At 36.6% G+C, this 288,358-nt stretch overlaps 1 protein-coding gene across 1 annotated transcript; it reads right to left on the bottom strand.

Annotated features, from left to right (window-relative positions):
* Positions 1–63,967: 63,967 nt before the first annotated feature.
* ADGRA3 (adhesion G protein-coupled receptor A3) lies at positions 63,968–207,664 on the bottom strand. The gene is made up of 19 exons (XM_036763375.1): positions 206,989–207,664; positions 173,017–173,088; positions 160,470–160,541; positions 157,470–157,541; positions 154,874–154,945; positions 151,652–151,812; positions 150,722–150,935; positions 139,445–139,609; positions 133,996–134,197; positions 129,536–129,691; positions 106,770–106,931; positions 103,738–103,941; positions 93,562–93,775; positions 93,096–93,304; positions 76,497–76,621; positions 74,936–75,059; positions 69,812–69,957; positions 65,699–65,794; positions 63,968–65,534 (listed from the first exon to the last, which is right to left on the bottom strand). Exons 1-19 carry the CDS (start codon positions 207,270–207,272, stop codon positions 64,292–64,294), a joined length of 3,993 nt encoding a protein of 1,330 aa, XP_036619270.1. The 5' UTR covers positions 207,273–207,664; the 3' UTR covers positions 63,968–64,291.
* Positions 207,665–288,358: the final 80,694 nt, after the last annotated feature.

Below are 288,358 nucleotides of genomic sequence, written 5' to 3'. Positions count from 1 at the left end.
AATGGGGGAAATATTGTTCCAATCAGTAAGAAGAGCATGGGGAAAGTAACAGAAGAGGGAATATACATGGCATTTGCAAAACACAAGTGAGAAAGTGGTTTGTCTGATTTTTATTAGGGAATAGTGATAGTAACATAGGAAGAATTCCACAAATTGCATGTTCAAGGTGGGACTTGAACAAAGGAACACCTTACTCTAGGATCAGCTCTCTGTCTATTATGCCAAGGTTGGCTCACTTCTGAAAATGCTATAAGCAGAAAAAATTTGTCTAACTTGAAAAGAAAATGAAATGCAAAAGAGAAATTTGGCTGCCATGGGATCAAATGAGAATGAAATCACTCGTAACTGGACATAAAACTTTAGGAAAAACTCATGAATGAGGAAGAATTTAGACTTTACTTTCAAAAACAAATAGGATGATATATGGTCTATGTCATGCCTACATGGACAGCATGTTGATATTAGAGTCAGCAGAGTCTTAGCTTTGGATCCTGCCTCCAGTTTTTAACAATATGACTATGAGAAAATCATTGACCCCTCTAAACTTTAGTTGCCTCATCTATAAAATGGTGATAAATAAAAATTAAATTAAATGTAGATAATTATACCTTTAGGGCCTCCCTCTTAGAGATGTTATAAGACTTAAAGGAGATGCAGTATGTAAAAAACTCTGCACATCTTGAATAAATAAATGAAAAAAAATGGGTAAAATTTAAATCATGAAGTTATGCTTGGTTCTGAAGGAGGGAATAATACGCTGAATGTGACATTTTAAAAATTAGTTTGGCAGCATGAGGGACTGGAGAGGAAAAATACTAGAGACAACAATGAGAGATCCCCTGTAGTACCTATTTGGAGAAAGGAGAAGATATTTGCAAATTCACATTTGCACGGATCATGACATTGAAAATGAGAATAGAGAGAGTAAATGCTCATCTCAAATTTTGTAGTTAAAAAAATAGGTTTAATTATATTTTAGCAACTGTATACCTTCTTTCCTTTGGGATCTTCCTAAACAACACTTTAATTTCCCCCAAATCTTCAGCAGGTCACCTTTAAAAACTAATGAATTCAGTTGCTGCAGTGAACTCCACCATGGGAACAAACACTTTACTCAAAGAAAGCAGTTTGTGACTCTCTCTTCTCACATAGCACATACTTTAAGATTTGCCAAATTATAAAACCAATGTCAACTTCAACAACATAATGAGACCAACTTTAAAATGTGTTTCTTTTGTTTTTATATTCAGATTCTAGGCCCCAAGAGCCAAGAATATCGTCTTTGTTTTAGCTTCATTTCGTGTTCTATTTTTTTTAAAGATCTACTTTCTAAGCCAAAAATTTCTCCTTCTTTTTTTTTTTTTTTTTTGCTCCTAACACCCTCAGTCTTATTGCCTTACTTTAAAAGTACTTCCTGCAAAAATGTGTTTTTCTGGCTACAACTTTATTTTTTGGCATAAACACTATTTAGAATCTGTTATCCTGAATGGATTGGCAAAGAAAATATCACTCAACTCAAGTTATGTAACCCTGAATTTATTTTTAATAAACTTGAATACTTTAAATCAAAATATTTTACAAATATGGAAATATCTTTTAAAATGATCATAAGAAAGATAGCTGAGTGAAGAGTCATGTCTGTATTGAACTCCTCATCATCATATCAAAATAGCAAGACGTGGACAAAATAAAGTAAAGTAGCAATCACAACAAACTGAGTGGAAAAGAAAAAAAATCCTCACAAAGGAACTTCCACTGAAAAACCAAAGGTGATACTAAACAAATGAGCAAACAAACAAAAACTTACAATGAAGTAATATAAAGGGGGAAATAAATGCAAGAAAGCAATTTCCAGAAAAAGGCACTAATACTGATAAAACTACAACTGAATCCACAGAAATTAGATTAGAACAAATGCAAGAAGCCCTGAGGTATTTGAGAAGTTAGATTTCTTTTAATTTAAAAGAGAAAGGGCAAAATTAGAGGGGCAATTTTTTTAATGGAATTGATGACTTAGAACAACAGGTACAGAATTTAAATAAAGTGGTAAGATGTGCAGAAAAGAGAATGGTTGAAACAATGCAAAAAAAGCAGTGATATAATAAAAAAGCATCAGAGAAAAGTCAAAATACAGCAATATAAAAAGACAAAGGACATACAGGCAAAACAAATTACTTCAAAGAGAATATGTTAAGGCAACCTGAAAATTTTTCATTTTCTAGGTAATTATAAAAGAAATTATCCAGAAACATACTGAAAATAGAGGGCTCAATATGAATTGATAGGATCCACAGCATTCTGGCTGAAAAGAACACAATGTTAAACTCATAGGGAAATAGAGTAATCAAGTTCAACATCTTCAACATTAAAAAAAATCTTTCAAGTGGTGAGGAAGAGACCCTTTCCATATATTAATGAAAAGGAGTCCTAACTTCACATAAACCTATATTTAGTTCTATTATCAATCACATTACTAAGGGGATAACTTGTAGAATTAGACAAAGCAATAGGAAAATTCACATGAAAGAAGAAAAGGTCAAACATGAAGAAAATTATTGGTTTGGGGTTTTATTTTAACTTGATGTTTTCAATCAACAAGAATTTATTTGCTAGGGAAGAGGGTCTAGCCATACCAGATATTAAACTGTATTATAAAGTAGCAATCATCAAAACTACTTGGTACTGGCTAAGAAATAGAGTGGTAGATCAGTGGAATAGGTTAGGTACACAAGACACAGTATTCAATGAGTATAGTAATCTACTCTTTGATAACTCCAAAGAGTCCAGCTTCTGGGATAAGAACTCACTATTTCACAAAAACTGCTGGGAAAACTGGAAAATAGTATGGCAGAAACTGGGCATAGACCAATATCTTACACCATATACCAAAATGAAGTCAAATGGGTTCATGATTTAGATATAAAAACTGATACTATAAGCAATCTGGGAGAGCAAGGAATAGTTTACCTGTCAGATTTATGGAGAAGGGAAGAATTTATGACCAAACAAGAGATAGAGAGCATTACAAAATGCAAAATGGATAATTTTGATTACATTAAATTGAAAAGGTTTTGTATAAACAAAGCCAATGCAACCAAGTTTAGGAGGGAAGCAGAAAATTGGGAAAGAATCTTTACGACCAGTATCTCTGATAAAGGCCTCATCACTAAAATATACAGGGAACTGTGTTAAATTTATAAGAATACAAGTCATTCCCCAATTGATAAATGGTCAAAGGATATAAACAGGTAGTTTTCGGAGGAAGAAATTAACGATATCTATAGTCAGATGAAAAAATGCTCTTAATCACTATTGATTAGAGAAATGCAAATCTAAGCAACTCTTAGGTACCACATCTCTCCTGTCAGATTGGCTAACATGACAAAAGAGGAAAATTACAAATGCTGGAGAAGATGTGGGAAAATTGGAACATTATTTCATTGTTGGTGGAGTTGTGAACTGATCCAGCCATTCTGGAGAGCAATTTAGAACTATGCCCAAAGGGCTATAAAAATATGCATACCCTTTGACCCAGCAATACCACTTCTAGGGCTGTATCCCAAAGAGATCATACAAATGGGAAAAAGATCTGTGTGTACAAAAATATTCATAGCAGCTCTTTTTGTGGTGGCAAAGAACTGGAAACCAAGGGGATGCCCATCAACTGGGGAATGGCTAAACAAGTTGAGGTATATGAATGTAATGGAATACTATTGTGCTATAAGAACCGAGGAGAAAATGGACTTCATAATAACCGGGAAAGACTTACATAATCTGATGCTGAATGAAAGGAGCAGAATGAGGAGATCATTATACACAATTACAGATACACAGTATCTGTGATGACTAACTTTGATAGACTTGGTTCTTCTTAGTAATGCAAGGTTCTAAGATAGTTGCAATAGACTCATGAGGGAAAAAGTTCTCCACATCCAGAGAAAGAATTATGGAGTCTGAATGCAGATTGAAGCAAACTGTTTGCTCCCTCTTTTTTTTTCTTTTTTGGTTTTGTTTCTTCTTTCTCATGGTTCATTCCATTGGTTATAATTCTTCTTTACAACTTGACTACTGTGAAAATAAGTTTAATGTGAAGGTATATGTAGAACCTATTTTGGATTGCATGCCATCTTGGGTGGGGATGGGGGAGGAGAGGGAGGAGGAGAAAATTTCAAACTCAGAAACTTGTGGAACTGAGTCTTATAAAATAAAAATATTTTTAAAAAAGAATTTATTTCCTTTTCTTCCCATGTCCCCACTGCATCCTATTGAAAATAAAAAGAAATAAAAATAGAACCCTTTTAACAAACATGCATTGCCAAACAAAATAAATTCCTCTATTGTCTAAATCCAAAAATATGTCTCATTCTTCATCTTGAGACCATCACTTCTCTAGCAGGGTGTACATAGCTTCATCATCTATCTTCTGAGAATAGCACTTAGTTATTGTTTTGATCAGGGTTCTTAGGTATTTTAAAGTTGCTTGTCTTTACAATGTTAGCATATGATATTGCATACAATTTATTGTGTAAATTGTTTTGTTAGTTGTGCCCACTTCACTCAGCATCAATTTATACCAGTTTTCCCAGTTTTCTCTGAAACCATCCTTTTTCTCATTTCTTACAGCACAACAGTATTCCATTACATTTTAGAACATAATCTATTCAGCCATTTGCCAAGTGATAAATGCAAGTTAAACTATGAAAAATTAGAATAAATGAAGCCTAAAATTACCAGATCTCAAATTAAATTCTAAAGTAGTAATTATCAACACTACATAGTACTAATAAAAAAAATTCAGCAGAATAGGCTAGCTAGGCAAGACCTAGAAGCAAAGTGTTTGATAAATCTAAGAGCATAAATTGAATTATTGGAGCAATAACTATTTGATAAGAACTGTCTGAAAGTATGAATGCAGTTTAGCAGACAATAACTTTAGATTAGCATCTAATAACATAGTCCACAATAAATTCCAAATGGATAAGCACTTTAAAAATAAAAGCTACATCATTAAAAATTAGAAGTAATAGAAGGTTATTTCTTTCATAGCTATTCATAGGAGGAACGTTTATAACCAGATATTCATAGCCAAAAAATTACAAAAGACAAAATAACATTTCAATTATGTAAAACTGGGAAAAATTTTGTACGAAAAACAAAAAAAAGTGAAACAGGCTGTATGGCAAGATGGATAGAAAGCTGGCTTCAGTTTTAGGAAGACCTTGATTAAAGTCATGCCTTTGACACATACTGGCTATGTGAATCTGGGCAACTATCTAAGGACATAAGTAGCAAACCAGCTACATTTCTATACATGTAGGGATTCTTCCTTAGGAATCCCTATAAGAGCAAAATCATAGGATCAGACTAAAATAGGGCAAAATCAGTGGAGCCAGAATCAGAAGAAAAAAGGAGAGTGAGAAAAAAAATATTTGCATGAAATATTTCTACAAAACACTGAATATTCTAAATCTGTATGGAATTGCTACAAATTTATAAGAATAAGAGTTGTTTCTTAGATGATTTGCTCATATCAAAGGAAGAAATACAAATTATCAAAAATAAAATATATATTAACAGTAGGCACATGAAAAGTATTCAAATCACTAAATAATAAAAGTAGTACAAATTAAAGCGATTCTTGAGTATTATCGATCAACCTGTAATGATGTTTGTTTTTTTAATATAGTCAAAACTGGAGGGTCCAGAGGCACACAAATTTTTTGTTGATGGTGCTGCAAACTGAAGTAACTCTTCTGGAAAACAGTCACTATTCATGCCCATAAATCCAGCAATCTCACTGCTTTGTTTATAATCTAAAGAGGTCAATGACAGAAAAAAGGTCCAATTTGTACCAAAATATTCATAGCAACACTATTAAAACACTTAAAAATTTTGTATCTTTTGTTTTTTACATGACCATCACCTTCCCTGCTCATCTCCCCAGAATGACACTCCTTTGTAACAGAAAATAAAAAATCAAGAAGTACTGTAAAACTAACCAACAGAGCAGCTAAGTCTGACAGGATGCACAATCTTTGACACCTATACTGTCACAGCCCCTTGTAAAGAAGGTAGGAAGATGCATTTCCTTATCTTTTATTCTCAGGTAAACTTGGTTATCATAGAACATTCAGTTTTGTTGTTGTTGTTTCCACTTAAATTGTCTTAGTGATTCTGCTTCTTTTACTCTGCATCAGTTGGTCTAAGTCTTCCCATTCTTCTCTCTGAATTTTTCATATTGTTTCTTACGGTGCTATTGCATTTCATTCCATTCATGTGTTATAATCTTTTAAGCTACCTACTAATCGATAACCACCTACTTTGATTCCAATTCCTTGCTTCTACAAATAGTATTGCTAGGAACATTTTGATGCATCTGGGATCATTCTTTCTATCTTTAACCTTCTTGAGGGTATATGCCTATCAGTGAAATCTTTGGGTCAAAGAGTATGAACATTATCATCACTTTCTAGCCTAATTCCAAATTACTTTCCAGAATGGTTATGCCAATTCATAGTTCACTACTGCAGTATAACAACAAAAACAAACATTTATATAATACTTACTGTGTGCCAAGCACTGTGCACTCTTTACAATTATCTTTCTACCATCACTCCAGCACTATATTCACATGTTCCATTTGGATTTTTTGTTTTTGACAATCAGAAGCACTATTTTTAATCAGAAAAAAAACTGTTAATAAATTATATATGCAACCACTGGAAAAATGGCTGAACAAATTTTAGTGATGTCTTGAGGAGGCAAGGCATAGAGGATAGAGGGTCAGCATAGTTGGAAATGTGGGAAGACATGGGCTCACGACCCCCTCCTCTGATTCATTTTATCTGTGTGACCATGGGCAAATCTCATGATCCCCAGTGCCTCAGGGACTTTCCTCACACAGATGATATCACAGGTCTAACTCTGAGAATAAAGTTAAACAATAACAACTGGCATTTACAATTGCTGTTCCAAAACTCTAAGTACAGTTTAAACCTTAAGAGCATATTAAGGTTTGAAGGAAACTTTAATCCATTAGCTCATTACTTGAAAAATTCTTGTGAAGTTTCTACTACAGGTATTATCTCCCTCATTTTACAGAACTTAGGCTCAGGGAGACTAAGCAATTTGTTTATTTTATTTTGTTTTATTATTGTTTATCATCACATAGCTAATAAGTATTGGATGAGGAATTTGTACCTATCTTCTACACTCCAACTCCAGCTTTTTAAGAATTGTGGAATAAGATGGTGTATTACTTTACCACAAGGAAACGTGAAAATGAAGAATTCAGAGATAAAATGGGGGAAACGATCAACTGAGGCAGAATAAAGAAAGCACAATGGCTCGTTGGTTCCAAACGGTCATGGGTGAAGCGTACACCCTTTCAAACAAACAACAAACTACAAGAAATAGAAAGCTATAGCACTCACTATATTAGGTGACTTTATTCAATGCTTTTCACACCAAATGTACTGAGGGTGGGAGAAGGCATATGTTGAGAGTTAACCCATATGTCACAACAAAATGTATCAGTGAATAAAACAAAAAAAAGCATAATAATCCATAAATTCCTATTCAGTATTACTCTTGTACATACTCATAATACATTCTGTATTATTTTCACATATATAAAAAGCTTTTCCATAAACCTCCCCCATGTAAGGTTACATTTTAAACACTAAATTATTTTCTTGTACCTCAGAGAGTGATGTGGAGTAGTGTTGCTTTCATTCGTTAACTTCTTTCATTAGCTTTTTCATTCATTAACTTTCATTCATTAACTTTCTGGGCCTACCTCTTTAGTTTTCCATAGTCCTTCTTTTCATTTTGGTTTTCTTCTGCACTACTTTTATAAGATCATAGAATTTAGAGAAGGAGGTTAGCCTGACCCCTTTTATACATGAGGAAACTGAGACCTAGAGAACCGAAGAGATTTCCCCAATGTCACATAGGTAATAAGTAGCAGAGTTGAGATTTGAATCCAGGTTCTGTGACTCCAAATCCATTACTCTTTCCTCTGTACCAGGGCTAACAGGCTGCAGCATCTTTTACCCATTCCAGTATTCGAAGCATACATGCAAACTCAAATTAGTTAAGTACTTTAACTTCTTTTACTTAGAGCGCAGAATCAGCCTTAGGCTGACAGGAAGTCTGGATGAGATGTATATTTCCTGACAAGGTCTATCTTATATTACTCACATTTGGGTTTAGATCTATCGACAGGAAGAGGATATTTTGGGGCTAATTGGACTCTTCGAAATTTTCATCTTTCACCTCTACTTGGCCACATGAGTTTTATCTGCCTTCTTTCTTATACTTCAAAGCAGTCTGCAGTAGAAGCAGCTCCTCTGGAAAATCTGGCCTGCTGTTTTATGGCCTAATTTGCCCCATCTTCTGATTTTCTCCTCAACTTTTTGGGCTATTTTTCACACATTCTATTGCTTGACTTACTCTGCAATGACAGCTGCTGTTTTCGTCCCCCTTCTATCCTGTTAAAGTCAATATTCTATAAGACTCTTCTTTAAGAAAACCTTGGGAACATTTTTGGATTCTTAAAAGTAAGCATTCCATTTTGGTAAGAAGAGACAGTCCCCACCTCCAAATAGCAGCCGTACAAATAGCAAGTGATCATTACATACAAATTGTCTGCCCTGGACTACCATTCTTATAAAACGGCATCAAGTGTGTTTGGGACAAATGAGGCAAAACGATCTAGGAAAATATCAGAAGAAATATATCATTTAAGGTTGAGGATAGGGGTAGTGATGGTAGAGGTGGTAGCGGAACCAGAAAAGACTTCATGTAAGGAGGTGGCACCTGAGCTGACTTTTGAAGAAGAAAGAGAAGAATTTCAATAGGTTGACATCAGAGAGGAGTGCTTCCATTGAGTCTGGTCTGTGTAGGACAAGTTCAATGAACAGCTAATCATTTGGTCGGAACACAGAATGTGGAAAGGGAATAATATGAAATAAGCCTTTAAAGGCACGTTGAAGGCTGATAATGTGAAGCTTTAGTCAATCAGTCAATAAGCATGTATTAAGCATGTGCTTTGTGCTAGGCACTGTCAAGTGCTGAAGATGTGGAAGGAAGGAAGGAAGGTAGGAAGGAAGGAAGGAAGGAAGGAAGGAAGGAAGGAAGGAAGGAAGGAAAGAAGGAAGAAAAGAAGGAAGGAAAGAAGGAGGGAGGGAGGGGGAAGGAAGGAAGGAAGGACACACTTGCTAGCTGTGTGACCTTGGGCAAGTCACTTAACCCCAATTGCCCTGCCTTCCCCCCTCCAAAAAACAAACAAACAAACAAACAAACAAAAAGCAAAGGTCTTTAGTTCTGGTAATTAAGAGATCAGTGATGGTTACAAAGATAGAAGTTTCAGTTGGATGATGAGGTTGGAAACCAGAAAGCAGAGGGTTTAGAAATGAGGGAGAGAAGGGAAGAAAATGGTGGCAGCAGTTGTAGATAAATTCCTTTCCTAGGAGTTTAGTCATGAAGGAGTGAAGGGATAGAGAACATTGGCTAGCAGGGATGGGCCAGTCAAGTGAGGGTTTTGTAAGATTACAGGGAATCAGACAATAGATATGGAAACTAAAGCTAGTGACAGAATAGGGGTTACAGAGGGGATAATTAGCTGGGGGAAAACGTGGAAGCATCATGCATGTACAGAGGTTTACTCTTAAGGAAATAGGGAGCTACTGAAAGTTTTTCAACACAAAAGTGATACCGTAAGACTTGTGAACTAGGTTATTATAACAGGCAAGAATAACAGGTAGAAGCTCTATTTTATCCTATCAGCACTGAGAAGTAACTGAAGAATGTTTAATAGAAGAGTGGTGTGAACAGAATAGGGTATAAAGAAAATTATTAAGAGAGTAGTGTGGAGGATGGATTGGAAAAAATATAGACTAGAGGTGAAAAGTTCTATTGGGGGGGTGATTAAATTATCTAGGGCATAAAGGGGGCAGTGCTGAACTGGGGAAGTTAGTAGGAGGGTGAGTATAGAAGGGAACAGACTTTAACAAAACACCTTTCTCCAAGGCCTTTAAAACCTCTTTTGCAAATCTAATGGCTTTTTCCTCCTGTCCTCCTCCCCTGATATTCCAGGAGTTTGAAAACATGGACCACTACACTCTTTCTTGATATCATTGACCATTCTACTCCTTCTTTGCCCTCCCTTTACTTCCCTGACATTGCACTCATTCTCTTTTAGCTTCTCTACATGTCTTTCTCACTGGCTCCTCATTTGTCCTTCTACCTCATTTTGAGGTGCTACATACCTCTTCTATGTCCTCCTCTCTCTTGTGTGGGATCCCCCTGATCCCATGTCAACAATTATCATATTTATGTAGAACATGTCTCCCAAATCTATACCTCTAGTTCCTATCCTCATCCTAGAGCTATAGCCATGTATTTTCAATTGTTTTCTGGATAGCTCCATCTGTATGTCCAACTAGGACCTCAAATTGGGTTAAAACTAAATTTATAATATTCTATCCCAGGGGAAAAAAATCTTTCCTCTCTCTCCTCAAGCTTTTCTATTTCAATTGACATGGTATTTCCAGAGATATACTTATTCCTCTGAGAACCGGGTTTGAAATAATGGAAAACACTCTCCTAGACTTGGTGATAGAGAAGGAGGAGAAATCTAGCATGGTCTGACATGCATCCTATTATTTATTCACTAATAGGGGACTATTCACTTTAGTAAATGAAATATTAATTCTCCCACTTCTCTTCTCATGGTTCGAAGTTTCCCTTAAATATTTAGCCATAGATTCTTTTATTTCTTGGCAAATTTTCTTTGTTCTTTCTCCTAATCCTTAATCAGATTTCTTTTTCTTTAAATTGTTCTATACTAAAGAATTCAATTCATTACTTGTTATCTTGATAACTGTCCTTATTTACCTTTCATGTGTTTCTCTGACTTAGAGTGTTTGCAAGTCAAAACCATTTGTCTTTTTTGCAAGAATTAATCACATGCCTATCATTGGTTAAAGGCAACTATTTTTTCATTGATGATTTGGATCAGCCTTGCAGCTTCCATTTTAAGGTGTGACATGAACAAAAGTTTTGGAATATTATATTCCTATCTTTTCTTTGATGTCCTGTAGAGGTAGAAAAATCCTGTACTATTAAAATGGATTTTCCTTGACACTAGAAGACCTTCCTCTTGAATGTTTAGAGAATGTGTTTTTTAGCATTGTAATTTTGGGATTTCACTACAATAGGCCTTGTAGTTTTTTGTTGTTGTTGTTTCTGTCAAAGAACTATGAATCCTATCACTTTGCTATCTCTTTTTAAAACTTCTGGATAGATTTTCTGTACTACTCTTAACATATGGTACTCAAGATTGAAAATTTATCAAATTTTTTATGTTTTCATCCTTAAATTATCTTGGCATAGTCTATATTAAAAGTCAATTGTTTTGACTTGTTTAAGGATTCATGTCTTCTTTCAAAGTTGTTTTGTTTTGTGCTGCTATTTTTCAGAGCCTCTACTATGCCAGAGAGTCTTTATCTTGAGTTCTAGTTGCCTATTCTATTGTCTTTTTGCTTCTTTACAGCCTAATTTTTGTACCTATATCATCTTTAGAAGTTAAATTTCTCTTTTCAACTTCTCTGGAATTTCATGCTTTTGCTTTCATAAAGCAAATCAACCGCTAGGAACTTTTCAGAATTTTTCGTGCTCTTTTTCTCTGGGGACATTGTTCTCTTTCTTTTAAAGTTCACTACGTATTCATTGGGACAGCTAGATAGGTCAGAGGATAGAGCTCTGAGCCTGGAGTCAGGAAGACATGAATTCTAATTTAACCTCAGACACATAAACCTGGGCAAGTCACTTAACCTCTGCTTGCATTGATCCACTGGAGAAGGAAATGGAAAACCACTCCAATATCTTTGCCAAGAAAATCCCATGGACATATGGTCCACAGAGCTATGAAGAGTCAGACACAACTGAGCAACAACATAATCATTGTCTTGTCCTTTTTAGAAATTTTTGGTCATTCTTTGCTTCTGTTTTTACAAACTTCGTTGTTGGTTTATCTGTTTGGGAGCTAGGATTATATTCTGCCCTTTTCTCTTAGTCTTTTCATTTTTTAGCTTTTTCTTTTATTCCTAGTATTTTTTTCTGGCATTCCTCCTCACTGTCTGGCTTTTTTTCCCCTTCCACGTACATTTTTCCTACATAGACCCTCAAGGGGTGGCCTAAAAATCCTTGAGTTTGTATAAATTCCACTAGGAGTAGAATTACTGAATCTAAATTTCAAAGTTCTTTTCCCTATAACTTTGCATAGGCTTTGCAATGGTACATATATCTCCATCCCATGGTGTGGCTGGGCAAGATCAATGTTTTCTCCTACTTACGTTCCATGGGGTTTTCAGACTGAATCACTGCCAGAAGGGAAGTGGGTATCATTCACCACATCTAGAGCTTGAAACACACACTTTTCAGGCTATTTGCACTGGCTGTGCCAATGTGCACATGAGTTAGATGGTTCAGAGGAGGACTTTTCTTTTTGTTTCAGATTTGATTACTATAGATTTAATTACTTTCTTGTTTATTTCGAGGACATTGGGATAGGGGAGCTATACTGAAAACTCCTACTCTGCCATTTCAGTTACTTGACCCTCTAATCTGTTGATAGCATCACCATCCTTCTAGAACCCAGGCTTTTAATTATTATTACCATTTCTTATCTTTGCAATCTTACTTGTGTCTAGTACCTTGTTTTCAACCTTACTGCAACCACCCTGGTTACTTGTGAGTAATTATGATGCAGTGGAAAGAACAACAGTTGGAGCACCAGAGGGCCTGGGTTCAATTTCCAAATCTGTTGATTACTACCTGTGTGACCTTGAACAAGACACTTCCCATCTCTAGGACTCCATTTCCTTATTAATGAAGGTAGGAAATCAGGGAATTGGAATAGATGGTTTTCAAGTTCCCTGCTAATTCTAATTCTATGATCATATGCTTCAAGACCTATTATAATCCGACTCTCATTTCAGCTTCATTTCATACCACCCCTCTTTTACATAGTGTGCATTCCAGCCCATTTGGAGTATTCTGTGTTTCTCCTATTCTGCCATTTACAATTCCCATGCCATTGCTCCATTAGAATGTAAGATCCTTGAGGACAGAAACTATTATACTTTTATCTTTGTATCCCCAGTGCTTTGTAAAGGGCCTGGTACATATAAAGTGCTTAATAAATCCTTGTTGATTGATTATTCACACTATCTCTCATTCTTGAAATAGGTTTCCCTCACCACCATCTCTACTAACACCTATCTCTTCTTTTAACGCCCAATCCAGAGGATATGTCTTCCATTAAGCCTTCCTTCCCTCTCTCCCTGAGGGAAAAATAAAATAGCGTCTCTCCTCAAATTTCTCATAATGCTTTCCCTGGGACTAGCCCTAGTATTAATCTCACTATTCCATGTATCATAGTGTTCATAAACTTGTTATTCTTGTATATGCCCTTCCCCCCATTAGGTTGAAAATTCCTTGAAAGTAAGGTCTTTGCCTTACTATCTTGTATCACCAGGGCCTTGAACTTAGTATTACTAATAATAGTAAGAATGACAAAGGTTCACATTTATATAGCACCTTAAGATTTACAAAGCATTTTTCTCTCAACAACTCTGTAATATCAGTAACTCAATATTATTACCATCCATTTTATAGACAAGGAATCAAGGACTCAGAGAGTTGTTAAATGTTTCTTGAATTGCTGAACCTTTGAGCTTTTATTTATATCATTCTCCTTACTTGGAAGATACATCTCCCTGTCCTTACTTTAGTCTCACCTCAAATTCTACTTCCTAAACAAAGTCTACATTAATTAACCCAATTACCTATTCCTTCTGAAGTCCTTTGGATTTTTAGCTACTACTTTTAGCTACTGTTTCTGCTGCTCATTTGATATTTATAATATAGTTTCTTGTAGTATTATTTATCTTTCACTTTATGTATAGAAATATATTACATATATGTCTTACCTATCTAAATTAGATCACAATAGTGTCGAGAATGGAGGTGTTTCTTATATCTTTTCATATCTTCAAAGTCTATGGGCAGTGATTGTGATGAGTGACATGGGCAATGATTTGATTGTGATGAGTCATTTTTTTTAAAAAATGAGTATATTTTTCCCTTAAGTTGGCAAGCTTTAGTTTAGCAATCACTAATATTTAATAAATCCTCAACTTGATCAAAATATGAACTATGTAGCCTCCAATTTACTTCTTTTAAACATATGTTTTATTAGGATTAAGAATTGAAAGAAATGAAGAGATTAAAAATGAGAAGAAATCTGCTATTATCCCTAAAATATTTTCTGATTATCTCTATTTTCCTCAGATGTACAAGAATATTGTTTAATTTGTCTGCTACTAGACCCCTTTTTTCTGATCACTCACATAAGTGAATTATTATGCAGTTGTAGGAAATCTCTTCCGCCACCCCAATTTTAATACTTGAAATCTAAGATGTTTACTAGAGGTGAGATCAATCAGATTAACAAATGGTCAAAGTTGCTGATTTTCTCCTAATTTTTGAACCTTGCACAAATAAGAATTCAAGTCATAACTATTTTCAAGAAATATTCTAGTGAAATGAACCATTGGTATCACTTGTCTTGGGAAAGAAATGATCATTAAGGGGACATTGGTTTAAGTCTGAAAGAAATTGGTGCCTCAGACTGCCAGAAGGGCCAGAGCTAATAAAAACATCCATGAATTCAAATAGTGGTAAGCTCCAAATGTGCTACACCTAGAATCTCTCATATAACTATAATCCTTCTGGACACAGAACATACTCAGTTTGGGAAATCAATAAATGGACCATGCTGATATTCCAACAAAATATTTGAAGGCAATTTCATTGTTAAAGTAAATGGAATTAGCTGACCTATATTAACTCAAAAATACCAAAAATGTACATTCACAATATTTGGGATCCAATATAAAAATAAAAATTAAACATCTGAAATTCAATAGTCTTCTCCTAAAAAAAGCAAAACAATATTGATCAAATCATTTGCATAAACACATAGACATCTGTGACCTAAGTTAGAATCATGCTTTAGGAACTAACTAACCTTTGGAAGGCACTACACATCTCTTAGGTTCATTTTTTTCACCTTTAAAATGTTATTAAAAAACCCAAAACAATAGCACCTATCTCTCAGAACTGCTGTGAGGCTCAAATAAGATATGTAAAACATCTTGCAGACCTTAAGGCACTATATAAATACTAACTATTCTTGTTCTTCTTATATATGGCAGATCCAATTATATCATTTAGAAAATGATTATGTACATAAAAATACTTATAAAGATGCTGTGGGCCCTTGAGATGGAAATTACATCCTACTCATCAATCTGAACATGCCTATAGTAAATGGGAAAGAATGATTAGAATACTGCATTAATAATACAACAGAGAAATAATATTTGTTAGCTTAATTTTTTAACTCAAATATTTGCTAACATCCTTCTATGCCTTGATTACTACCTAAGGTGAAAGTAGTGGTTGAGCCAGTAGCCTAAAAGAAACAAAAAAGGTATGATATTCACTAACACTTATGAGTTTCCAGCACTTTCTCTCTGTTTCCTGGTATGGTAGATAATTAACAGAGGAAGCCTCAGCATAAGTCATAGATCATAGAATATGGAACTGGAATCGACTTTACTGATCATCCAGTCCAACTTTCTCATTGTTCCAGTAATAATTTTAATACTAGTGTTCAGAAAAAGGAACTGAAGCTTAGAAAGGATAAGTAACTTAGTAGGGATGATAAAAGTAGTAAGAAGCATTCATTCATTCATTTATTCAGTAAACATTTCTTGAATATCCCCTGTGGGTGAGGTATTATTAGGAATACAAATTCTTAGGGGTTTCTCTTAGCTAAAAAAGCTTACTCTCTAATTCAAGAGACAAGGCATAAGTACATAAAAAGCTAAAATTTAAATCAGAATTAAACAGCAGCACAGTAGTAGGAGAGTTATCAAAAGACAATGCATAGTTAACTGTCAAATGGATAAAAAAAATTAGTGCTATGAGCACAAAAGAGGGAAGGATCAGTATGAGGTTAAGCAGTCTGGGAAGGCTCCACATACATAAATTTTAATTGTGCTCTAAAGATGCAGCGGAGTTTGGACAGATGGAGAAGAGAGGAAGGGGGATATCATTCCAGGAGTTTGGAGGAGGAGTATTCAAGGAGTTTGGAGGAGAAGATAAATGAATTATCTGGAGTGGAGAGTTCACATCAGGAAAGAGATGAGTCTTACTATGGACTATTCTGGGATACAGAAATAATCTTGAACACCAGGCTAAAAAGACAAGAGCTGTTGAAATTGTTTTTTTCAAGTAAAGTAATATGGTTAAATTTTTAGGAATTTTTAGGAAATGAGGTCAGGAAACTTGGATTCTTAAATTGGTCCCTCCATTTGCTTGGCATGTGGCCATGGAGAAATCATTTCACCTCTTTGAGCTGGTTTCCTTATTTATAAAATTGGGGGGAAAACAATACTTGTACTATCTAATAAAGTTATTGTGAATTGTTGTGCATCTGATACCAGGATGCAGGATGGTCTGGAAGGCAGAGATATTGGATGCAGGAAGACTAGGTGAGATACTACATCTAGGTATGAGAGGTTAAGTGCCTGAACTAGGATAATTGGTTAGCGGGGAAAAGGTGAAGATATAGATACATGCATGTATGTGTATATGTACACATATATGTGCATATATACATATGCATATGTGTATACACATATATTTCATATATATGTGTATATATATATATATATATTTATATAGTTTTCCTTTGGAATATATCCACTGATGGATAGATAGATAGATAGATGGATGAATGGATTATTCCAAAGGAAAACAATTGACAGGCCCAACATATGAATGACAAATGAATATAGGTATCAGAGATGCCTGGAGAATCAAAGAGAACTTTGAGGATGAACCGAGGTAATTGGCAAAACTGTGGCACCATTCAAAAGCAGGGAAGTCAGAAGAGTAAACTTTGGGGGAGTTATATTTGAGGTAAGAGCTAAATCACCCACAAAGAGATATCTACCAAAAAGCTGGACTGAAAGTGGAATAAACACTTCCCCTTTCTGGATTGAACTAGATGATATCTAAGGTCCCACACACCTCTAAGTCCTGTGATCCTATTTTTTTTAATTTTATTTTAGACTCAAACACCAGAACACAAATACAGAATAGAGAAAAGAAGCAAAAACAACTAATAAATTTAAATATTGGAACTTAAGTACAAAGTAAGAAAGGGGGAAAAAAGCACATCATGTGCATAACAGAACATAAGAGAAGATTCAAAATATGTAACAATAAATTTTCATTTCAAGAAAGCCTATATGATAAATATTACACATTGTGTTGAGAGCTATCTTTGCTTCCTTATAAGTTTTCTTTTGTTCTCTTCCGTGCACTTTTTACTTTGTTCTTCCCCCTGCGTCCAGAAGGCTACAATTAAGTGCCTCTATAACTATGTGTATATATATATATATATATATATATATATATATATATATATATATACACACACATATACATATATATATACATATATACATATACATATCTACATACATATATAGACATATACTTTCCCAAACAAATTCTATTCTTGATCTTTGTTTTTATGTTTGTGCATATCTCTTTTTTCCTGTCACTTCTGCCTCCTCTACTTTACTTCTAGCCTACCTTGCCCTCCTATTACTTGCCTACTCCCCTCCAAAGATCCCTCCCCTATCCTCCCATTCCCGTAAATTTAAACACCCTTCCATAGCCCCCTATAACCTATTCCCTCACCCTCCCCTCTAGAGATCCTTCCCTTATCCCCCCCCAATAAACACCATTCTATACCCCTCTTTCACCTATTCCCTCACCCTCCCCTCTGAAGATCCTTCCATTGTCCTCTCCCCCATTCCTATGCCCCTACTGTTTTATTTCGTCTGAATTTAGAAGACTTTTATACTCTTCTAAATATATATAGTTTCCTCTTAAATTCATTTCCAATGAAAGTAGGTTACCAGAACTACCAGCCCTCCTCTCCCATCTATTTCTTCTGTATCGACTCTTCCTTTCGCGCTTCAATTGTATAAAACAATTACTCTTTTTAGCTGTTCCTAAATGGTTTTACTTTTTAAATTTATATCATACTCAGGTTTACCCCAATCTTTCTTATGAGCTACCCAATTATTAGTAAGAATCTTAGACATACGTTTTGCATTTTACATGTATAAAAAGTAAACAGTCTAACCTTATTTAATCCCTTGTAATCAGTCTTTAGTATGTATCTTATATTTCTCTTGGTTCTTGTATGTCAAATCTTCTAATAAGTTAGTTTTTTTTTTTTTAACAGAGTTCTGGAAGTCTGACGGTTGATCAAATGTCCATTTTTTTCATTCAGGATTATGCTTAACTTTGCCGGGTATGATATTTTTGGCTAGACCTCCAGTTCTTTTGCTCTTTGACATGTAGTGTTTCAAGACCTGTGGTCCTTTAATATCTCTGCTTCTAGGTCGTGTGCACCACCATATTTAAATTGTTTTCTTCTTGTTGCTTTTAATATTTTATCCTTGAGCCGGGGATTTCAGAATTTGTTTATAATATTCCTATGAGTTTTCCTCATAGAATCTCTTTTCAGTGGTGATGGATAGACTTTTTTTTTCCATTTCTACTCCCCACCCCCCTGTTCTAATGCTTCAGGACAATTTTCTTTAATTATTTCTTGTATTATTGTATCAAGATTCTTTTTTTGATCATAGCTTTCAGTTAGTCCAATTATCTTTATGTTTTCTCTTCTTGATCTGTTCTCCAGATCTGTTGTTTTTCTTATAAGATGTTTCACTTTCTCTTCTATTTTTTTCGTCATTCATGTTTTGTTTAATTATTTCTTGATCACTTAAAATTTTATTGGCTTCACCTTGCCGAATTCTAATTTTCAAGGTGTCATTTTCTTCCTTAAGATTCTGGATCTCCTTTTCTGATTGGTTGACTTTCCTTTCATAATTTTCTTATTTTTCTTGGATTATTCTTATTTTTTTAAAGTTTTTCCTCTATCTCTGTCATTTGATTTTTAAAGTCTTTTTTAAGATCTTCTACGAATTCTTTTTGGGCAAGTGACCATTTGACATTATGCTTTGGGGTAGAAGTGGGTTTCTTACTTCAATATCCTCCTCTGAAGCTATTACCGTAATAGCTTTCTATGGTTGGATTCTTTCTCCTTTGCCTGAGCATTTTTTGTGGTAATAGCTTAATTTTTGTGATCACCTCTAGTCCTGGGGTATGGGGGATGCTGCCTCTTGCCCCAGGTCTCAGTTCTCCCCTCTAATGTGGAACCAAAGCCAAACCTCCAGACTCCTGTAAGTACCCACAGCCAGAGGCTTCCTGCCCTGCTTCTTTTGCACTCACCTGGCCTGTACTGCTTCCTTCTCGCACTGCCACTCCCACAGCTGGGTCTGGCGTTCCTCGTCAGCAGAGGTTCCCTCGATCTTCCGGGCTCAGACATCCCACTCTCCTCACTATCCCAAGCTTAAAAGTTCTTGTGGCTGGGGCCGAGGCAGCCTCTCAAACCAACTAACCCCAGGGCTTAGCGCTTGTTGTTAAAGTGGACCCTAACCTGGAGGCGTTTACTCTTCACTGGGACCAAACCTCATCCTGGGATTTTTCTTCTGATCTTCTCATTGTCCCAGGAAGACCCTCCTTGTGCCCCTATTCGTATTTATTTTTCCCTTCACTTTGTTTGCCCCAAGATGCTATTTTATCTCTTTTGTGGGGGGAAAATCTTAAGAGCTTGGAATTTTCTGACCTACTCCTCCATCTTCCCAGAATCCTCTCTCGCCTAGGCTACTATTAAAGAAACTAGCACTAAAGGTACTCCTTGGGGATAGAGTCTTTTGAATATAGGTGATGATTTTAACTGTCAGAGTGGATTAGATCTTAAAGGGAGTAGGGGGAAAGAGAAAGGAAAAAAGACAAAGATAGAACCCTGTGATCTACTTATGTTTAAGGGTCTAGAGTCATGAAAGAAGACAGCTAAATGATCAGAGATAGGACGATCAGGGTATTATAATGTTCTGGAAATCATTTCAAGGAATGATCTTCAACTGTGTTAAATGCTTAACAGGGCTAGGAAAATGAGGACCAGGACAAGGCAATTTGAGAGTAGAGATTCAAGAGAGAGGGAAGGGTGGAAGTCCATTGCTGTAAGTTAAAATGAAAGTGGGCGGTAGGGAAACGGGGGTACCAGGTACATAACACTTATTTGAGAAGCTTGGAAGCGAAAGAAGCAAAGAAATAAGATGCGGTTTGCAAGAAGGTGGTAAGGTCAAGTGAAAGTTTTTTTTCAAAATAAGGAGAACCTATGAATGTTTGAAGGCAGAGGAAAAGAATGGTTGAAGAGAAATTGAAGATCCTGGAGAGTGAAGATAATTGAAGAAACAAGGTCCCGAGGTGAATTTTTTTCCAGCCATCTTAACAATTGATTTCTCTCCAGTCGATGTTTGTGGCTTAGAGCTGACCTGACAATCATTAACTGAATTGTTACAACAAAAACACTGGACTGGCTTTTTTATATCAACATTGCTCCATCCTATAAATACAGAGTAACCAGATTCATGGATGTTGACTGAAAAAAAATCACATCAAATTTCATTTCTTTTGGTAAATTGAGGTGTTTTGCAATTTTAAAAAGTCATCTTTTGAAACTATTCAAAATATATATATACACACACACACACATATATGTATGTATATGTACATACTGTGAACCTGGATGTTGGTTAAAGGAAACAACAGACTAGATAATCAAAAGATTGTATTATTTATATATATTAATTCCCATAAGCATAGCCAACAGACATACATGTATGAGATTGAGCCAGAGAATGTCTGACTGGCTTGTACAGAAACATGAACAGGTTTTATATTCTTTAGAACAATCACAATTCAGCATGTTACTTAATTTTACGATTCTCAGGTATGTTTGACCATAAAGACAAGGATTTCCCTTATTTGAATAGAGTTGTAAATGATGCTGACAAAAGTTATTTAAAACTACAACCTAGCGTCTCTGTGTCTCATTACATTCCATAACATAGTATATACCTGTAGAATATTAAGCAAGGTGATCTCTCTTGGGATTAGGGTCTCATCCTTAATGACTAACAAGGGTCAGCCTAGTCTGGCTTTGTTGACACAGATAAGGGTATTCCCTGAGCAAACTTTTAGAGAGAACAAAGAAGCCCAGGTCCTGGATCTTCATCCAGTTACTCATTAATTCAGGCTCTGGGTCTACTTGAAATTAAAAATGATATAAAATAGTATAATATTTTCCACAATACATATACACACATATACACATACATACACACGTACACACACACACACGTACACGTACACCCACACCCCACACACACACACACGTACACGTACACACGTAGACACGTACACACACACACACACATACATATACATATACATATATATATATATATGTATGTATATATATAAAATAGCACATAGTGGATTGTGAGCTAGCCTTAGAGTCAGGAAGACCTAGGTTCACGTTGATCTCTGAAACAATCTGGCCATATGACCACGGGCAAGTCATGTAATCTCTCAATGGCTTAGGCACTTTCTAAGATCATATACACTGAAAAACAGTGGCAGATTGGCCCTGGTAGAGTAAGTTCCTTAAATCAGAGATATAGATCTTTGCACACATATTCATATATAGGGTAACCAATTATAGAAGCAAAATCAGGGAAATAGCAATCAATAGTTTTTGGTTCCTAAGTCTACATACCTACACTCTGATGAAGCACCTTAAGCTGACACTATGAAAATGCTCTTCGTACTTATGAATATTTCTTGTTGTGCTCAGCAAACTAGTTATGCTAATCACACTGATCTACATTGATGATTTATGAAACTAGATATAATTTCCTGTGAAAATATGTAGGTGGCTGCTGCCTAGTTGGAGGAGAATAGCCAGAAGAAATATGTGGGATTTACAGAAATAGACTTGTCTCAGGTTTTTTTTTTTCAGCCCATTATGCATTAAAATGGACCTTCTTATGTTATTAAGGCGGTTGGTCTTGATGGAACCAACAAAACAAGCTAAACAACAAGTTCTCTGAAATTAGTTATCTGAATGCCAATGTGTTGGAAACCTCACTGATCTACCGAACTATGGAAAACCATCTGAACCTCTGTGTGAGGTGATATTACCCTCTCAGCTATGCGCGTAGTGGAAAGAATTGTGAATTTGGAGTCAGAAAGACCTTAAGTTCAAATCTTACCTCAGATGCTTGTTAACTGTGTGACAATGGACAAGTCACTACCTCTCTTGGCCTCAATTTACTTATCTGTAAAATGGGGGTGGTAATAGCACATACCTCTCATAGGTGTCATGAAGGTTAAATGAAATACATGTGTAAAGTAACTCGCAAACCTTAAAATTATGTTTAAATGCTAGCAATGCACCAATAAAACATCATACCACTTAACTGTTAAAATTTTCCAGATTATGTGGGATGAAGTGATGGTTAGTTAAATGGATGCAAAATTGAGAATGCATGGAATATTACAGAATTTGTCTTAGGCACATGTCTACAATGCAATGGCAGAGAAATTTACACATTAGGTCATTCTGTCATGTCCCTTCTGCATGGAAAAAATCAAGTTCTTGTAGGATAATCTGAAAAACCGTGGCTGTTACTGCCTTCTCACTGTTCTTTATTAAATATAAACGTGTTTCACAATTAGCATTATATTACAGATTTAAAAAAAAAACTCTACCACCTGGAAGTAAGTGGGTTTTAATAGGTGGCCTTTTAAACTACTGGCCACATACACAAAATATTGTCTCTACTTGCTGTGCATTTCTTAATGATATATACATACGCACTTCAGTCAGTGGAATTGATGGGGATAACTAATAAGTTACATGACAGTGAAGGTAATCCAACATATATAGACATCCTTGAGAGTGATATCAGATGAAGACCTAAAATAAAGCCATTTATAAAACTGTAAGATCAGTATCCACCGAGGCATTTGACAAGGTGACCCAAAGCTAGCTGTGGCTTCTTTAAAGATGTTGTTCTGGTACCTTGATTTAAAAAAAAAAATAGAATCAAGACTCAAATTAAATAAATTTGTTTTTTTCCCTTAGCTTAGACCAGTCCCCTGACAGTTTAGGCTAGACACTGGATCAAAATGAGATACTCATAGGTCATTTGACAGTTAACAAAAAGGAGATTTTACTAAGCTCTAGTAAGAAGTCAACAAGAAAATATACCAGATCAAATTCTGATCAGGAAAGCAAAGAAAGTCAGTCATTCCCTGCCCAGGACAACTCAGGGAAACACAGAGGTCTGTGGACATTGAGACAGGAACTAATCAGAAGCAAGAGCAGCAAAAGCAGCAGTGGCATTAGTAAGAGAACATTACAGTGCCCGGGGACTGAGATAGAGCACCAGGACAGGAGTCATGGGAGAGAAAGAGATCCCAGGTGATCTCTGAACTAGCAAATGGTATAGGAAAAGGGGCTATCTAGCATCTGTCGCCCATTACCCAATTTCAGATCACAGATCTAGGGCACAGCAGAATGATTGTATGTGAGTGGGACACTAGCTGAGTACTGAGTAAGAAACAAATCCCAGAAAGTTAGCCATGTGGCTCTGAGCTCAGGAGCACTGGTGACTCACCAGCCTTTAGTCCAGCCTACAGTGGAATAATCAGGGCAAGAGTCCAAGACCAAAGGGAAGCCAGCATTTGAGTTGCTCTGAACCAGTAGAAACTCCCAACCAGTTAACAGTGACTGAGTCAAACATCCATCTACTGAAATACAACCAATCTGAGTCAGAAACATGGGGAGCTCAGAACAGGACAGCAGTGAATAGACCCCACCCTGGATCACATTATATTGGGAGCACTGAAAAATTTAAGGCCTTCAGCCTAAGCTGTGAAGCGAGCAGAAAGATGTAAAAGGATGGAAGTTCAGGGCAGACAGTCCCCTACTCCCAGAAGCACACAGAGCAAATAAAAAATGAGCTCAATCATAAAGAGCTACTATAGTGATAGGGAAGTTCAAAACAAAACATAGAAACCCTCAAGGGAAAATGTAAATTGGGCATAAGCCCAATGAGAATTTCTAGAAGATTTAAAAAGTTTCAAAAAAAGAGCAAAACATATGATTTTTAAGACCAAAGGGGGTAGAGGGGAAAAAGAGTAAAAAGAAATGAAAGCTATGCAAGAAAGTTACAAAAACTTTATTGGAGAAATTAACTCCTTGAAAATTAGAATTGGCCAAATGAAAGATAAAGACACAATAAGACATAAAAACATAGTAAAACAAAATCAAAAGACTGAAAAAATGATAGAGAATATGAAATATCCCATAGCAAAAATAACTAATCTGAAAAATAGATCAAAGAAAGATATTTAAAAATCACTGGACTACCTCAAAGCCATGAACAGTAACAAAAAAGAGACTAGAGATCATATTTCAGAAAACCAGAAAAAAAATTGTCCAGATATGTTACAATAAGAGAGCAAAGTAGAAATAGAAAGAATTCATCAGTCACCTCTTGAAAGAAACTCCAAAACGAAAGCTCAAAGAAATGTTACAGACAAAATACAGAGCCCTCAGGTTGAGAGAAAAAAATTACTGCAAGTAGCCAGAAAGAAGGAATTCGAGTACTGAGGAGCCACAGTCAGGATCACATAAGATTTAGAAGTCACAATTTTATAAAGGAGTAGAGAGTTTGTAATATGGTATTATAGAAGATGAGAGATCTAGGTTTACAACCAGCAAAATTGAGTATAATACTACAGGGGAAATCTTTAGTGAAAGAGTGGTCTTTCAAGCATTCTTGATGAGAAGGACAGAGCTGGCTAGAAAATTTCACTTTTAAATAGTACTTAAGAAAAACATAAAAAAGTAAACTCACTCATATGAGAAACTACAAGGGATTAGACCGAGTTAAATTGTTTACATTGTTATGTGGAGAGATGATATATGTAACCTCTAAGAACAATATACCATCACCAAAGGAATTAAAGAGAATCTGATTACACAGAGTATGTTAGTATGATTCTAGTATGTTGGATGGTCTCTAAAGAACATTGGAAGGGGTGGGGAGAGAAATATACTGGAAGAGTAGGGAAGGGAGAAATATGGGGGAAATTATCATACATAAATGAGGCACACAAGGAAAGGTTTGGTGCCTATTGAACCCCACTCTCATCTGAACTGGTAAAAGGAAGGAAGATTATACATACACATACAGAAATTCATCTTATACAATGGGAAAATAGGAGGGAAAGGAGTTAAGAAACAGGGAATAAGAGGGAAGGTAAATTAAGGGAGGCAGTGGTCAGAAGCAAAAGAGACTCTCAAAGAGAGGACAAGGGGAAAAAGAGGAGGAAAAACATAAGGGAATGAAATAAAAGGAAATATACAGTTCACAATCACAACTATGAATGTGAAAGGGATGGACTCACCCATAAAATGGAGATTAGCAGACTAGATTAGAAACCAGACTCCAACAATGTGGTCCTTACAAGAAACACACTTGAAACAGAAATATACATAGAGTGAAAATAATGGGCTAGAGAAGAATCTATTATGTTACAATAAAACTGTTAATCCAAATAAAATATACATTGCCTAGATTAACAGAACATAAACTAAAATTTTAAAATAACTATCTTATAAAAATAAATTTAACAAGCCATAAATGAACTCTCAAGGAAAAAAAACACAGGACCAGATGGACTTAAAAGTGAATTCTTGAGGGGGGCAGAGCCAACACTGTGGCTGGAAAACAGGGACTCTCTTAAGCTCTCCCCCAAATCCCTCCAAATACCTGCAAAAATGGCTCTGAACAAACTCTAGAGCTATAGAACCCATGAAATAACAGAGGGAAACAAGTCTCCAGACCAAGACAACCTGGATGGTTGCTGGGAAGGGTCTATATGCTGGGAGCAGAGCGCAGCCAAGCCCAACATGGGGCTGCACCAGGACAGACCAGACCAGGAGTCAGGCAGAGCAGGCCTTAGGGTAGGACACAAATATAACAATATTTGTAATATTTCTATCTAAATTGGGGAGAGTCAAAACAGGAAAGAAAATTATAGACCAATTTCTATAATGAATATTGATGCAAACAGTTTAAATAAAACACTAGAAAGGAAATTACAGCAATATATTGCAAAGACCACATACTAGAACCAGGAAAGCAGGGCTAGTTCAATATCAGGGAAACTATAAGCTTGATGTTGGAAAAGAAGTGGGGAAATTGGAACACTAATGCATTGTTGGTGGAGTTGTGAACTGATCCAATCATTCTGGAGAGCAATTTGGGACTATACCCAACGGGCTATAAAACTGTGCATACCCTTTCATCCAGAATACCACTACTAAGTCTATATCCCAAAGAGATCGTAAAAAACAATAAAAGACCCACATGTACAAAAATATTTATAGCAGCTCTTTTTGTGGTGGCAAAGAATTGGAAATTGAGGGGATGCCCATCAATTGGGGAATGGCTGAACAAGTTGTTGTATATGAATATAATGCTCCATAAGAGCAGGCAGATTTCAAAAAACTGGGAAAGATTTGCATGAACTGATGCTGAGTGAAGTGAACAGAACCAGGAGAACATTGTACATAGTAACAGCAACATTGCGCAATGACCAACTTTGTTAGACTTAGCTTTTCTGAGCAATGCAATGATCTAAGACAATTCCAAAGGATTCATGATGGAAAATTCTGTCCACATTCAGATACAGAACTAGGAGTCTGAATGCAGATCAAAACATGCAATTTTCTCTTTTTTTTCTTTCCTGTGGTTTTTCCCCTTAGCTCTGATTCTTCTTTCACAACATGACTAATGTAGAAATATGTTTAATATGATTTTACATGTACAGTCTATATCAGATTGCATGCCATCTTGGGGAGCAGAAAAATTTAGAACTCAAAATCTTATAAAAATGAATGTTGAAAACTAAATGTAAATAAATAAATAATTTTTAAAGGAATTATAAGCTTGACGGACTAGATTAATAACAAAATCAAACACAATAATATGATTATTTCAACAGATACAGAAAAAGTTTTTGATAAAATACAACATCCATTCCTATTTAAAACACTAAAAATCATAAGGATAAATGGAGTTTTCCTTAAAATGATTAGTATTTACCTAAAACCAAGAGTAGGCATTATCTGTAATGAGGATAAAGTATAATCTTTTCCAGTAAGATCAGGGGGATGAAGTAAGGATGTCCATAATCATCATTACTATTCAATATATGCTAGCTATATCAATTAGAGAAGAAAAGGAAATTGAAGGAGTAAGCAGAGGCAAAGAGAAAACAGAAGATCATTTTTTTCAGATGATGTGATGTTTTACTTTGAGAACCATAGAGAGTCATCTAAAAAACTTATCAAAATAACTTACAACTTCATCAAAATTGCAGGATAGATATAAAATAAGCCTATCTAAATAATCAGTATTCCTGTATATTACCAAAAGAACTCAGGAAGAGATAGAAAAAGAAACTCCAATTAAAATAACAATGAACAGTAAAAACACTTAGGAGTCAATCTGCCAAGACACACAGGAACTATATGAACACAATTACAAAATAATTTTCATACAAATAGATTGATCTAAAAAATTGAAGAAATATTAATTGCTCATGTATAGGCTGAGCCAATACAATAGAAATGATGGCTCTAAATTAATTTATTATGGATCATGACAATCAAACTACCAAAGAATTATTTTATAGAGGCAGAAAAAATAATAAAATTCTTCTGGAGGAAAAAAATCAAATATATGAATGAAATGAAAATTTTTAAAAATGAAAAAAATGGCAAGGAAGTGGCTGTACTATATCTCAAACTACAAAGACTACAAAGCTATAATCATCAAAACAATTTGGTGATGGGAAAGAGAGGTCAATCTGTGGAACAGATTAAGTATACAACATGCAGAAGCAAAAGATCACAGTAACCCAGTGTTTGATAAACTCTAAGATCTTAGTTATTGGGGTAAGAACTTACTATTCAACAAAAACTGTTGGGAAAACTAGAAAATTTTCTGGCAGAAGCTCAGTATAGAACCGCATCTCACATTTCATGCCAAGAAAAGCTCAAAATGGGTACAGAATTTAGGTATAAAGGGTGACATCTTAAGCATCTTAAGCAATCCTAGTGATCACAGAAGACATTACCTGTCAGTTCAATGGATGGGGGAAGAGTTCATGACTAAACAAGAGATAGAGAGGTTCTCAAGAGGCAAAATGTATAATTTTGATTACATAAAATTAGAAAGTTTTTTGAACAAATAAAACCAATGCAGCTAAAATAAAAGTAAGAAACTAGGGGTGGGAGTGGAGGTGGGAAATCCTTTCAGCAAGTTTCTCTGATATTCATTTCAAAGATATATAGGGAACTGAGTCAAATTTACAAGTATAAGAGCTATTCCAAAATTATAAATGGTCAAATGATATGAAAAGAAAAATTTCAGAGGGAGAAATTTAAGTTATTAATAGCCATTTTTAAAATGCTCTAAATCACTAACAATTAGAGAAATGCAAATAAAAACAATTCTAAGCTTCTTTCTTACACCCATCAGATTGGCTAAGCTAACAAAAAAAAAAAGAAAAATGACAAATGCTGGAGATTTAGGATAACAGCGATATTAATGCACTGTCCATGGAGCTGTGAACCAGTCCAAGTCTTCTGGAAAATAATTTGGAACTATGTCCCCAAAGCTATTAAACTGTCTATACCCTTTGACCCAGTGAAACTGCTAGGTGAAAGCTATACCCCTAGAGATCAAAGAAAGAGGGAAAAGACCTACACTACAAAAAATATGTATAGCAGCACTTTTTGAGGTGGTAAAGAATTTGAGATTAAGGGGATGTCCATCAACTGAGGAATGGCTGAACAAGTTATGGTATATGAATGCAATGAAATAATATTGTCTTGTATGAATTGTTGAAGGGGATGGTTTCAGAAATCCTGGGAAGACTTGTATAAAATTATACAAAGCGAAGTAAGCAGAACCAGAAGTACTATTTGTACAGGAAAAGCAATATTGTAAAGATATTATTTTAGAAACAAACTTAGAAATTCTAATCAACATAATAACCAATCACAATTCCAAAGGATCTGTGATGAAATTTGCTATCCGCTTCCAGATAGCAAGATGATAGACTCAGAGTGCAGACTGAAACATATTTCCTCTTCTTTTTTTAATCTTTCTATTTTTGGACAGAGCTAATGAGGTAATGTGTTTTGCATGACTATACATATTTGTAATGGATTGTATTTTTCTTGCCTTCAATAGGTAGGATAGGGGAAGGGGAAGAAAAATAATTTGGAACTAAAATAGAATTGGGTTACTGGAAAAATGCATAAAATAACTTACGTAGTACTAAAAGTAAAAAGAAAAAAAGAAAAAGAAAAGAAGAATTTACTGTGCAAAGACTGAGCTGGGTCCTTGTGGAGATACAAAAGATTAGGTAACATATTGTGCCTACCCTCACAGTCTAGTAGTGGGATATGATAGATACATACATACACCATAAAAACAAAAAAAGGCATAAAGTAATATTTTAATGTATCTGTGATCTTATAAATGTAGTTATTTTCTATAATGGTACAGATAATAATCCACAACTTCCTATCCTGTGACTATCGATCACCAAGATGTCCACAATACGAGCTGATGACCTGCCTCTACATTTCTTAACAATATGTGAGTACTACTGTCAATCTATTATTCTTTACTCTTGCTACATGTTTGACCTACCTTCTTTTCTAGTCATTCATCCCTTTAAAGATATCTTAAAGAGATGTCCTAGATAGATACAAGCCAGATGCTAGAAGAAGCTTAAGGGCATAAAGTTATTATTCTTCTGAAAGAAGGAATTGCAGGTATGGGGAACACCTTGAGCAAAGGCATGGTGACAGTCAAAGTGTTTAACTACACAGTGTTGCTCCCCATAATCTGCATATTGGAATACTGGTCCACAAATTAAAGCAAACAGAGTATATAAAGACAAGAATGATGAATGAAATTTTTAAATGAAATCACATAACAAGTGAGGAACTCTAAGAAAGGTCAAGCATGGTAAGTATACTAGGGGAATTAATTGCATGAGGAGATATTGAATAGATATCCAGCAAGGGTGATGGACAATCCAGAGATCATGCAATTTATAGGAAATAATGTATGGGACAACAATAGGAGGCTAAAAATAGTTTTCCTAGATAGAAATTGCAATTTTGAAAACAGATCATCAATTTTAGTATTTGTAGGAGATGCAATCTGTCATGTCAAAAGTGATGAAATTTTAATGGCAAAGGAATAAGGGAAAAATAAATATAATTATGTTTTTTGCACTAATTATCCCATTTCAATTAAGTTTTTTAAAGAGGGAATAGCTCATTCTTTTGATAGTGCCAGACATGAATCTCAAATATTTCAAGAATACAATATCTTCCATCTTGTGCTCTTCACTTGTCTGATCTTCAGTCTTCTCTGGAAAAAGGACTGGTACCTTCCATTCGGTAATGAACACTCTCATTCTTGATCATATCCCACATATCCCAGTGATTCTGAACCCCTGTATGTCATCACCCAAAAACAGCTTCCCTTTCCCCACTTCCCAATACATTATTCTTATGCCCCTCAGCTTCTTGTCCCAAAGTCCAGCCAAATGCCACCCACTCCTTCCACTATGCCCTGTGTAATGCCTGTTCCATAGGCAACAAACTTTTCTTCATCCTGAATCTTTTCTTCTCCCAATCCTTCCATCTTCTAGTCATCACCAATTCATTTCCCTCTCAGCTCATCCCCAATCTAGAATCACCATCTGCCTTTCAGACTTCTCAAACTTGATGTCTAGTAGACTTCTTAAACTCAACGTGTCCAAAACTGAACTCATCATCTCTTCCTTTATACCCTTCCCTGTTCCAAACTTCCCTATTACTATCAAAACACTACCATCCTCCCAACTCCCCCAGGCTCACAGCCTAGGTGTCATCTTAAACTCCTCCTATCTCTCACTCCCCATATTCAATCTGTTGCCAAGGCCTGCCTATTTCACCCTGGTAAAATCTCTCAAATGTGTTCCTTTCTCTCTTGTGATATTGCCAGTACCCTAGTGTAGGCTTTCATCACCTCAAATCTGAACTATTGCCATAGTCTGTTGATGGGTCTACCTGCCTCAAGTCTTTCCTCACTCCAGTCCGCTCCAGTCACATTCAGCCACCATAGTGAATTTTCTAAAACACATGTACAACCATTTCACTCCTCTATTCAATAAACTCCAGTGGCTCCCTATCACCTATCAGATTAAAGATAAAATCCTCCTTGGTATTTGAAGCTCTTCATAACCAAACCTCCTCAACCTTTCCAATCTTCTTCTACCTTATACCCCACCCCCGTCTCCAACCTCCACAATGTACTCTTTGATCCAGAGCCACTGGCCTCTTTACCACTGAGTGAAAAAGACATTCTTTCTCTCAGCACTAGAAATTTTCTCTGGCTGACCCCCGCCTCCTGCCTGATATGCTCTTCTTCCTCATCTCTGCCTACTGTCTTCCCTGGCTTTCTTCAAAACCCAAATAAAATTCAGTCTTCTAATAGGAAGGATTCCCTAATCCTTCTTAATTCTAGGGCTTTTCCTCTTTTAATTATTTCCTATTTTTACTTTATTTAGTTGGTTATACATATTTATTTGCTTGTTTTATTCCCATTAGATTGTGAGCTCCCTGAAGGCAGGGACTATCTTTTGCTTCTTTTTTGTATTCCCAGTGTATGCTAGGAACATAGGAGGTACTCAATAGTTTATTGACTGACTGCTTAACTGATAGAAACTGCAAGATTGGCAACTGGAGTAAGGGAGAGTGTGGGGTGAAGGATAATTCCAAGGTTATAACCTAGGAGGACTAGAAGGATGGTGATGCCTTTGACAGAAATGGAAAATCTGGGAAAAGAGAAAATGTTGAGGGGAAATGCAGTGAGTTCAGTTCTGAACATGCAGCATTCTAAACCTAATTCTAATATAATTTCTCCATGTCTGTTTTGTTGGCATGTAATTAGGTGAAATAGTTTCTAATCATTTCCTTCATTTTTCCTTTACTTATTGTGAAGTCTTCTTGCAGATAATGGGGAATCATTCTCTTTTTGTAAGACTTTGAATTGAGCATGCTTGGGTACATACTATTTCTTTATCATCAATGTTTTATTGTTTACCTATTTTCTAGCCTTACTTATTGAAGTGGGACTTTGTGTTGGAATAGGCTCTGTGCACTTCTGGAAGGAATGTTAGGGTCTTTTTTTGTATCATCTGGGGTATAGTTAGTGAGCAATGGATTTTTTAAAAAACCTCAAGGTGGTCCCAGTCAGCACTGCATGGAGGGCAGTCTAAAAGGGGTGATCGATGCTGGGGCGGGCTGACCATTGATCTTATGGTTTGAAAGCCTCAGGCTCCCAAGGCCCAATTTGAGGTCAGAGAAACACAGCTTCAATTTCCTGATGTTACAGTTCTCTCCCTATATAGCTTCAGGCAATAGACTTCCTTGGCTTACCCCACGATCCTCCAAGCTGTTAGTCTTCTGTGAGCTGAACTCTTGGGCAAGCCTTTTATATTTAGATCCTTTCCCTAGTGCTAGAAAGCTTCTGTCTATCTCTTTATACAGACATGCATGGGCAAAAAGCACTTCCTGTAGCTTCTTCTGGGATTTCTTAATTGTTTATTTGGTCTGTGGCTCTTCTTTCCATCCTTGAACGAATAGTCATGAGAAATAATAATAGCTAACATCTATATAGTTGTGCCAGGCATTATACTAATTGCCTACATAAATTACTTTTGAGTGAGTGCCTATATAAATTTATCTATTATATCTAAAGCTGTATTTGAACTCAGGTCTTCCCTACTCCAGATCTGTTACTCTATCCACTGTACCACTTAGTTGGCTGTTCTGCTTCTGATTGCACCATTTTAAGCAGTCATATTTTTCCAAGTTTGTTTACCCTTTCTTTTTCAGAAAAATAAGTGGGCTATGCTTGTTTCATGGTAGCAAGCATCCCTTACCCCCAAATATACTAAAACTCTAGGAGAAAAAGGCATTCAGAAAAAAACAGTACTTTATAGCAGGGGTTCTTAACCCAGAGTCTATAAAGTTTTAAAATATTTTGTTACTTATTTCGATAAAACTGGTTTCTTTCTAATCCTATGTATTTTTTTTCACTTAAAAATATCATTTTGAGAAGGGGCCCAAAGGCTTCACCAGACTGCCAAAGGGGTGCAAGATGCACACAAAACAGCCCCTTAGTAAAATATTTTAAATGCCATTTGTGTATTTGTAAGTTTTGGAATCTGAATACATTCATCAATATTCAGAAAGCAAAATGATAATGTCTACGTACCACCAACTCAAAGCTTAATATAGTAAGTACATGTTGGCATGTGCTACTTTTTTTGGCAGTGAAAAATTTCAGGAAAAAGGAGGATTCCACTGAACTAGACCTGATTCTAATAAGCATTGTTTTCTCTCTTTAAAAAAAAAGTTAAGCTAAATTCTTCTCTGTACTGTTCCTCAGTAATTATATAAAAAGATGCTTCATGAATAGTAAACCTTATTTAAGGAAGTTACAACATACATATTTTTCATCCATGACGGCTGACCTCTCTCTGGGTTTATATTTGCACACCACTCACTGCCATCAACATATCTGCAGGGAACTAGACATTTTAATACTAGTTTGAGGAACACATACACACACCAAAGCAAATCACCCCCCCCCAAAAAAAGAACAACTATATATACTCTCAAGATGATCTGGTTTAGTTGGTCATACAGCATATTTTCTAGTCTCATTTCTCCCTTCTAAGAATAATAAAAAAAAGATAGGTAAAAAAACTCTCAGCAAAATGAATCAATATATCCATTAAATCTGAAAGTATATGCAATACTCTATACCCACGTTTCCCAAACCTCTGCAAAGTGAAGATCAATTTCCCACCTTCCCTGCCTCTGTTGTTCTACTCCCCCCACAAACCTGGTCATTATTATTATTCAGAATAAGGGTTGTTTTCTGTGTTTATTTTTGATCCTTTTCATCTACATTTACTACAACAGTCATTGTGTCTATTGTTTCTCTGATCCTATTCACTTTACATTAGTTTTGTAAGTCTGCCCACGCCAAGTCCATCTTTTAAAACTCCATTATTTCTCTGTGAATCTATCTGGCTTCATATCATGGACCAGTACCTTTCAGCAGAAACACAATTTCAGTGGGACTCCTGGGTAATGGAGAGTCACATGGTGGGTATAAACAGGATTACCTTATCTCATGGAGGATTTTCATGTGGAGGTATTAGACTACATATGAGGTGGGCTACAGACAACAGCCTAAGCATCCACTAAAAATGTAAAGAACCAGAGGAAGGACTCTAGCCTTTTGAGAAGATCCTCTATAAAGAACTTACAGAAGCATTTGGAAAAGAATTGCACAGGAAAGGATGTGGAAGGGTTGCAATCTGTACTGTTGCAGGAATAACCTATACTTGTGAGATCAGTGATCCACTGAAATTAGGAATATAATATAATATGTTAGGAAGTTAATTCCTTTGTCTACCTATTACCATTTCCACCTCAACAAACATGATACATTAAAAGGCAAAATCAAAGAGCCTTTGAGTTATCACTTATTAAGGATTCTTACATTGTAAGTCCACTCTGCCAATAGGCATACTTGAAAGTTGTCTACCTGTCAGATGCAGTGATAGGCATTTTTTTCCACTTTTTAGTTTTGAACACAACTATAATTTGCCACTATCTAACAAACATTTCTCCTTAAATTCTCAGGGAACTCTTGTCAGTGTAGTGCTCATGTCCTCACAAAGTACCTCTAACTTGAAACTTTTGCATGGGCTCGACACATAATTCTGCCTTTAATTGCTTTGAAGTCCCTTTCTCTTATTCATTACACATATCTCTAAAGGTAAGTTCTTCTGATTTTGGTTAATTGATCCTTTTTCCAATTAACCTAATGGTTGAGGTTTTTGTTTAGTTACTATATTAGTTTTTTTCTAATGAAATCTTAGTAAGGTAAAATACAAAATGCTCTACCTTCCCCAAGACACTCATGTATATATGCACACGCACCAAAGCACACACAAGCGCGCACACACACACGCAAATTCATAACCCTCCACTAAACACCAAAAACTACTGTGGGTATTTACAAAGAAAACCTACTCCAAGGGTTTGCTAATGTGCACTACTGTAACAACAGCTGAATGATATGAATTGTTGGCTTCATTAATGATTAATACAATCTGATTTTTATAACAAAATTAATATTTTAAAAAGTATATCTTGGAAGAAGAAATGTATTTAGAAATGTTTTATTATTAAATCAGTATTAAGAATACTAGGTATAGGATTAGCCAGTGAATATGCATATAAGTTAGAGCTTGGAAATTAAGCATATGTGGAAACACACACCCTTTTTCACCTAAGTTGGGTCATAATGAGTAACTTTACAACCTGAATGTTCATTACAATTCAACTCATTCCTTAGAGTCAATGTGATAGGTATATAAAAGTAGCATTAATAATAGCACAATTTAATGAGCACTGACTAGGTGCAGAGCTCTTATGTAGGTTCTATGTCAATGGATCCCAATTCAAAACTACATTGTATCCTGGACTTATGGATGTTTGGTGAAGCCTATATACCACTTCTCAAAATAATGCTTATAAAATAAAATACACAGAATTTCAAAGGAAACCAATTATACTGAAATACAGTTACCAAAATAATAGAAAACAAGCTCATGGACACCAGGTTTAGAACCCTTGGTGTATTAGATAGGATGTAGTAATTAGATTTCATGTATCATGACTTTAATCTTCCCTCCAAGGAATGTATAATAGAAATAAAACATACTAAACTTTCCAAATTTAGTATGGAAGTTTCACACCTTTTGTGGTTATCTAGCAAGTTTTATTCCTCATATTTTATTGGAAACATACCTTAAAAACCTCTTAGTTGATATTTAATCCATGTCCTTGAAATTTTATGTCAAGGCATTGATTTGGAAGAAGTAGTAACACAGTTCATAACTTCCTCACTAAAGTGGGAATGTGAAAAATATTGTAAATGGTTTTCATGAATTCCTAAAATGCTAAAGTATGCCTTCAATTTCATGATAGCATAAATGTACTTGATAAAATCAAAAGAAATTCCAAGGCCTACAGATGGCCTTGGATATCAAGTGAATAATACATTCAATGACACAAAAATAATCTTATGATAGGAAAAACTTTGCTATCTGTATTAGCTGTTAAGCTGCAGTTTTGAAATTGCTTCTTGATTCGAGGATAATGCACATAAAATTATATTTCCTAGGAAAGAAAGTATTTAAGCTGTTAACTAATCTTAGCTGGAGAGTGACTTCAGTTGTAACATATTAAGTAAGTACCCTTTTTCCAAACATTGCCAAAATAATGTTTCCTAGTAAACCTCTTGGTAACAGCTTCATAAAAAAGGCTAATGTCAGTTAAACTTATGAAGCAGTCAGTTGCATTTGGCTTAATACTAGATATGTTTAACAACTTTTCCCTCTATTTTAGAAAGATGCATAGTGTTAGAATACTGGAAGTTCTTATATTGCAATGCATCTTTCTAAAACATTCTTTATGTTGTACATATTTCAGATATATTTTAAGAATACATCCTTTGCCAAGTATCCAAGTTACAGAGCATTGAGTTAACAATACTCTAATGGTTCTAAACTTTTCAAAATGACTATTATAACTCAACCATTTAAACAAATAAATTAAAAAAAAAAAGCAGTGCCAAAGAGTCAGGCTGTACTAGCAATTAATCTACTGCCATCTGCAGTAGGGCACATGCAACTACAATTTCTTATTACAGTCTGTTTTCCCCCTAGAATGTAGAAAATGGGAAAATAGTATTACAAATTACATATTAAAGAAAAAAGCACAATGACAATACATATTCAATAGCTGCCTTTTAATTTCAATGATATGAATAAAAGGGGCCTTGTGTGACTCCAAGTCAAAAAATGTAGATTAAGCAGAAAGTTCCAACCATAGAATGCTTTTACAGAATAACTACTAGGAGATGATGTCCTTTTGCTCATTAGATCTATTAAGGAAGAGATTAAAATATTTTTGTCACCTACAATGACTACATTTAAAATTTTTAAATTATTTTAAAAATCAATTTTTAATTTTAAAGTTTTTACTGATACCTTGTTTTTCATCACTTCTATTTCCCAATATGCCTCCTTGCTTTATCCACCCCAAAGAACAATTTCATATATAAGAATAGAAAGGAGAAAGGGGAGAGGGGAGATAGGAACAGTTCAGCAAAAGTGACCAATACATTAAATAAGCCCAATATTATGATTTTAAATATATGCCTGTTCTCTATTAAAAACCTGCTTTGATGCTTCACTGTGGCAAAGAGATGGCTTTAGCTCTCAAAGGAAATGCCAGATGAGCACAAACTCTCTAGCAAGTTCTGCCCAAATGGAAAAGTTCTTAGTATGAGCCTTGGAACAGGCCAAGTATGACCAGCTTTGCTAAATTCAGGCAGGCGCATGACCAGAAGGTAGGCCATTTCAAAGGTGATGAGACTTTTTCGTTTTTTTGTTAGAGTCTCATACAGAGTTGACTGATGATGACTAATTAGTAAAATCCCTTCCTGTTCTAGATCTATAATTTGACCTATTAAGGAATTTCATTGCCTGGGATGCTATCAGGATGAGAATTACTCATGTTTACACAGCCAGTATATTACAGAAGTAGGACCATATCTTCCTCAAGGCCAGCTCTCCATCAGCTGTTCCACGCTCTCTCTATATATTATAAAATATAGATTAAAAAAACTGCTTTTATTAATGGGACAAAAAGGATATTTCATAATTTTATCTCTATTAATGGGAGGTAGAGGCAATGTACCTTCTTGTATTTGTAAAACATACAAATAATTTGAAGAGTCTTATTTGCAAATAAAGCACCTAGTATTCATGACAAACTTTGTAGAATAGGAAATTCAAGAGCACCTTGAAGTGTGGTCTCTTGAAAACTGCTGACACAACAATACCCTAAATTGATTAAATGTTCACAGAGCTCATAAAATCTTTAGTCTCTGGAAAAGAATTTCTGATTTTTAAAGATTTGAGTTAAAATGCTTATGCAGAGCAATATTTATTTTAGGTAATAGAAGAGATAAAGATGATCTGATGGAATAATAATAATTGGGTATAGAAATCTAGTCACTTAGGTAATATGAAAAATAAAATTGCTAATACCTTTAACAACATGAATGAAAACAAAAGATAGTAGTAACATGTAAATAATAAATCACAAATAATAACACTTATACAGCTTCCAAATCTGCAAAGCTAAAAATAAAATCCAAAGTATGCAAAATTCTATATATGTAAGACAATTGACAGTCATAAGCATACTATATAAGTTATTATTCATTACTATTTGTATTATATTACTAGTCATCTAAGCCTAGGTAATTTTGACAGAAAACTCTTTGTAAGAGGGCTAATTTTGTTACTGTCATATCTTTCTGATCATGTACGAGTCTTAAATTTCTTTTATATTACTGACATTTCTGGATATACCCCACTACCTCCTTAACACCCCTCCCCACCTCAGCCAACCACCCACAGAAACTAAGTGAACAATCTTTTGTAACAAGAAAATAAACATAGCCAACTGGCAGTGACTTATATGGCATTTTGTGCCCATAGTCCCTTCCCACTCACTTCTTAAATGAAAGAAAGGAGATGAATTTACAAGAAGAGATTAGCAAATTCAACTCCTTTCTTTCATCTAGAGTCAAGATTACAGAATCAATTCAATAAATATTTATTAAGCACCTACTATGTGCCAGGCAGGCATTGTGCTAAGTGCCAGGGATACAAATCAAAAGAGAAATAGGCCCTGCCCTCGAGGAGCTTACAAACAAAAGAAGCTGGAAAGGGGTGGGGGACACCAGAAGGTACCTGGCTCAGGGAGCAGGATGGGATATGGGCAATCTAGTTGTGTGGAATTTAAATAGAGCAGAGCCTCAGATGGAAAGTAGAGTCAGTTTAAAGTCCAAATCCCGTCCTCTACAATGAAAAGTTTTGACAGCAGGGAAGAAGAGGCTGAGAGATTTGGGAAGGTGGTGAACATTCTAAACTAAGTCAATCAGTCAATTACTGAGCATTAGGCTCTTTTGAACTTTGGTCTTCCTTACCCCAAGCCCAGCATTCTTGGATACAGCACTGGGCTCAGAATCAGGAAGACTCAACTTCTTGAGTTCAAATCTGGCCTCAGACACTTGTTAGTTGTGTGACTCTGGGCAAACTTCTGTTTGCCTCAGTTTCCTCATCTGTAAAAGGAGCTGGAGAAGGAAATGAGAGATCACACCAGTACCTCTGCCAAGAAAATCCCAAATGGAGTCACGAAGAGTCAGTCATGACTGAAATGAAATTCCCTTTCTACATAGCCTAATTTGTGCTCTTTTCACTCTCTCTTCTCGGGTTTGCCTTTTCCATAATCTCCTCCACAACTACTCTGCTTCCAATACCAGATGATGTCCTGAAGAAATTTCCACCCTGGAGCCTCACTTTGCTTCTCCTAGAACACCATTTCAGGAAAGCCCCAAACACGTGTCTTTTCTAGCTACTTCCTTTGCAACTTACTTTACCCCTACTTCTAGAAAAATGAACCACTATTATGTAATCTCTGCCATTATTCCTGGCTATCAGTCTATTTCCTTCTGAACATACTCATCTCTGTAACTTTAAGGACAAAGTGACTCTCCTTAGCCATCACTCCCCTTTGCATAATATTTGGACAATTAGAATGTAATCTCCTTGAGGCCAAGAGACTGTAGCCCTAGAGTTCGGAATTAATAAATACTGCTCACTCATTCTTTTTGTTTACATTTTTTGTAGGCACTGTTTATATTTTTCTCTGTTCTGTGGAATTTTGTATTAGTTTATAAAGTTATCCAATGTTTCTCTGATTTCTTTTATTTCCTAGAGCAAAATAGTATTCCATTATATTCACATACTATAATTTTTTCATTCATCCTCCCAACTGGTGGATACCAGTTTTTTTTTCCAGTTTTTTTTTTTTTTGTTGTTGTTGTTGCCACAAAAAGTGCTGTTAGGAATATTTTGGTGTCTGTGGACCTTTGTTTTCTGCCCCTGATCTCCTTGGAGAACTCTAACAAGCAGTGGGATCTCTGGTTCAATGGTTTTGAACAATTAGATATTCTGCACAAAATCCAAAATTGTTTTCTAGAACAATTGGAACAGCTCATAGCTTAGCCAACAGTATTCAAGTTATTTTCTAGAGCACTGGGCCAACTTGTAGCTTCATAGTGTACAGATTGTTTTCTAAAACAACTGGAATAACTCATCACTTCACCAACCGTGTCACTTGTGTGCCTAAGCAAAGCCACTCAAAAATGACTAATTTCTTCTCCTGTCATTTAATCAATTTGTTGGCTATGAGTCAAAATCTGGGTTGTTTTAATTTTAATTATTTATTAATAGAGTTTTGGATAAATCTTTCATATAATTTTAATACTTCACAATTCTTTTCAAAACTGTTCATATCCTTCGACAACTTTTCTATTGAGAAAAGGGCTCATGGTCTCATATATTTCTGTTTCTTTCCTGTACATCTTAGATTTCAGCAGTTGATCAGAGATATTGACAGATTATTTATTCCCCCAATTATATTCCCTTCATCTTAGCTGAATTAATTTAGCTTTTGAAAAAATGCCTTACTTTTATATAGTAGTAAATTGTCTTATTTAATCTGTTTGATTCTCCTCTAAACTTTGTTTAGTTAAAGATTCTCCTCCTTGCCATAATTATGGATGTTATTTATGATCTGGTGTCTTACAGTTGTTATGTATCTAAGTATCTATGTGGAGCTCATTGTGGTATATGGTACAAGGTATTAGTATGAACTTATTTCTTGCTAAACTGTCTTTCAGTTCTTATTTTTTAAAAAAGTATCCTCTAACAAGGTGTTCACATCATTGGGTTTACTGAACAATGAGAGACTGAGTTTATGCTTATCTAATCTGTTTGCCAAATGGATCTATTTTTCTATTCTTAAATCAGACACAAATAGTTTTAATGATTAATATTTTATAATACAGTTTAAGGTTTAAAAGTGTTATTATCTACCTTTCATTCCTATTCTCCCTCCCCATATTATTCCCCTTTAAATTCTAAATCTTTGCTCTTTTAAATTTCATATTTTTTAATAAGGTAGCTTGAGAATTATAGCACTATGTCTATAACTTACTTTAGGTAGTACCATCACTTGAAATATATTGGTATACCAACCATAAGAAATCAACATGCATTTTATTTCTGTTAAGTGTTTTAAATTTGTATTTGCAAAGGTCTTGGTGTACCTTGTTAGGTTGATTCCCATATAATCTATGCATTTTGCAGTTATTTAAAACATGTTTTCTCTGTCATTTTCCTCTAGACTTTTCTAATTGTCACAAATGAATAAGAACAACTTTGTGCATTTATTTTGTAATGTTACTTTGTTGAATCTATCGACTCAGTTTCTTGCTGCTTCTCTGGGGCTTTCTACGTAAAGCAATAACGTGGAAACAGGGATAATTTTGTGTATCTTTAAAATGTTATATAACAGTACAAAGAGAGGACATCTACAATTTATCCCTTGTATTGGGAAGAAGTCTTGTCTTTCCTCCAGTGCAAGTAATGCCATCCCTTTATTTTTTTCTGAGTTGAAATTGATCGATGTTATCATTTTTTTTTACAGTTTTCTAATGTTTATTTAAACTCCTAAAAAAATGACTTCCAAATTCTTTTCTTCCTTCTTGTCCCTCCCCCACTCACTGGGAAGGCAAGCAATATGATATCAATATATATATATGTGAAATCATGCAAAATATATTACAATATTAGCCATATCACACCAAAAAAGCAAGAAAAAATAAAGTGAGAAAACTGTACCTCAATTTGCACTCAGAGTTCATCAGTTCTTTCTCTGGAGGTAGATAGCATTCATTTTTCATCATGAGTCCTTTGGAATTTCTTGGATTTTTGTATTGATCAAAATAGCTAAGTCTTTCACAATTGATCATTATTACAATATTATTATTATTGTGCACAATGATTGCCTGGTTCTGATCACTTCACTTTGTATCAGTTCATATAGGTCTTTCCATGTTTTTTCTGAAACCACCCCCTCATCACTTCTTACATTACAATAGTACTCCATCACAATCATACGCCACTTGTTTGGCCATTCTGCAATTGATAGGCATGCCTGCAATTTCTAATTCTTTGCCATCGCAAAAAAAAATGGCTAAATTTCTGTACATTCCAATCCTTTTCCTTTTATTTCTTTGGGGTACAGACCTAGTGGTATTTCTGGGTGAAAGGGTATATACAGCTTAATAGCCCTTTAGGTATAATTCTAAATTGTTCTCTAGAATGGTTGGGCCAGTTCACAACTCTACCAACAGTTTATTAGTGTACTTATATTCCTCACCCCTTCCAGCCTTTGTCATTTCTTGATAGATGTGTGAGGTGGTATCTCAGAGTTGTTTTAATGGGCATTTTTCCAATCATTTTTCCAATAGTGATTTAGATCATTTTTATATGCCTACAGATAGTTTTGATGTCTTCTAAAAAAGATGCCTATTTCTATTCCTTGGCAGTTTATCAATTGGGGAATGGCTCTTTTTTTTTGTATAAATTTGACTCAGTTCTTTATTTGAGAAAAGAGGTCTTTATCAGGGAAACTTGCTATAAATTCTTTTGATATTACTTCATTGTCTATAGTACCTTTTAGCGGTATGTAGTTTTCCTGATTACTATTTTAATTAGGATCTATTTTTGCTTTTGCTTTGTCTCAGATCATGATTGCTACCCGTTTTTTTCCTAGCTATGTAAAATAATTTTTGGTAGTTTGATTGGTATTGCGTTAAATAAATAATTTATGTAGAATTGTTATTTTTATTATAATAGCCCAGCTTACCAATGAGTAACTGATATTTTTCCAATTATTTAGATGTGACTTTATTTGTGTGAAAAGTGTTTTCTAATTGTGTTCATATAGTTCCTGGGTTTGTCTTGGCAAGTAGACTCCCAAATATTTTATATTGTCTACAGTTACTTTAAATGGAATTTCTCTTTCTACCTCTTGGTGCTGGGCTTTGTTAGTAACATACAGAAATGCTAATGATTTATGTGGGTTTATTTTATATCCAGCAACTTTGCTAAAGTTGTTAATTATTTCAGGTATTTTTTTAGTTGATTCTCTAGGATTCTGTAGGTATACCGTCATATCATCTGCAAAGAGTGATAGTTCTTTTTCTTCTTTGTCTATTCTAATTCCTTCAATTTTGTTTTCCTCTCTTATTGCAACAGCTAACATTTCTAGTACAATATTGAATAACAGCGGTGATAATGGACATTGATGGCTTGTTCAATTTCTTTTTCTGAAATGAGCTTAAATATTTTATTTCCTCATCTGTGAGAACACTGCCTTTCCAACTGATTTGGAATGTGTGCTTCTTAATCAACATTTTAAAAGGGCTCTAAAAGAAAAGGGGTCCCAAACCAAAGGGAACGGATCAAAAACCTATAATATCTGAATGTAGAAGAATATTATGCAGGGCAATTTATATTTTTTGTAAATATTCATCAATTTCACTTAGATTGTCAGATTTATTTGCATAGAGTTGGGCAAAATAGGTAATTATTGTTTCAATTTCCTTTTTATTGGTGAATTTACCCTTTTCATTTTTGATACTGGTAATTTATTTTTTTTCCAATCAAATTAACCAAAAGTTTAACTATTTTATTGTTTTTTCATAAATCAGCTCTTAGTTAACTATTTATTAGTTCAATTTCTTAATTTCAATTTTATTAATCATTCCTTTGAATTTCAGGAATTCTAATTTGGTATTTAATTGGGGATTTTAAATTTTTTTTAGCTTTTTTAGTTGCATGCCCAATTCATTGATTTCCTCTTTATTTTATTCATATAAGCATTAAGAGATATAAAATTTATGTTTTATATATATGCATATATATATATATACATACACACATGTATATATTTATGTGCATAAGTATATATATATATGTGTGTGTGTGTGTGTGTGTGTGTGTGTATGTATATGTGTTGGACACACATATATGGTCCAACTGCTTTGGCTGCACCCCAAAAGTTTTAGTAAGTTATCTCCTTATTGTCATTCTCTTGGATGAAGTTATTGATCATTTCTGCAATTTGTTGTTTGACCCACTCATTTGTTAGGATTAGATATTTAGTTCCCAATTAATCTTTAGTCTATCTTTCCATGGGTGGGCTACTACCTCTAATCCACCATCTCAGCATCTGAGTTTATATAGAGATTGGACCCATGATTTCACTGGTATAGGGAACTCACAGGTGAAAAAACTTCACCTACCAAGGGAGATCAGCCTCTGTAATATACGGAGCTCCTTACATTCATGTACTATAATTTGTTTAACCATTCCCCAGTTGAAGGGTTTTTACTTTGTTCCCATCTTTTTTGCTACCACAAAAAAGTGCTGCTATAAATATTTTTGTTAATAGAGGGGCTATGTTCTATCTCCTTGGGTCAAATTCCGAGTACTGGAATCTCTAGATCAAAAGGTATAGACATTTTAGTCAATTTTCTTCTACATAATTTCTAATCGTTTTCTAAGGTAGAATCCCTTCCCCCCCCCCGCCCAGTTTTCTGGATATGAAGTGAAACTTTAGAGCTGTTTAGATTTTCATGTCTTTTATTATTAGTGATTTTGAACAATCTTTCCTACAGTTGTTAATAGTTTGCAATCCTTCTGAGAACTGCCTGTTCATATCCTTTGACCACTTATTTATTGAGGATAGACTTTTGCTTTTATGCATGTATACATACACGTAGATATCCATAGAGAGATATCTATATGCACAGCATATATGTACATATGACACTGTTCTGTATCTCTAGCTGTATATATGCTACCATGCGCGCGCGCGCGCGCGCACACACACAGAGTCCAAAAAGTCTTAGTGCAGCATTAATCTTTAATCATTTAAAACTGCACTAATATTTTTGGAAAATAATAGAGCTATAGATAGCATATTATATACATATGTGAATACATTTATATCTATATCCATCCATCTATCTACACATACATATTATAGCCTACAAATTTGCTGAAACTATTGTTTCAATTAGTATCTTGGCTGATTCTCTAGGACTTTCTTAATGAACCATTATGTCTTATGCAAATGGGGAGTTTCATTTTCTTTTTACCTGTCTTTATGCTTATAATTCTCTTCTCTTGTCTTACTGATATTACTAGTATTTCTAGAACTATGCCAAATAATAGCAGGGAGAATGGATATCCTTACTTTAATCCTATATTTAGAAAGCTTCTAGTAAAACCCTACTTCATATGATGCCTATGTTTTATTTTAGACACTTTTTTGTGAAATTAAAAATATCTCCCCAGGGATAAAATTTTTAGGATTTTTTTTAGCATAGTGCTACAGCACTATGTCAAAGCAATCTATAGAGATAATCGTGGTTTTAGATTTTTGTTCTTAACATGTTATGTTGATTGTTTTTCTAATGTTGAACCATCTTCACATCACTGGTATAAATCCAACTTGGTCAACATTAAGGATTTCTGGGACAAACTGCTGCACTCTCATAGTACTTAAATTTTTTCAATCTATATTCTCCTTTGTTTTATTCTTCCCTGGTTTAGATATTAGGCATCTATTTATCTCATTAAATAATTTAAGTGCTTACTTTCTCTGCTTTGGAAATAATTTGTGCAATACTGACATTAATTGTTCTCCAAAATTTTGATAATTTTTGAATTCATCAGAACCATGATTCTTCTTGTAGGAGGCAATTGTGAGGTTCAGTCCATGATGTTTCAGGCCTATTCCTCCACTGTAACTTGTATTCCTTTAATGTACTTCTAGAAAAAATTCACAAGACCTTTTGTTGTTGATGTTTTAGACCATATAAGTGCCTTCCTTTTACTAGTTTTTGCACAGGATGGATCTCAAAGTTGTCTCTGCCTCAGAGATGACTCACCCTTTGGGGAGTTCACTTTTTACCAGCCTCATTCCCTTGGGGCCACAGAACTGGCTAAAGCTAGACATCACTCACAGTCCTGACACAGTCCCCTACACATGCTAATGCCACCTTCCCTATTTCCTCTGTTATTTAGTTATCTGGACGAATGCTACTGCCTCAGAAAGAACTGTATCTTCTTTTCCTCCGTAAGTCTGTTATTTGTTACTACAGACTGGTGGAGTGAGGGCAAAGTATGATTTGAGAGGAAACTGCTAAGTTGACATGTATATACATATATCATATACATATAATATGATATATATAATAGCTAATGTAATTTTTTTAAAAAGTAGTATGGCATGGTAGAGAAAATGTCAGGCTTAGGATGACCTGGGTTTAAATCTTGCATCTATCATTAACTAGATGTAAAACCCTGGATGTATCATTTATTCTCTATGTACCACATGCAACTTATATATAGTCACAAATAGGTTGTTATCTGTATTCTATTTACCCCTATTTACATAACAACCAAACCAGTAGAGAAAACACTGGATTTTTTAGGGTATAACATGCAGGAATACTCCAGTTTGCCTGAACCCTATCAATTATACACCCCAACAAAACTCCAACACAAAGTCACAAAGACCACTGTAAAATCGGGTGGCTGATGACTCATTTATAATATCATTCCCAAGGAACTTTCTGTGATCTGCAACACTTTTGTGAAACATACTGTGATTTTAAATTACAATGAATTAACATTAAAATTGTTGATATATAATAATAAGCTTTACCAAGTGCTTTCCACATATTACCTATTTATAGATGATAGTTATATTAACTTCTTTGTAAGGATGAAGGAAATAGACACTGAAAAAGGTCAAATGACTTGTCTTGCTGTTCAGTCATTTCAGTTGTGTAAAACTTCTGGTTGGCAAAGACACTGGAGAGATTCACAATTTCTTACCCTAGTTCATTTTACAGAGAAGGAAACAGGTAAACAGGGTTAAGTGACTTGGCCAGGGTCACACAGCTAGGAATTGTCCAAGATTTGAACTCAGGAAGAAGTCCTAACTCCAAGCCCAGGACTCATCTACTGCACCACTTAGCTGCCCTTTGTATTTAATTACAAAAATGTGAAGCATATGAGGTAGGATTTGAACCCAAGTATCTACTGACTCCAAGTTTAGTCTTTCTACACCATGATTCTTTATAAAAATTATTGAGTGGTTTAGTATAACTATTATACAATAACAGAGAGATGGAAGATGACTCTGAAGCAAATTACTTCAACCTATACATAATGAAAGAATCACTTCACAACACAACTTGAAAATGCCTACGAAAGGACCATATTATCCCCCAAGATAGCCCTTTCACTGTTTGGATAGCTCTAGTTATTAGGAACTTTATCTTCTTTCTTTCTAACCTAAATTTAATTCTTCCCAGATTCTATAAAGTGTGCAAAGCAGAAGTCTAATGCCTCTTTCACGTGACTTTTTTTTTTTTTCAGTTGAAGACAGTAGTCATGTACCCTACCCTGCCTTCTCTCCTTCAGGTTTAGCATCTTGTTTCTTCAGACAATCCTCATGACATGGTCCTGAGACCATCTAGATAAGCAGACTCTGAAGTGAGAAAGAACCAGAAAATGGGTTACATTTGACCCTCTTTGCAATTGCCAATCAAGGGCTTGTGGGTTGGATATCACCCTGCCTGCAATGGCCAATCAAGGGCTTATTTTTAACACAACCACATCACTCTTTTCATCCTGCATGACTCAACATTTCCTCACTCTCCTTCCCACAGGGGCTCTTGTGGATGTACTTGGTGGAACACAGGCACATGGCGTGCAGACAAAAGTCTCTACATTCTTTCCTTAGCAATTCCATATGCTGCTTCATTAGATTACTTCCAGCCCTACACTTCACAATAGTGGTTAGGAATTAAGATCTCAATCCTCCTGCCCATTTTTCATTTTTAGTGGGAAAGAGTGAATAGGACAATATAGGCAGATATGATGGGGTTACAATAGGCATCACGGAGTTTATCATGTTATCCTAACCCCTGCAAACCAACCCCTCTTTTGACCTTCATATTTCTAGCAAGGGAACCACCAACAATCCAGTCTTTCAGATCTCAACATTATCTTTGACGCCTCACTTAACTGAATCTGCTCTCTTTGAAGTTAGCAATAATTTCTTAATTTTCAAATCTGATTACCTTTCCCCAATTTTCAACCTTCTTGACTTTTGTTTAACATCTGACCACTGCTGATGATTCTCCTACTGGCTTCCTTAAAAAGATATCATTTATAAAGTTCTCATAATTGCACTTAAAAACTTGGAAAAATAAGTTTCTACTAAACACTTCAACAATCTTCCACAGACAGTTTTGGAGGGGTTTTGAACCCATTTATATTAATATAAAAATGTAATACTTTCTAATTTTTTTAAAGGAGGGACTAACATCAAGGAAGACAGAAATATGCTAGTGAAACTACAATAAAACTGTTGTTATAAGTGTTGGATGGTCTGAAAAATGAGTAGCATTACTTAATAAGCACAACCAAAAAGTGAACTCCTTCTATTTGGTTCTATTTTTGTGATGTGTCTTTTTCAACTATTAAAGACATTAAAACTAAGTTTAGACACAGGACACTGAATCATTGTATCACAGTATTAAAACAGTATTTTAATGAGTAATGAAGCAGCCAATAGGACCAAGAAGCATATTAGCCCAGCTCTCCCAAAATTTCTTGCTATTTTTCCAGCCAAGGAATAAAAGTAAAAGAAAAGTAGAAGGCAGAGAAAAAGGAATGTACCAGGAAAAGGGGGAAGGGAGGAAGGGAGTAGAAGAATTGGGAAAAGATTTACTTCATATAAAAGAGGCATGCCATGAAAAGTTTTTCATAAGGGGGGGAAAGGTTGGTCAGTGGGTAAGGCTTGAACTTCACTCTCATCTGAACTGATTCAAATAGAAAAGAATAGATTTTATATGTGTGTGTATATATATATATATATATATGTGTATATGTATATGTATACACACACACACACACATTCAGTAAAGGATAGAAATTCATCTTACCCAACAGGGAAGTGGGAGGGGAATGGATTAAGAGAAAGGGGACAATGATAAAAGGGAGGACAGATTAAGGGAGGCAGTGGCCAGAAGCAAAAAAAAAAAATCTGAGGAGGGGCAGGACAAAAATAAAAGAGAGAAGGCTAAATAGAAGGAAACAGGATGGAGGGAAATACACAGCTAGTAATCATAACTATGAATGTGAATGGGATGAATTCACCCATTAAGTGCAAGAGAATAGTAGAATGGATTAGAAACCAGAATCTAACAATGTTGTTTGCATGAAATACATTTGAAAGAGAAATACACACAAATACTTAAAATAAGGTGCTGGAAAACAATCTACCTGAGTAAAAAAAAAAGGCAGGAGAAGCATTCATGATGTCAGACAAAGCAAAAGTTTTGAGGACCTAATTAAAATATACAATCAGAGAAACTACATTTTGTTAAAGGGTATCATAGACAATGACATAAAAGCAATGCAAACATACATGCACCAAATGGCACAGTATTCAAATTCTTAAAGGAAGAGTTAAATGAACTAAAGGAGGAAAAAGAAATAAAACTCTTCTGGTGGGGAGCCTCAACTTTCCCTTCTCAGAGGTAGATAAATCTCACTATAAAATAAATAAGAAGACGAACAGAATCTTAGAAAATAAAAATGGGAATAGAAAGGAGTATACTTTTCCTCAGATGTACATGGTTGTTGTTCATTCATGTCCAACTCTTTGTGACCTCATTTGGGATTTTTTTTTTTTTTGCAAAGATACTGGAGTAATTTTCTATTTCCTTCTCCAGCTCATTTTAAAGATGAGGAAATGGAAAAAAAAAAAGCAAGGTTAAATGACTTGCTCAGGGTCACATAGCTAGTAAATTCTGAGAGCAGATTTGAACTCAGGAAAATGATTCTTCCTGACTCCATAACTTCACAAAAATTAACCATGTATTAGGGCATAATACCTCACAAATGCAGAAAAGCAAAAATGTTAAATACATCCTTTTCAGACTATAACACAATAAAAATGATATTGAATAAATGTTCTTGGAAGTATAGATTTAAAATTAATTGGAAACTAAATAATCTAATCCTAAAGAATTAGTCAGTGGGTGGAGCAAAGATGGTGGAGTGAAAGCAGCGACTCACTAGAGCCCTCCCATAAATTCCTTCAGGTACCTCTAAGAAATGAGTTTGAATATGGCAGAATCTACTGAGAGACAGAGTGTGGCAGATTTCCATCCCAGGACAGCCTGGAAGGTCAATGTTGACCTTGAAAAACCTAGAGAATATTGCCCCAGGAAAAATCCTGGAACAGTGGAACCTAGGGGTATAGCAGTCTTTTAGTTCAGGAGGCTAGGGAGATCAAAGGGAAGGGTCCCTCCTGTGGTGCTTAAAGGGGTCAAGTGCAAGAACAGAGGCATTCCAGCAAACCCCATCTCAGCAGACCAGCAGGAGATCCTGAGCCCTGAGAGGTGGAGCCAGCAAGCACCAACACCAGGACCCCAGGCATGCTTTTGCATAGCCAGGGGAATCAGCAGATGCCAGTGTGGGCATCCACCAGAGGCTGAGCCTATGCAGCCCTAGGGGAGGAAGTGACCTCCAGCAGCCAGGCAACCCCTTCTCCAGACCTCATGCTGTGAGCTTCAGTGTAATGCCAGGGAAACTCAGAAAGACCTGGCCTTGGCACACACCAGCCAGCTCCAGCTCAGCACCAGGTAAGCTGCAGCATTATATAGCTTCAAGCTGACAGAACCAGAGGCTACAGCACACAAAGCCAGTAACTAGGACCCTAGCTCCCACCACAAGAGGTATGAGACAGAGCTCCCTGTGTCCCAGAAACAGAGATCCATTTTAAAAGCCAGGAAAAAGGCAACAATTATAAATAAGAAGCAAACTAGAAAAGTAAAGACCATAGAATCTTACTGCGGGGACAAGGAAAATCAAAACACAAATTCAGAAGACAGCATTGACACTATACCCATATCTGAAATCTCAAAAGGGAATATGAACTGGTCTCAAGACCAAAAAGAATTTTTGGAAGAGCTCAGGAAGGAATTTGGAATCCAAATTAGAGAGGTAGAACTAAAAATGACCAATGATTTTAAAAATACAATTGAAAAAAATGAAAAAAAATTCACTGAAGAGAACAACTCCTTAAAAAGTAAAATTGGCCAAATAGGTAAGGAGGTACAAAGCCTATCTGGACAAAATAAATTCTTAAAAGGAAAAATTGACTAAATGGAAAAAGAGGTAAAAAAGCTAACTGAAGAAAATAATTTGTTAAAAATTAGAATTGGGCAAGTAGAAACTAATGACTCTACAAGGCATCAAGAATCAGTCAAATAAAATCTAAAGAATTAAAAAATAGAAAAAAAATTTAAAATATCTCATTGGAAAAAACAACTGACTTGGAAAATAGATCCAGGAGAGAAAATTTAAGGATTATTGGTTTACTGGAAAGCCAGGATGAAAAAAAAGGGGGGGGGGGTGGCTGGACAGTATCTTCCAAGAAATCATCAAGGAAAACTTCCCTGAGGTCCTAGAACCACAGAGCAAAATAGTCATCGAAAAAATCCACCAATCACCTCCTGAAAGAGATCCCAAATTAAAGACTCTAAGGAATATTGTAGCCAAATTCCAGAATTATCAGGTCAAGGAGAAAATACTGCAAGCAGCCACCTCCCCCCGCCTCCCAAATTCATATATTGATTAACTACAGTCAGGGTCACACAGTATCTTGCAGCTTCTACATAGGATGAATCAGAATATGATATTCCATAAGGCAAAGGAGCCTGGACTACAACCAAGGATAAACTACCCAGTAAAACTGAGCATAATCTTTCAGGCAAGGAGATGGACATTCAATGAAATGAGGGATTTTCAGACCTTCTGGATGAAAAGACTAGAGATCAATGGAAAATCTGATATTCAAATGCAAGACTCAAGAGAGGCATAAGAAGCTAGACAGGAAAAAAAAATAGAAAAAATAACAAACTTTGTTATTCAATAAGGCCAAACTGTTTACATTCCTATATGGGAGGATGATACTTGTTAATCTTGAGAATTGCATATTTGTTATGACATTTAAAAGGGATATACGTAGATATTAAATGATGTGATGATAAACAAAACCTACCTAAGGGGTACAAAGGAATTGTAACGGGAGAAGAGGAAAGGAGGAGGCAGAAAAGAATAAATTAAATCACAAGAAAAGGCAGAAAAACATATTATAATACAGGGAAAGAAGGGAGGGAGATGAGCATTGTTTCAGCTTTATTCATTGGATTTGATTCAAGGAAGGAAAAAACATACTCTGTTAAGTACAGATATCTAACTTGTCCTACAGGAAGTAGGAGGGGAAAAAAGAAAGAAAAGGGGGTGGGGTTGGAAGGGAGGGAAGAAGTAGTAAGAGAAAAGGGAAAGAAAAGGAAAGGGGGCTCTTAAAAGGGAGGGAAGATTGAGGGAGGTGGTGGTTAAAGCAAAACTCTATTGAGGAGGGGAAGGGAGAAGGGAAAAGTAAGAGCATTAAACAGGTGGGAAATAGGATAGAGAGAAAGACACAGGTAGTAAACATAGCTGTGAATGTGAATGGGAGGAACTCTCCCATAAAACAGAGGTGAATAGTAGAATGGATTGAAAACCATAATCCTACATTATGTTATTTACAAGAAACCCATTTGAAGCAGGGGGATACACAAAGGGTAAAGGTAAAAGGCTGAATAGAATATATTATGCCTCAGCTGAACTAAAAAAGCAGGGGTAGCAATCCTAATCTCAGACAAAGCAAAAGCGAAAATAGATCTAATCAAAAGAGATAAGGAAGGAAACTATACCCTGCTAAAAGGCACCACAGACAATGAAGTAATATCAATACTAAATATCTATGCACCAAGTGGTATAGCATCCAAATTCTTAGACAAGTTAAGTGAGTTATAGGAAGAAATAGACAGCAAAACTATACTAGTGAGGGACCTCAACCTCCCCCTCTTTGAACTTGATAAATCTAACTTCAAAATAAGAAAGAAGTTAAGGAGGTGAATAGAATTTTAGAAAAGATAGATATGATAGACCTCTGGAGAAAACAAAATGGGGATAGAAAAGAATATACCTTTTTCTCAGAGGTCCATGGCACATACACAAAAATTGGCCATGTACTAGGGCATAAAAACCTCACAATCCAGTGCAGAAAGGGAGAAATAGTCAATGCATCCTTTTCAAATCATGATGCAATAAAAATTATTTGTAACAAAGGACCATGGAAAGATAGGCTAAAAATTCATTGGAAACTAAATAATCTAATCCTAAAGAATGAGTAAGGTCAAACAACAAATCATAGAAATGATCAATAACTTCATTCAAGAGAATGACAATAATGAACATACCAAATAACAATAAACAACATACCAAAACTTATGGGATGCAGTGAAAACAGTTCTAAGGGCAAGTTTTATATCTCTGAATGAATAAATAAAATGAATGAATAAATGAATGAATAAAATAGACAAAGAGGAGATCAATGAATTGGGCATGCAATTGAAAAAAGCTAGAAAAAAGAACAAACTGAAAATCCCCAATTAAATACCAAATTAGAAATACTGAAAACCAAAGGAAAGATTAATAAAATTGAAATTAAGAAAATTATTGAACTAATAAATAAACCTAAAAGCTGGTTTTATGAAAAAAAAAACCAATAAAATTGATAAACCTTTGGTCAGTTTGATTTAAAAAAAGAAAGAAAAAAAACCAAATTACCAGCATCAAAACTGAAAATGATGAATTCACCTCTAATGAAGAGGAAATTTAAAAAAAAGTAAGGAATTATTTTGCCCAGTTGTATGCCCATAAATTTGACAATGTTAGGGAAATAGATGAATATTTACAAAAATATATATTGCCCAGGTTAATAGAAGAGGAAGTAAAATGCTTAAATAAGCCCACCTCAGAAAAAGAAATTGAACAAGCCATCAATGAACTCTCTAGGAAGAAAATCTCCAGGGCCAGATTGATTTACAAGCGAATTCTATCAAACATTTAAAGAACAATTAATTCCAATACTTTATAGACTATTTGGGGAAATGGGTGAAAAAGGAGTCCTACCAAATTCTTTTTATGACACAAATATGGTACTGATACCTAAACCAGAAAGAATCAAAACAGAGAAAGAATATTATAGACCAATTTCCCTAAAGAACATAGATGCAAAAATTTTAAATAAAATATAAGCAAAAAGATTACAGCAACTTATGTCAAGAATAATACACTATGACCAAGTAGGATTTATTCCAGGATTGCAAGGCTGGTTCAATATTAGGAAAACTATCGGCACAATTGATTATATCAACAACAAAACTAGTAGAAACCATATGATTATCTCAATAGATGCAGAAAAATCTTTTGACAAAATAGATTACCCATTCCTACTATAAACACTAGAGAGCACAGGAATAAATGGAACTTTCCTTAAAATAAGTAGCATCTACCTAAAACCATCAGCAAGCATTATATGTAATGGGAATAAGAGAGATGCATTTCCAATAAGATGAGGGGTGAAACAACGATGTCCATTATCACCACTGCTATTCAATATGGTACTAAAATGTTAGATTTAGCAGTAAGAGAAGAAAAAGAAATTGAAGGAATTAGAATAGGTAAAGAAGAAACTAAGTTATCACTCTTTGCAGATGATCTGATGGTATACGTAGAGAATCCTAGAGAATCAAATACAAAACTACTTGAAATAATAAATAACTTTAGCAAAGTTGCAGGATATAAAATAAACCCACATAAATCCTCAGCATTCCTAGATATTACTAACGAAGCCCAACAGCAAGAGATAGAAAGAAAAATTCCATTTAAAATTACTGTAGACATTATAAAATATTTTGGAGTCAGGGGGCAGAGCCAAGATGGGGGCTGGAAAGCAGGGACTACCGTGAGCTGCCCGCCAAGTCCCTCCAAAAACCTATAAAAAATGGCTCTGAACCAATTCTAGAACTGCAGAACCCACAACATAGCAGAAGGAAGCAGGGCTCCAGCCCAGGACAGCCTGCATGGTTGCTGGGTGAGGTCTTTCGTGCACGGAGCTGGGAGCGGAGGGGAGTGGAGCAGAGCCCAGCATGGGCCACGCGGACCAACCAGACCAGGAGCCAAACGGAGCGGGCCCTAGTGCCCTGAATCAGTGAGCTGCAGCAGTTACCAGACTTCTCAACCCACAAACACCAAAGACAACAGACAAGGTTAGTGGGAAAAGCTGCTGGGGACAGGTTGATAGAGTTCCTGGTTCAGCCACCACCCTGGGGGCAGCAGAGGTGGGGCAGATAAAGGAACTACAGCTGCAGTTGCTACTGGCCCCAGGCCCACTGGGTGGGAGGAATTAAGTGGCGGATCAGAGCAGGAGTGCACAGCCTGCTGAAGATCTAAGCCCAGGCTGGGTTGGGGATTCTTGGGAAGGAGGAGTGCTGGTGTGGCAGAGCTGCCTGTAATAGCTCTGAAATCAACAGCACATCCCCCCAAGCTTGGAACATAGTACTCTTTACTCTACAAGCAGTCATACCCCACTGAAAAACTCAAGGGTCAAGTAAGTTGGCTAGGAACATGGCCAGGCAGCGAAAACGCACCCAAATTCAGTCTCAGACTTTGGAATCTTTCTTTGGTGACAAAGAAGACCAAAACATACAGCCAGAAGAAGTCAACAAAGTCAAAAAACCTACAACAAAAGCCTCCAAGAAAAACATGAGCTGGTCTCAGGCCATAGAAGAACTCAAAAAGGATTTGGAAAAGCAAGTTAGAGAAGTAGAGGAAAAATTGGGAAGAGAAATGAGAAGGATGCGAGAAAACCATGAAAAACAAGTCAATGACTTGCTAAAGGAGACCCCAAAAAATACTGAAAAATATACTGAAGAAAACAACACCTTAAAAAACAGACTAACTCAAATGGCAAAAGAGCTCCAAAAAGCCAATGAGGAGAAGAATGCCTTGAAAGGCAGAATTAGCCAAATGGAAAAGGAGGTCCGAAAGACCACTGAAGAAAATACTACTTTAAAAATGAGATTGGAGCAAGTGGAAGCTAATGACTTGATGAGAAATCAAGATCTTATAAAACAGAACCAAAGGAATGAAAAAATGGAAGACAATGTGAAATATCTCATTGGAAAAAACACTGACCTGGAAAATAGATCCAGGAGAGAGAATTTAAAAATTATTGGACTACCTGAAAGCCATGATCAAAAAGAGAGCCTACATATCATCTTTCAAGAAATTATCAAGGAGAACTGCCCTGATATTCTAGAGCCACAGGGCAAAATAGAAATTGAAAGAATCCACCGATCACCTCCTCAAAAAGATCCCAAAAAGAAATCTCCTAGGAATATTGTCGCCAAATTCCAGAGCACCCAGATCAAGGAGAAAATACTGCAAGCAGCCAGAAAGAAACAATTTGAGTATTGTGGAAACACAATGAATAATCCAAGATCTAGCAGCTTCTACATTAAGAGATCAAAGGGCTTGGAATACGATATTCTGGAGGTCAATGGAGCTAGGATTAAAACCAAGAATCACCTACCCAGCAAAACTGAATATCATGCTCCAAGGCAAAATATGGACTTTCAATAAAATAGAGGACTTTCAAGCTTTCTCAGTGAAAAGACCAGAGCTGAATAGAAAATTTGACTTTCAAACACAAGAATGAAGAGAAGCATGAAAAGGTAAACAAGAAAGAGAAATCGCAAGGGACTTACTAAAGTTGAACAGTTTTGTTTACATTCCTACATGGAAAGATGATGTGTATAATTCATGAGACCTCAGTATTAGGATAGCTGAAGGGAATATGCATATATACATATATGTGTGTGTATGTATATATATATGTATATGTGTGTGTATGCATGTATATATGTATGTGTGTGTATATGTATATATATGTGTGTATATGTATATATATATGGAGAGAGAGAGAGGGGGGGGGCCACAGGGTGAGTTGAAGATGAAGGGATGATATCTAAAAGAAATAAAATCAAATTAAGGGATGAGAGAGGAATATATTGAGAGAGGGAGAAAGGCAGAGATAAAATGGGGTAAATTATCTCACATAAAAGTAGCAAGAAAAAGCAGTTCTGTAGGAAGAGAAGAGAAGGCAGGTGAGGGGGAATGAGTGAATCTTGCTCTCATCAGATTGGACCTGAGGAGGGAATACCATACACACTCAATTGGGTAACTTACCCCATGGGAAAGAAGGAGGAAGAAGATAAAAAAGGGGTGATGATAGAAGGGAGGGCAGACAAACAAACAGGTTTTAGGAGAGAATTTATAACTCTAAATGCATACATTAATAAAAGAGAAAACAAGTAGATCAATGAATTAGTCATGCAACTATGAATCCTAGAACAAATTAAAAATCCCCAATTAAATGCCACAATAAAAGTTCTGAAAATCAAAGGGGAGTTTAATAAAATTGAAAGTTAAAAAAAAATTGAACTAATATAGAAAACCGAGTTGGTTTTGTGAGGAAAAAAGAATAAAATATATAAACCATTGGTTAATTTACTTTACAAAGAAAGAAAACTAAATTTCCAGTCTGAAAAATGAAAAGGTAAATGCACTACCAATAAAGATTAAATCAAAGCATTAATTAGGAGTCGATTTGCCCAATTATTTGCCAATAAAACTGACAATCTAAATGGAATGGATACATATTTACAAAAATATAAATTTCTAGATTAACCAGAGGAAACAGAATACATGGATAACTATCTTAGAAAAAGAACTGAACAAGCCATAAATGAACTCTGTAAGAAAAAGTTTCCAGGGTCAGGCAGATTTAAGAATAAATTTTACCAAATACTTAAAGATAAATTAATCCTACTACTATCCAAACTATACAAAAAAAGTATAAAGAGTACTATCAAATATGGTTTTGATATCTAAACCAGGGAGAGCAAAACAGAAAGAAAGCTACAGATTAATTTCCATAATGAATATTGATACAAAAACTTTAAATAAAATACTAGCAAGGATATTTCAACAAAAATCACCAAGTTCATACACTATAATCAGACTAGCTTTATACCAGGAATGTGCTGGTTCAATATTATGGTAAGTATAAGCACAACTGCCCATACCATTAACAAAAACAATACAAAACATAGTATATCTATAGATACAAAAAAAGCTTTTTACAAAATACAATATCCTTTCCTATACAAAACACTAGAAAGCACAGGCATGTTACTTTCTTTAAAATCATAAGTAGTACATATCTCAAAATAAGAGCAAGCATTATCTGTAATGGAGGTAAACTAGAAAGCTTTCCTGTAATATCAGGGGCAAAGGAAGAATGTCCATTATTGCAATTATTATACAACACTGTACTAGAAATGCAAACTATACCAATACAAAAAATAAACTGAAGAAATAATAAGCAATGAGGAAACAAAACTATTATATCATTTGTAAATTATATTGTTGTATACTTAAAGAATCCTAAGGAGTCAACTAAAAATCTAGTTAAAACAATTAACTTTAACAATGTTGCAAGATATAAAATAAACCCACACAAATCATCAGCATTTCTGCATATTACCAATATAACCCAGCTGGAAGAAAGAGAAAGAGAAATCCCATTTATAGCAACTTCAGACAATATAAAATATTTGGGAGTCTACCTACCAAGATACACACAGGAACTGCATGAACATAATCACAAAACACTTTTCATACAAATAAAGACAGATCTAAACACTTGGAGAAATACTAATTGCTCATGTGAAGGTGAAGCCCTTCCATTTCTTGAATTTCCTCATTGCTGTTTCTATATATCATGAATGGGCATAAGATATTAAATATTTGGGGGGAATTTTGAGGAAACCACAGATGACACACAAAGGCCAGCAGATGACACAGAGCCTATGATGAAATACTTAACTCAAATTTTACAAGAAAGTAATATAAATACCCCATAAAAGAAAAAGAAAAAAAAATCAGACTTCTCTGGTACAAAAGGTGGGCCAAAAAATTGCAGATCTTCCAGATGGTGGGAGCACTATGCCCCTAACCCCCATGATGTGGAAGGGATAACTGTAATTATAAAAGTGACAATTCTATGTAAATTATTTTACTTATTCGGTGCCATTCCAACCTACCAAATAATTACTTAAGAGAACTGGAAAAAATAATAACAAAATTTATCTGGAAGGACAAAAGGTCAAGAATATCAAATAAATAAATGAAAAAAAAGGTGAGGAAAGGCAGCCTATTAGTACTAAATATCAAACTACAAGACAATATGCCAATCATCAAAACAATCTTGTACTGGATAAGAGAGTGGTGGATCAAAGGAATAGATTAGGTACACAATACACAGCAGTATATGACCATAGTAATCTAGTATTTGAGAAATCCAAAGATCCAAGCTTTGAGGGCAAGAAATTTACTGACAAAAACTGCTGAGAAAACTGGAAAGCAGTCTGGCAGAAATTAGGTATTGACAATACCTCACTATATAGCAAGATAAGGTAAAAATGGGTATGACTTAAACATAAAATGTGATATTATAAGCAAATTAGGGGAGCATGGGCAAAACACTTGTCAGATCTACAGATAAGGGAAGAATTTATTACTAAGCAAGAGATAGAGATCATGGGAGACAAAATGGATAATTCTGATTAAGAAAGTTTTGCATACATGGAACAAATATAGCCAAACCAGACACAATGCAGGAAACCAGGGGAAAAAATTAACATCAATTTTCTTTGATAAAGGTCTCGTTTCTCAAATACGTAGGGAACTGAGCCAAATTTATTAGGGGGAAAAAGAGTCACTTCCTAATTGATAAAGTCAAAAGATACTAAAGGCAGTTTTCAGAAGAAATCAAAGCTATCTACAGTCATATCAAAATGCCCTAAATTGCTAATAATTGGAGAAAAACAAACTAAAACAACAGTTACCATCTTACACCTATCAGATTAGCTAACATGACAGAAAAGGAAAATGACATACTGGAGGGGATATGGAAAAATAAGGTTACTAAGGTGCTTTTGGTCCAACTGGTCCACCCATTCTGAAGAACAATGTTAAACTGTTCCCAAAGCACTATAACAATGTGCATACTCTTTGATCCAGTAATACCACTACTAAGTCTTTATCCCAAAGAGATCAAAGAAAAATGAAATATTTATACCTTCTCTTTTTGTGGTGGCAAAGAATTGAAAATTGAGGGGATACTTATGAACTAGGGAATGGCTGAACAAGTTTTGGTAAACGATTGTGATGAGATACTATTGCTCTATAAGAAATGATGAGTAGGAGGATTTCAGAAAAACTTGGAAAGACCTATACGAACTGATGCAAAGTGAAGTGAGAAGAACCAGAATACTGTACATAGCAAGTTATAGTAACAACAACCAACTGTAAAAGACTTAGCTATTTTGATCAATACAATGATCCATGACAGTTCCAAAGAACTCATGATGAAAAATGCTATCTATGTACAAAGAGAACTGATAAACTCTGAGTGCAGATTGAATCATTTTTTAACTATTTTTTCTTATTTTTCTTGCGACATGGCTAATATCAAAATGTTTTGTTTGAGTTCACATGTATTAATGGCTATAACATTGGTTGCCTTCTCAATGGGTGCTAGGGGGCAAAAGGCAAGGAAAATTCAAAATTCAAAAAAATGAATGTTGAAAAATAAAAAATAAAAGTCAATTCCATTGCTTTTCCTAAAATCATTATTAACAATATTTTAGTGGGAATAATTATATGAAATCATATAATTTATATATAAGTATATATGCTGGGGACATATGCTCAATAAAATTTTTTAAAATTTTTTTATTTTTAGTTTACAGCACTCAGTTCTGCATGTTTTTGAGTTTCAGATTTTCTTCTCCTCCCTCCCTCGCCAAGATGGCACGGAATATGATACATCTGCTACATATATCTTCGCATTAAATTTTTAATGAAAGTGGTAAGCAATTAAAGAAAAATTGGAAAGCACTATTCTAGATGTTCTCTACCTTATCAACATCCATTAAGAAATTTGGCATTTTCATTATTCAAAATACTGAAGAAGTGGTCTAATTGAGAATATAGTGGAACTCCCTCATCTGGAACAATATCTTTTAATGAAGCCTGAGGTCAAGTTAACTTTTTGAGCCAACAGTCGATTTACATGAAGCTTTCAGTACACAGAACCACAGAATCTCTGACAAACTGACATCTAGTTATGTGTCTCTCCATCTTGTATTTTTGGAAGTGAACTTTTGAACTTAAGTGTAAACCTTTACTTTCATCCCTATTAAATTTTGATTTGGATTCAGCCCAACATTTAGCCAGATGAAATAATTTTGGATCCTAATTTACTGTATCATCTTCAAATTTGGTAAGTTTTATCTAAGTCAAAAAATGCAAAGCAGCATATAGTAAACCACCAAGAGCATTCCAGTGGAGATCCAAGTTTGACACTGAAGCAGCATTACATTATAGATTGGAGACTATGTCCAAGCACTCTACTAATTGTGAAACGTACCTCCATTACTGTCTAGTCTACACTTTTTCATCTTATTCACAGGTATATGCAAGAGATTTTTGTCAAATGCTTCATCGAAGCAGACTATCTACAACATTCCCCTGATCTATCAATCAAATAACCTTGGCAATAAAGGAAATGAGGTTAGTTGTAGATGACCTACTCTTAAAGTTAGTTTTAGTGAATCGATTATCAGTGGTTCCTTTTTAAATGTTCATTAGCCATCCCCTAAATATGTTCTTGAAGTTTGTTAAGTAATTATAGACATTGACCTACAACCTTTTTTGGAACTTGGGATATCTACCACTGATTCTTGAGGTACCTCACTTAAATCTCCATGATACTTCCAAGATCACAGATAAGCAATCATAACTTCAAAACTGGGACATAATGGATCTAAGCTTCATAGCTTGAACACATGAATGGCCATTACTATTCTCTTCCTTAACTACCACATCCCTATTAACTACTTTTGTGCTATCCTTTCTAGTCCAAAATTCATTCTCCTTGGCAGAGAAAACAGAAGCAAAGTAAGAGCTCAATAGTTTTCCTTCATCGTACCATCTGTTGTCCCAATTACCCAACTAGTAGTTCCATCCAATCTTTGAACTTCTTCTCTTCTTGAATATAGCTTTTAAAAAATCCTCTTTTTATTGTTCTAGCATTCTTAAACGCCTCAACTTATGCTGAACCTTCCTTGATCTTGACCCTGTTCTTAGCTACACTTTTTATTCATCTTCAATTACCCTCCTGCTTCCGTCTGCTGTACATGTTCTTTAAAACTAAGTTAGTTAATGAGTTCCCTGTGCAGCCACAATAATGTTTAAACAATTCCCCCTTCCTCCCAAGAGCATAAATTTAAAGCTCTAAGGGACTTCTGAAGCAATCTATCTGCTCTCATCCAATTGGTGAAAAATACTGAGGCCCAGAGAGGTTATATGGCTTGTATATAGACAGTAAATAACAAGAGATGGAACCCTGATTCCAAAGACAGTGACCTTTCTATGGCACTGTATTTGGGATGACTGTTTCTTTTTTTAATCTTCAAAATTTAATCCTTGAGATCTTACCTGGGCTGACTTCCCACACTAAAAATTTAGTCTGGGGAGAACTACCTACCTTTTTCTTAACCCTCTGAAAATTGAAAAACTAAGGTATAGTATATCTGGCTTTTCTTTCTCCTCCACCATGAATCTGATTCTGTGTGTATATTTTAATCAATGAGAAGCAATTATAGCAGATAAATTAACTCTTTCATGTTCTAGATGTTGGGTTGCTGGGACACCCTAATCTATGCCCAAAGCCTGTATTTTGGCATGCTTTATGATCATGATGAACTTTGATCTCTGCCAGTCTTTCATGATGCGAGGTTACCCTCTTCAATTTCAAAAGGAACTAAACGACCAAAGGAGCGAGGCAGGTGGAATTGGTTTTGCAAATAAATTCCCATTTATTCTTTGTGCAACCTATCCTCAGGAAGTCCATGAAAACCCTAAGAGAACACTCCAGAATAGATATGTGCCCACTGAACAGTTGTGCCTTTTAGATCCCAGATTCTCTGCTGTATTGAACAGGGAAACAAACAGAACATACTGAGTTATAAGTACCGCCTTATCTATTCAGAATTATTATTGCAGGCCAGTATTAAAGTTACCATAAGTAAGTGTCTCCCCTAAAAGATGACTGCTAATTGATTCTTAGGGAATAATTTATGTGATGGGACCATCAGTTTAACTATATAATAAAATATGAACAGAATATCACCTAAGAACCAGTTAATCACAAAGCATCAGAAGCAATGAATCAACCAAGGTGACACAGCAAAATAAATGAAAAAAATCAAATCAAATCACAGAGTATTACTATACCAGAAAGGAAAATATTTTACTAAGCTTAAATTGCTTTTCCTAAAGTCAACAAATTTTTAAAAGATTCTCAACAAATATATCTGATTCAAATGTGAAAGTCATAGCATAAACCATTTTACAGACCAACTTTTTACTTATGTGCAATTTTTTCTGCTGAAAATCTTCTAAAAATATCAACTGTCTAAATTTTTACAATAAGGATGATAGTATATTCTGAAATATAAAAATATAATAATTGAAACAACAGGAAAAAAAACCAAGCACTATTTATTACTTAAATACAGACTTGAAATAAGATATAGACATTATGTCAAGAAGTTGCGAATCAGATTTACAAAATGTCCTGTTCTGCCTTGCCAAATAAAACAATGCTAAAAAAATAAAATTCACAGAAGAACAACATTTTTAAAGTAAAAACATTTATAAGTATCATCCAAAATTATAAAAGTTTTATTCACAAATTCTCTTCTCCACCCTAAGGTGCCTGTAAACAGTTTTTTTAAAAAAATGTTTATAGATTAAAGGAATGTCTATCACAGTTCTTATAAACTTATATCACCGAAGCAGAGCAATGCTACACAGTAGTTTCATGCTTCCATAATCCAGTCCTAATATTGCCAGTGCTGTCTGTACTCAGCAATGGTCCATCCTGTCCACTGCTTTTAAGTGGTCCATTTTGGATAGCCAAATTTAGGCCATATGACTTTTGTTGGCTCTCAAGTTCAACTACTATAGGCTTTCTTAATACATCCTTTTTGTTACTGGTAGCAACAGGCTTTTCAAAATTTCTGCTGCTTTTGGGAAGTGTGCTACATGCATCACTGCTATCTTGTTGAGGCTGGTTATACTGCCTCTCACGGTAAGCTAAATAAGCTCTTCTACTCCTTGAATGTCCTTCATTATTGCCTGGTCGACTCTTAGGTAAGCCGTTTTGCACACTTCCTTCCACACTGGTAGGGACATCATAGGCATATTCTCTCAGGACTGTAAGTCTGCTCGCACGATGTCCTTTACTCCTGTTTTTATGATGTCGACTTGGGTGTCCATTTGTTCGAAACTGAACTTCTACTGGGGCCACATGCATTTTAATATCATTGTCTACTGAGTGTTCAGTTAGACTGTTATCAAGCTGAGGAACAGTATTCAGTGGGAGAGCATTACTATGGCACTGGGCTGCAGCAGCCTGTAAATTTGTCAGTTTACAGCCTTGTGAAGAATTTTTTAGACTTGATGCACTTTTATTTGTGCAGGAAGATTCTGCACTGCTATTAGTACATTTAGGAGCTTCTCCATTAGTCCCAATAGAACCAGAAGGCTGAATGTTGACTTGCACTGAGTATGCACTCCTTCCAGGACAACATGTGGCAATCCAAGCAAGTCTAACATCTTCTCTATTAACACAATGATGCATCATGACAAAAGCACTAAGACTTAAACATGTGGCTCCAAAAAAACAACTAAAAACCAAGTCCAAAGGGTAATATAAAGAAACAGACAAGGCTCCCAAAATCCACAAAGCAACATATAAAAGCAGAGTAAGACTGGCTCCTAAAAGCTGAGAATGAAAAGTGTGCTCATTTTCCAATGCTGATGTGGAGACCAATGATAATGACATCGAATCCTGATGATTTACTTCTCCATGTTCACTGGTTGCCAATCTTTGCTGTTCCTCAGCTGGCTCTTTAAGTTCAAATTTGCGTTCAGGGTGTCGTTTCAACTGGATAAATATGCTCAGAAAATACATGCAGTTTATGAAAATGATAAAGCTGGCAGGTCCATAAAAGGCACCTATGCTAGGTTCCCAAGCCATCCAGCAACTAAAAAAGAACATAAAACAGATCAAGATGGATATTCTCAGAGAGCACAAATTTTCACAAATTAGTTTTAAAAGGGTTGAAATGTATATTAGTGCTTGTGGAAATCCTTCCCAAAAAATCACTTCAATTTACACGGAACACAAGTATTTTTTACAGGTACTCACTATGGTGCATTCGGCCTGCTGCCATAGTTCTTGATGTTAGCTGCTGCTGTTATTCCACATACAATGATAGGGATACCACCACCAATAAGGTAAAATCTAGAATAAGTATGAAAAAAGGGCATTAGTCATTCTTCTGATGCTCCTAGAGGGATAATTTCCCATGACATTCCACTTTCTCAGTCTCTCACCTCCAGAGTACCCTGGGCATACACTCAATGGCTCTCCAACATACCTTATTCTATTTCAATTGAGAAATGTTATTCTCTCTAGAGCAGTAAAAAGAAATATCACTAAAATGCCATGGGAGCCATATTACCATATATATTTAGAATATTACACTATCTCTTTCTCCAATAACATAATCACATCAGAAAACCAACTTATTTGGGGGCTAGTATAAGCAAATTGAAATAACTGACAAAAGAATAGTCTGCTTGGGTTTTAAGGATGAATAAAACTGATCAGGTTCTGCCACCTTGTGGACAAATAAGGTAGAATTCTTAAATAGTGGATAAACCATCCATTCATCCTATTATTTCATATTACATTTGGAACTTGAATTAATATTATTTTTGAGTCCACAAGATTTTTCCCCACTTCAAATGAAAAGGCATATTGATCAAGATCTCCTACCCATTTTAGTTCCTACATGTGGTAGAAGGTATGTCTCCAAATGAGTAACTTTGTGGTAAAAGTATCCACGGAGGAAAGGAAAGAGAAAGTCCAGGCATAAAACTTAATATCCAAGGGTATTTATTGAAGGAATTTTTAGAACTTATTAGGGCCCCAGCAAGGCCAGAAAGAGAATATGCCACTAATTCCTAAGTCTATGTCACTTCAGGGTCTGAGGAGGGATAAAGGAGCTCTAAAAGCGGCAGCCTCGCTATCTTTACATGCCACCACAGGCCTTCAGCACTTCACGCCAGCCTCAAGTCTCTCCTCATTCGAGGTGATCCTCTACTAAGCTGTCAAAATGATCTTTTGAAAACACAGATCTCACAATGTGGCATCCTCATTCAATAAATTCCAGTGGCTCCCTATTACCTCCAGGATCAAATATAAAAATCTTTTGTAAGGCTTTTAAAGCCCTTCACAACTGGCTCTCCATTTCTGTCTTCCCTTATTCCCCTCCACAAACTCCTAGATCTAGTGATGTTGACCTTCTTGCTGTTCCTCACAAAAGACATTCCATGTCCCCAATGAATTATTCTCTTTTTGTTCCCCATGCCTAGACTTCTATGCTTTCTTATCTTATGGCTTCCTTCAAGTCCCAGCTAAAAATCTCACCTTCAGGATTTAAGTGCTAGTGCCTTCCTTCAAAGATTATCTCCAGTTCATCTTGTATATATTTTGTCTATCCATAAATGTTGCTCTGTTGTCCTCCTTATTAAACTATGAGCTCCTTGAGGGCAGGGACTCTTTTTGGCCCCTTGATTCCTAGCACTCAGTACTGTGTGGTACACAGTAGGTGCTTAATAAATGCTAGTAGACATGATTTGCTATATATAAGATAGATCAACAAAGAATTACCCAGGAATACAGTAGGCTCCAGAGAAGAATTAAATTTACACATTTTAAAAATTTATTTATATTTATATAGGAATGCCATTGGGAAAGATGGTTGAGATTCAATTTTATTGATGAATTATGAAAAAAATTATGAAAAAAACCTAGTGTAACAAAAACTTTAAGGACTTATGGTAGTTCTGGTAGGTAACATATGAAATGATATCGGACATATGTCACCATATTCATTATTATTAAGGAAATCCTAGAGGTTCTTAAAGTCCTTCTGACAAGGACTTAAGCCTATTCCCAAGCACTGGACAGAGAGTAGGGGCTGGGTTGAAAGGCAGAAGTAAAATTCTGCTATCCCACTGACCAGAGAAACTGTACCCCTTCCACTAACACAACTACCTAGCATCTACACACATTTTATTAAGTGCTCAACACAAGAAAGAGGCAGCCAGACTTCAGCAGAGGATTTAAATTAGCCCAGCATGCTAGAGAAAGGAGAGGATGGATATCTCTGCTTCTAGACCAAATGGACCACAGTAGTTACCTGGAGAAATAGAAACCCGGTCACCTGCATCCCTAAATGAATCCCAGTATAAAAAAGAAATGTTAATGCAGATGTCAGAGTAACTTCTATCTCTATACAGTTCTTCCTTGATGCAAGAAAAGATTGGACAAGCTATGTAAAAGCAATACTAATTTCAGTCCATATTAACTAAAAATGTCCATCTAAAGTAATTCTATCAAAGTCTTACTATCTCATCATGGCATGAGGGTGATCTGAGATTCTTAAAGATGATGCCAACATAGGATAAACTCTGGCAAAAGTGGAAATGCTTTTTAAGCACCTGCCACAGTATTGGCTTACATGTCTGTCATCAACCCAATTCAATGAATTATTAAGAGTCTACCACTATATGCAAGGGACACTGATGGGTGCTAGATCAATCTACTTAAATTCAAGCAGTCTCATCATCAGAATGTTGACAACCCCATGAGAAAAGCATTTGGCCACAGGAATTCACAAACACCATTTATTATTAAGGTATAGGCATAGAAGGGTTACAATCTGCACTCAAACCAATGAAATAACTAACATATCTTCAGAGTATGGGATTAAGGACCATCAGCATACAATGACTATACATATAAAATTAATATGTGCCAAATTATAAGCTAGGTCATGCACTGGGCACTAGATAGGGTACTGGGTCTAGATTGAAGAAGAAGACCTGACATACTTTACCATGTGGTCCTGAACAAGTCACTTAATAGCTATCTGCCTGAGATTCCTCATCGGTAAAATGAGGTTAATAATACCTACCTCCCAGGGTGGTTGTGAGACTCAAACGAATTAATCTTTGTAAAGTGCTTTGCAAACCTTGAAGTGCCATATACATGTCAGTTATTAATGCTGTTATTTTACCAACGTCTCCTGGTGACACAGAGGCAGCCCTGGTTCCCAGAAGCAGAACAGCAAGCTCTGGTACATCCTTTCCAGCTGGCAAGGCTTCAAGGACGTCTTTCCTCAGATATGGTGTGTCTAACAACTAAGGAACAGTCTAGATTCTGAGAAGCTCATCAGGCTACGGCACCAGGGCGATGCACTTTTCAGCCAGAGCCACAAACTACCAATGATGATCTACTAAATAACCGATCTGTTCCAGCGATGGAAGTGTTTACAACAACAACATATCAATGAGTGAAACACCATCACCCGCTGCTGGGTCTGTTCCTCTCCACTCCAAGTGTCTTCCACTCAGACATTTCAGTTATTTTCGTAAAGGGAAGGCCTGAACATGTCACCAATTCTTCCCCCCTTTCAAAAAACTCCAGTGGCTTTTTATCATCTCAAGCACCAAATACAAAATGTTCTGTTTGGCATTCAGAGCTCCTCACGACCTACACCCCTCCTACCTTTCTTACGCTCCATCTTTTGGCTCTGGGTAATTTCTTTGGCTGTCCTCCATACCTGGAATGCTCTTCCTCCTCTGCTCCAACACTACTGACCTCTCTGGCTCCCTTTAAGTCCTAACTAAAATCTCACCTTCTATAGGAAGCCTTTGCCAACCCTTCTTAATTCCAGTACTTTTCCCCTGTTAATTATTCCTATTTGTCTCATATATAGCTTGCTTTGTATATAATTATTTGCATGTTGTCTCTTCCATTGGATTGTAAGCTCCTTGACGGCAGGAATCTTTTGTCTCTTTTTGTATCCCCAACACTTAGTATAACAGTGTCTGGCATGTAGTGGGTGCTTAAAACATGTTTATTAATTGAATGATTGAAAAACACCAATAGATTTTCACATACAGTAGGTCTTTACAATTTGCTACTAATATAACATAGCTGAATACTCACAATCTTTAAATGATAGAGGAAATAGACTAAGCATAAGTCAAAACCTATTTTCTTTTAAACAGAGACAAATTCAGGTTGAAATATAACAGGCTGGCTTATAAGTCATAAACAATAGCACAAAAATTTTAAATGCTATTATGATTCATCACTACTGTATTAACAATTTAAATGTTACTTATAGTAAATGAACTTTTGAAAGGATGTTGCCAAAATCTATTAAATTAAGGTATCTTATACCTGAGCATGGGTCTTGGAGGAGGTGGAGGCTCATCAGGATCCTGACATCTCTTAGCCTTTTTAGTGACTTGTTTATAGATATTTCTAGCTGTCACTCCCACCCATAGTACTGTGGCAAGTGTAGAGTAATGGAGAATTATTCCAACCTAGAGGAACAAGGTAAGAATAGCATATTAGCCTTCAAAAATCATTTAAAATTTTTACACTTTCAACAACAGTTTATGTTTATTGACACCCTCATTTAATTCAGACATGCAACTAATTAAACATCAGCAAATGGATCACTCCATTCATATAGTCAAGCTTGTTTCTCTAAGCAATTTCTAAGCTAATCATTTATTTACACTCTCTTTATATATGTGTATACACACACACACACACACGCGCGCGCGCGCACGCACACACACACGGAGTGTTGTTCTCATTATGGGAACTTTAGCAGATCAAAAAAGTTAAACAAATTTCAAGAACTAGCTTCAAGAAGAACAAAAATGATATTAACTTCTAATAATTATCTGTATGTTAATATACTACATAAAAATCAATCCTTTGATGTGCTAACAGTGCCAATTACCCATATGTTTAATAAACTAAGTTGGGAATAGGTCAAAATACCAATCAATGTTGTAATATACAGCATTACTACAGGAGATTAACTGTTGAAATTCAGTAATAACATTCTCTATTAATGATAGTGTGTCCCGTAACTCATACTTATCACTGGTTCCGAGAGGGCTAAAAATTTCTGTGGGCTGAAATAATTTTTTAAAATGTATTCTCAAGTTTAAAAATTCATCTATGATGGGGAAATTAGACAGAAAATAAAATGTTCAAGTTTCCTTGAAGGAGTGCTTGTTGCTTGCTTTTTCTATTTCCTAACTTCAGTTTTATTTTAAAGAAAATTCCTACATGGAAAGAAACTTCCTATTCCCAGGAGATGGCTCATTGATTTAAAAAACATCAATTTTCCTGAGACAGTAAAATTTCAGTACAACAATAAAAAAAAATGAGTAGTCTCTCTATTATTTTGGGATTTTTGCTATCAGTAAGAAATAGAAATTCAAGCACTAAAGTTTATTTTAGGAAAATAAGCATTATTTACTTTTGAACGGTTCCTAGTACCCTTGAACAAAATGAGTGTTTAACAAGCATTGTCGTTTAAAACAGTTAGTCTCTGTCCTAAGCACTAGAATATCACATTGACTCCAGATGATGTGTAGAGTGGAGTAAGTCTCAGTTCACATATACCAATAATAACTACTCCAGTCTAAAGAAACTGAAACAAATCTTGATGTCTAAAATTTGATATTGTTTATATAAGCTTTCTAAGAATAGAGCCAACGTGAAATATACCATATATCCATAATGATGTGATTTGAAAATAATATTCATGTATTCATTTTGAAATACTTGGATAGTTATCTCCTTCCCTATTCCTAAAATGAGGGAAAATACTTCCCTAGTTTTTAAGATTTCAAAGTACTGAATATTTCCTATGGTATTATTAAAGTTTTTTAAAGCAAATCTAAAAAATCAGAATTTTTTAGAAAAGAAAAAATTTTAGAAAAGAAAAAATCTTGTTTAATTTCAATGGATTTCATAATATGGAATTTTTTTAATAGCGGGCAATTTTAAGACATGTCAAAATTTGATAGGGTGGTTCTTTAAAATGGTGGTTAAATGTGTCGCAAAAATTGAGATCCGAAAGATACTCTGAGTGCAGTGGTTATTTCAGAGTTTTGATAACATAGCAACTCGACTACATGTTCAAAGACTTATAGGGATCTCAGAGATCACGTATTTCAATCCCTTCCTGAATTTTAAATCTCCTTTACAACATCCTCAACAAATGGTTATCTAACTAACTACCTCTAAGAGCATTTCATGTCACTTTTGAAAAACCCTAATTTTAATACAGAATTCAAACTGCCTCCCTGTAACGTCTATGCATTAGTCCTGATTCAGCCCTCCATAGCTAAGCAGAACATGCCAATCTCTGAAAACGATCATTCACTTCCTTAAGTCTTTCCTTCTTCATGCTAGATATCCACAGTTCTTTCAATTTTTTTTTTTCTTTTTAATAACATGGCCTCATTTCAACATCCTAACTGCCCTTTCCTGAACACACTCAGGCTTGTCAAAGTATTTCAAGTTAAGACATAGAGAGAAGTAGGCCTACACTTCAGATGTGATCTGATCAACACACAGTACAGCAGAATTATTCTTGATATGATACTTCTATTACTACATACTAAGTTGGCATTAATTCAAACAGAATGAGGGAAGTTGAAAAACTAAGGTAACTCCCATATACTCCTATAAGTCCAAGTATTTCCCTGTTTCCTTTAACTGGGACAGAAGCATGAGAAATGATGTGATATATTGAAGATAAAACTAGACTGGGAGTCAAGATGGCTAATAACCTCTTTGAGTCTGTTTCTTCATCTACAAAGAACAACAAAATTACATGCACAAAAAGGTTGTTGTGAGGAGTGCTCTATAAATTTTAAAGTGCTATGCAAATGAGTTATCATTGCTATTATTATTATCATATTTACTATATTATTTCTAACTCTACCACAAGCTAGTTATAATCTTGAGCAACGCCCTTCAACCACCTGGGCCTCTATTTTTTAACCAACAAAATGAAGGGGTTGGAACAGATGAACAACCAATAACCCAGACAAAGGCATGATCATCAAATATGCAGTTGCCACAAAACTGGGGAATAATAGCTAATACACTGGATGGTAATCAAGACCTAAAAATGTCTTGACAAGGTGGAGCAATGGGTTAAGTCTAGTAAGATGAAATTCAACGGCAATAAATGTAAAGTCTAAATGGGCTCAAGAATTTAATAAAAGTACAACTGTGAAGCTTGGACGGATAGCCTTTATCTGAAAAGAATTCATGGGATTTAGTGGCCCTACAAGCTCAACAGTAATCAAAAGTGTTCTGTGGAAGTCCAAAACATTAATGGGATCTTGGGCTACATTCAGAGAAGCACAGCTTCTAGGAAGAAGAATCCTTCTTTCCTTTGCCCTGGCCAGAACATATCTGGAGGATTGTGTTCAGTTCTGAGGGCCAAAGTCAGTTTAAGGACATTAAGAACCTAAAGAATAACTAAGATGGTAAAGGGCCTTAAGTCTGTGTCAAATGAGAAGAGGATGAAGGAACTGGAGATGTGGAAACTAAGAAAGGTTAAGCAAACATCTGTCTTCAAGTATCCGAAGAACTATCATGTGGAAGGCGGATCAGATTTATTCTGTTTGTCCCCAGAAGCCAGAACTTAGAGAAGGATGTGGAAACTGAACTTAGGCTTGATATAAGGAAAAATTTCCCAATGATCAGAACTACTTAAAAAAGTATAATGGGCTGCTTCTGGAGGCAGTTCATGGCTTCCCTCTCACTGGATTATCTTCCAGCAGAGCCAGATGGCTGCTGGTCAAATATGGTACAATAGGGATTCTTTTCAAGTGTGGACTAGGAGGCTACTGTGGTCCTTTGCAACTCTAAAATTCAATGATTCCATCATATTTTGTACCTAGCAGTTCTGATATACTAGGTACTCACATATGTTCAGGCTAAAAATTTTCTTATTCCAGAATAACAAAATTGGTTAATGAAATAATTTTTATGAAATCAAATGGAATTCTGTTCAACAAAATTAATAAAACCACTATGCATACAGTAGTGCCCTAAGTAATGTCTTATAAATGCATTCAAAATCTCTTCAATCTTGCAAAATTTTATTAAGTCTGCAAATTGTATAATGGTTTTGTAATTACTTATTAATGCTACTCTTTCTAATACCTTTTCATGGGAACAGATTATAAGTATTTGCATTCCTAAAGTGTTATTACATTTTTAGACCTGTTGTAGTCTGATCTGATTTACATACTAAGTTCAAGGTTATTTTCAGACCTGTCTTACCTGAAAATTAAATGTGGCCCATGTCTATAAACTGACAGTTTGGCATAGTATACATTAGGCACTAAATTCAATGAATTTATCAATATATTATTTTATGTATTATAATAAAACTAATTTGGTGTCAGAACATTTTAGACTTAAAATATATTTACTAAATACATAAATACTGATCCAGGACCCTGTGAGTATTGAACACCTTCCAAACAAAGAATGGCCAAAATTTATGTACCACTACAGAGAGAATTAAATCTATTTTCATTCCCCTTCCACCAAAAAAAATTTCTATATAGCATTATATGTGTCTTATATGAGGTGGGGAACCTGTGGCCTCAAGGACACATGTGGCCTTTTAGGTCCTTGAATGCAGCCTTTTGACTGAGTCCAAGTTGTACAGAACAAATCTTTGAATTAAGGGGATTTGTTTTGTGAAGTTTGGATTCAGTCAAACAGTGACACTTGGGCATCCAGAGGGGCCACATGTAGCCTCAGGGTGGCAGGTTCCCCACCCCTGGTCTTATGCATACAAAGTCTAATATGTGGTATTTGGGAAAGGAAAATATTGTTATGGTTCAAATTTTTTTTCATGGAATTCTTTCTTTTCATCTTATTTATTACTACTGTTCTACAGAACACAATTGAGAATGGAGTGAATAGTTTCAAACCTTTCAAATACATTCAAAATTATTTAAAATGGAGAATGTAATTGGCAGAGGTGGCTATATGACGGCTCTATGTAATGAAATATACGTGTAATAAAAAGATAAGTCTTTAAAAAGTACAACTACTAATGGTTTTAAATTTTCCTTACATTTCATACTTCCTGATTTTTGCCCTCTCCAATCTCACAAATTCTTTTCTTTACTGAGGAACACACAACACTATGAAATTCTATGTGGCTCATGTTAGTGAAGTATTTTTATTCTAAGCAAAATCTTTTAATAATCCTTTGAATTAATTATTTGGAATCAAAACAAAACTAGTCCAGCAGGCAACTATGATTCATCAAAATGCATTATACAAGCTGCATAAAAAATGTATTCAGAATAAATGCTTGTTCAGTGGTACTCATTTTTTTAAAATTTGGGCCTAATAAAATGTGGGAAATTAATTTTCTAATATGAGTCCACTGTTTTGTTTCTTTTGTATTATATTTTGTTGCTTCCAGAGTTTCATATTTTTGTATAAACTTACTGCTTGGCAGATGCTGGCATTTCTGGTCTGAGTTATGCCTCCAACAAACACTCCGCATGTCAGGAAAATATGAAAGCACAAGTTCACTAGCATGTGCCAGCTTTTAAGGCTGATCCTAATTAAACTGTTTTAAAAAAAGGCATCATTTTAATACATAATTTAGTAAGGATTAATCATAAACAACATCATTCATTGAAAACATTACAACATTTAAAATATTCATTGAAAACATTCATTTAGTAGACATTAATCATAAACATCCTTTACTATATCAAATTTACCAACATCATTCATTTAAAAGGGAATACTTCCCACTTCATAAAATTAGAAATTATGTTTTATATTTTAAAGTTATAAAAGGTATTTTATAGGAGTCAGAAAGACCTGGGTTCAAGTCCTACCACTGACACATACAGGCTATTTAATAGTGTCTATCACTTAAATCTCAAAGTGCCTCAGGTAATTCTCATTGCACAAAAGTACAAACATGTATTTGTAGGTGGAGTTTCTTCACTTGGGAATATATAAATTAATAAAAATTCTATAATATATATTTCAACAGCATAGTTCTTTTGGATTCAATGTTGCACAAAAATAATCTATTATATATCAGGAAAAAATGATTTTTAAAATTTAGAAGGAAAAATAAATTCTAAAACAAGGATTATGATTATTGTTATAAATAGTTTTTATTATAGTTTATTATAAATTTAGGTGTGTTTGTCCTATAACTCATCTTGACATTTAGCTATATAAGCACAAACCCCTCCATATACCAATGATACAAATCTTTTAAAATGACCTTTAGAAAGGGAAAAAAGATCATAATATCTAGAGTCATACAAAGATAATAATAATACTATTGCTAAATTCAAAGTGAATCAGAAAGTAAAGATACTAAAAACATGATATACTATAGTACCATGAACTTTGGGCTATATTTTGCCTCAAATAGCATTATCTCTGTAGAATTAGTAATTCTAGTGATTTTTTAGCAATTTGGTGAAAGGCTTCTAAAAATCCTTTTTCTCCTTCTCCACTTTTCATATCCCTCAGACATGAAGAGATAGCAGGTAAATAAAAGTAGGAACCAAAAATCCTTTTTCAAACACCACAAGTTTACCTTTAATGTCTTCAGGGACATGAAATTGCCTGGCAATATTCTATCACTTTAACTATCAGTAAGGTTAACGTCTCTTCCCATATTTAATACTCTATTCCCAACCATGTGGTTTATTGAGCTAAATCTGCTGAGCTTTTTAAAATGCTGAGAACCTAAAGGTTAGGTATTTTAGGGTATGCTAGTAAGCTAGTAAGTTGGGGCAGGGCCCCCAACCTGCATCTGGTACTCCCAAATTCAGTGAAGTTTGGAATGTGCCTTTGGAGGTTAACCAACTTTTTTGCTGCACTTGTTTTTCACTTAAGTTTAAAATTCTGCAAAGGAACAATAATTTGCATAATATAATGTATTAGCTGCTAACCAAAAAACTTATATTTGTCAGTTATGCTCTATCTAAACAAATGTGAAATCATAACTCAAGCTGTTAATTTTATTTCTTACCTGTGATGGTACATATAACTGACATTGATTATTAACAGATTTAAGAGAAGAATTATAGAAGTGGCATATACAACAGGATGTAATAGATCAGCTGACTGGGAATATATTTCAGATCCTGTCAAATCCTAATGGAAAAAAAGAAATAACATTATTCTATCTATAGTTTTCTTAAAATTAACTACAAGGACTTTTCCAGAGACCTAAAATACAATGCAAAAGAAATTCCTGGGCTTGTATATTTTAGATTTTTCTATCTATTTAACTTAGCTAGACCATGAAGAACTTCTTGGTTGTCTTAATACCTACTGAATTATTCTGTCACACTTCTTTAATTCAGATATGAAAAGAAATATGTATGAGAAGTACACATCTGATAGTAAGCTCTCATGAGCAATGTAGAAAGATACCGTTAGAGTTTCTACTTCTTTAATTAATACATTAAATTTCTGTCATTTTTACTATTTCCTGAACAACATGGTAATTAAAAGATAGAAAAGTGGTCCAAGATGCCTATCCCTCCATTACAGAGCCACAGATCGCTCTTCACTGTGTTTGTGTTCCTCTCTGATATGACTTCCATATCCTTAGTTCTAAAAAGCCTTTCTGTACCTACCAGAACTCTAGAATTCTTGTTTAGGAAATAAATTCATTCTTATTTAGGAAATAAATTCTTCAAGTATTTCTAGCTAGGAAAACCAAATTGGGGGGGGAAAGGACATAAGGATGGCAATGTACAATTCTTGAAACTAGAATTTCCACTGTAATTTTTAGTCACTGGGATGTAGAAAGCAAAGAAACTATTCAGAAGAAAACAGGGCCACAGTGCTAAGAACCTCCACATTAGCCATATGGTCAAAATCAAGAAGAAAGTGGGAAAAGGAAAAGCCAGCATCAAGGAGTAAACTGGTAGAGAAACATAGTGGTAGTATATACATGGAATCAATCAAGCAATAAATCAATAAACATTTATTAAGTGCCTACTATGTCCCAGGTGCTGTGCTAAGCATAAAACAGAGAACTATCTCAAGACTATGAGAAAATTATGGAAGCATTTCAGAAATTCAGAGCTGTGTTACATAGAATTTTAAAATTTGAAGGGACATTTGAGTTCATCTTATTCAACTCCCTGAATATCTGAATAAAGAAACAGGTGGTCAACACAAAGGAAATCAATAATAGTATTAGTAAACACTACCCACAGTTATACTCAAACACAATATGAAAACAGATCTGTGATCTCATCAGTTTGAAGGTCTTCTCCAAAGAAGCTGACCCTTCTTTGGAGATTCTTGTCCACAAATTCCCAAAAATTTGCCCCTGGGGGTCCACCCAATAATGTGCTGAAAGTGATCAATAAATCACAAAGTCTACCTCTCGCTTTTTGAATCTTCCCATGGGACTAGCCTAATTTCTCTTCCAATCATACAATTTTTGGTGATATCTTTTGCAGTTATAAAATCAGAAATTGGGAGATTAAAAGGAAATAGATGGTTGTATAATCAAATATAAACTGCCCAAACTGATATCAGAAGAAATTAATAACTTACACTAATCTCGAAGGAAGAAAAAAGGTGGTGAAAGAATTACCCCATACTTTGTTTCAAAACTACTATGTCCAGACAGAGTTATAGCATGGTTCCTTCAAACTCTCCAAGAAACTATATCCTATAATGCATAGATTTTTCAGAAAGATAGAGAAAGATAAAATATTCAATAATTTTGGACAAATATGATAACCAGGGAAAGATTACATTAAAAATAAAATTATAGACCAATTTCCCTAATGAAGTTTTTTAAGACATAAAAGATTAGCCAGTGAAATGCAAGAACTACATTGTAAAATTATTCATAATAATCTAGCATCTTTTTACCATAAATGCAATGCTGATTCAACATCAGAAAATGATCAACATAACAAAACATTTAAGCAAAAACAAGTATACCAATATGTGCAGAAAAATCCTTTTGAAATCACCCAAAAATTAAAATCTAAAATGATTTTGACAAATAAAAATATAACATTAATAAACTTAAGGGACAGCTTTTAAAATTTAGTGACAATGGAAATTCTAAGTCCATGGTGGATAGTTACATCACAGGAACAGGCAATTTTCAAAAGAAGAAACTGGAATTGTTACTAACACTTTTAAGAAGTCAGTATCACTAACAAAAAAATGCAAATTCAAACAAATTCAAATTACCACCTTTCACTTATAAAATGTGGAAAACTGAAGAGAACAAATCTCAATGCTGTTGAGGTTATGGGGGAAAAAAGCATATTTATTTATTGTTGGTGTAACTGCAAATTTGTAAACTCTTTTTACAAGAGTAAAATAATTGCCCGCAGTAAGATACAAAAGTAATTGTACCTTTTGAACACAAAATTCCATGTTTAGGAATATAGCCTTGTCAAAATAAAGAAAAAAAGCATTATCGATATAAAGATTTTCATATCAGTATTACATGTGACCACAAACTACAAACTGAAACACTCAACAGAAGAAGAATGGTTTAATAAATTGTGATACTAATGAAATGGCATACAAGCATCCATTTAAAACCAAGAGGCATGAAAACTATGAAGAAACCACTAGAGTTCTATATTAAACAGTTCAAAATTTTAAAAGCAGTTGTGGAAATAATGGAATATATACCAACTATGGCTATATAAGAGGGAAAGTGAATGCAAATGAATGGACAAATAGAAATTCCTAATGAGGGCTTAGGAGTGACTGGAAAATTGTTGTGATACAGCACACATTTAAATTAATTTATATAATAACAAAGTTTGACTGAGAAGAGATGAGAAAACACCTCTTCTCCCTCCTTTACAAAGGTAGGAGATGAAAGGTATTTTACAGCCATTCCCAGTTGACCCGTTAGTTTTGCTGAACTCTGTCCTTCTCTACCCAAAATTCTCCCCTCTATACCACCCTTTCAATCCTACCCCCAGTCTTCTTTTTTATTCTTAATTACAGGGAGAGGTTCTATGGATAGGTATGTATTTGGAAATAAAGATAATTTTTTTTTAATTAAGCTACTTTTTTCCATTAACATGCACTTCTCCCACTTCATTTCCCCCAACTCAGGGAAAAAAAAAAGAGGGCAAAAACCTTGTAACAAATACGCAAAACAAATTCCCACATTGGGAATGTCCAATAATGTAGGGCTCATTCTGTATCTAGACTCTATCTCCTCTCTGTAAGGAAGTAGCTAGTGTTTTTTATCTTCAGTCTTCTGGAATTACAGTTGGTCATTTCATTAATCAGAATTCTTAAATCTTTCAAAGTTGTTCACATTTATAAAGTTGTCATAACATAAACTTCCTCCTGGTTCAGTTCACTTCATTCTGTATCAGTTTATACAAGTCTTTCCAGATTTCCTCTGAAACCATCCCCTTGGTTTTTTGTTGTTGTTAATGTCACAATAGTATTCCATGACATTCATATTGTTCAGCCATTCCCCAGATGATGAGTACTTCCTTAGTTTCTAGTTCATCAACATAAAGAGCTACTATATTGTGTGTATAAATATAAATTTATATCATGTATTTATATATCTCAAAACTATATTATCTATATAATACATATCACAAATATATGTGTCTATCTGTGAGTGTACATATATTCATACACATAAACCATTCTCTTTCTTTGACTCCTTGGGGGTACAGGCCTAGTAGTACATAATGGATATATGCAGTATATTAGGTTCTGAGGCATAGCTCCAATTTGCTTTCCAGAATGGCTAGACCAATTCATAGTTCCACCAACAGTGCACTAGTGTGCTGTGCCACGAGGGCAACAATACTTGTCATTTTCCTTTCTGTTATCTTTTTCAATGCGATGAAGGTGAGGAAGAGCCTCAAAACCGTAATGGAACATTTTACCCATTTTATCTTCTTTGATCTTCTCTAAGTCTTTTTTTGGTCATGAATTCTTCCTCATTTATAAATTTGAAAGGTAATTTCCTTCTTGTTCGACTAATTTGTTTATGATGTGGCTTTTGTATAAAAGTAATATATCATTTGGAGCTTATCTTGGTACATAATGTAATCTAAACCTAATTTCTGCTCCACTGCTTTTCACTTTTCCCAAAAGTTTTTACTGAATATTAAGATTTTTTTTAAATACTCTCAACATTTATTAAATTAAAATTTAAGAACTTCAGGTTTAAATGACCAAAACTATATCCAGGAAATAGCTCATTCAATTTCTTTTTGAAGACATTCTTTACGTATTCAAGGAGTAATTTTTTGGGGGGGGAGGGATTTGGGGTCAAGTGATTTGAAGAGGGTCACACAGCTAGTAAATATCTGAGTCTGGATTTGAACTCATGTCCTCTAGACTTCAGGGTGCTGCTCTATCCACTGCACCACCTAGCTGCCTCTCAAGGAATAATTTCAACTTGAACATTATGATCTGAAAAAAAAATTTATTTCAAAGGATCATAGATTCTTAGCTAGAAGAGATCTTAGAGGTCATCTAGTTCAATTCCTTCCTTTTACAGATGTAGAAACTGTAGCTCAGAAACGAAAGTAGTAGCAGTAAATGGAGAACTGTGATTTGAACCCAGACTCTATCTTTCAAATCTAATGGAGACTAACCCTTCCCCCATGTATCTTTTAAGATTCACATTAATCCAAACAAGTTTACTTCTCCTGTGGTTTAAAAAGGAAATCTTTAAAATGAATACTGACAGTAAACAGCTATCAGAATGGAATTCAGATAGTTAATGTACCGGGCATTTTGAAATAAGAATTATGGATTTTGATTTTGGCAAAGTATTAAAACAGCCTTCTTTCAAGACCTTTGTTTCAATTCACCAGAGTACTCTGGGAAAAAAAAAAAAACCAAAACAATGAAAAACCTAAAAAAGTATCATCGATTTTTATGCAACCTTCTGGAACAACTTAAGTATCTTTCTTTTGGTATTTTATTGGATATTTGATTTTGTCTGTTTGGTCACTCCCTATATTAATGCAGATCACAACCCTTCTATATCCTGTACAATTTCTGCCCTTGTCTTTGTACAAAAAGTTGGAAATCAGCCATCATTAGTGAGTAAGTACACGATAACAAAAGGTAGATTTGTGAGTTTTAGACAGATTAAATAAGAAACAATTCAAAATGACAAAATAAATAACAGGAGGAGAGAATAAAATTTAAGGAAGAAAAACTGTTAAATAAGAATCAAACAATTACATGTATGATCATGAAACGGACAATCAAAAACATTCTTAAGTCTTCACTTAAAAATCAAATAAAACATTGATAAAAGAAACTAAGACCATCTCAAATAAATCAACATAGCTAAAGTAATAATTCCAGACTCATTCAGGTTTCTATAGATTATCTGGCACACAAGAAGCAATGTGAGAGAAAGAATAATGAACTTGGAATCTCTATTCAAGTTCTAGCTCTGCTAGGTAACAGTTATATGAACTTGGGATAAAGTCCCTGGGCCTCAACGTCTTCATCTAAAAACTGAGGACGGGACCTTGGAGGCCAGCTAGATGGCTTTTAAGGTTTTTTCTGGCCTAAAATCTATGACCCTATCACCTATGCTTACCTTTAAGTATGTATTTTTAAAATTCCATGATTTCAATAGTATGGATGCTCCCTCAATCAATGTATATTTTATGTCCTTCATGCCTTCTGGTTCTGTGTAATTCTTGTCCATGGTGTCTCAGAAGTCTTCTATTTAGAATGTAAGCTCCTAAGGACAGGTAATATATAATTTTCATCTTTGTATCCCTAGACCCTAATATAGGAACTTAATTCATGTTTATTATATTTGAAAATGAAAATCAAAAAATCTACCCAATAGGTTAGAAGACTTCTTCCAATTCTTTCCAAATATAAAGACTATCCAACTGCTTTTCACATCATTTTCTTACTGAGCCAGCTGGTGGTACAACAGAAAGAGTGCTGGGCCTGGAGTCTGGAAGACTTGAGTTCAAAGCCAGCCTATGCAGCCTCAGACACTTAGTAGCCATGGGACCCTCGACAAGTCACTTAACCTCTGTCTGATTCGGTTTCCTTAATTATAAAGTGAGAACTGTTGTGAGAATCAAGTGAGGTATTATTTGTAGAAAGTACTTAGCACAGTGCCTGGCACATTATAGGCACTGTAAAAATGCTTACTTCCTTCCCTTTCCCTCCCTCTAAACATATAAATCATAACCAATGTCCTTTATAATACTTCTTAAATAGAAGTTGCTACTAATAACCCATCAATGTCTATTTAAGGTTTTCGTGTTTCTGCTACCTTTTGGGTTCTCTGTAATTTTAATGCCTTTAGGAGTACGGAATTCTAGGATTTATAGCTGTACAGCACTTCCAGTTAAACAACGGTATTAAAGCGAATGGCTCTGAGATTCTACAGAGTCTGAAATTCTTTAAAGTACTATTCAATGTTCCAAATAAATCAGTCTAATGTCCTTTCTCTTATTCAATTTCAGGCCTACTTCATTATTCATCTTCCACATTTGTCCAAGGTTCTTGCATTGATAGCTTAATTTGACACACTGCCCAGCTTCACGTCAGAAGCATTTCTTCTACTTTGTTTTTCCAGTGTGGATGGTTAGACTGACCTCGGTTACCTTCCTGTGGTTTTTATTAAGTGTAATATTCTTGTGTTCAATGTCATTTGTATAGTATCACCTGCAAATGGGCATATTGGGAAACCTCACCATCAGTCTTTTATTTGGATACTAAAGCAACCTTCTTCGAAGATAACGAGTGGTGAAGAGCTCTAGAAAACATTTATCTTCCTGGTTACCATACTAACTGATGTAAATACTGAGGGGCTTGTGTAAAAATTTTCCCTCTATTCCATCTGCTATGGAATCTTACACAATTTTCACATACTCATTCTGACAACAGACTTTGCCTGAAGAGGTACTTTAAGGATGTATTTTGCTCTCAGTCAAATAATCTTTTGTAATAAATAAAGACGAAACAGAGAGGTTAAGATATTCATCAGCTATATGGCCATGAAGATAAGCTATGTTGCAGAAAATGGCCTGCCCATAAAAGCCTTCCTGTTTTCTTTTTCGTTTTACATTAAAAAGAATTTGCTTACTATGCATATATACCGTTCTAATGGAGATTTGATAGTAATGGCCCTATGAATCAGTTGTCAATGTCACCCAACCTCCCCCTTTTTTCAGCAAAACATTGGGATCATTTCCATTATTTTAGAATGTTTTTTTTTTTTTAAACTGTCACCTATGTTAGTCTGTTTTTTTTTTTTTTCATTTCACGTCCTTCCTGATCACATTATCTTTAGTGCACTTCTTCACATGGTATGTTGTTAGGTGTAAAAGTGGTAGGTGGCCAATTGTGTTGGTAAGCAAAATGGGTTCTTAGCACTTAGTTCAACCAAGTGCCCTTGAAAAGTTTGGCTTTTGTTTCCTTTGAGTAATTCAGTGTATTTCATTGAGTCTTACTAGGAGCTAAGCCCCAGGCACAGAACCCTATTAGGTGCTAAGCCGATGTGGGCGTGAAGCTCCCAGGGTCCTAAGGGGAGGGGCTAACTCCAGAGCCAATCATAGGAGCCTAAGTTCTGGTCACACAGATGACGTTTGATGATGTCTGAAATGCTTTAAGAAGACAAGACAGAGCCATGTGCGCAAGGCTCTCACTCGTGGTGGTGCTGATGCGGAGACTCTGGGCAGCTGTAGCTAAGAGCCCTCCAGCCTGTACCCCGGATGCTGAGACTTTGTTAAACTCTGGTAACTATGTATTGGGATTTGAATCAGACAAGGTCTGACTGTCAGTGTTTGTACTTTGTTCGTATTTTGCTCTGAAGTTCAGGGTGCTGGTCTTTTCCCCTGAACTAAGTGAATGATACTTGTATGCTGAATTAAAGTAAGCTTGTCAACCCCTTAACATTGCTTTCCTTACTAAAGCAGATCAAAAGAACCTGTGCTTTTGCAGTGTTGGCAGCTTTCTGGGTGCTGGTTGTTGGCGGATCTTATACCCCCACAGAAGCTGCTAGCCGGATTGTTGAAACACCAATCTACAACTCTTATTAATGAGACTAAATCACTATAAAAATAAGAGCAGATCTGTTCTATTTCAAACCTGTTTGTTGTTCTCCTCTCAGTTTCATAAGCAAACACAAATCCTTAGGATAAAGTGAACTAGCTGGATTTCATGCCAAACTCTCTTAAGGTTTATTTTTCCCTTCGACTGCTTTTTACTGTTTGGTGAGGCAGTGTTGTTTTTTGCCTTCTGGCATTTCCCCCAACAATATTCTATAAATGATCTTGTACTTTAAATGAACACTGCCACTGGCTGCTATGTCTCTTTGCATATTATAACTAGTCAATGTTGGCTAACATGACAAAACAGGAAAATAATAAATGCTGGAGAGGATGTGGGAAAATTGGAACATTGTTACATCGTTGCCATTCTGGAAAGCAATTTGGAACTATGCCCAAAGGGCCATAAAAATGTGCATATCCTTTGACCCAGCACTACCACTTCTAAGGCTACATCCCAAAGAGATCATACAAGTGGGGAATGGACTCGTATGTACAAAAATATTTATAGCAGCTCTTTTTGCGGTGGCAAAGAATTGGGAACCAAAGGGATGCCCATCAATTGGGGAATGGCTGAACAAATTGTGGTATATGAACGTATTGGAATACCATGGTGCAATAAGAAATGAGGAACAGACAGACTTCATTACAACCTGGAAAGACTTATATGAACAGATGCTGAGGGAGGAGAGCAGAACCAGAAGATCATTATACATGATTACAGACACACGGTATCTATGATGACTAACTTTGATAGACTTGACTCCTTTCATCAATACAAAGTTCAAAGACAGCTCCAAAAGACTCATGATGGGAAAAGCTATGCACATCCAGAGAAAGAATTATGGAGTCTGAACAGAGATTGAGGCAAACTATTTGCTCTCTTTTTTTCCCTTCTTTTTTGGTTTCATTTTTCCTTTCTCATGATTCATTCCATTGGTTATAATTCTTCTTTACAACTGGACTATTACGTAAATAAGTTCAATGTGAAGGTAAATGTAGAACCTACATTGGATTACATGCCATCTGGGGGGTAGAAGGGGAGGGAGAGAAAATTTGGAACCCAGAAACTTGTGGAACTGAATGTTGTAAACTAAAAATAAAAAATAAATTTATAAAAAAAAATAGTCAATGTTGTCACTTCTATTTCCTATTTTTTCCAATGGCTGTCACCTACCAGGTTAGCCTAGTTGAAACTGCTTCAATTGTTAGCATTGCCTTTTCTTTCTTTCATTCTTCTAATTTAGAGTGTGCTTTGACCTTTTTCTAAACATTTTATGATATAACTATGCACAGTTTCCACTAAATTCCTAGCTGGTTTTATATTCTCAAGATTAATTGCAGTGGAATACAAGTTCTAGAAAATCCTGCCATGCAAAGCATCTACTGCGCATATCTTATCTGAGGCCCAATCCTGCTAAGTATAGAAGGTTCATCACCAGAAGGTTGGCCAAAGGTTTGTTGTTGTTTTTCAAAGTAACTTCTGAAATGGTTATAAAAATAAAATAAGCCTTATTCCTCTTTGGTCCGCTTCTGTTTCAGAATCACCCAAATACTACTTAATCATTATTCACGTTTGTGATCTCTGATTGTATTAAATAGGACAATAAAACAGCTTCTCCCCAAGGATATGAAATAAAGTGAGACTTGGTTTCCAAGTGTTTGCAAGAGTAAGGAAAAAAAAACATTTCACTATAAACTTGGTCATATTGTGTTGCTTGCCATCAGTAAGGTAAGCTTACTAGGTAGTATCCATTGCACAGAAAAAAGCAAAAGAAGAGTCTGATTAAGAACTTGAAAAGATGCTCCAAATAAAATCAAAATAAACTTGATCTTTGACAACCTGAATGTAAAAGTGGGCACAGGACAGGCTATAGAAAACAAAGGTGGAAATTATGGATAGGGATGAAGGAATAAAAGAGTTCAAAGGCCTACAGACTATGCAGATATTTCAGACCTATGTATTATGAATATTCTCTTCAAGAAGAGCTGCTAAACTTGGCAAGCATGTAATGATATCACTAAAAAATAAAATGGATTATATATTACCAACAGGAAGTAACTGATTATAGCACCATATAAACTTTCAAAAATTGTATAACTATATGTCAAAAATAAACAAAAGTACCATAACATGGGTTATAAATTGACTGATAAACAAAACAGCAGGTAATTAAAAAAGGTTACATTTCAAAATGAAGTACTGTCATCACATGTAACCCTCCTCCTCTCTTCTTGGCCCAAAAAACCCCAGAAACTATAATTCATATTTTCATTCATGTCCTAAAAGGTTAAAACATCAAACGACTAAATCTGATCATTACAACACCATCTAACTGCTGCAGAAATAAAGGAAAGAAAATGCCTTAAATAACCTTGGGTAGCAGACACAAAAACTTACAACACAAAAATGAGATTCACTAAATAAAAAGGTGGAAGCTAGTTATCAAACAAACGTCTTTTCTGAAAACCTAACAAGAACATTGTACCACTGAAATCTTCCTCTTACACCTAACTGTAAGATGCTTTTTCAGACCAAGAATAAAATAGAAGAGTTTATGTTTCTATGGGTCCAACCAAACTAGAAGAGCTGAGTGCAGGCTAGGTTACTCTTGTCTGTTGTTCCAGACCCAGTCCAACTAAGCAAAGAAAAGTTCATTATCAAGCAGCTGGTCAAGAGGCATTTATTTTCTTTCTGGCCAAAGCAGATGGTGAAAATATCCACTTAAGCGTGAAGGAATACAATCTAAAAACGATAAGGAGTAATAACCTCAATAAGGCTACATGTAAATAGCACAGTGGATAGAGTGCTGGACCTAGAGTCTTAGAGTCAGAAAGAATCATTTTCCTGAGTTCAATCTGGCCTCAGATACTTAGTAGTTGTGTGACCCTGGGCAAGTCACTTAATCCTGATTGCTTCAGTATCCTTATCTGTAAAATGAGTGGGAGAAGAAATAGCAAACCACTCCAGTATCTTTGTCAAGAAAACCCCAAAATGGGTCACAAAGTCACACACAAATGAAATAACTGAATAACAATAAACAATATCAATGAAATCATAGCTCTCTCACTTAAACACGTAACTGAATATTCTATCCCCCCAAAACTGTTAAAGGTAATATTTGTAATGCAAAGTAAAACTATATGTGTGTGCATGTATGTATATCTGGTACATTGTTTTTAAAAAAAAACCTGAATCTAAAGGGATTGTATCATCCTAATACTTAATCAAGCAGTGAATTATTCATTCTTTTACACAATAGAATGAATAACTATAGTTAATATGAAAGAAAAAACTTTAACTACCATAGAAATTGGAAAATGGAATCTTCTCTTCGGGGTGACAACTGACATCATTACTAGACAGACTCAGAAAACTTGAAAAGACGTTAATGAGCTCAGTGGAAAGGAAGGAAACAACCATTTATTAAGCACCTAGCATGGGCCAGGCACTGTGCTAAGTGCTTTACAAATATAATCTTTTTTGATCCTCACAACAACCTTGTAAGGTAGAAGCTATTATTATCCACATTTTACAGATGAGGAAACTGAGGCAGATAGAGGAAGTGACTTGCCCAGGGTCCCACGGCTGAACTCAAGTGTTTCTAAGTTCAAGCCCAGCATTCTATCCACTGTGCCACCTAGCTGCCTCAATAAACACTTAATAAATCTTACCAAAGGAGGAACCTAGAGCATCTGTTGCTCTATATGGATTCTATTTTTAAAAAAGAAAACAGACTACAAAATACATAAGATGTGTTTAACTCTAATGATTAATGAATTTATAATCACTCTCTTGTGCCATTTAAATCTCTATCATATTCACAATAAAGTTAATTATTACAATCCATGGATAATGACTGAAAAATCAAAGGTAATAACATCTCATGTAGTATTTTTTGCTCACCAGACTAAGAAATTATAAGTTACAAACAGAAAAAGAAACCTAAAAACACAAACAGTAGAGAAAGTAAATTCTGAATTGCTTTAAGGTTTGTTTTTGTTTTCCCTAAGATTTATTTTCTTACTGCATTAGGGAAATGGGGAAAGGCACCTTTTAACATTCATTTTCCCAACAGAAAGTAAAGTCTGAGATCTACTTTCACAACATGAATTTCAAGGTAGAAAAGATACCAAACACCATTAGACACAGGAAAATGCTCTCTATATTTACAGAGATTTTTAAAAATAGTTATCTATATTCAACAAATTTAATTCAATAAACATGTATAGCAGGGCAATGAGCCATAGCAATGAAGATGCTAGGGATATGAAGATAAGAAAATACCACAGTTCTCTTTCTTAAAGGATACAATTTAAACAAAAACAAGATACAAGGTAAAAATGAAAAGGGCAAAAGAGAGCGGTACAATAAGGGCTATGAGAAAATCTGAGGTGGGAAGATCACACTGGGATGATCAGGGAAGATTTCACGGAGAGCCTTAGCATCCAAAAGGTTTTGAAGAAAAAAAGATTCAACAGTCAGAGATTAGGAAGACTTACATTGCAAGTATCACAGTGCATTATGAATGCATGGCAATAGAAAAGTACCAGAACAACTGGAATGTTGTACACATGAAAAGAAGCTAAAGAAGGCAATTCTAACCACTAGCACTATAATGGGTTCAGTAATTTTAATACTTCAATAATTAAATTGACTTGTGATCTTACCAAGAAGGGCATTTTCATCATAGATAATAGAATGAAAATTATACATGCCTCCTCGTCTTGGGCAATTCCGTTTTTACACACCCATTCCTAAATCCACCATTAAGTCACGAGGAGCTCTTTGCCTTTTCTTTGCATTCTCAGCACTAACCACAGGGTCTGGCCTGGGCAAGTGACCAAAAAATAGACTTGTTATTTTGACTTGATAAGGGATCTGCCCAATACTTTAGACACGTGGTTAAGTATTTAAGGTGTCTCTACATAAAATTCTGCTTTCCTCAATACCTCCAGTAGCCTCTCTGTTAATTAACGATTTTTTTCCACTTTTTTCCTCCATCTCCCAAACCTCAGTCTGTATGACAATTTCTGAACATACCTGTCTAAATTTTCTGCATTCACGATTCCTACCTCTCTCTTACTCTCTAGTTCCCATAGTTAGCTATATAAATACAAAACTAAACCAAAACATTTTTATTAAAAAGGTTGATTCCTTTGTGGATAGGAGTATATGAGTCTATGAACCTATTTTACTGAATGTTCCATTTAACAGAGTTCATCAGAAAGTATTTTCCTATATTTTGTCTGTATGGAAAATAATTTGTTTAATAACACTGCATATTCAAATGATACTTGTGAAAAATAAAGTTTTACTTGTATAAAGATATTTTAAGATAAAAAAAAGAAAAACAAAAATTATGGGATTAAATCTCAAAGTTAAAAAATTCCTTTGTAATATTTCTTCAACATTAGGCAAGACCTTTTATCCATACAGCTGCAAAACCTTGATGTTTTTTTGGGAAAGAGGAACTTATTATTTTGTATAATGATACCCTTACCTAAATTACAAGGGATAGTTTATATTATTTTCAGAATATTCTTGATGTATATCACTTTGTTGCCTCTGGGTGGCACAGTAATATTTAAGAAAAATTAATATAAATCATACTTGCTAGTGTATTTTTGCTTTAAAGAATAGTGCATTACACACTAAACAAAGATTAAATGTAAATACACAGGATCAAAGAATGGCCTAGTCCTTCCAGAAAAGGATTAAACTAATTAAAATGGTTTAAAACAATAGCTCAGAAGTTCAAAAATATAAACATTAAATTGATGATAGATTAAATCAGAAAAACTCAAGCTACAGTGTATCATGCAATGGTATTAAAGTTTGAAAAATCCTTTTTTTCACAATCCATATTTCGTCCTTAATTTTTTTATTAAACTCCTATGCAAATCTGAAATAATTTGCTCTTTTCCCACTAGTATTTCTTTTATTGTTTTAGCTTTATTAAGCTATAGCATGCCATACTTAAATCACATATATCCTGAGAAATTCCAATCCTAAAAGAGGATAGGCTTCTCATAACAATTTATATGTTGAGATTATGAAGTAATACGATTGCATTCTAAATGTGCTTTTCTGAGATATTTTATTACTTTCTGGCCATGTCATGTATAACTTACTAAATACTTCACACTATCACTGACTGGACAAATAAATAATACTTCTGCAGCAGAAACTTGTCAGTTCTGGTCATACTAAAAGTATTGGAAAGATGGCTGAGAAGTCAATGTGAGTCTTTAGTTCCTACCTCTTGTTCCATATATCATTTTTCAGCCTGTACAAGCCTACTTAGACTAAAAAGGGAGGAAAACTGGAAGTAAACAGGGTCAAGAAACCTGAGGTAAAGTTGGTACAATTCTGTAATTTAAGACTACGTCTAGTTGTGTGCATGTGTTTTAAGTGGTAAAGAATAGAAATTAAAGAAAGAGAAAAGAATCTTTCCAGTATTTCCAGTTTCTTTGCTTAACATTCACCATAGGCCAGAAAGAGAATACTGGATTTAGTCACAGAAATCTCCAGTCTGATTCTCCCACTAGCTTGAAAAACCTATTGCCCCTTTCCTGATTACTACCACATTATTTACTTAAGAAATAGGAACTATCGCATCTTATTCTTCAGTGTAAAAATGCATTCACGGAGATCAATAAAAAAAATGGCTTAACCAAAAATAACTAATTAATGAGTTCCAGGGACCCATACATAAACCAACAAAAGGTTTAGATCAATAGGCCATAACCCAAGACCAGCACAACTGTCATCAAAAAATCACTGTGTGTTGCATTGCTGCTACCTGTAGCTCTTGTACAGAAATAACCATTAATCTAAAATTCAAAGGGAAACTTAACAATTATGTGGTAAAATAGACTCTAGCCTTGGTTTGGCCAAGAATTAATTACAAATTTCTGGGAAAGTTTAACCTCTCTGAGTCTCACTTTTCTCATGTTTAAACTGATAGCACAAAAAACATTGCCACGTGGTGGAGAGATAGTTGCACTTGAAGTTAGGAAGCCTTAGACTCAGATCTAAATATTTTATAGTCTAACTTTTTTATTTTCCTCCCCAGCCCACAGAACCATTATCTGGGGAGATGACTCCTGTAGAGAAGATGCCAGCAATCCCTGCCAATTGTGAACCAACTGCCACCCAGTGGACTGACGAGCTGCCCTAGCAGGACACTCTGAGGGAGACACAGGAGGCAGGAAATGCCAAAGACCACAACCAACCTTGACCATCATCTTTACTCAGATCCTGGTGGAGAAGGCCTAGGACCCTCAAACCAAGAACTTTAGGAATAGAAATATCCCCAAAACCAAGATAATCATTTCTGGACCAGCAGCTGCAGCCACCATTGAGAGGAGAAATCCCTGTGGAGAAGGAGCCACCTTATCACCACCAATCACTGCTGACCAACTGCTGCCAAAAGGCAAATAAGTATGGGAGCCTCAGGGGCGGGAGCATCCTCCAGATCACCATTTATGTTCAAGCTTAGTCCTCATAGCCGTCGTCTGGGGAGGGGTTCCTGTAGGGAAGTGGGTATCTGTACCAACAACTGCCAAAAGAAAGCAGCTAAGCTGGAACAGGAAAGCCTCCTGAGGAAGAGACAGGGGGCAGCATGTGCCAGGCAAGCCAAACCTCTACCACCCTGATCACCCACCATCTTCCTTCCCATCCTGATGGATGTAGCCCAGGGCCCTGAACCCAGGAGCCTTGAGAATAACAGTGCTTCCAGCCCAGGATTCATAACTGTCATCCTAGAGAAGCCCCTGGGGAAATTCAGCTTGGCAACTGCTCCTGTAGGTGCTACATAGTTACTGAATGCTCAGAAAAAAAAGCTCGTGCCACCCAATTCTGTAGTACCACCATTAAGTGGTTCAACATCAGCAACTGATATAATTTTATCAGTGGAAATGACATTAAAGAGGCACTGACATTTGTTTTTTTGTTGTATCCTAAGGATCATGGGACTTTTCTCTCTGACTTGCAGCTAAAACCTTCCTTATTTATTGCCTCTGCCATGAGTCTGTGAGTTCCTTGAGAGCAGAAACTATCTTACTTCTCTCTTTGTAACCCCAGTGCTGAGCACAGTGCCTTACGAATAGTAAGCATTTAACAAATGCTTTATTCTTCCATTCACTCTAAAACTATGTTATAAATGGTTATGGTCTGTCTCAATGAAGGAAGTTTATATACTCCACAAAAGAGAGGTACTTGTTGGGGGGATGTGGGGAGACTGGATCTTCCAGATCTATTAAACTGTAATCTTACTTAATATACTGGTTCATTTATTACAGATTAGTAATGTGATTTCCATTTTTAATTTAGTCATATTTCCTATCTTTACATGACTTCCAGTGTACTTTTCAAGCACACTTAGAAATAACTCAATTTCCCTCTCGACTACACTGAACAAGCACTCTTAAATAATCAAATAGGTCATTTTAGAAGTTTTTAAAAGCATCTTATAAAGTCTGAGGAAAATAAAAATCAAGTGTTCAATGTTAGTTTTCACACAGAAAATTTTAAAAGGCCATACCATTAGAACTGCATAACTAGTGAGAGAGTAGCACTGAACTGTTGTAACATTTTCATCTGAGGAGAGGATGTGGCAGCCATCTGACTTCCAGCCCCCTTGTCCATTCAGCAAATCAAAATCCCACTGGGCTGCAACAGCATCTGCTCCATGTGCAATTCGACGTAATGTAACATTAATAGGAATGTGTTGAGTATCTATATTTATTCCATCTGTTGAAAGAAAAATACAATAGTTTAAAAAAACAACTGATGTGCTAAACTGTGTAAAATCTGGAATTTGCTGAGTCATTAAACAGAGGTGAACATAAAACATTATTTTAGAGCCTAAGTTATAAAGTCACATTGTTACCATTGGTGAATTACTTTATTGGGAGGCTCAACTGGGTATCAGATGGGAATTTATATCGTGTAAAAATACCTAAAAATTACAAGTAATAATTATATAGCAATATTTGTCACAAACAAACCCATTTTGGTGAGAATCACAGGAGTGACTACTGTCCGCCGCTTTCCATCATCAGCCAGATTTGTTGAATTTCCTGTTGCTGGAAAAAGCTTTCCATTGCGGAATGCAATAAGTTGAAGCTTGTACATAGATTCATCTGCTAGTCTGGTTTCTCTTTTATGCTTTGGTGAGAAAAGGGAAGGAGGAAGCTGAATAGATGCTTCTACGATAGTATTCTAAAAAAGATAATATTTTAAATGTGATTATCAGTCTCTCAAAAAGAAAATAATCATTAATTCAATGTCACATTTCAAGTTTTCAAATTTCATGTTCAACAAAAACTTTTTTAATGGGCCATTTGTAAAAGATCCATATTGAACTTGATAAACAGTGCATCTGAGCCTTAATATTGTTTTACTTTCTTAAAACTACAGCAGAAACATGGAATGAAAATAGGTCAAATGACTACACTGTGTGCTATTATACCAGAAGGAGAAATGCAAGCCCTCAAAGAGTTAAGATATACTCCAAACGAATTCTCTCTTTCATGCCCTTAGTTTGACTTTTTTCCCATTATAGAATGAATTCCTTCCTGGTGGAGACCACACTAACAACAGCTAGGTAATACCAGCTATCACGACAATAGCAAACTACTCAGGAAATTCAGTGATAATGGCGTATCTGAATTATACAGGGATAGCGGTGGGGAGAGGGTACAGAAATGAAAGTGGCAATAAAAATTAACTCACAAAACCTTTGAATCAAACCAAAACCAAAACAAAACCTACCCTGCTTTACTATATATTATCAGTATGAGGTGAGGCACAAAACAGTCACACATGCTCACCAAAGGTTATAAAGAATGGTGAATGAAAAAATGCAAATGGAAGAGATTCTCTACATAGATGATGGAAACCTCTCATTTGTAGCTAACACTATGCTAATTATATCAAGTACAAGGACGTTAAAGAACCGCTACTATTCAAAAGGGATCCACCTAACAATCCAGACAAGAAAATCAAAACAGATAAAGAATGCCAGACTATCTATGAAAGAACTAAAACTTAGCATAAGGAATACAGATAGATGTACAAATGTAAAACACAACTGGCTAGACTGGCACATAAAACTAGCAATTGCTATGCACTGGCTGAACCCAAATTAGCTTTTGTCATCAGAATTAGAGGCATCAATGGTATTAGCTCAAGATCCATAAAGTATTTCAGCTTTTGTGTCTTTGCCAAATCTTCAACAGCACTTTCATTAAGCTCAACAGGCACTGTGAAACTGGATTTACAGGCAAAATTTGTTAAGAACAAGAAGATTGACTGCATGAAGCCTTCCTCTTGCAATCACTTGGTATGTCCCCATTCCAGTGGGATTCTCCCGGTAGAATGTTTGGTTTAAAAACCAAAGAACTAGGCAAACACCCAGAAATTTGATCTACAAGTCATAGTACAGGGTTACCCAAACCTGAAGTCTGTGAAAGATTTGATTTACAAGTGTTGTTATGGCAAGATCAAGAAACAGAACTGCCCTGACTACAAGTGCCCTTACTGAAAAATCTCTTGGTAAATATGGAATTATCTGCATGGAGGAGTTGATCCGTCAGATCTATACTGTTGGCAAGCACTTCAAAACTGCCACCAACTTCCTTGGAGCCCTTCAAATGATCTTCTCCACAGGGTGGAATGAAGAAAAAGACTACATATTTTGTGGAAGGTGGAGACACTGGTAAGAGGGAAGGCTGAACCAACAGGCTTATTAGATGAATAAACTAAATTTAAAGACTTCTATCATGATCATTTTTCTAATGATCTGTCAATAAAAATGCCTGTGATTCAAAAATAATCAAAAAAATTTGTGGAAAACTTACGGGAAAATATGGGGAAGACACAGACAGAAGGAAGGAATGAAGGAAAGAAGGAAGGAATATGTAATACAGATGAGTATTATCATCGATGAGATCATAGAGCCACTTGTATACTGAAGTAAAAAGCATTATTATAAATTTATACCAATTATTTTATAGATACTAATGAATCTTACAAGCTGTATGTATACACTGTTGGATACATTCAAAGACCAACTCTAGAAAAACAAGAAACCCATTTTCCAGTCACATAATCAATTTAACCAACCTAATACCCTTCGCACTGGATTCAAGCATACATTATATATGACTGACACAATCAGCAAAGCAAACAGATCTGTTCCATGTGCCTATTGTCTATCTTTGTAGTTAGACTCTGGCTGAAGTTCTTATACTGCTTAGTGGAACTGTAGTGTTCTGTGTATTGTTTGAGAAATGCTAATTCAGACTTGGAAAATTCAGACTTTGTCTTTGACAAAGATTTATACCCAAACTGTTTTAAATTTGAAGTTGGCATAGAATTGGGAAGGATTTTTTAAAATCATGGCTAGGGAAAAAAAGGAATTTAAACAGGATAAATGGATACTTCTTTGCTTGGACAAATATTAACAGTAAGTAGTTATGGATCAGTGCTAAGAATAAATAGTAATCATTCTAAACTGATCTAGAAGAAAATACGAAATTGTCACATCTGTAGATCACATCAAGCTCTTAAGGGTAATAAAGTATTAAAAAACATCTTACACTATTAGGTTTGAAAAGTTTATAATAAAGTAATATATAATCATGATTTTTATATGAAGACAAAATGAAAAGATGAAAATAAACTTCAAGCCAATAAAATCATGAAAGGTAAACAAAAGGCAAATAGGGGAGAACCACCATATCCTAGGACACTAAGGCTATGGGACACAACTTGAAGCTTTATAGAAGTAAGCTTATTTTCTTAGGAAAAAAAAAAGTCCACAGCATGCAAAGCATTATAAAAGACCAGGGCAGGGTGGGGAGTGGGGGTTGGGGGATCTAGGGGTGGTGGTGCATAATTAATGACCTCTTGCTGCCACAGTCTTTCAATCTCTGACACAAGCCTGACTGAGAAAGCAAGGACTGACACAGAACATGATGGAGGTTGCCATGCAGTAAAAGGAACACTGACTATGAGTCACAGGAACAAAGTTCATGTCACCCTCCACTACTTTCTGCCTGTAATGGTAATTAAGGTGGGACTTTTTTTATTGTTTTCCCTTTTGGAGCACTGAAGTAATCAAGTACCTTTGATGAGTCTAGCCTTTGTTTCTTTGATTAAATCTGGGAATCTTTGATGACCTGCTTAAGAAACAAGAAAGCCTAGTTCACATAGGTTTGAGTCCCATAGTTGTGACGCACTTTGACCCTGAACAGGGTATATAAATTCAGAGGTTAGTGGTTTGTTTGGGGCTCTCACTCACTGGAAGAGTGTCATGTGATTTGACCAGATGAGACTCTAGGTAGCTGCTGGAGCCCCCTGGCTTTGAAAACCCAGATGTTGGTGCCTCTCTTTCTAGCAACCATGTAATTCTTTGGTCAGACAGCTAGATGCCTGTCTGTTGATCTCTGTGTGTTATTTGCTCTGTTTATATAATTCATGTTTGTAATTTCTGTTTATATTTGCTCTGAAGTTCAGAGTGCTGACTTTTCCCCTGAACTAAGTGAATGGTATATGTATGTTTAATTAAAGTAAGACTATTAACTCCTTAAAGTTGCTTTCTTTAGAAAAGCAGATCAAAGAACCTGTGCTAGCAGCTTTCCTGTGTGCTTTTGTTGTTGGTCTTTCACCCCTACAACAGCTGCTAGCAACATAGTTGTTATACTATCTCTGACATTTTGTCATCAATGAAATTCCGAGGATCTCAGTTTTTCAGTTCTAAATAAGGGGGGCAGGACTTGATGATTTCTAGTACTTTCTGGTACTGCACCTATGACTCTGTGTTCTCAAAGACATGGCTGCCTGAGTCTTGGAAGGCAGAATCACCCTTCAACAGATGTTTCTCTGTGTACTTGCCATACACTGATGCATAGGAGTTCTTTAGGGTCCCACACAAAACAGAGGAACAGGAAAAGCCATGAAGGATCTACAATGATCTGTCATAATGAGAACTTGTTCTCTTAATTCTCTTGTTCTCTCTCTTGCAACATGTATATTGCTTTACAAATGAAGTATAATGAGCTGGTCTAAGCACTGGCCCTGAGGTCTGAGCTTTCCCCACCTTCATATGCTGCCTGTATACAACCTCAGAGTGAGAGAAAAACTGCTGCCCCCACTAAGGATATTGCAAAGAGTTGCTGAGATCCCTGAAAAAAAAGATAAATTACCCTACATCACTATAGTGGTAACACAAAACACATGAAATAATTCCTGTCCTTAAAGAACTTATAATCTACCTAGGAAAGTTAAATATAAAAATGAATAACTTTAATGAAACAAAGTGGTGTCATTATATGACTGGTAGATATATTATGTAGATTGTGTTTTATTGACCATTACTGAATAGAATATACCTAGATATCTTCAAGGAGACAGGATTTGAGCTGGATCATATAAAGGCAAATATAATTTTGCCTACCAGGTAGTAATTTGCAGAGATTTTTACCTTAAAAAGTTACGCCCACTAAAAATCTAAATAAGGGCTCAATAAGGATGCAGATACATTCAAAGATAAGGGCTATATAAAAAATAATTAGCAATGTTTTGTAGAGACATCCTTAACCATTTGAAATTATAGGGGTATATGAAAGTTTAATATCATAGGGAATAAACTACCACAAAATGTACCTTCATAACAATAAAAATTGTAAAATTTTTTATTAAAGATTCGATGGCAGATATTTATCAACTATCATTATAGTAATGTTTGTAGAGTACATATGGAAAACTAAGACAAATTTTAATTTTAAAAAATTTTATCTTTGTAGTGCTAGGACTTTAGGCATGGTTACATACATCTCAAACAATGCACACTGTATAATATAAGTATATTAAAACACAGATTTGAGTAACTGAAAGGGTTCCAAATGAGTGCTTTAGTAACAACCAGTGTAATTAAAACAATTTAAAACCTACATATTGGTATTTATTTGAATAACAAAACCTCCTTTCCAAATATTCTCTATTATTCCAAAAGCACGAGTAATACTGTAGAACTTTAAAACATCATCTTCTGAAATGTCTAATTTACTAGGAGCATTTAGAAAGTGATGTACATTTGTCATCTAAGAATCAGCCAGACTAAGATGAGATGGCCTTATCACCAGAAGGCTGGACAACAGATATGAATTTTAGAAGACCACAGCAATTTATAATAATTGTCTACTGAAATGCTGGATTGATATCTACATGGTAGGAGTATGCATGTCAGTGAAATCACAAGGTATTTCATTCCCAAAATTTAATCCAGTTTACCTTGCATAACTTGTTTTTGACACAGAGTTAAAGGAATACTGTAATGCATGTTACATTATACCTCTTAGCAAAGCATCCTCTATTTTCAACAAATATTAATAAAGATTAATTATTAAGACTTCTGAGTCATGTGAGCAATAAGATGGCAGACTAGACATTTCTTCTGATCCCTATGACCTTTCAAATCTCTCCAAAACAAAAATTGTGCACTAAAAACTTCAGCTGTATGTATAGTCTAGGTCAAATAACCAGAATCCAAAAGAAGGTTAAAAAACAAAACAAAAACCATCAACTGATATTCACTGACCCCAAGCTCATTCAGCATCTTTCATTTCCTATGCTACTGGCAGCAAAGCTGCACTAGCAGATCCAAGGACTCAACAGCTCCATATCCTCGTTCCTTGCCCCCCACTTTTCTAGCACCATGGAGGCTGTGGCTCCAGACAGTGGAAGTTTACTCAGGCCACAGCAGATGAGCTATTTGTTAAAGGGAATAACTGTGGGAGAGGTAGGAGGAGGTATAATTAGGATAACTGTGATGATGTAAGAAAACAGAAGATACAAACAAAAACTTACTTTAAAAAAGCTAACATTAAATAGCTACATTGGACTGCAATTACAAATTTACTATAATTTAACAAACCTTCTTAAGAATATAATACTTAATCAGAGCTTCACAACCCCTATGCAGATGCCTGTCTTTTAAACTAGGAATAACACAGATCTTGTATACCTTTATCAAGGTGGCTTTACAGTACTGGACTGGGAGTCAGGAGACCTAGGTTTTAGTCTTGGCTCTGTGACTGTACCTATGTGATCTAGGGCAAGTCAGAATTTTCCTACACTTGCAGGTCCTCATCTATAAAATCCTCAAGGTCTGGTCCAATTCTGAAATTACTATAAAATTAGAATGATTTTTTTTTTTAGAGAGGAGAAAAATATGCCTACATTATTTGGAATACTAACTTTTATAACACGTTGATTTATCAACATATTTCCTCAACTGTACTTAGTTTAAAGAATTAAGTCACAGCTACTTCATAATTTACAGAGCAGCCAGGTGGCGCAGTGGAACGAGCACTAGGCCTGGAGTCAAGACGACCTAAATACAAATCTGTGCTCAGACACTTGCTAGCTATGTGACAATGGGTAAGTCATTTAACTCTACCACAATGTCCTCATCTATAAAATAAAGTGGAGAAGGAAATGGCGAACCACTCCAGTATCTTTGGCAAGAAAATCCCAAATGAAGTCATGAAGAGTCAGACATGACTAAACAAAAACTTTATAACTGATAAATGAAGTTTTGACTGCAAAGAGAACTCTTATCTTTATTAATATGAGATTTAAATGATGTACATAATCCTCAAACATTTCAATTTATATTTTCAATTATATCCCCCCTCCAAATAGCCTTGATTTTCTAATTATGTTTCCTTAAAGGCCTAATTCAGTGGCTATCTCTCCCATGAAACACTTCCTTAGGACCACAAATGAAAAGTATTTCTTGCTCTTAACATCTCTCACCACGTTTTGCCTGGATGGATTTCTCCTTTCCTCTTAAATAGTCTTTTTTGTATCAGTTATTTGTATACATAACATTTCCTCTCTTACACTGTGAGATAATTATAGTTAGTCTGTAAGGGTAACATAATTATAGTTAAAATGAGAATGTTCTTTGCACATAGCAAAGGAATCCTTGATGAAAATACGAGGAGGCTTCTGTGGATGATTCTTTACTGTAGACCACAATTTTGCAGCCACACAATTGATGACTGAAATGCAGGAAGAAAAATGGCCCTCATGTTTATTAATTACAAAAGAAGAGAAAAAAAAAAAGAAAAAGCATCTGATTTTGTAGAGGAAGACCCACTTATAAAGGCTCTCCTCTAACAAAGTATCTCACACATACCTGTTAATATGCAATATAGAAACACAGAGACAACTTCTTGTTCAGTATTTCTCTGACCACCAACAAGGCATAGAATAGAGAAACAAATATTCAGCAAAAGTATCTTTCAGTGCCATGGAAGATGTCTTACACAGAATCTGAATAAAATGATTCCCCGTGTATGTTGAATTTCTTCAGATATCCCTGTGTTCCAATGATACATACTCATTGTACTAAGTCCCTTAATACTAGATGATATTTTTAATAAGATCCACAATTCTTATAAAGAGGTCAGATCAACAATTCATAGAGAAAAAATATCAAGTTCATGAAGAATATATATTGTCCATTATGATAACCAGCAGAATGGGAAGTCTGCTGATCTTGCATAAATATTACAATATAAACAATGAGCTGGACCCATAGTTAACCAGAAGGAAGAGAGAATTCTGGATTTCCCAGTAGAATCTAAGCTCCTTGAGGAGAGGAACCGTTTGCTTTTGTTTTTATGTGCCCTGGCACATAAAAAGCATTGAATAAGCATCTGCTGAACTGAATTCAAGTCTAAGTTCTTTTGGAACAAGGTCTATATCATCTCTCTCTGTTTTTTAAAGGGACAGCATCTTGTGCTTAGTAAGTAAGCACTTAAGAAGAAAAGTTTGCTTAGATGAAAAAAAAAATTAACTGAAATAAGCAAGGTAATGATTCCAGACCTTCTTTCCAGGACTAAATTCTCTCTAGATCTACATTTTCATATCTCCAACTATGTACTGAGCAACTAGAACTGTCAACATCCTAAACTCAACATGTGCAAAACTGAACTCATTATCCTCCCTGCTGAGTCTTCCCTCATAATTTTGTTATTATATCAAGGGCACCATGATTCTCCCAGCCAACCAGGTTCCCAACCTAGTTGTCATATGTAATTGCTCACTCTCTCTCACCCCCATATCTAATCAGTTGCCAAGTACTGTCAGTTCTACCCTTGCAGCATATCTCACCACAAATCCCATTCTCCCCTCTGACACTAACAATACCCTGGCTTAGACCCTCATCACTTCAGGCCTGGATTATTTTAACAACCAGCTCTTTGGTCTCCTTGAGACAAGTCCCTCTCTACTCCAAACCATCTTCAACTCAGCTGTCAGATCATCTTCCTAAAGTTCTGATCAAACCATGTTCCCCCATCACCATACACATGCAATAAACACTAATGGCTCCCTAATTACCTCCAGTATCAAATTCAATTCTTTTTTGGTTTGATTTTCGATGTTCTTCATAACCAATTCTCCTCCTACCCTTTCAGTCTCCTTATAGTCTATTCATCCCCACCCAGCCAGCCTACTTATTCTACAATCTAGTGACACTGTCCTCCTCACTGCTTCTCAGACAAGATACTCGACTTCCCAATTTCATTCATTTTTACTGGCCGTCCTCCATGCCTGAAATTCTCTCCTTTCTCATCTCCATCTCTGCATTCCCTAGCTTCCTTCAAGTCTTAGGTGAACTTCCACTTTCTTCAGAAAGCCTTTCCTGAGCCAACATAATGTTAGTGCCTCCCCAATTATCCTGTACATGGATTGTTTGTACAGAACGTTGTCCTCCCCGTTAGACTGTGAACTCCTTGAGTGCAGGGATTTTCTTTTTATTTTTGACCTCTCTTTGTATCCCCATTACTTAACACTGGAGCTAGCACATGGTAGACACTTAACAAATCCTTGGTAACTGACAGAAAAGCCAGGCATGAATTTAAAATTTGTTACAAACAAAGGAGAAAGTAGATAATGAAGTTATATATAATCAAGAGTTAACTATCAAAATAAGGAGATAGTCTTCAAAGTATAAAAACACAAGCTATCAAAAGACAGACATGTTAACACTTCTGTCTGTTTTTATTCATGCTCAGAACAATTTCCAAATATATTTGCGTTTTTTGTTTTGAAAGAAAATATTTCTAATTCAATTAACTCACTCTAAACTTAAAAGATTTAAGAATTCGATCACAAGGTTGCTCTAAAAATGTACTAAAAACTTAAGAAAGCTTAGAAATTCTGTACTATCCTGCTACTTTCATAATTTTTTCTAGTCCCATGATATGACAACTTACTGATCATTATAGTTATCATTCAAAAATCATTGAATAAATGGCAACAATCAGTGCCTTGTTAAGAAAGAAAAACTATTCAAATATGCTAACTGACACTAGCAATATTGTAATAATGATAAACTATGAAAGACTTAGCTACTCTGATCGAGTCAATGATCCAAGACAATTCCAAAGGACCCATGATGAACAATGCCACCTGCAGATTGAAGCATTATTTTTTTCATTTACTTTATATTTCTTGCTTTTGAAATTTTTTTTGGCAACATGGCTAATACGGAAATATACTTTGCATGACTTCACATGCATAACTGATATATTGCTTGCCTTTGCAATGAATGAGGGAGGGGTAGGATAGAAGGGAAGAAGAGAATCTGGAACTCTAAATTTTTTTAAATGAACATTAAAGATACATATTTTTTTTAAAAAACAGATGGTCAAAATGTTCATTAGGAAGTTAACCAGACTAAGCTGAAAAACATTTCTGTTTCTATTTTTCCTTGTCACAATAAAACATGCTTTATTTTCTGGAAACATTTGCCCTACTATATAAGTAATAGGGACTGGATCTATGATTTGCAGTGGTATTACTCACTGAGAGGAAACTCCTTCTACTAATGTAGGGCAGTACATTCTCTGCCACATAAAGTCAGAGAGCTGCCTAGAGCATTGTGAAGTGAAGATGCTTGGCCAGGATCACACACTGCCCTTATACATGCTTACATACCTTTCCTAATTCAATGAACTGTATCAATTTTACTTTCACTGCTTTTTAATTTGGCCCTTTATTTTATTCTTGCTTAATCTCTGAAATTATAAAAGCACATTTTAACACTCTTAATCTACCTATAAAGAAAGGTATAAATGTCTATATACTATCAGGCATCATACCTTTAGTGCCAGACTGGAAAATGTATTAGAAACATTGCACTTAAAGCTCAGTTGCTTATCTAGATGTCCATCTGGATCTCTTCTTCCATAGTCAGTTAGTCCTGTCCGATCAGATGTTGCCACTTTCTGGAACACGGTGCATGTCATTCCAGTGAAGCTGGTAGCCTTGATGACATAAGCCTCCAGTGCAATATTTGGTGAATACTTCAAATTCAACAAATGTTAGTTATTAAGGTTAAAGTCACAGAAAAACAAAAATGAGATAATCTGGCATATAAAAACACATTAAATTATACAACATTTTAATAAAATGTACTAGGTGTTTAGATGGAACAAAAAAACTGGTCGGTGAACATTCCAATTCAATACATGTTGGCTGAATAAATAATCATACTGTAAGATATACACTCAGGAAAATTAAGATGAATTCTTCTATGATCCCATCAAAAATTACTTTGCATTTATTTATCAGCATCCATGTTGCCTCCTGATGCAGGGACTTTTTCACATTTTCTTTCTATCCCTGGTATTTCACGTAGTCCCTTGCACCTATTAGGGGCTTAATAGTTACTTGCTAAATCATAGCATTAGATACCTATTGCTGTGTCTCTTAAGTCTCTTCCAGTGATAAGAGATCCAGTGATGGATCTCAAAAGTCATTTAATCTAACATTTCACACCCAATGCAGAATCTCTACCAGAAAGAAAGTAAGTAATTGTTTTGCCTCAGTATTTTACTGAATAAGACATAAGTAATAATCCCACTCCAAAACCATCTGCATGCTACCTGGTAGGGAGATACTGGATCAAGTAGTGGAAGTAAATGAACTAATCAGATACAGATAAATAACCAAGATGGCAGTTGCCCACCCAAGTTTTTGAAGTTGCTCAATGGTGAAATTGTAAGCTTTGGACTATGAAATGTACACCTGTCTATACAATTGCCAACATGACCTCTCTTTATAAGACCTCTCCCCCCAGATGAGGCTATAAAAATGATAGCCTAGTAGATCTTCCACATTTGGAAAAAAGGCATAATCTATATCTGTGATTTTACTGATACAAGGAACTCCTTCTATCAATGCAAATCAGCAACTGTTCTGTATCACAGATTTGCCTAAGACATTGAAAAAGTAAGTAACTCATGCCCAGGACTAAACAGAGAGTATTTGTCAGAGGCCAGAATGCAGTACAGGTCTGACTCTGAAGTCTGCTCTTTAGCCACCACATCATGTGGCCTTTCTTAACAAGAAACATTTATTGGGCACTGACTTTGTATAAAGCACTGTACAAAGTGTTGGAGGTGATACAAATTTATACAAAACAGGATCCCTCTTTTGCGAGAGCTGATATGTTATGAGATTACACATACAAATACGTGTGAAATGAGGCGGTGTAGTGCCCTAAATGATAACAACTAAGGTTAACAGAATTACTGGAGAAGAAAGGATCACTTGTCTCTACAGTGATCAGGGAAGGCATCATGGAAGATATACTTGTGAATTAGTCCTTGAAAAATAAGCAGAATTGTGATGGGTATTCTAACTAGAGGAAGTGACTGAGGAAAAGGCATGAGAGCCTAGAAAGCACAATCCAGGGACAGGGAATAGCAAGTAGTCCAGATTTATCATATCAAAGAAATCATATGAGCCACTAGTGGAGATAAAGATAGAAACTTTTATGTGACAGAAGTCAGACTGTGGAAAGACTTGAAAGCGAAACTAAGAAGTTTGAATTTCATTTGGTATGTGTTCAAGAGAAGGTTATTACAGAAAAGGAAACTGAGGCCCAGAGAGGCTATATGAAATCCCCACACACATATAGCTAGTTAGCAGCAGAGCCAGGATTAGACTTAAGAATTACTCAATTCTTAACCATTGTTTAGTCTCACAAGGCAAAGTGATATAACATAAAAATGGTAAAATATTTCTGATTGTATAGAAAAATATCAAATGAGCTTCAGCATAATCATGCATAAAACATTTAAGAAAAACAATCTAAACAAGGCTTAGGAGATAATATAACAATTTATGTTTCACAAAAGAGAAATCTTTGAACATTGCTTTGTGTTAATATCCCAATGTGTTACAGGGATTTAAAAAAAAAGCTGACCATTATCAGAAATGAGACTGAAAACATTAAAAAAAAAAAACTACTCTTGTGAAGCAAGAAGAAAGTATCCAAACCTATAATAAATATAAGTAATTCTAGTCAGTCAACCTCAAGAAATCTGTAATTTCATTGGAGGTCTATAGGAGGGCAGTTTTAAAATGACAAGATTCCCATAGAGTCTAAGAGTGTTACATGAAGCCCGACTAAAAAGACTTTGGTCAGGAAAAAATATGTGCTCAAGAGATATTAAGTTTAGAGGTAAACATAAATAAAATAAGTATTTATTAACCAAATCCAAGTTTAGGGAATTGAAGGCAAATAAGGAAATTTGAAAAAGGTAAATAAATGACAAAGAAAAAGAAATATTACTTTAGACAACGGCTATCAAAACTATGAATCCCCAAGATAAAATATGTCAAAATTACAGATTGGTTGCAGAAAGGTTTAATAAACATCACATATCATAGATACTAGATCATAATGCCCTCTTGCATATGTGATGAAGGGCTGGTGGAGAGGGATGCACAACAGATCCCAAACCGTTTTAACTTTATGTCTTGGAAGGTTTTCATGCCTTCCCACAAACTAAACCTTTGGTCTAGATACAGAACACTGGAATGGTTAGAACAGCAGTTTGATTTGAAACAGAGATATTAATGTTTTTAATTAAGTTTAAGAAAAACACTTGACACAGATTAAGGTACAGCATCACACTAATCAGAAAATAATAGATGCTTTTGTAGTGCCATTAATCACATTATTCCAATGCAAAACAGCCCTTTAAAAAAAAATCTCTTCTCAAAATTTCAACTCAAAATTAGAAAAATAAAGTTTATTCACACCAGTGACAACTGAAAAACTATCATTTTAGGTTTATAATTTAGTGTTGCTAATAAGTGTTGATATAACATTTACACTTACAGTTGAATATACATGGGCTCCATTTGCCAATCTATATGCAGCAATTCGTTGTAAGCACTGAACAATTCTACTACAAGCTTTTCCTTCTCTCTGTGCAAGCCACAAAACACGCTCATCAGCCAACATGATGTTGCTTGCAATATCTACCATCACATCGCCAAGCTAGAAAGAAAAAAAAAGATCATTAAAACTAATGTAAAATATATATCACTGGATTCATTTAGAAGAAATGGACTTAAAAGATGTTGTAGTTCTAAGGTTGGCTACAAAAATCTAAAGCTTTTTGTTCTAAGCTTGAACAAAATATTTACAAATTACTCACATAATGGAAGAATAGTTGTTTTAAAAATGCAGACTGTTACTGTTAATTTTTATGCCACTTGAAAAAATGATTTTTCCTCCATATATGCTGTCAGCATTACAGAAAGAGATAAATGGGGAGAAGTGTATAATTTTTTTTAGACTGTCTATAAACTTAAGTTGCTAGTTGTTGTTTGTCCTTTGTTTTCAAAGAAGACCAATGACATCACAATGTTGGGGTAAAACAGTGGATGATGGGTGATGTCTTGAATTGTGCATGAATTGGATTTAAATGAGGCATGGTTGTGCAAAATCGTCAGCCTCACTCTCTCTTCCAGAGTCATCAAAGTCCCCTGGTGAGACAAAAGTCAAGATGACTGGCCAGGACACAATGGATGACTTTGGCGTCTTCAATGTCTGACCAAGTTCTAAGCACTCCACACAGCGCCTGATTCAGCCACTTTCATGACCATTGGAACAAACTGTTCTGCCCATTCTGCTGAAAAAAGTCCTTACATGCTGGGGTACAAATCCCCCTAACTCACTGATGAGTTTTGAGGCCTATCAGTTTCCCTCAGCCTGGTTTAGTCCATATGCAAAGATGGTTTTACGGGAATGTGGCCACTGTGCATGCTATACCTTCCTGGAACCCCAGGTGAGAAGTGGCTGATGAGTGGACACCAAAGGTAGATGAGCAGTCCTGAAAAGGGCTCAGCAACCTTTTAATACTAGAGGTGCTAGTCTTCACTGAAAGGCCCATACATTAAATGCAATAGGTACTATAAGTGAAACTGAACTCTCAATCATATAAAAACTGATATTCTCACTAAAAATGAAGTCAGAAGACAAAAGGAAGTTAATTTCATCTTGCAGAAATACAGACAGTTCAAAGGCTCTCATGAGAGAGTAAAGAAGATAGCGGTGTTGTTATTAACATATATGTAAAGGCAACATGGAATGTCATTTTATGAGGCATGTGGCCTCACACTGAAGTGCTCATAAGAATATTTGTTTAAAAAAAAGACCATCATGAAGATGTAGTTTATGTAACAACATCTATCATTGAAGATAAGAAGGAAGATAAATTATATCAAGAACATGATAATACTCTCCAGATAAAAGTAATATACACTTTAATATTCAATGATCTCAATCTTAGAGGAGGCTGGTGAAAAATAATGGGGACAAAAGTGGAAAAGATGACTCAAAAGTAAGAAAAGAGTTTGTAGACTGCAGAGGTCTTATTCAAGGACTGGTTGTTTACATATGAGTCATTTCTGAATCATATGTGATGGTCAATTTTTGACCATCAAATAGTTAAAGCACAACTCAAAATCAATATGAAATGAGAACAATGAAAAAAAAGAAATATAATTTGGTTGACTCCACCCTAACCTATTTAAATAAATTATTCATCATGAAAAAATGGTGAATGGAGATGAAAGCAGACAAAGATAGACTATTACCATTTCCTAATGAATTTGAACAGGTAGATCAGTCACGATAAGGAAGAAACCAAAAGAGCTTAGAAATTGCCTTAGGAAACACTTGTAAAGGATTATTTCTCATGGGGCAATCTCCTAGATTTTCTGATCTTCATAAACTCATCATTCTGCAAGATGAAATTAACTTTGTAATTCACACCTCCTCAGACCATTTCCTATCCCGTCTGGACTTCATCAGGCCAGGTGACTTTCTTTGTATCCTTAGCACTTAACACAGTGCCTGGCACATAGTAGGTGCTTAATAAATGTTAAATGACTCTGACTTTCAAGGAGGCAGATACAGGAGCTAAGGGCAACAGAGGTTTAGAATATAAACTCATTTATAAAACTTATAAAAGGAGTCTACAAACACTATTACCTTAAAAAACATCTAGAAGCACTTCAGGAAAAAACCTTAGTAAGATGAAAGAAGAAATCTTAGTAAGAGATCCAGCTAATCCAGATTATCTAAGGAGCACTGATAGATAAAACTAAGAGAAGGTCAACATAAATAATGGAAAAGGTTTGTCTTTCTATAACAATCTATTTTCTCCATCAATCACAGTGGTGCCACAATTTTGGTGTCTATTATCCTTGACATACTACATAAGAAAAAAGAAATGGCACTGGGGAAAAAAAGGATGGGAATACATAATCTACACTATGTATATAAAAAAAAGCACTGTGCTGAAGACAAAATTTAGAGTTCAGGGAGAAATCAACTATGAAGATATTTAAGAGACAATGAATACTGAGAAGAAAAGAAAAACATGAGTATATCTATCACCAAAAAAAAAGTGATCAAAATACCAGAAAAAATGAATAGCTGCCAACCCTGAGAAATCTCTATAAAAATAGTCTAGATTGAGGACATCATTACTGAAATTCAATGATGAGAAGAGGGAGGTTTTCATAAATGATTTCTGTAATAAACCAGATTTTTACAGTCACACAACTGATCAAAAGGTATAAAGAACACAAGAATCAAATGAGAGTTAATACTTATCTATATAAAATATTATATGTATATATGTTATATATATACATATATATGTATATATGTGTGGATGTATATATAAATACACACACACACACATACACACACGTGTGTGTATGTGTGTGTGTGTATGCTATAGAGCAAAACTGAGCCTTAAAAGATCTCCAAAAAAGACATCTTCTACGCGTATGAACTTTGTTATCAATAGCTTTTGCCACAGTCATAATCCTTTACACATGGTCCACGGAACAGGTATCTAGGGAACAGTAGTGTCACACAGAAGAAAAGACTACTTGATTTGGATTCAGAGAACATATGTTTGAATCCTACCACTGCTACTTATCACCTGTATGACTTTGGCCAAGTCACTTCACCTCCTGGACCTCAGGAAATAACCATTTAGAAAGGGTCTATTATGTGTCAGACACTGTGCTAAGCACTTTTTACAAATATCTCATTTGATTCTCATAACACTGGGAGGTAGGTACTAATATTAACCCCATTTTAGAGTTGAGGAAACTGAGGCAGAAAAAAGTTAAGTGATTTGACCAGAGTTAGATAGCTACTAATTATCTCAGGCAGGATCTGAACTCAGCCCTTCCTGACTCTAAGATCAGCACCATCCATTGAGCCACCTAGCTGCCTTGATAACCTCTAAGGTCTCCCTTTGTCTGTAATCCTTTTATCCTTGAGATACTGAGATTCTCTCCATTTGGGGGGGGGGGAGGTGGTATGTGCCACTGAGGTGATCCCATTAAGTTTTGGAATAATGCAGACCATCAGTAAAATCCTGAATCACAGAAAACACTCCAGCCTAACATGAGAGGGAGAGAAACAAGTGGATGAACAGTGCCCACACAGTTAGATGGACAGGTGGTTTAAATGTTCCTTCAGCACATCTGCAGAGATGGTCAGTGTCCTGGGTCTAGAACTAAATAGGAGAAAGACAGAAGGCTAGAGTGCAAATGAAAAACAACCCAGTGCTTGTAATTACTGCAAGCTTCTGATTGAAACAAGGGTCTGCTTTTAAAATACCAATATAATTCTGACAACACTAAATGGCTGTAAATCATAAAACACCAAAGTCTGAGAAGAACTAAAAGTCACCCCAAAGGGCAATGGAGTTCTAAATGGTGGGCTTGGACAGGCTGCCAAATAACCAATGAAAAAATATGAAGGTGAAGCACCAATAAGGAGATAAGGCCATTGCTGATTTGAAAAAAAAGAAAGAAGTATTTCAAAGATTCTACCCAGTTCTGGTCTTTTTCTTTCTTAAAATCAGTACTGGCTTTATTTCCTTATTAGTGCTTTACCCTCATATTTTTGTTAGTATTTTAAAGATTCTACCTAGTTCTGGTCTAACACAAGATAGAAGAGAAACACAGAAAAGCTAATATAGTTGACCAACTGGAAAGGACAAAAAGATGATGACCTGCTTATATGCTAATAGAGGGAAGGAGATAAATATGCCTTCAGAATCCCACAGTCGTTACAGGTCACAAAGAGAATTAACAAAGACAAACATAAGACCTAGGCAGTGTTTTATTCTGTTGCATTGTTTTCAAGAGATAAAATAAATTGGGGGAAAAGGAATACACTAAGAAAGCAACAGATTATAAATTATCATAACTGGGAGATTGAGAAGAAGAGTAAAGAAAAATGAAGAGATGGTTGGGCACGTAGGCATTAAGTGGACTTTTAAATGAACAAGAAAAAAGAAGGTTAAATACACAAAAATACACACATAGAGTCTGTGTAAATATACACTAAACTCAGCAAGGAAACAGACAGGTACAGGAGAGGGCAGAGGCAGAGTTGATTAAGAAAAAAGGCAGAGAAAGGAATGGTCAAAAGGAAAACAAACTTCAACTTCGGTAGATAGATCATAAACTAGTGATTAAAAGGAAAGAAAATAAATATAAAAACCAGTGAACAGTTCCAGAGCTTACTGGAACGGAAGAGGAGCAAAAGAATGGGAAATGAGCACTTCAATTATTGTTGTTGGTGTTGTGTTTGTCCTTCATTTTTGAAGAGGACCATGACATCAGGGAAATGATGACATGACTTGCAGTTGACTTGGATTTGAGTGAGGGAGAGCTGTGCAAGGTCACCAGCCTCACTTAAGCGTTCCATACTTCAATTATAGTTTGCTAGTGATGATCACATTCCTTATCTTTTACCATATTTTTCTGCTTTGCAAAACCCACAGTGTTCTATTCTTTTCTCCTTCTATACTGATCTCATCAGCTTCCAAGGATTTAACTACCATCTCTATGCTGAAGATACTCAAATCCACTTATCTAACCCTAACCTCTTTGTGGACCTGCAGTCTTCCATCACCAACTACCTTTAAGATACCTTGAACTGGATTCTGGTAGATGTCTTAAACTCAACATGTTCAAAACGGACCTCATTATCCTTCCCTCTATACTCTCCCCCCTTCCAAAATTTCCTATCACTACTAAGAGCATGACCATCCTCCCAGTCCCCCAGGCTCACAAGCCAGGTGTCATGCTCAATTCCTCTCTATCTGTCACTCCCTATATCCAATCTGTTGCCAAGACTTACGGGTTTCACCTTTGCAACATCTCTTGAATACATCCTCTTCATACTCTGATATTTCTACCACTATGGTGTGAGCCTTCATCTCCTCACACGTAGTCTGTTGCAAGAGCCTGCTGAGTAGTCTACCTACCACAAGTCTCTGTCCACTCTAGTCCATTCCACATTCAGTTACCAAAGCGATAATTATAACCAATCAGTGGTTGGGTTCGCCAAAAAGTCTTAACAAGCAAGTGTTGGCAGGCAAGCATGTTGCACACTGTCGGGAAGTCCAGCATGCATCAGCAGGAATATGTGCATGTAATTACTTGTTTACAATATGATACTATATAGTTACATGATGCATATTGTGTCATCAAAATATCAATGCAGAAAAAAACCCCACAAATTTACAATAAACAATTAAATTTAAGATGTCATTTTTTAAAAAATTCATTTTTTAAATTATGAAAAAACATTTTTAAACCACAATATAGGATAAAAAAATAGATTTCCAGGGAGGTCTGAGTAATTTTTTTTTTAAAAGGGCCAAATAAGTTTAGGAACTTAAGATCCTAATACTAATATATAGTGCATGGCCAAGTGACTTCAATGGAAAGGTAACTTATAATGCAAGTTATGATATTTAGTTAGATAGACAACTAGCAGACCTCTTCAAACTATCTTGGACAAACAGTAAATAATAACTTGTATACAGTGCTTTAAGTTCTGCAAAACATTTCCACATATAATCTTATGAGATTCTCACACCACCCATTTTGAGAAAGGTGCTGTTGTTATCCACACTTTAGAGATAAGGAAACTGAAGCTCAGAGAGATCAAGTGAATTGACAAGGGTCACACACATGATGTCAAGGGGATTCAAGAAAGACCTCATCTTGTTGGGTAGATCGCTTGTGAATCTGTGAGAGGACATGGGCAAGAGTCAGACAGGATGGCAGGCTGTGATCTGCATCATTGGAGGGAACACATACATAAATGAGATCAAAGACATACTGAAAGAACTAGGTTAAATTTGTTGACTAGGATTTAATTTTCCAGTCCCATCAGACTTTAATTATGATAGTTCTGAACCCTTCAAGGTAGCAAAAAGAACATAAATGTGATAATACAATGTTGCAAATTATATCTGAGTAAAACTTATTTCTGAAATATGACTTAATAAATGGTTTTTTAGCTATAGAGGAGAATTAGTAATCATAATACATGTACTTCTCCTTGACCTCATTCCCTGAAGACCATTTTGGCCCAAGAAGAACAAGAAGGATCACACAACCTGCTCCTCCATCTGTCACTCCAATACTGTGAATATCAAATGAAATTATTTATGGGTAAGCATTTTAAAGCACAAAACAAATATGAGATATTACTCTAATTGGCAATACTCACAATAGGGTTGAATGAAGGAGACACGAGATGTCATTAGCTCTAATTTTGTGAGAAGTGATTAAAACCAAGAGAAAATTTATCTAAATAAACAACTATTTGCCAGACTTAGAGTAATAGCTGTTTTTGTTGCTTTTTATTGTACCCACAATTTTATTGGTAAAGGATACTCCCAAAAAGAAAACTTCCTCTACCAATGCATCAGAACAAGTTCTGCAATGTATATTGCATATTACTGTATACTGTATGTTGAATTATGGGAAACCGTGAGCTTAAGCAATTTGTCAAAGGTCGTAAGGACAGAAGTATCGAAAGGTGAGACTCAAACCTTGCCTCAACAGCTGGTTCTCTATTCGCTAAGCAGCCTCTCACATAGAAATAGTGACAAAGAGATAAATTATAGTCTTAAGTACGACATCTAATTCATTTAACAAGCTAGGAATAGTGGTATGATTTCTAAAACTATAGGATCTTTTATAACTAGCTTATCTAAAATGTTCCATTTCAATGACTCTAAGTTTTCTAACCTGTAAATTAATTATAGCACCCGGCTAAATACTAACTTCACCTCTCCTGAAAAACATTATAAGAACATATTAGTATTTGGATATACATTTAATCTGTTACTTGTATATTTCATGTAAGACATTCTACTTTAGCTCTAACATTGTCTGAGTTCTTCTGTATTACAGTAATCTTAACTTATACATAAAGCTATTGATCAAAATGTAAATTTAATATTTATTTTACCTTAGCCTAGACTGAAATACTTCTTTACGTTTATAGGCATTCAATAAATATTTAGTAACTGACTGGCACAAAACAGTTCCAAAAACATATATATGTATATATATAATATATAAATATATGTATATATTTATATATAAAATATAAAAATATATATAATATATACACACACATATATACACATACGTATATATAATATATATACACACACACATATATACACATACATACATACATACATACACACACACACACACACACACACATATATATATATTATATATATATATATATATATATATATATATATATATATATATATATATATATATATATATATGTATATATATCCCTGCCAAAATAAACTGGGTGACAAGGCTTCCTGTGTTTTCGTGATAAAAGGTCACGTAATCTCAAAAGGGAACATTCCAAGAGTAAGCTGAGTAAAGTAACACAGGGCATGAAAGCTAAAATTTTTCTGAAAATGACAAATTCACTATGTGTTTTTATAATTAGAGAAAGAAGCAAGTAGCCAGCTAGACTATTATTAGAGTTACAAATAGGTGCTTTTTTTTCTTTTAAAAATCATTTGCAAAATATGCAACAGAATTTAAAACAAAAGAAAGGTTATTACAGCACTTAGAGAGTTTTCATTTGTATGCTTAAAGTACAAACTACACCCTCCAATCTTTCTACACAAAGAGTTGCTTTATGATAGTAATTCCCTGTGCCCTCTTATAAGTATACTGTAGATTGATCTATCTGCATGTATTTTTGTTTTTATTTCTCCCCTTTATTACCAAAATCTCTTGTCAATTTCTGATTCTTGTAAGAAAAGGAGAAAACAATTTGGGTTACCAAATAGATATTTCTGGTAGAGATTTTTAAATTCAAGACTGATTCGTTCCCTGTAAACCAGCATTTTGGTTGAACCGAAATACACAGCAATTTATTTTAAATCTATCTAAAAAGCTGAATAAATAAAACTATTCCAGTACAAAAAACATGAATATGAACATAATAGGCTCGGTAAATTTTTGTTAAGTTTAAATGACAGTGAATATTTATTCATATGTACTATAGTTGTTATATATGACTTGATTATAGAACATTTAAGACTAGAATAAAAATGAGAATTTAAAAAAATATAGTGCAATCTAACTTTTAAACATTTGAAGAAAATCGAATAAGAGAATACATACGATTAGTATATGAATCTTCAAATATACAAAATAATTTTAAAACTCATGCTCCAGTAAATACAGATACTTACATTGTCTGACAGAATGTCTTTAGTTACTTTTAAAAGACCTCACTAAATTAATCATTTATATTTGGCAGCTTAATAGCTTTTATTGCTTACGTTAAGACAGAATGGTACTAGCTTGTGTCAAACTGATGCAGGCTAAATCATAGCTACGAAAGTAATCTCTCTATAATTTAATAACCTGTGAAATAATCTATAGCAGATTCACATTTTGGACCTGATACAAAATCATTAATTTAATAAGTTATTTGTCCAACTATGGTATAGAACATGCATTTAAAATGATCTGAGCATAGCTACCTCAACTAAGAATTAATTCTCACAGCTGAAATCTTTAATCCTCATTATTTATTACAGGAATGGCTGGCTGGTGAAAAACTTTTTTTTTTGGCCAAAAGGTTTTAAAAGCTACAAACGAATTAGCTAAGATCAGTCAAATACTGTACATATATACTTCATTACTACTTTGTTCCACATATATTTAACCTTAAACATGTGTTTCTCTGCTAATCTTATTTATATTTAATATGTTTAATAGGCTCAAACATCTCCAAGAACTCTTATTACCTCTAACATTAACCTTAAATATCTTAGCTCGGCACTTAAAAACCTCTACAATCTGGCTCCAATCTACCTCTTCAGCTTTATTTTACTTCATTCTCCTTTTATATGAACAGACCCTTTGACACTGTAGTCAAATTGAACTGCTTCTCTAAAGCAACATGTCATCTCCTACCTTCATTACTATTCCCCATACTAGCAAGGAGGCATTACTCCTTCACAGTTCTTCTTACCTTTTAAAGCTCAGCTTAAGCATGCAGAAGTCCCCATGTACCTGTCAATTGATACTGTCTTGTTCCCCAATTATTCCTAAGACTCTTTGTCTGATATCTGTCTCAACCAACAATCATTTATTAAGTGTTTACTATTTTCCAGGCACCTCTGTGCCAGTAGTTGTCCCTAGCCCACCACAGTAATCTGTATTTTCATTTATGCCACCACAGAATGTAAGCTCCTTGAGGTAAGGAGCTATTTCATTTTTAGTTATGTATTCATTCCCACATGCACATGTACTTTGTATATAACAAGCATTTAAATGTGTTTTCAACTAAAGCTGTTTCTGACTTGCGTGTCTGAACAGTGTTTACAACACTGATCCCCTGTCAACCATCCTTCTAAAAGAGGGGAAAACTTCAACTTCCATTAGCTATTGCACATGCTATATGAGCACTCTTACAAACTTTAGGCCACGGTCAGAAAAAGCCTGAAAAATAATTACTCATTTGTGCTTAAAAAATATTTAGTTGGAATGATTAGCACAGACTATAAGAGAAATAATAACTAATTAACTAATATACAAATCAAGTATTAGGTTAACCTACTTATGCAATAATATACACAGATAAAAAAAATTCCTTTATAACTGAGAATACTAAATATTAGGAGACAATTAAATTAGGTTAATCTATTTATTCAATAATAGACACAGTGATCAAAAATGACTTCTTTAAAGACAAGATAATACTTAATAATTTTGAAAATAAAAGGCACACAATTATTCCTATAAAGAGGATTGCAATGAATTGTAACTGAAACCTGTGTGGGCCTAGAGGGAGAAAGAAATAGCAAAAGGGCAACAGGGAGACAGGACTCTTGGCTCAAAATAAGATCAGAGGAAGATCCAGGACAATTAACAAGGCCAGAGCAGTATTTCTACTATTGAGCCAAACAGTAGAGATCTGTCCCAGCACAGTATCAAAACCCAGCCAAGGACCTGTCTCAATCCTGGGTCACCAGAGTGGAAAAAGAGTTAGGTTGAACAGTGTCAGGAGGAGAATACTCTTGTTGCCAGCAAGAAGTGAAGAGAGACAAGAAACAAGGTCAAGATTAAAATTCTGGAAATGTTCACTACAGCCATTTTTGTTACTTTTAGTCAAATCAGGCCACACTACTCTAATAACATACCCTCTTTCTTGATTAGACCTAAGACTATGCCTCAATTCTACCCTACAACTCTTTATATTTGTCTGTATATACAACTACCAAATACTTACTTTTTGAAAAATTTTTTGAGTTCCAAATTCCCTCCCTCCCTAGACCCATAATTGAAAAGGCAAGTAATTGGATATAGGTTATACATGTGCAGTCATGCAAAACATATTTCCATGTTAGCCATGTTGTGAAAGAGAACAGAAAAAAAACTAAAATGAAGACAATAAAGAAAAATATGGTTCAATCTGCATTCAGACTCCATCAATACCTTCTCTGGAGATGGATAGAAGTTTTCATCATTAAGTCCTTCAAGACTGTGTTGGATCATTGTATTGTTAAGAACAGACAAGACATTCACAGTTGATCATACGTTATTGCTGTGACTATATACAATGTTCTCCTGGTTCTACTTATTTCACTTTGTATCAGTTCATGTAAATCTTTCCAGGTTTTTCTCAGAGCATCCTTCTTGTCTTTTCTTACAGTACTATAGTATTTCACCACAATCACATACCACAGGTTGTTCAGCCATCCCTCAATTAATGGGTATCCCCTAAATTTCTATTTCTTTGCCACCACTAAAAGAGTCGCCATAAATATTTTTGTACATATAGATCCTTTTCCTTTATTGCTCATAAAGTCACAGGCTTCCACTTGCTCCATTCTGATTTTTAAGGTAGTATTTTCTTCAGTGGTCTTTTGGACCTCCTTTTCCATTTGGCTAATTCTGACTTTTAAGGCATTCTTCTCCTCATTGGCTTTTTGGAGCTCTTTTGCCATTTGGGTTTGTCTATTTTTTTAAGGTGTTAATTTCTTCAGTATTTTTTTTTTGGGTCTCCTTTACTAATCTGTTGACTTGTTTTTCATGATTTTCATGCATCACTCTCATTTCTCTTCCAAATTTTTCCTCTACTTCTCTTACTTGCTTTTTCAAACCCTTTTTGAGCTCTTCCATGGCTGAGATCAATTCATATTTTTCTTGGAGGCTTTTGATGTAGGCTCTTTGACTTTGTTCACTACTTCTGGCTGTATGTTTTGATCCTTTTACACTTTCAGCTCATTTTCCCAGCCAATTACTTGACTTTTGAGCTCTGTCAGCATATGACTGCTTCCAGAGTAGAGAGTGCTCTGTCCTAAGCTTTAGGGGTTTTTCACTATTGTTTTCTGAGCTACTTCTATTCTGAGGTGGTATGATACTCCTTTCCTGGCCTGTGCTCTAGTCTGTGAGTGCAAGCACTCCTTTCTGCCATGTAACTACTAGGATGACTCCTTCTCCACAGCCATCACAAGCTCTGCCACCCCAGCGCTCACCCCAAGGACCGCCAACCAGGACTGCGACCCAGATTTAAGCAGGGCAAAGCAGCAGAACCCTGCCTCAGTGCCAGCAAAGAGAGCCCCACACTCCCCCTTTTATCAGCTGCTTGATTCCCCCCACCGTCTGTGGGCATCGAACTCCAGAGGCAGCCACTGCAGCTGCAACCACCTCCATTGCCCCAGGACTGGGTCCAGACTGCGCACTTCTCTCACCCAGGTTCAAGTTTTCCCACTGACCTGCTAAGCTGTCTTTGGCATTTGTGGGTTGAGAAGTCTGGAAACTGCCACAGCTGCCAGTGATTCGGTGCCCTGAGGCCTGCTCCACCCAGTCTACTCTGGCTTGGTCTGCCCTGGCATGGCCCACCCTGGGAGCGGAGTGCAGCCCAGCGCTCTTTTCCCAGCACGGTGTGATAGACCCTTCCCAGCAACCATCCAGGCCATCTTGGGATGGAGACTTGTTTCGCTCTGTCATTTCATGGGTTCTGTAGTTCTAGAATTTGTTTAGAGTTATTTTTTACAGGTGTTTGGAGGGATTTGTGGGAGAGCTCAAATGAGTCCCTGTTTTCATCATAGAGATCCTTTTCCTTTTTGTTTTTTATCTCTTTGGGATACACAACCATTAGCAGTATTGCTGGGTCAAAGGGCATGGATGTTTTTACAATTCTCTGAGCATAATTCCAAATTGTTCTCCAGAATGGTTGTATCAGTTCACAACTCCACCAACAGTACATTACTGTCTTAATTTTTCCACATCCCTTCCAACATTTGTCATTTTCTTTTTCTGTCATATTAGTCAATTTGATAAGTGTGGAATAGTACCTCAGAATTGTTTTGATTAGCATTTTTCTAACCAATAGTGATTTAGAGCAGGGCTAATATACCTCCCTCTACACTATCTCCCTCTCTTTATCCTACTCTCTCTCCTTTTGCTTCTGACTACTGCTTCCTCTCATCTACCTTCCCTTCTATCAGCCCCACCCCCACCTTCTCTAATCTCCTTCCTCTTCTATTTTTCTGCAAGGTGAGATAGATTTCTATACCCAAGTGAGTGTGTATGTTACTCCCTCTTTGAGCCAGTTCAGATGAGAGTACCATTTTATGCTTCTCTTGAGTCTTGTATTTGAAAGTCAAATTCTCTATTCAGCTCTGATCTTTTCATCAAGAATGCTTTAAAGTCCTCTATTTCATTAAATATCCATTTTTCTCCCCTGAAGGATTATACTCAGTTTTGCTGGTAGGTAATTCTTGGTTGTAATCCTAGCTCTTTTGGCCCCTGGAATATCATATTCCAAGCCCTCTGATCCTTTAATGTAGAAGCCGCTAAATCTTGTGTTATCCTGTGCTTCCACAATTCTTTTTGGCAGCTTACAGTATTTTCTCCTTGATCTGGGAGATCTGGAATTTGGCTATAATATTCTTGGATATTTTTACTTTCCAATATCTTTCAGGAGATGATTGGTGTCCCAAGCTTCAGGTTTTTTGTGTAGCTATTTTTCAGAGGTAATTCTAGTAACCCATAAGTTTTTGGTTCTTCCAAGGTGGTATGATCTACAGAGAGGTATGTTTACTACTCTGGCAGCAGTGGTGCTTTCCAGATGTCTCAGCCCACCAATGGTAAGGGGATGAGACAATGAGCCAGAAAGATACTTACAGGGGTCCCTTTGATAGCACCAGGGGTAGGACTCTGTTGTACTGACTACACTTGGATCTGGGTTGCAGTCCTGGGTCCTAGTTCCAGTGTGAGAAGGAACACTAGCAGAGTAGAGCTTGTGGCTGCAGGGGAGCATGGAATGTGGTCACAGTTTCAGGGTTAAAAAGAGTGCTTGCTCACAAACCAATGCAGTGTACAGGAGAGTACTAATATTACATTGGCAAATTTTGCTGATTCCACCTCCATAATATCTCTCACAATTTGCCCTTTCTCTCTTACACAGATACCAGTTCAGGCCCCTCGTCACCTTTTGCCTAGATTATCGATTCCTAACTGGTCTCCCTGCCTTCAGTCTCTTCCAAACTCCAATCCATCCTATAGCAAAAATAAGCCAAAGTGATATTCAAAGCTAGAAACTCTGACTCTAGTATTTTTTCCACTAATACAAACATAAATACATATATACATATATGCTCATATATGCTATTAAAATAATCAAAGCATAACCTGCAATCCTTTCTACACCAATTACCTAAGCCATGATCAAAAAAAGAGCCCAGATATCATCAAGGAGAACTGCCCGGATACTCTAGAGCCACAGGGAAAAATAGAAATTGAAAGAATCCATCGATCACCTCCTCAAATAGATCCCAAAAAGAAATCTCCTAGGAATATTGTTGCCAAATTCCAGAGCTCCCAGATCAAGGAGAAAATACTGCAAGCAGCCAGAAAGAAACAATTTGAGTATTGTGGAAGCACAACGAGAATAACCCAAGATCTAGCAGCTTCTACATTAAGAGATCGAAGGGCTTGGAATACAATATTCTAGAGGTCAACGGAGCTAGGATTAAAACCAAGAATCAACTACCCAGCAAAACTGAGTATCATGCTCCAAGGCAAAATATGGACTTTCAATAAAATAGAGGACTTTCAAGCTTTCTCAGTGAAAAGACCAGAGCTGAATAGAAAATTTGACTTGCAAACACGAGAAGCATGAAAAGGTAATCAAGCAAAAGAAATTGCAAGGGACTTACTAAATTTGAACTGTTTTGTTTACATTCCTACATGGAAACATGTGTATGATTCATGAGACCTCAGTATTAGGGTAGCTGAAGGGAATATTCATATATATACATATAAAAAGTACTTTAATTAATATATATTATCACATCTGATGCTCACAACAACCATGTGAAGTATGCAGGGCAGATATTATCACCTCTCTTTAGTAAAAGAGGCTCAGTGACTTAGTCGCTTATAAATAACAGAGATGGGTCTTAAATATAGTCATGTGATTTTTAATCCAGTGCTCACTTTACTATTCCATGCTGGCTCAGATGCTGCAATTGGTATACTTCCGTTGACTGAGACAGAACCACCAATCAACTCTATGTCAATTCAACACTTATAACGGACAAAAAGAAAGATCTGCTTTCTTCCTTATTAGAATGGCAGCTCTTTTCAGGTAAAGACTTTGTCAGTTATTGTCTTTGTATTCCTATTGACTAGCACAGGATCCAGCAACAAACTGAATGTAGAAAGGAATATGAAGGCCTAAGTGAGAAACTAAAGCATTTTCATAGCTCTCTGTTGAAAACAGCAGGTTATGAAAACAAAAGGAGAGTTGGGAAGTGAACAGCTGCTTAAGAAGATGGTATTTGAAACACAATATGGATTTTAGGACCACTATACAATATAAAGAGATATCATGCAACTTAAGAAGATTATTGAAAATATGTTTTTCGGGGGCGGAGCCAAGATGGTGGCTAGAAAGCAGGGACCTGCCTGAGCTCCCACCCCAGGTCCCTGTAAACACCTTTAAAAATGGCTCTGAACAAATTCTAGAACTGCAGAACCCACAAAATAGCAGAGGGAAGCAGGGTTCCAGCCCAGGACAGCCTGGATGGTCACAGGTTAATGTCTATCCTACGGAACTGGGAGTGGAGTGGAGCAGAGCCCAGAGTGGGCCATGCAGACCAACCAGAACAGGAGTTGGGTGGAACAGGCCCTAGCGCTCTAGATCACTGAGCTGTGGCACGTACCAGACTTCTCAAACCACAAACACCAAAGACAACAGAGAAGGTTAGTGGGAAAAGCTGCTGGGACAGAGTGAAAGGAGTTCTCTGTTCCGCCACTGCCCCGCCCCGGGGGCACCACTTCACCCCAGGGGCAGCAGAGACGGTGCAGCTCTGTCTGGCCCCAGGCCCACCTGGTGGGAGGAATTAAGTGGCTGATCAGAGAGGGAGTGCAAAGCCTGCTCAGATCTGAGTCTGGTCCAGGTTGGCAGATCTTGGGGGAGGAGTAGTGCTGGTGTGGCAGAGTTTGCTGTGTAGCTCTGAAAACAACAGCGCAGCCCCTCAAGCTTGGGACAAAGTACTCTCTACTCTACAAGCAATCATACCCTGACAAAAAACTCAAGGGTCAAGTAAGTTGGCTGGGAACATGGCCAGGCAGCAAAAACAGACTCAGATGCAGTCTCAGACTTTGGAATCTTTCTTTGGTGACAAAGAAGAGCAAAACATACAGCCTGAAGAAGTCAACAAAGTCAAAGAGCCTACATCAAAAGCCTCCAAGAAAAACATGAACTGCTCTCAGGCCATGGAAGACCTCAAAAAGGATTTGGAAAAGCAAGTTAGAGTAGTAGAGGAAAAAATGGGAAGAGAAATGAGAGTGATGAGAGAAAACCATGAAAAACAAGTCAATGACTGGCTAACGGAGATCCAAAAACATACTGAAGAAAATAACACCTTAAAAAATAGACTAACTCAAATGGCAAAAGAGCTCCAAAAAGTCAATGAGGAGAAGAATACCTTGAAAGGCAGAATTACCCAAATAGAAAAGGAGGTCCAAAAGACTGCTGAAGAAAATACTACCTTAAAAATGAAATTGGAGCAAGTGGAAGCGAGTGACTTGATGAGAAATCAAGACATTTTAAAACAGAACCAAAGGAAAGAAAAAATGGAAGACAATGTCAAATATCTCATTGGAAAAACCACTGACCTGGAAAATACATCCAGGAGAGATAATTTAAAAATCACTGGACTACCTGAATGCCATGATCAAAAAAAGAGCCTAGACATCATCTTTCAAAAAATTATCAAGGAGAACTGCCCTGATATTCTAGAGCCACAGGGCAAAATAGAAATTGAAAGAATCCACCGATCGCCTCCTGAAAAAGATCTCAAAAAGAAAACTCCTAGGAATATTGTTGCCAAATTCCAGAGCTCCCAGATCAAGGAGAAAATACTGCAAGCGGCCAGAAAGAAACAATTTGACTATTGTGAAAGCACAATGAGAATAACACAAGATCTAGCAGCTTCTACATTAAGGGATCGAAGGGCTTGGAATATGATATTCCAGAGGTCAACGGAGCTAGGATTAAAATGAAGAATCACCTACCCAGCAAAACTGAGTATCATGCTCCAAGGCAAAATATGGACTTTCAATAAAATAGAGGACTTTCAAGGTTTCTCAGTGAAAAGACTAGAGCTGAATAGAAAATTTGACTTTCAAACACAAGAATCAAGAGAAGCAAGAAAAGGTAAACAAGAAAGAGAAATCATAAGGGACTTACTAAAGTTGAACTATTTTGTTTACATTCCTACATGGAAAGATGATGTGTATAATACAGGAGACCTCAGTATTAGGGTAGCTGAAGGGAATATACACATATAGAGAAACAGAGGGCACAGGGTGAGTTGAATATGAAGGTATGATACCTAAAAATATAAAATCAAATTAAGGGATGAGAGAGGAAATATACTGAGAGAGGGAGAAAGGGAGAGATAGAATAGGGTAAATTATCTCACATAAAAGTGGCAAGAAAAAGCAGTTCTGTAGGAAGGGAAGAGGGGGCAGGTGAGGGGGAATAAATGAATCTTTATGTCATTGGAATTGACCTGAGGAGGGAATAACATACACATTCAATTGGGTATCTTACCCCCCCAGGAAAGAAGGAGGAAGGAGATAAAAAAGGGGGGATAACAGAAGGGAGAGCAGATAGGGGGAGGAGGTAACCAAAAGCAAATGCTTTCAAAAAGGGACAGGGTCAAAGGAGAAAATTGAATAAATGGGGACAAGATAGGAAGGAGCAAAATATAGTTAGTCTTTCACAACATGAGTATTGGGGAAGGGTTTTACATAATGATACACATGTGGCCTATGTTGAATTGCTTGCCTTCTTAGGTAGGGTGGGTTGGGAGGGAACAAGGGAGAGAATTTGGAACTCAAAGTTTTAAAAACAGATGTTAAAGTTTTTTCATGCAACTAGGAAATAAGATATACAGGCAATGGGGCATAGAAATCTATTTTGCCCTACAAGAAAGTAAAGGAAAAGGGGATGAGGGGGAGTGGGGTGACAGAAGGGAGGGCTGACTGGGGAATGGGGCAAACAGAATATATGCCATCTTGGAGTGGGGGGAAGGGTAGAAATAGGGAGAAAATCTGTAATTCAAACTCTTGTGAAAATCAATGATGAAAAATAAAAACATTAAATAAATAAATAAGTCATCCAAAAAATGTTTTTCAGGCATCTAAAGAATTCTAATCAAGAAGACTTCAAACAAAAAAAAGAGAGAGAGATAAGTGCCAACATATAAGCTAGTAATTAACAATAGAAAAAAATATTAAAAATGAATCAGCAACTATATTTTCATATGTCTACCTACAAATACATAAAGTACAGAGAACAGGCAAGGTAAACTAGAGATCTTAATGCAAGTAAGGATATATGACATCATAACAACCTCATAATTATGACCTTAAAGCAACCAGATCCCTTGACTGTGGCTCTGAAAGGGCCAAAAGAAACATATAGATAAATGATAAGGAAAGAAGGACAAGCAGCACTGCACATTAAATATTGATGTGAGGAAGTCCAGGGAGTGAGGGCTGAGGGAGTGGGATATACATCATTTGTGGGAAACTCAGGAATAGGAAAAAGAGAAGTGACATTGTTTTGGGACTAAAAATAAAGTCCATTCAGACGGAATGAAAAAACGTAATTTGTCAGGTAAGAAGACTAGGAAATGGCCAAATTTGTTGGGGCACATGAATACAATGGAATGCTACCACACTATAAGAAACAATGAAAACAATGCACACAAAGATGCATGGAAAGACTTATATGAACAGATGCAAAATGAATATATATGTATAAGAACAAGGACCATAATAATGTGAATGTTAAGAATAATGGTTAGCTTTTATATAGCATTTTAAGGTTTTCACTTTGAACATTACAACAATCCTGAGAGATGCTATTAACATGCCCATTTTAAAGATGAAGAGATTGAGGCTGACAGTGATTAAGTGACTTAACTAGTGTTACCGTATTTCCCCATGCATAAGACTCACCCTTTATAGGAAAATTTGGGGTTTAAAAACTGGGTGTGTCTTATACAGTGGTTGTACATTTTTTTTTACTTGCATTTCCCGCTTTTTCGTGCTTGTTTTTGCACTTATTGTTGTATATTTTTTTACTTGCATTTCCTGCTTTTTTGTGCTTGTTGTCTTTGTGCTCATTGTTACACATTTGTTACTGGTATATTAGGTTACATTTTGCCATGTTCTGCCCAGAAACAGCTCAGAAAACATTCTCACACAGGGCTGAATCCAAGTTAATTGTGATTCAGTTTGCAAAACTGAATGGAAATCGTGCTGCTGAAAGTTTGGTCCTGCTCCAACTGAGAAAACAATCCGAGACTGGCTATGGGAAGAAGAAACCCTACTGAAAATGCCAAGGCAGAAGGAGGCCATGAGAAGCAAGTCAGCAAAATGGCCTGAATTGAAGAGCAAAGGGCAATTGGAATTCCTGTGTCCACAAAGATGTTTCACCATGAGGCAAGAAGAACTGCTGATGAAAAAGAAGTTACTGACTTCAAAGGACACAATTGGTGCTTCAGCTTCATGAAACGGAATAGACTAAGCATGCATACACGCACCAGACCTGCCCGAAAGATGCCTGAAAGCTATGAGCAGATGAATAAAACTTGAGTTCAATAACTTTATGTAATAATTTTTTTTTCAAATTTTGGACCCCAAAATTAAGGTGCATCTTATACATGCGGAAATATGCTATATAGCTAGTAAGCATATGAGGAAGGATTTGAACTCTGGTATTCCTGATTTTGAGTCCAACACTTCATCCACTATGTCAAATAGCTGAAATAACCACAAATTCCACAAAAATGAAAGATGCAAAACTACATAGAACAAGCTTGACCTTGTGTGGTGGCGCCCACCCATTGCCTCAACTACAGAGAGGTCACTTAAGCAAGGACGTTCTGAGCTACAATGAGCTATGCCAATCAGGTGTCTCCACAAAGATCTGTGCCGATACAGTGAGCTTGGAAATAGGCCCTTCACTGCCAACCTGGGCAAGATGGGAAACCCAGCCTTGAGGAGAAACTGAACAAACTAGACTCCAAGAAATGATATGAGAAGCCACAACTTTCCATACCATTACACAGCTGGTTTATGAGTGTGGAACACTACATATAGTGTCATTTTTTTTATGTGAATCTCTTTCTTGATTTTTTTTTTCTCTTTCACTTTTTATCAAAGTTCTTTGCTATAAGGGATGGCTCCGGTGCTCATAAGGATGTGAGAAAATCTAGGTGACATAAAAACAAAAAAGATATAAATAAAAAGCTTTAAAGGAAAGAAAAAATAACAAAGCACCTAAGTCAACATCCCATACAAACCACATTTTAGGAGATTGAAGAAACTGACAGATGTGACTGTAAAGTAGTGATCGTTGAAAGATGGTAGAGAATGTGAGAAGTACCACAAAACTGGAGGAAGGCAAAATCGTGTCCAGTTGTTTTTTTTTTAAAGTGTGAGGTGGACAGGGAGAAAAGAATGGAGTTTGCTAACTATAGGATGCTGAATTTGATGCTGGAAAAATTCCACAACTTTTTAAGGTGACTGAATAATGAGAAAAGGAAATGATGATCACAAAGAACCAGCATGACATCATTAAGAATATGTCATACCAGACTAATCTCATTTCCTTTTTTAGATTAGGTTACTAGACTGTTACATACCAGAAAAATGCTAAAAATATAATTTGCCTATATTTTAGCAAAGCATTTGATAAAATCTCTCATGAAATCCTTGTAGCCACAATGGAGAAACATGGGCTAGACAACAATAGTTGGGAAATTTTGACATAGGACAAGTTCTGCCATTAATTAATTAATTATCTTTGTAACCTAGATCAAATCACTTAACTTTTTCTGGCCCATCCTTAATGTCCACACCTGTAAAATGAGAGGACTGAAATAAATTATCACGCACTGTTTCAATAGTCCGGCTAGCAGCTGTTGTGGGGGTGAAAGACGAATACAAGCCCAACAACAAGAATGCTGCCAGTACACTGCAAAAGCCCAGGTTCTTTTGATCTGCTTTACTAAGGAAAGCAACGTTAAAGGGTTGACAAGTTTACTTTAATTCAGCATACAAATACCATTCACTTAGTTCAGAGGAAAAAGCCAGTACCCTGAACTTCGGAGCAAATACAAACAAATTACAAACATCGACAGACAGACCAAATACAGATTCATAGTTACCAATATCTAGGTTCAGCCTGGGAGCTCATAACAAGGGCTGGCCCAGTCACACACGCCACCACAGCTGTGGGTAAGACCTCCAAAAAAGAGAAAGCCAACCCCTGGTTTTATATCTTTTTCAGGGTCAAGGGTGTGACTCACCCATGTGACCTAGAATCATCACAAAGAGGCGACTTGGACCCATGTGGTCTAAAAGCCTCTGATGTCCCAAACATGTCACTCAAACTCATGTGTAAACTAGGCCCTCCCCTGAGGCAAGGAGGTCACCAAGGATTCCCAAATCTAATCAAGGAAACATAGGCCAAACTCTTCAAGGGCACTTGGTTGAACTGAGTGCTAGGAGACCATTTTGCTTACCAAGACACGCAGTTTCCTTCAAGAGGAAAAGTGGCTTCATGAATAGAGTTCTAGTCTTGAAATTAGAAAAACTGGGGTTCAACTCCCCATATGTCTGTCATTTACTAGCTCAGAATCCCTGAAAAAGAATGTCATCTCTATGTTCCTTGGTCAATTTCTTAGGGCTTAGGTCGGTTGTCTATTTGCCTTGGTGAAAGAAGTCTATGTTCTAGAAGTCTTCTATAACGATAAAATCTGAAACCTTCTAGGTGTTCCTTTAAGTTCTTTCTAGCTGTAAAATTCTAAAGCTCTAGGACCATTTGTATATTTGCAAACTATCTGTATGAAGTCTTCCAATATCTAAACATTTTGATACTTTGGGTGCCCTGGATAACAGAAGCAAATGGCATAAATGGATTTCAAATTTCTAGGATATAGTCTAACTACCATCTTTAGGGAATACAGCAAAATCAGTTTCTTGAATTTACTGAAAACAAACATTCTCCAGTTACTGCTAAGTAACTTCTAAACTCTGTCTCTGTACCTGGAGCTCATTTTTTAACAAAAAATATTATTTTGGTGAGTACATAATAGCATTAAAATGACCCCATTAAAATCACATACTTTCAAAATTCAGAAAACTACACCTAAGCTTCTTAAAATATGTTTTTATGGGAATGTAACTTGGAATTTCAAAAACCTCCTTAGATAGGATTCCTTTTCTTGAGGATTTTACAAAGTTATACAATGTACCATATACTTTCAAAATCTATAGTAGGGCAGGCAAATAAGACAACAATAGACTAGAGATAGAAATCTCATGAGAACAAATGAGAAGTCTTGGTTCTCCAGTGTTTCTGTGTCTGTGGTGTGGTTGCACTAATGTTGGCTTCTTGGCTGCTTCCATGACAATGCAGGAGTGCCTTGTTGGCTGGGGAGTCAAACAGCTTTCAAAATCAGTTCACTATGATAGGTTTGACATTTCCTCAAAAGTAAGACCTTGGAATTAAAAAAGTCTACTACTTGTTCAAATTGAAAATTAATATAACATTAATTTAAAAAACAATATCAAAATTAATAGCTATGTGAAAAGGAAGTTTCAAATTGTAAGTGCTACATTTCTAATTTCTATTTTTATATAGTTGAACTAGGAAAATACCTCTTTTGATTTTTCCTCTTTGGTGAATCTTCCAAATTTTTCTATCATTTCAGCCACAAATAAAACATCCATTTTGTCAGAGAAATTTGCAGCCTCCACAGTGTAAGCCAAAAGCTGCCTAGCTGTAGCCACAGCATTGGTAAGATTGAGAGGCATCTAAATAAGAAGCAAATAATATATTTAGATACTCAACAATGACAAGAAAAACACTACGGTAGCATTACAACAAATTTCAGTTCTTACCTTTCAGCTCCAAAAATGACATTACAAGAAAACACTTTATAATTTACTCACCATAATCAATAACTTCATACTTGTAGAATAAATAAAGTTAGTATCCTGAATCTCTGGAAAATAAGAAGTAGCTCTTTGTTTTTAAAATCTGTTTTGTTGATGTCTTTTGCCTTTACATCACAGTCATTTCTCAACTTCCTCTAAAATGAACCCTCCACTGGGACAAAGAAAAAGAACTAAGTAAAAATGTCCTATAGGGCAAACCAATCTGATGTATACAATACTTTGTCGCAGCAGTCCCACCTACTTAAGTACCTATGAAAGGAGGTACACTTCATTATATGCTCTCTGGAAACTTTCATTGGTTTTTTTCAATTATTCAGGATTTAACTTCCTCTTAGTGATCTTTTCATTTATGTCCTTATAGTCACTGGCACACTGCTCTATTAGTTCTACTTATTTTTTTTCAACATCAGCTCACATAAATCCTTGCAGTTTCTCTGAATTCCTCATATCTATCATTTTTATTTCATAATAATATTCTATTATTAATATAATTTAGTGTAAATTTTGTTTCAGACATTTCCCAATTGATGGTGACTCAACTTTGTTTTCAAATTTTTTACAACCACAAAGAACACTGTTATCAGTATCTTAATAGGTACTGGACAATTATTTTCTGTCTTTGACTTGCTTAGGGCATATTACCCACAGTGGGATCATTGGGTCAAAGGGTATAGATAACTTATTTACTTTTCATGAGCATGTTGAAACTGAAATATAGAAAAGGTAGACACTTCACAACCCAATCAATAGTATATCATCAGCATATCTGTTTTCCAACAATCTATCCAATATCAACTGTTTCCATTTTTTGTTATCTTTGCTAGCTACACTGTACAAAAAGAAAACTCAGAGTTAATTTGTATATTACATACAATTAGTGATTTGGAACATATTTTCATGTAGCCATTTACTGACTGGAATTTTTCTTTTGAACATTCTTCAGCCTGTCTCTAGATTGGGAATTGTTCTTAGTGTTATATAAATGGGAAATACATAAAATATAAATAGTCCTTGATACCAAGGCACTTACAAGCATCTGAGAACTATGAAGCAAGGCAGTATAAGTACCTAATGAGCAATGCAAACCAAATGTACAGGATTTCAGAAAAGAAGAAATCCCTTTTAACAATGAGGGAATATGAGTTTCATGGCAGGGTTAACCAAGAGCATGTCCTTGAGTGGAAGTAAGGATTCTTCCTCTAGCAAAGTAAAGACTAGGTGAGACACAAAAGGTGTCATTAATGAATGGAGAATAAATACTGAGACTGCTTTACTAGTCATTGGCTGGGCAAGTTAGAGACAAGAAGGATACTTCTCAGTGAAGAAGAAACATCAGCCAAAAATGGGCAATTCTAGTGGGGCATAGTTGTCAGGAATGAAGTCAGGGACTTCTTACCAGAACAGAAAGACTGCATAAGGAAAACTGTAGGTGGAAACCAATCCATGGCAGATGAGTGAACTGACAGATAAGCAGAGGTATGCTGGTAAGTGTTTAACAACAAACACAACACACTTCTAATTTTAATCTACAATATTAACATTTTCTCCATCATTTTCTTAAGCCTAGACAAGCAACAAAACAATACATCAAGCACTGATTAGTAGCTTGCAGATTTCTAAAGTGTAAATGCTCACAATGAAATTTAACAAGTGGATCTTCCAGCTAGCTTCAGCAAACTCCTGTACATATGTGTGGTAAACAACCTATAGTTGAGACTAGAGAAGGTAATAAAGAGTGGAAAGATAAAGATTGTGCAGAAGTCAGGAATAAAAGGTAGAATTTTTCTTTCTTTTCCGAGAATATGCTGGGTAGATGAAGACTTGTTGGCCAGAGAAGCTTTCTCTTTAGGACTTCCTGAACATGCCATCTGAGTTGTAAAGGGATCTGTATTTACTGACGCAGGAGCTTCATTTCATTTAGAAAAGGAATCCTCCAAGTCTGTCTTAGATATGAGCTCTTATCAAAGCCTGAATGGGATGAGAATCATCCAAACTCCAGACATCATAACCTAATGATTTGTAATCTAGAAACAAAGTCTCTCCAAAGGAATGTTTTCTTGGGGCCCTATGGCAAGTTTTCATAGAGGGTATGACATTTGAGCTGGGCCCTGAAGATGGATAGGATGTTTTGTTGTCAGAGATGGGAAAGATAGCTTTAAAAATAGAGATAATATGAGCAATGACACAGAAATCAGAAGCTAGAAGATAAGTGAGAGAGGATGGAATCATAAATAATTTTATTAGGGTATAAAGATCTTTTAAGAAATAAAAGGCTAGTCTTGGAAAGGGAGGAGGGAAGGGGGAAAATCTGGAACTCAAAAGCTTGTGGAACTGAATGTTGTAAACTAAAAACAAGAGAGACAGAGACAGAGAGAGAGAGAGAGAGAGAGAGAAGGAAAAAGAAAGAAAGAAAGAAGAGGCTAGAAAGATAAAGACCTGAATGTCAGACTAAGGAATTTTAACTTTATCTTGTAAGTAATGGGGACCCACTGACTGTTTTTGAGGTATGGAGACACAAAATGGAAGAGGTACGTTAGGAATATTAATCTGGAGGTGCTGTGAAGAATGGTTTGTGCTTGGTAGGAACAAAAAAAATCAATTACCAGAGTACTGCAAAAATCCAAAAGAAAGATAATAAGGGTCTGAAAAAGGACTGAAGCAGTGGGAACAGAAAAGATAAATTTGAGAAAAGTTTAAAAAAAATAGAACAAGACTTATCAAATGACTGAATATGGGGGAAAGGGGAGTCAAAGATGACTCCAAGATTCCCTGGCTGAGTAAATGGGAGAATGATAATTCTAAAAAAAGAAAGGAAAGGGAAAAGGGAGAAGGGAAAAGGATAGGGGAAGGGGAGAGGTATGAGGGGATGGGGACGAGGACAGGGAGAGGGAGAGGGAGGAGCAGAGGGAGGGGAGGGGAGGGAAAAAAGGAAGTTAGGAAGTTTATATTAGAAGCTGGTTTGAGAAGAAGAATTCTTCCTAAACAAAAAAAGAACTCTTAACAACAAATTGACAATGTACTGGAAGGGATGAGTATATTAATACTGCAGCTCATGAAGACATTCTGTTTCAAAAATTGCTGCAATGAACTTTGCTACACTAAAAATGTCTTGCAAAAAGTTAACACCCAAGGTCATAGAGCAAAAATAGTCCAAATCCATTGAATAATTTGTTGAAGGGCAAAAGAGATCATCTTTTCCTTACTATTCTGAATAAAATGTTGCACACTATGTTGTATTTATATGTGATAGGGTTTCACAGGTATCATGGCAGCCTGAAATATTTTCAAAATAGGTCCACGGCAAAGAGACCCATGCACTACTCAAATTATACTTATCTTAAAAGTTTTTAACCTACTGAGTTATAACTGCATTTGAACATTTCTGAATTTTATGGTTAGAAAGCATTTAACTTCAGAGAGAGAAAAATATTCTAGGTAGTGATTGAAAATTTTAACACAAAATGAAAAAAAATTGTGTTCCTTTATGCAGAAAATTTATCATCCACTATAAGGAGCTGGATGCACTAACGTCTTGAGATTTCACTCAGTGGAGAGATCAACTTGTATGTAAACAGGTATATGAATAGCAGTGCTAAACTAAGCTAAATTGATGGAATCTGATTCAGAAATATAATTGAGGCCCAGGCATAAGGAAAACAAACTTTTTTCCATCAAAGTTTCATTATTATTAGTTTCACCTGTCAATGAAATTTTACTGAGTACCTGACACAGGCCAAGCCTTGTTTTAGGAGATGTGGAAACAAACAAAATTAGAGGAAACAGTCTCTGCAACTCACCCAGCACCACAGATGACATGTGTCCCTCTGTAATTCACACACAAACAAAATTAGCACGAAGTAATTTTGGACAGAAGGCACTGGTAGCTGGCATGGAGAGTCAGGCACAAGGTGCCATTTGGGCTGAGCTTTAAAGGAACCTAAGAATTCTAGGAGCAGAGACGAGAAGGGTAAACACTTCAGGAAGGATGCTAAAGTTTACTGCATATTATATATGAAGATCAGTGAGAATAAAAGTCTGACTGAAATGATTTTTATAAAGCTAGATTCTAAGTACCACATACTCATTTGAGGAAGAAATTCTTATTTATCTGGATCAGATGAAAATGTTCCATAAACTTAAATGAAAAATACATCAGTTACCTGATTAAACATATACAGAACTCGGGTGACATCATTTGCATACTGGCATCGGGAATAGTCATCTTCTGCCCAAAAGCCCCCTCTGTCACATCTGCGCCAAGCTTTTCTCTCATCCTGTGGGTTTCCAGGATAAATACCACTGCCGGGAGTGTTACGAGTACACAGTAGGTAGGCAGTAATGCCTGCCAATGTTCTAGGCCACCTGGAGATTTGAGGGCAAAAGATTAGAAGAAATTTACATAACAAGGGTAGAGATGAAGAAAATCAAGCACTATGACAATGAATAAAAGCCATTTTAGAACTAAATATAAGAACAATGAAAAAAAGTCACTTTAGCTACACTTCTTCTCAAGCTATATGTTATACTTATTTTAATATTTCAGAATGAATTCTAATCTGTGCTCAAAAGAGTAGATGGTGGGTCAGTGGTGGAGGAAGAAGTAAAGCCTCTCTCCCCCAGGCTGGAGGTGCACTGGCACTCACAAGTTCAATGGCTCTGACTGGCATAGGAACTTCAACCTTCTATTTCCGGCCTGAGACACTTTGCCTTTCCCCTTTGGCAGCCTGGTACCTCCAACCCCCATCCAGAGATTCACCAAAATGGTGCTGGACTTAGGGCAGATACCCAATAGCCTGAGCCAACTGGAACTCAGAACTCCTAAGCTCAAGCAATCCATGAGTCTGAGCTTCCCAAGTAACAGGCACTAGAGGTAAATACCACCATCAACAGCTACAACAGAATTTCTAAAGTATCTGCTGACAAAAAGGAAAACTTAAGATGATCATCCAGAAAAAAAAAATTTTATTTTGGTCAGAAAGCAATGAAATAAATGGAATTAAGTAGAATATATAATTATCATGACAGGCAACATACTAAGTTGGATAGAGAAAGACCTGGATTCAAAACTGTGGTCTGTGTGGAGCTACGTAACTGTGGGCAAGTCACGAACTGCTTTGACAACAAGGCCTGTGTCATACCTATCGGTGTCCTCAGTGCATGAATTAAATTAGATAACATAACTTATTATTCTGGGAAGACAAAAAGCTAATGTTCTATTGAGTGAGAGGAAAAAGATGGCAAATCCATAGAGTCTGTTCATTGCTAGAAAAGGGAAAAATGCTTGACAAATAACAAAATATTAACTAAGATAATTTATAAATGACTTTGAATCTGCTTTGTGTGATGGGAATACCACCAATCAGGGTCCCTTCCACATAAGCCGAATTAGTTTTTTCCCTAAAAGCTGTCCCTACAAATTGATTGGTCTGGGGTAATGGGGTTCAAGCCTTTCATACAGCTTCCCAAGTCATTTAAGGCATAAAAGGGCAAGCCCATGAGGAGTTGGCACCCCTGAGACTGCTACACTAGTCAATATCCCCTTTCGACCAGGCACATTTCCATACAGATAAAAGTATGTTGCATCTACCTGAACCAGAACTATACTTATTATCCTTTCCATGCTACTGCTAAGACAGTCTATGAATGTCACATTTTGTTCAAAGTCTGAGCCTGAACCATCCAACTGGTGTGATTCAAGTCTGGCCCAGAGGACAATATCTTGTCCAGAAGTCAAGATTAACATAAAAGATATTAAATAAAAGTAGCCATTTCTAGAACATGTAACTCAATACCAACAAGTAGACAAACATATTAAACTTAGTGAAGCTTCTCAATGCTGACAGCATGGATAGGAGAAAGCATACAACAGTGGTGGTTGGGGTGTGGGAATCCAGCCGTATGGGCCTAAAATGATATTCCAAAGAGAAGTGGTTGTTGGCAATAAGACAAAGTGAAAGGCTGGGTAAAAAATCCAGCCCCAATTCAATAAGTCAGCAGTGAAACTGATAAAGATGGGAAAATGAGCAAACAATCTAGAAAAGATTAAAATGAAATGAATAAATATTACATGGTGAAGGACAGTGCCTCACAAATCCCTGAAGAAAGCAATACCAACAGCATGACTCCAACCAAAGAAAAGAAAAATGGAAAGAAATATAAAGAAACTCCAGAATGGTTCCCAAGAAAGAATCAAATTTGGAAATAAGGAATCAAAGAAGAAATTTTTTTAAGCTTAAGCCAGGTAAGTAGATAACTTAGATCTTATGACAGAAAATCTCTCTAAAACAACAGCTACTCTAGATATGAGAAATGCTGATTTATAACTCAAACATAAAAAAGACAGAATATCTGTTAGAAAAGAATCAAAAGACACTGGAAGAATCCTATTCAAGGTAAGTTAATCTGAAGAGATAATACTGGATTACAAGTCTTCCAAAAGAACTTGATAAAATTAAATGATCTAATAACTAAGGAAACTTCCAAAAATCCTTAGAAATGGAAGGCGAGTTGCAGATCAAGATAAAAGGGCATCAGAGAGAAACAAATTTAATCTATCAAAAAACAAGTCAAACTTAAGAACTTCAACCTCAAACAAAAAATATGTAGACAGTTTAAGAGTCTTTCATCTACAAAGGAAAGTCAAATTCAAATTGTTCAAGACTATTCCTCATTTAAGAGGAATCAAAAGCAGAAAAACTAATAAACTGCAGGTTTACATTGATAACTACATACTTTAAAGCATGAACAAATGAGAAAGGAAATTACTATTCTAGATCTTATTTTGATAAACAAGGAGAAGTTGGTTGCTGAAGTAAGATGGAACCCATGGAGTAGGGGTAGCTTATGTTCCATCCGAGAATTCATAATAGAATTGAAAAAAGAAAGGTAAGACTAACATGGTTCTAAATTCTTGGACTGAGAAATTCAAAGAAAGCATAGGTAAGACACAATATTCTAAAATCCTATAAGGAAATTAAACCCACAAAAAAAAAATGGGAAACTCATGAATCATATTATGAAAACCCAAAATCAATCAATTCTAATGAGAATGAAAAAAGTTATTTAAAGAGATTGGTTTGGAATCACAGGGAACTTATTAATCAACTTAGATATGAAAAAAAAAAGACTTAAGATAGAAGAAAAGGCAGGTAATGGAGGATGACTACAAAAGCAAGGCATGTTCCTGTAAGATTAGTGTCAGAATACTAAAGCGCGAAATGAGCCAAGAGGCTAGGTGGAAAAGCTATGGACCAAAAAAGCTTCAACAGTGCATCAGCAATCGTTTGCTTCATTACAAAGGACTGAGGAACAGGAACAAAGGAAACAGATGGAACAGGTACAAATGGCTTTTTCCAAAAGTCTGAGTTTGGCTGAGAAAGGAAAGAGCACTATAGGAGGCTAAGTTGAGGGGATGTTTTGGTCTAGTGAAAGACTTTTTAAGGATAGGAGATGGAGACCTGGGCATATGTAGAGGCAAAAGAGAAGGAATTATCAGAAAAGGAGAGGCTGACAATTAAAGAAATAAAAGCAATGACTGAGAAGGAAATATGCTGAAGAAGTCAGAAGGGAATGGGATCAAATGAACATGCAGAAAGCTTAGCCTTGGCAAGGAAACAGTCTACTTCCTTATCAGATATATACAAAAAATATTATTAACACTATGTACAATAGCACATTATAAGTGGAACAGCAAGTTGTACGTGATGGATTGCAGTGTCATGTACAATCATCTTTTTTATGCTATGTTATAGAAATGCTTGATTTATTCCATAATCTAAAAATAAATGGAAGAATATATAGTATATGAGATATTATATATCATATATCACACGTTACATTATAACTATATCATATATAATTTTATGATACTGTATATTCATACATGTATGTATACATACACACATACACACGTGTGTGTGTGTGTGTGTGTGTGTGTGTGTGTGAGAGAGAGAGAGAGAGAGAGAGAGAGATACAGTGAGTTTGGGAGGAAGGTATTTTTTTTTTTTATTTAGCTCACAGTACAAAGGACAGAAATGAGGCAGTGATAGGGAAATGGAGTATTTCCAGTCACAAGGAATCTGGTGAACAAACCCAGAGTAGTAGAAAAATGTGGAGTGTAGATGGAGAGAGCAAATAATCTAATTTGCCTGAGACATAAGTAGTATGGCATATGGCTAGAAATCAGGTTGTAGATAGCCTTGAATACCATGCAAAGAAATATGAACTTTATTCAAAGACAACAAACACCAGGCTCTGATGTGAAGGACTGATTTAAGAGTGATGCTAGAGGGAATAAATGTAGGTTGGAAGACCTGTTAGAAAGCTACTATAATAGTCCAGATGGGTAGTTGTCAGGACTTATTCTAGGCAGTAGGAAGCGAGAGGAAAAACAAGGTTTAAAATAACAATTTAGCAAACTGGTTTTATCATTATATTAAGAAATATAGATCCAACCCTTCTGGACAGCAATTTGGAACTATGCCAGAAGGGCTATAAAACTGTGCATACTCTTTGATCCAGAAATGCCATTGCTAGGTCTGTACCCCAAAGACATTTAAAAAAAGGGAAGAAGACCTATATGTACAAAAATATTAATAGTAGCTCCTTTCTGGTGGCAAAGAATTGGAAATTGAGGGGATGCCCATCAACTGGGAAATAGCTAAACAAGTTGTAATATATAATTGTGATGGATTATTATTGTAATAAGAAATGACAAGCAGGATGATTTCAGAAAAACCTGAAATGATGCAAAGTGAAAGAAATAAACAGAACCAGGAGAATGTCGTACACAGTTAACAGCAATATTGTACAATGAAGAACTGTGAATAATTTAGGTAATCTCAGCAATATAATGATCCAAGACAATTCTGAAGGACTTATGATGAAAAATATTATCTGTCTTCAGAGAAAGAACTGATATTGTCTGAATACAGATTGAAGCATACTATTTTTATCCTTTTATTATTTTTGTGGTCTTCTTGTACAAAATGACTAATATGGAAAGTTTTTACATGATTGCACATGTGTAACCTCTATCAGGTGGCTCACCATCTCAAGGAAGGGGGAAAGAATGGAGGGAGGGACAGAATTTGCAGCTCAAAACTGAAAAAAAAAATGTAAAAAATTGTTTAAACATGTAATTGGAGAAAAATAAAATATTTTTATAAAAGGAATATAGGAGTTATCATTCATATAATAATGAGTTTGGGTTTCTTATGATTTCAAGGAACATACAGTCACTAAGTTGTCATAAAGTACAATAATGTTACGTGCTTAAGTACAGTAGTCCTAAAATACAACCCAAAACAGACTCTAAGTTTACATAATACCACAACTTCCGCTGGCCAAACAAATTTATTTGTTATACTGAAACAATTTATAAGCAACCTGTTACTACAATAAATTGTGGTTTCGAAATACAATAATCCAACAATAATAAATGAGTGCCTTAATAGGAAATAGCTTTATTTACTTCAAATATTAAAATGCTGTATAATTGATCTTTAACAACTCAAAATAATGAAAACAACAGAGAAAGTAACTTTAATACCCAAGGCAAAGCAGATTAAGAGCAAAACACAATATTTTAATGACTTTGTCATGACTAACCTGAAATCACCTTTATTGTTTATTATCCTCTCTGGAGGACAGTACTGGGCTGAACTTTCCAATACCACAATGTCAACTGTTCTGGTGTTGTTCCCACGTCGGGTTTGCACATGACAGCCCCAGTTTCCAGTGGATCCTGCCTGAATGTTTGAAATAGTTAAGGCACTGTAGAGAGAAATTAAGGACAGACACACACACATACACACACAATATCATTAGTTATCGTCAACAAGGTTATTGAAAAAGTAAATTCTATAAAATACTAAAGCTAAGGGGGAAAAGCTGTCAGTTGTGAAATGAAAAGCAGAAAAATAACTTTTGCTTTAAGTTATAACCCACACACCAAGAAAAGGGAGGAGGGAAGGAAGAAAAGTACTCAGAGGAAGCAGGTTTTCCTAAAAATCTTACCAATTAATCTTAAACAACTAAATGCCAACTTCTTTTGATACTTTACATATTAAATGTTTTCTAGTCTCCCTTTTTTGCTCATCACTGTCACTTTCCAATTAACAACCTACATAAATACTTAAGAGTCTTCCCTAGTAACAAAGGGAAATAACTGAGCCAAACAAATTGGCACATTAACCACAATGAAAAGTATATATAGTTGTAGTACCCTCTCTGGGCTATCCCAACTAAGGAAGTTTGGAAGCGGGGATCCCACAGGGAATGACTACCACAAGTTTAAGGTACTCTGTGAGTCTACACTACTCAACAATATACAACGAGTCTCCACCAGTATATTAACCTTTAATTGTGTCACAAGGCATATATGGATGCCAAAATAAATGTATGACTTCTAAGCAGCTAGCATTTAGAGCTACCATTAGAAATCCAAACAATACACAAACGTAAAATAATTTTGACACATTTTTGTAAATGGACTTTATCAATAGTATGTGGAACTGAATAGATATTAATTCCAAATCTAATACCTGTAATTAGCATTTCCAAAGGTGACTACTGAAAGTACTTCACAAGACTGCAGTTAGCTACTTGTATTTTTTAATATCCTGCTCTAAATTACCATATTAATTTATGTAGCAGCCTTAACAGAAGGTAGGATTTATGTTTACCTACTTATTAGAGTTCTATTTTTTTATTTCATAGGTTACATTTTGAGTTTCAAGTTGTCTCCCTGACCCCTCCCAACTCCACATTAGAGACAGTCAACATTTGATATAGATATATAGGGTGGAATCATAAAATATATACTTCCATATATATAAGTTCTTTCTCTGGAGATGGATAGCATTTTTCTTCATAAGTCCTTCATAATTGATTTCAACATTCATATTACTCAGAATAGCTTATTCATTCACAGTTACTCTTCAAACAATATTGCTGTTACTACATTCGATATTCTCTTGGTTCTGCTTGTTTCACTCTGCACTATTCCATGCGAGTCTTTTCAGTTTTTTTCTAAAATCAACCTGCTTGTCATTTCTTACTGAACAGTAATAGTCCATCACAATCATATACCACAACTTATTCAGCCATTCCCCAACTGATAGGCATCCCTTCAATTTCCAGTTCTTTGCTACCACAAAGAGAGCTGCTATAAATATTTTAGAACATATAGGTTCTTTTCCTGTCTTCCCTGGTCACCTTGGAAAACGGATCTAATAGTGGTATTGCTGGGTCAAAGGTTTTATACCTCTTTGGGCACAATTCCAAATTGCTCTCCAAAATGGCTGGATCAGTTCACAATTTCACCAAGAGTGAATTAGTGTCCTGATTTTTCCACATCCCTTCAGAGTTCTATTTTTTTAAGGAAAAAAGCACAACTAAATGGAATACTATGCCACTTCCTCTATCAACTACTATAAATGTTCCAACTATGAAGTTCTCGGCAAAGAAACAGTATTTATTTGGTAGCAGCTTAACCTAATTGCAGACAAAGTATCCTGGAAGAAATAGCCTCTACAATATTAGCAGAACTCTGAATTAGGAGAAAGTAAATACTAAAAGGTCAAACTACCAAACAAAAAGAAGTATGAGGTTCCATCTAGACAACCTACCAGAACTTCTGAAGACACGTACACTGCTGTGGAGCATGTACCCTTACACTCAAGTACTCATACAGAGATATCAAAGATGATGGGGCGATAAAGCATGATCCACAAAATCCAAAAGAGTTTCTTAGCCTGTTAAAAAACCTTATCAACCAAAAAGCTCTTGTCACACACAAAGATGGTCATACCCTTGTTCTTGCCATCATCCACAAATGTTCCCACCCCTCTGTTCAAAATATCTAAAAATTCCTTATCTAACCATAATCTATGGGCTCTTCACCCTTCCCTCTGCTTTCCCTTACATTACCCTATTCTTCACTTGCACTGTTGACCTCCAATCCCTTGATTCTTCAATTTTCTCCCAGGCCATCTCCTCACCTTTGACCCCCTAGTGAACCAACTCAACTCTTCACTGTTTTCCTTTCTTGAAGCCCTAGCCCCCTTACTTCACCAATTGTGCTGCTAAGCTTCAACTTTGGATCATTCCCATCATTTGCTGCCTTCATTCCTACATGGGTGCTACTGAATAAAGGTGGAGAAAATCATGCAACCATTCTGATTAGATCCACTACGAATTTATGTTACACAATCTCAAATGGGCCCCCAGTGCTAGTAGATAGAACTATCTCCCTTATCAACTCACTATCCCACTCTCCACAGCAACTCTTCCAAGTCTTTTCATCCTACCTGAAACCTCTTATGGCTCTTCCTCATCTCCCTCATCTGAGAAACTTGCCTCATATTCTATGGAAAACAACTGAAGCCATTTGCTGTGAAGTCCCTTTTCTCTCCTCTTCCTCATCTCCTATCACTCAAGTACTTCTGCAACTCTCTTCTCCTCCATCTGTTCTTCTCCATCCATTTCTCATGATGAAGTGGACTTACTCCTTTATCAAGGCTTAAACTCTCAACTTGTTCAAATGACCTCATTCCATCCTCACTCTTTCACTTATTTTCAATTTCTCCCCGTCTACTGGCTCATTTCCTACTGCCTATAAACATGCTTCTGTTTTTTCTATCTTTAAAAACCCTCACATAATCCTTCCAATTCCACTACCATCCTATACCTCTTCTGCTCTTTGTATCTAATCACGTCAAAAAAAGCCATATACAATAGATGCCTCCACTTTCTCTACTCTCTTTCTCTTGATCTCTTAGTTGCCAGATCCTTTCTCATTCTCAACCTCTCTGCAGCCTTTAACATTTCTGATCACTCACTCCTCCCTGATACTCTCTTCTCTCTGGGTTTTAAGGACACCACTCTCTCCTGATTTTCCTCCTACCAATCTGACCCTTCCTTCTCTAGATCCTCCTCTTGATCATGTCCTCTAACAATAGGTGTCCCTCCAGGTTCTGTTCTGGGTACTCTTCTCTTCTCCTTCTATACTTCTTCATTTAGTGATCTTATCAGTTCCCATGGACTTAATTACCATCTCTACATTAATGATTCTCAAAACTACCTTTCTGGTCCCAATATACCTGCTGTCCTTCAAATTCACATCTCCAACTGAATTTCAGACAAGTTAAAGTAGATGTCCAATAGACATCTAAACTCATTATGTCCCAAACAGAACATAATAACTTTCCCCCAAATGCTCCCTACTTCCTACCTTCCCTATTATGGTAAAGTACAAAATCATCCTGCCAGCTCCTCAGGCTCACAACCTAGGAGTCACCTTAAATTCCTCATTATTTCTCACACTCCCTCCCCCCCATACGAGTCATTGCCAACATCTGAAGACTTCATCTTTGCAATATCTCTCAAATACACATCTTTCTTCTGGCACTGCCACCACTCTAGTGTAGGCCTTCATTACCTCACATATTGTGGCATGAAGGTTCTTCTCCCTCTTATAGTAAAGTCAGACTTAGCACAGTACCTAGCACTTAATAAATGTTTGCTGACTGATTGCTAAAAATCAAATGGATCTGGCAAAGCAACTTTGAACCTGTGGAACAACCCAAGGTCCTGAATTACAGATATTTACCAAATGGATGACAGCCTAATTAATCACTGCCTGCCTTAAACTTTATCCTATTAACTGAAATCAACTAACTACATCAAGCCTAGTATATGTTTATACCTAAAAATACACTTCTCCAGATTTCAGTTCATTAAAATATAAAGTAAACTTACTCTTTTTTTGGATACCTAGCATTCCTTATGTACATCACATTGAAGAATAAGGGGATGAAAGACCTGAAATTCAAGTGAAGGATACCTAAATATGTTGTACCCAGAAATAAAGTAATGATTGTTACTGCTGCCTATTGATCATTGCTAAAGTCAATGAAATAACTGTCCATATTTCAGGAGCTTAGAAAGCTATCAAAGGGGAAAAAATGGGCAGTCAAGATGGCAGAGAAAAGCCATGAAGTTTCCTGAGCTGTCCCCAGTTTCCCTTGGAAACAACATTAAATCAGGCCACTAAAACAATTGTGAAGTGACAGGATGCCCAAAAAGACAGAGTGAAACAATTTTCCAGACAAAGATAACTTAGAACTTCAAGAAAGGTCTGTCTCACTTGGGTAAAAGGGGAGCAGAGCCCAGTATAGGCACTATCCAGGCAAGCCAACTGCAGTCTCTTAGCCACAGCATAGAGCAGCACCTGAGACCCCACAGTCCTGGCTAGCAGGCCAGTGGTACGGACTGTCAGCTGTGAGGCCTCCAGCCACAGCACAGCAAGCAAACTGCCAGCCCTGGAACCCAGGGCACAGCAGTCATGACTAGGCCAGGCCAAGCACAGTGGGCAAGCTGCCAGCCGCAGCTTATAAACATAGCAAAGAAAGCTAATGAGCAGGCCTCCTGGCCCCCAGGACAAGAAATTTGGGACAGTGACCCCAGTAACTGAGAAGCAAACCTCAACTTTTAAAAATGAGCAAAAAACAAAAAAGAGCCCTGATCACAGAAAGCTACTATGGTGACAGGGAATATCCAAACACAAATTCAGAAGAGGATAGCAATGTCAAAATGCCTACATGCCAATACTCAAAGGGGAATATGAATTGGTCTCAAACCCAAACCCAAACTCCAAAAAATCCTCTTGGAAGATCTCAAAAAGGATTTTAAAAATCAAGTAAGAAAAGCAGAAGAGATTAGGGAAAGAAATGAGAGAATTATGAAAAAAGATTCAACAGCTTAGAAAAGAAAGTACAAAAACTGACTGAAGAAAACAACTCCTTAAAAAATAGAACTGAGCTTCAGAAGCCAAGATGGCAGAGTAAGCAGCAGATCGCTGTCCCTCTCCCATTCTCATCCCCAAAGACCCATAAAATAGCTCCCCAGAATAGATCCTGGAATAGTGGAGCCAACGGAAAAATGAGGTGAAACAGTCTTTTGGTCCAGGAGAGTTAGAGAATCAGCAAAAAAGGTCCATATCACTTGGGTAAAAGGGGAGCACAGTCTAGGACAAGAGGCATCCCAGCAAGCTGGCAGCAGGTTCCACCTCAGCAACCAGCAGGGGATCATCCTGAGCCCCAGAATGATGGAGCAAGCAAATGCCCACACCAGGACTCCCCGCCCCCCCCCCACACCAATTGCCCTAGCACAGCCAGGGAAACCAGAAAGACTCCAGCTCAGAGAACCACCACATGCAAACAGCACAGCCCTGGGTAGGCAGGCATTTTTCAGCAGCTGGACCTCCTCATACTTCAGCACAGCCCCAAGTGGGCAGGTGTCCTCCCATAGCAGACCTCTGCGTACTTCAGTGTAGCCTGGGAAAATGCAGAAAAATCCCACCTGGCTTCAGCATACACTAGACAGTACTGCTAGGACCAGAGTTCAGCAGCAGCTAAGCTGCCAGACCCCTACAGCAACCAGCACCAGAGGCCCCAGCACACAAAGCCAGTGACCAGGCCCCCAGCCCAAGAAGCTGGGGACAGTGCCCCTGATGGTCCAGCAGAAAAGCATCAACTTTAAAAGCCAGGAAATATGCAAACATCATGAGTAAAAAGCAGAAATGAACAACTAACTACAGACTCTTTCTATAGGAACAGGGAAGATCAAAATATAAACTCAGAGATGGACAACACTGTCAATATATCTACATCAGAAATCCCAAAGGGGAATATGAACTGGTCTCAAGTCCAAAAAGCTTTCTTGGAAGAGCTCAAGAAGGTTTTTAGAAGTCAAATAAGAGTCATAGGGAAAAAAATTGGGAAGAGAAATGAGAGGCATGCAAGAGAAAAATCAATAGCTTAGAAGAGGAACGACAAAAAAAACTGACTGAAGAAAATAAATTATTAAAAAGTAAAATTGGCTAAATGGAAAAGGAGGTACAAAAGCTAACTAATGAAACTAACTTGTTAAAAATTAGAATTGGGCAAATGGAAGCTAATGACTCTATAAGGTGTCAAGAACCAGTCAAACAAAATCAAAAGAATGAAAAACCAGAAGAAAATACAAAATACCTCATTGGAAAAACAACTGACCTGGAAAATAGATCCAGGAGAGATGATTTAAGAGTTATTGGACTACTTGAAAGCCATGAAAGAGTCTGCACATCATCTTTCAAGAAGTTATCAAGGAAAACTGCCCTGAGATACTAGAATCAGAGGGTAAAATAGTCGTTGAAAGAATCCACCAATCACCTCCTGAAGAGATCCCAAGATGAAAACTCCAGGGTATATTGTAGCCTAAAGAGAAAATACTCCAAACGGCCAGAAAGAAACAATTTAAATATTGGAGAACCACAGTCAGAATTATGCAGGATTTTGCAATTTCTACATTAAAGGATCAGAGAGCCTGGAATATGATATTCTGGAAGACAAAGGAGCTTAGATTACAACCAAGAATCAACTATCCAGCAAAACTGAGTATACTCAATTTTCTAGGGCAAAAGATGGGCATTCAACAAAATGGGGTACTTTCGATCATTCCTGATTTAAAAAAAAAACTGAATAGAAAATCTGATTTTCAAATACAAGACTCAAGAGAAGCATCAAAATGTACACAGGAAAGAAAAACAGAAAGATATTATTCAATAAGGTTAAACTGTTTATATCCCTGTAACAGCAAGCACCTTGGCACACCCAGGATGACCTGCTGGCACAGGTTCTTTGATCTGCTTTTCTTAAAGGAAAGCAATTTTTAAGGGGGTCAACAACCTTACTTTAATTACATTCACTAGGTCAGGTGAAAGGTCAGCACCCTGAACATAGAGAAAATACAAGCACAGAAATTAGCACAAAGACCAACAGATAGGGCTCCAGCTGTCTGAACAAGGTAATATATCCACCTACAAATGCCACTGGATTGGGGGAGCACAGATACATCTCAATAGTCAGGGGGCTCTGAACAAACGGCTACACAGAGTCCCATCCAGGGAATCAAAAGGTTCTATTCATAAGCGAACCCCCAAAGCAAAATCACCTCAAAACATATACATACTTCTCAGAGCCAGAAGGCATCACAACTTTAGTGACTCAGTGCCTAATTAGTTTAGTACCAAAAGGTGTGAAAGCCTTCCTACAAGAAAGCCTCCCCATTAAGCTAGTTCCTCTTTAGGCAAGTTCCTCCCTCAATGGGCTCTATGTGACTCAGGATGTATCACAGCTGTGATTGAACATATGTGGTCATTTAGGCCTATGAATGGACAGGAAAGATCTTCCTATTCCATTAACATTACAACCCCTATGCGAGAAGATCATAAAACTTGTAACTCTTGAGAACTGTATCTTTATTACAGTGTTTAGAAGGGGGTATACAAAGATACACGGTGTGGGTATAAGTTGACTTTATGTGATGATAAAAAAGTTAAGGGCCAGATGGATTTACAAGTGAATTCTACCATTTAAAGAACAATTAGCTCCAAGACTATATAAACTTTTGGGGAAAATAGGTCAAGTCCTACAAAATTCCTTGTGTGACACAAATATGGTACTGATACCTAAACCAAGAAGAGTCAAAACAGAGAAAGAAAATAATAAACAAATTTTCCTAATTAATATTGATGCAAAAAATTTAAATAAAACATTAGCAAAGAGATTATAGCAATTTATCATAAGGAGAGTATACTATGACCAGATGGGATTTATACCAAAAAAGCAGGGCTGGTTCGATATTAGAAAAACTCTTAGCATAATAGCCATAACAATAATAAAACAAAAAAAAATATGACTATCTCGATAGATACAGAAAAAACTTTTGACAAAATATAGCACCTATTCCTATTAAAAATACTAGAGAGCATAGGAATAAAAGGGAGCTTTCCTTAAAATGATTAGTATCTATAGAAAACCTTCAGCAAGCATTATCTGTAATGGGGATAAGCTAGAAGTCTTCCCAATAAGATCAGGGTTGAAACAAGGATGTCCATTATCACCACTGTTATTCAATGTTGTACTAGAAACATTAGCACAAGCAATAAGAGAAGCAAAAGAAATCAAAAGAATTAGACTAGGCAATGAAGAAACAAAACTATCACTCTTTGCAAATAATATGATGGTATACTTTGAGAATCCACTAAAAACTACTTGAAATGATTAAAAACTTTAGCAAAGTTGCAGGATACAAAATGAACCTACATAAATCATCAGCATTTCTATATATTATCAGCAAAGCCCAGTAGCAAGAGAAAGGAAGAAAAATTCCATTTAAAGTTAACAATAGACAATATAAAATATTTGGGAGTCTACCTGCCAAGACAAACCCAGGAACTATATGAACTCAATTACAAAACACTTTTTACACAAATAAAGTCAGATTTAAGTAACTGAAAAAATATCATTTGCCCATGGGTAGGTGAAGCTAATATAATAAAAATGACAATTCCACCCAAATTAATTTGCTTATTCAGTGCCATACCAGTCAATCTACCAAAAAAATTATTGTATGGGGCTAAAAAAAAATAACAAAATTTATCTGGAAGAACAAAATGTCCAGAATATCAAAAGAATTAATGAAAAAAATGCAAAAGAAGGTAGCCTGGCCATACCAGATCTAAAACTGTATTATAAAGCAGCAATCATCAAAACTATATGGTACTGGCTAAGGAACAGAATGGTAGATCAGTGGAATAGGTTAGGTACACAAGACACAGTAGTCAATGATTATAGTGATCTACTGTTTGATAAACCCCAAAATCCAAGTTTTTGGAACAAAAATTCATTATTTGACAAAAATTGCTAGTAAAGCTGGAACACAGTACAGCAGAAGCTAGGTATAGACCAGTATCTTACACTGTATACAAAGATAAGGTCAAAATGCGTACATGATTCAGACATAAAGAGTGACACCATCAGAAAACAGGAGAGCAAGGAATAGTTTACCTGTCAGATCTATAGAGAAGGGAAGAATTTATGACCAAACAAGAGATAGAGAACTCATTATGAAATGCAAAATGGATAATTTTTAAATTTAATTTTACTAAATTAATTAATTAAAAATTAATTATTATATATCAATATATAATTATAATTATGAATTAATTCCATTAAATTAAAAAGTTGTTGAACAAACAAAACCAATGCAACCAAGATTTGAAGGCAAGCAGAAAGATGGGAAACAACTGTTATAGCAAATGTTTCTGATAAAGGCTTCATTTATCAAATATATAGAGAACTGAGTCAAATTTATAACACAATTCATTCCTCAATTAATAAATGGTCAAAGGATATGAACAGGCAGTTTTCAAATAAAGAAATTAAAGCTATCTATAGTCATATGAAAAAAATGTTCTAAATCACTTTTGATTAGAGAAATGCAAAGTAAAACAACTCTGAGCTACCACCTCATACCTGTGAGACTGGCTAACATGGCAGAAAAGGGAAATAATAAATGTTGGAGAAGATGTGGGGAAAATTAAGACATTAATGCATTGTTGGTGGAGTTGTGAACTGATCTAGCCATTCTGGAACCATGCCCAAAAGGGTATAAAACTGCACATTCTTTGATCTAGCAATAGCACTACTACATCTTTATCCCAAAGAGATCATAAAAAAGGGAAAAGGACCCACATACACAAAAATATTTATAGCAGCTCTTTTAGTCATGGCAAAGCATTGGAAATTGAGAGGATGTCCATCAGTTGCAGAATGGCTGAACATTTTTTCTTTTTTTTTTTTTTCATTTTTTGCTTGTCGTGGCTTTTCCCTTTCATTCTGTTTCTTCTTTCACAACATGGTTAATGTGGAAATATGTTTACCAGATAGCTTGCTGTCTTGGGGAGGGGCAATGGGAGGGAGAAGATATTTGGAACTCAGAATTTTACTTAAAAAATGAATGTTGAAAACTATATTTACATGTAATTGGAAAAAATAAAATACTATTCCCTCCCAAAAGAGAAAAAAAAATGAAACACACACACACACACACACATACACAGCAAGCCACCAAAGCCTAAGGGTCCAATCTAGGTTGCAACTATTCTAGAAGATTTATTTATGCAGTGTTAATCTGATTTCTATCAAAATAGTTACAAACTTAACTTTAACATGCAGTTTTATATTTATGATTTATGGATTCTGGATGAATAATGAATGTAGGCCTAAGGCCCCTGGTACCTGACATTCACCTTATTTATGTCTATCCTCTAATATTAATATGAATCACCTTAATACTGATATAATTATCATCCCTTTAGGGTACATATGTAGCACTAATACATTGAAGGTAATATAAAGTGAAGGGGGTTGCAAAGTGAAGTGGAGTTGTATCAAGATTTGAATCGCTAAGCATGCATGCGCACATATATGTAACAGGTAACACTATGTGCCTATACGAGTGTGATTGACTATATCTGTTGAGTTCTTATAGAAGGCTTTACACAGTAATCTGAAGGATTAGCCACTATATACTTTTTAAAATATTACAGTTAGAATGAGAGAAGACTGGACAATTCTTAAGTAGACAAATATCCTCTGCTTCTAAGTCTCCCATTTCCTAATTCATCTTGAGAATAGAAGTTATATTTTCCTCAAGGCTGAATGCTTAAAATGATAAGAGGTTCCAAAAGCAGGAAATAAAAATCTAGCAGCAGTAAACAGATTTAAAAATTGGACGCGGAGTTGAAAAACACCAATTCCTAGAAAATTTAACCAAGTCAAAAAAAAATACTAAGCATTTGGAAAAATGCTCCTTTTTAGGAAAGAGATCAGATATAACTATTTAACATGATATTGACAAATAAAAGAACAAGTAATAAATACATTTTTTAAAGCTCTAAACTAGTTAAGATAAAAACACAAATTGAAATTCCAACAATATAAGCCCAAAATATAAATATGGTCTACAAAAATAATGCTTTCCATAAAAAAAAATTACCTTGCAATCAATGAGCAGTTGTGAATCATGTTCTTTTCAACAAAGATACCTTGAGATTCATTAGTTTCAACTATTCTTCCATCCTGGTACCACAATACCTGCATGTCCTGATCAATATAGGAAGCCATACATTGAAAGGGAAGGCTGTCTCCTTCAAAAACAACCTGACGATGAGATGGAGTCATGTAGAAAGATGGTAATTCAAGAGGAGGATCTAGAATCATTTGGGGGGAAAATGTAGTAAGCTAATAGCACTACAAATAGAAACTAAAGTTAGAGAAATGCTAATCAAAATCAAATATAAAAACAGATCCGCAGCATAATGACAATATCAGTAAATCCACTGTTGAATTAAGTTCATATGATAAATGAAAAAGAGTTGAGTAGGTTTCAAAAAAAAAAAAAAAAAACTTGTTTCATTATGAGCGTCATCTTTAGAGTTGACTCTGGAGTTAAGTATCAAGTTAGTAAGCCGTGAGTCCCCTCTGTTGAATTATAGTAGTGTTCTACCAGCTACATTCTAATTAATACCTAGACAAAATGAATAATTAGTTGATGTGAAAGTTATATATTATTTTACTTTAACATGGCATTACTATTCATTAGTTATTACTGCTAACTACAGAAGACATTGGATAACACACTGAAATTTTAAATTAGCTTTCACTAAACAAGACAATGTTAAGATGAAACTAGATTAAAATTTAGATGAAAAGTTCCCTATAGGCAAAAAAACCCACATTAATGTAATATTTCTAGTTTAAGTGTCTTAACTGAAAACAGTTTGAATTTTGTTGTTTTTAAGTATTCCTGGAAAAGTTTGTGCAGAGCAATACGATACAAAAAGATCAAACAAAGTGTCTAGAATTAATATCTGAAGAAAAGCCAAAATACAAGATTTTAAAAGTGTTTATTTTATTTCTCCCTTACCACAAGTCAATAGCTCCTGTTTAATACCGGTAACTGGCTGAGCCTGAAGTGATTTAGGGTAAGCACATCTGGTTTCACGTACAGTGATATTTCTCTCTTTTACCCATCGATGCATCCACAATATATTGCAATCGCATAAAAGGTACTCAGTTTGAAATTCTCTAAAATATGCAAGATATAAATTACAATTACTGAAAATGATTAAATTCCACTGTTGTTAACATGAAAATTTTATTTGTCCTTTATCTCTCACTGAGGTCTTCCTAAGGCTTGCCTATTCGTCCTTCAGATGCCCATTTAGTGGAACCTCTTTAAAGACTTTTTCAATTATTTTGGCCACAGAGATCGTTCCATTCTCCCTACTTGTCTAGCCGAACACCTAGCATAGTGCTTGACATACCACATGTACTTAATAAACACTTGTTTGTGACTGGTTACTGATCTCTCATGGCCACTAATTTGAGCAATTGCTACTTATATTAATACTTCATGCTTTTTTTCTTACTAACTAGATCATACTAGATCCTGCACTGTGTTAAGGAAGGAATCATGCTTATAGTTATTTTGTAAACCCCTCCCTGAACCAGTATCAAATGTAGGACATATCAAATATTTCTTGCTTTTTCTTTTTGCTTTATCATGCTGTTTTTCTGATACTGAACCAGTCTCCCATGACTGACATAAACCCCATGCTAAGTCATAAGGAATCATTATTATAATGTATTACTATATTCTATTAGTTAATATTTAATATTTGTACTCATTAGGAAATTTGGGCCTACATTTTCTTGGTGATATTTTTACCAGATTTGAAAATTAACATCATATGTAATTGCTAAAAGGTATGGTATAATGTTTCATATATTTATGAATAATCTAATTAATCTAATTAGTAAAGAGCTATTTATTACTGTAAAGTTTGAAAGAATACTATCAATCCCTCTGGTCCAGGTGTTTTTTTTCCTCAGGGTAAACTGATAATTCCTCATTCTGAAAGGAGTCAGTTTAAATGAATAATTTTGTGTTGTATCATTTTTCTTAATTTATACAAAAGGCAGTCTGCTTGACTCAAAGTCAGAAGCCCTGGTACATGTCTTGGCATATACTGGCTTGGTGACTATGGGAAAGTTATTTACTTTTAGTTGTCTAGGGCACCAAGAAGTTAAGTTGCAGTATAGGTACTGATCTGCATCTGCAGAGGGAATTTTCTGAGACTCCCATAATGCCAATAAAAGCACAGGTTTAGTCCAGAAGAAAAAAAAAAGTTCTATGTAGAATTTCCCTAATAACATTCAGAATTCTTTTTGTCTTTTTTGTGAACAATTAGTAGCTTGGTTGCTCTCTCTTTCACTCTCTCTTTTTTTTGGAATAAATTTAATAAGGGTTTGTCTATTTTACTATCTTTTTTTTAAAGCTCCTTTTTTGGTTCTGTCAGTTCAAATGATCTTTCATTTTCTATTCTACTTATCCATAAGAGCTTCTTGAATTCATAAGAATGATTATTGGTATACTAAAATAAAGTGGAAAATTCCTCTCACACTTCCCATGAAGGAATTTTAAATTAGAGAGCTACATTTATATCAGGATATAAGCAAGTATTTAACTTGGTCACTTAGCTTTACGAAACAAGGCATACAATGTAAAGTAGCTTTCACCTTGGCAGTAGCTAACATAAAACCAGTAATCACACCAACTATTACTTGATCAGGAAACTGGTGAAAAGAGAGACAATCAAAGCCTAAGCATAAAAATAAAAGTAGTATTCTACTCTGAGTAAACTCCCATCTCATCCCAGCTATTACCTTTCCTTCTGACCTTGTTGCCATTGGTTTCAAACTTCAAACCTTTAGATAAAGGGTACCTTCCAAATACCCACTAAAAAAACTTGTACTATCATTTTCAAAACTAAGTTAGCCTTTGCTTGCTTTCGACTTTCAAGCAAAGGCCTCCTCTGACTGGAGAACATGACCTGCAAGGAATGTTCTTATTCTAGATGCCTTCTCTATGGTGAGAATAACAGAGACAATGACTGACAGCAATTTTTAAAAAAAGGCTAGTCATCAGAATTTCCTATTGAAACTCACTACAAGAATAAGACTTCTTACATATTCCATCTATAATGACAGGAAGCTATGTGAATAACCAGCTTATTATATATACACAATAATTAAAGCTTTTTTTAAAATAAAAATGTTTAATGGAAGAAAAATCTTTAAAAAGACAAACCAGTCCATATAACACTTGTCCTCTTCCGGTGTGGAAATTTCCCTTTGGCGAATACAGATATAAAATATATGATGAAACGTGGAAAATAATGGAATGGAAAAAATAATTTTAACATAAAATTAATACAATTTTAAGTAATACAGATTATTTATAGGGGTAGAATCTATTAACTGTGGTTTTTATGTTTGTTTGTTTGTTTTTTAAGTACAACAAAAAAAAAGTTACCCTGGTGCAGTCTGAGTTAATGGAGCTGTACTTAGAAGAAAGAAAAAAAATGGTTCAACTACAATGTAAGCTGCAGCTCCAGAGACCTACCGTAGCCCTGTGCAAACATGAGCTGATGCAGAAGCTGCATTGAAGAAGCGTTCTAAAACACCTCCAGGAGTTGGGTATTCAGTTAGGATGAACAAAATGAAAATCCAAAAGCATAAAATGTCCTCAAACAATGGATATGAATTAAACTGTACTGTTGGGAAAGTGTATAAAACAAAAAAAAAATCAAAGCAAAGCAAAGAGTATTACCAAATGTTATGATTAAAAATACGTTGGTTTATATAATATTTCAAAAAGAATATTTTTCAAAACTTGAAATTTACCTGAAATCATTTACAGGGCATGAATGTTTGTTTCGTCTGTAGATAGGAAAGGCATATTTTATAATGGGTTTAGAAAATGACTAAGGTTTGTTTGTTTGTTTTTTTTTTCATAAAAAATTTTAACATTATAAAAGGGCAGCTAAGGGGGGTAATGGATACAGCACCAGGCCTAGATCAAGAAGACACGAATTTAAATCCAGCCTCAGACAACTTACTAGCTGTGGGACCCTGGGAAAGTCACTTAACCCTGTTCACCTCAGTTTCCTCATCTATAAAATGAGCTTGAGAAGGAAATGGCAAACTATTCCACCTCAAATAAAATCACGAAAGGTCGGACATGACTGAAAATGACTGAACAGGCTAAATTTTTTAATTTAATGAATAAAAAAAATTTACTCACAAAGACCTTAAAGAACCAAGGTAATCAAAAGTTCCTTGTGCTAATGAAGAAAACAAATTTCCTGAAAGATTTCTGTAAGAAGAAAACAAAAACAAAGAAATTCCATTTCAATAAACATGATTATTTAACATCATATGCCATTTTTACAGAACTTCATTTTCCCAAAACTACCCTAAAATTGCAAAGTATATAATCTTCATCTTATCAGAAGCAATGTGGTACACTCGAAAAGCAAACTGGATTTATAGTCAGATGACCTGAATTTTAATCTGGGCTTTTCAATTTACTACCATATATAACCTTAGGAAACACACAATCTCTCAAGGTCTCAGTTACCTTATCTGGGGCACCTAGGTGGCACAGTCGATAAAGCACCAGATCTGGAGTCAGGAGGACTTATTTCCCTGAGTTCAAATCTGGCTTCAGGCACTTACTAGCTCAGTGACCTTGGATAAGTCACTTCACCTGTTTGCCTCAGTTCCTCAACTATAAAATGAGCTGGAGAAGAAATGGCAAACCATTCCAGTGTCTCTGCCAAGAACACCCTAAATGGAGTTAAAAAGAGCCCAATATAACCGAAATAACTGAAAAATAACAAAAAAGAGGGGACCAGTCTAGATGACTTTTAAGGTCCCTTTCCAGCTCCAATTCTAATATCCTGTGAGTTTTATAAAACTATGTCTTTAATTTTGCAGGAGGAGATCCTTTTAAATAATTTATTTACTATGGGTTTAAATAAGCTATGTATTAGACTATTTATTCGCTAACTGCCTCTTAAGTATTTCAGAATATTACAGTTAGGAAAAAATTCTTTTTAACTTGTCATTCATTCATTAACTTTAGAAAACTTGTTATGAATACATAATATACTAGGGGCTAAAGTATATAGTAAAAAAGGATATGATCTTGGCCCTCTTAATGTAATACATTTACTTAATTTATTAGGCTGCTGAATGAGATTTTTTTTTTCCTGTCCGTCTTCAGACAACCTTAGCAATGCTCTTCTTAGCCCTCTCGGAAGGGATTTTAGAGTTTCAAGAATCACGATCACAGCTTTTAAGGTGGAAATGAACTTAGAGTTCCAGCTCCCTCATCATGCAGATAAGGAAACTTAGTTCCAGATATTTGATTTAGCTGACCCCAAGGCAACAATAATGGAAGAGCCAAAGTCAGTCCTCTAATTCCAAATTCTATATTCTTTCCCCTATACCATGCTGTTTCAGTTATTAATAAATCAAATATTCAGAGTATATAACAACTCAAAGGTAAAATTAAAACAGGAGATGTTTAGATTCATTTCCTATCTGAGTGTTACAATTTAAGAAAATATTTTTTCTTGCATAAAGACTTAAAGGTAAAATGGAAAATATACCATACTCTTGGAAAAAAAAAATTCTACTGAGATCATTCCTAACTGATCTATAAGAAACAAATACAACTAATTCAGTTAATCTCACAAATAAAAAGGACAGTCCAAACAAAATGGATATAATAATACCAATGATTAATTTTATCTTAAAAATATATGTTGAAAAGGTCATAATTTTCCTAAACAACTGGTAGAGCTATATAGAGAAGCAACTCATTCTTAAACTAAAAAAAGGAGGATCTAACTTCCTCAAATTCAGTATTATTTCTTTTTTTTTTCTAATTTTTTTGTTTGTTTTTTGTCAAGGCAATTGGGGTTAAGTGACTTGCCCAAGGTCACACAGCTAGTACATGTGTCAAGTGTCTGAGGTCGGATTTGAACTCAGGTCCTCCTGACTCCAGGGCCGGTGCTCTACTTACTGTGCCACCTAACTGCCCCAAACTCAGTATTACTTCTAATAGTTTTATTTGATGGAAGGAAAGGAGAGAAGAAGAAAATGGGGAAAGAAAGGAAGGAAGAATGGAGAGAGGGAGGGAGACAAGTTGGCTTTTAAGTGTCTACTATGTGCCAAGAACTATGCTAAACATTTTACAATATTATCTCATTTCATGTTCACAACAAACCTGGAAGTTAGTTGCTATTATCTTCATTTTGCAGACAAGGAAATGGAAGCAGACAGGTTAAGTGACTTGCCCAGGGTGATACAACTAGTAAGTATCTGAGTCCATAAATGAACTCAGGTCTTCTTGACTCCAGACCAGAATTCTTACCACTGTGCCACTCAAAAGTATGCTAGTGTTACTAGAAACAGTAGAAAAAGCTTCAAATTTATAGTATTTTACAGTTGACAAAGCACCTTTGCATACATCATCTCACTGAATTAAAGAAGCACAACTGAAGGCAATGTGAAAATCAATCAATGGATGAGTATTTATTAAGCACCTACTATGTGTCAGGTACTAAAGATACAAGGACAAAGTATGAGACGACCTCCTCTTGAAAGGCTTACATTCTAACAGAGAGACAGCTTGTGTATATAGAAATAAGAGCTAAAACAGTCTCCGGTCTCCAGTTCATATTCTAGATAGACTGCCACCTTCTGGACGGCAGCAGCCATGTCACCTTCCACTGTAACCTACAATGCATAGCTGGTGTTTAATAAACTATTTTATCAATAAAACATTTCATTGTATTTTAATGTTTTACAGAAACAAAAGGTATACTTACAATCTAACAAGATTTGTGAGTCCTCTAAATATGTTTGCATTCAAACATCCTATTCTGTTGTTGGTCAAATCCCTAAGACAGAAATAAAAAAATGTATTCTTCTCACTGTGTGTTCAACATAAAATTTTTCAATTACGTTTCCTGGCTAATGCTCACCTTCCTACAGAAAAAAGCACAGATGCAGTACCTTTTCTTTTTAGTATGGTCAGTCAGTCAACAAGCATTCATTAAACACTTTCTGTGTACCAGGCATTTTGTCAAGTGCTGGGGATACATACAAAGACATAAATAAAGTTGCTCCCCACTCCCACCCCCGGCCCACCCAAGGATCTTATATTAAAACTGGGAGACAGCATATTTACATATAAATATAGATAGAGGATAGGGATATAGATTAGACCTGTGATTTCATTGGTATAGGGAATTCTCTGAAGAAGAAACTTCCTCTACCAATGCAGGTTAGGATCTTCCCTGAAGCTTATAGTCTTAGAGAAGCAAGCAACTATATGTTTCACCCAGGATCACACAGCCAGCTGGTGTCAAAAATAGGTCTTGAAATTAAGGTTCTCATGGCTGTGAGGCCTGCTCTCTATCCACCTCACCAAACTGCCTCTTCTCAGATATAAAGTATGCCCATGATAAGCACAAAATGAACAAAAGGTGAGAGGGAAGTCACTAGCAGCCAGAAGCCAAGGAAAGATTTCACATAGAAGGTGACTCAGGAGCAGTCTTAAAAGAAATCAGGGATCCAAAGAGGCAGAAGAGAAGAGAGAGAACATCATAGTCAGAGACAAGGAAACACAAGGCCAAGTGTCAATAGTCACCTGTATAAATAGGAGATGAAGGAATACCTGAAAGTAATAGTTTAAGGACAATGAAGCATATTTCTCAAAACTACCTCCTACAGCGGTAACTAGAGGTGGTACAGAGGTACACCGAGGTGTTGTTATTCTCTTTAATCCCATTTGGAAAACTCTGAGAGTTTAAGTAACTTGCTCAAAAATCACATAGCTAGTACGCATAAGACCTGGAATGTGAACCAACTAATCCGCCTCCCGAATAATACTTCGGCATAACTAGCTTCCTCGACCCTCACACTGTTCTCTCCAGCTTTCATTTGACTTCACACATGAAGTTGAAATGGGGAAATCTAAAAGTTTCCCCTCTAGATTAAATTCTTAATGACTTCCTGATTAAATTCTTAATCGTATCTCACACAATGAAAGATGACTCATGACATTATGCTAAATTAGCTTTTAACTGGAGAAGTGAGAGCGAGGACCTGGACAATCAGAGGTGATGGAAAAAAATGTGACTGGTATGGAAAAGAGGTTAGAGAAATTTAAGTTATTAAATGCTATTAGGACTTTTTGGCCCATTCATGAAACATTCTGAAGTTTATTACTTTCTACCTCTGTGTCATCAACTTAAAGAAACTGCAGTTTCAATCAAGTGGCAAAAAACTGAATTAATTTCTGATTGCATCTCCTACCTAAGTAATCTGAAGGTATTTCAGTTATTTACTTCTAATATTGTCTAAAAAGAATTACTTTAACAAGACTTTTCTGTTATTTTTTTTTAAATAACCACCTATATGACTTCTGTGATTTGTGATCAATGACTTCCTCAAAGACAACATGATTACCTACCACTGGGTAGATAAATCCCACTGAGTTGGCAAAAGCAGACTACACAAACCTACACAGCTAGTCAAAGGCTATATCTGAACCAAAGTCTTCCTGATTCCAAGTCTAGTATTCTATCCACTAAGCAACACTACCTCTATTTTACCTTCCTATAGTTCTGATCAAATTATTTCGTTATACAATATCTTACACTTTTGATGGAGTTACAAAATTTTTGCTATTCTAGCTATAAAAAGTTTTGATTAAATATTCCAATTTTTCATATGTTTTGAAATGCTGAGCTAAAAGCTCGGCAAAGAAAACTTTAATTTCTAATTTTGATTATGCCACTTTCAAAATATTTTAGGTCAAGTTATATAGAGAGAGATGCTAAAATTCCCAAATTCTGGAGTCTTCTAGCTGGTAAAGTACTAGATAGCAAATCCTTTGCTTTACTTTCACATAAAGTCTCAAATTTCTTCTTCAGCTGGCTTAACTGCTTATATATCAGGCAATTTTAGAGCTAGAAAAAGGCTTTAATTAATTGTTGGCTATAGAGCCAATTATATTTTAAATTACAATGATAGTGGGCCAATCCTCCTAAACAAAGGACCTAAACCATTTTTCCCCTCTTCCTCAGGCTAATTCAAAATTCTCCAAATTCTCTTAAGAAAATTGCAAAGTTAGCCTTCTTCATCTGGTAAAATACAAATTAAATAATTATAAGAAAACATGTCTACCATTAAGTTATTAAAACTATTCTGTATTACACTTATGAAAAGACATTAAAACAACAATGTTCAGGTCATCATGAACAAATAGCAACCAAAGCTGTTTTGGCTATTTTACCAAGCCTAAGCAATTGAGAAGAACTACAAAATAACTGAAAAGTTAATAATATATACTGAATACTAAAAGTGTGCAACTAATACTACAAATAAAAGAATGAATACAGATTTAACTAGGTAGTAATTCATTAGAAAAAGAAATAGAATTTTTTAGTTTATAGAAAATACTATAAAGTGAATACCCTCCTACCAACTGCACAAAAATCTTAACATGGTATTAGGCTGTATTAATGTTAATATGCATAAAGACAATACTAGTCACATAAATAGTCTCATGTTCAGTACTCAGTAAAATTCCATAATATTACATCTAGACCAGTGAACTTTGAGCAGGACAAATAAATAAATGTAAAATCTTTCATGGATGTTCATGTTACACAATCCAAATCCACAGATCACTGAAAGATTAGTAATACTCTTATTGGCTACTCTTGTTAACATTTATCAGAACATTCATAGGACTATTCCAAGTGGTAAAACAGTTACTTACATAAGTTCAAATTAATGTCATAAGATCAAATACTTACAATCTTTTTAAAGAGGAAAGCCCCCAGAAAGCCCCTGGATCTATAGTACTAATAAGATTGTTTCTCAGATCCCTGTTATAAAAAAAAAAAAGGTATTAACATATGAAAAGTATAGAAAAATGTACTTTCTAATCCATTAACAAATATGTTGAGATATTCTAAGTAAGTTTTATCTATACAAAAGCATACATGTTTTCTCTGAGTCATAAGAAAAACTAAACAATGAACACTGAACTTATAAAGAAACAGTTCTTCTCATCATGGCTTTTTTGACTTTTTTTTAATGTATTTTAAAAATAATGGACTCAGCTGTAAAAAAAAAAAAAACAAAACAAAAACCCAAGAGTTCCCCGATTCCAGGGTTCTCAAAATGACTCAAAGAATGAAATAATAATTTCACACATCACCTTATCATCAGAAAATGTAAACTCAAAATTTCTCTACTCCACTAACTGTGCCACCATCACAACTGAAGCCTTCATTTTATGCCTGGATTATTGCAAGAGCTTCCAAGATGTTCCCCCAAATGCTATTCTTTTCTTGTTCCAATCCATTCACCACAACTAAATTAAAGCATTCTTTTGGTCATGTCACTTCTCCTGCTCAAAAATCTTCAATGTCTCCATTCTGTCTATAAAAGTCCTTTATGGCACTCAACATTGAGCTATGATTAAAAAAGAGCATTAGACTTGTCAGAGTAGTTAAACCAATCTCTACTACTTACTACCTGCATTACCTCTCTTTATTCTCAGTTTTCTTATCTTAAAAATAAAAAGGGGTAGGGGAGGAATGACCTAGTTCTATACAGCTCTAACACCTAAAAATTTCTTTTAACTCCAGAGAAAACGGCGTATCTTCTATTCCCTGAACTTTCACTTTGCCTATGTTCTTTTTCCTACATTATTTCCTCTGCTTCAAATATCTCCCTCATTCTCCTCCATCTAGTCAAATCCTAACTAATCTTTAAGTTCCAATTCAAATCCCAGTCTCCTCTATGTTACCTCCTATGTCTAGTGTTTGTTATATGGCCAGGTGCTTTACTAAGTACTTCCTGCCTCTCTTTAAAGTTCTCATTTTTCTCCTCTTAAACTCAATGACAATTCTTATCTATAGCATTTATCTGGTAATTGTCTATTGCCTTATATCATTATCTTTTTATCATCTTTTCCCCAATAGAATGTATGAGACCCTTAAAGGTAAAGAGCCTCCTACCTTATGCTTGTTTTTGCACAGTACTTTACACATGACAAGAGGTCCACAAATTGTTCCATTAGTATTCTAACTGGTCATTGAAAGTGGTAAGAATACAAAATTAGATTAAACATACATAAACACCCTAACAAAAAACTGTTCACATTTCAAATGTATGATTACCCACAAAGTTCCAGCACTAATTTCCCCATGTTTAATACGAATTTTGTACTTCCTTATTTCTAACAATAAGGAACACTACGTATTTTTACATTAGAGAAACTATGACATTCCTTCTAAGTTTTATATGCATTAATACTGGAAGATAAGTAATTCTTGGTATCTCACAGATTTTAAAAAAAAAAACCTAATAGCTAACTCAAATTTTTCAAAATAAGGGCATGTTTGTTATAAGGTATTTGGACTAATTTGTTTACCTTAATTATATATGCAGTCAGATTTGTCCAATAACTTCCAAGCAGTATGACTTTTTCAGTGTTCATTAACAATTTTAACCAATTATGATAAAATTAACACAGTATAAATATAAGACTGGTGGTGACTTTAAAAGAATTAATGAATCTCTACAAATTCCTTTTTTTTTAATCCAAGAAACAAGCTTACTGTCTGATTAGTTTGGGCCCAGTGAGGGAAAGCATCTTATAGAGATTTCCCTTTCTAACATCTCATTTCTACGAACTTGTTAATTTTTGTATATTTAAAAATGATTTCATCAAAAATCTCCTCATTTCCTATAATTCTCCAGGGGTAGGTGCAACAAATATTACTAATCTGGTTTGGACTTATCTCATTTTTCCCTATAAAGGTAATGAAATCATCCTCCAGACTTAATTGGTTGAAGAAACTTAGGTTCAAATTCTTATCATAGTTTCCTGATCACCTAAGTCATAAAGTCCTAGGGCAGGAATAGTTAGCTTTCAGCAGGCTTGACAGACTTCCCAATGTGACCCAAGAGTCACCACACCTTTGCCGAAAAGAATTCACCATCATGGCAAATGTAAGATGAAGGGAGAGCTACATTCAACCGAACCAAAGCTGAATTTTTGTTCCATTTGTAAACTTTTACCAATAGACTACTCTGATGTGAAAACTATGTATAAACATAGACAAGATAAAAAGGAGAAAAATCACAAAGAGAAGGCTAATAGCATTAAGGAGGATCAGGAAATTCTTTTTATAGAAGATGGGATTTTAGCTAGGACTTTAAGGAGGTAAAGAATTCCAGGCATGAGAAACAGCCAATGAAAATAAAAATATGTTGTTCAGGGAATAGCAAGGATGTCTACATCACTGATCATAGATTATATGGATAGGAGTAATATATAAGAAGCCTGCAAAAGTACAAAGGGACCAGGTTATAAAAAGCAAAACAAAGGATTTTTATAATTGATCCTGGAGGCAAATAGGAGATCACTAGAGATGACTAAATACGAAGGTGACAAAGTGTAAACCTGCACTTTAAAAAGATCATTTTTATAGCTGAGTGGGCAATGAACACAAGTACATAGGGACTTAGGGAGACCGGCCAAAAGGCTCTATATAGTCTAGACATGAGGGTCAGCACCAGATTGGTGGCAGGTAGGCAGTTGTCAGAAGAGAGAGGGAAAGAGAAAGGCAAAGACAGAAAGAGAGGGACAGAAAGACAGACAGACAGAGTAAGACAGAGAGACACAGAGAGATCTACACAGAGCTAGATATAGAGATATCTATGACTTGGAGATCTTCAGATCTGTACATCTTCCCAGCTGCTTGTGCTATCTATATCCATATAGATATTTTTTTTCTCTATCTATAACCATATCAGCATATAGCTATAGCTATAGATAAAGATATAAATATATAACAGGGAATTGGAAAGATTCACAGATCTGAAGATCTCCAAGTCATTCTCCCTACTGTCTAGTATGTGGCCCAAAGTTTTCCTCTCTACCCCAATTTCTTTATTCAAACTTCAAGATTTTAAGGATATAACCTATGTCTTCTCAAACACACCAGGCTCCTCTGAAAGTGCACCCCCTAAATTGCCCCTTTCTTCATGGGCCAGTTGTGGATGGGACAACACATTCTCCTCCTCCCTGTCCTTGGAGTCCCTAGGAAATTCACTGTCCCTCTCTCTCTGGGCAGTACTTGCTCAAGAGGAGCCACTTCACCTTTACTAAGAAGCCCAGCCCTTATTAACTTGAAGTCCCTAAGATTCTGAAGTATCCTCCATCTCTGATTAAATGAGATAACATCTGTGAAGTGCTTAGAACAGTGCCTGGCACACAGTAAGTGCTTACTAAATACTTGTCCCTCTTCTCCCTCTCCTTTATGAGTAGCCAGCTGCCTTGTTCGCTCTCTCTCAGGGCTGCTGAGCTTCATTCTAGCATAAAATAACAAAGAGTAGATAGATAATTAAATGGTAGATTTTAATATATAGACTCAAGTGTTACAATCGTAGAGACAGAGACTACAGACTCATGGATTGCTCTGTAGAACATGAGCTAAGCTTAGAATCATAGACATGATTTGGATCATCTTAAGTAAGAGCAAAGTGCATGCCAGTTGAGAACATAAGAGCATAGCATGTTTGTAGAAAAGATCACTCCAACTAGAGTAAAGGATACATGGCTAGGAAAATCATGTTTGTTAGTAAGGGTGATAGGTAAGTAAGATAGAGCAGCTAGGTGGTACAGTAGATAAAGCACTGGAACTGGAGTCAGGGAAGACCAGAGTTCAAATCCAGTCTCAGACACTTACTAGCTATGTAACCCTGTGCAAGTCACTTAACCCTGTTTGCTTCAATTTCCTCATCTGTAAAATGAGCTGGAGAAGGAAATGGCAAACCACTCCAGTATCTCTGCCATGAAAACCCCAAATGGGATCACAAAGAGTAGGACACAACTGAAACAAATGCACAAGAAGAAGTAAGGGTGGAGTCAGAAGTCTTTTTAGAAAAATCCATATTGGGGACTGCAGTGTAGCAAAGCCAATAAAATGTCAAACTTGGGAGTCATAAAGGCCTAAACTGGAATAGTGCCTCTGATATTTCCTAGCTGTGTTACTGTGGGCAAATCACTTAACCTCCCTCAGGTTAGGTTTTCTTAATAAAAAAATAGAACATCTACATCATGGGATTTTGTGAAGCTCAGGACAACTCATATATGTGCATGCTGTTACCTATCACAGAACTGAAACTCTTTGAATGAGAGGAGGGACTATTTCGTTATGGATTTGAATCCCCAGCACCTAGCATACAGTAAGTATCTAAAAAGTTTGTGGATTAATTACAAAGAAAAATGTGGGTTCAAAAACAACCCAGACACAAGAGTTTAGATTCAATATGACAGGCAAGAGTCAATGAAGTTTCCTGGGTAAGAAATAACAATAATAGTACTTAAGGAAGATTAACATGGTAACAGATTACAGAATAAAATGAAGCCAAGAGTCCTGGATCAGGAAGACCAGCTGGGAGAAAATATTAACAACTAAATATTCTTGGAATTTTCATTTTTATAAACTACAATGAGGAATGAGCAGCTTAGGCCTAAATTCAATATTTTTTCTCAGATCAGCTATTAGAAACTAAATTAAAGAGATAATGGCTTATTAAAGACCATAATCTAGTTGTTCCCAGACAATTTAAGAATTTGGAACATTTATAAATCTCTCTGGAATCCTATAATTCCTTAAGCTCAGGATTTAACCACAAAGTACTGACAAGTTAGGTCAGGTCTGAAGGAGATGGTGGCATATTTTCATGGAGCTAGGCCTTGGCAGAGAATACTTTAACTATAATCTCTCAGAAATTCAAGTATTATGTCAGAAAAGACCAGAACTGAGTAGAAACTTTGAAATACAAACAGAAAAGTCAAAGAAAAACATTAAAAGGTAAATCAGAAGGAACAAACAGGAATGAAGTACTTATGTTCTAACAAGGGGAGCTGATATAAGGAAGAGGTTGGTGGAGTAGGTATTACATAAACCTCATTTATACCAGAATCAATTAAAGTAGGGCTGAACATACACAGAGTTTGACACAGGAAGAATTCAACTCAAAAAGGAAACAAGAGGAAATGAGGAAAGGGGGAAAAGGAAGAATAGAAAGGACGGTACATTCAGGAAGAGATGTCAGAAGCAAAACAGTCTTACCTTGGAAGAAGGAACATGAAGAAGGGATTACAAGGAAAGAAGGGATATGAAAATGTGGCTGGAGTCTTGAAGAGGGAGAGAGAACAGAGGTTAGGGGATAGAAGGGAGGGCATCCAGCATAGACCCCTGGTACTGAGAGCATTCCTGCTCTCTCACTAACCTCTTCTTTGTAAAGAGGTGGCAGGGATTATGGACTGGGGAAAAAATATGAGAACAGGATGGAGGAAAATACAAGTAACAATCATTACAATCAATATGAATGGGATAAACTCAGCCATAGAAGAGGACAGCAGAATGCATTAGAAAGGAGAATATGACAAAATACTGTTTAGAAGAAATACACTTAAAACATGAAGACTGACATCAATTATGCTTTACCTGAAGAGGCTATTGGCCATTTGACTAGGATTTGAAATCCTATTCAAATTAGGGCTACTAAAAATCATTTAAGACAGTTGTCTGAAAGGTACAGTAGTTGCCCAGAACATCAATAACCCACTGATAAACAAATGGATTTACTTTTTTAGGCAAGACATTTTTGGAATCCCTTTATCAACATGCTGTATTTGAATTGTTTCTTTCAAAGTGGTGGAAGGTTCCACTAGAAAACTGTAGAAAGGTTCTACAGATCTGGGGAATATATTGCCACGAAGTCGACTAGGATTAGAAACAGCCTTTGATTTGAGAACAGAAAATCTCTCTATTTTTCAGCAGAAAAGCTGTTATGCTATTACACATCTAAGTCCACTACTCATGAGTGAGCCATTCATCTCAATGATGTAAACCACTGAGTATAAATTGTTCTACAAGTTATTAGGATTTTTATCTCCATAAGAAATGGATATTCACTGTCTTCTTGTGGCTACTATACCATAGCATTCATCCCTCTCTCCTTGAAGGAGACGCCTGTTTAAAAAAAAGACTACAAGCGTAAAGCATTGTTTGAAAGGTTCTTTGTGAGCATCATTTCACTTAAGATTTTAAAGTATAATTTTATGTACAATGTCAGTTATACAGATTCTGTATGTTTTATAATCATCAGGGTCATGTTAACCAATGGAATGGTAAAAGAGAAGATCTTAAGATCAAAAAAAGTACTTTTGGTGATGGTTTATTAATACTACTGTTAATAAAAAATATGTCTTATGTTAAGGAGTTTTAATTATACAGTGCCTTTAAATCCTATTGCTTTATTTATTCGTGAAATTTATTTTGTGTAAAAATATTAAATATATGATTTATTATAAGTTTAAGTGTTGCGCCATTGCGCCAGTTCTTACTATAGATGTTTAAAGCTTCTGAAAAGAAACACGCTTTCGAAAACAGAATTGGCATTATTTATTTCTGTTTGCCAAGCTGGTGCTTTTGAAATATGAGGTCACACTAGTTTCATTTATTTTAAAAGTTGTATTTCTTTTGGAAAGAAGTAGAAGCTGAAAAGACAGAAATGTTAATACATTTTTGTAACTATTTACAAAGCTTAGGTGGTTAAAAATGATATTACAGGCAATTGCACAGCTTACTGTTTTTGTTAGTTTTTTCCTCAAAGATTTTATGGTAAACTACAATCAAATGAATTATTCTTCAATGTCTTAAAAACTGCCAACACAATTTCTAGTAAGTCTGGTTTCAATTTTTTATTTTGAATTTATTTTGAATGTTATTTATTTACTAGAAAATTAAAATATTATTTTAAAATAATTTTATCAGTAATTAATTTAAAATTCTAATAAGTTTTAGAATGTTATTAGGTATGATTTTTATTACAGCTTCCTTTCAACATGTTCTCTTTAGCAACACAGAGCCAAAATTAAAAATGAATAGCTATGTACTACCAAAATATAATTGAAATAAAAGAAAAAATAAAACCTCATATACTAATATTTGCTTTATCTTCATTTTCTAGAAAGGTTTCTCTTACATTATAGAGAGATCATTCTGTCATAGGCCCAGTTCTCTTCTCCCTATATACGCTCTCTTTTTACTCTCATCAGCAACTATGGCCCTATTCTCTATGCAGATGACTCCCAGATCTATACATATCCAATCCCACTCTCTCCTCTGAGCTTCAGTCCCATATCATCAATTATTGCACATTTCATACTAGATGCACATTTCATACTAGATGCATCTTAAACTTAACATGTCCAAAACTGAACTTATTTTTCCCCCAATCTCTCTCCTCTTCCAAACTTCCCTATCCCTGTCAAAGGATCAACCATCTTTCTATCTCCTAAGTCCTCTATAACCTGTCTTTATCCTGATTTCTTCCCTTTCCCTCAGATCATATGTCCAAACAGTTACCAAATCTTGCTATTTGTTTCCTTCAGCACACCTCTCAAAGCCTATCTCTTCCCTCTGCTAATACATCTATGGGCTGAGTTTAGGCTCTTGTTACCTCTCACCTAGATTATCAGAGCAGCCACAAAACAAAATTAAGACATAAAAAGAAATGACAACTAACAAATGTTAACTAATGATATTAGTTGTATACTTACAAAACTGATAATATGAAATGAGGATTTCCTGAAAAATATAACTGTCCTAAAACAGAACATCATATAAATCTTAAATAACTCAATTTCAGGAAAAGAAATAGAACTATCTGAAGAGAAGCTTTTTACCAAAGAAAAAACTCTTACTGTGATGGATTTACAGGAGAATTCTATCAAACTTCTCAAGAAAAATTAATAGCAATATTATACAAGCTATTCTCAAAAATTAAGAAAACACTCTACTAAAATCCTTTCATGAAAAAAAATATAATCCTAATACTTAAGCCAGGGAAGAATAAAGCACAGAAGAATGATATAAACCAACATCACAAAGACAATAAAATTCAAAAAATGTTAATAAAATCCTGTCAAATAGACTATAGCAATATAGCCAGAATATTATTCATTAAAGTCAAGCTGGAATTATACCTGGGATACAAGGATGGTTCAACGGTAGGAAATGTTAACATAATTAATCATAGTATTTGATATGATTCTGAAAATTCTAGCAATGAGACAAGAGAAGGAAATTAAAGGCATAAAGATAGGCAAAGAAGAAATAAAATTATTGGGTTTGATAAGGAAAGACCCTGTATAAGACGCAGTCTCCTAACTAGTCTCAAGTGCCTCAAGTCTTTCCCCACTTTATCATCCACTAAGCTGCCAAAGCATTTTACCTAAAAGTTTCAACTCAGTCACTTCTCAATAACCTTCAGGATCAAATATAAAATTCTCTGGCATCTTATGATAGGATTCCTTCCCATCTTTCAAGTCCTCTTAAATTTTACTCTCCAGTTATGTACTTTATGATTAAGGAACACCTCCTTACTGCTCTCACACAAGAGTCAATCTCTCAAACTCCACGTATTTTCACAACCTGTCCACTATACCTGGAATGCTCTCCTGCTTACCTATTGCCTACTTCCCTAGCTCCTTTAAAGACTCAGCTAACATTCCACCTTCCCCAGTTACCTTCTCCTCTACCATTCCCCCCACTCCCAGTCCCTCCCACCTCTTCCCTTCTACACTGTATGTACAACTCTTAGATGCATGTTGTGATTTCCAGGTTGTCTCCCTCATCAGAAGGTGATCTCCTTAAGGGAATTTTTGCCTTTTATTTTTATGCTGAAGTGCTGAGCAAAGTGCTTAACACATAGTAAGTACTTAGTAAATGCTTGTTGACTGACCATTCAGTGCTCATAGCTGGGCTATCATAACATAATAAAAATTTCAAACGACAAAATTAATCAAAGGTTTTAACACTATACCAAACCACCAAAAAAATCTATGTGTGTGTGTGTATGTATGTATGTGCATGTATGTATATATACATATACATATATGTGCATTTGGAGGGAAAATATGAGGGAAATAATGAAAAAAAGCAGGACTGAAAGGGGGAATCTATATTGTTAAGCAACCTTTGGTGGCTGGAGGACTGGTAACGCCTTCAACAGAACTAGAGATGTTGGGAGGAGTTGAAGGTTTGTTTGGTTGATTGGTTGGCTGGTTTTTGGAGGACTGGTATTTTTAGTCCTTCAGGTCCTTCAATGGGTATACCATATCTTAAGGTTACATAGGTAGTAAACAGCAGAGCTGAGATACAAGACTCTTTCTATAAAGAGCAACTCTTGACATTCTTAAGTAAATACTCTGTGAGATCACATGGCTAGAAAGAAGCATGTTCTTGCCCTCCAAAAAGGACAGTAGATATGGTGGCACAGTTGGTGATTCTCTCCTGAGATGTGAAGGAAACTGCACCAAGGCTTGGTGTAGCACGTTTGACACGGCACACCTAGAGATATACTGTGTTCTAGGAACATCTAGTTAAGATGCATTGCCAAGACTGACACAATTAATCAAATTCACTGATTACTAAAACTTGGAATTAAATATTACATTTAGAGCTGGAAGGGATTTTAAGAATCATCTAGTCCAACCTCTCGCATCATTTTACATATAAGGAAACTCAGTCCCAGAGTCCTGCAGGTAATTAACAGTACAGCAAGAATTTGAAGAGGTAACATGGTACAATAAAAAGAACAATTTCTTTGGGGTGAAACAATCTGGATTAAAATACCAGATCAGTCACAAATCATCTGTGAGATCTTGGTCAAGTCTTAGTCTTTCTGTGTGCCAATTTCCTCATCCATAAAATGAAGAGGCTAGACTATAAAGGCCTCTATAGTTCTTCCCAGTTCTAAATCTATGATCCTAGAGTGATTTCCCCATCTCCAAATCCATGAGTCTTTCCACTATATCAGTTTCTTCCTTTTGCTGAACCATGTAAGGAGAAGTGACAAAGTCAATGTCACATCCTGAAACTGATCTCTAGTAACTTTGTCATCATTAGGAGGAAATTGAGGCAACAAGGTGATGTTTGCATTTCTTCTTTCATGAATCACCCAATCAATAAGCATTTAGCAAGTATTTACTATGTGCCAAACACTATGCTAAGGACTATGGATAAAAAGGAAGGAAAAGACTATTTCTACATTTACCTTACATTTTAATGGAGGAGACAATATGTAAATAGATACATATGAGGCACTTATAGAGTAAAAGGGAGGTATTCAAAGATGGGAAGGCTCTAGCAGCTGTAAGAGGGATGGGAGGGAACTAGAGAACCTTTCCAACAGAAAGTGGTATATAAGCTGAGTCATGAAGAGAGCCAGGGAAATGAAGAGGCAGACATGAGAAGGGAGCAGTCAGTGCAAAAGCACAGGGACAGGGAATGGAAAATTATGTGCAGGAAACCAGAAGTAAGCCAGTATGGCTCGATCATAGCCTCAAGGGTAAAGCAGAAGAAGAGAAGAAAGGTTGGAAGGGGGCAGGTTGAGAAAAGCTTTAAATGTCAAACAAAGGCGTTTATCCTGCAGGTAAGAGAGAGCCACTGGAGTTTATTTAGGCAGGTGACAGCAAAACATACTCTTTGGGAAAATCACTTTGTCAACTTGTGAAGGATGAATTGGATGTGAGACAGACAATGCAGGGAGGCAAATTTAAAATGTATTGCAGTAGTCCAAGTGAAAAGTGATTAGAGCTTGAACTTGGGTAGTGGCTATGTGAGCAGAAAGAAGAAAATAGATACAGGAGATGCTTAAGGGTGCCAACAACAGGAATGCTAACTAAATGGATATACGGAGTCAGTAAGAAGAAGGACTCCAAGATGACACAAAGGTTTTGAACTTTGATGACTGGTAGGATGGTGGTATCTTTCCTTAGAGAGGTAGAAGACCATGGGTAAACAATGTTGCCTAAGACTTCACATATAGTTGCAAGATTGATTGGTTATAATTAACCCTTTTTCTTTGTTACAAAGGAATGTTCATACAAGTGGTGATAGAGCTACAGAAGCTTCATCAAGAAACAAGTGATATAAAAACTAGAGAGGAACCCTTTTTATTTTTTAAAAAAGCATTCTCATGTTGAAAAAGATATGGCTAAGATGTCAAAACTAATTCAAAAGTTTGCTTCCTTTGGCAGTATACATCTCTACTGTTTTTGTTGTTGGTGGAGATGTGAAAAACTCCTGGTAATACAAACCAGATAAAAATGTAGTTGGGGAAATACTTAACAAAATAAGCACAAATAAAATAGAACACAAATAATGTCAATATGTGGTTTTCTAAATCAATATTTAGAAATTTGGAAAATTTAACAATGGTCACTGGATTGGAAAAGATTAGTTTATGTTCCAACCCTAAAGAAGGACAATGCCAAAGAACGTTCAAATTAATGAATAATTGTGCTCATTTCACACACCAGCAGACTTATGCTTAAGATTCTGCAAGCTAGGCTTCAGCAATATGTGAGCCAAGCATTACTAGAAGTGCAGGATGGTTTTTTGAAGAAGCAAAAGAACTAGAGACCAAATTGCCAACATTTGCTGGATTATGGAGAAAGCAAGAGAGTTACAGAAACATCTACTTCTGCTTCAGTGACTACATTAAAGCCTTTGACTTGTGTGGATCACAATAAAATGTGGCAAGTCCTCAAAGAGGGATTTTCAGATCATCTTGTTTGTCTCCTGAGGAAATTGTATGTATGCCAAGAAGCAACAATTAGAACTGAACATGGAATAAATGGCTGATTTAAGATTGGAAAAGGAGTATGACAAAGCTGTATGCTGTCACCTTATTTATTTAACTTATATGCAGAGTACATCATGCGAAATGCCAGACTGGACAAATTAAAAAACAGAATTAAGGTTTACAGATGAAATATCAACAATCTCAGATATGCAAATGATACCATTCCAATGGCAGAAAGTGAAGAAGAATTAAGCCTCTTGATGAGGGTCAAAGAGAAGAGTATAAAAAGCTGGCTTGAAGCTTATCATCAAAAAAACTAAGATCATAGCATCTGGTCCCATTACTTCCTGTGCTATGGTCCACAGGGTGACAACGAGTCAATATGCAGCTGTAGGGATCCTTATTATTTCTATTTGATACAACTCTTCTGAGGTATGCTAATTTATGTTCTACTCTTATGCTCTATTATGCTCTACTCTTAAAAAGGGTCTATGGTTTGGGATAATATTGGACTTTCAATTTAAATGTAATTACATGTTTCAAAATAAATGTGTTCAGCCATGATGCACACAGAAAATGAACAAATAAATATCTTTAGCAATTAAGATCAGAATGCAAACTTGTGTTTAAATATGTAAACTATTAAAATAATAAGCTATTTAAAGCAATACTTACAGTCTTTCCAGAAGACTTAACCCAGAAAATGAACCATTCTTCAATTCTGATATTTTATTGTTGCTCAGAATCCTAAAAATAAGAGGAAAAATCAAATACTAATATGAACACACACACACACACACACAGCGCCTTCTGTTTCAAGACAATTTGAATCTTGTCACTTAAGACCATGAGCTTCTATTCGAGAAAAATAGAATATATAGATATAATACTTATAAAGAAAGTGTAAGATAACAACAGGAACTACAAAATAGTTTGGAAGGGATGCTGAGTAAAACAGTAATCAAATGGTACTGAGAAATTGTTATATAGCATGGGTAAGAAATTATCTTAAAAAGCAATAACACCTGTCAGTTCAATCATTCATGTAAGATCATCTTCTCTTAAAGAAGACTCTTTAAGTTTCCCTCTTTTTCTGTAACACACTCTCCAGCATCCAACTCAACTTATACAAAATTGCCCTGTAAAATCAAAACCCAACCACAGAAATGAACAATTTTGTATTCTTGAAGGAATTACTAAAAAAACATTTATAAAGTGTTTACTATGTGCCAAGCAAATAGAAAAAGCCAGATAATTCCTGCTTTCAGGAACTGAGAGTCTAATTAGGGGAGACGGTATGTAGGATATCTAGTCTTTATACAGATTTGCAAAGTGCTTTACATATTACCTTTTAAGGTAGAGGCTATTTTATCTTTTTTTTTTTTAACATATGAGCAACCTGAGGTTGAAAGATTTTAAGACTTTCCCAAGGGCACATGGCTAGTAAGCATCCAAGGAAGGATTTGAATTCTGGTCTTCTTCACTCCAAATATGGTACTCTATCCACTATACCACTTGGATTGTGATAGGTCAGCTGCAGGATGAACAGTAAGGTCCAAAAGTTCCAACCAAGGAGCAAGGTACATAAGAAGGCTCAAAGGCCTTTAAGGTACATTAACAGATCAGATGACAGTGCCTTAGGGTCTGCAGAATATAGCAGCAAGGGCAAATGCCAAGAACCCAGGGATCTTAGGACACAGTGGCAAAAAAGATTATGAAGCCTGGTGGTTTTCCATTTCACCAGACAGAATCCTAGCTGGTAACTCCCAGTTGGGTGAGTTCACCCAAATGATGTGGACAGCCATGTTCCTATTCCCAAATGGCTGCCCCACTGGATCTGTCACCTGCATAAGGGTGAAGAACAAAGAGAAGAGAAAGGAAGAGTACCCCATTCACTGCTTCCTGAAGGACCTAATCTGCATATAATCTAGAATCTTTGAATAAGGATTTTAAAAAGATATTTTTAAAAAGGAATACAATCTACCAAATACAATCTAGCATCATTTTATGAAGCAATGTTCATTTCCTTTCTTAAAATGAATTTTAACACCACTAAGTTTAGGAAGAGATGAAGTATGATGGATATACAAGGCTGGAAAGGCCTGGAATCACTAGTGTCTCTCAGTGATCCAGACAAATATAAAAATAAAGTAGAACTGCAGCTCTAAGAAGAGCTTTCCAGAGTTGGGATTCCTTATACCAATGAAATCACAAGACCAAATACCTCTCCCTCCCCACTAAAAAAAGGAGCCAACCATGATTTAAATTGTCCAAACTGTTATACAGCTCAGAAATCAACAACAATAATATTCAATTACTAGGATTTCTGATAAATGAAAACGTACAAGTCAAAATTGTTAAGAAGTAATGGCTGAATGGAAAAATATACGAGTTTATGACCGAACAAGAGATAGAGAGGATCACAGGAAGTAAAATGGGCAATTTTGATTACATGAAATTAAAAAGGTTTTCCACAAATGAAACCAATGCAGCCAAAATTAGAAAGTAGGAAACTGGGGCAAAAATGCTGAAAGCAAGTTTCTCTGATAAAGGCCTTATTTCTCAAAGTTATAAGCAACTCGGCCAAGGTTACAAAAATAAGAGACATTCCCCAATTGATAAATGGTCAAGGTATATGAACAGGCTACTTTCAGAAGAAACAAAAGCTATTAAGTCACACGAAAAAAAATGCTTTAAATCACTACTGATTCAAAAAATGTGAATTCAAACAACTCTAAGGTACCACCTTATACCTATCAGACTGGCTAACATGACAGAAAAGGAAAATGACAAATGCTAGAGGGGATGTGGAAAAATAGGTATACTAATACACCATTGGTAAAGCTTTGAACTGGTCTAATCCTTCTGAAGAATAATTTGGACCTATACCCAAAGGGCTATAAAATTGTGACCCAGTAATACCATTACTAGGTCTGTATTCTAAAAAAAACAAAGGGAAAAGGACCTATGTGTACAAAAACATTTCCAGTGGCTCTATGTATTGTGGCAAAGAACTAGAAATCAAGGGAATGTCTATCAACTGGTTAATGGCTGAACAAGCTGTGATATAAGACTGACGGAATACTACTGTTATGAGAAATAATGAGGATTATGGCTTCAGAAAAACCCGGGAGAACTTATGCAAAGTGAAGTAAGCAGAACCAGGAAAATATTGTACACAGTAACAGCAATATGGTAAAAATTTTCAACTGTGAAAGACTTAACTACTCTGATCAATATAATGATCCAAGACAATTCCAAAGGACCCATGATGAAAAATACTATCTACCTGCAGAGAGAAAATTGATGAACTCTGAATGCAGATTAAAGTTTACTTTTTTCACCTTCTTTATACCTCTTGCTACTTACTGTTGTTGCTGCTTTTTTTTGCAACATGGCTAATATGGAAATATGTTATGCATGACTTCATTTGTATAACTGATAACACATCTCTTGCCTTCTCAATGGGTAGGAGAAAGTGCGGGAAGGAGGGAAAGAATTTGGAAGCCAAAAATTTTTTTTAAAAGAGTGCTAAAAAGAAATTAATTTTTTAAAAATACCTTAAGGGGATCTCAGAGATCATCCAATCCAAGCACCTCATTCTGCAGATGAAGAAAGACACAGAAACTAACTTGCCCAAGGTAATTTGAATCTAGGTTCCCAACTCCAAACCCAATCCTTATTCTGGGGTTTTGCTTTGTTTATAATAATAGATATCAAAAGATAATTATCTATGTTTTAGTAAATAAAATGGACAACCTTTAAACACATATATACATTCCTATATACATATATGTATATATAAAATACAACCACATCCAAAGTACAAAAAAGTAGCTACAAATAAACAATTAAAAAGTTCAGTTCTATTAGTATTGGCTATGGCATGAAAGGCCAAACGAAGAAATATTTTCTAAAAAGCTGTTTATAATGTAGCTATTTCTCTGGAGGATGGTAAATGACTTATATTTACCCTGACTTAGTATTACTTCAGCAAAAAGAATGTCAGTTGCTCAGCCATAAAGGTTTAGTATAATAAATGATAGATTTTATTGAAGATAGTAAAAAGTAAGATATTTCATCATACTTAAAAATGTTATAAATGTAACCTTAAAAATACAGTTTACAACCTCATGTTAATATATTCAGTCTGTACTTTACTTGATAGTTTTAAGGATATTGTGCAAGAAAACAGGATTGGCATAAATAAATCTATCTGAAAGACAGATTTTATACCCTGTTCTGAAACTAGAAGCCCATGAAACTAGAAAATGCATAATATTATGTATTATTATAAACCTAAAAACTATTTGTAAACAATATTTTTGCTGACATTTGAAAATTTCAAACTTTCTGGAAGGCAACTAAATGAGAAAATATAAAACTTGCACTAAGTTACAAAATTCATGCCTACCCACTTCTGTTCTTCACTAATGATGTTAACACTATATGATCTATGGACAACGCTTGGTAGCACTATTCTGGCTCAATGTTTTTGAATTTAAAACACTTTGAGGAGGAGTTTGGTACCTCCCTGCTGAACTTAACACAGTACTGAATGAGTTCAGTTTTTGAATGGCTGAATCATTTTATTCTAAAGTCATGAAAAAAAGAAATGACATTAAAAATAATGTAAAAGAACTCAAAAGTATTAAACAAATCAAATAGAAGTCAATGTACTTAAAATCTCCACATAGAGGTGGGCATTACATTGCTTCCTTTTTCATGAAGAATAAAGTTTCAAGAAGTGGTTATTCCAACATCATCCCATGGATAAAATCAAATAAAGGCCAATTTATGGAACAGGTGTCAATCTGGTACCACAGGAAGATTTTATCAATGCTTCTAAAACATAACTAAGTTTTCCTAATATAGTGGTCTATTAACCACATGGTGACAAGTCAAAGTGAATCTAACAATACATGAGAAAAAGTGTTTTATACTCTGGAATTCATGTCTTGAGACAAGGAAATTGAGCCTATTAAATATACAAAGCATGCCATTACACTGAGGAAAAAAAATACAGAAGACATTATACTGCAGTATTTCATTTTAAATCCTACACATAAGAATCTTTTCTAATACATTTTGCCTAGGAAATAATATTTAGTTAAGTCAAGTAGGTAATGGAAGAGCAACACAGAACATGTGGTGTGACTACCTGTTCTCCATATAATTATTCTATCAAAGGATAGATCTTCACAATTTTCAGTTTACAAAGTATAATTCAGATACAAGATTTTGTTATTATTTATTTTATTCCCATTCAATAACATGAAAACTGAAATACAGAGAATAAGTTATCCGTCTAAAATCATGGAATGAGGCAGTAACAGTAGATGATTAATTTACATTACCCTAATTTTATGACTCCTAATCTTCAGTTCTGTACACCACAGTTGTCAAATTCACTGCTAATAAAAACTCCTTAGTGTGCCAAACTAGATTAAAAAGTATTTAGGAAATGTTCAATAAAATAAGTAAAAATACAATGTAATATAGATAATAATTTGTGGTTTTCTAAGTCAGTATGCAGCTTTCAGGGATACCTTTCAATGTTTGATATCACTGTTGTACACAAATCTCAAAATATGTATTCTCAATTAAATAGCTCTGTCTTTGTAGAAATTTTATAAAATCTCAGCCTTAGATCCATATCATGTTGTCAGGAACCTCAGGAGTGAAGAAAATAATGGATTAGGCACTGGGACCACTGATTATTGGTATATACTAAATATCCCAACTCAGAAATCCAACAATTAATATCTGCTTTAAGAAATCATTTGATTCCTTTGTTGCCCAAATCAACCCAATATTTTTTAAGGAAGTATATACTTTTTATCTCTCCAAATACCAGTAAAGAGCAAGAAAAGAAGTTTTCCATCTGCTGTCCACAAAGAAAAGAACATGTCAGTGGCAATGTACATTCTCTCTCTACAGGTTTAAAACAATGTACCCTTCCCTACAATTAACCTGTAGCCTAGTTATGTACTACGTTCCTTTTCTCAAAACAGCACTGTCAGATTTGGTCAGCACCCAGAGCATTACTGCCATTAAACTCTTCTCCTGGTTGACTTAGTAAGGAGAATGTTAGAAGTCACCATGTTCATATAACCCACAATTTTTTTCCCCTCTAAATGGTTCCCTGTGCTCAAGGGAACTTTAAGATGTGATCTCATGCTGAGTAGTCAGCCAGCTGCTGGTCTGGTTTCTACTATGGGAAGATACATTAAAGCTATACATTAAATATTAATGATTTACATCCTTTGACAATTTCTGATTTGCTCAAGTTCCAGCTGTGGTGGATATAAATTGATTCAATTTTAGATTTATTAGTGCTATATTGTTTTCTAGTAAATGCATGAAAATGGCAAATGGAAACCTCGATGATTCAGATATTATTAGGAAGGCTCAAAGCTTTCCCTAATTTGCCATTTTGGTAAGAGGTAGTGGTTTTCTAAAATTCAATTACTAGTATTTAAGAAGAAATCTATAATTATGTTACCTCTGTATTACTGAGCTTTCCCACAAACACAAGGTTTTTTAATCCGATTCTATCTCATCAAGTGAGAAAGATTTTCTTTCTTACCCAGTCCTAGGAGAAATAAGAGGTATTATTTGCAGAGTTTCATACTGCTTTGTGCTAGTCAGGGCAAATCTGAAATAGTAAAAAACAATATAGTGTGATATAATGGACAAGAGCAAGGGATCTAAAATCAGGGGACATAAATTCAAATTCTAACTGTCCCATTTACTATGTGAACTTAGTATCTAATTTATATTTTCCTCAGAAAATGGCAATACAACAAATAATATGAGAAAGTTTTGGAAATGTTCAAGGAACAATAACAAGAACTAAGAATGCTGAGTTAGAGGAAAGAAAACTGAGAAGAGACAAGATAACTTCAAATATTTGAAAGCTTGGCATGGAAGAAAGACTATAAACTTGCTTGCTGCTATTCCAGGAGGTGGAACTCAGACCAATAGGAACTCAGGAAGGTATATTTTGAATCAGAGAGCTGTGACATGAAACAGTGAGTCAGAAGAAGGGTACTGGTTTTCTGGTAGAAAGCAGATAACCACTTGTCAGGTTTAACATAAAAGATTCATTCATTGGGTTGTGACTGGATTAGATGAGTTCTAAAGTAAAAATTCTGAGTCTTTGACTTTCCTTACCTTGAAAGGGATATAATGTAGAATTTGATTAAAAATCTGTTCTCATAAAAGAGATTCACACATAAATGTGTGAATACACATATATACATATACACGTACATATATGTATATAGAGATCCACATATAGAATATTTCATTCATTATATATTTTTATATTTATATATAGTTTACATTTATATTGTATGTATGTATGAGGGGAGAAGAAAGAGAAAAAACAGTAATATGTGGGGTTTCAAAAATGCACTAAGACTTTTGGGACACCTGGCATAAACTCATATGTAAATGTATACATATACCAAAGTTCAAACAGCTTAAAATGACACTAAGACTTTTAGAACATCCTAAACATACACACACACAGACACACACACACACACACACACACAGAGACACACACACACACACAGAGTCTACCCCTCAAAATCACAAAGTTTGTAAGGTAAAAGAAGCTTGAGTGGGCTAAGCATTTATAACCAAAGCCCAAAAAGCATAATGTCAAAAGAGTGCCTTGATTTAAGAAGCCTTATATTGCCTTATATTTAAATAGTCATGTAACTTTAGGGAAGTCACTTTAACCCATGGTATAAAATTCTACAGAAGAGTTGGCTTAAGAAAGATAGAAAGCATTAGAGAATGAAATATTTATGATACAAAACAAACCAACCTAGATTTTTTTAAGGCATATATATGTTTGCAAATAGTGGAAAATAATGGAAGGTGGATATGAAAGAGTAGAAAAGACATGTAAAGATGGTGTCAGGAACATAAAATTCAGAATGACTTGAGCCTGGCAATGAATTCAAAGGACAAAAAAGAAGAACTTTTTAAAGCTATATTATGGGCGGGGAGGGGGAAGATTTAAGAGGTAAGACCATTGCTTGGAATAAACAGGTTCATAACAAAGGAGGAAGGCAAAACTATTCAACACTTTGTTTTGTTTTGTTTTATGCTAAGGTTCAATATGACCTTTGGACTAGAAAGGACAAATAAAAGATAATTCAGGGATTTGAAACTAAGATGTTGTAATTTCTAAATCAGGTAATATCGGTTATAACAAACAAAAACAAAACCTCTTTAGGAGGTTCAATAATTTTTTAAAGAATCAAGGGGCCCTAAGACCAAAAAGTTTAAGAATTACTTCCTCAGAAAACTAACTCATCAGACCAATGTTATCAACATAGAGTACCTGGATTTTCAGCAAAGAATTTAAAAGTTCCTCATGTGAACTTCTGCAGGAGACACATGTGGACTAAATGATACGTTAGATAGATTAAGAACCTGTTGAATAAACAAACTTGAAGAGTAGTCAGTCATTAACAGACACTGTCCATGTGGAAAGAGGTCTCTAGTCATGCTTAGGAATCTATACTTAATCCTGCTGTTTACAGCATTTTTATAAATGACTTGAATGACAACATAGATGGAATGCTTATCAGATTTGCAGATGACAAAGTTGGGAAGGATGAAAGAATCATTATTTTTTAAAAATAAGTTGTATATGTTCTTTTTATATAAAAAGCATAAATGTAAAGATATAAAATTAGTCCCTTCTAAATATAGCGCCCCTGGAATTGAACTCTTCCTTGTGACAAAGAAAAGTTAAGCAAAAACAATTGCTCCAGTAACATGTCTGGCAATGTTTGAAACATTATCCTCTCCTCCCCCAGTCTCCTAGCCTCTTAGGCAAAGAGGAGGGATATATCATTATCTGTTTTCCAAGACTAAAGTTACTTATTATAGTTACTCCAAATTAGGTTTCCCCTTACCATTCTTTTCATTTATATTATTTGTAGGCATTGTGTTTAATGATCCCCTTTAAGTAGCAGGGCTGAGATTTGGACCTAGTTATTTTGACTCCACATCCAGCACTCTTTCCACTGTGCTAATTATTGAAGATTGCTCGAGTTCAATTTTGAAGGGCCTTTACTTTTGGATTAAATAAACTGTATTTTTTTTCAGCCAGGACTCAGAAAGTTTTTGAGTAAGGAAGTAAAGTCAACAAGTACTAAGTAACAACTTTGCCAAACACTTGTTTGGCCCTGCGCTTTTGAAGAGGGCCAAAGACATCACAGGTGGTATCTTAACTTACACATGAAAGTCCAGTGGCAAGACAAAAGACAAGATGACTGGCGGTGGCCTGTCTGTTACCCTCAACCTGGTTTAGGCAGTCTGCTGAGACAGTTTTACTGAAGTGGCTGCTATGCACGCTACAGCTTCTTGGAGCCACAAGTGAGAGCTGGGTTGCAATAAGACACCAAAGGTAGATGAACAGCCCTGAAAAGGGCTCAGCAAACCTTCACACCAGATTGCTACTCCTTCTGAATACCCCCATACATAACCTGCTAAACACTTAGAACCTGTGCATTAGGAAAATTACTTAATGTAAAAATAATGGATTGGAGAGATTTTCTTTCTTGGGATCCTCAGAGGATTGTGCTGGCCACACAGAAAGTGCTAGCCACATAAGTAGAAAGTGCTCAATACAGATTTGTTGAGGTCAGTGAGGAAGCTATTCTAATAATTTAATCAAGAGACAATGAAGTCCTGAATTACAGTGGTGTGAGTGTAAACAGAAAGAAGATAACAATGACATACTTTAGAAAGTGGAATTTGGGTAGGGGGAGTGGAGGGTATCAAATGGAGGTGCACCTCCACTCAAATCCCCCTTAGCTTCTTAAACAAAAAGGTTAGATGAAATGACCTTAATGGTCCTTTCTAGTTTGAAATACATGAGCACCCTTAGAAAATGTGAAGAGCTACTACTCATAAAGAATCAAAAGGACTTAGAAATAGATGAAATGTTGGCTGAGATTAAGCTCTGAGATTGAGTTTAGGTGATTGAAAGAATAGTGGAAAAAGGGAAGTTATACAACAAGAACATTTTTAAGTTAAGGAGATAGTGATGACAATACATGATAAAAAATTTCAACAAAGCAGGATTTGTTAACCAGTCCACATTACACAGAGCATCACAAGTCTGTAAGCTAGAATCGGTTCAACTTACAGATCTATGACCAACATATTAGGAACAATATATGCTATTTTAGCTAAAGAAGAATTCGCTGATATCTTATTACTAAAAATCAATTATTTCTTAAAATATGGCTGTAAATTTTTATACAATTGTTTTCCACCAATCTTTTACCATAAAATTAGAGATATATTCCTCTGAACATACCTTTGTTCTCAAAGCATACTAAAATCCCACTTAAAATGCAGCAAAGAATCTAAAAGGATATTGTAAAAGAACTGATAAATGTATGATAAAATGATAATTAAAATGAGAATACAAAAAATGAAAAATATCAAAAATTGGGATCTCTCTGTGAAGAAAGTGATGCCAAATTGTGCTCTATGAGATCATGGGATTACAGATGTATAGCTAGAAGGGCCCTCAGGGGTCACCTAGTCCAATTCCAATTCCCTCACTTTACAAGATGAGGAAAGTAAGGGGCAGCAAGGTTAGTGCATTTGTCCAAGGTCACACAGTGATAGAGCCAAGATTTTGAACCTAGGTCTTCCGGCTTTAAATAGGACACTTTTCTTGAACTGTGACACACTGTCTCTCTCTGATAGAAGAACAAGCTTTAGTATCATTTCAAAGTAAGAATGAGTATCTTTTTTACTTGTCAGGGTCAATTACTATGGGTGAATGACATTTCCTTCACAGTTAAGGCATTGAGGTTTATGTGTTCTAGGGAACATACACATACAAGCTATTTGGCCATTACCAAGTTGCTTGCAATCTAAGGCTACAGGTTACAGATTGCTTCAAGATCTTCAAGGGTGAAATAAGTTGTTGCATCAAGAGTTCCCTACACTAACAAAATCAGATCTCAACCAAAAAAAGGAAAATAAAGAAGTTTTAGCTCTAAATCTGACCCCAAAAGAGAGGTTGGATGGTGCCCTTTTTTATTATGTTTGTGAAGCATGGGTAGCTCTCCAAATACGGATCATAACTAAAAGGAGGTCAGAGGCCTTCAGGTGTATCGTAATATTAACTTGCAGCAATATATGCTTATCTTATATTTATTTTCTCTAATAGCACAACACACTATGACTCACATTAATCAAAAGAATCAGTATACAAACATAACTTGTTTTCTTGCACTTTATTGTGCTTCACAGATATTGCAGGGGTTTTGTTTTTTGTTTATTTGTTTTTTACAAATTGAAGGTTTAGGGAAACCCTACATTGAGCAAGTCTATAGGCAACATTCTTCCAAGAGCATGTACTCACACTGCGTCTTGTGTCACATTTTGGTACTTCTCAAAATATCTGAAATTGTTTCATTATTATTATATCTGTAATGGTGATCTGTGATCAATGATCTTTGATATAATTATTATAATTGTTTTGGGGCACCACAATCTAAGCCCATACAAAACAACATGCTTAAATGTCGTGTGTATTCTGATTACTCCTATGTCTGTCTGTGAACCTTGGGCTGTACGTGGCCCACAGTGCAAGCCTACAAGCATAGAAATTTACATAAATGCTTTAGTAAACGAAGCCAAGCTACTGCAGAGCTCTCACTAAAATGGCAAATCAAAATATATTGTCTATTGTTTCAATAAAAACCTAAGGTTGGATAGCCCAGCCCTAAAACATAACAATTTGAAGAAACTGGGTCAATTAGCAACCCTACAATGGCCTCTAAGCGTACAAGTGAAAGGAAGAGTCAATCAGTGAGACAAACTTCACTGTTGTCTTACTTTAAGAAATTGCCACAGCCATCCCAACCTTCAGCAACCACCAGCCTGACCATTAAGCAGCCATCAACATCAAGGAAAAGACCGTCCATGAGCAAAAATATTACAACTCACTGAATACCTAAGATAGTGGTTAGCAATCAAGTATTTTTAAGGCATATACTGTTTCCCAATATAATGCTATTGCACACTTAATAGTACAGAATAGTGTAAACATAAGTTTTATATGCACTGGGAAAACAAAAAAAATCATGTGACTCACTTAATTGCAATATTTGCTTTATTGAGGGGATCTGGAACAGAATCCATAATATCCCCAAGGTATACCTATATTTTATAAGAAATAAAATGGTTATTAACCAATTGTGTTTAAAATACTTAAGTTATTAAATAAAAATATTTGTACTAAACCTCACGAATGTTAGCCAAACAAAACTCATTTCTTCCAAAGAAGATTAATATTGTCTTTAAATTTTGACTTAAATTATCTGTCTCCTACTTCCCTCTTCCCCCCACTCCATTATAGATCTATAATACACTAAACAGATTTGTTAATGCTTCCTTTCTCCCTCTTATTCCTAAAACGTAGAACATGGTAAAAACATTTTACAAGTCTTTATAAATATTATAATATTATGGGTAATTTCTGTAATCTCTCCCAACCCTAATAGCTTTTGTAAATCTATGGCAGACCTCTAAGAAGAGTGTTAGACTACAGGTTTACTTCCAAACTCTGTGCTACTCAAGCCAACCCAGAAATGGATGCAAGAAAAGCTTAGTATTCTGTTTAAAGAAAATCTGTTGAATTCCTTTCTTAAAATACATATTATGGGGGCAGACGGCAGCTGAAAAGCAGGAACTTGCATGAGCTTCCCTCCAGGTCCCTCCAAAAACCTACAAAAAATGGCTCTGAACAAATTCTAGAACTGCAGAACCCACAAAATACCAGAGGGAAGCAGGGATACACAGTCCAGGACAGCCTGGATGGTCGCTGGATGAGGTCTATCACCCATGGAGCGGAGGGGAGCTGAGCTCAGTATGGGCAGCAGCAGGACCAACCAGACCAGGAGCCAGGGGGTACACGCCCTAGTGCCCTGAATCAGTGAGCTGTGGCAGTTACCAGACTTCTCAACCCACAAATACCAAAGACAACAGAGAAGGTTAGTGGGAAAAGCTGCAGACACAGAGTGAAAAGAGCTCGGGGTTAGGCTACTGCCCAAAGGGCAGCGGGGGTGGTGCAGCTACAGAACTATAGCTGCAGTTGCTTCCAGCCCCAGGCCCACCTGGTGGGAGGAATTAAGTGGCAGATCAGAGAGGGAGTACAGAGGGCTAAAGATCTGAGTCAGGTCTGGGTTGGTGGTTCTTGGGGAAGGATGAGTGCTGGGGTGGCAGAGCTGGCTGTATAGAAATAGCTCTGAAAACAACGGGAGCATTCCCCTCAAGCTTGGAACAAAGTACTCTTTACTCTACAAGCAGTCATACACCCACGAAAAACTCAAGGGTGAAGTAAGTTGGCTGAGAATATGGCCAGGCAGCGAAAACGCACTCAGATTCAGTCTCAGACTTTGGAATCTTTCTCTGGTGACAAAGAAGACCAAAACGTACAGACAGAAGAAGTCAACAAAGTCAAAGGGCCTACACCAAAAGCCTCCAAGAAAAACATGAACTGGTCTCAGGCCATGGAAGAGCTCAAAAAGGATTTGGAAAAGCAAGTTAGAGAAGTAGAGGAAAAATTGGGAAGAGAAATGAGAAGGATGCGAGAAAACCATGAAAAATAAGTCAATGACTTGCTAGAGGAGACCCAAACAAATACTGAAAAATACACTGAAGAAAACAACACCTTAAAAAATAGATTAACTCAAATGGCAAAAGAGCTCCAAAAAGCCAATGAGGAGAAGAATGCCTTGAAAGGCAGAATTAGCCAAATGGAAAAGGAGGTCCAAAAGACCACTGAAGAAAATACTACCTTAAAAATGAGATTGGAGCAAGTGGAAGCTAGTGACTTGATGAGAAATCAAGATATTATAAAACAGAACCAAAGGAATGAAACCATGGAAGACAATGTGAAATATCTCACTGGAAAAACCACTGACCTGGAAAATAGATCCAGAAGAGATAATTTAAAAATTACTGGACTATCTGAATGCTATGATCAAAAAAAGAGCCTAGATATTATCTTTCAAGAAATTATCAAGGAGAACTACCCTGATATTCTAGAGCCGCAGGGCAAAATAGAAATTGAAAGAATCCACAGATCACCTCCTCAAAAAGATCCCAAAAAGAAAACTCCTAGGAATATTGTCATCAAATCCCAGAGCTCCCAGATCAAGAAGAAAATACTGCAAGCAGCCAGAAAGAAACAATTTGAGTATTGTGGAAAAACAATCAGGATAACACAAGATCTAGCAGCTTCTACATTAAGGGACTGAAGGGCTTGGAATACGATATTCTAGAGATCAATGCAGCTAGGATTAAAACCAAGAATCACCTACCCAGCAAAACTGAGTATCATGCTCCAAGGCAAAATATGGACTTTTAATAAAATAGAGGACTTTCAAGGTTTCTCAGTGAAAAGACTAGAGCTGAATAGAAAATTTGACTTTCAAACACAAGAATCAAGAGAAGCATGAAAAGGTAAACAAGAAAGAGAAATCACAAGGGACTTACTAAAGTTGAACTGTTTTGTTTACATTCTTACATGGAAAGATGATGCGTATGATTCATGAGACCTCAGCATTAGAGTAGCTGAAAAGAATATGTATGTGTGTGTGTATATATATACATATATATATATACACATATATATGTGTGTGTGTATGTGTATATATGTGTGTGTATACGTATGTATATACGTATGTATATGTAGGTGTGTGTGTATATATATATATATATATATATATATATATATAATAGACAGAGGGCACAGGGTGAGTTGAATATGAAGGGATGATATCTAAAAAAATAAAATCAAATTAAGGGATGAGAGAGGAACATATTGAGAGAGGGAGAAAGGGAGAGATAGAATGGGGTAAATTATCTCGCATAAAAGTGGCAAGAAAAAGTGGTTCTGTAGGAAGGGAAGAGGGGGCAGGTGAGGGGGAATGAGTGAATCTTGCTCTCATTGGATCTGACCTGAGGAAGGAATAAAATACACACTCAATTGGGTATCTTACCCACAGGAAAGAAGGAGGAAGAAGATTAAAAAGGGGGGGGGGAATGATAGAAGGGAGGGCAGATAGGGGGAGGAGGTAATCAAAAAAACAAACACTTTCAAAAAGGGACAGGGTCAAGGGGCAAAATTCAATAAAGGGGGATAGGATAGGAAGGAGCAAAAACATAGTTAATCTTTCACAGCATGAGTATTGTGGAAGGGTTTTACATAATGATACACATGTGGCCTATGTTGAATTGCTTGCCTTCTTAGGGAGGGTGGGAGGGTGGGAGGGGAGGAAAGAGGGGAGAGAATTTGGAACTCAAAGTTTTAAAAACAGACATTCAAAAACAAACAAAAAAAAAGGTTTTTGCATGCAACTAGGAGATAAGATACACAAGCAATGGGTGTAGAAATTTATCTTGCCCTACAAGAGAAGAAGGGAAAAGGGGATGGGAGGGGAGTGTGGTGACAGAAGGGAAGGCTGACTGGGGAACAGGGCAACCAGAATATACGCCATCTTGGAGTGGGCAGGAGGGTAGAAATGGGGAGAAAATTCGTAATTCAAAGTCTTGTGAAAATCAATGCTGAAAACTAAATATATTAAATAAATTAAATTTAAAAAAAATACATATTATATTATACAAAATTCCCCATACTAAATTAAGAAAAGTGAGGAAGGAAATACATTGGGAATAGCAAGGAAATAGAGGTCCAGGATCCCCCACTTCTAACACAGTTTTGCTCTGAAGGAAAAGTAATGCCTCAGAGAATATCAAGAAATGTATCATCAGCTAAGCCTCAGATGTAGCTTCATCACAGTCAAACACAGCATGGTGACAGGACATCTGAGGAACACAAATGCCACATGGCACACGTTCTTCTGCTTAACAGTCCCGAGGAGAATAAGTAAAACACAGGACCCCTCCCCCCTCCCCCACCAAAAAAAAAGGAATACACCCAAGGCTCTAAATCACTGCAAACCACCACACTGTTGGAACCATGCTGTGCAGCCAAGTCCACAAGCCTCTTCTTCCTTTACTCTTTTCATACATAATCTCTCTGCCACTACATAATTGTGTCACCCAGTTTCTCAATATACACCAACCCTAATGGCCTGTTCTTTATCTTTAAATACCTCAGAATCTATTATAACTATTCTATAGCAAGAATTTGGTCAAATACCACTGTCCAAATGCAAACGGAATATACTCCTCGATACTGATCATAGTGGAGCTCTTTTTTAAGCAGTAAGAATTGTGAAACTATGAGGAAGTTAAAATTCTAACTACAAACAATCTATGAATGGTCAAGTTGTATTTCAACCTTAATAAGGAAAGTGCTTTTCTACCAATTAGGACATAAGTATGTATAGTCACACATCACTAGACCTTCAAACTCCAAATTTTAGTTTCCAAAAGATGGTAATATTTCTCATTTCAAATAGTCAAATTCATCAAAAGATAAAATAATATAGACAAATAATCCATTAGCGACTGCTGTAATCAACTATAAATCCTTCCAAATTTCAACACACTTTGTTTTTCTTCTTAATTTAATGCCTCTTCCAACGTGATGTGAAAAACGTCTTCTCAACTGTTTCCAGTTCTCCACTGACCACGGCTTTGTACGTGAAAAAATTATAAATCCTGTCCATTTACTGTAATTATAGTTTAAGCAGGTAACAGGCTACCATGAACTAATTTTGAAGTAAAATGGTATCCGATAAAACTCAGAAAAGGTCAAGCTACACAAATGCTGACAGTTTAAGAAACAGAGTCTACAATAAATAATATGGACACAATAAGCATGAGAATGAAAAATTACTTATTTCAGAAGACCAGTCTTTTCTTATTACCATGTAAATACCATGAAAAAGGCAAATCTTTCGTGATTTCTATACTTAGCATAGAACATCGAGGTGACTGATTGTAGATGTAATAAAGGCCGATTTGTGACATCTTAATTCATTTGCATGCCTGATGTTTGTAATTTAATGATAACTGATGTTCATAAAAACAATAGCCGACAAATTCAATATGAGTCAACATTGCAAAACGACAGCCAAGAAGGCTAAAGCAATTCAGGATGACAATGAAGGCACAGTTCCCAGAAATAAGGAGTTAAAAATTCCATTGAACTCTGACCTGGTCAAACTCCACCTGGAGTATTGTGCTCAGATGAGGGCATCACAATCTAGGAAGAACATTTATTGATAAGTTTCTGTGTACCCAGAGGAAACCAAGATAGTAAAGAGCATGGGATGAAAGAAACGAAGATGTTTAGCCTGGAAAAAAAGAAGACTCCAGGGTACATGACAGTTACTTTTGAGGTCTTTGAAGAAAATCCGTAAGATCCATCAGTTAAGTTGCAGTGGGCACTCTTCAGGGAAGGGTTGCACTAGTTGGCTGCTGAGGTCCCTTGTAACTATAAATTTCTCTGATTCTATGATATAATGAACCTGAGATTCGACAAGATCTTAAAGTGTTTTCATATTGAATTATTTTCAGTGTAGTTTTGATGTTAAGTATATATTATACTAACTTTCTGAAAACTGATAATCTATTTTATCTAATATATTAGACTATTTAGCTGCCCAGAACACCTTGACCACACTAGATAACAAAAAGTGTGCAACCTCATAAACTAACATTACTACTTTATTTGAATAATTCTGAGGTGCCTTCCAGCTCTAGGACTATGACCTCACGAATAGTTTAACTGTTATGACTACTCCCTCAGGTAAACAAAGACTGTAATATCTCCATGACTGCTCATCCTATGTAATTTTTAATCAGCCCCATCCCCGTTTATGTATTATATATAGGTCTTTATTTTTTAAAACCTCAGGAGTACCAATATACCATTTGATTTATCCATATATTCTATTACATTCATGTTAATAACCAAAGAACTTCTTTTTCCAGCCATATATGTCACACTTATATCATTCATGATATTTCTAATTTAACAAGTCACCTTAGTGATACCAGCTCTGTAGCCTTCTTGGACACACCATATTTTCTGAATTAATCTCTGAGTTTTTTGCAATGTTAATTCTTCAGAAATCCTTGTATTCCATGATTTGCAGTCCAATAATAGCATGCTAATGTTAAAGAAATACTTAACAACTTCATGACTGATGCCCTGGAATGAGTCTAAATTTTAAAAAAAAATAGATTTCTGATAGATTATTGAGGTTCTCTAAATATTTCTTTTTGTGGGCAACAATGTACTAATTGTACTTTGCCCCAAGCCACTACAAAACCTCCTCATTTACAGCAACCATAACACAAAAGATAACCAAATCATCATTCACAAAGAAAAACAAAGTAGATTAAAAAAACATATTACCCAGAGTATGATACATAGGTAGGCAGACAACCTGACACAATCACTACAAATGTACCAAAACTGGATACAGAAATGACTAGAAGAATGAAACAAATTTGGTTTCCATTCTCAGATCTTAGCAATGTTTTCAATGTAAACATCTTAAAGGCAGGCAACTATGAAAAAAATACTTAAGTTTTCAGCAGGCTCATGGTTTGTTACAACACACACTCTGTGTGTGTGTGTGTGTGTGTGTGTGTGTGTGCCTTGAATAAAAGGTTCACAGAGTAAGGGAACTACTGTAAAAACCAAGGCTTCAAGAAAACAAGGATCATAGGGAAGACTTAAGCAACTGAGAGATCTACTACTTGTGGCCAAGACAATTAAAAAAAAAAGATGAACATAATAGCCACTGACATTGATATAATACTTTTAATTTTGCAAAGTATTCTATATCTTACTTGATTCTCACAATAGCTCTGGGAGATGAGTGCTTTAATTTTCCCCATTTTACAGAAGAAGAAACTGAGGCAGACGGAGTTGTTCAGTGATTTGCCCAGGGTCCCATACTAAAGAAGTATATTAAGCAGGATTAGGACTTAGGTCTTTCTGATTCCAAGTACCCTACTCTACTACTTCACATAGCTGCCTCTATCCTACCTAAATAAAAAAAAAATTAACCGATTCAATATTATACTAAAGTTTTAAAGTGTTATTTTATAGGACAAATTTAAAACAGGTTAACAATAAATTATATCCCAGGGAACCAAAAGACTTACGGATGAATCAATACAAAAGCACTTAATGCAAACCTACTATGTGCCATACACTGTGCACAATGTGACTACCAATGGAGATACAAAAACAAAAAGTAAAACAATCCCTTACCTTCTAGGAGATTGTGTTATTATTAGTAATGTCTGAGAAATTATGGACAATAAAATAGGTACCAGAAGGCTTAAAATAATTGTTTCCATTTCCTGAAAAGAGAAAAGGGAAGACGTCAGGGGAGGGAAGTGTAGGGTTAATGTATTTTTGCTTAATGGGAAGATCTTTCCTATCTATTAATAGGCCCATATGACCTGCTTAAATCGCGTGGAAGCCTAAGTCACATGTGATGGGAGGAGCATGAAGGGTGAAGTAGAGCTGGGAGGAAGTAAAGTCAGAGCAGTCAGACCAGTGGGAGAGAGCTGCAGCACACAAGGAGGCAGCTAGGATGAGTGTTTGTGGGAAGGCCTGAGCAGGGGGAAGGCTCTGGGATGGAGTTGCTCCCTGCCGTGATAATGTGTATTAACTTCTTTGTTGCTATGATGGATTTGGTTTACTGGTGTTAGGATTTGGCTTTCTGCTGTGTGAATAAATGTTTTGCTTCTGTCTTCCATATGGAGAGTCTGTTATATTTTGCGATTCAGACCCACACTGGCATATTCATAGCAATAGCAACCCCTGTGAATACTGCCTTGGCGATACAGGAAGGGAAGGAAAAGGAGAATATAGCTCCTACTATTTGAAAGGCATTATTCTAAGTGCTATAAAAATATAATCTCATTTAATCTTTATAACAACTCTGGGAGCGAGATGCCATTATTATCCGCATTTTATAGTGTGGACAATAGAACAAAAATTGAGGCAGAGTTTAAGCAACTTGCCCAGGGTCACACAGCAAGTAACCTTCTGAGGTCTTCCTGACTCCAGATCAGCATTCTAAACACTGTACCACAACCATTCCTATTAAAAACACTAAGGAACAGGGGCAGCTAGGTGGTGCAGTGAGTACAGCACTGGCCCTGGAATCAGGAGGACCTCAGTTCAAATCTGGCCTCAGACACCTGACACACTTACTAGCTGTGTGACTTTGGGCAAGTCACTTAACCCCAAATGCCCAGTCCTCCCAAAAAAAGACACTAAAGAACATAAGAAATGGAGTCTTCCTCAAAATGGTAAGTAGCATTTAACAAAAAATATCAGCATTATATATCCCCATTATATGTAATGGTGATAAGCTGAAAGCATTTCCAGTAAGTTCAGGGGTGAAAAAAGGATGGGTAAGATCCAAATACTTGCAAAAATATCAGTTGCTCATGGGTAGGGCGAGCTAATACAATAAAAATGACAATTCTAACTAATTTAATTTACTTATTCAATGCCATACCAATCAAACTACCAACAAATATTTTATACAGCTAGAAAAAGGAATAACAAAATTCATCTGGAAGAACAAAATGGCCAGAATATCAAGGGCATTAATGAAAAGAAATGAAAAAGTGGCCTGGTCGCAGCAGATCTTAAATTGCATTATAAAGCAGCAATCATCAGAACTACTTTGTCCTAGCTAAGAAATAGAGTGGTGGATCAACGGAATAGGTTAGATACACAAGATACAACAATCAATGACTATAGTAATCTACTGCTTGATAAACTCAAAGACTGCAGCTTCTGGGATAACTCACTATTTGACAAAGACTGCTGGGAAAACTGGAGAACAGTGGGCATAGAACACTGTATCAACCAGATGCTTAAACCTGGGAATGAAGTATATTAACCTACAATGAACCAACTCTGGCATTCTTCTACTTAATGGGCCAGGATACTCAGCTGGGTATTGCTGGTACAAAGGAAAACTAAATGAGATAAGAATGAGCTGAAGCCAGGGCCATGAACAAATAAGTATGGGTTGAGTTAAGTCAAGAAGGATCACATGATTCTCCAAGAAATGGGAAAGCCAACTGGGTGACTTCAATAGGGAGGGATGTGATAGTAAGAAAATTTCATGCCAAGAGCTTTCTGAGGAAAGCAAGACATATTAATGAAGTCTTTTGTTTCTATTTCGGGTTTTTTTAAACATATTTTTACTTTGTTAAATATTTCCCAATTACATGTAATAACATTTCAACATTATTTTTTTAAACGTTGAGTTCCAAATTGTCTTCCTCCCTCCTTTAGAAGGCAAGCAAATCAATATTATTCTTTTGAGTCACGAAAAACATTCCCCTATCAGCTATGTTAGAAAAGTAAACACACACACACACAAATGTAAAAAAAAGTATGCTTCAATCTGCATTCAGAGTTCGTTTATCTCTCTAGAGATGAATAATTTTCATCATGGGTCTTTTGAACTTTATCTTGAAGCACTGTATTGATTGGTGTAGTTAAGTCTTTCACAGATGATCACTGTTATACATATTGCTATTACTGTGTACAATATTTTCCTGGTTCTACTCAATTCACTTTGAATTAGTTCATATATGCCTTCACAGATTTTTCTGAAAACATCTTACTTATCACTTCTTGGGGCACAATGGTATTCCATCACAATCATATATCACTTGTTTAGCCACTCCCCAATTGATGGACATCCCCTTAATTTCCAATTTTTTGGCACCAGAATAGAAAGAACTGCTAGAAATATTTTTGTACATCGAAGTCCTTTCCCCACACCCCTCTTTTTTTCAACTCTTCGGAATACAGACTTAGTGGTCAAAGGGTGTGTACAAATTTATAGCCCTTTGGGCACAGTTCCAAATTGTTCTCCAGAATGGTTAGACCAGTTCACAACACCATCAACAATGCATTAGTGTTCCTTTTTTTTCATATTCCCTGCAGGATCTGTCATTTTCCTTTTCTGTCATGTTAGCCATCTGATGTGTTTTAATTTGCATTTCTTGAATCAGTAGTTGTTTAGAGCACTTTCATGTGACTATTAATTGCCTTGATTTCTTCTTCTGAAAACTGCCTGTTCATATACTTTGACTATCATTTGGGAAATGGCTCTTATTTTAATATATTTGGCTCACTTTCCTGAATGTTTGAGAAATGAGGCCATTATCAGAGAAACTTGCTGTACAATTGTTTTTCCCAGTTTCCACTTTTCCTTCTAATTTTAGTTGCATTGCTTTTGTTTGTGGAAAAAAAAATGAATTTCATATAATCAAAATTATCCATTTTTACTTCCCTTGATCCTGTCTCTTGTCTTTTCATAAACTCTTCCCTTCTTCATATTTTCCATGCTTTCCTAATCAACCTTTATGTTCTAAACCATTTACCCATTTTGATCTTAACTCAGTATATGTTGTTAGGTGTTGGTCTCTCCCTAGTTTCCGCCAAACTGCTTTCCAGTTTTCCTAGCAATTTTCATCAACTGGAGAGGTCTTACCCCATGTAATCTCCTTGCTAATATTTTATTTAAAATTTCTACATTAATAGGAAATAGGTCTGTAGTTTTCTTTCTCTGTTTTTTCCCCCCAGCCAGGTTTAGGTATCAAATTCATATCTGTGCCATAAAAGGAACTGCATAGGACTCTTTTTACCTATTTTTTTCTCCAGAATGTGATTTGGTCTATTATTTTAAAGTTGTTTGGAAGGGAATTTGGGGAGAACTCAATTGAGTGCTTTCTCTAATCTGCCATCTTGACTCCCCAATGGGTCTTTAGAATTGTTTTTCATATTTTATTTTTTTTTATTCCATTTAAAAACAATTTCTGACATTCATTTTTTTTTAAATTTTGAATTATAAATCATCTCTCTCTCTCCATCTTCTCCCCACTCTTTGACAAGGCAAGCAATCTGATAGATTATACATGTACAAGCATGCAAAACATTTTTCCATATTAGCCATGTTGTGAAAGAAAACAGACAAAAAAGAAAAAGTCAACAAAAGTGAGACTAATATAGCAAATTAACCCCAAATGACTGGTAGTATGCAGGACAGCAATTATTTAATCTAGTATATTTCAAGGCTGGAGAATCTTTGGCCTCAAGGCCACATGTGGCCCTCTAGGTCTTCAAGCACAGCCCTTTGAGGATTCCAAACTACTGAGTCAAAGGGTTGCACTTGAGGCCCTAGAGGGCCACGTGTGGCCTTGAAGCCACAGGTTCCTCTCTTCAGGACTATATTATCAAGTGCCAAATCTCAGTCTACTATGAGCAGCAGCAAAAGAGACAGCATATAACTTCAGAGTTACAATCAAAGTTAAAAGTATGGAATATCTGTTCTATTTCTCAATGTTACTCATTTTGGTAGGTAATAATAATAGCTAATATTTATATAGTGCTTTAAAGTTTGCAAAGTGCTTCCCCTCATTAGATCTTGACAAAAACCCTGTAAAGTTGGTACAACTATTATTCCATTTTAAAGATGAAGAAACTGAGGCTAAGTTTATGTGACATAAACTAGTCTTTATCTGAGGCAGGATTTGAAATTAGGTCTTCCTAATTCCAAATTCACCACTCTATCAACTATCTAGCTATCTTCTTACCATATAAGCTGGCATCTAAAATTTAAAAAAAAATATGACTTTTAAAAAAATTAAAATAACTTCAGAACAGTTGCAGATAATTATTTCTAATAATTAACAGGTGTTCTAAAATAAAATGGGATTCTTTGTAAGATCCCATTATTAAAGCATCCAAGCAGGAGTTAAATGACCAGTCAAGGATGCAGTAAAAGGCATTAGTGGATTAAGTGGTTGTGTTAACAGATATCTTACAAATGACATTAAATAGTAATAATATTAAGGGAAGGCAGTAATTTATTAGATATTACCTTTTTAGCAGAATAAGACTTCTTGCCAATTCCCATTAGCACAGCACTTTAAGGTTTACAAAGCACTTAAGAGCAATGTTACAAGCTAAACAGAGCAAGTATAATCACACATGCTAATACTAGACTCATCAAGGGTCAAGCTTTTAATTGCCCAGATGAGGCATGACATCAAAGCCAGTGCCTTTTCCCACTACAGCACATTCCTTCTCCATATCTGAAAAGATGAAGTCACCCATCACTACTACGCCTTGCCTCTGTCCTTTTTGTGATCTTTATTAGGAAAGTATTTTCTATTTCTTTTCATTTACTGACCAGGATTATGCTTCCAAAATGGTAATGCTTCTCTCTCATTTTATAATTTTCCAAGTTTGTATTATGCTTCCACTTACTACCATAACTCTTTCACGTCCACAGGTTTCCATGCAGGTAAATTACTGTTCTTTATTAAAAGTCTTAAGTCCTGACTAGTGCATAAATTAATTCAATGCGAAGTTATACATGACAGTTATATGAGACTTCATGCCGTCTTGGGGAGGGAGGGGGGAGGGAGGGGAGAAAAACTGGAACTCAAAACTATGTAGAACCGTGCGTGGTAAACTAAAAATAAATAAAGAAATTTATTAAAAAAAAAAAAGTCTTAAGTCCTACTCTGATGCCTCGACACGGCCATGTTATGACTCTGAGTGCTCAACAGACATGCCAAAAACTTTGGTAGTCCCTACAACGCCATAAAGGCTGAAGCTATTACCAAGCGTGGTGACAAAGTACATTTCTGCTACACTTGGCTAACTCTAGAGAGGCTTAGAGGAAGGCTGGCTACTAGAACAGCATTTTTTTTCAAAGTATCTTATTAAGACTGTCTGCTAAAACCTAAGTCTTTTTGGTCTGCATTGGTGAAGAAAGTATCCACATCAATGAAATTACAGAACTTTGAAGCTGTTATCATTCCATCCTCTCTCTCAAATCTGTTTCTTTTGAACAAAGCGCTTATATTGTTATATTCCAATAATGAATACCACCCTACCAAGACATAGTAATATCTAAAAGGTTTATCTTTCCACATGTATTAATATTTTTATTACCAATGGTTTTTTGTGCATTGGCTTATAGTCAGATGAGGCTATGGTACTATGACCAATCCCCCTGCATGTTATTCTTTTTCCTGCAAATTACCAGAATCTTCCTTTACCATTTTTCTTGTTATATCTATTGTCCTCTCATACCAAAGATAACCATAACAATAAAAAGTTAGCATTTATAAGCTAGCACTTCAAGATTTCCAGAATGTTTCTTTCATTTGATTGTCACAACAACCATGTGAGGTAGCTGCTATTATTATCCATATTTTACAGATGAGAGAACATACACTGAGAAAGGTTAGGTGACTTGCCTGGGGTCAGGATTTGATTTTTGCAATTACCGTTCCCTGTAATTTGTTGAGAGACTTCTTGATCATACTGCCAAGTCTCTTTTTGCCAAGCAGGTCTCAATTATAAAAGAGCTAGGAAAAAGAAACCCCTGGTCACAGGCCTTTTCTCAATCTTCATTGTCCTTGATCAATCTGCAGCCTTTGACACTGATCACCCCACTGTTGTTGATACTCTGTTCTCTCTAGGTTTTCTGAGTGATAATCTCTCCTGATTCTCCTCCTATTTTATCAGACCACTCCTTCTCAGTCTCCTCTGCTGGGTCCTCATCCAGATTAGCCCTCTAACCTTATCTATCCCACAAGTCTCTATCCTGGTCCCTCTTCTCTTCTCCCTCTATACTACTTTACTGGGTGATCTCATCAGTTCCCATGGGTTTAATATATTTCTATGCTGACAATTCTCAAATCTATCTATCTTGCCCCAATTTTCTGCTGATCTCCAATTTCCCACCTCTAACTGCCTTTCAGACTGGATGTCCAATAGACATCTTTAAATATACATGTCCAAAACTGAACTCATTATCTCTTCTCTTAAATTGCCCCCTTTCTAAATTTCTCCACCATCACCTCTGCAGTCCCTCAGGCTTGAAAACTAGATGTCATCTTCAACTCCTATCTCTCTTCCTTCATATCCAATCAGTTACCAAGGCCTGTGAATTTCACCTTTGTAACATTTCTCAAATGTACCCCCTTCTTGCCTCTGATACTGCCACTACTCTACTACAGGCCCTCACAGCACCTTATGCCTGGACTGCTGCAATAGCCTGATAGTGGGTCTGCCTGCCACAAATCTCTCCCCATTTCACTTCTTTTTCCATTCTGCCACCAAAGTACTTTTCCTAAAGCTCAAGTCCCACCACTTCACCCCCTACTAAATAAACTCTAGTAGTCCTTTATTACCTTCAGGATTAAATATAAAGTCCTATTTGGTGTTGAAAACCCTTCATAACCTACCACAGACCCCACTTTCCCAGTTTTCTTATACTATATACTTTCCCACCACTCTTCAATCCAATGACATTGGCCTCCCTTCTATTCCAAGCACAAGACACTCCAGGCATTTTCTTCTGATTGTCTCCAGGCCTGGAACACTCTCCTGCCTCATCTTCATCTCCCAGATTCCCTGGCTTCTTTCAAGTCCCAGATAAAATTCCATCTTCTACCGGAAGATCTCTAGAATCCAATCTCCAGAAACCTCTTAATTCTAGTGCCTTTCCTCTATTAATCATTCCCTATTTATCCTATACATAGCTTGCTGTCTTCTCATAAGATTGTGAGCTCCTTGAGGAGCTATTTGGCTTTTCTTTTTATCATCATTGCTTAGCACAGTTCCTGGCACACAGTAGGTGATGAATAAATGCTTAATGACTGACTGTTGTAGTGAATAGATTTTTGTCTCTTAAAATAAGCAGTGAGCAACATCAAACATCTATGTAGTTTCCTCCTAAGCACAGAACATTTTTCTAAGAGCTAGTGATACAAAGAGGCATTAAGAGCCTGCCCCCTCACAAAGCTTACAACTACCACCTAACACAGGCCTTCCATTCAAACAGAACATAAACAGGCATTTGTGTGCACTTATGAAAATTTTTAAAACTGTAGCTATCTGTGTTACTGTTTTGAGAAAGGCTTTAAGCCTTCACTGTAGCATGTGACTGGACAGAACCAAAAAACTCAACATATGTACATGCCATGTTGTGATAAGGTAAGAGTTGGAGGGTTACTTTATAACACTTTCCAGCCTTAAAAAATAAGTATTTCTCAAATAACAAAAAAAAATTTTTCACTGAAATTCTGCTCTCATTTCAGATCATGAGATGACCCCGAATGTTCAAAAGCTATGTCATCAAAGTACAAATTCTAGCAGATCCAATTGACTAAGGTAGAAAAACTTTTGAGTACAGGTTCTATAACGGACCATATATCTATTGTTCAAAGACTAGGCTAGTGAAGTTCACCATGAGGTCAGTTCCATGGTAGGTTTTCTGGACAGAGCAACTCTTTAACGTAATTGCTTAGACTGTAAGTTATATCACTACACTGATGAAATCACAGGTCTTTTTTTTTCTTAAGCTAAAAAACAGTTTATATTTCAACCCAGAAACAACAACAAATCATTATCACTCACCAAGTAAGGGAGTGATACGGTCATCCCTGTGCCCAAAGAGCCAGGGAAGAGAAGAAACACCAATTAGGAAGTAATTCCTGAACTAAGAGAGTGGTTGTATGAGTAGTAAGAACAGATATGAGCAACTGACTGGATAAGTGTGACAAGGAAGAGGGCAACATGAGGATAATAACAAAACTAAGAACCTGGGAGATGGAAGAAGGATGATGGTGCCTTCGGTACATATAGAAAAAGTTCAGGAAGGGTACAAGTTTGGGAGGAGAGAGGGAAGATAAGTCTTTTTGGGAAATAAAGAATGTGGGGTACATTTGAAACACTATTAACTACCTTCCAAAAATGAAGATCTGAATACAATGTTGTCTAACCAGGCCAAAGCATAGCAGCATTATCACCTCCAAATGTTCTAGCAAGCTGAACTAAGAGGCAGAGTAATACTCCATCAACTTTTTTGGATGTTATATATCATATTATTTCCTAATATAAAACATGCAGTCTACTGAAACTGCATCTTTTTTCATATAAAGTGTTTCTTGGCCACATCTCCCCCTACCCTGTACTTGACACTCAAAGAATAAAATGTACAAATGTAAAGACAACACTTATCTTTATTAAATTTCATCTTATTTAAGATGTTCCACCATTCTGGTCATCAAAATCTTTTTGGATTCTATCATCCACTGTGTTAGCTACCCTTAAAAGTTCAGTTTCATTAATTAACATTAACATTATTAACATAAGCATTAACAAACATTTGTTAATCATCTATGTGCCAGGCTCTGTGCTAGGTGCTAGGAATATAAACAATGAACCATCTAGAGATATTCAAATATGTCCCATATGTGTCAAATATGTAATCTATGCTTATATCCAAGTACAAGACCAAGGACAGCAGCCTGGGACAATTCTCTAGAGACCTTTAGGGACTAAGGTCAATTCTTTGAGCTCAGTCATTCAACCAGTTCTGAATCTAACTGAATATGAAATGGTCCACATTTTTCCATTTTGACCACAAGGTTAGCATGAAAGATATCGTCAAATTCCTTGCAGAACATTTAGGTATGCTATGTCTACGGTACTTCCCTAACCTACCAGTGTAATAAACATATCAAGAAAGGAAATTTTTAAATTAACATTATTCATTCCTAATGAAGACATGCTAACATTAAAATTTAAATGGCTTTACTCTTCCTCTTCTTTAATATTCCATGTTCATATGCCATTTTTTCTAATTACCTAGAATAAAATAACCTCTCCCCTGGCTCTTTGATCCATCCAAATCCTTCCAGTCCCTCAACAGCTTGTTTTAAAAAAGAAAAAAAAAAACCACCTTCTCCACAAGTCAACTCACATTGAGCTTTATTTTATCTAACAGCCTGATGTTTTTTTTTTTCATGTCCTGCCCTCTGGATTCCTATATATGTATTCCTCAGTCATGTAATCAGTGGGATCTTTATGTTGTTAGTGTTTTTCCTGGCCCAAAATATTTTGTGTATATTTTGGATTTATTTACATATATACCATTTCCCTCCTCAATGTCCCAATAGAATGTCGATTCCTTAAGGCAAGGAACAGTTTTCATTTTTGTCTTTGTATCATCAGTATCTAGCACAGTACCTGTACAAAACAGGCTTGATCAATGTTTACTGAATTGAATTGCTGAACTAGAGCTAAAACTATGTTTGGAATCAGACCTCTCAATATAATGTATTAGTGTGCTGAGAATTCATCAAAAAAAAAACAACTTAATTTATTGTTGGTGTGAAAGACAGCTTTTTGATTTTTCTTTCACTATTGTTGAATACGTCCTCCCTTCATTTGGGGGGACAAAAGGTGGGAAGGGAGCAAACTAACTCCAATTCATGAATTCCCATGAATGCCAAGGAGTCTTAACTTCTTTGTGTCATGGATCCCTTTGGCATTTTATGAACCCCTTCTCAGAATAAGGTTTTTAAATATATAGAATACAAAGGAAACCAATTATACTGAAATAAAACTTTTTTCCACAGAAACAAATTCACGGAACCTAGATTAAGAATCTTTGATCTAAGATATGTCATTTACACTTCAAAATTCATATATTTAAGTTTGGCCTGTTATAATAGGGAAAGAGAACTTCTCTGTAACTTGAGTCTCAAAGAGTTGCCTCAAGCACTGATAGATCAAATGCTAGATGATTTACTTGTCTGTAGGAATAAATGAACAGACAGGATTTGATAATTCAATTCAAACCTGTATTATTATCAGTCATCATAACAAGTGCCCACCACACATAAACACTCCCATTCTTAAGAAATAAGATATTTTAAAATCAGGAAAATGAAGTAACTTCAACTAGAACACTAGCTTTATTTGACCTAGAAATTTACAACTTTGTCCTGACTGCTCAATCTCTATAACAACTAGAATGATAAGCACTTAAAATAGATTGATGGGTGCTGGGTTAGAGGAAAACAGATATTAATGCTCTGTGGGTGAAGCTGTGAACTGCATTTTTTTTAAAAGCAATTTTTAAATTTTAAAAGCAAATTTGGAAAACAACCTTTTTTTACAAAGTCATTTAGGCAGGGAGGTTTAATCTGGCATAGCTGAACTTTTTTTTAATCTGTTGATAACTGTATTTCAATAATTGATGATTTTTTTAATCTCATGTATTTCATGCTTTAAGAACATTATCTGAAACCTCCAGAATTTTACCAAACTGTCAAACGGATCAGTAATATTTAAAAAAAGTTAAGAATCTTTGCATGCATACCCTTTGATCTAGCCAAGCCTAAATCTCAAAAAGATCAAAGAAAGAGAAAAAGGTCCCATATGTGCAAAAGTTCTTTTTTTAAGTTGCGAAGAACCAGAAACTAAGGAGATGCCCATTAATTGGGGAAGAATTGAACAAATTATGGAACAAGAAAGGAATGGAATACTATATTGTGCTGCAAAAAATGATGAAAGAGACATTTTCAGAGAAACTGGAAGACTTGTATGAAATATGCAGATAGGAGAGAAAATTATAAAATAATAACATTGTTTAAAAAAAACTAGAGGGCAGCTAGGTGGCACAGTGGATAAAGTGCCAACCCTGAAGTCAGGAGGACCTAAGTTCAAAACTGATCTCAGACATTTACTAGCTGTGTGATTTGGGGCAAATCACTTAACCCTGGTTTGCCTCATTTTCTTCATCTATAAAATGAGCTGGAGAAGGAAATGGTAAACCATTCCAGTATCTTTGCCAAGAAAACCCCAAATGCAGTCACAAGAGTCAGACAAAACTAATCGACACAACTGAAAAAGAAAACAGAAAAAAGACTTAAAAACTCTGATCAATGCAACGATTAAGCATGATTACAGATAACTGATGATGAATGCTTCCTGCTATATGCAGAAGAGATGTACATGTTTTGTACCTGGCCCATGGGAATTTGTTGTGCTTGAAAAGGCAAAGTTTTTGCTTTTATTTTTCTTTCTCAACGTTGCGGAGAAGAAGGAAAAAAAGAAAACATTTAATTGAATAAAAAAATTTAATTTTTAATTTAAAAATCTAAAAGAGAAGATATCAAGCAACATGTAATAAAAAAAATCAGTAAGACTATTTTTAAAGATCAAAAAAAAAAACCCACCAAGTAACATACTGAAAAAAATAATTTTCTGCAGGATATATCAACTACATTTCAGTATTTCCAGAAAGTAAAAGCACAAACGCATTTACTAGGAATTTATCTGAACGAGGTGGGCTTAAATTTTAAATTTTCAGACAAACTAAGCCAAAACCTGAATCAAAGTAAATGAAGCCAATTCTGAACAAAAATTTTTCAAAAACAACTGCTAAGTGTTCTAACCCTCTCCCCATGGTAAGAACAATTTGAGTAAACTACCACTCCTCCAATACTGGATTGTTTGTTCTGGAGTTGAATCCTTAGACTGGGTTCATACTCATATCACTATACCAAAGAATTTGAGTCCAAAGAATCTGGCCATAAATCAATGGATAGTGAATTAAAACAACTGAATTCTTTGTTCTTAAAAGTTATTTACTCATTTATGTGCCCCTCAAGACTAGGAGATAACAATCAACCTAAAAATATTTATTAAATTTAAGTATTTATTATGTGCCAACCACTAAAGTTTAAACTTTATGCTAGATTAACTAAATAGAAATACAAACTACTTATAGAAAATAACATTAGCAATATTTATTCCTGATTTAGAGATGCTTCATATGAACTTTTTTTTTTAATTTCACAGTGATTTACTTGCCCGGAGTGTTTTATTGAGTTACTACTCAATTCAACAAGCACTTATTAAGCATTTACTATGGGATAGCAATGTGTTAGGAATACAAAGAGAATTTAAAAAAAACATTCCTTGTGCTCAAGGAGCTAATAGTGGGGAACATATATGGAAGGAGAAAACACATATACAGATAATACATAAAGTACATAAAAATGGATACAAAGTAACTGAGGAGGGTATTAATAACTAGGGGAATGAGGAAAGCTTCCACTAAGATATGGCACTAAAGAGTCTTAAAGGGAGCCTGGCATTCTTAGAAGCATTCCAAGCATGAGGTATTTTTTTCTTAATTATACCAAACAAAAAAAGTTGGTAAAGTTAGCATACTTTGTCAAAAGCCTCAGAATCCATCCATGTCTAGCAAAACATCCTGTAGGAATAATTATAGTTCCTTCTCTGCTCAGAGGTGGTAGATTATAGGTGCAGATGAAGCACACACTGTCAAACAGAGCCTTCATTTGTTTCAATAAATTTCATTTCTCTGTTACAATAGACCATGCTATGGGGGACAGTCATTGAGAAATAAGTTACGTTTAAAAAGGAAAAAAAAACTGATTTTTTAAAATAATTCAGTTTCAATCTTGAAGAAGGAATATGATACATGCATAACTATAATACAAAAGAATTTTTATTCTTTTAAGTCCCTTATTTTATTCTTTAAGTCCCTTAGAGAGGTACAAAATGTTACTAGAGGAAGAAGGAGGCCAGGAAAGGTGACTGCTAAGCAGCTGGAGAAAGTAGAATTTTAGGTGGGTTTTAAAGAATGAGCAGAAATTGAAGAGGGTTGATAGTGAGAAGAGTGGACATTTCAGATATAAAAAAAAAGCGAGGTGCCCATAAAGCTGGGATGAAGAATGATCTATATTGTGTGGCACAAGTTGGGTGACATTATAGAGGGCCTTCAGTGCCAGGCATGGAGTCTCAAGCTTAGTTGCTAAGCAACAAGGAGCCAATGAAGGAAAGAAACAAGCATTTATTAAGTGCCTACCATGTGCCAGGCACTGTGCTAAGTACTTGACAAATATTACCTCACTCCTCCCTCACAACAACCCTGAGGGGTAGGTGCTATTACTCTCCATGTTACCGATGAGGAAACTAAAGCAGACACGCATCAAGTAGATATTCATATTCAGGTATTCCTGCTCCAGCCCCAGCATTCTATCCACTGCACCACACAGCCTCTGTAGGATTTTGAACATAAGAATGACATGACCAGATCTATGAAAAAGGAAGATTAGTCTGGCAGCAGTATGAAGGATGGAGTAGAGCCCAATGGTTCTCTTTTGAGACTACTGTAGCAGTTAAGTGGGTGGGGGGGTAGTCAGGTTAGTCATTTTTAGTCAAAACCTTTACTAATTAGGGTTATGGCAATAAAAATAGAAGCAATTTACACAGGTAGCTTGTTGGAATCAGATAACACTTTTCCAAATATGGAATACTGCGTATGCGTGGTACCTCCTTAGAAAAAATAGACAAATCAATTTAGAGTAATAGGTTTCAGCATAAAGATAAGCTTTGGGGGTACTAGCAAGACACCCAGGTAGATGTGTCCTACCAGTCATGTAGTTCTAAAGCTCAATCGATCCATCAACCAGCACCTAGTCTGGAGACAGGCAACTTGGAAGTTATCTGCCTACAAGTGATAATTAAGATAGCCAAACTAGAGCTTATTGGGGTGGGGGTGGGGGGATTAAGGAGAGCTGGGGCAGCTAGGTGGGGCAGTGGACAGAGTTCCAGGCCTGGAGTCAGGGAGACTCATCTTCTTGAGTTCAAATCTGTCCTCAGATTTGTGCAGGGCAAGTCATTTAACCGTTTGCCTCAGTTTCCTCATCTGTAAAACGAGCTGGAGAAGGAAACGGCAAACCACTGCAGTATCTTTGCCAAGAAAATCCCAAATGGGGTCTTGAAAAGTCAGACATTGCCGAAAACGACTAAGCAAAAAGCAGAGCTGGCCATCCTGAAGAACACAGGTCTTACTTAGGGTTGGAGAAACCAATGGAAACAAAGGAGTAATTAGAGAAGGTAGGAGAACCAGGAGAAGCCTGTCTGAAGCCAGAGTGGAAAAGAGCGTACAGAAAGGGTACAGCGAAAGAAAGAGAAGGTGGTTAAAAGTGCCAAATGCTGGAGGGAGGTCAAAGGCAAAGAGAATGGGGGGGGGGGGGGCGAGGGGGGGGTCGTGTTAAAAAAAACACTGGATTAAGGGATCAGGAGCTCATTGGCTACACTGGAGAAGAGTTTCAGTACAGTGATGGAGAGGGAAGTAAAGATTGCAAGAGGTTGGAAAGAGAATAGGAAAACACAAAGTGGGGGAAGTCATTTCACAGATTAGAAAGTAAAAGTTACGCAAACGGAGTAGTTAGTAACCCATTTTCACACGGTAAGAGCAAAGTTGTCTACAGAGCCACGGTCTAATTTGCAAAAGCAGCTTGTTTGAACGTCCAGCACATCCTGCAACTTTCCACGCTCATACCCTGACTGCGCTTCAACTTTGCTCATTGTTGTCTTCCTGGGTCTGGGTGAGGACCTCTCTCCAGTGGCTAGACCAACTCAGAAAACGCTGGCTTTTGTTTGGGTTCTAGATCTGACAACTGTTACCGCAGAGAACGCCAGGGGGGAACCCGCGGAAACTTGGCAAAATGTCAGGAGAGAAGATGATCAATGTCCAACATTGCGGGTCAGAGCCCATAGCACGGGAGGATTGCTCTCAACACACACCCACCCCAGCTGCCCCCGGAGCCTGTATGGACGCGAGCGCAGGCTGCTTTAGACAAAAGGCACCTTGTTGCTGGCAGGGCAGCCGCTTTTCCAAGTTGCGCTGCCCCCCCGGGTCCTCTTCCCTCCTCCCTCCTCCCTCCTCCTCCCTCCTCCTCCCCCTCTCGCGGGATACTCACAAGGTGACCGTCCGGTTGGGCAGCGTGTCCGGAGGCAAGACTTGCGCCAGGTCCAGGCTGCTGCACACTACCTTCCCCTCCGGGGCCGCGGCGGCCGCGGCTCCGCCGGACGGGGACTTGCTGGCGCCCTTGGGCCGGCCGTCGTGTTTGCAGCCCGGAGGCAGAGCGGCGGCGCCGGGGCCGCTCTCCCACAGGGCGATCCAGAGCAGCCAGGCGAGCAGCAGGCGGCGCCGCCGGCGACCGCGGCAGTGTCTCTCGCCCGCGGGGCCGCCCGGCTGCTTCATGCTCGGGGCGAGGCGAGGGGAGGCCGCGCAGAGGGAGGGCCTGGCGGAGGGAGGGTCGGCCCAGGCCGGGCCGGGCCTCGCGCAATGGGGAGAATGGGCGGCCGGGAAAGTTAGCGCCGGGGCTGCCCGCGGGCCGGCGGCAGCGCCCGGATCCTCATGGCGGCGGGGAGCGGGCGGAGGCGCCGAGGAGGTGGAGTAAGAGGGGGCGCAGGAGGGCGAGCGCCCCCCATGTTCTTTTGTCCAGGCGGCTCGCCGAGCGTGTCCCCTCGGCTCCGCCTCACGGGAGCCCCCGGGTCATGGCCGGCAAGATTGCTCACTGCGCGCCTTTAAATCCCGGCTGGGGGCAGCCTCCGCCACCGTCTCCTCCTCCTCCGGACATGGCCCGAGGACTCGGCTACCGCGGCGGCGGCGGCGGCGGCGGCTCCTCCCCCCGACCGCCCTCTTTCCCTCCCCCTCGGGCCGTCCGAGGCTCGGGAAGGAGGCGGTGGCGGGAGAGCGACGCAGCGGCCTGGGTTGGGGTGCGCGGGGCGAGGGAGGGGCGGTGGACCCCCGCCGGTGGGGGAGGGGCGGGCACGGACTTGGTCGGCGCAAGGGTCCGGACGAACACGAGGATTGAGGGGAGGGGCAGGGGGAGGGGGAGGGAAAGAGAGAGGAGATGGGGAGAAGAGAGGGAGAAAGTTCCAGTTCGAACTCTAGCGGCCCCGGCTCTCCCCCGGCTGGGGTTTCCTCCCTGCTGCTCCGACCCGGCAGACAAAGCCGCGCTGTGTGTACCCGGAGAAAAGGGAGGGCTGGCGTGTGAGGTGCGAGACCAGAGTTTGCAAAGGGTGTAGAGTTTTGTGAACTAGCAAGAACAAATGAGAGGACGCAAAAGAGCGTAGGGAAAACCGATCACACACACACACACCACACAGACACACACACGTCTCTTCCCTCTGGGCTCTAACTTGGCTTGCTTCCATTGCCATCCGGATTTCGTGCCTCCTCTTACTTTGGAAACAGCCCCAGGCTCCTCGTCCCGAAACTCCTCCCATTCGCTAGCTAGAAGCTACTTGTCCACAAAATGTTGAGGTTCAGCTTGGGACCTTCCTTGGCCCCTGCCCGGTCTCCCGACTCAGCAGTACGTACTTCGAGACCTTACACCCCAGAGCTGCAACTTTTAGGAAGGACTTTCTCACTAGTCTTGGGACTCTATTCAGGTCCCGAGTTAGTTGCATTTGAACTAGGAAGAATGCCTGAAACCATCAACCCACAGGCATTTTTAAATTGGTTGATCAAGCTAGCTCCTTCAGCTCAAGGCCTTTTGGGGAGCATTGCTGAGAATCCTGATTTATCTGACCACCAAGTTTAGATTAGATGACCTGAATTTTGCCTGGGGACTTCATTTCACCAGTATTGAAATAATAGCAGCAGCAGCAGTTTACAGTTGTATAAAATTCATAAGTTTTTAAGTTTACTAAGTGTTTTATATGCTTTACCTAATTTGATCCTCACAAGCAACCCTGTGGTGTAGGTTGTGCAAATAATCTCTTTTACTAATGAGAAAAGAGGTTCAGAGTTCACCACAGTCACAGAACCAGAAGCCAGGATGCCAACCCAGATCTTCCACCTCCAAGTTTGCTACTCATCCTACTATACCATTCAACAAATATTTATAAAAGATCTACTTAGGTGTACAACAACGTACTAGATATTAGAGAATACCAAAAGTCAGTAAGTCAATCAAGAAGCCCAGCACTTTACTAAGCACATACAAAAAGAAAGCCCCTCCCCTCAAAGAGCTTCCATCCTGATGTAGGAAGACAACATATTAAAAGAAGCCGAAAAGGGGAGTAGGTTTGAGAAGGTGGACTGTGAAGTCTGGAGAATGAAGGATGGCTTCTGCTCTTCTTCAAAGTGGAGATTGCAGGAGGGGTGAAGGGAGATCACAATAATAGTAATAAATGTATGTTCCAAGTATGTTCCAGGGACTAAGGGAATCAGAGATGAAAAATAATATGATTCCTGCCTCAAGGACCTAATAATCTGGGGGAGAAGCAAACTTCCTCTGGTCAATACCCGTTGTACTTCATTCTAGCATTCTACGCAGCCAATCTATATTCTTTTCTGATCACACATATTCTTAATAAGGTATCATCTGCAATACTCCTATGTACGAGTTGATAATAAACTGAAGTCTGCTTAGAACTACTGCATCTTTCTATTGCCCTTGAGGCCACCTACAATTTTAATTCTTTTGAGATCATGGTGTTTTATGATTTGTTACTATATAACATCACAAAGGGAATGTTGTGATGTTAAATAGATAGGAGTCTTTTGAGAACAATGTGATATTATTTGAAAGGGCTACACTGTTTCAAGTATTTCAAGCCCAATCTCTTCCTCCTGTTCAATTTTGTACCCAGCTAATTGATAGCAGTTTGTTGTAATGTATAGACTTGGTATCAAGAAGACTTGAGAATTGATCCATACCTTTCATACTAGCCACGCTAGTATGACATGGACAAGTCACTTAAACTTTCTGGCCCTCAATTTCCTCAAGCATAAAAAGTGGATAATACATAATACCTTAGATTTGTGGAATGATATGAACAAGAATTTATGAGATAAAAGAAAAAGCATAGATTGGAAGTTGTTGACACTGATGGACGGAATCCTAGAGTTGGAAGGTACCTCAGAGGTCCACTAGCTCAATCCACACATGATAAATAATTTTTACTACAAACAACATGCCTTAAAAGTAGTCACCTAGCCTCCTCTTGAAGACCTTCATAGAGAGGAAGCCATTACCTCCAAAGGCAGCACATATTCCGTTTCTGGATTGCTTAATTTTAGCAAGTTTTTTTTTCCTTTTTTTCTTCACCTCTTTGAAACTTCTTACCTATTGTTCTTGCTTCTGTCTTCTGGGTCTAATCACTCCCCTCTATAAGACATACTTGAACACAGCTATCATATTCCCCCTTAAGAAGAGGGACCATAACTTAGAACAGTGCCTGGCACATATTAATTGCAATACTGCCATACTTCAGATGTGGTCTGACCACGGAAGACTACAGCAGAACTATCACCATCCTAGTAATACACTCTTTTTTCTCAATGTATCCTAAGGTTGAACAGTTCTTAGAAGATCAGAGGATTTAAAAGAATAGACATGAACTCAGTATTTAAAGAAAAGAAAGATTTAAAAAAAGTGGAAATGAAGAAGAAAATTTCGGAAAGAGAAAATCTACAGCTAAGTGGCACAGTGGATAGGGCATTAAGTCTGAAGTCAAGAAGACCTGAGTTCAAATCTAGCCTCGGATACTTATTACTGTGTGACACTGTGTGACAACCTATGACTGCCTCAGTTTCTTCAACTATTAAAAAAGGATGGTAAAAGCTGCCTTGGGGACTAACTAGTGTAGTAGATAGAGCATTGAGGTTGAAATCAGGAAAGCTCATCTTTCTGAGTGAAAATCCAGCCTCAGACACTTACTATGTAAACCCTGGACAAGTCCTTTAACCCTGTTCGCATCATTTCATCATCTATAGAATGAGCTGGAGAAGAAAATGGCAAACCACTCCAGAACTACGTTCTATTGTATTTTTTTAATTTTTTATTCATTTTAAACTTAAATGTGAAAACAATGGAAAAAAGCATTTTGATGTATATAGCACAACACAAAAAGAGGATTCAATATGAAACCATGAATCTCCATTTCACAGTATTTAAGGGAAAAAAAAACGTGATAAATACTACACATATTTTTCAAAACCACCCTGCTTCTCTGTGCTTCCTTTGGAGTTTTCTTTTGTTCTCTCCTGTGTGCTTTTTATTTTTTTTCTCTCTCCCTTCTCACTCCTCACTAGAGGAGGCCACTATTTGACACCAATGCATATATATATATATATATATATGTACATATATATATATATATGTGTGTGTGTGTGTGTGTGTATGTATATATATGTATATGTATGTATATATATATATGTGTGTGTGTGTATATGTATGTAAAACCATACTATACATACTTTTATTTACCAGTTCTTTCTCTGGAGCATCTTCCTTCATAGGTCCTTTTGTAGTTAACCTTAGTATTTATAATACTTAAAATAACTTGGTTATTCACAGTTGTTCTTCAAACAATATTGCTGCTCATTTGACTCTTCATTACATGCAAGTCTTTATCATTTCTCATAGTACAGTATGTATTTTTATTTTTTAAAATATTTCCTGGAGCTAGGATTACAACCAAGAAGCATGTATCCTGCAAAACTGAATATAATCCTTCAGGGGAAAAAAATGGATATTCAATGAAATAGATTAAGGACTTTCAAGTGTTCCTGATGAAATGACCAAAGTTGAATAGAAAATTTGACTTTAAATACAAGACTCTAGAGAAGCATAAAAAATTTAGTAGGAAAGGGAAATCATAAGGGACTTAATAAGGTTTAACTATTTACATTCCTACTTGGGAAGATGATACTTGTAACTCATAAGAACTTTCTCATTATTGGGGCAGTTAGAAGGTGTACATAGAGACAGAGGGCACAAATGTGAGTTGAATGTCATGGGATATCTAAAAAAATAAAATTAAGGGGTGAGAAAGAGGAATGCACTAGAAGAAAGGGAGAGGTAGAATGGAGTAAATTATCTCACATAAAAGGGGCAAGAAAGCTTTTACAAGACAGGGGAAGATGAGTGGGGTGGTGGGGAACTCTTGTGCATTGCTCTCATAAGAATTGGCTCAAAGGGAATAACTTACACAGTCAGTTGGGTATAGAAATCTATCTTACTGTGCAAGAAAGTAGGAGGAGAAGGGTATAAAAGAAAGGTGGGGTTGATAGAAAGGAGGGCAGATTGGGGGAGGTGGTAGAGGTAAAATACTTTTGAGGAGGGACAGGGTGAAAGGAGAGAAAATAGAATAAACAAGGGAGAAATAAGATGGGAGAAATGAGATGGAGGTAAATAGCAATCATAACATAAAAAATTTTGAAGCAAGTTTCTCTGATAAAGGCCTCATTTCTCAAATATATAGAGAACCGAATCAAATTTATAAAAATAAGAGCCATTCCCCAATTGATAAAATGTCAAAAGATATGAAGTCAGTTTTCAGATGAAGTAATAAAAGCTATATATAGCCATGGTAAAAAATGCTCTAAATTAATATTGATTGGAGAAATGCAAGTTAAAACAATTGTAAGTACTATCTCATATCCATTAGATTGGCTAACAGGACAGAAAAGGAAAACTACCAATGTTGGAGGGAATGTGAGAAAATTGAGACACTAATGCATTCTTGGTGGAATTGTGAACCGATACAACCATTCTGGAAAGCAATTTGAAACTATGCCCAAAGGACTAGAAAACCATGCATACTCCTTGACCCAGCAATATCACTTCTAGGTCTGTGTCCCAAAAGAAATTAGACAAAAGGAACAATACGTACAAAAATATTTATAGCAGCTCTTTTCTCATATCAAAGAACTAGAAATTGAAGAAATGTCCATCAATTGGGGAATGATTGAACAAGTTATGGTATATGATTTTGATGGAGTGCTATTGTGCTATAGGAAATGAGAAGGATGATCTCAGAAAGATCTGGAGAGATTTATATGAACTGAAGTAATGGAAAATTGCTTGCTGTTTGTCCTTCATTCTCAAAGAGGACCATGACATCAGGGAGGTGATGCCATGACATGCAAGTGAATTGGATTTAAGTGAGGGAGGGGAAAGTCACCAGCTTCACTTTCTCCTCCTGAGCCATCAGGGTGTAGTGGCTAGATATGAATCAGGACAACTGGAAATGGCCCAGGTTGCAGTGGAGGACCTTGACCTTTTCAAGCTAAGATCTTTAACAGGTCTCAGTTTGACTGAGGCAGCACCCATTCAGTGATTAAGGCTTAATAAAAAACGAGGCAAAGAATGGAGTCTTTAAAAAAAGAAAAAATATCTGGGAGGAGAAGACCTTCAAGGTTTTTGGCCAAAATAGAAACAATCGTTATTTACATTCATTCTGAGCCAATCAGGGCACAAACAGTGACCAAATAGGGCTTACTCTGGGACCAGAGTAATTTGGGGATAAGGCTGGTCTTTAAGAGATAAAGCAAAAATAAAAAAATGGCATCACCTACAAAGGGAAGGGAGTAGAGCCAGGAGAGCATGGTGCACAGTAATGACAATGCTGTCAGAAGATCAACTGTGAATGACTTGGCTATTCTCAGCTATACAATGACCCAAGATGACTCTGAAGGACATGTGATGAAAAGTGCCATCCATTCCCTGAGAAAGAACTGATAGAGTCTGAATACAGATCGAAGGACACATTTTTTTTTTGCTTTCTTATTTTTTTCTTGGGTTTTTTTTTTGGTCTGTGTTTTCTTTCACAACATGACTAATATGGAAATATGTTTTGCATAACTGCACATGTATAACCTATATCAAAGTGCTCACTTTCTCATGAAGGTAGGAGAAGAGGGAAGAAAGGAGAGGATTTGAAACTCGGAATTCAAAAAAACCCAAATGTCAGAAATTATTTTTATGTGTAATTGCGGGAAAATAAAATAGTAAATAAAAATTTTAAAATAAAAAATATTTCCCAATTATATTTTAATCTGGTTCTTGCCCTTCTTCTGACTATGGGCTATTTGCCACCTTTTCTCAGATCTTTGAGAAAAAATGAACAAAAATTTATGAGAAGGTAGTAAGGAACATCAATAGATAGAGTACCCATACAAAGGAAATCATGGATCCATCAAATTTTTGACTATTTATCATGTATAAGGCAGTATTCTTTAACAGAAGCAGAAAACAACAATAGCTAATCAAGTTTCACATTTCGAATAACTTAATAAGTTTAACACCTCTACAGATGTCCTATCCTGAAGTCTTATCATGCTGTGAAGGTGACTCCGCATTCCCCAAGACAGTGGCAACAAAATACAAGCTCTGACAGATTCTTAGAAAATAGCATAGGTCAACAAGTTTAATAATGCCAGTCAGCTCAGTCCCAGTCAGATTCTTCTAATACATTTCAAGTTCTTGTACTCTTTTGCAATGTAGGCCAAGGTCATCCACTAAATTCTGGGCCATCAACGATCATCTTGACTTTGAAGACTTGCCACTAGTCTTCAATGACTTTGAAGGAAAGAGTGAGGTTGACAACTTTAAGCCACTATGCCTCACTTAAATCCAGAGACAAGTCAAGATATCACCCTTGTGATGCCATTGATCCTCTTCAAAAATGAAGAAAAAATATTAACAATTTCCTTTGCAAATACTCCTTTATAAACCCAAATCCAAGTAATCCAAAAATATCCTTCATAATTATTTTTAGCACTAGTATATGTTTTGAGGGAAGTCAGGGAACAGAGGGAGGAATCAAGAGAAAGATGAATGGAGTGAGTCAGGATATCCAGCTGAAGGAAGCAATTTGGGGTGGGGAGGGGGTCAGGGCTCATGATTGAAGTGTGGCAGAGTTTTAAGCTTGAGAATGTGTGGTAACAAATGATTGGTGGTCTCAAAGCATTGAGTATACATGTGATTTAGAGAGAGAGAGAGAGGGAGAGAGAGAGAGAGAGAGACATAATCTCACCCTCATTATGACTCTGTAGTATGTGTTACAGTGAAACTTCAGATTTTGTTCATGCTGTTGTTTTTCTGCTCTTAATGTTTCATATAACTAACAGTTTCTGTCTTCCTTAGGGTCTATTAGCACATCAAAGCCTATTTGTTGAACAAGGAAAAAAAATTAAGACATTTATGTTTACCCATTTCTTCCCAAAGCTAATTATTACACTGGCTTTTTAACACTGTTCTGTAAATTAAGAACTCCTAAAGACTTAAATAAATAAAACATCAGGATGAGAACAGAAGTGTCAAGTCGGTTACAATCTAGTAATTTTCTGATCATTGGTGCACACTGACATTAAACTAGTTTACAGGAACATTTTTAGGTATCTGGGAACTCTTTGAAAGGGCTTCATGCTATAATTGCTTTCTCATAAATCTGGTCACATTTTGATTTAAACAAGTCACTCAAGCATTATATCCTTCTATTTTCCCACATATGAAATAAGGGAGTAATAACCCCTACCTTTTTTGCAGTGTTAATTGAGTGTTAATAAATAACACTGTCAAGGAACCACTGGGGGTGGAGTGGTATGGGGAAGTGCTAGGCAAACATAAGGTATCATTATAAACATTACTTTTAATGTATTAAAAAAAATTACCTTTAATCTTTGATGACACTGCTTTGCAATTATATAATGCACTGCTTTCATCTCTGGATCCCTAAGTGCTACCAAAATAAGTGCTATAATTACTCTTTAACCAAATCCAAACTAACAAAAGCACAGAGGAGACAATTATCCAAATAATTCAGGAAAAATTCTACTTTCTCTAAATTGTTTCATTTTTGCAGGGTTTCATTTGTTCAACTTAATACTTTAGTTCTCTACTTCCCCTTGCTAGGGAAGATCTGACTCTACCCAGATAAACATACTTTGTGTTCTATTGTGGTAATTAAAATAAGGCAAGAAGAAATGGGGATTTATGCCTATGGTTGTTAAATAAATGACAACTGAGTGTCTTCATATAGCATATAGTTAGCTGAGTCCTTTACATACATTATCTTGTTCAAGACTTAGCACAACCTTGTGAAGCAGGCATTATATTCATTTGGTAGATGAGGAAACTAAAGCTAGGAGTAGTTAAGTGATATGTTCATAGTTGTATAGCAAATGTGAGAAGTGGAATATGAACCCTGGCCTTCCTGGCTCCAAGTGCAAGAAGCTGTTTACTTTGCCACCCAACTTCCCCCCAAAATGCCATAAAGGGCCAATGGGTGTTGAGTTAGAACTCAGTCACAATGCAAAGAAGTGCCTTCAATCTTGACTCCTGGTAAGTCTTTCTGACTACTAGAGAGGGCTACCTATTGGGTATTAGCTCAGAAAGGTAGCTGCTCTTATTTGACAGGAAGACCACAGTTAAGCAGCTATTTCAAATTAACTAGTTTCATTGCTTTAGCCGAACAACGAGTGAGTTATTCTAATCATTTATTGATACGAATTCCACAAAATACCCCATCAACAATTTTAAACCAACTGTAGAAATCATTTCAAACCATTCATGTAACTCCATTGATAAGTTTAAATCATCTATTAGTGACTACTAAACAACCCTATGCATTGCTATCACACTGTTATTAAAATATTCCTTCATAAATTCAGTTTTCTGCTTCTTGTAATTTTTCAAGCCTTCTTTTTAATTGGAATTTAGTATATTTGATCTCAGCTATAAAACTGTTTGGATCACTCATAGGAATTCAATACACATTTATTAAAAACCTACTATTTTCAAGGAACTCTGCTAGTCTCAGAGATCCTTCCAGTATTTCAGTAGAGCCAGATCTGTGTTCTCATGTTTGTGGATATGCCCTCATACCTTCTTATGCTGTAAGATTCATATCCATGTCCTCTCATAAATCTTCTATGTAATACTGACCCACCAAACTAGAGCCCTTCTACATCTTTTAGCATTCCATGGGTACCATTAAAACACAGGCTGTTCACATGTTAATCCTCACTGTTAATATGTGACTGGTCCACATCCTTTTCTCATCATGCAGTTCTTTGATCATATCTTTCATACTTTTTCTTGCATATGATCCATTATTGACAATATGCTATAGCCTATTTGCTCCAACTGTAAACCTTTCCATTAGTCTTTGGATCACCTGTAGTTTGATTCTCACATGTTGTTCTGCACCTTCAATCTCAGCCAGATAGCATCACCAGGAAAATGTTGGCACTAAAAAGATGGAGTTTTGTATAAGAAGAACAAATTGGGATTATTGAAAAGAACTGTACATTTTCCCAGATGCAATCCAAAACTCTATCTTCCTCATATTCAATTCTAGGCCTAACTCATTTTCCTCCCACAGTGTCTGTCCAAGATAAAGATATTGATGTACCAGCTAAATGGGCTTCCTATCCAATTGCATGTCATAGTTGAGACCAAGTGGTCTCCAAAATTTTGTTCGTGTAGCCATATCATTTTAAAAAATGTCTGAGCACGTACCCCCAATGTATGTGTATTTACTTCTTTATAAATTATATGCATGTTATTTCTGCACTAATAATTATCTACTTCATAAAAATTATCCCCAAATAGAAATGTAAAAGGATTAGATAAAGATTAAATATTTGGAAAATATTTTATTTATCAATGATATAAAAAAACTTTTTGCTCTCCCTAATATATTACCATGAATGAATTTTTTTAGAGAGAGGGCAATGTTATTCAATATGCTTCACTGCTTTGGAAAACTTGGCTTGATATTTTGTGATACTACAATTTGAAGGACCAGTTCTAAGTTCAGTTTGCATGTATTTCTAACCTCTCAAAGCTGAAAAAGATATCTCACAAAGATATGTAAATCCAAATGGAAGAAGTACATAGGTAACTGCACTTGCTAAATCATGATGCTCATTTTTCAATCCCACCCAACAATTTTACAAAAGTTTTTGTTAAAACACATCTAGTTAATTTCCGTCTTTCCAAATGTCAACCAGTTGTTCTTGCCAACTAATTGCAAGGCATTGCACTTTTATAGTTTTTTTTTAAGTGTTCAAAACTCACTGACACTCTTAGTGAAATTTTATAACTAGTTAGCAAATTCTGTTTCCCAGTTCTTTTGCTATGTGCAGAAATGAGATTCTTTACAAGTGACAAAACTGCATCAGGTTTATCAGCCCAGAAAGGGGGCATTCAGATGAAGAAAATGGTCAACAGTGTCAAATGCTGCAAAGAAGTCAAGAAAGATGAAAACAAAAATGTCCATCAGGATTTGGCAATTAGAAAATAGTAGGGAATTTTGAAGAACACTGTTTTAGTCGAAGACAAGGATAAGGAAGAAATTGAGAAACTTGGAATATAAAAGGATAATGTACCCTCTATGGAAATAATCACTTCAGAAGGGAGAATTTTGGGGAAACGATAAGGCAATTAGATCTGTAATGTGTATTGCAACCCATGCCTACTTACTGATCCTTCCCACTGAAAATGAAAAGTTGTTGAGGGGAAGGTGGAATATTCCTCATTATCCACTGCCTAGGGGTATAGATTCTTCCTGCTAAGGGGTACCTTTGGCAGCCACAAAGTGTTGGGGGGCCAGGTAAGGTATAGACATGATGGGGGCAGGGACCAGGTCAGGGAATTTTTTCTACAACTGTTGCAGGTGCTTGAGCTCTGAGTTAGGTTTTAACTGTCTTTAGTGGCTGACACTGAGGACAACTATGAGAAGACAGTGGTAGGAAAGGGTGGAGTTTTAATGGGCGAGTGAGGTGGTACAGTTCTGTTGGAGGGAAGTTCATGATTGGCTATGTATGAGATTGTCAATTGATATTCATCTTAGATTAGTTGATCATCAATCCACTTGCAGTCATACCATGACCTCCATTTTGGAGAAAACTGGTCTAGAAAACAAACATTCTTTATCTATTTGAATTTTCCTATGGGAATTATTAAGTAGGTATCTTTTGAGTGGTTGTGGATCACAATGAGGATGCAGTAGCATTTTGGATTTTGATGCAATTATCATAATGTCATTTACAAAGAGGAGAATCGAGTTAATAGATCCTATTCCACTATCATAAAAAGGGTCAAGCATAGAGTACATGGATACAGATCACTATCTGATTTCTCCATTCCTTCTTTAAAAACCACTGAGCATTGATGAAGAAAATTGCCAAAGTACTAACTACAAAATTGTGTTCCATAATGTCAGCTGAGCCCTCAACGCTACTTGAACAAAATTTTCTATTCTACCTTTATGGACTCCCTATCTCATTCCACAATGCATCTTCCTTCCTTCCCTCCTTCCTTCCTTCCTTCCTTCCTTCCTTCCTTCCTTCCTTCCTTCCTTCCTTCCTTCCTTCCTTCCTTCTTTCCTTCCTTCTTTCCTTCTTCCTTCCTTTCTTCCTTTTCTTAAAGTGAATGAACAGGGTCTCCCCCAACTTCACTCTGAGAGCACACTGTTTAGAAACTTTCTGACAAGGATCTTGGGATCTGCTCTGTGACTTCCTTTGAACAGTGTTTGTGTTTGTTTTCCATTTAAGAAAACTGCTACTTGATACTTGACTAGAAGAGCTTTCTGCTGCCAAGAACAAGGATTCAATGAGAGCCTGTAGGGTGGGTTGCTTTTACTCTGTAAACCAAGGATGAAAATGTTTGTTTCCCTTTAGCCAGACTTCACAGAAGGCTGTTTCCTGCTGATAAACTTTGAAAAAAGAATACTAGGCTGTTTGGATTTGCCTTCCAGATAGAGAAGTTGGGTTGGTGGTACCAGTTTTGCACAGGTTTCTTTGTATTGCTTTGAAAAAGCTACTTTCATCAGAAGCTCATGATTCTGATTGGGTTTGAGTTTTCTCAGGATTCTGGTAAGCATACACGTGTGGAAATTGACCCAAGCTGCTCTTGGTCTGAAGGCAATGAATGTGGAAGAAACAATGAATACTTCTAATGTCACTAATTCAGGGTCCATGAATCCCTTGGGTCAATTCTTTCTAATAAACTGCACATCTAGTCATATACTTTTTCTGTCTTCTCAAAATCAATTGATAATCTACCATCACACCTTTATTTTGTTGCTAGGCACTGTGCTAGACATTCCCAGGATAGAGATATAAAAAGAGGTAATAGTCCTGGTGTTCAGAAAGCTAACATTCTAAAGGGAAAGATAACATGCACATGTAAATGTAACTGAGCACTGAAGACAATGGCTTCTGGTGAATAAGGGTTTCTGGAATTCCCCTGCTAGAGGCTCTAGTTGCTGTGACCAATGAAATGTTCCTTCTGAGCCTTCTGGGATCTTTGGAGAGAAGAGAAGCTAAGTTACACAATGGATAGAGCCCTGGGCCTGGGGTCAAGAAGACCTGAATTCAAATCCTGCCTCAGACACTTACTTAGCAGTGTGGTCTTGTACAAGTGACTTAACCTCTGTTTAACTCAATTCCCTCAACTGTAAAATTAGGCAAGTAATAGTATCTACCATCCAGGGTTTTTGTGAAGATCAAGTGAGATCTTACTTGTAAAGGGCTTAGCACAATGCCTGGCACATAGTATGTGCTATATAATTGTTGATACCTCCTGCCAAAGTGACATTGAACATTTAGTGACTTGTTTCTGTTTGGAATCCAATTAATTGTGTCTGTTTTAGTGCAGGGGTCAGCAAATTACTGCTTGGAAGCAAACTCCCTCCTGGTTTTTTTGATTGTTTGTTTAATGGACAACCCATGAGCTAAGAATGGTTTCTACATTTTGATTAAGTTTTATTGTATTTAAAACTGGAATTATCTTTATTTTTATCACCACCACCTCCACCACCACCATCATCCTCATCATCATGGTCATCGTCATCATCATCATCATCACTATTTCTCTAAGTTCCTAACAACACGTCAGTAATAATAGTAATAATAAAATAGGTCCAAAGAATGTCCCCTGCTGCAGCTGTCCTAAACTTGGGCTAGGAATGCCACAGTAGAAGATTCCGAGACACCAAAATAACCCAGATTGCTGACTGCAACTGGGAGAAGCTGGTCTGATCTGATGCAGAGAGCCATACCATTTGTATAGCTGAGAACAAAGCTGGTGATCCCAATTCTAGGATTTTCCCCTTTAGACCTTGCCATTCTTTCAAAGGAGAGAAAGAGATGCATATGTTTTTTCAGTCCTTGTTTCCATCGAGAGTTTATTCACTTTTTGGGGGGATTTGGCATGCATTTTGAAAAAAAAAAAACAACCCAATTTCTCTAAGATACAATTCATTTGGTGTCTTTTGAGGAAAGGGGGAAGGCTGGAGGGATAAATAGCAGCTGTTATGAGGCTATTATTGTTCAAGGAAAAGGTTCTCTTTCTGATTGCTAATTTCTAAAATCTTAGGGCTTGAGAGAAAACAAAGAAATATTATTGATACATATTATTGATACAAAGGTGGTGGTGGTGTTGGGGGATGGGGGAAGGAATTAAAGGAGTCTCAATAATTTTGGATTACTCCAGGCATGAATGAGTCAGCAAAGACTTGGTGGGAGGAGGCTTGGTATAGAAAGCCCCTTTGCGGAAGTGAGTATTTTTTTTAATCATCTTCCTTCCCCTCCCTCTTAAAGAGTCTCATTCTTCCTTTTTCCCCTCATGGACAGAGTGTTCACAGCCTTGTGGATGCTGGAAGGGAGGAGTTGGACAAGAATGGCACAATCCACATGAAGATGGAGGGCCAGAAAAAGAGAGCTAGTGTCCCTCTTCCACCAAACAACTCCTACTCCCAACCACTATTAGATATAGTCATATGTAAAACAAGTATAAAACAGATACAAGGGGCTGCTAGGTGGCACAGTGAGTAGAGCACTGGCCCTGGAGTCAGGAGGACCTCAGTTCAAATATGGCCTAAGACACTTGACATGTACTAGCTGTGTGACCTTGGGCGAGTCACTTAACCCAAATTACCCTGCCAAAAAAACAAACAGACAAACCAATAATAGCTCCCCTGTGCTGTTTAAATGTGTAGATGTGATCTGATCAGGGAAGATTATGAAGGGACTATCACATACTTCTTTCTGGAGGCTATACCTCTCAACATAGACAAATCACATGAGCTTTCTCGGCTTCCATATCAGACTGCTGACTGATGAGCTTTCAGTACATTTAAGCCACCAGATCTTTTTCAAAATGCTTCCTCACCATTCTTCCCCCATCTTTTACTTATTAAGTTGACTTTTTGAGCCCAGTTTAGGACTTTACATTTGTCTCCATCAAGTTTCATCGTATTCGTTTCAGCACAGCATTCTAGCCTCTTGTAAGATCTTTTTAGTTTCTGTCATCCAGAGTGTTAGCTATTTCTTCAAGTTTCATGTCATCTATAAATTTGAGTACACTTTATACACCTTTATTCAAGTCATCAATAGCATCCATAGCAAACAGATCTGTAAGACATTTGATCCTCTTGATACCTCCTGCCAAAGTGACATTGAACATTTAGTGACTTGTTTCTGTTTGGAATCCAATTAATCGTGTCTGTTCTTGTGTAGGGGTCAGCAAATTACTACTTGGGAGCAAATTCCCTCCTGGTTTTTTTGTTTGTTTGTTTTTGTTTATTGGACAACCCATGAGCTAAGAATGGTTTCTGCATTTTGAATAAGTTTTATTTTATTTAAAACTGTAAAAAAATATTCTTAGCTCTCAGGTTATACAAAAATAGGTTGCAACCAGATTTGGCTCTCAGGCAGTATTTTGCTGAGCCTTGCTCTAGTGCATATCTATCCATCTTTTCCATAAGAATTATATATAATTTATTATCAAATGTTTTACTAAAATTTAGATACACTTTACCTGCAGCATTCTCCTAATCTATGACTTCACTGCTACTACTGTCAAAAAAGGGTAGCATGACTTAATCTTTATGAAACCATGCCAAGTCTTTGTAATCACTACTTCATTTTCCAGATGTTTTGCTAACCATCTCTTTAATGAGCCATCCTACAAATTTCCCAGAATTTGAAGATTTGAAGTCAAGCTTATTGGTTAAAGTTTTCAGACTCAATTCCTTCTTTCTCTTCCTTCCTTCCTTCCTTCCTTCCTTCCTTCCTTCCTTCCTTCCTTCCTTCCTTCCTTTCTCTTTTTTCTTTCCTTCTCTCTCTCTCTCTCTCTCTCTCTCTCTCTCTCTCTCTCTCTCTCTCTCTCTTTTCCATCAGACAGTTTCCCTTCTTCAGTTCTTTCATTCTACATGATCTTTCAAATATCACTGACAATAATTCGGTAATCACATTGGCCAATTTTTTCTGTATTTGAGAATGTAGTTCGTCCAAGTGTCAACTTGAATGTATCTAGGGCAATAAAGTTCTCTCACACCCTCTCCTTACCTATCCCAAGTATTAGTTTCCTATTTAGACTCTTTTTTTGTTCTATCACGTTAGCAGAGAAACCAAGAGCAAAGTAAGAATTAAGTAACTCTGTCTTCTCTTTGTTGACAGTGATCATTATCCCATCCACCCCAAAGAGTTTTTCCATCCCTTCTTTCCATGTTCTTTTCTCCTCAATACTGAAGTTTTTAAAAGTGTTTTTTTGATTGTTCTTACCTTCCCTTGCCTGCTTCAGCTCATTCTGAGCTTTAGCGCTTCTGACTTTTTTTTTCAAAATCATGCCACACTCATATTTATCCTGTATCTCTTGTTCTTACTTCCATCTTCTGTAAATATCTTTTAAAAATCTAGGTTGGTGAGTTGGTCATTTCCCTGGGCATCCACAGTGGTATCTTCAAACAATTCCTATTTCTCTTGCTCATGAGATGTACCCCATTTGTGTCTTTAGAATTTCATTCTTAAGAGTTTCCTATCCTTCCTGGGTTGACTTTCCTATAGAATTTTAGTCCAGGGATTCTATCCATCCAGGGGACTCTATCCATTCTTTCTCTGAACACTTTAATAATTAAGAAGAAGAACTAGCATTAATATAGTACTTTAAGGTTTACAATGCATTTTATATGCTATCTCATTTGAGCCTCATAATAGCACTGTGAAGTAGGAGTTAATATTTTCTGAGTTTCACTGATCAGGAACCTAAGACTGAGTTTAAGTGACTTTCCCAGTATCACTCCTAGTGATCACTCCTATTACTCCTAGTAAGTGTCTGAGGCAGGATGTGAACTCAGGTCTTTCAGTCTTTAAGTCTACTACCCTATTCACCATGCCACCAATTCCCCCAAATCTGTTTTCCCAAAATCTAATCTGCATATCAGACTATGCCCTGATTTTCTTTGCATTATCATAAACTATAAAAGGTAGTACTTACTTTTCCCCACATGAACCCAAACATTCCTATCATTTGTACAACAACCACTTCCTCCCTATGATAATATCCAGAACAAAGTTATTTCCTCTTATTTGTTCCTCTATCTTTTGAAGGACAAAATTATCGTTAAGGCAAGTCAAAAAGATATTATATTTTGGCTGAGAAAGTACTCAGATGTTTGAAGTTTCCTGTTGCTACCTTATTATAGCCCCTCAAGGAAGAGAGGGTATAGGTTGGTGTTAGGAGTTTAGAGGAAATAGGTATTACCAGCTGCACAGATCAGACCCTTTGTCAAATGGGCAACTTATCTCTCAGGATAACTGCACCTGTCTAGAAGCCTTCCATAGACAGCAAAATGAAAGTGAAGGCCATATGCTTTAATAGTGGGTTCCTGAGAGCTTTCTGGACCACAGGTGAGTTCTCTTTTGGAGAATGGTTGCTTAGGATCTTTGTGTTTTCTCCCTCAGGTCTCTTCCCTCTGCTTGCCCCAATTAACAGAATTCCTAGTTAGGTCTATGACTACATTATCTAGAGGCCTGTATTGTCTCTAGTTTTGACATCTGCCTAAATAACTATGTGGTCAATTCACACAAGCTCTGTGAGCCATAGCTCCCTCATGTATTAAATGAGAGAACTGGAAAAGATGATGCCTAAAATTGTTTTTAAATCCCATGATTCTATAATTGAATGAATCATCAACTCAACTTTTATGTGATTTGCAATAGAGGCCTAAACATTTAAAAATGGAAAATGTGTTAAATTCATTGCATTCTGAATTACAATAAAAAATTTTTAAAGAGATTTTAAAGTAAAATGCTTGCAAGTCTAACCCAAATTTCCATACAGTACTTGCTTATCAGACCTGGTTAAATTTCAAGAATTACTAGCAAAAAAAAAAAATCCAGTTCATTCAAGTTGCCTTGTTTTGCCTCAGAAAGATTTTGGCCTAGAAATGACTCCTGTGTATTCTGAAATCTATCACTTCCTATCGTAGCTAGGACAGACAATAATTCTAGGAAGGCGAGATCTACAATAATGGTGTTCTGGAATGTCAGCTATGTCAGCTATGGTTTAATGAGCTAAAACCTGAGGGGGCAGCTAGGTGGTGTAGTGAGTAAAGCACTGGCCCTAGAGTCAGGAGAACCTGAGTTCAAATGTGGCCTCAGCCACATGACACATTTTTACTAGCTGTGTTTCTTTGGGCAAGTCACTTAACCTCAATCGCCCTGCCTTCCCCCCTCCAAAAAAAATGAGCTAAAACTTGTAACCAAAAAAAAAAAAATTGGCACTAGCTACTTAACAATGAGAGATTAATTCTCTACTTCTGGTATGATTCTCAAGATGAAAAACGAATAGAACACATTTTGGAGTCAGACTTAACAAAAGGGCTGTTGGGTCTCTATTCTGCATAGGCAAAGTTTGCCCAAAATGGTATAACATGATTTTTCAGGAAATAGGCAGCTGTGTACCACAAAAAAGAAGAATTTATTTGGTTGGATCAGGCATTCAGAAAGTTTACTAGGCACGTATTTCTAAGATGCAAGATTTTTTATATAGTGCTACAAAAAATCTTACACATTTTGGAAGAATTTTAGAATTTATAATTGTTATTCCCAAATTAAAATCTACTTTCAACTTTATTAAAATATAGTAAAAAGCAAAAGTGCTAACCATTAGAATTCCAAGGCCCTAAGACAATAAGTTGCAGAATCAGTGATGATTTGCGTTGGTAAAGATAGTTTCTTTACTGGGAGTTCCTTATGCAAATGAAATCACAGGTATGGTATTAAAAAAAATTCTAAAACCTGACAAATATCTTCATTTCAGTACACAGCTATTGCATCTTAATATGTTGCAATTATATATGAACCAGTTATATAAAAATTTAATAATAGCTAACATTAATATAACTTTAATGTTTATAAAATATTTTAATACTGTAGCACCTTAGGGTTCCCCCATCTGGCATATTTGACCCCAGAAAAACTGCAACAGGTTCAAGATACTTTGTGAAGTTAAAGCTCCTGAAAACTCATGAGCCCACACCGTTGTGTTTACTCCTACTAGTCAGCCAGGGAACGCAATTAGTACAAGCATAGTATGAAAAGGATCAAGAGAACCATCTCCCTCTCCACCCCTTTCACTGCTAAATTTGGCTTATACTTTCCTACAAATACATATACCATTGTTAGATAATACACAGGAGGCATTGGAGGTTTCAGACTCCAGCCTCTAACAGATTCACTCTTGATCTGGTCAGACAGGAAAGAGAGCTTCAAAGGGGTTAATAATAAGCTTTGTTCTAGTCTAGTCTTCCAGTCTCCTCCAACACAGTATTGCTGATAACGGAAGCACTACAAATTCCTACAGCATTCCCTAATCACCCTTCTTTCAGGGGCCAGCGAGAAGTGGGGGGCAACTACCTCTATGTCTTGATGGGGTCAATTGAGACAGGCACAACTTGTGCATCCCCTAAATCCCCTCAAGCCTCGATTGGGTCCGGTTGAGGCAAACACAGATTCCCTTCTCCCAAACCTTCAAGGGGGCTAGTCAAGGCACACAGCATTCCAGCTTGTGCATTCAATCATAAAGGTTCCCCAACTCACTGACCACTGACCACCTGTTTTACAGGGCATCAGACAAAGAAGGCATATTGCCAGCAATAGCCTCACAAGTTTATATCACCTCATCCCTGTATCTCACTATGCAGTTACAATGGATGTTTACAGTTTCAGCACACATGTTTATATTATTTATCCTTATATAATGCTGCAAAAGCATGGTGGAGATGTTTTGAACCATGAGCCTGAGAACTCATATCTAATACCTGGGAAACAGAGATTGATACAGCCACGGATCCTGGGAAACTGAGGTTGTTATGGCCATAGATCCTGGGAAACTGAACTCTAAGAAATAATAACAAAAATCACTTTACACACACTAAAACCCACCTTACTTACACTAAATTTCACCTTACTGATAACCATCAGTGGGAACAGTAGACATGTATCCATATGAGTATACACACACACACACACACGCACACATATGTACCTGTATGTACATACATGGGGGAGCACCTTAATGAGGGGCACATGTGAGCATAGCATGGTATGTAGAAGGTCACACATGCAAAAAAACCCCACATGTAGCCAGGGTGAACACATGGAGTGGCAACTTAATGCTCCTGATACTATAGGACCGTTTATGTCTTACAGAGGTGTCATTCTACTGCTCTCCCTAGACCTTTTCCCTATTGAGCAGTGCTCTTCTCTAGGTATGGAACTCTACTGGCCCTCCACTTAAGCATCGTTATATTTCTATTGTTTCCTTCAGACTGATGGGGTGCTCGGGTGCCTGTGCTAAGACCCCAGTACCAAGACCATATTTCTCCCTAGCCTCAAAACACTATCCCTGGCAGTTTCTCCCCAGCCCAAGGACACTATGCCTAGCAATTACTCATGAATAGGCCCTAGCAAAACACTTATCTCTCTCTCTCTCTCTGGTATAATAACAAACCATACTTGTAGGAATTATTAGTTTGAACTGGCTTTGTACTGGATCATAAAGATATTCAGTACCCATACAACTCCCTATGTCATTATATGTATCATGGACTCCTCATTATGTGTATCCTAGACTTAAGACATATGTATACTCCCTACATCTATCTTGTCAAACAAGATATTGATTGGTGGCAGTCTGGGCAGTCCTCAGTTAGCCCTGACCTCTAGTTAACTTAGTGATATAACAGACCAAAAAACCACACCTCCCTGTGGGACTCTTCTTGGGCTTTTCCTGGTGAACTCTGGGTAAAACCCCTGTTCAGTAGATACAAAAAGTGCATGTTCATTTAAGAACTGACCACTCCTTAACCACTCCCTAATCCCTCCCTGAATCACCTAATTAGCATACCTGGCACATGTTTTACTATAGTTTATCCTATATAAATTTTAACTCTACCTCTCTAAAATCACAGATTCTTTAAGAACTTTTGCCCACTGAAAAGAATAAAATTAAACTTTGCAAACTTGAATTAAAGAATGCTCAAGTCTGTGAATTCTTTCCAGATGACCCTGTCCTGCATCCTAGTCCTTTAAACCCCTCAAAACTGCATCAAGAGTATGGTGATCCTAGCCTCAATCTCTCTCTCTCTGTCTCTCTCTCTCTGTTGTCTGTTTCTGTCTGTCTCTCTTTCTCTGTCTCTATCTCCTTTGTCTCTCCTCTGTCTCCAGTGCTTTCTTTTTAGAAGGAAAGAAATCCATCAGCTCCCAGGGTCTTTTGTTCTGGGAGCCAAAGCTCCTTGGGGACATCCATTACCTAGTTAGAATTCACTGGCTTTTAGACTGTCTTTGATCCTCTACCTTTATGTCTACCTTCCTGCTCACCTGCTCTATGTAACTTAAGGTCCCTTTAACCACTATCAATTTCTGACGGCCAACCTGCATTCTCCTCAAATAGTTTTAAATGCTGCTTTTCAACATCAACAGTTTTCCTCAGGGGTCAAAAACTCTTTTGAGTTCTGCCAATCAAGAAAAGATGAGCAAGAATAGAAGGTTAGTTAAGAGGGCAAAGCTATTGATTTACTTCTGACCCATATTCTTTGCCTTTGTTTTGTATGTGGCCAGTAACAAACCTTATAAACCTTGAGCTGCCCTACAAATCCTTTTTATTAAAAATCGATCCTTAAAACTCCCTTGTAGGTGTTATTATTATTCCCATGTCAGAGCAGAGAAAACTGAGGCTCATAAAGTTATAGCTAGTATCTCCCGTAGGATTCAAACCCAGAATCTTCTGACTATAATCCCAACACTCTAGCTACTATATTTTTATACTGCTTTAAAATATTACTTTCAATTCATATATCATTAATATTACTTTTAATTTATGTATTATTCAATTCAGATATCACTAATTAAATTCAGTTTCTTTTGTAGCAACTTTTGACAAATTAGGAGAGAAGGAGGAAGCAGAGAATAAGGAGGGAGGGAGGAAGGAAAGTAGGAAGGAGGGAAGGAAGGAGAATCTTTAAAAAACTAAATTTACATCCTTTTAGGATATCATTATCAGCTACTTGGATTATCCTTGAAAGCATATGCTTCCAAGCTTTGCTATTAATAGACATATTGAAATTCTTTTGTCATTTTTATTCTTTGGTAATTAGCATTACCTAGTAGTGATAGACATCATGCATGTGTTTAAAAGGAAATCCCTATTGGAAATGACATATTCAACAGTTCACCAAGATCAGAGAGCTAAGCTATGCCCTTGGGGTATGCACAGTTTTTGAATGTATAAATGGATAATTTGCAAAACAATTGTTAGCATTTAAATTTATGCAAAAGCTTTTTAAAAAAGTCATGGAGATGCTAGGGTTGGCCCTGTATCTTTGTCTGAATTTTCTTCACTCTTCCCTCATCTTTTGGTAAATAATATGTGAGGCTTAAGGGTTATGAACTCTATTATAATTTTTAAAGCATGGAATTGGACTCAGATATCCAGTGCATTGACTCTTCTAGAGCATGAAATTAAGCTTCATTTTTTTTTTTGGCATGAGTCAGGGTCTACATTAAGGATTATCATTTCTAGTTGGAGGTCAAGTGGGTGGAAGGGAGAGTTATGATATTTTATATAATGCTTTTTCTTTTTCAAAGCATTTTCATGTATGTATATATAATAAAATACATTGAATATATGCAAATATAAATATATGCAAATACTTTTCAAAGCATTTTCATATGTACATATGTGCATATATATGTGTGTATATATATACATATACATACATACATACATACACATAAAATCTTGTTTTATCTTTAGGATAACCTTATAAGGTAGAGCTGATATTATTAATCATAATTTACAAATGGAAAAAAGAATCATAGAGAAATTATAGTTTTTGTCTAAAGCAACACAAAATTTTGGGGTGGTACATAGAGTACCTTTGGAATAGGAAGACATGATTACAAATTCTACCTCTGAGAGATAGCTGTGCAACCATGGATGATAAGCTGCTGATTTTCATCAGGAGAGGAATTTTATTTTATACTAGGAGTTATCTAATGATGGGATACCTTCTCTGGGGACCCCCTTGAACCCACCTTGAGTCTTCCCAGTTGATCTGGCTTTTCATGCCCAAACAACCCAGCCTAGACTTCCATTGTCTGATTACCTCCAGATTGCCCCAGGCTACTTCCCATTCTGGATCCTATTAAAATATCTGTACCCAAATCTGTTATCCTAGCCCTCCATTGTCTGTCATCTCCAGGTAACCTTCAGCTATTTTCCACCCTTATTCCCATTCCTGGAGTCTGACCTTACGCCAGTCCCCCAGTCACCCCCGTCCCATCAAGATCCTTCCTCTGCCCCCTCCTCCCATCATCCCAGACTACTTGACCACCCCTACCTTCCTCCCACAATCTTTCTGTATATAAGTCTCATCTTATGCCTCCATGAAGGTGCTCAGATTCAATGTAGCTGAGATTCAGTCTGGCCGCTTATCAATACAAGCAGCACAAATGCTCAGGCTCCTTAAGCATTTACCCAATATGGTGAATCTTTAATAAACTTTATTTTTCTTTGGCTGAAAGAAGGCTTGGGTCAAATTAATTTGCCAGGACCTGGAGTGTTGCTATTTTGGGGTCCTGAACACTCCCGAACCCCTAAAATACTCAACATTTTGGTTCCCTGACTGGGAATCAAACCTGGGCTGTGGCAGTCAGAATGCCGAATCTTAACCACTAGACCAGCCCACCACTACTACTATGATGAGATCACATGTCTGGGCCAAAAAAAAACCCAACAAAATAAAATGTGTACTTAATAACAGAAACATTATTAGAGCCTTCATCCCAGGTGCATTTTTTTTTCAAAATACAGTGTTCTTCACAGGTTTACCAATTCCTAGCTAAAAGGCACCATAAAGGCCATGTAGCCAAGAGGTTTTTAACCTAGGGTCCATGTACCCTCAAGGAGTTCAGGGATCGATTTCAGGGGGTCCCATGAACTTTGAAGGGAAAAAATACATCTTTATGTCAATAGAATTTATTGCTTTTGTAAATCTTTTGTGTTTTATTTTTATGTATTTAAGAACATTATTCTGTGAGGGGACCCATAGGCTTTACCAGAGTCTCAAAGGGGTTCATGATACACAAAAAAGAATAAAGACTCCTAAACTCAAGTTCAACCCCTGGATTTTATAGAAATGGTAGCAGAAACTAAGGAAGGCCAAGATCACAAAGTTGTAGGGCTAGAATTTGAACTCCTATCTTCAAATTCATTGCCCTTTTCCATTCTCTCTAAGGTAGTTTTAAGCAACATTTATCAGGCTTAAAACACCTTCTGTGATATCTCATCTGACTAGGAATTGGCACATGAAGTTTGTATTGGAAGAGCGGTATCAAGGGACCTTAGGGTTGGGGTAACTGAAGAGCATCCTGGGCATTTGTGCCAAAAAAAAGGATGACTTGATAAGTCAGATCAGATATTCCATGACATTTGTGTTTCTTATTTTTCTCCCATTTTATGGATGAAGATAACTGTTTTGTTTTTTATTTTTTTATTTTTTTTTTATTTTTAGTTTACAACAGATGGTTCTACATAATTTTGAGTCCCAGATTTTCTCCCCTCCCTTCCTCCTCCCTCCCCAAGACGGCATGGAATCTCATATAACTACCACGAATAACTTCGCATAGAATTGATTTATACACTAGTCAAGTTGCGGAGAAGAATTATGACCAATGGAATGAGTCATGAGAAAGAAGAAACAGAACCAAAACAAAACAAAAAAACAAAAACAAAAACAAAAGAGAAGAGAAAAAGGCAAGCATGAAGCAAGCGGCCAGACTGAATCTCAGCTATATTGATTCTGAGCACCTTCATGGAGGCATAAGATGAGACTTATATACAGAAAGATTGTGGGAGGAAGGTAGGGGTGGTCAAGTAGTCTGGGATGATGGGAGGAGGGGGCAGAGGAAGGATCTTGATGGGACTGGGGTGACTGGGGGACTGGCATAAGGTCAGACTCCAGGAATGGGAATGCCTCAATCTGCATTCAAACTTCATAGTTCTTTCTCTGGATGTAGATAGCATTCTCCATTGTAAGTCCTTTGGAGTTGTGCCTGCACCTTGTGTTGCTGAGAAGAGCGAAGTCTGTCAGGGTTGGTCCTCATGAAATCCATATATCTGTGGTTGTGTACAGTGTTCTCCTGGCTCTGCTCCACTCACTCAGCATTATGTTGTGTAGGTTTTTCCAGGTAGTTATGAAGTCCGTATCATCCCCATTTCTTATGGCACAATAGTATTCCATTACCTTCATATACCACAGCTTGTTCAGCCATTCCCCAATTGATGGGCATCCCTTTGATTTCCAATTCTTGGCTACCACAAAAAGAGCCACTATAAATATCTTTGTACATATGGGTCCTTTTCCCGCTTGTGTGATTTCTTTGGGATACAACCCTAGAAGTGGTATTGCTGGGTCAAAGGGTATGAACATTCCTGTGGCCCTTTGGGCATAGTTCCAAAATGGCTGGATCATCTCACAACTCCACCAGCAATACAACAATGTTCCAATTTTCCCACATCCTCTCCAGCATTTATCATTTTCCTGTTTTGTTATTTTAGCCAATCTGACAGAAGAGATGTGGTACCTAAGAGCTGTTTTGATTTGCATTTCTCTAATCAGTAGTGATTTAGAGCATTTTTTCATATGCCTATAGATATCTTTAATTTCTTCCTCTGAAAACTGCCTGTTCACATCCTTTGACCATTTCTCAATTGGGGAATGGCTTGTATTCCTATATATTTGGCTCAGTTCCCTGTATATTTTAGAAATGAGGCCTTTATCAGAGATACTAGTTGTAAAGATTTTCTCCCAATTTTCTGCTTCCCTCCTAACTTTTGTTGCATTGGCTTTTTTTGTACAAAAACATTTCAATTTAACATAATCAAAATTATCCATTTTGCATTTTTAATGTTCTCTATCTCTTGTTGGGTCATGAATTCTTTTCTTTTCCAGAAATCTGATAAGTAAACTATTCCTTGCTCTCTCAAATTACTTATAGTATCAGCCTTTACTCCTAAATCATGAACCCATTTTGACTTTATTTTGGTATATGGTGTAAGATATTGGTCTATGCCCAGTTTCTGTCCTACCATTTTCCAATTTTCCCAACAGTTTTTGTGAAATAGTGAATTATTGGCCTAGAAGCTGGCCTCTTTGGGTTTATCAAAGAGCAGATTGCTATAGTTGTTGACTTCTCCATCTTGTATTCCTATCCTATTCCACTGATCCACACCTCTGTTTCTTAGCCAGTACCAGGTAGTTTTGATGACTGCTGCTCTGTAGTACAGTTTAGTATCTGGTATGGCTAGGCCACCTTTTCTTGCATTTGTTTTCGTTAATACCCTAGATATTCTAGACCTCTTGTTTTTCCAGATGAATTTTGTTATAATTTTGTCCAGCTCCGTAAAATAATTATATTATTTTATATTATAGTTTTGCTGTCTATTTCTTCCTGTAACTCCCTTAACCTCTCCTCTAAGAATTTGTGTGCCTTACCACTTGGTGCATATATGTTAAACAATGATATGGCTTCATTTTTTATGGTGTCTTTTAGCAGGATATAATGCCCTTCCTTATCTCTTTTAATTAAATCTATCTTTACTTTTGCTTTGTCTGAGATTAGGATTGCTACACCTCCTTTTTTTACTTTAGCTGAGGTGCAATATATTTTACTCCAGCCTTTTACCTTCACCCTGTGTATATCCCCCTGTTTCAAATGTGTTTCTTGTAAACAGCATATTGTAGGATTATGGTTTTTAATCCATATCCGTTTCTGTTTTATGAGAGAATTCATCCCCTTCATGTTCAGAGTTATGATTTCTATATGTGTCTTTTTCTCCATCCTATTTCCCCCTGTTTATGCTTTTATTTCTCCCTTTTCCCTCCTCCTCCTCAACAAAGTTTCGCTTTTGACCGCCACCTTCCTCAGTTTACCCTCCCTCTTTATTCCCCTCCCTTATCTTACTGTTTCCCACTTGCTACTTCTCCCCTCCCTTTTTCCCCCCTTCCCCTCCTACTTCCTGTAGGTCAAGTTAGAGTTCTAAACTTATCAGGGTATATTATTCCCCTCTTGAACCAGATCAGATGACAGTGATGCTCAAATACAGCTCTTCTCCCTCCCTTCTTTCCCTCTACTATAATATGTTTTTGTGCCTCTTCGTTTGGTGTAATTTACCCTTTTCTACTACCTCCTTACCTCTTCTCTCATAGCCCTCCCTTTACATCTCTTACTTATGTTTTTTATCTTTACATCAGTTAATTTATACAGGCATTCACAATCTATGTGTATCCCTTTCAATTGTCATAATAGCTGTACCATTCTCAAGACTGACATATATATGTATATATATATATATATATATATATATATATATATATATATATATATATATATATAAAACATACATATGATGATATACTCCCACAGAAAGATGCAAACAACCTGCCCTTATTGGCTAATAAGGTTTGTGGGGGTTTTCCCCCCTGGTTACCTTTTTATGTCTCTCTTGAGTTTTGTATTTGGAGATCAAATTTTCCATTGAGTTCTGGCCTTTGCATCAGGAAGGTCTGGAATTCCCTTATTTCATTGAATGTTCATCGCCTTGCCTGAAAAATTATGCTTAGTTTTGCTGGGTAGTTGATCCTTGGTTGTAGTCCCAGCTCTTTTGCCCTTCAGAATATTATATTCCAATTTCTCCTGTCTTTTAATGTGGAAGCTGAGAGATCCTGCATGATCCTTACTGTAGTTCCACGATATTTGAATTGCTTCTTTTTGGCTGCTTGCAGTATTTTCTCCTTTAGTTTATAGTTCTGAAATTTGGCTATAATATTTCTTGGTGTTTTCAGTTTGGGATCTCTTTCAGGGGGTGATCGGTAAATTCTTTCAATGACTATTTTGCCCTCTGGTTCTAGGACCTCTGGGCAGTTGTTTTTGATAATTTCTTTGAAGATACTGTCAAGGCTCTTTTTTTCATCATGGATTTCCGGTCAACCAATAACTCTTAAATTGTCTCTCCTGGATCTATTTTCCAGGTCAGTTGTTTTCCCAATCAGATGTTTCACATTTTTTTCTATTTTTTCATTCTTTACATTTTGTTTTACTACTTCTTGGTGCCTCATAGATTCATTAGCTTCCACTTGCTCAACTCTAATTTTTAATGAGTTAGTGTTTTCATTTTGCTTTTGAGTCTCCTTTTCCAATTGGTTGATTTTGCCTCTCAGGGTGTCATTTTCTCTCTCTAGATTCTGAATCTCTGTAGCCATTTCACCAATCTTTTTTCCATATTTTCTTTTAGCTCCCTAATTTGGTTTTTAAAATCCTCCTTTAGCTCTTCCAGCAGTGCTTTTTGGGTTGGAGACCAGTTCACATTACCTTTTGAGGTATCTGATGTATCTACAGTGTCATTGCTGTCCTCTTCCATATTGGTATTTTGATCTTGCCTGTCTCCATAAAAAGAATCTATTGTCCTCGGTTTTTTTGTTGTGTTCTTCTTCATGTTTGTTGGTTTGCCTTTTCCTGGCTTTACAACAAATTTCTGCCTTTGGAGCTCAGGGATCTCTGTCCCAGCTTTCTTATTCTGGGGATTGTGAGTCTAGAATTATAGCCTTCAGTTTCCTGAGGTGTGGGCAAGGGGTCTGGCTCCCTGATGTCTCACTCCCTATGGGTGCTCTCCAGCACTATTGCTCTTCAGCAATGGTCTCAGCTGTTTGGTGTTTGAGCTGATGTCTGGCACTTCCCCTGGGGGAGCAAGATTACATCTGGACTCCTGGTGTTGACCACTGCCAACTCTGCCCCTCTGGGACTAATGAACTTCTACTATTTGACCACTGAAGCCCCACTTCTTTCTCCTCTGTTCCAGCTTTCTTTTTTTTTCCCTGAGGAATTCTCTGGGTGAGGGGGCCAGGGATTAGAGCCGTTTATCTGGCCATTATGTCTCCTGGATTCGTTTCCTTCCTTCAGGCTGCAAGCCTCAGGAGTAGGTGTTTTCCCCGCCAGTGGCGTTGAGCTGCCTCTCCTCACTTCCACAGACTGCCGTCCTGTGTCAGGAGGCCTGGGGATCTCTGCCAGTCTTGGGCGCCCAGCTTTCTCCCAGCCTGTCTCCCACTTGGATTTCCCGGCTGGTCACTTCCGCTTTGGTCTGGAGCAACTCCCCATGTCAAGCCCTCTCTGAGCCTACAGATTCGTGCCTTCGGCCTTTCAGACTCTCCCGGCTCAGAAATTTGCCCCACGCAGACTGCTCACGGTTTCTGGCTCTCTCAAATCTGCTCAAATTCACTTTTTTATAGGAATCTGACAGACCTTGTGAGAGAGCTCCGGTAAGACGCTGCCTTCATGCGGCCATCTTGGCTCTGCCCTCGAAGATAACTGTTTTTGAGATCTATAAGCCCAGTTCCCAAAATGTCTGCTTATAATGGATTATCTTTCTTTATTTACCTCTGGTCCCACTGATTGATGCAGATTTCAGCAGATGTCTTGATTTCTATGCTGGAAGAACATTTCTCAAACTGATCTTGCCTACATACTCACCATTAATGTTATATTCTTTTCAAAGCAATCCAAACTCATCTTAAGAGTATAATATTAAAAGAAAAATAGCAACTGCAAACCAGGAGGCTGTAATGGATGGGTTTGTTGACTGGGATTTTCTTCCCCACTTTGGATAGAATTTGTGATTTCTTTGGTATAAGGAACTACTGGTAAGGAAACTCCCCCTTACCAATGCCTATATAGAAATGCTCTGCAATTTATAGTCATAGAGTTACCTGGGGTAGAGGTCAAATTACTTGCCCAGAGTCACATGCCAGTACATATCAAAGCTAAGATTTGAACTCAGGTCTACCTGACTCTGACTACCTACTATAATGAGCTGCCTCTGTGTATGATCATGGGTACACAAATCACTTTGTAGTCTTAATTCAGTATCCTTTTGGTAAATTATAATAAATAAACAAATACATACACAGAAACAATATAAGTAGGTTGTCTCTATGGAGAGAGATATTAGTTTTTGCAGCAATCTGAGAATTAGGGCAAAGGGCTCCAACCCTTTCTGATGAACTGTTAAGACAGAATTAATAATATGAGTTGTGGGGCAGCATGGAATCAAGAACATTCAAACCAAAGCAAAGAAATCAGTCAAAAATCAAGGTCAAGTTTCTAGACTGGATCAGAAATACCCGGGGCAAATGTGAGTGAAGCTGACTTAAGGCCAAATGTTTTATTCTGCCCTGCTCCCAAGAGCACTGACTTTGGGGTCAAAGGGCCCGAGTTTAAAATACAGACAGTTTTCACTTTACTTAAATTCACTTTAGACAAATCCAACTGGAGAGGGGAACCCAGGCAATGCAGCTGCTCAGGCTGCCACCTTTAGAACACTGGAGGAGGCTGGGGTGGGGGGTGGGAACAGGTCTGCAGAACAGTCCACTTGCATTGAGAACTGTCTGTAGTAGTAGTAGTAATAATAGTACTTGTTGCTAATATAGATATAGCTCTTTAAGGTTTCTGAGGGACTTTTACATATATTATCTCACTGGTTCCCAGAACAATCTTGTGAGGTAGGTGCTATTATTATCCCCATTTTTTTTTTACAGATAGGGAAACTGAGACTGAAGTTAAGTGGTTTGCCCAGGGTCACATAGCTTATCTGAGGCAAGATTTGAATTGAGCCTTTCTGACTCCAAGTTCAGCACTCTATCTACTGTGCCCTCTGGTTAATACCTAAATAACCTTAAACAAGGTATTTAACCTCCTGGGACCTCAGGTTCCTTGTCTGTGAGATGGGAGGCTGGATTAGATGAACTTTGAGGTCTTTCTCCTTCTCCAGATCTCTATCTCATCATGATATCCCCTTCCCAGACTAACAGACTGATCTTTAGTAAGAATCATTTAGTGTTTCCCATCTTTCTTTTAAACATTCAATCACTTTCTGTCTCTCTGTCTTTCTCTGTCTCTCCATATAATATACATGTGTGTACGTATGTATATATGTATGTATATGTGTGTATATACATTTGTTCGTTTAAGCTAGGTTAGGTTCGGATTCGGATTCGTGCTGGCAAGAAGGCACGCTCCCAAGAGAACAAAGTTTTTTTATTGAAAGACAGGGGAAATACTCTATTAACTCCGCAACCACATTATTTAACAATTCCTACTACACAGTTAACACAGTGACAAAGACAGACACAGACACACAGAGGCAACACCTGTTCAGAGGCAAACCTCTCGCCCTAGGTTTCTCCAAGCTGGGGAATCCCTCTCTTCTCTACAAACACAGAGACACCGACAAAGGACACACACACAGCATACAACATACATACACTCACCACCTACACCAAGGCTTTTCCTAAGCTGGAAAACCCCATTTTTACAGCCACCTTGGTGAGTCCCTTCTGAGCATAGCCCCAGGCAAAACGTCCTCCCCATGGGTGAGGTTCCAATGTGACTGTCCCATGTGGTGACTTTTATAAGACCCCGAACAAAGAAAGTTTTCCCCGCCAGAGAGGGGAGACTCACTGCTAACAGTCACGGATGTTCTCTGCCAGAGAGTGTAGTCACTTCCCTCGGGAGGGGAAGATCCTGTCAGTCTTTTTGTTTTTGAGAACTGGCTAGGTCCTCAAAAAGCAGCTTCAGAAATATTTCCTGTTCTTCGTTCAGGACCTATCTGTCTCCTAGTGGAAGTGTATTCTATCCTTTGTTCAGGCCTATCAGTCAGAGAGGAATGTCTGAGAGGTGCATTATTTGGGGCTTCTCAGTCTCCTAGCCAGAAAGGAACATCTGATTCTTTATTCCAAGCCAAAGAGTCAGGAGCTGGGGGGTGAGGGGTAAGGAGAGCCAGGCTTACACTGCAATATGGAGGATCTTCTCTAATGATTTATCATTCAACATTGGGTTGCCAGTCAGTGATTAAAGATCTTTCCTGTAAATTCAATTGGCCTCAGATGGGGCTAGTTAAGGGAGACTTGATTGGAGGCAGGCCTATACCCTTTACTTACTAAGTGCTAAGCCCCTTACTGGGTGTAAGGCCCTCGGGCCCTAAGAAGAGTGTATATACCCAGAAGGAAGCCATTAAGGTCAGAATTCAGCCCAAGGAGAAGAATCTGCAGACTAGCAAGCTACAAAAATCAGAGAGCTATGGAGACAGTATAGAGCGGAGAGTGGAGACCAGGGATCTGCAGAGACCAGAGAACTGAGGGAGGAGAGAATGCAGGCAAGCAGATAGTTGGGATTCGTGAGTGTTTACGGGAAGGTCCCAGTAGAGGGGAAAGTTACAGGATAACTTGGTTCTTTGCTGTAATACTGTGTTATAATTTCCTTGTTGTTCCATTGAGGTGGACTTACCGGTTTTGGAACACAATTATTGCTATGTCAGGTTGGAGTTATTGGTTTTGGGATTTATTCTTCTGGTGTCTAAATAAATGCTATACTTCCCCTGCCTTCTACCTAGAGAATCTCTTATACTTTGCAATTCTGAACCAGACAGGCATGTTCATACTCATCTTCGAGATCATGAATCTTGCCTTACTCATATATATATATATATATATATATATATATATATATATATATACACACACACACACACATATATACATATACATACACACACACATATTGTGTGACTATATGATTGACTATATGATAGAAAAGTTTATCTTGTCCCATCACATGAACCGTGCAGACGTTTCTGTTGGTGTGGAGGCCAGGCTGGCTTAATCTACGTGGACAGATCTCAGAGAATTGAAAATGATTCAGTAATGATCTGCTGTTTCCTTACTTCTGTCTTAATGTGTGATCTGATGCAAAATCTTATGACATTTTTATTATTATTACTTGCTAAGCTAAGGGGTTTCATTATTTCAAAGGATCTGTGAAATGTAAAAAGATCTAGAAAAATACTTCCAGTCAATCAGGTAATTCATCTTCTGCTGAGGATTGGTAGAAAGACATAGATGAGAGTCACACAGGTTGATGAGGCATGGATGGCCACAACAATAGGGAGAATATCCACATCAAGGAGATCACTGATGTAGCATATCACAATTAGCATTTGTTATTAAAATTTTAATAGTGTTATGTTTTACTATTATACTTTTATTTCTATGACATTCACTTCAATGGACAAACTGGAATTCTGGTAGCAAAGCCATTTCATAAAAATGATAATAGTAATAGTTAATATTTCTATAGTGCTTTAAGATTTGCAAAGAGCTTTTGTACACATCACATTTGATCTTCACAACAGTCTTGTGAGATAGGTTTAATTATATCCTCAATCTTTTCCTTTATATTAAATTTTCAATGTTTCTTTCTCTACTGGTTCCTTCCCTACTGCCTTCAAACACGTCCAAGTTTTCTCTATTCTTAAAACAAAATCAAAAACAAACAATAAACTTTAAACAGCCCCTGCCATTCCCTGAGGATATCATCCTATAATTAATCCTCCTTCCTTTTTTAGTGAAACTCCTTGAAAAAGTTGCCTTCGTTTTGCCTTCTCTCACTTACTCTCCAACTCCATGTAATCAGCTTCCAACTTCATCACCAAATTGAAACTGCTCTCCAGTTACCCATGGTCTCTTAATTGCCAAATCTGGTGGTCTTTTCTCAGTTCCAATCCTTTTTGACCTATATTCTGTATTTGACACTGCTGACCATCCTTTCCTTCTAGATACTCTTTTCCAGTGTTTTTGTCACACTGTTGTAAAGGCAATCAGTGAATGGGAAGATCTTTCCCACCCATTTGAGTGGGCTTTGGGGGCAGGGCTCTCAGGGTCCTGGGGGGAGTGGCTAGGACTGGGGCCAGTGGTAGGCATCTGAGTTCTGGTCCATGTGATGACATGAAGCCTGTGGTGGAAGGAGTTTGCTGAACGGTTGAAGCAGAGCTAAGAGGCAGTTGGTGAGGCAGTTGGTGAGAGCAGTTAATAGCTGAAGGAGAGAGGAAGCAGTCAGCCATCTGGAACACAGCTTGGAGATTGCAGCGGAAGCAGTGGCAGTGATGGCAGCAGGCACTACAAAAAGCAGGACTGACCCTCGTGGAGACCAGAGAGTGCTGAGCCGGGGCTTGAGGCCAGTGGGGTCGTCTTCTTGCTGGAGGGCCCTGGCGTTGGAGGTGGGGAAGCACCAGTATGGCTTGGCTTGCTGCCATAATGTTTTTCTGTGGCTTCCTGGTCACTATTGTGAGATGGGCATACTGGTTTTGGAAGGTTCTTGCCAGAATGTTGAACTGGGGACACTGGTCTGTGGGTCTGCTACTTTTGAGTTTCAATAAATGCTTTAACTCCTCTGCCTTCTACTTAGAGAATTCCTTATGTCCTGAGATTCTGGACCATTCAGGCATATTCATGGTTATCTTTGGAAGTCATGAATTCTGCCTTAATGATATAACTGTTCTCTCCTGATTTTTCTCCTACCTATCTAAATACACCCTCTCAGTTTCCTTTGCTGATTTATAACAAACCCTCAAACTCTACCCCTCTTTTAAACTTATTTATTTTTTGTTGAAGACACTATTGTCCTTCCAGTCTCCCAGGTTTGTAACCTTGACTTTATTCTTGTCTCCTTACTTTCTCTCACCCCACCTATCCAATTAGTTATCAAATCTTGATACTTCTATCTCTACAATATATCTTTCATCTAACCTCTTTTCTCCATGAACACAGCTGCCATTTTAATTCAGGCACTCATTACCTTTCACCTATATTATTTCAACATCCTCCTAATTATTCCCCATGCCTTAAATTTCTCCCCACTCCTGTCCATCTAATACACAGTTTACAAAATAATTTTCTTTAAGCTCAAATTTAACCAAATTACTCTCCTACTTAATCATCTCTGTTGCCTGCTGTTGTCTCTAGAATAAAATATAAACTCCATGGTTTAGAATTTAAAGCTCCTTACAATTTGACCCACCTCAAACTTTCTAGCCTCATTGTACATTTCTCTACCATCTATACTCCACAATCTAATGTGAGCTTCTCTCTGTTGCTTATACAAAACACCCAATCTCTCATCTCTCTGCCTTTGCCCTAGCCATATGACATACCTTGAATATACTCCCTTTCTCCCTTGACTTCTAACTCCCTCTTTTCCCATGAGGCTATTTTTTGAGTACCATTTTAACCTGTCCTGATGTCCCCAACTGGTAATGTTGGTAATGTAATCTCCTAAACTACTTAGTATTTAACATATTTGTTTTTACTAGCTATGTTTATTGAATAGAATTTTAGAAAGGTAGATATGAAAGACCTCTGGTGAATATTGAGTGGGAATAGAAAGGAATATACCCATTTCTCAGGTTCATATGGCACCTTCATAAAAAATTGACCATATAGTAGGGCTTAAAACCTCACAAACAAATGCAGAAAAGCAGAAATGTTAAATGTACCTTTTCTAGACCATAATGCAATAAAAGTTGCATTCAATAAAGGGCCTTTAAAGCACAGATTTTAAATAATTAGAAACAAAATAATCTTTAAAAATGAATAGTTCAAAGAACAAATCATTGAAACAATCAATAATTTCATTAAAGACAATGACAACAATGAGACAGCATACCAAAATTTGTGGGATACAGCCAGAACAGTATTTAGGGGAAAATTTATATCTTTAAGTGTATACATCAATAAAAGAGAGAAAGAGTAGTTTGGTGAATTGGGCATGCAACTAAAAAAAACTAGAAAAAGAAGAAATCTTAAATGCCCAATTAAACACCACAATAGAAATTCTTAAAAATCATAGGAAAGATTAGTAAAATTGAAAGTAAATAGACCATTAAACTAATAAATAAAATTATGAACTGGTTTTGTGAAAAAAATTGATTTAAAAAAGAAAGACTGTATTTATGCTATCTATATTAAATACATACTTATTATCTTCCCAATAGAATGTAAGCTTCTTTCAGGTAGAGAATGTTTTTTTTTCTTTGTATTTATATTCCCAGTTCTTGTCTAATATAGTTCTTGGTACGTAGGAAATACTTAATAAATATATGTTGTCCATTTATTGATTGACATTAGTGGATACTACAATATTATTAAGTCTGGCTAAGCAGAAAATTTCTAACCATCAGTTCAGAGACTGCACACAGCAGTGAAATTACAGAGCCATCTAAGGATCTAATTAGCTTATTTTAAGAAACTTTTATTTTAATGCAAAACTTACCTCCATGTACCTTTTGCTTGTTGGTCCTGGTTCTATCCTCCAGGCTCAAGTAGAACAAGTTGAATCTCTCTTTTGGAGGACAACTCTTCAAACATTTGAAGACTACTGTCATATTTGCCTTGTGTTTTCTTCTTCAGGCTAAACATGCCCAATTCCTTTAAATGATTCTTTTATTACATGGTTTATAGTCCTCCTATCATTTTGACTGCCCTCCATTGAATGCCTTCCAACTTAATTTTATATTATCCTTTTGTCCTGTGCAAAAATTGGGGTAAGGATGGGATTGCCAAGAGCTCTCTATGGCATGAGTTTGACTGCCAATAAGTTGGTTTAAATGGGGGCAAGAAGGGTATAGCAGTAAAGGATCAACTTGTAAGGGTTCGAAAGCAAGGGGTATATCATATAGAGCATCCATTACAGGTGAAACATACCAAGCAACTAGGACCAAGAACATAAGACTGCCTAGGGAAAATATGGTCCCAAAGCTAGGGGACAAAGTTCAAATAAACTAGATGTCAAAACAAGTTTGACCTTAAGCAAAGGGTTTGTACACAATTTGTCATGGTCGATATAAGTTCACTGACAAATTAGTGAACCATGGCTCATTGTATGGAACATTTTTAGCTCCCGTCCCACAGCCCATCTTCTATTCTTCCTTGTTCCTCAAGGATCACTGGATACAATGCAGGACTTATATTTGCCTGTTCTTTCAGTGGAGGGAACAGGGTATATAGTTCATCTGGTGGTGATTGGAGGCATTGAGATGCTTACTTACGAAGCATCTAATATAGTTTGAATTTCAACTCCCCGTTTCCATGCTTCATGAATCCAGTCAGAAGTTCATTCATTTTAGCTTAGAAAAGAGAAATAAAATATGTGGATATAGTGTTTCCTTTTCCAAGTAATCATTCATATACATTTTATGAAAGATGTTTCTATTGAAAGAGTTATGATTCTGCATGCAATATAGGCACTGTGAAGTTAACAGCATTTTACTTGTGAATACCACAGTGATGCAAGATGCTTTTGTGAAATTGTAATGCCAACTTGTCAACAGAAATATTCTATTCTTCTGGTTGTAAACTCTATAACTGTGGCCTGGGGCAAAGCCTCAGTCACTCAGTTTCAGTTCCCTATTTTCTTTAGAATGGGAAGCAGGAAGGAAATAAGCATTTATATAGTACCTACTATGTGTCAGGCACTGTGCTAAGTGCTTTTTATAAGTATTATCTCATTTTATCTCATTTGACAAAATGAGATCATTTGAACAAGTTTCACTTCTTATGTGCTTGGAAGGCAGAAATTTTTCCCTAGGAAAGGGATATAAAAAAGATATTCATTTTGTGTTAGGACAAGGTAGCTGAAGGATATAAGTACATAGCAATAAGAAATGGAGGAAACCAACTGGAAATCTATATGGATAAGCAGATCCTGGCTTCCAAGGAGTGTCTCCTTGCCTGGTGATGGTTGTTTTCCTCTGAGATGTCAGAAAATTATAATCTGTGTCTGTATATGTTGGGAGAAGAGGAATAGTTGAAATAGCCACTGTGTGTCACATCCTAAATTATAAAAAAGAATACAGACCAGTGCTATGGCAGCTTGCTCCACATGTGAGAATCCTCTCTGAGGACACATAGGCATTTGTAAACACAGCTGCAAGTCCTACTGGGTATTCTATGCAAGTAACATCAACATAGCTGTAATTAGGTTGGGGCAATTATACTTTGCCTTTAGAGAATGTAAGTTTAGAGGGTGCACAAACTTAACACATTTTCATTTAAGTGCACAAGGAGAACCAGGCTTTGTGATCATGGGGATCTTTTTTTCCCCTCCTCAGTATTACTACAGTAATTTAGTACAATAGTAATTCATTGTTCCTCCTGCTCAACTGAATTTGTCTTAGTTACTTTTTGTATTAATTTCATATCATGATTTGTCAAATTGATTGGCAGAGGTATGTACTGCTGCTTGACCTCGGCAATGAAATTGTTGATATAGCTCTGAGTACTAATGATGTATTGGTATGTAGTTCAGATTCCTGAAAAATTAACATAGGATTACAGATTTCAAACTAGAAAGAACCTTAGATGTCATCTAGTTCCTCACCCCGCTCCATTCCCATTTTACCTCATTTGAGATGAGCAAACTAAGAGAAGTTAAGTAAATTACTCAACGTCAGCCATGTTATGAGTAGCAGAACTTGGACATGAATCCAGGTCTTTTGCTCCAAATCCAGCATGCTTTCCTTTGTACTATGCAGCCTTCCATCAAGTTTTATAGGTTATGAAAAATATTATTGTTTTATTAGTTATAAATAAAATTAGTTATTAGTTAACCATATGTGTGTGTATATATATATATATATATATATATATATATGTGATTGTATCTTTGTTTTACACTTGAAATTGTTTCAACAGTGATGCTTATGGTCACAATAATATTAATGTTAAAATTCAAAATATTTTCATTTCTTTCTTTTAAAATTGTTTGCATTTTAAAATAGGTTTTATCAGTGTTCTTCATTTTAAAATTACAGCCACTTCAGGGAATGCCCCTCACCCCACCCTCCCTTTGAAAGCAAGAGCTAAGCATTGTCCGGCTCCAAACAAACAAAAAGCCCCAAACAAACCCTAATATGGTGACTTCATCTGATGATGTATATACATTTTGTGTGTGTGTGTGTGTGTGTGTGTGTGTGTGTGTGTGCACGCACATGTTTGGGTGCATGTGCACTAAAGGGGGGATGCATATTCACTTGTCTTTTCTCTTGCAATTACTTAATAGTTTGGCCTTCCTTTTAGTGGTATGTTCCTTAACATTGTTATCATTGTGTATCATTCTTCTGGTTCTATTTATTTCATTTTGTATCACATGATGCAATCTATGTTGGTCTAAATTCTTCATTTTTTGCTGCACAATAATATTTCATTGCATTCCTACACCGGTTTTTCAGACCTGACCCAATAGCCGGGCACCCTGCTTTTTATTGCCGGTTTGTTTTTTGCTAGTGAAGACGGTATCTGGCACCTAGCTAACACTCACTTAATGTCTCATGATTACTTACTTGATTGACTGATTGATGTCTCTCCTCCAAAATTGAAGGATCTTATCTCATGGTTATTCAATAAATATTTTTGACCATTTTATGTATGCATACAACTGTCGGGATCTAAAGAATAAATAGATTTCTTGTTTTCCTTTCTTTGTCCTTTTGAATTATGTCCTTCATACATACTCCAAAGCTCTCTAAATATATTTCCCCTGTCGAATATTGTTATTATTTTTTTTGGTAAGGACCTCAATAACCAGGAATTAATATCTCAAGTCAAGTCACTAAGCATTTATTAAAAGCTTACTCTTTGCCATAAGAGCTAGAGAGACAAAGAAAGTTTAAAAAAAAAGTCTCTGCTCTCAAGGAACATCTGCCTTCAGAAAGATGTTTTAAAATTCATGGCAGGGCTCTTTTTATGAGTGGAATCATCAACGTTTCTTAGTTTAATAGCTGATAACTTTGAGAACAATCTCAGCCTCACTCCTAAACTTTTAAAATTATGATCGATGAGTGTGTTTGGATAATACTGCTCACTTTGTACCAGAAGAGGGATAAAAATCTTCACCAATGATAACAACCTGAGCCCTTTCCCTCAGAATCCCTGCCACCCTCTTTGCACTTCTAATTTTTCTTTTTCCAAACATTTTAACTACCATAGATTTTTTTAAAGGATCATAATGAAGCCCCTGGGTGTCATAAAGTTTTCCCAGTAGCCCATGGGCCCCATGTAGGGCTATAATAGGACTAAGAGCTAGAAGAGAACTTAGATTAGAATCTGATTTTCACACAACCGCCACAGAGGCTGCTGCCCCAGGCAAAAGCAGCTTCTGCTTCCCTGTACTTCCACCTCCTCTACACATGAAGTGGAGATGGTGATGGGCAAGGATGAGTTCTGTTACTTGTTGCCAAAGAATGGTGGGTTTGGGGCAGGGGCAGGCTGTGCTGGCAAAGACTTCAGAAGCAGCAAGGAAATTGCTGAGTAGATCTTAGAATACAAGTGGATTGTTCTGTTTGTGCCACTTTGCTAGAGTTTGAGGGTCTGTGGGAGAAAGGGCCCTGAGAGAATCTATTAGGAATTAGAGATTTTGCTTCTCTGATGTTAATTTATCAGGTTATCTCATTAGACCTATGATCATAAAGGAGAGGTGGTGAAATTAACCAGTCCACTCTTTCCATCATTCAACAGGAAGTTCCTTCTAAATGGGAAACCGGCATAAAAATCATGTCTTTGAAGCCAAATTTGTTGATGACTATTTAAAGTCACAAATGACCAAATTGTGTATGGTAAGACTAATGATAGTTCCTGTTTCTCTCTGTGAAAGGGGTTCTTATCTGGTCTGTTAAGTTCCGAAGTCCAATACCACCTAGTGTCCTGTGAAGTACAACATATGGGTTTACTTTATAGGAATCAGCAAAATGACTTCTAGGATTTCCCATCTACACAGAATAACTCATATCTGATGCAGACTGGTGATACCTAGCCAATTCACCACTTCTTGATCTTGGTTTGGACTTTTTAGTATTTTAAATTACTGGAGAAACAAAATGTTATCTGTTGCATTCATATGCAAAACTATACTTTGGGTTCTTTGAGCATTTTACTTGGTTGAAGGAGTGAAGAAAATGAAAAGGATATAGGGAAAATCTGGCTCATTCCATGGAGTTTGTGAAAGATTCTTATTTGCACCTTTTCAGAGCCTAGGGTAGCAAAAAGCAACAAAGAGTAATAATGCTATTAGGATTATCCATGGCCTGAATTTATAACAACTCAACTCTTCTAGGTCGGTCCAAAACTTTAAAGTATGCTATACAGATGTAATAAACAGGTTAAGATTCACTTGGAAGTAGTAAACATAGGCTTATCATCACTGTTAATAACACATAGAACTGCCTGATTCTTTTTGTTTTTTAAATTTATTTAACATATTTAGTTTTCAGCATTGATTTTCACAAGCGTTTGAATTACAAATTTTCTCCCCATTTCTACCCTCCCCCCCACTCCAAGATGACGTATATTCTGGTTGCCTTGTTCCCCAGTCAGCTCTCCCTTCTGTCACCCCACTCCCCTCCCATCCCCTTTTCCCTTCCTTTCTTGTAGGGCAAGGTAAATTTCTACGCCCCATTGCCTGGGTATCTTATTTTCTAGTTGCATACAAAAACTTTTTTTTGTTTGTTTTTGAACATCTGTTTTTAAAACTTTGAGTTCCAAATTCTCTCCCCTCTTCCCTTCCCACCCACCCTCCCTAAGAAGTCAAGTAATTCAACATAGGCCACATGTGTATCATTATGTATAACCCTTCCACAATACTCATGTTGTGAAAGACTAACTTTATTTTGCTCCTTCCCAACCCATCCCCCTTTATTGAATTTTCTCCCTTGACCCTGTCACCTTTCAAAAGTGTTTGTTTTTGATTCCCTCCACCCCCATCTGCCCTCCCCTCCATCATCCCCTCCTTTTTTTATCTTCTTCCCTCTTCTTTCCTGTGGGGTAAGATACCCAATTGAGTATATATGGTATTCCCTCCTCAGGCCAAATTTGATGAGAGCAAGATTCACTCATTCCCCCTTCACCTGCTCTCTCCCCTCCTCCTGCAGAACTGCTTCCTCTTGCCACCTTTATGTGAGATAATCCACCCCATTCTATTTCTCCCTATCTCCCTCTCTCAATATATTCCTCTCTCATCCCTTAATTTGATTTTATTTCTTTTAGATATCTTCCCTTCATCTTCAACTCACCCTGTTTCCACTCTCTCTCTTTCTCTCTCTCTATATATATACACATACATATATACATACATGCACATTCACTTATATATATATATATATATACACATAAACATATATATGTGTATATATATATATATATGCATATTCCTTTCAGCTACTATGATATTGAGGTCTCATAAATCATACATATCATCTTTCTATGTAGGAATGTAAACAAAACAGTTCAACTTTAGTAAGTCCCTTATGATTTCTCTTTCTTGTTTACCTTTTCATGCTTCTCTTGATTCTTGTGTTTGAAAGTCAAATTTTCTATTCGGCTCTGGTCTTTTCACTGAGAAAGCTTGAAAGTCCTCTATTTTATTGAAAGTCCATATTTTGCCTTGGAGCATGATACTCAGTTTTGCTGGGTAGGTGATTCTAGGTTTTAATCCTAGCTCCATTGACCTCTGGAATATCATATTCCAAGCCTTTCGATCTCTTAATGTAGAAGCTGCCAGATCTTGGATTATTCTGATTGTGTTTCCACAATACTCAAATTGTTTCTTTCTGGCTGCTTGCAGTATTTTCTCCTTGATCTGGGAGCTCTGGAATTTGGCGACAATATTCCTAGGAGATTTCTTTTTTGGATCTATTTGAGGAGGCGATCGATGGATTCTTTCAATTTCTATTTTGCCCTGTGGCTCTAGAATATCAGGGCAGTTCTCCTTGATAATTTCTTGAAAGATGATATCTAGGCTCTTTTTTTGATCATGGCTTTCAGGTAGTCCAATAATTTTTAAATTCTGTCTCCTGGATCTATTTTCCAGGTCAGTGGTTTTTCCAATGAGATATTTCACATTTCTTCCATTTTTTCATTCCTTATTTCTGTTTTATAATATCTTGATTTCTCATAAAGTCACTAGCTTCCACTTGCTTCAATCTAATTTTTAAGGTAGTATTTTCTTCAGTGGTCTTTTGGACCTCCTTTTCCATTTGGCGAATTCTGCCTTTCAAGGCATTCTTCTCCTCATTGGCTTTTTGGAACTCTTTTGCCATTTGAGTTAGTCTATTTTTTAAGGTGTTGTTTTTTCAGTGTATTTTTCAGTATTTGTTTGGGTCTCCTTTAGCAAGTCATTGACTTGTTTTTCATGGTTTTCTCGCATCCTTCTCATTTCTCTTCCCAATTTTTCCTCTACTTCTCTAACTTGCTTTTCCAAATCCTTTTTGAGCTCTTCCATGGCCTGGGACCAGTTCATGTTTTTCTTGGAGGCTTTTGGTGTGGGCTTTTGCACTTTGTTGACTTCTTTAAGCTGTATGTTTTGGTCTTCTTTGTCAACAAAGAAAGAATCCAAAGTCTGAGACTGAATCTGGGTGTGTTTTCACTGCCTGTCCATATTCCCAACCAACTAACTTGACCCTTGAGTTTTTCAGCGGGGTATGACTGCTTGTAGACTGAAGAGTTCTATGTTCCACGGTTGGAGGGGATGCGCCAGCTCTGCCACACCAGCACTCCTCATTCCCCAAGAACCCCCAACCCGGACTGGGCTTAGATCTTCAGCAGGCTGTACACTCCTGCTCTGATCTGCCACTTAATTCCTCCCACCAGGTGGACCTGGGGTGGAAACAACAGCAGCTGTACCTGCCCCACCTCTGCTGCCCCGGGGGCGGTGGCCAAACCGTGAACTCCTTCCACTCCCGCAGCTTTTCCCACTAACCTTCTCCACTGTCTTTGGTGTTTGTGGGTTGAGAAGTCTGGTAACTGCTGCAGCTCACTGATTCAGGGTGCTAGGGCCCGCTCTGCCCAGCTCCTGATCTGGTTGGTCCGAGCAGCTCATGCTGGGCCCTGCTCTGCACCGCTCCCAGCTCCCAGCTCCCAGCTCCCAGTTCCCAGCTCCCAGCTCCGTGTGGGATAGACCTCACCCAGAGACCATCCAGGCTGTCCTGGGCTGGAGCCCTGCTTCCCTCTGCTGTTTTGTGGGTTCTGCAGTTCTGGAATTGGTTCAGAGCCATTTTTATAGGTTTTTGGAGGGACTCGGCGGGGCGCTCACTGCTTTCCAGCCACCATCTTGGCTCTGCCCCTGGAAGTCCCCTGAATTGCCTGATTCTTAAACCAGATCTGCAGGACATTACATTATTATTTTTTTAATGTACTCCATGACTCATCTTCAAAGCCGTATAGGGACATATATGAAGATAGCTGAGAGACAACAGACACGCCACGCAATTTCCTGACTGCCTTTCCAGTTGGTCCAAAGAGTAAGCAAAACAGTAAGAAGTCGCAGATGACCATAGGTGAACCATTGAAAAAGCTTTCCCAGAGCCTTAGCTAGGATGTTTATTTCTGCACACTCAGTACCACATTGTACCAGAAACTTCAGAAGAGATGGGATGGTCTGATTAGTGCAATGCCTGACACATAGTTGTCCATTAACAAATACTTGTTGACTCCACTTAATTATAAACCAGAGCCGATCCCAGATGTAAGTGCAAATGGATCCTGGGAAGTTCACATCCTATATGCTTCTCCAGTTGTGTTTCTCTAGCTCTGTGCCTATGATAGCAGCCTTTTAGGTATTTAAAAGGGATTTGCTATGGAGCAATACAGGGGAATATACAGTGTATGGGGGATAAAGTAGAATACGAAAAAAAGATTAATAGTTTATAGTAGGAAAAGTTTCTTATTTATCATTCAATTCAGTAAACATTTATTAAGTGCATACTATATGAAAGGAGCTGTGTTAGGTGTTAGGCATACAAAGAAAACCTAATCTATTCACAAGGAATCCAAACACATGTAAAGTGTGATTTTTGGAGGGAGAGAGAACTTTCAGGTGGTGAGCTCAGGAAAGACATCCTGAGGTGCTTCCCGTTAGTCAACAAGCTTGATCATTTAACAGCTACAGAAAGATAGTTTGTCTCAGTCTGGGCCTTGATATTAATTCAGTTGTAGATACAGACCCATGGAATTGATTGTTCATAAGTGACCTTCACAGCTGTTCTGACTTTGCTTCTGTCTTCAGTTGGACATGGTAAGACTGAGCCACTGGCAGGAACTTTCTTATAGTATCTCTCTAGTTTCATCCTTCTAACCCACTTGTCCATGGAGTTATTTTCCCCAAATAGGCTCTAAAAACTTACATTCTAATGTGGAAGACAATAAAATGATATATCTATATCTTTATGTAGATGTGTATCTGGATATATCTCTTTGCACATCTATATCTATATCTATACACATATATGTACACACACATAAATATATGCACATACATGCATACATTTATGCAAAACAGAATGTGATTGCACATATTTCATATGTGTATGTATATATGTGTGTATGTGTGTGTGTAGAGAGAGAATAAATATAAAGTACTTAAATACAAAGTAGTTTATCAGACCTATAACCCAAAGAGACAAAAGAAGGAAGAAAGAGACCCCATGTACAAACAGATTTATATTAACTCTTTTTGTGGTAGCAAAGTACTGGAAAGTAATGGAGTGTCCATCAGTTGGAAACAGCTGAACAAATTATGGTATACAAATGTGATAGAATACGATTGCACTGTAAGAAATGAAGTGGACAGTTTCAGAAAAACCTAGGAAGCCTTGTATGAACTGATGCACAATGGATTGAGCAGAACCAGGAGAACAATTTACATAACAACAGTAATGTTATAAAGACAAACAACTTTGAAATACTTACTTAAGAACTCTGATCAGTGCAATGACTAACCATGATTCTAGAGGACTATTGATGATGCAGCCTCCTGAAAGAGAAGGGTAATGGATTCAGGGTGCAAATTGAGATATATGTTTTGGACATGTCTGCTATAAGAATTTGTTTGCTTGACTCTGAACATTCATTGCAATGGTTTTGTTTTTCCTTTTCTATTTTTTTAATGGAGGGAAGTAGGAGGGAGAGAAAATAAAAATAATTACAAGGTAGTTAGAGAGGGAGGGCATTAGCACTTAAGGGGATCAGGAAAGGTTTTGTGTAGAAAATGATCTTTTCCAAATTCTGCAATGTAGGCACACTTGTTCCTGAATCCCCTCCAACATAGCTCTGAAGTTCCACTAATCTATCACCAGTCAGACTTCCATCAACACCTGACCAATGAAAGAGTGCCTGAAATTGAAATGCTGCTACATAATACCGTCAACCTATAGCCCACCATGTGCCTGGTACAGTCCTGACAAATTGATGAAATTGAATTCATAGAATGAAATGGAGGGAATGATTTGTGTTTGTACTTCATAATAAAATAAGAAAACATTGAAGTGCATAAAAAATGAATGCAAGCCCCAGCAAAGCAATAATCAAACATGAATCAAGATTAGACTGATTAATAAATTAAATATGAAAATATAAGATCCTGTTAAAAAGAGAGATAAATGCTATGTTAGGTTCTATTAATAATGGTGTCACATTTAAAACAAGCAAGGTAATTATTCTAATTTATTCAACACCACTGATTAAGTTTCTAAAATTTTTTTTGAAGACACAGATGAATTATAGATAATTCAGAGAAGACCAGTCCAAATCATGGAAGCTTTGAAAGCTAGGCTTTTGACCATAGTGCTTGGTGTGTAATAATATAATAATGCTTGTAGATTGATTTGAAAATCTATTCAGTTCAATTTGTCAAATATTTTTTATGAACTTGCTATGTGCAACAATTCTAGGCACTAAAATAAGATACAAAGATAAATAGAACATGACGAAGTGGGAGGTCCCTTTGATAAGCAGCAAAATGTAGATTATTTCCCCCCAAAAGAGTGGTCAAATCTCAAAGTTTCTGATACATTTGACAGACCATTTTTAGGACTACCAGGCTATTTAATACCTTCCTATCCTGGGAAATAATAATTCCCTGGTATAGTGAATAAAGTGTTGGACTTAGAGTCAGGAAGACCAAGGTTCAGAATCTTCCTGAAGATACTATTGTGTGACCCTGGCCAGGTCATTTAACCTCTCTGAACCTCAATTTCCTCACCTGTCACAGAAGAAAGTTGAACTTAATGACTTGTTTTCTAGCTCTAGCTCTATGATCAGATGATACCAATAAAATGCTTTAAAGTTTGCCTAACTCCTTCAATTGAGGACACTGAGGCACGGGGAATTTAAGTGATTTACCCAAGGTCCCATAGGTAGTATCAGTGGCAAATCTAGAAACCAAATCCTGACTCCAGAGCCAGTGTTCTTTCCCTATACCACCAAGGTCACACAGTTGGTAAATATCAGAGGCAGAATTGGAACCAGGGTCTTCAGAACTCTTAAGTCCTACACTGTATCTCAATTTTCTTTAGTGTTTTTGTTTAGCTTCTTTTTTCTTCCCCAGTAGTAAAAAGGAGGTGGAATGTCTGTGGCATTGATATGTAAACATGCTTCCTTTCTACTTAACAGGTTCTTTGCTCTGAAGGAAGCTCAAATCTGAAAATTCTACAAATGGGTTTTAAAGGCCTGGCATTTGCTGCCCCCTCTGCTCCCAGGTTGGGACTAAGGGAAGGAGGCCAGAATATGATTAAAGAGGGCCCTCCCATTGTTAAATAGGGGCCAAGAAAGAACAACTCTACTCCTAAGTAAACTTGACCTTCTCAAGATTTACACTTTATTTTTGTAGGCATTCATCTTTCTCTTAATGAGATCCTTTCATTTACTCCATGTCTCAATTGAATTAATGATTAATTAATTGAATCAATGGAAGGAGGGTTTCCTGATTCCCTGGTCTGAGAATAAAGGGGACCATTTCCTTGAGCTACTGACAGAAGTTACAAAGAATTTCCCCCTTACCAATGATAGCTGCTTTCAGAGTTGGGGTTCAGGGCTGGGAAGCTATGTTCCCAACCCTTCAGAGCTATTTCTTCTTATGGAGTAGCCCAGGCTTCCAGGAGTTTTCCTTCTGCCTGATGCAACTCATTCCATCTTTCATCCTAGCTGCCAAAGTTCCTGTCTCTCCTAATTTAAATTCTCTGCCAATTTTGCCTCCTCTTTCAACAAACCTTCTCCAATTAAGCTAATTAGTGTCCTCTGAGCTTTATTGTTAAAAGAAAACATTTCTATCACTATTTAAATTCACAAGAAAATGGAAAAATAGAAAGAAATCCTAAATGTAAAAAATTAAATTTAAATGGTAAATGCATGTCTGTCCATCATTCCACTTAAAATGTAAAGTGCTGAGCTTCATGCTTTTTTAAAATGCTATTTAAATATTGTGTAACATTCACAAAAATAACATTTAGAGTTAATGACAACTATCTACTTCAATAACGGCACTTATTCTATAAAATAGATTTTTTTTATTGGATTTCAGGAAGAATGAGTGAACTTCCATTCCATGTGATGTAGACAGTTTTTTTTAAAGTATGGGAAAGAATGTGTTTCAGAGATTAGAACCAACACAAAAACTATAGACTCAGAGAGAAAAATTAAGAAACTGAACTATTCAGTATTTTAATATTTTTGGTAAACATGACATTATTTCCAAGAAAAAAAGTATATAAAGAAGATTCAGTTTATTTAATGGACATAAAAGAGACCTTAAAATGTTGTTTTGTTTTGTTTCTAAATAAATTGGTCTGAAACTCATGTGAATAAATGAAAGATGTTTGATCTCATCAACAATGGATTAACTATCTGAAAATATATTGCTTCATAATTAAGTGCTTTGCAAAAATGCTTTTATGTTTTTGTTTCATAATACCAAAACTTTAAGTATATTTTATTTTCTACATGCATTTTTTTTCCTTACTTTATCTGGAAATGATTTTAATGGAACTCCCATGCGTGTGAACCCACTTCACCAGTATACATCTGTGACTCATCTGTTAAGTGACAGGCTTAGAGGGTTGTTTAGGGCACTAGAAGTTAATTAATTTTCTCCTTCATCATACAGATAGTATGTGTCAGAACAATGATTCAAGCTCAGGTCTTCCTGATTCCTCAGACGTAGATCCTCCTGACTCCAAGACCTGCTCTCTATTTCCTATACTATGTTGCATCTCATGTAAGTTTGTATCACATACTTACTTTACAAAAGAACATATTATACTTTATTACATAAACATACATATGTATATATACATACACACATATATGTATGACTTCATATGTAAAATAGGTATCAAAATGGATAGGGGAGGGAGTGGAGGGAAAAAGAGATTTGAAATGAAAAATAAAAACAAATTTTTTTATATAAATTTTTAATACCTTAAACGTATATAGACACATGCGTATAATCAGGCCAGGACATATATATGACATGTTTAATCAGTAACACCGCAGATGTATTACTCTTCCTCGGTATACAAAGCAGCATGGTGTCATGGAAAGTCTTGGAGCCAGGAACAACTTGGATTAAGATTCTACCTCCAACACTTACTGTGTGGCCATAGGCAAGTCTCAACAACTCAGAGCCTTAGTCTCACCACCTTTAAAACAGGTATACCCATACCTATGTATTACCTGACTTTTGGCGTTGTTGAGAAGATCAACTGAGTTAATGAATTCAAAATGCTATAGAAATGTATACTATTGTTATTATAAGCATTCACAAAAGTTGGCTGATGATAGAGAATCTTTCCTATTCAATGTGCATGTTTGATCTGTCCTGTTCTTTACTGCCTGCCTGGTTTTTGGCTTTATCACTGTCTAATGGGTTGCAGGGACTCAGCTCAATCATAGCTACCGCCCCGCCCTCCCCCCCCCCCCATCCCTTATGACTGCATGGATCACATTACCAGCTGCTATTGTTTTCCAATGTTATAGTCATAACTGCTTCAGCATTTCCCATCACTTAAGTCCGATCTGGTTGGGTATCCCTTGTCATATCTCCTGATGTTGCGGTATCATTTAGGTGCATGCAAACTGCTGTGTTTTTAGCACCTGATTGTTGATTTTATCTCCACTTTTATTGTTAAATATCATGTCTACATGATGCCAGTAAAACTAGCCAAGATCATCATGGGATGGTGATGGCACTACCAAGACTCAAACCCAGAGACTGGTTGTTGGGTTTATGGGTTCAGCGTTATTTCCCAGATTTTTCAATAATACCACCATTTCAAGAAAGAGCATAGCTAACGATCTAAGTGATATTCTTGTGCTAGACCTTTTCCTAATTATGATGACATTGTTGAAGCTGCCCCTTTTTCCTTCTACATGTTTCCTCTACTTTCTGCCAAGTCACTGTAGGAGTTCAAGATCGATGAATATTCTGCTTTGTTTCTGTTTTAATACAAAATTACCATGTATATGCATATACATATACATGCATGCTTTTTTGGCCTGTAGCAATATATGTCTTCCAAAAGGAGGTGTAGTATATCACTGCCATTAAATAATATTACCTCTGGAAAAGAAGTCTTATGAGGCTAAGCTGTGCTCTTGTTAATGACTACTGCTTCACCTTGGTAATATAATAACTTCTAAGAAATCTTCAATTACATCATGAATTCTGGATTGACCTAGTATGGCAGGCTCTTTACACTTTGTTCATGACTTGGACCCTGCTCTCTTTTTCTAGGAGTATTCTTTCACTCAGTTGCTGTTAATTGGCTCTAATTGTTGGCCAAACAAATCTGCTTTTCTAGGTGTTAGTAGTTGGGAATTTGACAGTATACCTTCAGAAGGACCAAATAGCCAGTTCCACCTAAAGAAAAGAGACCTGTATGTGATTCTATCTCATATTTTGCTTCAGTTATGTAGATAGAGCAGTAGTGAAAGCTTCTAGCCACTGAACAACTATCACCACACAGCTAGTATGTGTCAGAGGCAGGACTGAAGCCCAAATCTTCCAAACTTTAAGACCTGCTCAGAGATGGCTTTTCCTGTCAAGAATCTCTTTTCTGACACACTCCTTCTGTGGTTAGTCACTGGTCCTAGATAAACTACAACCCAGGGTATGAAAAGAGCTGGCAGGTGTCCTAGGTTATCCACTCAAAGATCTAGGTTAAAGACAATGGAGAATAAGAGAACTCCCCTTGGACTAAAGAAGAGCAAATCATTTCAGTTTAAGAAAATGCGAAGAAAGAAGGTGTTCTCTAAACTATAGGCTAGTGAATTTCACTTCCATTCCTTCCAAAATTCTAGAATGAATCATTAAAATGAAACTGGACTAGAAAAGGAAGCAATGGTCAACAAGAGGCAGAATGGCTTCCTCAAACCAATGCCTGTCTCTTCCTTCAGGGCAGCAGACAAGCTCATGCCCTTTTTTTTGTTATGCTTCTGAGACTTGTGGGTCAGAGAAGTGCTGTAGAAATAATTTCCTAAATTTTTATCAAGGCATTTGACAGAGTTCTTTATAATTTCTTGTAGGCAAAATGGAGAGAGGTGGCTAGACAATAGTACAGTTAAGGGAGAAAAACTGAGTGTGAGTCAACTGGATGGTCTTTCTTTCTTATAGAGAATGTCAGTTCTGCTACTGATTAAATATCTGGATCCAAAGACCAGTAATTAATGGTTTAACATCACCTTGGAAGGAGGAATGACCCAAAGAGCTGTGCTTCATCCCTGTTCTGTTTAATATATTGGATAGAGTCATAAATGGCATGTTTACCAAATATGCAGAATACACAAAGATGGAAAGGAGAGACTACTAACACATTTGTATTTAAAAAAAATACTGACATGGTAGGATGTTGGACCAAACTGGGTAAGGTGAAATTCCATAGGTGTAAATATAACGTCCTCCACTGGGTTGATGTAAAGCAGCTTCACAATTACAAGACAGATGAGTTTGGCTAAAAACCAATTTACTTTTTAAAAAGATCTGGGAATTTTAGCAATGCAAGTTGAATATTAATGGGCAGTGTGATGGCAGCCAAGAATGCTACTGGGATCTCTGGCTGAATTGAGAGAGGTATAGTGCCCAAGACTAGGAGATGATAATCCAACTGTACTCTAATCTGGTGAGATCTTATTTGGAGTATTGTGATCAGTGCTGAGCACCACATTATATGAAGGATACTGATAAAGTGGATAACCCTGGGGAATAGTCTGGAGTTCTTGCCATATGAGGACCGGTTGAAGGAACTGGCTATGAAGAAGAAAATACTGAAGGAACATATCTGTGTCCAGGTATTTGAAAGACCAATATGTAGAAGAGAGATTAGATTTAGTCTTCTTGCTCCACAGGGTAGAACTTGGAAAAATGAGCTGTAGCATAAAGGGGGTGAATTTGTGCTTGATGTAAGGTAAATCCTCCTTACAATTAGATCTGTCCAAAAGTGGAAGGTTCCTTCTAGGGATGTGGTAGATTCTTGCTACTGCTTTACTCAAGCAAGGGCTGGATGTTGGGTATATTGTACGTTATGGGTTGAACTAGATAATCTCTGAGCACTTTTAAAAATCTGAGATTCTGTGGTTGATGTAGGTAAATTGGACATAATATATAAATAAAACAATAGGTTCTCTAGAGGTAAGACTGTGTGACACTGGAGAAAAAAACAAACAAAGCAATTCCTAGTATTTTAAAATGGTCATCTTTTTACTTGCCATGATTTGTTACTTTTCTTAAATCTTATTAATCCAATGCCTTTCCATCCCAAATGTTGTCCTTTTGCATTTGGTGAAGGTCTTTTGTGTAATTTAGCATTATCTCATTCTGATCGTTTTTTCTTCTACTTAGTTTATCATCATTTCCCCTGCTATCAGTGTCTCTCCAAGAATGATGCACCAAGTTTTAATTACTTGATTATTTCCTTGCTTTTGAGTTGTTTTTTCATCCTTGGGAAAAATGTTAAGCACTTCTAATGGGAGACTAAATTGATCTTCCGCTAACCTTCCTAGATGCCCAGAAATGAGCTTCTGCAGAAAGGTAGTGATTATGGAACCCATCTCAATTTTGCCAGTCAGACACCTTGAAGAAATCAATTAGGAGGCAAATTATTAACTAATTGAGCATTTAGAGTGTTCTTACTTTTGAAAAATCAATTAGGCCTTTGCCCTTAGTTTTCAAGCATTACTTCATTATTAATTGTTTTAAACAGCAGTTCATCAGTGATGGATTCAGATCAGCTGACAGTTGTGTTTTGTTTATACTCTGCACTTAATTGATTAATACAATGAGCTGAAAACCTTTAACATCATTGATCATGTCATGGAATGCTGAGTAATTGACTGGGAAAATGTGATTTTTCAGATTAATGATTCAGTGGTTGGGGGTTCAATTCAGCAACAGCCTGCCGTCAGCTAAAAGAGAGGATTTCCAGTTTTTCTCTTGAGTCAATGTCCAGGATGAAGCTCCTGCCTCAATCTTTGGACTACGTACAGTTTATTTTTGTTTTCACTGTATGAGCTCTGTAGAACATATTGATGATGTACCACGGACATTTTGTTGTAACCCCTCAGAGTTCATATGGCTTTTGCACTTGCTTTTGAAGAAATCAACCCTAGTTATCAGCATTAAATGAGAAAGGATGTAGGAGAGGATAGGTGATTTGGCGATCTGTTTAGACACCTACAAGTTTGTCCTTGAACATCTAGAGAACTGTAGAAATTCCACCAAAGATGGCATTATCAAGATCAGCTTCAAGATAAAAGTTGTGTGGTTGTGAGTCCTTTTCATACTCTGACTCCTCTTACATTTCCAAATACTTGTGGGATATTTGGGGCAGTTATACACAGGAATTCTGGCACCTCAGGCAAATCCTGGCTAGAAAACTTATCCTCGTCCCTGTATTGTTGGAGGCTCAGAGTCACAGACTGCCTAGGGGAAAACTCTGTTCCTCTGCTATTCTTCATCTCCATATACCTCAGTCCTGTCCCTCCAGTTTCATCCTGCTCTGCCTTCTCCTTCTCCTGTACTTTCTGGATTCCCATCTTTTTTTTTGATAACAAACTTTCCTTTGTCTTAGTCCTCTTCCTCTCATACTCCTTTCTTTTTGCTTCCATGGAAATCTCTCTCCCTTAAGAAGACCCTGCCTCCCTGGCCACCCTATGCAATACTGAGCCCAACTTCTTTCATTCTATAAGATGATTCAGGAGAAGGAAGAATAGGCATACTCCTTGTTCCTTAACTAACCTTTACAAATCATCCCTTTACACTATTACCTAGCAACCTCTCACTCTTTGAGGTTCACTTCCTTTGTTCACATTCATCCAGGTCTTTGTTTCACTCATCTACTGGACTCCAGGTTTTCTCCCTACTTTCTCAAGGAATTCAGTACCTGGATCCCAGTATTTTTGCCTCAATCTCTGCCCTCAAACTTGGGGATTTTTAAGAGATATGACAACAACAACAATAATAATAGCTAGCATTTATATAGAGCTTTAAAGTTTATAAAATTTTTTACATATATCATTTCATTTTGTTCTTGCAACAACCCCTGGGAGGTAGGTGCTATTATTATCTGCATTTCACAGATGAGAAAACAGAAACTGAGGTTAAATGACTTGTCCAGTGTTGCATGACTAGTAAAAGTTGGAGGCTGGATTAGAACTCAGGTCTTCCTGACCATATGCCTCCATGAACACACATGAAGGCTGTTGCCTTCTTCTCCAATCTCTCTTACCACTTGTCCTTAGGCCAGGAGGTCCACTGTTCTCTTTAGGCAGCATTTCCTGGAGAGATGTCCTTTTACACTCCTCCCTCCTCCCAGAAGTTCAGCCCCCATTACCTGAAATCCTCAGAACTCTGAAGTGTCTTTCATTTTTAGTCCTCTTTCCCTCCTTCTCTTCTAACAACCAACTGTCTTGCCCTCTCCCAGGGCTGCCTTCCTCTTCAGCCTCTAAAAGGGGATAGATAAGTAGAAGATCGTAAAAAACAAAATACCAAGATTGAAATCTCCAGGCCACATTGGAGAAGAAACAATATTATTTACCTCCCATCAGACTCCTGTACCTTGGACAAAATCTCAGTTACAAACCTCTAGTTATGGCTCTGGTTTGAGTAATCAGATGCTTGTAATTTATCATCTTTTCAGAACCCTTTATATATTGTTTTCAGGACTGTTTTGTATCCTGGCCAATTATTTGGTTTTTCAACTACTTGCTATGTGGTAGACCTCTACTGGTCTATTATCTTAATTTTTTTTAACACCAAGATTTTTTTTAATCCACATTTTATCACCTGGATGATGCCTGACAACAGACTCAGCAATCATACTGATGTTTAAACCTCTGTGAACTCTTCTGAGATGAGGCCACAGCCAGGTCACTGGTCCCCTTCAACTAGTAACTCAGCTGAGAGATGTACTGGATAGACATCCCCTTACTTTCACCATTCTAATAATCCAATTCAATTAACATTTATTAAGCACCTATTATGTGGTAGGCACTGTGCTAAGTGCTGGGGATACTATCAACAAAACGAAAGTTCCTGCTTTCAAGGAGCTTACAATCTAATAGGGGAGTGACAACACTCAAAAAGAGGCAGGAAAGAGAGGGGAGGAGGAAGGGGTCCAACACCAGGGAGGATCCAACTTGGGGGCATCTTGTTCTGTGAGTTTGAAAGCAGTCAGAACAGAAGATACAGTGGAATGAGTTGAGAAGTTCAGTTTCTGACCTTTATAAAGGAAGGTGCTCTCCTCTCTCTCTCTCTCTCTCTCTCTCTCTCTCTCTCTCTCTCTCTCTCTCTCTCTCTCCCTCCCTCCCTTCTTCCACTTTGTCTCTTTCCCTTACTCCCTCCCACTCTTCCTCTCAATTTCTTTGTCTCTGTCTCTCCGTCCCTTCCCCTCTCTCTCCTTCTCTGCCTCTTTTTATTTTCCTTCCTCTCTGTTTTCTTCCCTCCCCCACCTCTATTTTGTCTTCCGTGTTAGAATATAAGGTCTTTCAGGGCAGAGACCATTTTTGTCTTTTTTTATCCCCAGTGCTTTAGTACAGTAAGCACATAATAAAAACTTGTTGATTGATTGATACTAGAAAGCTTACGTTCTTGCTCTAGCTAGCCTTCTGCTAAGACCTCAAAGTCCCTAGGACATTTAACAGTTTGTACTCTGGTGGTTTTTCTCTTTGAGGATGTTGCAGTTTATTTGTAGATATTAACACAGATTTCTGCCAAAGGTAACAGCAGCTTTAGTGACTGGCAGTCAAAGTCGCAGTGAAAGTGAATTCTGGCACACTCCCTATTGTACTGAAAACTACTTCCCCCACAATACTTTGGCCACTGTGGAAGCTGTCTGGCTCCTGGTTGGGTAGGCATGTACATACCAGGAGAAATAATTTGTCACCACAAGGATATTGATTGCATTCTTCCTGTCTCCAAGGGAATTACAGAGAGATAAGTTTATTTAAGGCAGATCTAAAAGTTTGCTGGTACTTATACTTTCCCATCAAATTGCTCTACTTTATAGTCTTTTTTCTGTGAAAACATTGGGCAAGGTCTCATCTTCTACATGCACCAATTGCCCTCTTGGGTTATGTCCTAACTCCCTTGGCCCAAGAGCCCCAAATGATCATTGAGTGCTTTTATGCTTGTGGAGTGTGGGCATCATGCAGTCCAACTGCCATTTGGTACTTCACGTTGGCTCAGTTTTAGTCTGGTACAGCGCTCCATTGAAGAGCTCCAATGTCTGCCACTGTTTTTTCTCTCAGAGAAGCCAAACTGGAGCTCCAAAGGATTATGTCTCCTTCATTGGATGCTAGCATTTTTCATACAGTTAAATCTTGTAGCCAACCTCATTGCCAGTCATCCAAGGACAAGCAGGACAGGGAATATTGATTTAATGGTACAATATATACTTTTACCAATACTCTATCTACAGGGAACATCTCACTATTGCATGGAATCCCAAAAATACAGATGGAATGGACCCAGAAAAGGTTTTTGGGACAGGAGCTTAGTTCTTTGAGATTCAATGGCCTCTAAGAGTCCTTCCAATTCTAATCTATAGTGAGGTTTTTACTGACTTTTGATGGGACCTGATTGACCTGAATTATCCTCTGTCTTGGTATCTACACTTTATGACTAAAGAGCACTTTAGAACCACTGATTTTAGTCATTTTCTTCCTTCCCAAATTTCTCCATTTATCATTGTTGATAAATACCTGCCCAATTGTTTCATATCAATGTTTCAATGTCCTTGGCATACATTTGTTTCTGGTTGTATCCACAACTTTTTTTGATCAGTTGGGTCAGTTTAAGGTGTTTCATGCTCTTCAGAGACACTGTCCCTTTGATTATTGCTCTGTGAATCAGAACCTTTTGTATAAACATAAAGTTGGAAGTTTTCCCACCTTTTCGTTGGAGAGAATCCATGTGATACCCCGAGAGTAGCTGACACATGTCCTCTTAGTGACACTAAATTGAAGTCCTAGGACATTTGAGTCCCAAGATAATGAGGCTAATGCACCTTCAAAGAGAATAGAAGGTAGGAAACATTTCCTCTGAGGCTTTCTATTATTTTCCTATTTTTCTCTCCTTTAGTACCATGATACACTCAGATTGTCTTTTGGGCATATGCTGGCCAGAACATGAAGCTTTGTCTTCTGGTTGGGTGGTGACACCACCTTGAAAAATACTGTAGCTTTCCATATTATATCCTTTATAGTAGAACCACTATGATGGCAATATGCCTATTTCCATCATTGCCATGGGGTCACTAGCTACTGAAGAAGGGGTGGGCACTGGAACGTTGGCTGTGATTGCCATTGTCACTGGGATACTAGCTGTTGAAGAAGGATGGGTTCTGGGTTCCTGGCTGCTCAGAATGGTGTTACCCTTCTTATCAGGTCTTTTACTACACCATTCTGAATCAATTTGTATCTCATTTTCAAGGCTTTAAGCTTATTCACTAGCTTTTGGTAAGCAACAAGGTTCTTACCTAACAGGTTCTTTTTAGTGAATAGTATTTTATTTTCTTCCAATTACATGTAAAGATAGTTTTAAAATTAATTTTTTAAATAAGATTTTGAGTTTCAGTTTTTTTTCTCCTTGCCCTACAACCCCCCTCCCAAAGATGGCAAGGAATCTGATATAGGTTATACATGTGCAATCATGTAAACATATTTCCACATTAGTCAGCAACAGGGGGTTTAACAATTAGTTTCCAAATAACTTCAACAGTTATCTCTTCAGGGATCTTGGAATCGTCCATAGTTTCAGACAGCTCATATAGTCTACAAGCTACATTTTCAAAAACAAACAAAAAAGGCTGAGAAAATGTCAACACACACAATGTACAGTGACCTCAAATGGGATTTGTACTCAAAGACAGCTATCAAATTACAAACCTTACCTTGAGGAAGAAGACAAAGGAAAGAAGAAAAAGAATCTTGAATGTGCCCCACAATCCTGAAGGCTATTAATATAAACATTTTACTCATTGTGTAGTGGTGAAGTTTCTGGTATAAGCAATTTATACTTTAGAAATATCAGTATAGGTTGGACTGCCTTAAGAACAAAACAAACAAAACCCAACCCTGTATTGCAAGTAGCTTTGACTTAAAATATTTGTAAATATTTTTTGCTACTTTAGCAGCCCTTTAACCAATATAACATGGACTTCCGTCATATTTTCGCACTGGAACCACTTGCTACTTTTCCAACCACCAGCATAGGGTTGTTTTGAGTAATTCATTATGGGAATCAAGTTTCAAGCCCCCAACAGCACAGCATTCTACTTGACTATGTAAGAGTCACAACAAAAAATGGCAAAGCATTTAATTATGACAGAGTAGGGAGATAGGTGTTCAAAAGTAAGTAATCAGGCAACAACCTATACAAATGGATATGAGCTCTGTGACTTCCCAAGGAGGTAGATAGGAAAAAAAGCTCCCAGGGAAATTCATTTGGGTATAGGAAGCAGCTACTACTCCTCAAGATGCATGTAAGTAGATAGAGGTAGCAAATTGGTTAATTCATTGTGCCCTTATCTTCTGTCAGATGATCTCATTGACCAGACTAAGAACTATAGAAGACTTTTGAATATAGGAATTTGCCTTGCTGCTTCCAGGGTCTTCTGGGACCCATTGATCTGGGGACACCTTTACAATCTCACACAAAAGGCTCTCTCTCTTCCCACCCCCGACCCCAAAACAGGTTCTTTGGTTAATTGACAAGGAGTAGTGCCACCATCTGGCTTCTTCCTAAAGCTCCCTTCTTCAAATCCATATCTCCTCTAATTCCAAGCACAAGTGCTAAGGGATGCAGCTATCCTGGGACTGCTCAGAGTGAAATGCAATTCTCTTGCTCCAGCAATGGCTGGAGAGCCATTATTGGGAATTTTCTATTACAGAAGAGAATGCTTATTTGGCATTTCTATCAGAGCCATACCCCTCACCATCAGTGGGACAGAGGAAAGTTCTATTAATAGGATGAACATTTAAAAATGTAACTTTCATAGCCTTTGAGGACCCTACAAAGATATAGAAGCTGAGGTTATACTATACATCTGAACATGTGGAAAACTTTCAACCCAATAGACTAAGAAAATCCTTTACAATTCTAGAGTTCTGTGATCTTGGATCTAAGTCCTTCTGAGAAGTTATCAATGGAAACTCCGGCTCATTTAGTTGGTTCTTCTTTCTCCCTAGAACTTTTTTTTTTGGTGGTGGTCTCAACCATTTTGCCAAACAGAGCTTGGAACATAAAAATGTTTTTGATCAAAACAAAAGGGTTTGATTCACAAGAACAAAAGCGTTCTCATCCCTCTGGAAGTTTCAAGTCTTCTTGTTAAAAAGCAGGGCAATATTTCCAACTTGACTGAGGGTTCCATTTCAAAATCCTTACCCTCTAAGGATCTGACAATCTGGTAGGGTAGCAGGGCAAGGAAGGCTTATCCTTAGATGATTTATCCCATGTCATCCTTCTGGGGTCCTCATTTTTCTTGGGGTAGGTACAGCCTTAGTCTGGGCCTAAATAGGTTATAATGATACTACATTCCAGATTCTCTTGCTATTGGTTCTCTGGTCAGAGTACCTTCTCCTTGTGGACTCAGGGATCTGGGGTAATGTCTGAATACCCTCATCATCCCTACTATCTTTTAGGGAGCATTCCAATAATTGAGACCAAGTGTACTTTTTTTTCTTCCTTGAATTATCACAGCAATTATTCCAATTCTTTGCTTGATGTTGCAGGCATAGACAAAAGTCAAAGGGATCTTTGTATAATAATATAAAAGAGCTGTCAAAAAATACTATCTTACTGGAACATAAATGTTTAACTGATCAAATAAGTGAACCAGGTGTATCACCCTCCAGCTGTGACTGAATCTAGCAGATGTGGAAGAGTAAGGAGACTTTGATTTCCTTTTCATATTCTTAAATGACAAAACCAAGAGATATTGAAATCACTAAACGATAGGAAGAAAAAACCATAGAAGAGACCTGTTTTTAAAATTTCTGTCCTTCTAAGATTCCTTTAATTGACTTTTTGTTTGTTTCATAGAATGGGAATAGAGAACTTACATGAAGAGATGAAATTAAGTATAGAAAAATACTTAATGTAGCATTATAGGATTTAAATACACAAAAGGCAGGCAATTCAGAGTTATGGTTTTCTTAAAAATTATAGTACAACTCTATCACACACATTTATGCCTATTTTAATAAAACATATGCCTATTTTCAAAGCCTCTGGGCCTCATTGCATATTTTTAAAATACCAGCACAATCAACATGCTGAAAAACAGCACTAACTAGGCATTTCCCCCAAAGAAAACTATTCCATATAAAGGCCTAGAAATATATATTAAATCAGGAATTTAATATAACAAATGTAAAAAAGGATGAGTTATCATGTCTTTGGGAGTTATAACTTTGAATTTTAGGCTTCTGTCCATTTAATATTTCAAATGTTGCATTGCATTAATGTCAAATTTTGGCACTGACTATTGAGGCTTTGATGATGTGCTGGCTCACCTTCATTTTCCTGAACCCAAACCTGAATTGCATACCAGTTTTAATACATGTTGGTTTCGCTGCATAAAAATGAAGCATTACTGAACATTTTCCAGTTGTGTGCTTAAAAAAATCAACACAGGCCAATATTTTCCTAATTCTCTGCATTTAGGGAACATAAATAGCAACTTTTAATTCTGTAGTAGACACTGAATTGCATGGTAAATTAAATCAACCTTGGTTATGTTTCATTTATTTCTTACTTCAATGATCCCTTTACAGTGGTAAGCTGAAGAGTCGAAAATATGAGTAATTCAAAACAGTAGTTAAACTTTTGACACAAGTAAATTGTACCACTTAAAATAATTCTTATTATTTTATGGGAAATGTCTGGAGTTTTTTTTAAAGAAAGAGTTAGGTTTATTTTTAAAATGAAAGAGAAGGAAGGAGTAATAAAGGGAGGGAGGGGGAGAGAGAGAGACAGAGACAGAGAGAGAGAGAGAGAGAGAGAGAGAGAGAGAGAGAGAGAGAGAATAAATATATTAGACCTAGGTAAAAAAAATGATATATACAGATCTCAGCAGAGGCAAACATAGTTAGGATAATATTAATCAAATCTTATTGGCTCTTAACTGGGATTATGAGAAGACATTCTCAGCCTGCTCCATCATGTTGGTATTTTTATTGAACTTTCTTGGATCTTAGTGGAAACAATAGTTTTTCTGTTTAAACTGTTACCAAAACATTTTCAAAGGCAGTAACCAAGCAGTATAATTGGGGTCTTTATAAGCATCAACAAGACAAGACATGTTGAAACAGAAGCATGCTTTCAGTATTTTCAAAAGTGTTTCCTGAGTCTACAACAATCCTAAAAACCCTTCTAGGTGAAGAGCAGGCTTCATAAGGACAACCAGTCCAAACATTTAGAAATGGTCCATATGAGCTTCTACTTCCCTCTTCCTCTGGGAGGAAGCATTTTATTTATTCATTTTAAAAATTGATTTTATTTGATATCTTTTTCATTACATTGTAGTCATCCTTACCTCCTCACTGCCACTCAGACTGAACCTTGCTACAAATAAAAACAATGACAGAAAAAGTAAATATAAAGTATGATTCATCTTTTTATACAAATATGCCACAGAATTAAGGAATCACAGAATTTTGGAGTTCAATGGGACCTTACATATAATGTAGATGCACCCCTTTATGTTGACTATAGTGACTGGCCAGACTCACTTAGCTAGTTAGTAGGAGAGCTGGGACTGGATTCCCAATCTTCCAGCTGCCAGTCTAGTGCTTTACCAGAATTCATAGACCCAAATGAATATTGTTCCTTTCAAAGTACTTAATTTGGGGAGGCTATTCATTTAATCACATGATGGTGTCTTTGCTCAAAATATTTTTGGAAATCTCTGTCTGAATGACTTCCTACATGTTTGAAAGCCACACAAAAGATCAAAGAAAAAGGAAAAGGACCTATTTGTACAAAAAATAATTATAGCTGCTCTTTTTGTCATGGCAAAGAATTGGAAATTGAGAGGATGCCCATCAATTGAACAAGTTGTGGTATATGATTGTGATGGAATACTTTGTGCTGTAAGAAATGACAAGCAGGGTGCTTTCAGAAAAACCTGGGAAGACTTAAATGAACTGATGCAAAGTGAAATGAACAGAATCAGGAGAAAACTGAACATGATAGTTAACTTTGAATACTGGCTATTCTCAGCAATGCAATGATCCAAGACAATTTTGAAGGACCTATGATGAAAAATGCTATCCACCTCCAGAAAAAGAACTGATGGAATCTCAATGCAGAATGAAGCATACTTTTAAAACTGTCTTTATTATTCTTGGTTTTTTTGTCTATGGTTTCTTTTGCAACATGGCTAATATGTAAATGTTTTACATGACAACACATGTATAAACTATATCAAATTGCTTGCCTTCTCAAGGGAAAGGAGGGAGGGAGAGAGGAGAAGAATTTGGACTCAAAATTAAAAAAAATGTTAAAATTTTCCATTTATATGTAATTGAGGAAAAAATAAAATAAAAATTAAATGAAAAATATAAAAGCCACACACAAAAAATGAATCTTACTACTTTTTTAGTCATCTTTTACTTGGGCCACACTTGGGATCACCCAGCTCAATCAACAGAAATGATTCTAAATAACCCAAACTCATTCCAAAAAATCAAATTCCTTCCCCTCCATCCCCTGACTTCTACACACCGTTGCTTTCCAAATTCTAAATTTAATGCCATGTGGGCTGCTCCAAAGAACTTGTTATAGGCCTTAAAAACAATTTCACTCTTTAGATGTATAAATTCTTATGTCATTTAAAGAATCAACTGTGTTACTTTTAGTTATACCTCATGTTTTTTTTTTATTATAATAAGAATAATACAGTATTGTATAGGTGGCTTGGTGGCATAGTTTATAGAGCATTGGACATGAATCTGGAAGATCCAAATTTAAATCTTGCCTCAGACACTTATGACAGGGTGATTCTGGGCAAATCAATAAACTTCTCAGTTTCTTCCTCAGTAAAATGAGGATCAAACAAGAGCTTAGCAACATGCCAGGCAAATAGTAGGGGTTTAATAAGTGTTGAGATAAAATGTGAAACACTTTTCAAACTTTAAAACTCTATATAAATGCTAGCTTTTTAAATGATCACTTTTAGGACAATCAGTACTTTATTCTGTTTCAATTTACATTTTGCAAAGACAATTAGGGTGGGGGTGAGGAGGAGCTCATCATCATAAGCAGAGGGGGTACCCATTGCTGTTTCTCTTTGTCGTGCCTTGCTTACTCAGACTGCTGCACACCGACGCCAAGGTCCAGGGCTGCTCAAATGTATAGGCAGAGGAAGTGATTTCCTGAGAACCAAAAAAGACTCCCAACCAAACATCTATCTGCTCCCAGCCTTAAGTAGCCTAACCTTCTTCCTAGACATTCACTCTGCCCCATAAGGGTTAAGAGATGGGGAGCAGAGAGCTGGGTGAATAAAGTCACTAACATCTGGCTCTTTGCTTCCCACTCCTTCCCTGAGTGCACTTTAGCCAAAATCCAGGAACTGGCAGCAAGACCAAAGGGCTGCCTTCACTTATCTCTCTGCTCTGTCCTCTTGAGGACTTCTGGCTTTTTGCCACTTGCAAATCACGAGCAGAAGTGTGAGTGAGGGTCTTCACATGGGGGAGGGAGAGCAACTGCAACAACATCCCATCTTCAGCATAGTAGGCTATTACAGTTAATTTTCCCAAAGTGCTGGCTGAGCATCAAAAGAGGAGTTCCTGGTGTGGACTACCAAGGAATAGCCAACCAGAAGCCCACCGGAAGTGGCATGGAGTCTCCACAGTCTGTAAAGAATGTGGAAAGGTCAATATTGCAGCTTTAAGAGAGAGATTCTTTGGACCCTCCAGAGAAACCCAGTTTCCTACTTTTATGTAACTTTCTCTTTCCTCAGTGCAGCTACTATATTTGCATTTGCAGGGCTTAGCCTAGGATCACTGTTTCAAGCTGCACTGAGGATGGACATATTATGGGGGGAGAGGGAGGGATGAGTGGAGGTAGGTGTTCAGATTGCTACCTCACCCAGAGCTCTTATTGGTGCACTGTGTTTAAAAAGAACTGAAAGCAGTGTTGGGAGGGCTTTATGCAACTTGATGCATGTTTCTAAAACTTGCCCAGTGGATAAGCAAAGAAGGACTCAGTTTATAAGCCAGATAAACCTAAAACTGGCCTGAAAAAGACAGTGACATGTTATTGCTCATCTAAATATTTTAGATATTTGGGGGAAATGGAGTTGACACAGGTATGCAAGCTTCCACATGCAGGGAAGTAAATTCCATTCTTTGTTAATCATGTTTTCCAGCTTTCTCCTCTCATTTTATCCCAATCTGTACAAAGGAAAAGATTTTTTGTGCAGCTGTTATGCCAACTGTGCCAGTGGCACAAGAAATACCAGTTATATTTTAGGGGAGACCTAGATATCTTTTAATTTAAACCCTACCCACCTTTAAAACTTGGGGGAAATGTTTCCATTGGAAATATCACAGAATTTAGACCAGGAGTTCTTAACCATTTTTGTGACGTGGATCTCTGTGGCAGTCTGGTGAAGCCTATAGACCCCTTCTTGGAATGTTTTTAAACGTATAAAATAAAATATATAGACTACAAAGGAAATAAATTATATTAAAATGAAGATGCATTTTTTCCCCATCAAAGTTCATAGATACTCTGTAATCTACTCATGGAACCTTTGAGGGTTTATGAATGCCAGGTCAAGAATTGCTGAATTAAGGCTTAAAGGGATCTTAGAGACCATTTAGGTTATCTTAAAGACAAGGTACATGAGGATCATAAAACTCAAGTAACTTACCCAAGGTAGTAAATAGGGAACACAGGATTCGAACGCAGTTTTTTTGAGTCCAAAACCTAATTTATTTCCCATGACACTACTTCGCTTTTCAATAGCACTTGACAACATGTTGCCTACATTGTATTTTTAAAATTTTATTTCCTCAAATTAACATAAATCTATTTTCTCTCACTTCCTCACTCCTGATTAAAAAAGAAATAAAGAAAAACAAAATCCTTATAACAAACATACAGAGTCATGTATAGTAAGTTCCTGCACTGGCCATGAGCAGAAATAGATGCCTCAATTTGCATCCTGAATCTTTCACTTCTCTGTCAACAGGTGGGTAGCATTCTTCAGCATTGGTCTTTTGGAGTTGTGTTTGGTCATTTCATTGGTTGGAGTGCTTAATTTTTCAAAGCTGCTTGTCTTTACAATGTTATTATTGTATAAACTGTTTTCTTGTTTCTGTCCAATTAACTCTACATCAGTTCATACAAGTCTTCCCATATTTCTCTGGAACTATTCTGTTCATTATTTCTTACAGCATAATAGTATTCATTACATTCACATACTACAATGTGCTCATTATGTTCATCTGCTCTCTTTTGATGGACACACCCTTAGTTTCTAGTTCCTTACTATAGAAAAAGAGGTAATATAATTTTGGGAATACTTATGAGTCCTTTTCTTTTTTCTTTAATCTCTTCAGTGTAGGCATAATGGTGGATGAAACAGTAAACTTTTGAGCACAGTTCCAAATTGCTTTCCAGAATGGTTAGACCAATCTACAGCTCCACTAGCAGCTCATTAATGTGCCTACTTTCCCCAAACTCCTCCAACATTTGCTATTTTGGAGGGTTAACTTTGTCAATTTGACGGGTATGAGGCAGAAGCTCAGAGTTCTTTTAATTTACAATTCCCTAATTGTTTTCCAGAAAAAAATACCAGAAAGCCTTACATATTTTTTTAAAAAGTTTTATGAATACACCTTGTTTGTTATACTGTTCCCATTACTCTATATAACTAGAGATTGTAACTGTGGAAAAGATTTGCTTTACAAAAGTAAGAAAAGTAAAATGGGTACTTGCTCCCCATTTTGTCCCGTCAATAAGTAAAATGGGAGGGGCAGATTCCAGACCGCATCTTTCTTCTTCTACCAAGTCAAGGATTCTTAACCTAGAGTCTATGAATTTTTAAAAAAAATTTTTTTGATAATGGACGATTGTAGACCTCACTTTATTTTAATACAACAAAATTCTTTTACAATATTATGCATTTTATTTTATGCATTTAAAAATATTATTTTGAGAAGGAATTCATAGGCTTTACCAGAATTGCAAAAGGTATTCATGACTGTGTTGGTAAGCAAAAATGGGCTCCTTAGCACTTAGTTCAACAAGTGCCCTTGAATAGTTTGGCTTTTGTTCCCTTTGAGTAATTCATTGAGCTGAGCCCCAGGCCCAACCCCCTATTAGGTGTAAAACCTTAGTGGGTGTGGATTGGCAACTAAGGTGGGGCCCAAGGTGGAGCTAACTCCAGGGAGGGCCTAGTTTACGTGTCTGGGAGAGCAGAGGCTTTTAGATCATGTGGGTTTAAGTCCACCTCTTTGTGATGATTCTAGGTCACGTGGGTGAGTTACATGTGTGACTCACCCCTGATGCTGAAAAAGATATAAAAACCAGGGGTTGGCTGTCTGTTCTTTGGAGCTCTTTGCTGCAGCAGTGGTGGCGTGTGTGACTTTGGGCCACCCCTTGTTCTGAGCTCCCGGGCTGAACCTAGATGTTGGTAACTATGAATTGTATTGGGTCTGTCTGTTGATATTTGTAATTTGTTTATATTTTATTCTGAAGTTCAGGGTGCTGGCTTTTTCCCCTGAACTAAGTGAAAGCTGTCAGCATGCTGGATTAAAGTAAACTTGTCAGCCCCTTCACCTTGCTTTCCTTAGTTAAGCAGATCAAAAGAACCTGTGCTGTTGGCAGCTTTCCGGGTGCTGGCTATGGGTGGATCTTACACCCCCACAGAAGCTGCTAGCCGGATTGTTGAAAAAATGACACACACATACACACACACACAAATTAAGAATCAATGTGATAAGTGGTCCCTGGGAGTGTGATCTTCTCTTGGTCTGTACCTTTGTGTGGCTGCTTCTTCAGTTGCTGTAGTTTCTCCCTAAAATACCCACATTTGAATAGTCATACTTGGCTCTGGTTCAATGGTGGTTTGATTTAGCCTATATAGGTGAATTGGTCCCTATCTGTCTATCTATCTATCTATCTATCTATCTATCTATCTATCTATCTATCTGTGTGTATGTATATATATATATGCATATATATATGCATATATATACACATATATATTAGGAGCTTATAGAAATTATTAATGATTACATTCACTAAGATTCTTTTTTACTTTCAGCTCAGAGACCTCAGATTTCACCTTCACTGTTTGTGCAAGGGTCTAATCCTCAACCTATTGTTAGTTCCTTGTACTCCAACTAGTCATTGACATCCTCCATTATTTTCCCTGTATGCAACTGATATAAGGGCATGTATCATAAAGCAATTATGATCAATCTTAACTATTTTTATAGGGAAAGGGACTGGAGCTGTGATTTCATCGACATAAGCAACTCCTCCACTGCTGAAGGTCCATACCTTCTGTATAGCTTACAATTTTAGAGAATTGCCTAGGGCACTGAAAGTTTAAGGGACTCTCCCAGGTACACATAACCATTATATGCCAGAGGTGTGACATGAACCCATGCTTTCCTGGTATAAAGACAGGATGAATTGAACCAATACATCACTTCTACTCCATTTAAGTAAATAATAAGATGCTATAGATGGCACAGTATATAGAGCCTGGAGTCAGGAAGACCTGAGTAGAAATTCTGCCTCATATATTTACTAGCTGTGTGATCCTGGGAAAGTCACTTAATCCTATTTGACTCAGTTTTCTCATCTGTAAAATGAGCTAAAGAAGGAAATGAGAAGCCACAGTGGTATCTTTGCCAAGAAAACCCCAAATGAGGTCATGGAGAGTCAGACAAAACTAAAAACAACTTAACAACAACAACATGCCCCAATACCTTCATCAGGCAAGAACACATATAGTGAATCAGTTGGTCAATCAATCAATCAAAAGGCATTGAACCAAGTTTAGTTTGAACAACTTTGTTAATCAAATTGAGAAGGAGTAGAATTCTTCTTGACACTGGATAAAATGAAATAATGCTACATTGGAAGTGTATTGAGAGTGGTTGATAAGACTCAGTCATGAGCTATGGAACTTGTACAAGCTAGGAAGACAATATAGATTCCAAAGTTTGAGTGCCTTGCTATCTCAATGTGGAAGCCATTGCCTGAGAAGAAATTGCCTCAGCATAGGGGAGGAGAAGGGTCTCCTCCCTACCCTTCTTTACCAAAAGGGGGAACTTACAAACTTTTAAACACTGGAGAATCTGGACTTCTTATCAGCATCCTATAAATGTTCCTGGAACAACAGTGACTGATGATAGTTCTGCACTGAGATCTCAGAGCAAACTAGGCACATCAAGGACAGGAATTTTCAGGACTATATACCTAAGAGACCATACCTAAGAGGTTACACCATACATAAAGGTGTGGGTCAGAAGACCACTGACTCAAGTAAAAAAAAAAGGAGGTTTCTCAGGTTAGGAAAAACAGAAGCTTTATTTGATCAAGTCTCATGAGAGCTGGGCATCTCTCTCACTACCAGGGCGGACTAGCAGTGATGAGAGATAGCGGGGTGAGGGGAGGGGGGGGGCGAGGGAGAAGGCAAGAAGAGAGATATATACCCTTGTACAAACAATTCTAAGAAATCCCACCCTAGAGACTGGACCCCATCCCCATTGGCGGGAGACAAGTGGCCTCACAATCTAACCAGGAATAAAGAAATAAGTTTTTATCCAATACAAGCACAGAAACTACAGAATTACCTTATGGGGGAAATAGGCAAGGGGGAGGGGGAGAAGGGAATACCATCTGGTTGCCCCGAAATCATATGATTTACAGGAAAACAAAACTTAGGCCTGGTGAGGTCCTTGCCTGAGTTATTCATAGGGAAGCTTTCACAATCTTGTATTCCACACACAGCTGAGGTGACATCTATAAATCTAAAGAAGGAGGGGGAGAAAGACTAAAGGCTAAATAATTAGATTCCCACAGACTCAAATTCATCCCATTTCCCTTTTCTCTAAATATTGATTCTCAAACATATTAGATATAAATACATACATATACACACACACACATATATACATATATACATATATATTCCCTGTGAAGCCTTCATTCTTTATTCTTTCACTACCTTACACAAAGGGAACTTCAAAGGGTCTTTAAGAAGGGAGAAAAAGACTTCTAACAATTGAAAGGTGTGAGTTCACCTCTTTGCCACATGAGCTCTCAGATGCTTATGTCCACTTTCCCCTGGACTCTGGGTATATTTGCTGGGGAATGTGTCTCAGATTTTGAAGTGGAGGATGTTTTGTACCAAATATTCTTACTATACAGCCCTAACTAAAAGCTAATTAAGTCTGGTATATGCTAGATGGTATAAATGGTATCATTTGATAGTCATTGTAAGGGGTACGCTAATACTGCATGAGCTATGTAGGACTAGGGCAGTCAGTACCCAACTCCTCTGGGTTTCCCGTAGGCCCCCAAGGAGAATAGTAGATAGTGGTACTCTGTAGACTAAACCTGCCAATGTGAGTCAGGGTGGGGAAAGGAGCCCCACTCTTGTGCTACACAGGCTTTGAGGCCAGCTTGCTATCCATTAAGCCATGCTGATTTAGGCATTTAATTAATACTTAATAGTGTGCTGTACTCTATAGGGGTTTGAGAACCTGAGACTTCATGATTCCATTGTCACCATGGATATTGATTTCTATTCCCTTAATACTCAGATCTTAGTATAGTGCCTGGCAAGTAGTAGGCACTTAATAAATGTTTATTGATTGATTGGAGGAGTCAGCTCAATATGCTAAGGCTTGGAGAGTAGCTCCATGAAATCCAATCTCTGACTACTAGGCTACTGTCAGAGAATAAGTTCACAGGTAGCCAGAATCTTCAAGTTTACAAAGTTCTTTTCTCACAACAATCTTGAGGAGTAAGTAGTAGTCGTATATGCATTATGAGTCCAAATTTGCAGATGAGAAAATTGTGAGCACCTCTAGGACTTATAGTTAGGTTCTGATTAATGTGAATGGTGAATCCCATGAAGTAGTTGTGTGTGTTGAAATTCACGCTATTCAAAATTATGGAAAATATAGTAACTGGGTCCAGCCCAATGGAAATATGCAGTGCAGATTCTAATAATGCTACTATTTCATGGGATTCATTATTTACAATAATCAGGATCTAACTATATAGCCACATGGACACAGTGAAACTAGGAAGGAGTATGGCTAGAATTTGTCAACATAAAAGAAAGCTGCCTCGAGCAGAGGAGTTGTGGGAACTCACACCATCACCTATTAATAGCTATTGTTCTCTCCTGTACTGTGTTGACCCACTCCAGCTTTGGATCATTGTTTCAAATTCATTTTCTTTCCTCCTTCCTCCTGATTCCCCTCTTTGGATTATTTTTGAGCTATCATTTGACTTGCTACAGCTTTCTGTTTACTCTCTTGGGTCATGCCTTTGGACCCTGTCTTCTTTCCCCAGGATGATTCATTCCATCAGATTATACTAATTGCCCACTAAATCCTTGCTCCAATGGGTTTCCATTCCCACTTCTAGTGGGCAGGGATGGCAGCACTGTTTCCTTCCCCACCTCACCCTGCTAGAATGTCCTGTTCGGTTTTCAAGGGCAAAAAGGACATGTATTGGCTTGCTTTGGTCAGGGTGAACTAGTACATAAAACAGAAGGGGAGGCTTGCAGGGTGGGGGGGTGAGGATTGGGGGTGGGGTGGTGGGTGTCAGGTTCCCAAGTGTAACATGAAATACCCATTTGTTGGTAATGAATAGGGTGATGGAGATAGAGAAGCTTACTGGAGCCCATGTGGTGAGCTATACTTGGGCTTCTGGTTCACTAACAAAAATAGTCTAGGGAAATGCTGACTCCAGATTATTAATTTCTCTCTTTGCTTTATTTCTTTTGTATATCACCTTGGGTTGGCTTAGAAAGCTGTCATAGGCAGCACCACTGAGGTTGTGAGTTCCTGAGGAAAACCCATTGCTTAGCTGTCACTCCCACACTTCTCATTTAGGCAGGAGGAGGTTGAAGAGGAGGAAGTTAGATGCACTTCCTACTCTTATTTCAGACTCATTTTCTTCCAGTTTTTATCATCCATCTCCCACCCCCAAATAAGTTTAGCTATATATATATATATATATATATATGTATACACACACACATATTTATGCAGCAGTAGCTATCCAATAGGAGAGAGAGAGAGGGAGAGAGAGAGAGAGAGAGAGAGAGAGAGAGAGAGAGAGAGAGAGAGAGAGTCAGAAGAACGGGAAGACTGGAGGTGAAGGGGAAAGAAAAACTTGCTTGAAGAGTTTATTGGAAATAGAGTAGCCAGTGCTAAATGACTATGACTGGAAGAAGACATGTCTGTGACTCTGTAGAGAGGGCAGTTAACACAATGGTTTTCTCTGTAGCTCAGAATAGAGGGAGAGAAAGTATGTTTCTGAGCAGCATTTTCAGTGATTCAGGTATGTTTAGTACCACAGAGTCCCATCAACCTCAACTGCCACCACTGCGCCAGCCACACTACCCTTGATGGCAGTAATTGCTTCTTTAAATGTAAAAATAATATAATAATCTCCTTGAGTGAAAGAATCAGAGCACCCAGCAACCAGCATCTTCCCATTCTTTCTCATGGTGTATCTTGTCAACTGCATTCCACCTACTTCTTTTTTTTTTCAGGCGCTTTTCTCCCAGAGCTTTCCTTGAATAAAGCCTTCATGACCTCAGTGGCCATTGGGATCCTGGTAAAATACTTGTATCATGATCCAGAGCTAGGTTCCAACAGAGGGTTATAAGTGTTTAAAATAAAACCTAAAACTTTTTTCAGGATGACTTTCATTATAGGAAATTTAGGAGAAGCTGCTTTCTATTGGGTGCTGACCCTGCTGGAAGAAGGCAACTCACTTTGGAGAAATTATTGATGTTTTTAGGGAGAGCTCTTACCTATGTTTAGATACCTCCAGTAGAAAGTCAGTGCAGCAATCTTCTGTGCTAGGAATAAGACAAGGTGGCCAGTTGGGAATTTTAGGAGCTCAGAGCTATTTTGGGTAGGGAGGGATCAATATTGGTTGAAACCTTGTACTTAGGAGGGTGTTAATAAGGAATTAAAGTATTGATATATTTGGTACCTATAGACTTGGCCAGGTTAATAAATTGGCCAGTGTAACTCAGTGACCTTCAGATATCCACTTTAAGATTTGTGTAGTACTTAAAGGGAGCAGTCTCATTTCAGCCTCACAATAACCCTTCAAGGTATTATTATCCCTCACCTAAGGATCAGAGAGATTAAGGGACTTGCCCAAGTGGCACAACTTATTAACTGATAGAGGTGGTATTCAAACCCAGGTCTTCCTGATGCTAATAGGATACCCATTATATAGCACATCACCCCTCAGAAGGAGAGGGTAGATTTTGGTTAATGAGTTTAAAGAGAAAGCCATTTGAGGTTGAGAATCTATGAAACTTGGAGCAAATATGGCACTGTAATATCCCAGGCTATTGGAGACCCAGGCCTTTGCTTCTATTGTAACAACTGTCTGACCATTGGGCTCACCCATGTTGAAGATTTCCCACTGAGGCCTTGGAAAATAAAGTGAACCAAGAATGAAGCGAGAGTTTCTGTCTAGAAGAGTGATATTTTTCAAGAAGCATGATATGTCAGGGAAGGAAGAGCAGGATGCCTACCATGGTTACCTTTTGGGTAAAGATATGTTAGTATTATCATCTAGGGCAAAAAAAAGGTAGGACCCAAAGGGTGACTGAGTCCTGATTCAGGCTTTAGACAATATTTTCTGAAGCCATTTGAGGAGCAGGACAGAACCTTTTTTGGAAAAGCTTCTTTCAGAGAAGGTGGTTACATTACAGGGCAAAGCTGACACCTGGAAAGGGTGCTGAAGTAGTCCAAGCCCAATCTCCCTTCACAGAAGATATTGTCCTTTGAGTAATTGACATGGCTATGACCAAGGTAATATTTGGATTTTCATGTCAGGGGTAGTAAAATCCTAGTATTAGATAGAGGCTGGGCCCTTGTAATTTTCCAGAGAAAATTACTGGTCATACTTAGGACATACCCAAGGCTTCCATTTCAACCACAGCTGCCTTTCCTTAAGGGAAAGATTGGTGGGATTCTCAGTGATTACTAAGACTCAAAGAAATTCTTTAGAATAGAAGGCAGACCAGTTGCCATTGCACCATGAATATGATTGTCCTATAGATCTTGTACCCAGTACATCACCCATATGCTACAGATATTTTCTGTCTCCACTCCTCTCTATCTCCCCTCTTATTAATATGCATTAAATGGAAAGATACAAAAAATATGAGAATATACCTGAGACAACATGAGAGGAGTCATTTGACCTTCATGACTGCCAGCAAGGACATTTTTCTTTTAATCTCACAAAAGGGAAAAAAAGAGAGGCAGCCATGTAGCAGATAGGGAGCTGGTCTTGGAATTGGGAAAACCTGGGTTCAAGTTTTGTCTCTGAGAGATACTGGATTTTGTGCCACTGGGAAAGTAATTTAACCCCTCAGTGCTCTAAGTAACTCTCTTAGTAGAGGGAATTTCTTTACTAGAGAGTTCCTTATACCATTGAAATTCCAGGTTAAATCTCTGATCAGTCCTTATTCCTATCCTCCAAAAATGGAGGCAAGTAGTGCCCCTGAATCAGTGGTGAAGGTATCAATGCAATATCCATTCACAACTATTACCTGCTCCTTGCTGACTGCTGACATCATTGTTAGAGCCCAGGTAGCATGCACATAAGCCAAGTTGGATTTATGAGGGACAGAACCTTCTTTGGAAGGACCAGGGGTGAACATAATATAGCCCCTGGAACATAATTTGGATATCATCATGACCTTTGTTTTAACCAGGGCACCTGTAATCCTCTAATACCTGATCAGTGAGGTCTGTGCAGACTTTCTCGGCTAATATTTTGAGGCATATTAAGATGATATTTTCTCCCGACTTGAACAAAAACACAGTCACATAGGTTCCAGAATTACTCACCAGGATGCTTTATCATGGCTTATATTGCAAACCTGACAAGTGTATTTCACCAAGACCAGGTAACGTATGGGCCAATGTTCAGTAGGGGTGGCTGAATCAGCAGTAGACAGCCTGCCTGGAGCTCCTGCAGGCTCTCAAAGCCATAAGCTGGGGCAGGGCGTATAAGCCTCTGGAATAAAAAGAGCTAAGCTTTAGGAAATAGCCTGAATTCAGACAAAGCCCAAGGTCCCTGGCAGTTTCTTCATTTGGGCTTGCTAGTATTCATCAGACACACTTGCTTTTGGACTCTGACCTGTGTGAGTTCACATGTTTTGTTTCACACCTTTGGATTTCTCACCGCCCTCAACAACCATCCCAGCCCTTCTGGTAATGGACTATCTGACCTTTGAAATACATTTGCAATTTTTATTAAGTTTTTTTTTCTGGGAACTTAAGGCTGACAATCTCTCATAGGATGGCTGTGCATTGGTTCTGTGTTGTAAGAAACGTTGTAAGGGGCAAAGGAATAAAAGGTGAGGTGGACAATGCTATTTTGGCATTGAAGGGGCATGTAGCCTGCTTTGACATCCGACCCTTCTCACTTTTTTGTAAATATATGCCTATGTGCTGGTCACTGTAAATTTTTTTTAGAGAGGAAGGAAAGGTTGGAATTGGAGAATATGTAACTCCCAATAGCTATTTCTTCTGTCAATTTCCTTTGGATAGAAAGGAAATATACCTTAGTGGACTGAGGGCTACTAGCTATTATCCCTCCTTGGAGACAGGGTGATTTTACTTGGAAGTAAAGACACAAATCCTAACTGGATTCCATATCCAAAAGGCTCTATTTTTTATATGTTATTGACAACCTAGCTTTCTTAATTCATTGGACAATACTCCCCTTCCTGCACTCTGTGATCCAGCCCAAACAGCCTGCTCTCTCTTCTTCCCCTATATGTGACATTCCATTTCCATCTCCCATCACTGAGTTTCCCCTCCATCCTCCATGACTAGAAGACACTCCTGTAGTAGCAATTTAGATTTGAAGATCTTTCCCACACATTAATAAGCCATATGACCTGCTTACATCACAGGAAGCTTAAGTCACATGTGGTAGGAAGCGCTTCCTGACAGGAAAAGGAAGTTATGTCACAGGAAATGCTGAGAGAGAAAGAGAGAGAGGAGTAGTTATGGCTGCTAATGGCTTCTAACGGCTACTGTCATGATAGTTAGAGCTGAACAGGCTGTCTTAGCTGTACTGTGAGTTTGTTTTTGGGAAGACCCCAGCAGGGGATCGGAAAGGTTTTGGAATGGTGAAGCTCCATGTTTTGGTATTGTGTATTGAATGTTTTACTGCTCTGATAGATTGGATAAATGGCTTGTGGGGTATGGTTCTCTGGTGTCTGAAGAAATGGTTTACCTCATATACCTACTATGTGGAAAGTCTTGTATATTTTACAACACAGAACATTTTTACACTTATCATCTACATTGTTACTATTGCCTTACTTATTGATATGTTGGCGTCACAAACAGGATCGCAAGGTATAAGATCTCTGTTTAGAGGTAGAACAGCTTTAGAGGAAGAAATGGTTATCCCAGGATGGGAGGATGTAACTTATTCCTCCATAGCAAGGGAATGGTCTAAAGGCACTGGTTTGTGTGAGCACTGGAAACAAAAGCTTCATAGTGGAGGACTTAGAGATTTGGAAAGACGTCTGAAAGAAGCTACAGTTAACCCAGGTAGAGAAATGCCAGCAGAAGTTCTAGACGAGACAGGATTTTACTCACAGCATGTTGTATTATACATGAAAGCAGCAATAGACTATTATGAGAGAGAACTCAGACCCAGGCAGTTGCTGAAAGGTCTGCTAATTCAGGTGAGAGTGCTTCTTCTATACCACAGCAAGATGGGAACTCTTAGGTGGTAGGACAACAGGAATCTAATAACTTTGCTGTAAATTCAGCTAGAAGGCAGGGGGAGCCAAGGAGGTCGAGAGAGCACCCCAGTTTAGCCCAGGTCGATTTTAGCAGCCAGTTTGGTTACCATGGTAACAGGGGGAGAGACTCTGGAGAGGAGGCTACAACCAGAAGCTGAGGCATAAGGTGATACTTTGTTGCATGGTGCTTCTCATATAGAGAATGACACATTGCTACACTCTCAAACAGGAGTGTGCCCCATAGAGCAAAGGAGGCAAGAAACACAGGATCATAATACTGTGTTCAGGGAGGTTTTGAAAGATTTTACACATCAGGAAATCACAGATATCTTGAATATGTTCACCCCGAGAATGAGGGAATCATTAATATCTTGGGTGGTGAGAATCAGTGATGAAGGGGCAGCAGGAGTGTCTGTAGATACTGTGGATTGTATGAGATTCATTAGTCAGAATTCTTTTGTACAGCAAGCTTTTAGGGATTGTCATTTGCAAGGAGGTAACCAAACAACCATTGTGTTAGCTTTGGCTGAAACAGGTTGTAATACACTGCTGATTCTATGTGGTCAATTGCAGATAGACCCCGGTATTCAATTAGGGACTGTATGAGAAAGTTAAAGGAGGAGATAATGAAGACTGCTGTTATGATGGGGAATGCTGAAGTTTATTATGAAACTCCCTTGGGAGTCTCTCATAGGAATTTGATTGTTAAGACATCACCCCCCACTTATAAACACATAATTCTGACTTTGCTCTTTCAGAGGTGCTGGATAAGATCTCACAGTTAAGTGACTTAGGATACTGGGGAAAGGAAATTTCTTCAGGAGAAAAGGGTAAATAGCAAGTGGATTCAAAGTCAGAATAGAATGACAAGAAAAGAAATGTTTACTGCTTTTTTGAGAGCAGGGGTAGATTTTAGAAGAACGGATAGTATTCCAACTAATGAGCTATACAAAATGTACTGAGATGAGGGGGTTAATAACAGATGGAATAGAGAAGCAAGAACTGCCCCTACAAATCCTACAGATCTTTAACCCTTGTATCCAAATGAATCACACCTTCAAGGAGACTAGGGAATACATGTATTGGCTGTAGTGATAGATTCTAGTTATCAAGGAGAAATTATTGTGACATTCCACAATTTGGGTGAAAAACCTATACAGTTGTGTAAAAATGATAGAACAGTTCAGTTGATCATTATTCCTTGTGAAACAATACCTCTTGTGAAAACTGACCCTCCTTCCAAAATAACTATCAGAAGAAAGGAAAAATTTGGTTCTACTGATAGAATAAAATTGGGAGCTAAATTATGGGTAAAGCGGAAGCCAGACGATATTCCAAAGGCTGCTGAAATTATAGTCCATGGGAAAGACAATACTGTAACAGTGGTTTACCCAGCAAAAAACAATTATGAAATTGTACCCTTGACTCATGTATTCTATTGTGAATGAGGCTATGATAGTCTCTTTATTTCTTTTTGGATTTTTGTCTGTTGAATTTGTTTGTGAGATTTGTTTCCTGCAGGTTTAGTACCATCCACCTGCAGATGCCTGATCACTTAAGTCAGATGTCACCCTCTGATGAGTTTGGATGTCACCCCTGGACCTGTCCACGACTGTGATGTGTCATCTCTGGACATGTCCACAAGTGTGAAGTGTCATCCCCGGACCTGGTGTCAACCAAGTTCCAGATGCCAGCTTGCTAAAGAACTGACCTCTCGAGTAGGCCTCAATATTTTGGGGCAGGGACAGCTCTATGTCCAATTTCATCAGGAAGAAGCTTTGGAGGATGAGACCTTTGCCCCTTACCCCAAGATTTTGAGCCCCGTTTGTTCTAGGTGGAATGATGACATTGTTTTATATGCTTATTTTGTGTTATCCCTGTTATGTTGTTGTGTAAAGTTCTGTTGACACCAGTTATCCCAAAATTCCTGTTGTCCTATGTAATGGATAAGAAAGATCTTGGGGCTGAATGTAGTAGCAATTTAGATTTGAAGATCTTTCCCACCCATTAATATACCATGTGACCTACTTACATTACAGGAAGCCTAAGTCACGTGTGGTGGGAAGAGCTTCCTGACAGGAAAAGGAAGTTATGTCACAGGAAATGCTGAGAGAGAAAGATAAAGATAAAGAGAAAGAGAAAGAGAAAGAGAAATAGAGAGAGAAAGAGAGAGAGAGAGAGAGAGAGAGAGAGAGAGAGAGCAAGAGCAAGCAGTTATGGCTGCTAATGGCTTCTAATGGCCACTATCATGATAGTTAGAGCTGAACAGGCTGACTTAGCTGTACTGTGAATTTGGCTTGTGGGATATGGTTCTCTGGTGTCTGAATAAATGGTTTACTTCTTCTACCTTCCATGTGTAGAATCTCATATATTTTGTGATACAGAACTACATAGGCATTTTTACAATTATCATCTACTTTGTTATTATTGCCTTACTAATACAACTCCTTCTTCATCTCTGCTTTTTAGAAACCCTCTCTTCCTTCATGATTCTGCTCAAGTACCACCTTTTACATGAAGCCTTTCAAGGTTTTCCCTAATTGCTGGTGCTCTCCCTTCCAACCTACTTTGTTTAATTGTCTTTCCATTTTTCTTGTGTCTGCTTAAGCTATTAAAGCTTAAAACTGCCTTAAGAGTTTTGGAATGTTCTGTGTAGGGACTAGTTTTCCCCATTGTAATATAAACTCCTTGAGAGTACAGATTTTATTTTTTGAATCACCAGTGCCCAGCACCTAGTTGATGGATTGATTGCAATGTTTTCTCAAACTTTGCAGAAATGACAGTCCAGAAAACTATTTATTGTACTGGGGCATGCTCAGCAGTGATGAGGAAGTTATGGAAGGCCCCACCTACAACTTCTCAGAGAGTCAACCAAAGTAGAATCTGACTGAAATATTGAGAATGGGTCCTAGGATGTTCTGGGAACTGGACATCTGACAAAAAAATTGGTAGTGGCTGTTTTGAGCACAAAATGTTCACAAATTAATGCTTTGATCAATTCTAGGGCCATTACAAGGCTCATGTGAGATAATGTGTTTAAAGTGATTTGTAAGCTTTAAAGCACTAACTAAATGTCAGTTATTATCATTAGCTGTATTCTCTTGGAGCCCTAGAGGATGTTATTGGCATTCCTATGACCAATAAGTGGGTGGATGTTGAGGCAAAGGGTGGGATCTAAATAATGTTTGTACTAGGAGAGGCTTAATTTTATAACTGATTCAATACCATTTAAAGAGTATGACACCTTGCTTACAGCTAAAGACTATTCAGTTCTATACATCAGGTTATAACCATTTTGATAGAGAGCATCACATTATTTCTTTTTTGAAAAGATACATTTTAATTTGGACACAACAGATATATTTCCTAACAAATGTTGTCCCCCCTACCAAACCTATTTTCTTCTCTCCCCCTCCAAAAAAGAATATAGGTTATTGAGAAAAATGTAAAATAATTTGGACAGCATGGTATTAGCAATGAACAGTTTGGTTGTCTCTACTTGACTTAATGTCATGCTAATCATCTCACAATAGTCATTTTTATGCTATTTTATGCATAGGCTTTTCTAATTTAGATTAATCCTTTGGATGGACTCCTGTAAAGCCTGTTTCCAAAAGGAGCACATGAGTTATACTCAACTTCAAGAAATGCTTCCAAAAATATTGGAGTTGCAGCTTTTTCCCACATGGCCTACCATCCAAAGGCATGTAGGACAGGTGAATTGAGAGATGAGAATCTGTTTGCTGCTCCACAGCTTTAGGGCCCTATGATTGCTGAACATAAGATCTTTTGACCTCTGACACAAGTATACCAAAAAAGAAGAGGGAAGGGCTCAGGGGTCATCAAGAATGCAGGTAACAATGACTTTGTGAACAGAGTCATCATTGCCTAGAGCTTTGGCATATTTTCCCTCGACACCTCCTAGCATTTCACGATACAGCCTAATGCACATGATTCCTCAAAGGAACACAAACAACCCAGTAGAACAGAAACACAGATACAGACATGTAAGGCAAGCTGCTCGAGTTATCGAACTCTCAAGAGCTGCTCTTCTTAAAACCACATAGCTCAACTACTATAGACAGCCTCAAGAGCCAGTCAGAACACCAACCTGCCTAGTTAGAGGACCTGGGCTCTCCTGGTTTTATGTATTGCCTGAAGGCAAGTCCAGAAAGCTTGATATTCTCATTAGGAATATCTATCATAGCTTCTACCTTCTTGGTCCACAGTCCAACTGTCATTTTTTTTTCAACTGGGGAAACAGAATACATCTATAGTAGGCCCTATCCAGTTCCTTCTCACTGCTGAGTTTGCTAAGAATATCCTGATGTCTTCCACCCCTGAAAGTTTACCTTTCCAGATAACTCATGGGCCCTCTCCACTCATTTGCTTAGCAGATGTACTGGTAAGAACAAATGCTAACTTTGATGATTTGTCAATGATTGAAAATGAAGACTTTCGAACCATCCAATGTGGCAAATATAGGACCTGGGAAAAACCCAAGGAGACTGATGAAGACTGAAAGCCCAATTAGACCTAGGAGGCCAAGTTTGATTGTAGCATAATCAATTTCCTATATTTAGGCATTCTCAAACAGTTTAGACAACAGATATTCTATCTTTCTTATATTCTTTCAGTGACTGAACCCTGTGAACCCATTATGAATGGGTTCCTTGGGTACCTTGTACCTGGAAGGTTTGGCCAGTCTTTCATATCTCAGACCTCAAACTAGTTTGTTTCTCTCAATATCCACAACAGTAAGGAGGCTGATCCATGCTATGTTGTTAGGATCCTCAGAGGGATGTGAATTATATGAGATTTTGGAAGTTTGATCCAAAGAACACTATCCGGGGATTGGTGGAAGGTGTCCTCGCCTCCATTCTCCTTCCTTCTTCCTTTCTCTCTCGCTGTTAGGAGGTTTCATCAGGGAAGTCTGGGGAATTGATTAAATTCCCCAAGGTAGTTGGCGGATTAGGCA

The sequence above is a fragment of the Trichosurus vulpecula genome, chromosome 6 (genome assembly GCF_011100635.1).
Source record: "Trichosurus vulpecula isolate mTriVul1 chromosome 6, mTriVul1.pri, whole genome shotgun sequence".
NCBI classification, from domain to species: domain Eukaryota; kingdom Metazoa; phylum Chordata; class Mammalia; order Diprotodontia; family Phalangeridae; genus Trichosurus; species Trichosurus vulpecula.
The sequence above is the reverse complement of the archived record's forward strand: the minus strand, read 5'-3'. Positions and strand labels throughout refer to the sequence as shown.

Excerpts from the sequence above, each read along its gene's own strand:
- ADGRA3 (XM_036763375.1), bottom strand. The coding sequence starts at position 207,272 with ATGAAGCAGCCGGGCGGCCCCGCGGGCGAGAGACACTGCCGCGGTCGC. Across the intron at positions 154,946-157,469 it reads CTCACAAATCTTGTTAGATT|AAATCTTTCAGGAAATTTGT; the intron begins GTAAGTATACCT and ends TTCTTCTTACAG. Across the intron at positions 139,610-150,721 it reads AACTGCTCATTGATTGCAAG|TGCCTTAACTATTTCAAACA; the intron begins GTAATTTTTTTT and ends TTCTCTCTACAG.